The sequence below is a fragment of the Acomys russatus genome, chromosome 16 (assembly GCF_903995435.1).
Source record: "Acomys russatus chromosome 16, mAcoRus1.1, whole genome shotgun sequence".
Taxonomy (NCBI): domain Eukaryota; kingdom Metazoa; phylum Chordata; class Mammalia; order Rodentia; family Muridae; genus Acomys; species Acomys russatus.
In genome coordinates, this window is record NC_067152.1 from 20,461,712 (window position 1) to 20,750,069 (window position 288,358).

The 288,358-nt window shown below is 45.2% G+C and overlaps 3 protein-coding genes across 4 annotated transcripts; 2 read left to right on the forward strand and 1 right to left on the reverse strand.

Annotated features, from left to right (window-relative positions):
• Positions 1-22,486: 22,486 nt before the first annotated feature.
• Positions 22,487-152,230, forward strand: Spag9 (sperm associated antigen 9). 2 transcript variants are annotated; one of them, XM_051158329.1, is made up of 31 exons: positions 22,487-22,802; positions 41,766-41,886; positions 64,357-64,427; positions 72,216-72,310; positions 77,423-77,573; positions 89,048-89,089; positions 92,522-92,729; positions 93,532-93,631; positions 100,249-100,370; positions 109,382-109,439; positions 110,589-110,741; positions 112,151-112,202; positions 115,949-116,079; positions 117,578-117,634; positions 118,519-118,692; positions 120,984-121,113; positions 121,741-121,830; positions 122,246-122,413; positions 122,790-122,961; positions 126,706-126,924; positions 127,154-127,349; positions 129,145-129,270; positions 131,442-131,522; positions 132,485-132,552; positions 136,414-136,562; positions 138,351-138,522; positions 141,162-141,275; positions 142,379-142,417; positions 143,314-143,490; positions 146,867-147,016; positions 152,035-152,230. In XM_051158329.1, exons 1-31 carry the CDS (start codon positions 22,500-22,502, stop codon positions 152,148-152,150), a joined length of 4,005 nt encoding a protein of 1,334 aa, XP_051014286.1. In that variant the 5' UTR covers positions 22,487-22,499; the 3' UTR covers positions 152,151-152,230. The 2 variants fall into 2 exon arrangements, with proteins under 2 accessions (XP_051014286.1, XP_051014285.1); XM_051158328.1 differs by lacking the exon at positions 142,379-142,417.
• Positions 152,231-245,866: 93,636 nt separating this feature from the next.
• Tob1 (transducer of ERBB2, 1) lies at positions 245,867-249,733 on the forward strand. The gene is made up of 2 exons (XM_051158322.1): positions 245,867-246,151; positions 247,782-249,733. Exon 2 carries the CDS (start codon positions 247,926-247,928, stop codon positions 248,970-248,972), a length of 1,047 nt encoding a protein of 348 aa, XP_051014279.1. The 5' UTR covers positions 245,867-246,151; positions 247,782-247,925; the 3' UTR covers positions 248,973-249,733.
• Positions 249,734-273,409: 23,676 nt separating this feature from the next.
• On the reverse strand, positions 273,410-277,846 carry Wfikkn2 (WAP, follistatin/kazal, immunoglobulin, kunitz and netrin domain containing 2). The gene is made up of 2 exons (XM_051158314.1): positions 277,459-277,846; positions 273,410-274,930 (listed from the first exon to the last, which is right to left on the reverse strand). Exons 1-2 carry the CDS (start codon positions 277,651-277,653, stop codon positions 273,410-273,412), a joined length of 1,716 nt encoding a protein of 571 aa, XP_051014271.1. The 5' UTR covers positions 277,654-277,846.
• Positions 277,847-288,358: the final 10,512 nt, after the last annotated feature.

The following is a 288,358-nucleotide window of genomic DNA, read 5'->3' on the forward strand; positions in this document are numbered from 1 at the left end:
CTGGAGCTAGAGGTGTGAATGATCTGATGTGAATGCTAGGAATCCAACTTGGGTACTCAGCAAGAACAGTATGTGCTCCATAACCACTGGACCATTTCTCCAGCCCAGATCATGCCAGATTGTGTGTGTGTGTGTGTATACACATTTTTTTTTTTTTAAATGAAGTAGAGACGGTTTTGCTCAGTGAAAAAGGCCTTGCCTTGATGGATTCGCCATGCTGGGAACAATGTGGCATCAAGACTTACAGGTCACCCGGGTGACAGAGAAAATGTGTCCCTCAAAAAACAAAAACAGAGGCAGGTAGATGTCTGTGAGTTCGAGACCAGCCTGGTTTACAAAATGACTCTAGGACAGCCAAGGCTACACAGAGAAACCCTGTCTCGAAAAACAAAAACAAAACAAACAATAAATAACCCGTGGCAGATAACAAGGCAGGCAGAATATCAGGCAAGCCTGATCTATTTTTACCACAACACAGTAAAAGCTTTTCTCAAAAAACAAAAACAAGAAGTCAAGCACATACACACACACACACACACACACACACACACACACACACACACACAGTCCAGTTACAAAATGGGCAAAAGACAAGAACAGACATTTCACAGGCCGAATGTACAGAGGGAGAGGGAGGAAAGAGAAGGGATACTGTTATAGCTCAGTAGGTAGAGTGTTTGCTTAGCATGCACAAGGTCCTGGGTTCAATTCCCAGCATGACCTACACTGGGTACAGCTATATGAATACATGCCTGTAATCCCAGCACTTCCGAAGTAGGTGCAGGAAGATCAGAGTTCAAGGTCATCCTTAGCTACACAATGAGTGTGAAGTCAGCCTAGACTGCTTGAGACTGACTAAAAAAAAAAAAAAAGCAAATACCAGACACGGTGGCTCATACCTGTAATCTCGGCACCTTCAAGGCTGAGGGAAGAGGATCAACCTTGAATTCAAAGCCAGCCTTGTATATATAGAGATTTCCAGACCAGCAGAGAGAAAGAGAGATGTTCAACTATATTAACCATTAGCCATTAGAGAAGTATTAATTAAAACCATGATGAGATATCAGTACATTTATAAAAATGCTAAAGTAGAATTTAGAGAAACTACGCTCAGCTTTTGGAAAGCCAACTGGAGAGGACTGAAAGTTCAAGGCCAGCCGAACAGCAACAACTGGTCTTAAAGCTAGGTATGATAGAGGCAGGAAGATCCAGAGCTCAAGGTCACTCATTCTATGGTACTTATCAAATTTGAGATCACCTTGGGTTCCATAACACCCTATCTTTTTTTTTAATCCCCTAAAGACGGGAGGGGCCAGTAATGATAACACCAAATATTATTGATAAGATAAAGTAGGATCTAGATTCTTTTTTAAAAGAATTTATTTATTATGTACACAGTGTTTCACCTACGTGTACACTGCACACCAGAAGAGGACACCAGATTTCAGTATTGATGGTTGTGAGCCACCATGTGGTTGTTGGGAATTGAACTCAGGACCTTTGGAAGAGCAGACTGTGCTCTTAACCTCTGAGCCATCTCTCCAGCCCCTACCCCCAGACAGGGATTCTCTGTGTAGCCTTGCTAGTCCTGAACTCATTTTGTAGACCAGGCTAGCCTTGAACTCACAGAAATACACCTACCTCTACATCCCAGAGTGTTGGGATTACAGGCATGTGCCACCTTGCCCTGCTCCTTTTCCCCCTCCAGACAGGGTTTCTCTGTGTAGACCAGGCTGCCCTCAAATTCACAGTGATCCACCTGCCTCTGCCTCGAGTGCTGGGATTAAAGGTGTGTGCCATCACTGCCTAGCCCCGAGCTCAATCTTAAACTGTTAAAAAAAAAATTCACCTGTAGCTTGGATATGCCTATAGCTCAGGAGTTCAAAGCCAGCCTAAGAAATACAATGAGACCCTCACCTCTGGAAGAAAAAGAAAACCAACTAGATTATAGAAAATATTAAATACTGTATTATTTAACTTATATAGTACTCTTTTGGTGCAGTAGATAAAATGTAGGGTTTCACAAATGCTAAGCATATATGTTACCACTAAGATACACATATCTCCAGCCTGTATAGAATATTGTTAAATAACAAAAACTAAACCAGGCATAGTGGTGCACGCCTTTAATCCCAGCACTTGGAAGGCAGAGGCAAGCAGATCGTTGTGAGTTCAGAGCCAGCCTGGTCTACAAGGGGAGCCTACGACTGCCAAGATAACACAAAGAAACCTTGTCTTGAAAAACTAAATAAATACATAAATAACAAGAACTGGAAAGTGAATTAATTAATGGTTACCAGGAGTTAGGGGTAGATAAAATGTACAAATATGTCCATAAAGAGGTGCCATAAGGAAATCCTGCAATAAATGACTCTGTATTGGGGGATTAAGATTACGGTGCCCAGGCTAACCTTTTGCCACAATCTCTTGAGTGCTAGGACAACCAGTGTGAGGCACCATGCCCAGCCTGTTTCTGCAAACTTTGGTTGTTGCTTTTGTTTTTGGCTAGTTAAATAGTTAATTGTTGGTTTTGTTTATTTATGGTTTGTTTGGAAGCAGGGCCTTGTGTAGCTCAGGCAGGCCTCAAATTTATTATGTCACTGCTCTAGTTCTGTATCTTGTCTATAACGGCAATTGCCCAATGTATACATATAACAAAGCTTTAAGAAATCTAGCTAGAGCCGGGCGTGGTGGCGCACGCCTTTAATCCCAGTACTCGGGAGGCAGAGGCAGGTGGATCGCTGTGAGTTCGAGGCCAGCCTGGTCTACAAAGTGAGTCCAGGATGGCCAAGGCTACACAGAGAAACCCTGTCTCGAAAAACCAAAAAAAAAAAAAAAAAAGAAAGAAAGAAATCTAGCTAGAGCTGGGCATGGTGGTGCACGCCTTTAATCCCAGCATTTGGGAGGCAAGGCAGGTGGATCGCAGTGAGTTCCAGGCCAGCCTGGTCTGCAAAGTGAGTCCAGGACAGCCAGGGCTACACAGGGAAACCCTGTCTTGGAAAAGCAAAAGAGAAAAAATAAATCATAAACACAGGGCAGGCGCTGGTGGCTCACGCCTTTAATTCCAGCACTTGGGAGGCAAAGGCAGGCGGTTCTCTGTGAGTTCGAGGCCAGCCTAGTTTACAAAGTAAGTTCTGGGACAGCCAGGGCTACACACAGAGAAATCCTGTCTCAAAAAAACGAAAACAAAAAAATCATAAACACATGACTCAAATGAGGCAGGGAAAACTGACGAGAGCAGCTTTCTTGTGGGTGACAGGAATGCTAATTTTCTGGATCTATTTTTGTTTTGCTTTGGTTTTGGTTTTCTTTGTTGTTGTATGGAGGTTCTATGTAGTGTTTAATTCAGTGTGTAGCCCAGGCTAGCCTCCAATTAATTTTAATTCAGTGTGTAGCCCAGGCTAGCCTCCAATTAATTTACAGCAGTTCTTCCTTAGGCTCCCGAGTGCGGGGATTATAAGCGTGAGCCATCATATTCAGCCTAATTTTCTATTCTTAGGTTTTGTTGTTTGAGACAGTTTCTCTTGTAGCCCAGGTTGGCCTCAAAGTTACTAGAGTGCCAAATTGGCCTTGAACTTCAATCCTCCTGCATCCACCTCCCAGATATCTGTCCCCTCACCTAGTCTATGTGATGCTGGGGGTCTAAGTAAGAGAAAGGGATCATGGACTAGGTAAAATGGAGAAAGTGAGTTGGACAAAGGAAGCATGCAATTGTATGTTCCTCCTCCTCCTTCTCCTCCTCCTCCTCTTCCTCATTCTCTTTTTCCCTTTCCTCTTTGATTTTTCAGAAAAGCTTTCTCCATGAGGCCCTGGCTAGCCTGGAGCTATGTGGACTCAGAGATCCACCTGCCTTTGCCTCCTGTCCTGAGTGCTGGGATTACAGGCATGCCACCACCACATGGCTTTTTTGTTTGTTTGTTGTTTTTCAAAGACAAGGTTTCTCTGTGTAGCCTTGACTGTCCTGGACTCACTTTGTAGACCAGGCTAGCCTCGAACTCACAGAGATCCTCCTGCCTCTGCCTCCCGAGTGCTGGGATTAAAGGCGTGCACCACCACGCCCGGCCCACATGGCTTTAAGTTGGCATTTTAAGGGTATTTGATCATAATAACAGGAACAAAAATTAATATACCCTGTCTGTCTTAGTTGCCTTTCTATTTCCAGGACAAGACATCATAACCAGAGCTTATAAAAGAAAATATTTAGGTCGGGCGGTGGTGGCACACGCCTTTAATCCCAGCACTCGGGAGGCAGAGGCAAGCAGATGACTGTGAGTTGGAGGCCAGCCTGGTTTACAAAATGACTCTAGGACAGCTAAGGCTACACAGAGAAACCCTCTCTCAAAAAAACAAAACAAAATAAACAAACAAAACATTTAATTTGGGCTCACTAGTACAGAGGGTTAGGATGGGAGCAGGGCAGCAGCCAGGCAGGTGTGAGATTGGAGCGGCACCTGAAAGCTCACATCTGACCTGCAAATAGGAGGGAGAGAGAGAGAGAGAGTGCTGACTAGGAATGGCATGTGCTTTCGACACACCTCCTCCGAAAAGGCCACAGCTCTTAGTCCTTCCCAAATAGTTCCACTTGGGGACCAAGCATGTCTGAGCCTATGAAGGACCATCTCACTCAAACCGCCATCGTCTCAAAAGCAGCTGCACAACAGCAGAAACAAAAAGGTAGTTCTCAGGGCAGGGATTTAGTTCAGTGGTAGAGCACTTGCCTAGCAAGCCCAAGCTCTGGGGGGTGGGGGGGCGGGGAGGGGAATGGACACGGGAGGGGGGGGGCGGGGGGGGGCGGGGAAGGTAGGTCTCAAAGAGCAGACCTTTAATGCCAGGTACTCTGCAGGATGAGACAAAAGGATCACAAGTTCAAGGCCACTCACTGCGGGCAATTTTGTGAGCCCCTGTTCAAACTATAAAGTACAAACACGGCTAGGGGTGTAAGCTCAGCAGTAAAGCACTTGTGTAGCATGTGTAAGCCTCTAGGTTCAGTCACCAGCACAACCAAATACTCTAGCTTTTCTTCAGTGTCTTGTCTTGAAAACCTTTTCTGGGGCGGGGGTGGGGGGGGGGTTGGAGAGATGACTCAGCCGTTAAGAACACTCACTGGCTGCTCTTCCACAGGACCCTGGTTCAATTTCCCAGCACCCACATGGCAGCTCATAACGGTCTGTAACTCCAGTTCCAGGGGATCTGACACTGCCACACAGATAGATATACAAACGACAATGCCTATAAAGTAAAAATAAATAAAAATTTTAGAAAAAGAGGAAAAAAGGTTTTCCAAGGTGTAGGTAAACATCCTGACCAGGTCTTAGCAGAGAATGCTTCAGGCTGCCACCCAGCCAACAGCGAGTCCCAGTGGCAGAATTAGGAAGACTTAGTTGGAACCAGGCGTGGTGGCGCACGCCTTTAATCCCAGCACCTGGGAGGCAGAGGCAGGTGGAGCACTGTGAGTTCAAGGCCAGCCTGGTCTACAAAGTGAGTCCAGGACGGCCAAGGCTACACAGAGAAACCCTGTCTCGAAAAACCAAAAAAAAAAAAAGAAAAAAAAAAGAAAACTTAGTTGAGACTAAAGCAGTGGTAGTCCAAGTGACAAAGATGGTTTGCAAACAGTGCTGACTGAAGAGCTAGATATAAGTAGTTAGTTTCAGGGCAGACATTTACATTGAGCTCTTGTCTTTCTGATGGCTAAGAGGTAGGACATGTGTCGAAGAAGGATGGTAGTTTGGCTTGTTGTTTGTTTCTTTGTTTTTTGGGTTTGGTTTGGTTTTGCTTTGGTTTTTGGTTTTTGGTTTTTTGAGACAGGGTTTCTCTGTGCAATAGCCCTGGCTGTCCTGGAATCACTTTGTAGACCAGGCTAGACTCGAACTCACAGAGATCCACCTGCCTTTGCTTCCTGAGTGCTGAGATGGTGTTTTTACATGATTGTGCACAGGTGAAAAACCAGTACCAGGCCAGGCGGTGTTGGCGCATGCCTTTAATCCCAGCCTTGGGGAGGCAGAGGCAGGTGGATCGCTGTGAGTTCGAGGCCAGCCTGGTCTACAGAGCGAGTCTTGTTTTGTTTACCTTTGTGTGTATTGGGTGGCTGTTATAATTTATATGGTTTTATTTTTAATTTATTTATATTTAATTTATTTAAAAACAGCTTTAAATGTGTTTGGGGTGGAGGGACATGCACTTTGGCATGTATGTAGAAACCAAAGGACAAGTTGATGCAGCCATGTGCTCCCTTCCAGGCCATGTGCTTTAGGGTCAAGCTGAAGTCATTAGGCTTGGCAACAAGAGCCTGTACCTCCTGAGCCGTCCCACTGGCCTGTTTGTTTTTCAGCCAGGTTCTTTTGAAGTATTTAAGCTTTGTTAGGAGTTGGGAGGCTCCACTGGGCAGATGCTAAGGAAGATGGGTAAGAACAGGAAGGCCTCTTGGCTTCCTAGAAGCAAGCTAATGCTATGACTCTCCCCTCCTCTTCCTTCCTAGCCCTGGCCAGCACACCTGGGCTTCTCCAGGTAAATGTTCCGTGACCCAGTTCAGGAAACTGTAAAAAGAACTTGTATTCACCTGTTTCAGCTGTTGTCTGGGAGGCTTCCTGCTAACTAGCCTAGGCCTAGTCCTAGAAGCTTCTAGTCTCTGTACGCTCTAACCTAGGTTTGGAATGTTTTCAGCCTCTGAGACTTACTGCTTGGTAAGCTCACCCTTTCTTGTTCTTACTGAGCTCCTAGCCCGAGCTTACTTTGAGTTCTTGCTGTGCAGCTGAGACTGGCCTCCAACCCCTGATCTTCCCACCTCCCAGGTGCTGGGGTTACCTGTATGCACCATGATGCCTGTCTGTGTGTGTCACCTGTGTTATCTAATTGACTCACACGGCTTCATGACCTACTTATCATTACTGAGCGCGGGTGTGGCTCACTAGTAGCACATGCTACAGGATTGTGGGATGCCTTGAACTTCCTCGGCAGCACTGCAAACACGAGAGCAACACCAACAATTGATATCCTTACTTTTCAAGTGAGGGAACCTAAAACCTCATGCGGCTCAGGAGGGGAAAACTACTGGGTCACTTTCAGATACCTGGAAGGAGTCGGGCCAGAGTGTCAAGCCAATCTCTGTACTGCCAGGTCCTGGGCCCCTAACCACGTGTGTGCTGCTACATAATTAAACAAGGCGTCCTTCCCGGGTCTCATTTCTGCAGAAGGCCAGCACGGTGTGCAAATAAATCATAACGAGATGACAAGAAGATGATATAGCTTTTTTTTTTAATGCAATTTGAGGTGAACGAGACAACTAGCTGCAATATTGTACTGAGAATGGAATTGATCCAGGACGCAGAGGTCTGGCTATTAATGATTTAAGGAATCAGAGCGACTAATATATTATGCCCATGCATGAGAAACAGAAAGGTACTCTGGGAGGCAGGGCACAGACAGGACATTTATAACACTAATTGAGAGAAGGCCCCCGGGGGAACTTTCACTGCCAGTAATCAAGAATAAAGTATGAATCTGCCTACCTTTGACTCCAGGGGCAAACTATAAATCAAACAGTGAGATCTTCTAGTTCAGGGGATTGCCTGAGGTTCGTAAGAGCCACAGAGTTCATCTGCCTTTGTCCCCTCAGCACCATCACCACCCGCAGTCTCCCCTGAAAGAGGGAGGCAGGTGGCTTTTGAGGAATTCTGCAGTATTTGCCGATTGGAGAAAAATGTGAAAGACTGGGACATAGTCTTCTGCAACAACTCCCTCCCTCCCTTCCTTCCTTCCTTCCTTCCTTATCCCTGGTTGACTTGATACTCAGTTTGTAACCAAAGCTGGCCTTGAACTCACAACAATCCTGACACCAGGAGGTGGTGGTGCACGGCTTTAATCTCAGCACTTGGGAGGCAGAGGCAGTTGGATCTCTGTGAGCTCGAGGCCAGCCCGGTGTACAAAGAGAGTTCCAGGATATCCAGGGCTATTACACAGAGAAATCCTGTCTCAAAACCACACCATCACCACCCCCTGCACAAAAAAAATAAAAAAAATAAATAAAAAACCAAAGCAATCCTCTAGAGTGTTAATACAGGTATGACTCACCATATCTGGCCTGTGTGGGATATTTGAGACAGTCTTGCTAAGATATCCTGGCTAGCCTAGAACTCACAGTAATCCTCTCACCTCGAGCTCCAGAGTACTGCTGTTACATACATGTCCCATAATGGCCGCCTTCTGGAATCTACTCTTTTTTGGAGACAGGATTTCTCTGTGTAGCCCTAGCTGTCCTGGACTCAGTTTGTAGACCAGGCTGGCCTCAAACTCACATTGATCCGCCTTCCTCTGCTGGGATTAAAGGCGTGTGCCACCATGCCAGGCTTACGGCACTACTATTAATCCTATTTTACAGATAGAAAAAAACCAAGGTGTAAGAAGGTTAAATAACTTCTCTAGATCAAGAGTCTGGTTGTGAGTTTCTCTCACTCTTTCTCCAGAATGAGTGTGTGTGTGTGTCTGTGTGTGTGTGAGTGTGTGTGTGTGTGTGAGAGAGAGAGAGAGAGAGAGAGAGACAGAGACAGAGACAGAGAGAGATATGCTGGCGTGGGTCATTGAGGCAGGCTCTCAGGTAGTCTTGGCTGGCTTTGAATTCATTATGTAGCTCAGGCTGGCCTTGAACTCTGATTCCCGCCCGCCCCACCCCCAACCCCCCAGTTTCCCCGGTGCTGGGATTACAGGTATGCATCACAAAGCTTATTTCTACTTTCTAAGCTTAGATTCAATAAAGCCTTTAGCAAAGCCACAAGTGTTTGGCTTGTAACCATCTCTGTACATGCCCTGACCTTGGTTCTGGCTTTCAGGCTAAATCTCTCTGGGGAAAAGGATTATGGGGATGAAGAGGCTCCTGGCTGTGACTTGGTATTAATGTCCTCCTTGCTTTCATGTGGTTTAAGTCCCTAGGACGCCCCCTGGGGTCTCTGAAAAATTTCATCTTCCCCAAGGACAATTCTAGAGGAGGATATTTATGTCTTCCCCCTCTTAGCCTCTCTGGTTTGGGGGCTCAGTGGCATGTGATATATTATTTCTAGAAAAATCTCTAGAGTACCTCCTGCTTTGTCATATTAGGCAAGGTTATATAGCAACAACAAAAAGAAATCCCAAGTGTCTATGACTAAACAAAACCAAACTGTTTCCCTCATCTCAAGCCGGCTTCAGGGCCAGCTCCTTTCTCCCTGCAGTGACCCTGGGAGCCTGGTGGTTCTAATAAGTGGCTGTGTACAGGACCCAGTGCACTATAGAAGCACAGAGAGAGGAAGTCACATCTGATTGATTTGGCCTCCAGGTGACACTCATCAGTTCTTTCCAGCCCAACAAGCAAAGCCAGTCAAACGTTACTGTTAAACTGAGGGAATTACATATTGAGACTCAGGACCTTCTGAGAACTGGACACATCTGTGTTTTCTGTAGAATGTATCACACACTCTCCTCTCCCAGGCTAGTTGCAAACCATCCACTGAACACACCAGACTTTAACCTTCTAACTCTAAACCCACTAGCCCCGCTTCATCCTCTTTCTTCGTCCAGCTTCATCTCCCATGTTTGGCCTCCTGTCAGATGGCCAGTGCTCTTCCCCTCACATGCCTCACTCTTGCGTGCACTGTTTTCTCCCTCCTGCCCCCACCCCATGTTTCATTTTATATCCAGTTTCCAGGAGCCACTCAGCTGAGAGGGGTCTGGAAAGACCCTCCTGACGTCCTATAATTGGAGTCAGTAAGAGCAAAACCACACTCTCTCTCTCCCTTCCTCCCTCCCTCCCTCCCTCCCTCCCTCTCTTCCTCTCTCATTCTCTCGGTTTCTCAAGACAGGATTTCTCTGTGTAACAGCCCTGGCTGTCCACAGGCTGACCTGGAACTCACAGAGATCTGCCTGCCTCTGCCTCCCCGAGCACTGGGATTACAGGCATGTGCCACCATATCCAGCAACACCCTTTCTCAAGAAAAGGGCAATGAAAGGGAGACGTGGGAAGCTCTGAAGGCAGGAAAGCAGGTTACTCCTCTGGGAGTCGGGTCCTTCTGACATTCCCGGAGATAGTTATAAACAGAGTAACCACAAAGGCTTTTCGAGAGATGCTGCCAGGAAGGCCCAAGTGGACCCAGGCTGACCAACTCATGTGCCATCCGAGCCAGATCCAACGCTTTGAGGCAGTCTACCTCTGTTTTGGAATATTTGATCTCATTATGAACCCTGAGATTATGAGCTAAAAAAAAAATCTGTTTCTTGTTTGGTGTGGGTCAGCCTTAACACAATACCTTTCATCCAAGAACTTCCTGTTTATTGTAATCAGCCCTAGCCCACACCTTTGATCCAAGAGCTTTCTGTACACAGAAGTTAAAAAAGTTAACCCTAGGTCAGGAGGTTGAGCAAGTAAGCAGATGACAGGGATTAAGTAGAAACGAGGAAATTTGAGAAAAGGGTATTTAAGACAGAATGGAGAAGTAAAAGGGGCTTTTTAGCTAATTTTTGTTTGTTTTTCTTTTCTTTCTTTCTTTTTTTCTTTTTTTCTTTTTTTTTTTTTTTTTCTCCCTGAGACAGGGTTTCTTCTCTGCGTATCCTGGCTGTCCTGGACTCTCTTTGTAGACCAGGCTGGCCTGGAACTCACAGTGATCCACCTGCCTCTGCCTTCCAAGTGCTGGGATGAAAGGCGTGGGCCACCACTGCCAGGCTTGTTTTCTTTTCTTTTCTTTCTTTCTTTTTTTTGGGGGGGTATTGGTTTTTTGAGACATTGTTTCACTGTTACACAGAGCCCTGGCTGTCCTGGACTCTCTTTGTAGACCAGGCTGGCCTAAAACTCACAGAGATCTGCCTGCCTCTGCCTCCCAATTGCTGGGATCAAAGCTGCGTGCCGCCACGCCCTCTTTAGCTTTTAGGTTTGGGGGTTTGGTTTTTTGGCTTTTTCCTTTGGGATGTGAGCTGAGTAGGAAGGTCAGGTGGGTGCTTTCTCTGCTTCTCTGAGCTAGCAGGTTTTCACCCTACCATCTGGTTCCTGTGTCTGGCCTAGTAACATAGAATGATTTGGGATTTTCATTCATTATGACAACACATCTCAACATCTACTCTATGAGCTGCCAGAGCACCTGGAGAAGCTGGTCCCGCAGAACAAGATAGGGCCAGTACTAGGCCCACCAGCCAGTCTCCGGCATGCTGCAGTTGTAGCCTGGGCTGCTTGCCCTGCTTGGAGGTGGAGAGCAAGTGGCAGTGGTGGCACCTGCAGGGTTTTAGCATAAGGGTTGAGCCTGGCTAGCCTGGGCGACTGACATCAAGGGTAGGGAGGTGTGCAGCTATCTGGAGCTCTCACAGAACCTGCCCCTGGTCATCTTGCCTAGCCCCAGGATCATCCTGACTCTGGCAAGATATCCAAGATGACTCTCAGTGATGGTCCAGTATTTACAGTGTGTCAGAAACCAGGAACTTTGAACCAAACCACCAACTCATTGCAATGAATATTTGTAAGTAAAGCTATTTGGGGGGGCGGGAAACTAATCAAACAAAAAACTATGTGACACACTGCAGTTTCCAATGCGTGCAATGGAGGGGTAGGGAAAATGGAGGAATAGATCAGTGTGTGCACAGTGGAGAGAGGTGGAAGTAGAGACACAATGGCAGCAACAGTTGTGAGAGAAGGCTGCGGTGAGGGGGGGACATGTTGCTGAATAGTGCTGGCCTGATGTTTGTGCAGACTCAGCCCCCACCCCACCCCCACCCCTACCCCCAATATGCTGCCCAGCCTCATGATCACCCTGGCTCTGAGCAATGGCAGCATGTCCGAGATGAAGAGCAGTTCATTTTCAGAATTGAACCTCCATAAAAGGCCTTCATGTAAGCCAGGAGGTGGTGGCACACGCCTTGAATCTCAGCACTCAGGAGGCAGAGGCAGGTGGATCCTTGTGAGTTTGAGGTCAGCCTGATCTACAAAGTGAGTCCAGGACAGCCAAGGCTACACAGAGAAACCCTGTCTCGAAAAACAAAAAACAAAAACAACAACAACAACAAAAGACCTTCATGATCTTTGCTGGCCCGGAGGCCATGTTGGTTATTTGTGGACTGTATGGCCACCCAAGGCTATGTTGATGTCTGTCACCAGTGTTACCATGGAAGGCCATGTGGATGTCTGTGGCCTGTGCTGTCACCTGAATTCATGGAGATGTCCATGGGCCATGCTGCCGCCAGGAGCCATGTTGGCATGAGTGGCCTGTGCAGCCACCTGAGGCCATGTTGTTATCTGTGGGCAGACTGCCACCAGGGACCATGTTGGTGTCTGTGGCCCATGTTGCATCAGAGGGCCATGTTGATGTCCATGGTCTGTGCTGCCTCTAGAGAACACGCTGAGGTCCATGGCACATGCTGATGCTGAAGGCCATGTGGACACCCAGGCTTCATGCTGTTACCAGAAACCATGTGGAAATCCATGAGCTATGCTCCCACTGACTGTAAAGGGCAAGGACGCTTCTTTTTGCAGTGGTGTCAATGACTCCAGACTCACAGACAGCCTCCGTAACAACCCATACCCACATCCCACATCCCAGAAAAGCAATAATCTAGACAGGAAGCCATCAGGGAAAACCCTTAAAGGATAAGGATGCTGAAGTGTAGCTCTCTACAATTGGTGGCTTCTACTGGGGGCATGGGTAGGGAAGGACTCAGTTGACGCCAGGCAGTGGTGGCACACCCCTTTAATGCCAGCACTCGGGAGTCAGAGGCAGGCCGATCACTGTGAGTTCGAGGCCAGCCTGATCAACAAAGCCAGTCCAGGACAGCCAAGGCTACAGAGAGAAATTCTGTCTCGGGGGGAAAAAAAAGGACTTAGTTGACCATGCTCCCAGTTGTAGTTCCTGAGTGGCACACTGCAAGATCTGTCAAAGTGGGGGCCCCTCCTTCCTGCCCCACCCTACTACTCCGCTGTAAAGTGAATCTCCTTAGCAGTTTGCCGCTGTGAGATGCCACCATAGGAGCTATCCAGGGTGACAGGTCTCCTCTCCCTCCTCAGCAAGCAGGACTGCAGCCCGGAAGGTCTTCCCATCCTAACCCACCGATCTGCTGCAGGAAAAAGAGGGTGAAAAAAGAAAAGAAAAGAAAAGAAAAAGCCACCAATACCTGAGCAGGAAAACCTACCAGTTCCTCAGCTCCTCAAACTCAGGATTTGAAATCCCACCAATCCTCACTCTGAAAATCTCTGTTCCCTCCCTCTCCCTAAGAAATTCTATATAAGCCCTACTCTGGATCCATCCCTCCACACCCTGGACCTTCCCAATAAGTCTCTTTTATGAGATTTGCTGCCTGGTGTGACTCTATCCTCAGAAGACGCCAAGAAGCAATGATGAGAAGTGGAGTGAGGCGGGACCGGAGCTCCTGTGCTCCTCAGCTCAGCTGGAGACACCCTCCCCTGGGAGCTGCAGCCTCAGCTGAGGAGGATTCCTCTCAGAGCTGTGGGGTTCCTGGGCTCCTGTGTCTCAGGATGCCCTTCCATTGGAGCACTGTCCCACCTCAGAGCTGTGTGGTTCCTGAGCTTTGGAGTCCCATGATAGCCTTCCATCTGAGCAAGAAGGCCAGCACCAGTGAGTATATGGGCAACGCAAACTGGGCTTGTGGGGTTTTTTTCTTTTCTTTCCCTCTCTCCTCCTCTTCCTCCTCTTCCTTCTCCTGCTTCTCTTCCTCCTCCTCACTTGGGAAGTAAGTGTCATCAGGGTGCATTATGTGAAATTCCCAAATAATCAATAATCAATAAAAATATCTTATTGGGAAAAAAAAAAAGAAAACAAACAAACAAACAAAACCCCAAAACCCAAATTGACCTCATGATCTCTGGTAGAAATGGGTATGGCTCACCCACAGTACACATATGTTCTGATCTGAACGAACAATAATGTGCCTTTTATTATTTTGCATTACTGGGAAAACCTAGGGCCTGTAGATGCTAGGCAATCACTCCACCACACCCTTAGCCTCCAGGCTTTTGCTTTATTTTTCTTTATTTTATTTTGCTTTGTTGAGATAAGGTCTCATATAGCTCGGGATGACTTCAGATTCAATGTGTATCTAAGTCTGGTCTCCTGATGCTCCTGTCTTCATTTCCTAAGTGGTACCCTGGCTGTCCTTCATTATTTTATTTGATTTTACTTTGGTTTTTCGAGACAAGGTTTCTCTGTGATAGCTTTGGCTGTCCTAGACTCACTTTGTAGACCAGGCTGGCCTCGAACTCACAGCGATCCACCTGCCTCTGCCTCCCAAGTGCTGGGATTAAAGGCGTGCGCCACCACGCCTGGCCCTGTCCTTCATTATTTTTTGTTTGTTTGCTTTTGGGTTTATTTGTTTGTTTGTGGTTTGGGTTATCATGAGAGCATCTTCCTATACAGTCTTGGCTGGGTGGGTACTTGGTATATGACCCAGGCTGGAATTTTAAGCAAGTGTTGCCACAATTGCTTTGTGTGTGTGTGTGTGTGTGTGTGTGTGTGTGTGTGTGTGTGTGTGTGTGTGTGATGCACACTCACACACATTCTGACACACTCAATATCTAGCTCAGGCTAGCCTGGAACTTACTATACAGATTAGGCTAGCCTTGAACTCGGATCAGTCCCCTTGCCTCCACCTCGAAAGCGCTGGGATTTAAGCATGTCTAACCGTGTAATCAGTTTTAGATTCATTTATTGTAACCATACACACAAGTAGCTAAACAAGAAGTTCCTTCTGAGCATGTGTGTGCCTGAGAAGAGAACACATAAAGCCGATAGCAAGAACTAGCGTGTGGCTGGGCGTGGTGGCGCACACCTTTAATCCCAGCACTCGGGAGGCAGAGGCAGGCGGATCGCTGTGAGTTCGAGGCCAGCCTGGTCTACAAAGTGAGTCCAGGATGGCCAAGGCTACACAGAGAAACCCTGTCTCAGAAAAAAAAAAAATAACTAGCTTGTGGATAGCCCTTCTTTTCGTTACTAAAAGCTTGGGATTAGGTACCCAGAGAGACAAAGTCGGGGGCCCCATAGGTCACATTCGGTTTTATGGGGACTCCATATGAGATTTGTGGTCTCTCATGGCAGGAAACAGTCATTTAGTCTTTGGGAATAAAGGGTCCATGAGAATACGATATTAAAATTAGAAAAAGCATGCCAGGTGATGGTGGTGCATGCCTTCAAACCCAGCACTTGGGAGGCAGAGGCAGGCAAGCCTCTAAGTTCCAAGCATGCATGGTCTACGGAGTGAGTTCAAGGACAGCCAGAGCTACACAGAGCAACCCTGTCTTCAAACACCACCGCCTAAAAATAAAATAAATAAATAAATAAATAAAATTAGGGAAAATAGCAGAAGAGAGGTCAGCTTGAAGAACAAATTTTACCATCCTTAGAATTCATGCTTCTTTTTCTTGATCATTAGAAAGGATGTCAAGCACACCTTTAATCTCAGCACTTGGGAGGCAGAGGCATGTGGATCTCTTTGCGTTCGAGGCCAGCCTGGTCTACAAAGTAAGTTCAGGACAGCCAAGGCTACACAGAGAAACCCTGTCTCGAAAAACCTAAAAGAAAAAGAAAAGAAAAACTATGTCAACAGGGCTGAAGCTTTCCCTTTCTGACCCATGGTCTCCTGTTCAACAGGATATTGAAAGTTAGTGTGTGTGGATGCGTGTGCACCCACATGTGTGCTTATGCATGTGCTTGTAAGAGGGAGGATATTAAATTCAGGTTGCCAGGCTTGCCCAATAAGCATATTTATTTATTTATTTAGAATAAGTTCTCTATATATAACCCTGCTGGTCTGGAAGTTGCTGTGTAGACCAGGCTGGCCTCAAACTCACAGATTCACCTATCTCTGCCTCCTGAGTACTGGGATTAAAGGCATCTGCCAAAATACTTGCCATTGTGCCCAGTGTGGCAAGCACTTTTTTTTGTTTGTTTGTTTTGGTTTGTTTGTTTGAAACAGGGTTTCTCTGTGTAATCGCTCTGGCTGTCCTGGAACTTGCATTATAGACCAGGCTGGCCTCGAACTCACAGAGATCCGCCTGCCTCTGCTTCCCTCTGCTGGGACTAAAGGCATGAGCCACCACTGCAGGACGTGGCTAGCACTTTTACCCCCTGAACCACGTGGCTTGGTCTTTGATTGGGAACTTGAAGCGGCAGAAGTGTAATGAGGCCCTGAGCTGGACATCACTAATTCAGGACACTGGTTCCAACATGACCATAAATGTTTGTGGATGGTCCCTTCATTGCAAAATGATGGGTTTGGGGCCACTCGGTGCTGACAAACAGACCTCACAAGGCTGAAATCTCTCAGCTAGCAAGAAGCAAGTGTCCTGCTGGGAGTGTCTGGCCCTCTGGGAAGACAAAAGAGCAAATGTGGAAGCCACAGACTGTCTGCTGTCCCTTGGTAAACAGACATGGATAGGTGAGTATCTGTTCCCTCTTCTGATGTGTGAGGCTCTTGGCTGGCAAATGGATACTACACTTTTCATCTGGCTCTGGTTTTCATCTGGCTCTGTTGTCCCTACTTAAAATAAGCCAGTGGTGTCAGACAAGCTGAGTCACTTTCATACATGACTATGGTGGAGGAAAAGTGACAAAGGTCACCAAGGCACAGTTGGACGGACTATTTCCCTTCTGACCAGACATCACCCCTGTTCTAGCCAGCCGCCCCCTTTTTCTGTTGTTTTTCTTTTTTATTTTTTTTCTTTCTCTTTTAGATAAGCTCTATACATTAAATGGCAAAGTTTTCAACAGCAAGGTATCGTGACTCAGTTCACTGACATATCCTGTTTCTGCTTATAGGTTAACCTTGCCTTTGATTTCATTATTATTCGTATATTTGTACTTTTTTGAGAAATAGAAGTTGACACTAACCTTTGTAACTGCACTTTACAGTTTGAGAGTGATTTCATATATAGTCACTCCTCCCACCCCCTCCCACCCCTCCCCGCCCCCCGGGCATGTGGCAACATGAGGGCAGGTTCTAGCTAGCTTACTAGTGTTCTGTTGTTTTGGTTTTTTTTTTTCTCCCCTCCCCTAAGCAGGATCTTACTCTGCGTCTCTGAGCCCTTGCTAGTCTGGAACTCCCTGCATAGCCTAGGCTGGCCTCTTATGTTAATTTTTGATCTGCGCCTCTGCAGTGCTAGGCTTACAGGTGAGAGCAACTGTGTCTGGCAAGAGCTAAGTTCTTAACAAGAATGGGTCTGTAAGGCCATCCTATGAAATCTGCTTAAAGGCTGTTTGGGGACACAGGTGCACTTCAGTGACAGCACTTACGTACAAGGCTCTGGGCTGGAGTTATAGCACTGCCAACAACAGCAACAACCAAACTTTCCGAAGGCAAAGCCATGGAGCACTCTGAAAAACACTGGCGTCTTCACGAGCCCAACCTCCCATCACCAAACTGCCTCTCCAGACATGTTGCAGTTGGTACAGACGGATGAGTCACTTGGCTTTGCACACAGCCATGCTGGCAGACCTGAGCCCTAGGAGCTCGATTTCTCTTTCTGCGACTTTCTCTCTCTCCCTAGGTGGGAAAGCAAGTGTGTGAAGCAAAGAAAAAAAAAATATAGATATATAGAGAGAGCCAGATAGAAATAACCCTAGCAGTTCCATAAGGCTGGCTACACAACTGGCCTGGTAATTCCAGCCTTGCCCTGATTATAAGTCTTGGGGTTAGGAAGCAACTCCTCCCTTCCTTCCTTCCTTCATCAGCTCCCCGCCCCTAACTACTTGCCTTACTGTCTCCACTAGTTTTGTAAGGAATCTCTTGGAATGGAATTTCCTTCCCTTTAGGAATCAAGAGTAAACACTCCAAAGTCGACACTGTGACCTGTTTTTCCCTGATAATTCTTGGTCTTCATGATAAGCTCAGCCCTTAGGCCTTAGATGTGAGTTCTGGGAATAAGGGGCCTACTATTGCCTGCATAATTAGGAGCTGGCTATCAGGCTCCTGTTACTATTACTAACAGTAGAGTCAGGACTTTAGTTATTATTAATCTGTGTGTGTGTGTGTGTGTGTGTGTGTGTGTGTGTGTGTGTGTGTGTGTGTTTGTATATAATGTACAGTGAATATGTGTGAGCACCAGCTTGTGTGTGCTCTTGTACATATCTAGAGGTCAGAGGTTGACTTTCTTTTTTTCTTTTCTTTTCTTTTTTTTTTTTTTCTGAGACAGGGTTTCTCTGTGTAGCCTTGGCTGTCCTAGACTCGCTTTGTAGACTAGGCTGGCCTCAAACTCACAGCAATCCTCCTGCCTCTGCTTCGTGAATGCTGGGATTAAAGGTGTGTGCCTGCTCCAGAGGTTGACTTTCTGAAGTCAACCATCCACTATGTGCTGAGCCATATTAACAGGCTATTTTATTTTTATTTTGAAATTTTTGTTTGTTTTGAGACACGGTCTCATTATGTAGTTCTGGCAGGCCAGGTACTCAATAAATAGTCTGTTAGGTCTCAAAAAAAACAAAAAACAAAAAACAAAAAAAACCAACAACAATCCTCAGCACCTGTTGCTCTTCCTAGCACTTCTCAACCCCTCCCTCTCTAATAAAGTCTACAACCCAAGGGCTGAGCTTCAGTTCCCTTCCCCGCCAGCTTCTGTGAGTTCCATGTTGATTTTGTACTCTTTTAGTTCTGGCTTGCTCTTGGCCTCTTAGTCTACAGCTCTTCTCTTGGTCATCACTTGGTTGGCCTGCCCCCGGCCCATCCTCACCCCTGTTCCTTTCTCATGCTCTCCTGTTCCCTGTCCCCCTCCTTTTATGGCCCGGCTCACTCTGGACTTTTCTAGGTGCCTCTGGCTATTTTCTCGCTCACATCCACAGTATCTCCATCATACCTAGGACCAATCATGTCCTCATTTTTCCTCCATAGTCCAGTCTGGCCTTGAACTGACAGAGATCCTCCTGGCTCTGCCTCATGAGCACTGACACAGGTGTCACTAGAACTGGCTATTTATCTTACTTATCTATAGAGGAAATGAAAGGGTGAAGTTTATATATGCAGGTATTAAGTGGGCATAGAAAAGGGCAAACTACTTGTTGTAATCCAGCAGCTCCACCCAGTTGGCGATGATGGGTTCATCCACCCTGCCCATGAACGTCACATCTGGCAGGTATTGACAAATGGTGATGGGGACCTTTCAGGTCTGCGGTTCTATCATGGCAATGAAGAAAGGGTCTGTCTCCTTGTCCAGCTCCACCCTCACAAGGACACAAGTTACAATCTGGGTGTTTGGATGCCCAGCACATGAGCTCGCTCATATTTGGTCATGTATGCAGTGGAGGGGGCGTGTCATGATGTTCTCCTGATTCTCTTCCTCAGAATTTTTCAAGTCATCTAGCCTCCTCTACATAGTCAAAGTCACATCATCAAAACTTGTCCTTCTTTGACACGAACACAGACCAATGAAACCATTCATTCACTCACTCACTCACACACACATTCATTCATTTTTGGTATAGTTTCGTGTAGTCCAAGCTGGCCCAGAACTCACTATGTACCTGAGGCTAGCCTTGAACTTTTGACCCTTCTGGCTCAAATTCCCAAGGGCTGGGAATACACTCCTGTACTGGCCAGCACTATGATTCTTTTCATTTCTCAAGATAGGGTTTCTCAGCCAGGTGTGGTGGCACACACCTTTAATCCCAGCACTTGGGAGGCAGAGGCAGGTGTATCAATGTGAGTTCGGGGCCAGCCTGGTCTACAAAATAAGTCTAGGTCAACCACAGAGAAATCCTGTCTTGAAAACCAAACCAAACTAACCAAACAAACAAACAAAAAGATAAGGTTTCTCTGTGTTAAAAGCCCTGGCTGTCCTGGAACTGACAGAGATCCACCTGCATCTGCCTCCTGAGTGCTGGGATTAAAGTCCTGCACCACCACGCTTGGCTTTATAATTTTAAAATTACGTTTGTTGTGTGTGTATATACCTGAGTGGGAAAGTGCCACAGTGTGTGTATCAGAAGTCAGAAGACAACTTATGGGAGCAGCCTTACTTCTTCCATGTGTGTGCTGGGAACTGAATGAGCGACATCAAGCTTTGCAGCAAAGTCTTTACTCACAGAGCCATCTTGCTGGCCGCCAGCATCAGAATCCTCGAATGGAAGGAAAACTCCAGTCTTTTACAAATCCCAAAATTCTATAAAAAATTTAAGGCTCACTAGTCTTTACTGTGGTAACTTGTACCCAGTAGGTGCTTAGTAAATATTAGTTGGTTCCCACCCCCACCGCAGCTGATCATAATGATAGTCCATATGAGACTACAAGGTTCTCAACTTCAAAACCATTTTCTTTCAACTCTCTTATACCAGGTTATGTGGTACCACTGGATCTACTTGTGCCTAAATTCATAGTATTATTTCATTTATTTCTTGAAATGCTGGCAATTGCACCTATGGCCTGGTATATGCTAAGTAAGCTATCATGTGAGACCCAGGATTGAACTCAGGTTGGCGGACTTGGTGGCAGACGCCCCTACCTGTTGAGCCATTTCACTGACTTTTCTCCTAAATTTTATGTTTTGAAGCAAAGTTTTGCTCTGTGGTCCAGGTTGGCCTGGAGCTTGATTTTCCTGTCTTAGACTCGTTGAATGCTTGGGATTTACACAGTGGAAGGAAAGAACTGACTCTGACCTCTATTTGTGTGTCCATGGCGTACACGCACGCGCGCGCGCGCGCACACACACACACACACCTAAAAAAGTAAGTGGCACATGCCTTTATTCTCAAGCACTGGGGAGGCAGATAGATCTCTGTGAGTTTGAGTCCAGGACAGCCAAGGCTACCCAGAGAAATCCTGCTTTGAAAAACCAAACAAAACAAAACAAAACAACCCCCCCCCCCCGAAAAGAAGAAGAAGAAGAAGAAGAAGAAGAAGAAGAAGAAGAAGAAGAAGAAGAAAGAAGAAGAAAGAAGAAGAAGAAGAAGAAGAAGATTTTAAAATAAAAAACCAAAACCATCCAAAAAAAACTCAGAGCATTTTCCTCTAAACTTTTTGTTTCGTTTTGTTTTTCGAGACAGGGTTTCTCTTGTAGTCCTGGCTACTCTGGACTCGCTTTGTAGATCAGGCTGGCCTCGAACTCACAGAGATCTGCCTGCCTCAGCCTCCCAAGTGCTGGTATTAAAGGCGTGTGCCACCACTGCCCAGCTCTGATGACAGTTTTCATCTGTGTCCTTTCGCGTTTATAAATTGGCACTGGATCAACTTTCATAGTGCTTTTCTTGGCTTCCAGAGAGAAGAAAAAAGTAGGAGACTTTGAGGACGATCTGGAACTTCTAAGCACCAAACAGGTTATTTAGGACCCTAGGAGGTGGCCGATTTTCTCACTAATAAAATGTCTATTTTAAAACCAGTCCTCTTATTTTTAGATGAGTCGGAGTCGGTGTACTCGTGAGTCACCCATGGCAAAGCGAAGGGGCTTTTGGGAGTGTCTTCCGCCAAACTTGAAGATGGGAGGTGAGAAATTCAGGGAAATGATCTTTGACTCAGCCCGCCCAGAGCTTGGGTGTTGTGGCATTCCCCACAAGTGACGCACTCCCTGGCGGGGTGACCTCACGTCTCATGGGACTTATTCCCACCACAGACTCCACCCCAAATCCTCCAGTGCTTCTTAGGCTCTCATTTACCAGCCCCGCCTCCCTCTTAAGATCAGAAAGGGGAGGCGGGGCGGTGGCTACATCCTAGAAATGCTTTCCGTGGGCGGGGAGCACCCAGTATTTGGCAAAATGCCGGAAGCACTCGTTTTCACTTCTCCAGATGCTTTGCTCTTCTGGTTCGGGCTTTCCATACTCTTCCTTAACACCAAACAGTACTATGTCACTCGAGGCAACCGTATCCTTTAGACAGGCCACCGAGTCACGGTTGCTTCCCTCTTCCTCTTTTTTCCATTGAAATCTGTAGGAAATGGTTCGAGTCTCGCCTCCGTCTCTTTCCTGTTCTAGCTCCGTGACCTTGACTAAACCGACAACTTCCCTGGGCCTAGTGTTTTTTTTTTTTTAATCTGTTAAAACAGAAGCTAAACGTCTGGCGCACCACGAAGGTGCTGTGTGAGCTTGTAGGAAGGCAAGAGAACGCTCGCTATCTCATCAGGAAAAGGCTGTCAGAGTCCAGAGCCCCTCCCATTCCTCTGGGATCACGCGGCAAACCCAAGCCTCGGGCTGTCACTTCCTCCACCTCTCGCCTCTCAGCCCGCGCGGCGCTGAGTGTTGACGTCACAGCCGGCGCACACAGCCGCAAGGCTCCGCCCCCGGCCGCGCCTGGCCTCCCGCGGGGACCCCGCCCACCGGGGGCGACGCGGCGCCGGCCCCGCCCCACGGGTGACGCGTAGCGCGCGCGGCCCGGCCGCCCCGGCAGTTGGTGCAGCAGCGGTTGGGGCGAGTGCGCTCACCCCCACCCCTCCCCTCCTCGGCCCGGGCCCCGGACCCCCAACCCCGCGGGGCCCAGCCCCAGTCCCAGCCTCTCCCGGGCACGTCCCGTGCGGGCCCGTGCCGCCCCTCAGCCAGAGACACCCGGGGCCGCCCGCTCGCCCGCCCGCCACCATGGAGCTGGAGGACGGTGTGGTGTACCAGGAGGAACCCGGAGGCTCCGGGGCCGTGATGTCAGAGCGGGTGTCCGGCCTGGCCGGCTCCATCTACCGCGAGTTCGAGCGGCTCATCGGGCGCTACGACGAGGAGGTGGTCAAGGAGCTGATGCCACTGGTGGTGGCCGTGCTGGAGAACCTGGACTCGGTGTTCGCGCAGGACCAGGAGCACCAGGTGGAGCTGGAGCTCTTGCGGGACGACAACGAGCAGCTCATCACCCAGTACGAGCGGGAGAAGGCGCTGCGCAAGCACGCCGAGGAGGTGAGGACCGGCGGGGCGGGAGGGGGGGCGGGGGTCGCGGCCGGGCTGGGGACGCTGGGCGCGCCGAGGTGGCCTCCTGAAGGGCAGGCCTGAGGCCAGGGCTCCGAGCGGTGCTCGACATCCTCTCCGGACCCCGGGACCGTGGCAGGCTCTGGAAGCCTAGGCCGGCCCAGCGAGTGTCCAGGAGAGGGGTGAAGTGGGAGGGAAGGCCCCGGGAGGAAGCGACACCCTTGGCATGAGGGCACCTGGGGCTGCCCGAGGGCGGAGACTTGAGGGTGTCTGGTTGCTTCTTGTTTAGGGAAGTTTCCGACCACCGTAGGATAGTCGGGTGCGGGTTCAAACTTTTAGCATCCAGGAGTGGGGGGGGGGGGGGAGGCAGGACTGTCTTGCCCATAAGAGTTCTGCTGGCGTAGGTACCTTCCCAGGGGGCTGCTGCTGCTTTGGCAAGTTAGAAATCTCCCTCTTTCGGTCAGTTTCTTCCTGACATTTACGTCCTTTTGAGAAGGAAGTCTTCTGCCCCATATACCTTGCTTTAACACGTTGTCAACCACTTACATGTCGAATATCAGTGCCCAGTAAGTACATAAAGTACACTCGTTTATTAATGTTCCTCGCCGAGGCATTCCTTCGTATCAGGTGATAACCTTGGACAGTTCCCTTACAGCCTCCTCTATTTATAAAGACGACTGGGGGGGGGGGCGGGGTTGAGTAGGTGTGGGTGAGTGTTGCAACACTTTTCCTGTCTGCGTTTGCTTTGCATACTGCAGTTTGATAGTGCACTTGGCTGGCTCTTAGCTTGAACACCTGAGCAGTGACCTTTGCACTATCACCTGAGTGTGTGAGCCTTTTGGAACACTGGGCTGTAAATGATCCTCTGGCTTTTTGAGCGAGTTAAGGATTTTAGCTTTCAGGCTGAGTGCCTTGGCATTATTTCTGAAGAACTTCTTTGGCAGTCAAAATGCCCTCCTTGTTTTTGCTTCCCAGACATCTAGAACACCTAGCTAAATACTTGATGATTAAGGGAGACTAATTATCGAAAGAACCACGTGTTGTTTTTCAGAAGTACACAACACAGTTGAAGAATGTGAGATTTGTTTGGCAGCTCATGTCCTAGCACTAAATAGGCAGCACCGTATCTTGTTATGTGTGCATCTGCATTCAAGTAAATGATTCTTTTTTTTTTTTTCTTAAAAATCCTGATTATAGTGGTGCTTTCCGCTCAAGATTTTTGCAGTCCACCTGTCTCAAAGGAATGGTATTGAATTTGCCAAACAAAACTGACTTTATCTCAAGAGTATGTGTTTAAATATGCATGGAGAGAAAGGTTTGAAAAAAAAAAAAAAAGACGAGAAGAACAATTTGTTAGTTTCTTGGTGCTGTTTATAAAACATCAAGTCCTTTGAGACTGCTTGCCACTTGTTTCTGCTGATACAGGCCACTGCCATGATGTGGATGCAGTTGGAAGAGAGCGGGCCATATATACACAGAGGTTAGGAGCAGGCCCAGTGTGGCCTGTCACCTCTGTTAAAGAGACAGGCTCCCTCAAGCCTTAAACTTCAGGGTCACACATTCCAAGGAAACCATCTGTCACAGTTTGTAGAATCAGAAAATAAAACTGCTAGGCTCTGTTTCATATTTGTTTCTTTTCTTCTTCTTCTTCTTCTTCTTCTTCTTCTTCTTCTTCTTCTTCTTCTTCTTCTTCTTCTTCTTCTTCTTCTTCTTCTTGAGACAGGGTTTCTCTGTGTAGCCTTGGCTGTGTCCTGGACACAATTTGTAGACCAGACTGACCTCAGACTCACAGTGATCTGCCTGCCTCAGTCTCCCTGAGTGCTGGGATTAAAGGCGTGCACCACCATGCTTGGCTCTAAGTAAATGACTTTAAAAATAACTATTCACTGAGTTTCTTAAAAGTTTAAACATTCTTAGTTACATCTGTCAAATCTCCATAATGAAACATTTGGGTAGACTCCTGACCTGAGACTTGAGAATGTTGATGAAATACTAGGTGATCCACTTCCCAAACCACTAACAAGACTCCTACAGCATCTGCACTCAAGTAAGACGACAAGCTGGAAGTTTAGTCTTCCAGGCCAGTGTGCAGAGTGGATTCTGTTTAATTGTCTCTCTCTGAATGCTCAGTGCCTTTAACCCAGAGAGTAAGAGCATACTCTTAGAGCGGAAGTGCTCCAGGGGAGGCATTTACAGCCAGGGTAATTTGAAAGCATGATAATTGTTCATCTCTAGAGCTTAAAGTAAGTTCTGGGTACCTTTGTGGAAATTTAGGGTGGTATGGGAGTGATGAGGATGTTAAAGAGCCTGTGAGGCGCTGTAATCTTCTGCTTGCACAAATTACCAGGGAGGAGGCAGAAGGGTAATCTGTACTATAATGGTTGTACTTACTTCGAATGTACTATACTTTTCTTGCTTTTATTTGAAGTGTGTGTGTGTGTGTGTGTGTGTGTGTGTGTGTGTGTACGTGCGCGTGGGGGAGCCCCTGTCTGTGTCTGTCTCTGTGTGTCTCTGTCTCTCACCCTCTCTGTGTGGTTTGTTGTTTTAGTGACTCCTTTTAGCACTGTCTTAGGAACTGGAATATAGCTCAGTAGTAGAGTGCCTGCCTAGCATTCGACCTGGGTTCAACCCCAGCCGTGCAAAAAGTTACCACCAGCAGCAAACAACAGTAAAGAAAATATATAAAGAAAGGCAGAGTTTTAGATTTGGGCTAGTTTCAAATGCTAATAAATCCTTTCCCCTGCCACTCTTCCCTTTGGGTTCCCTGCTGCACATCTTTCCTTCTTTAAGCCAGGCCTGGCAGATGCCTTTTCTCATGTTGCTTGCTCCCTTGCCATCCAATGTTCCCCTCAGAGCTTAACCTGGCTAGCTCCTCTCCTTTTCTTGTCTCCCTCCCTTTTCTTTTGTTTTTTTCTTTCCTCCTTCCCTCCCCTCTTCCTTTGTCCTTTTGTCTTGCCCTGTGCTTTCTTTCTACATAAACTTTCCCTGTACCCACATTAGCCTTGAGCTTGAATTCTCTTGCCTCAGCCTTCCAAGTGTTGAGGTTTCAGGCTTGCGCTACCAGTCCTCCTAGCTAGTTCCTGTCAACTTTATGCTCAGTTTACATTTTACTTTTTCACGAGACTTTCTTGTCTGTTATTTACTGAAGTATTGTATGATTCTCTCTGAGACTGATTTATTCTCTTTCCAAGGCTGGTCTAGAAGTTACTGGCCTCAGAGTCCTGGCCACAATTGTTTCTCAGCTTTCTGGGTGCTGGTGTTGTACTTGTGTGCTACCATACCTGGCTCATTCCCTAACCCCCCCCCCCCCCCCCCCCGTGTGTGTGTGTGTGTGTGTGTGTGTGTGTGTGTGTGAGTGTGAGTGTGAGAGAGAGAGAGCGCGCGCGCGCAGAGAGGTCAGTTCCTTCATTCTACCAAGTTGGTTTTGGGGTTTAAACTCGGGTTATCAGGGCCTGAAGAGATGGTTCAGCAACAGTTAAGGGTAGTGTATACCTGTAATCCCAGCACTCTGGAGGACATCCAGATCTACAGAGTAAGTCCTTGTTTCAAAAACAAAACTTAAAAAAAGTTTTTAACTTGTAAAAATGTTGTATGTGTGTGGTTTTCATGTTCATTAGTGAGTGTGCTCGTGTGTGTGCATGCAGAGAGGCCAGAGGTTGACGCCAGATGTCGTTTGCAATTGCTCTCACCTTACTTATTTGTTTAGAGATAGAGTTTCAATGAACATGAATGTTTCTTGTTTCTATGATTAAATACTCTGACAAAAACAACCTAGGGAACTGGAAAGATAGCTTAGCACTTAAGAGCAATTGTTTCTCTTACATGGGACTCCAGTTTGATTCCCATCATCACGTGGTGGGGTTACAGCAGTCTGTAACTACACTTCCAAGTAATCTGATGCCCTTTTTCACCTCCATGGGCACCAGGTGCCCACAGTACACATACATACATACATACATACATACATACAAAACATTCATACACACAAAATAAATCTTTAAAAGAAAAAGCAACCTAAAGGAGAAAGGGCTTATTTTAGTTCACAGTTCAAAGTCAGTCTGTCAGTGGCAAGGAAGTCAAGGCAGTAGGAGCGTAAAGCAGGCTGGTCACATTGCACGCACAGCTAGAGACAGGCTGAACACATGCTTGTAAGTTTCAGCCTCTCTAGGAACCTTGTCTAGGGGATGTTCTTGTCGCCAGTAAAATGGGTCTTCCCACATCAATTATCAATGTAGTCTAAATAAGCCCCATACATAGGTATGCCCAGAGGCCCATCTCAGGTGATTTTAAGTTCTGTCAATTTGATAGATTCCTGGCATCCACAAGGCAGCTTACAACAGCCTATAACAGCCTGTATGACAACCTCTTCTGATGTCCTCAGGCTCATACATGCATGTGGTGTGCATACATATACTTAGACACACATACAATTAAAAATAAAATACATAAATTAAATATATAAAATTCTGTATCTGGGTGAATCTTTCTTGAGGAGCCTGTATACACAGTTGGGTATGTATTACTTGCTGTGACTGTGACTGTGTGCTCTTGGGTGTGTCTTACTTTCTCGGATATTTCTTTTTCTCTTAAACCTGAGTTCTGCTTCATATAATAAAATGTTTTTTGTTTTTTGTTTTTTGTTTTTAAGATTTATTTATTTATTTTCACATTATAGATGGCTGTGAGCCGCCATGTGGTTGCTGGGAATTGAACTCGGGACTTCTGGAAGAGCAGGCAGTGTTCTTAACCTCTGAGCCATCTCTCCAGCCCAATAAAATGTTTTATATCTTCAGTGTAACAAAGGGTTCTCTCTTTTCCAAGAACCAACTTTGGTGCTGACTTCTTTATTTATTCTGTTAGAAAAAAGGTCAGTGTCATTTTGGAATGCTTCCCTTCACTTCTGAAAACAGCTTTGTGTAGTCCAGGCTAGCCTAGGAACTCATGTAGTTAGGAATAATCTTGAATTACTGGTCTTCCTATCCCTTCCTCCCAAGTTCTAGGATTATAGACATGTGCTACCATTTTTGAGACAGGGTTTCTCTGTGTTATCTTGGCAGTTCTAGTCTTTCTTTGTAGACCAGGCTGGCCTCAAACTCACAGCGATCCATCTGGCTATGCCTCCTAAGTGCTGGGATCAAAGGTGTGTGCCAGGGACTGATATGTTTATTTGTGTGTCAGTGTGTGTGAGTGCATGCACCTGTGTGTACATGGGGATGCTATAGAAGAAGGTAGTGGGTGTCCTCTATCTTTTTTTTTTTTTTTTTTAATTTTTGAGACAGGGTTTTTCTCTGTAGCCCTGGCCATGGTGGATCTTGCTCTGTAGACCAGGCTGTCCTTGAGTTCACAGGGATCCACTGCCTCTGCCTCCTTTGTGCATAACCACCACCCTCCGCTAGAATGAGTACTTTTATTGTTATTTGTTTTTGTTTTTGCTTTTTGAGACAGGGTGTCTCTGTGTAGCCTTGGCTGTCTTGGACTCACTTTGTAGACCAGGCTGGCCTCGAACTCACAGTGATCTGCCTGCCTCTGTCTCCTGAGTGCTGGGGTTAAAGGCATGCACCACTCACTACCTGGCTAAATGAGGTTTTTTGTTTGTTTGTTTTAATTTAGGTTTTTCGAAATAGAGTTTCTCTGTGTAGCCTTGGCTGTCCTAGACTTGCTTTGTAGACCAGGCTGGCCTTGAACTCACAGCGATCTGCCTGTCTGCCTCCCTGAGTGCTGGGGTTAAAGGGGAGCGCCACCAACGCCTGGCTGAATTAGTATTTTTGAAAGCCAATGTTGGTAATTTCTTTTTCCCTCAAAAAGACCTTCTTTGAAAGGTCTTTGTTGTCTGCATGTAGTATTTGTACCTCTTAGATCTTGATGCCTAAAGGTGGCAGAAGAGAGCGTGGGATCCCCTTGGTGCTGGAGTTGTGGGTAGTAGGTTCTGGGACAAAACGTGGATTTTCTGCAAGAGCAGCAAGTACTCTTAACTCATTGAACCATCTCTCTAGCCTATACTTTTTATTTTTTTTAAGATTTAATTTTTAACTATGTATGTGGGAATGTGCATGAGAGTGCAGGTGCCTTGGAGCCCAGAAGAAGGTATTGAACCCCTGGAGCTGGAGCGAACAAGTGAGTTATTGTGAGCTGCCTGACATGGCTGTTGGGAATAGAAGTTGGAAGAGCAAGAGCTGCAGTACATGTTCTTTAACTGCTGAGCCATCTCTCCAGCCCCATTTCACTAAACTGTTATGGGCAACTATCCCATTTGTTTATTATTAGGAAAAAGTTCACACACACACACACACACACACACACACACACACACACACACTAATTCCCGAGTGTTGGGATTATAGGCATGTGCCACCACACTCGGCTGAAGATTCAGCACTTTTATTCGTCTGTTTATGTGGCTGTCAGGGTGTTGTTGTATATATGCAATTTGCTATATCTTATTAGTATGTGTTTGTGTGTATGTTAAAGGACAGCTTGGTGGAGTTGGTCCCCCCCCCCCTTTTTTTTGTTTTTGGTTTTTTCAAGATAGGGTTTCTCTGTGTAGTCTCAGTTGTCCTGGACTTGCTTAGTAGACCAGGCTGGCCTCGAACTCACAGAGATCCACCAGCCTCTGCCTCCCGAGCCCCTGGGATTACAGGTGTGCACCACCCACTGCACCAGGCTACTTGGCTAATTTTTACTTCCGCTCTTCCTCACTTCTATTATTATTATTATTATTATTATTATTATTATTATTATTTAGTATATTTTTACTATTATTATTACTTTTTATTTTTTTTTATTTTTGGATTTTTGAGACAGGGTTTCTCTGTGCCACTCTGGATGTCTTGGACTCACTTTCTAGACCAGGATGGCCTCAAAAAGCTCACAGCAATCCGTCTGCCAAGAGCTGGGATTAAAGGCCCGCGCCACCACATCTGGCTTATTATTCTTTTTTTCAGACAAGGTCTACGTGTAGTGCCAGACCTGGAACTCTGCCTTCACTTTCCATGCATTTCTACTTTCTTTCCCTGTTCTTTTTTTCTGATTTTTGGGGGGAGTGGGAGGGGTGGCATATTGCCTAAGCTCTTAAATTCTTTTATCTCATTTACATATTTTAATCTTTCAAATTGCCGAGACTACAAGCTTGTACAGTGCTTGCCTTTCCTTTGTCATTGTGTTTTGAGTCCCTTTCCAAGTCCGTTTCCACCATTATGGGACAGGCTATCAATCTCTCTCACTCTGCATGTTACCTCCTTGGAACAGAAACTTTGTGTTATCCACCACTGAGCATTTCTGAATGAAGGACTGATTTTTGTTTCCAGTATGGGCAACCTATAGAGTTTCCATTTCTCTAAAACGGAAGTCTGGAACTGGTGTGTAGCTCCAAGGTAGAGCACTTACCTGTCATGTGCCATACCCTGGGTTCGTTTGCAGTACTGAAAGAAGAAAGCCAAGGAAATCTGAACAGATAATCTCCACACTTAAAACCTCTCAGTGTTTCTAGCGAAGTTTCTTGAAATGACTCAAGTTCCTAAATAGAAGGCTTTGAATGTAGATGTCCCTGCCTTGTGAGTGTCATCTATTTAGAGCCACACTAAACATTTCTAATTCCCTCTTGGCCTTCATAAAAGCTGTCTTCTCCCCTAGCACTCCTTTTTTTTTTTTTTTTTTTGGTTTTTTGAGACAGGGTTTCTCTGTATAGCCTTGGCCATCCTGGACTCACTTTGTAGACCAGGCTGGCCTCGAACTCACAGCGATCCGCCTGCCTCTGCCTCCCAAGTGCTGGGATTAAAGGCGTGCGCCACCACACCCGGCCTAGCACTCCTTTTTAAACTTAAAAAAAAAAAAAAAGATTTATTATTTATGTATACAGTGCTCTGCCTGCATATACACTTGCAGGCCAGAAGAAGGCACCAGATCACATTATAGATGGTTGTGAGCCACCATATGGTTGTTGGGAATTGAACTTAGGACCTCTGGAAGAACAGTCAGTGCTCTTAACCTCAGAGCCATCTCTCCAGCCCTCTTTTAAAACTTTTTAAAAATTATATTTGTTTATTGTTGAGAGGTGGCATGCACATGCTACCAGTGTGCGTGTGGCAATCAGAACACCTGTTGGGAATCTGCTCTCTCCTTCCACCCCATGGATTTCTGGGCTGGAACTCAAGTCATCAAGCTTAGCAGCAGTTACCTTGTCAATCCAAGTTTACCTCTCAACTGGCTGAGTGTATTTGTTGTTCAGGATGCAATTCTGGGCTGCCTTTTATGACTACCCAAGTATGGGTCATGGTGGTTTCATATCTTTCCACAGCCAAGTGTTCTTCCCTTCTCTTAACACCTCACCTATTAATACCAGATAACCTATTGCTTTTATTCTTCCACCAGATGAGGATTCAGTGGGCACTTAGTAAGTAAGTGGTTGTTAGGGTAAATATCTAAAGCTCAAATTGCTAAGCATAAGTATTTAATGTTCTCTTTGTGTATTCAAATTTTTTGTCCCTTACTATTGGTGCCAAGTTATGCTAAAACTTCCAAAAAGTTCTTCCTAAGTCTTTGACTATCTCTCCTTGTAACTTGAATTCTAAGGGTTTCTGAGACCCTTCTGGCACCAGACATGGTGCAAAAACACACATATATGCAAAACACTGACACACATAAAATAAAATACAGATTTGAAAAAGAAGTTAATTACATTTCTTATTTCCCGCCATCTTTGCCAACATTTGGCACCATCAGACTTTTGATTTCTGTTGCTATCTGATGTATGCAAGCTACCTCTTGCATTGATTTGCTTTTTCTGAATCCCTAAGTTTAGTTGAATATGCTTTCTCACATTTATTGATCAGTTCTATTTTTCTGTGAATTTCTTATTCAGTTTTTTAAAATATTTATTTATTTATTATGTATATAGTGCTCTGCCTGCTTGTACACCACCTGCACAAAAGAGAGTAACAGATCTCATTACAAATGGTTGTGAGCCACCATGTGGTTGCTGGGAATTGAACTCAGGACCTTTGGAAGAGCAGTCAGTGCTCTTAACCTCTGAGCCATCTCTCCAGCCCTCTTATTCAGTTTTATATGCTTATTTGGTAGCAACCAATACCTGAAAGTACATGGCTAGGTTTGAAATACAGAGATTGTTTTTGGTAAGGGGCTGTTGAGACAGTCTATGTAGCCTAGGCTTGCTTGGAGTTAGTGATGTAAACCAGGATCATCTTGAACTCACAGAGATCCACCTGCCTCTGAGTGCTGGGACTAAAGGTGCATGCTGAAATTCCTGACTTTTTTTTTTGTTTGTTTTTGTTTTTTTGAGACAGGGTTTCTCTATGTAGCCTTGGCTGTCCTGGAACTCACTCTGTAGACCTCGTTGGCCTCAAACTCACAGTGATGTGCCTGCCTCTGCCTCCTGAGTGCTGGGATTAAAGGCAAGTGCCACCATGCTCAGCCCTGACTTGTTTTTTAAGTGAGCAAATAATCAAGGATTATTTCATTTATATATTTTTACATTCTTTTATGTTTTTCTTCTCTCTCTGTGTGCATAGTGTCAGAGAGTGTCTTTGTGAACATCATTTGATGAACAGATTTGATGGCCTTTATAGTAGTCCATTACGATCATCATTCAGGTGAAAGGGATTGGAAAGTCTGGTTTAAAAGACTGACTATAAGAGTTTTCATAGAGCCGGGCGTGGTGGTGCACGCCTTTAATCCCAGCACTCGGGAGGCAGAGGCAGCCGGATCGCTGTGAGTTCAAGGACAGCCTGGTCTACAAAGTGAGTCCAGGATGGCCAAGGCTACACAGAGAAACCCTGTCTCGAAAAACCAAAAAAAAAAAAAGAATTTTCATGAGATAGCCATCAAAATCTGAATAGTAACCAAATACTTCTATTAGTTTATTGAGAATTGGGAAAGTCTAGATTTTTGTTTTGTTTTGTTTTTTGTTTTTTAACTTTAAAAAAATTTTTAAGGTTTATTTATTTATTTTGTATACAGTGCTCTGCCTGCATATACACCTGCAGGACAGAAGAGGTCATCAGCTTACATTATAGATGGTTGTGAGCCACCATGTGGTTGCTGGGAATTGAACTCAGGACCTCTGAAAGAGCAGCCAGTGCTCTTAATCTCTGAGCCATCTCTCCAACCCTTGTTTTTTGTTTTTTCAAGACAGAGTCTGTCTGTGTAGCCTTGGCTGTCCTGGATCACTTTGTAGATGAGTATGGCCTCGAACTCACAGAGATCTGCCTGCCTCTGCCTCCTGAGTGCTGGGATTAAAGGTGTGCACCACCATGCCTGGCTGAGAGTATAGTTTTTAAAGAAAGAAAAGGTGTTTATTCTTCTTCATAGCTTAGAGTTGTTTGTTTTTCGAGATGGGGTTTCCCTGTGTAGCCCTGACTGTCCTGGACTTGCTTTGTAGACCAGGCTGGCCTCGAACCACCTGCCTACCGAGTGTTGGGCTAAAGGTGTGCACCCCCACTACCCAGCAAAGAGATTCTCTTTTTTTTGTTTTTTGTTTTTTGTTTTTGTTTTTGTTTTTTTTCTAGACAAGGTTTCTCTGTCTGATAGCCCTAGCTGTCCTGGAACTCTTTTTGTAGACCAGGCTGGTCTCGAACCCACAGAGATGCACCTGCCTCTGCCACTACCTTCCAAGTGCTGGCATTAAAGGCTGTTCTTATTTTTGTTTTCTCCTCCCCTCCTTCTTTTTAAAATAGCCTACTGTTCTGGCTGTATGGGAGCAGTGACTTTTCTCTGTCTGACTATATTAATTATAGTTTTCATTTATTCCTGCTTTGTCTTTTCCTCAGGATCCCTTCACCCCTTTGTAATGGTTCTGATCTCCTTGTTTCAGATTATAGTTTCAAGTGTCTGACAACCATTAATTATGTCTCTGTTTTTGTTTGTTTGTTTTCTTTTTAAAAAATTTAAATATTTAATTTAATTTTAATTTATGTGCATTGGCATGAGGGTGTCAGATATTGGCATTACAGGCGGTTGTGAGCTGCCATGTGGGTGCTAGGGAATTGAACCCTGGTCCTTTGGAAGAGAAGGCAGTGCTCTTAACCATCTCTCCAGCCCCTTGTTTGTTTTCTTTAGACAGGCCTCACTGTATAGTCTCAGCTGTCCTAGATCTCACTGTGTAGACCAGGCTGTCCTTGAACTCAGAGATCTACTTCTCTTTGCCTCCAGAGTACTGGGATTAAAGGCATGTGCACCGTGCCTGGCTAATTTCACCAGATTTTTTTGTTTTCTTTTAGTTTTGGCTTTTCAAGACAGCGTTTCTCTGTGTAGCCCTGGTAGTCCTGGAACTTCCTCTGTAGACCAGGCTGGCCTAGAACTCAGAAATCTACCTGTCTCTGCCTCTTGAGTTCTGGGATTAAAAATGCCACCACCACCTGCTTTAAAAAAAATTGCTATTGCATTTATTATTTCATGTGTGGTTGTACATAGGCCAAGTGTGAATGTGAAGGTCAGAGGACAACAATCCTGGCCTGGTAATTACTTCCTATCTCTGCCTCCTAAATCCTGGGATTACAAGTGTACAGCACCATACCCATTTCAACAGTGTGTGTGTGTGTGTGTGTGTGTGTGTGTGTGTGTGTGTGTGTGTGTTATGTGTATGGGATAGGATGGCTTGGCTTAGAAATTACTTTGTAGCTGAGAATGACTAATCTAATCTGTTAGAATTATAGACATGAAGCCAGCTGTGGCAGCTCACACCTTTAGTCCCAGCACTTCTGAGGCAGAGGCAGAGGCAGGTGGATCACTGTGTGTTTAAGGCCAGCCTGGTCTACAGAATGAGTTCAGGACAGCCAAGGCTACACAGAGAAACTCTTGTCTAGCAAAAACAAAATAACAAAACAACAACAACAAAAAGAATTATAGACACAAACCACCATGCCTGCTTTATAGACCTGATTTTTTTTGGGGGGGGGGCAGGTTTTCTCTGTATAGAGTTGGCTGTCTTAGACTCGCTTTGTAGACCAGGCTGGTCTTGAACTCACAGAGATCCGCCTGCCTCTGTCTCCCAAGTGCTGGGATTAAAGGTGTGCACCACCACACCTGGCTTTAGGCCTGATTTTTTGAGATTATTTGAAGGAAGGGCAGGGGAGAGGAGTTAGGGCCTGAATGAGCTGTGAGGGTGAGGCACAGTGAGGGGGGGCGGAGAAGAGAGAAAAAAGGGTACCTTTGAGAAAGTGCAACAGTGAAGTGTCAGAGTCATAGACCTCATTTTTAAAAAAAGATTTATTTATTTACTTATTTATTATGTATACAGTGTTTTGCCTGCACGTACACCTGCAGACCAGAAGAGAGTATCTGGTCACATTGCAGATGGCTGTGAGCCACCATGTGTTTGCTGGGAATTGAACTCAGGACCTCTAGAAGAGCAGTCAATGCTCTTAACTGCTGAGCCATTTCTCCAGCCTGACCTCATTTTTTTTACATTAATTTTTGAGAAAAATAAGTTGTGTTAAATTTTTGTTGTTTGTTTTGCTTTGTTTTTTGGAGACAGGATTTCTTTGTAGCCCTGGCTGTCCTGTATTCACTCTGTAGACTACGCTGGCCTTAAACTCACAGCCATCCACCTGCCTTTGCCTCTCCATTGCTGGGATTAAAGGCATGTGTCACCACGCTTGGCTGTGTTAAAATGTTTTTGCGTTTAGATTTGAGAGTGTCTTTCTTATGTTAATTAATAGGGCTTTGAGTCCTCTTATTTATTTATTTATTTTTTTTGTTTTGGCTTTTTGAGACAGGGTTTCTCTGTGTCCTCTCTTATTTCATAAAACAAATTGCATTAAAAAAATAAGCACATTTAACTAAAAAGAAATAATGATTATATGATGGAAATAATTTCTTCTCCCTACTCTACGGAATAAGTAGGGGTGTTTATCTTGCAGGATGTCTGGCAGCAAGCGAGCCTGTTATTTGGTGCTGCTAGTTTTTAGACAATTGCTATACTCAGGGTACTATTTAAAGGGCACTCCAATCTTTGTTGTCTTCCTGCGTCTTACTTCAGAGAGGATTTTTCTTTTTAAACGTCGGGAGCTTGCCTTTTCAAAGAACTCATTTGTTTTTATCTAGAACAGTAGGGCAAAACAGTCCCTATAAGCCATCTGGATGGACTTAGAGGCATTTTGCTTCATCACAAAGCTGATTCTTATTTAGACCCTGACATAAGTTGGTATTGTCCACTACTTTTTTTTTTTTTTTTTTTTAAAGCAGTATCTAGCTGCTCCCAGGAGACTTCTGTCTGAAGTATCAATATCTTGTTGGCCTGGTAGTTGTTAAAATAGAGAAGAGTAGTTGGGTGTGGCAGCACACACCTTTAATCCCAGCACTCAGGGAGGGAGAGAGAGGCAGGAAGATCTCTGTGAGTTCGAGGACAGCCTAGTCTACAAAGACTCCAGGACAGCCAAGGCCACACAGAGAAACCCTGCCTTGAAAAACAAAAACAAAAAACAAAAAAAAACATTGCAACTTGAATTTGATCTCTGTAATCTAAGAAAAGGTAGAAGGAAAGAATTGATTCCACAAAGTTCTCTGGCCTCTGCATTCTGTGACACATGTGAGCTTCCTCTCCTACACATCATACATACTTGCATGCACATACACATATGCATGTATGCGCACACACACATACACACAGGTATGCTCCAATAATAAAAATAATAACAACAACAACAATCAAACAAAGCAGGTTCATCAGGAGGCAGAGGCAGGTGGATCACTGTGAGTTCGAGGCCAGCCTGGTCTACAAAGTGAGTCTAGGACAGCCAAGGATACACAGAGAAACTCTGTCTCGAAAAACAAACCAAAACAAACAAACAAAGTCCTGGGACGTGCAAGGCTGAGGCCAGCGGGGACTATACAGTAGTTCTGTGTCATCAAGAGCTACATAATAAGATCTTGTCTCAAACAAACAAAATAGAAAAGAAGAAAAGAAAAAGTTTAAGGATTAATAAAGTCAGTAAAGGATTAAAAAATTATACTTTAACCTGGAGAGATGGCTCAGACATTAAGAGCACTGGCTGTTCTTCCAGAGGTCCTGAGTTCAGTTCATAGCAACCACATGGGGAGTCACAGCCAGTTCTAATGAAATCTGATTTTCTTTTCCGTGTGCATGAACTATGCATAAAACAACCTTTAAAAAAGTACACTTTTTGTTTTGTTATGTTTTTTTCAAGACAGGGTTTCTCTGTTTTAGTCCTGTGGGTCCCGGAACTCACTCTGTAGATCAGGCTGATTTCAAACTCACTCTGCTTCCTGAGTGTTGGGATTAAAGATGAGTGCCACCATGTCTGGCAAAATTACACTTTAAAACTAATGAATGTATATTGTTGTGCTAGTTACAATAACCAAGTATGGAACCAGCCAGGATGCCTTTTCAGCAGTTGAAAAGATAAAGAAAATTTTGTGTGTGTGTGTGTGTGTGTGTGTGTGTGTGTGTGTACATGCGTGTATGCGTATTGTATAGTCTTATTCAGCTACAAAGAAGAATGGAGTTGCTGGGCATGGTGGGGCGTGCCTTTAATCCCATACTCAGGGAGGTAGGGGCAGGTGGATCACTGTGAGTTCAAGGCCAGCCTGGTCTACAAAGTCAGTTCAGGACAGCCATTGTCTTTTTTGTTTGTTTGTTTTTTGAGACAGGGTTTCTCTGTAGCCTTGGCCATCCTGGACTCACTTTGTAGACCAGGCTGGCCTCGAACTCACAGTGATCCGCTTGCCTCTGCCTCCCGAGTGCTGGTATTAAAGGCGTGTGCCACCACGCCCGGCGAGAAACCTTGTCTTGAAAAACAAAAAGAAAAGAAGAATGAATTATGTCATTTGCAGGAAATTGTATGGAACTGAAGATAATGTTAGGTCACAGAGACAAATATCTCATGTTTTCTCTCCCTTGTAAAGTGTAGATTTAAGTACACACATGTCTATATGTACATATTTATGATGTGAATATATAAGGGGGACTATGAGATGAGGAAGAGATTCAGAGGGAAAGGAGACGGGGAAACAAGAGTCAGTAGTGGGAAGAAGAAACTTAGAACACCAGGTTTTCTCTCCCGCAGAATTTGGACTTAACATCATAGATACTCATGCGCATGAAAGCAGAAGGGAAGTAAGAACTTGAAGGTGCAGGAGTGGGACGAGGCGAGAGGTGGAGGAAGGTGTAGTTAGTGAAACTTCATTTTTTTTTTCCTCCCGAGTTTTGTGGTTGTTTTTTTTTTGTTTTCGTCAGTTCTGTGGAAAGTGCTCTACCATTGAACTATACTCTTCAGCTGGTAAATCATAAGATTTCTCTTTGTTATTTATAGTTGTTTATGTAAATTGAACTTTTATTCTGAGACTTTTGTTATTGATTTACTCATTTTACAAACATTTTAGAACCTGGTATATGCTGTCATCCCTTTTCTTACTAGGGTTACATAAAACAATGCCTTTATAAAGCCTGCATTGCGGCAAGGACAGGCATATAGTAAATAGGGTAAATTACTGAAATATTCAGTATGGAGTATGGGAAAAATTGCTTTGAAAAAGAGTCAGGTCTCACTAGGAAGGTGATGCGTGAATAAAGGCATGACGGCAAGCCAGTAGGGAGCAAGTCATTGGTTATCTGGAGAAGAGAATTCCAAATAGCAGGAATCAAGTGCAAAGGCTTATTCCTTAAGCCTCGGAGCACTAGGGACACTCACAAGGAGCTTGATACCATGTAGGAGGGCGGGGAAGGATTGCCTGGGTTCCGAGAGGCCCATTGTAAGGGCTGTGACAAATAATCAAACTATCAGCATTGTAGAGGATCAGGGTGAAAGTGGGTACTATAGCAGTAATTCATAGAGGTGATAATGGTGACCAGATCAGGGTGGTGACAGAGATAATTAAAAGTGATCAGATAGGAGATAGGTTTGCCGACAGATCTGATAAGAGCTATTAGAGAAAGGGAAGAGTCAAAGCTGACTTCTGAGTTTTAGGCATGAGTACAGTCACTTAATGAACCAGAGACTGAGAGAAGCTAAGTTTAAGGTGTTTACCAGAATGCAAATTATATTGCCCAGTAAGTAGGCTGTGGACACACAAATTTGAAGTTCAGGTTTGGGCAAGAGATAGGAATTTGGAAGCGGTCAGCGTACAGTTACTGAGACACTCCCACCAAAGAGAAGAGTAAAGCAGGAGGGCCGGGAGATGGCCGGCTGGTAAAGAACTTGCTATACAAGTGTAAGGACCTGAGTTTGAATCCCGACAACCCACATAAAATCCTGGCAAGATAGTGCAGGTTAGTAATCCCAGTTCTCCCATGTTGGGATGGGTTCCCACAAAGGAGAATTCCTGGAGGCTTGTGGGCCAGCTAGCCCGTCACAAACAGTAGTGGACAGTATCTTAAACCAGTACCAGAAGTTGTCCTTTGACTTCACAGATGCACCTGCCCTCACATAAGAACACACACGCTACCCGCACACGCACGCACGCACGCACGCACATGCACGCACGCACGCACCCACGCACCCCTACCTACAGAATGAACAAGGAGGAAGCCAGTCACTGTGGCACTGTAATCCCACCTGCTTGGGAGGGAGGCTGAAGCAAAGGGATTGTGAGCTTTAGACCACTTTGGCAACATAGTAAGGACTCACTTCAAAAACAAAACAAAACAAAACAAAAAACCAATGTACATAGGTGGGCATGGTGGTATGCACCTGTAATCCCAGCACTCAGAGAGGCAGAGGCAGGAGGGTCTATGTGAGTTCGAGACCAGCCTGGTCTACAGAGTGAGTCTAGGACAGCCAAGGCTACACAGAGAAACCTTGTCTTGAAAAACAACAACAACAAAACCACAATGTATAGTGCTACTAAGATAGCTAAGTGGGGTGCTGGAGAGATGACTCAGTGGTTAAGAGCACCAGCTGCTCCTCAAAAGGACACAGGTTCAATTCCCAGTACCTACATGGCAGTTCGCAACTGTCTGTGACTCCAGATTCAGGGGAATCTGACATCCTCCCCCCCCTCCCCCACATACAAGCAGGCAGAGCACCAACGTGCATGAAATAAAAGTAAATCATTAGGGGAAACGAAGCCAGGTGTGGTGGAGCACGCCTTTAATCCCAGCACTCAGGAGGCAGAGGCAGGCGGATTGCTTTGAGTTGGAGGCTAGCCTGGTCTACAAAGCAAGTCCAGGACAGCCAAGGCTACCCAGAGAAACCCTGTCTCAGAGAGAGAGAGGGAGGGAGGGAGGGAGGGAGGGGTGGATGATATGAAGTGGCTAAAGGCGAGCTGGAGATCTGAGTTCCGTCTCTAAAACCCATCTAAAGGAGGAAGGAGAGAACTGACTCCTCAAGCCTGTCTTCCAACATGCATGCAGTGACATGCACGTGTGCACATACATGAAAAAGTTTGAAAAAAAATTTTTTTTGTTTTTGTTTTTCAAGACAGGGTTTCTCTGTGTAGCCTTGGCTGTCCTGGACTCACTTTGTAGACCAGGCTGGCCTTGAACTCACAGCGATCCGCCTGCCTCTGCCTCCCGAGTGCTGGGATTAAAGGCGTGCGCCACCACGCCCGGCTAAGTTTTAAAATTGTTAACAAAGAAACAAAAAAGAGGAACCAAAAATGTGTTCAAGGATGGAGCGTCACATGTCATTGTGAAGAAACTGAGGAGTAACTAGGAAAGAGCGTCAAGAAAGAGCAACCAGAGAATAGATGGAGGCAGGAAAGCCACGCAGAGAAGAGAGCAGGCATCAGATGTGCTGCTGCTGTGACAGTGAGGGTGGAGACTGAGATTTAGTGACTCCATTTAACCAGTCTTTTCTTAAATTATATTTGGTTGGCAGTGATATTCCTTGCCCAGGTTATTATTATTATTTTTTTATTTAAACCTACATCATCATTAGGTAAATTCACAAAATTACTTACTGCTGATCTTATTTGTTTGTTTTGCAGTGTTGGAAATACAACACCTGCCTCCTACATGCTAGCTAAGCACAATACCATTGAACGACACCAAACCCCAGTATCTCTTGTTAAATAGCCAGTTAACAAATACTTCTTTTTTTGTCAGGTGTGGGGCGCACGCCTTTAATCCCAGCACTCGGGAGAACATCTGTCACGGGAAAAAAAATGCCTGTATACTAAAAGACTTATTTGTGGTTATCCCTTTAGGGAATGTGAAATAACACCATACTAAACAAATGGTATTTTTTTCACTTCTACTTTTGTATTTGGAGGTTTTTGGAATAATATTAGAAAAGCATAAAATCAACTCAATTTGAGATTTCTTTTTTGTTTGTGTGTTGTTGTTGTTTGTTTTTTTAAGACAGGGTTTCTCTGTGTAGCCTTGGCTGTCCTGGACTTGCTTTGTAGACCAGGCTGGCCTCGAACTCACAGAGATCCACCTGCCTCTGCCTCCTGAGTGCTGGAATTAAAGGTATGCACCACCGTGCCCTGCAGATTTTGAGATTTCTTAGATACTACTTTCTATATGCATTGGTTTTTTAAAAATTTGTTTTGTGTGTGATGGCATGCATGCACAGTTCAGAAGGCAAATTTTGGGAGTTAGTTTTCTCTTCTTACTTTGTGAGTCCAGGTAATCAAATTCAGGTCATCAGGCGTGATGGCAGACGCCTTTATTAAGCCATACGGCCAAATCGTGTTTGTTGTTGTTATTTTTGTGTTGGGACTTTACATGCATGTATGTCTGTGTACCACATTGCACCTGGTACCTTTGGAGGCCAGAGGAGGGTGTCAGATCCCTTGGGATTGAAGTTACAGAAGGCTGTGAGCTGCCATGTTGGTACTAGAAGTAGAACTGTGGTCCTGTGGAAGAACAGCTAGTGCTCTTAACCTTAAGCCATCTCTCCTGCCTCTAGTTATTTATTACCTTTGAAATATAGGTGTTTCTCTCCTGCCTCAGGTTATTACCTTTGAAATACAGGTGTTGAAAAATATAAAATAGTTTTCATTTCAGTAGTGAAAATGTATATTTTTCTTCTTCATTAGAAATTCATTGAATTTGAAGACTCTCAAGAACAGGAAAAAAAAGATTTACAGACAAGAGTGGAGTCTCTAGAATCTCAAACAAGGCAACTTGAACTCAAAGCAAAAAACTATGCTGACCAGAGTAAGTAAAATGCTTTTCTCTCATTAAAGAGTGAACTCCTATGGGGAGTAATTGGCCCTGACATTTGATAAGGGCTCCGATTTTGTGCTTGGAATTGTTATCACAGAATCAAGTGTGAGATGTGGGTGCTCGGTTAATATTAATTCCTTTTTGCTGGGCATGGTGGCGCACGCCTTTACTCCCAACACTTGGGAGGCAGAGGCAGGCAGATCACTGTGAGTTCGAGCCCAGCCTCGTCTACAGAGTGAGTCCAGGACAGCCAAGGCTACACAGAGAAACCCTGTCTCAAAAAACAAAACAAAACAAAAATTCCCTTTTGTCTCACTTCACATGACACCCATATATGCAGAAATGGCTGACTTAAGAGATAACTTCTAGAATGACTGGTTCATTTGTTTGCCTGTTTGTAGTTATGCTGTCTTTGTTTGCAGATACACATATGTGATACGGTTCTGATGTTGATAAGGGCACACAGTTCCGTTGTTTCCATATTGCTTTGACGTTTACCAACTAGCCTTGAAGTATGCATAAAAAGTGACCGTTTTTTTACTTTTGATGAAAAAGTAAAGGTAATTTAAGGTAACAGAAGTTACTTTTTTAAAAATTAAAAAAAAATTTTAGGCTTTTTTTTTTTTTTTAAATGTGTGAGCATTTGCCTGCTACATGTATATATGTGTGCTGTGTACAGGCCATGTGCCCTTGCAGGTTAGGAGAGGGCATCAGATCCCTTGGGACTGGAATTAGGGAAGGTCGTAAGCTACTGTGCTGGTGCCGGCAGTCCAACTCTGGCAAGAGCAACAAGTGCTCTTAACTGCAAGCCGTCTCTTCAACCCCGCAGACTCATTTTAAAATACAATTTAATGTTATTTCTGACTTAAAATTATTTCAAATCTCATGGACAATTTTGCCTTTTGCTAATGAAAAGGGACAACTTTAAAGAAAATATAATTTATAAAAAGTGGTGAGACCCGGGCAGTGGTGGCACATGCCTTTAATCCCAGCATTATGGAGGCAGAGGCAGGCGGATCTCTATGAGTTCGAGGCCAGCCTGGTCTACAAAGTCAGTCCAGGACAGCCAAGGATACACAGGAAAACCCTGTCTTGAAAAACAAAAACAGAGCCGGGCGTGGTGGCACACGCCTTTAATCCCAGCACTCGGGAGGCAGAGGCAGGCGGATCGCTGTGAGTTCAAGACCAGCCTGGTCTACAAAGTGAGTCCAGGATGGCCAAGGCTACACAGAGAAACCCTGTCTCGAAAAACCAAAAAAAAAAAAAAAAAAAAGAAAAAAAAAGAAAAAAACAAAAACAAAAACAGAACAAAAGCAAGAAAAAGAAAAGAAAAGTGGGGGAAACTTCTTGATGCCTTTTTTCTTTAAATTTAAATTAAATTTATTTTGGGGAGGGGTAGGGCACATGTGGCGTGGTGTTCATGTGGATGTCAGAGGACAACTTGGAAGAATTCATTATCTTTTTCTACCACGCGGGTCCTGGGTCATCAGGCTTGGTGGCAAGCACTAGTGAACCAGATTGCCATAACAGTGTGTGTGTGTGTGTGTGTGTGTGTGTGTGTGTGTGTGTGTGTGATGATATATAACAATAACATGTCATGTTATGGTTCTCACATTGCTGTGTTAGGGGTTTATATCAACCTGCTGTTGCATTTTGTTTTTCTGAGATGGGGTCTCATTATGTATGTAGCCAGTCTGGACTCAAACGTCTTCCTTTATAGTGCTAGATCAGAGGTGCATGCCTCCATACCCAGATGTGGCACCTGCTGTTAAGGAACCGCCAGTCATCATGGATAACTTTCAACACTGGAAAGTGAAGTACATGTGACAACAGACCTAAGTGCCCCCTCGAACTCTAGAAGGGCCTGACTGAGCTAAAAGCAAACCAGCAGGAATGTGGCGCTCCAACACTAGAATTCAGGAGTTCACAGAGCTGTATAGCAAATAGGGAGTTCCGTTAGAGATTTGGTTACAGAAGCTGGTGAGCAGAACAGTGAGCTACACCCCATGGTACCCCGTGTTTTTAGGCTTGATTATATACAACAGTTCTGCAGCTTCCCTTGGGGAGTGAAGAAGTCAGTGTTTCCTATGGTTCTGTAGAATGTGAGCATTTACAGAGCGCTTGTGATGGGCTGGAGTACATACTGGAAACACTGTGAGTGCTACTCATCTGGAGAAACAGTTTGTGCCACTAGCGCTTGGTACACTTTAAGAGTGGAACATCCTATATTCAAAGAAGAAAATTTGGCTCTTTCTTTGAGATAGTCTTCCTTTGTGGTGCAGGTTTCTGGAACTCATGTAGTCCATGCTGTCTTTGAATGCAACAGCAGTCCTTTCAGCCTCCCAAGTGCTGGGAATATAGGTGGGAACCATGCTCAAAACAATTTGATTATTAAGATAATATTTTAATCCTAAATTGTTTATGCCTTTGTATCAGGAATTATATAGTATTCTAGAGCTATACAATAAAGACATGGCTGAACCAGACAAATTTTTTTTCAACTTGATTAAGTGGTGGTGGTACACTCCTTTAATCTCAGCACTCGGGAGGCAGAGGCAGGTGGATCTCTGTGAGTTCAAGGCCAGCCTGGTCTATAGAGTGAGTTCCAGGATAGCAGGGCTGTTACACAAAGAAACCTTTTCTCGAAACCCGCCCCCCCCCCCAAAAAGAAACGACAAAAAAATATTTTTTGGTTTTTCAAGACAGGGTTTCTGTCTTGAAACCTCCTGGCAAAAATTTTCACTATTTTAATGATTCTCTTTCTTGATTTGTACAAAGTACTATTTGATGTAGAACCTTTTCTTTTGGCTTGAAAAAAAATTGCATGTCTAAAATCTTTTTAGACATCGAATGATCTGTTTCTGTTGTAGGAAAGAAATTAGAGCAAAAATTGTTTCATACTTAAAATTGCATTAAATTAAAAAATATTTCATGTATATGTGTGAGTGCCTGCATATGTGCATATGCATCGCCTTTGTTCCTGGCATCTGAAGAGGGTGTCTGCCAGGCAACTGCAGCTCTCTGGATGCTGCGAACTAGCCTTGGTCCATTGTTAGAGCGGCACTGTCTGTCTCTCCAGCTCCTGAAGTCACATTTAAAAAATATATATTTTATTAATTTATTCATATTATATCTCAATTGTTATCCCATCCCTTGTATCTTCCCATTCTTCACTCCCTCCCATTTTCCCCTTACTCCCCTCCCCTATGACTGTGACTGAGGGGGACCTCTTCCCCCTTTATATGCTCATAGGGTATCAAGTCTCTTCTTGGAAAGTCAGATTTTTTTTTGTTTTGTTTTGTTTTGGTTTTTGGTTTTTCGAGACAGGGTCTCTCTGTGTTAGTTAGCCTTGGCTGTCCTGGACTTGCTTTGTAGACCTGGCTGGCCTTGAACTCACAGCGATCAGCCTGCCTCTGCCTCCCTAGTGCTGGGATTAAAGATATGCGCCACCACGCCCAGCCGGAAGTCAGATTTTTTATTTGATAATTTGTCTCACATTGAGAAGAGATTCTGTTGCTTTTCCACAAAAAGATAGAGGCAGTGGATTACTTTCCCAATCCCCTACCCTAAGTACGTTAGCATTTTTATTACTAAAAAACAAAACATAACTTTTTTCATCTTTCTAATGAATGTAAACAAAACATACTTTGATTTTAGTTTGTCAAGACAGGGTTTTTCTATGTATCTCTGGCTATCCTAGAACTTACTCTGTAGACCAGGCTAGCCTTGAACTTGCAGAGATCCGCTTGCCTGTGCTTCCTTTGAGTGCAGGAATTAAAGGCGTGCCACTGTGCTGAGCTAAAACATACTTCAGTATAGAATATTTTGAGTATCTAATTTTGTTCTTTTCATTGGCCTAGGTTTGTTTGCTAGGTTAGTGAATCATATTCAGTGTTTTGGAATTGTCATGTTTTATGGAATATATTCTCATTTCTCTCTTCAGCTGTATTCATTATTATGTTTTTATTTTAATTCTAAGATTTTATAGAAATTAAGTGTTAATAAGTTAATAGGTGTTAAGTATACTCAATGGAGGGAAGGAGGAAATTCTTTACAAATATCGAAAATAGTTTTGAGCTTAATTTGGATTGAAAACTTGTTTCTTCTTTGAGAGATGGTCTTACTATTGTAGCCCTAGCTGGCCTTGAACTTGGAATCTACTTGCTCCTTTCATTCCCTCCCAAGTGCTGGGATACAGGTATATGCTACCACCATCATACTCAACAGTTCTACCATTAGCTTCAGCTTCCTGGGTGCTGGAACTATAGGGCTGTATTACAGCCTGCTGCTGACTTCTTTCTGTTCATATCTATTTCTGCCATCCCTGCCTTACATAACAAAGTGAGCTGATGAAGCCATGGACAGCAGCCCAGGAAGCAGCACTTTTCCCTGACCTCGGCTTGGAGTTTCTGCCCTGACTCCCTTCATGTAAACTGTGATTAGAGTGCGTGACTCAAACCAACCCTTTCCTACCCAAGTTGCTTTTATCATGATGTTTTGTCATAGCAATAAGAAACAAACTAGGACCAGAATTGTGGGATATTGCTGTGACAGACTTTACCATGTTGTTTTGGGGAGGCGCATAGGAATTTGAAACTTTGGGCTAGAAGAACTGTTGAGTGCTGAGACCTTAATGATCTGTTATGAGAATTTGGAAGATAAGAGAGCAATGCAGGTAATAGTGGCTTGGCTTGTGATATTTCAATAAAAGTTTGGAAGTCCCACATATTCCCTATGGAAGCTGCTTGTGTGATATATTTGAATTAAGAATCTTTGGTTTTGGGCTGAAGAGATGGCTTAGTAGTTAGGAGCATTGATTGCTCTTCTTCCAGAAGACCTGGGTTCAAGCCTCAGCATTCACATGCCAGCTTATACTTACAACTGTCTGGAACTCTAGGATCTGACACCCTCACACAGACATACATACAGGGAAAACATTAATGCAGTAAAAAGAAGAAGGAGAAGAAGAAGAAGAAGAAGAGCAGCAGCTATAGTTTTGGATCAGCTGGGGCTAAAGAATCATCTGTGAGAAGACAAGAGCCACTGAAGCTACACCTGCTTCACTGTGCCAGGCGTGGTGGCGCACGCCTTTAATCCCAGCACTCGGGAGGCAGAGGCAGGAGGATTGATGTGAGTTCAAGGCCAGCCTGGTCTACAAAGTGAGTCCAGGACAGCCAATGGTAATGAGGAGGAACCCTGCCTCAAAAAACCAAAAAGGAAAAAAAGAAAAATAAATTGTCTGCAGCAATTGAAAACTGCTGTGACTAACACAAAGTCAGCATCACTGAGGTGAAGTCTGGGAAGTATTTCCTCAGGATCAGCACACAGAGCCGAGAGCCATAGTGGGGCAAGGCTGCGTCTCTAGTTAGTAGCTGAACTTAGTAGTGTCAGAGTCTTCCACGGAGTACTGGTTTTGAAACTTGACCCTGTGTGCCAGTATTGGAGTTGCAGAAAAGAGGCTATCAGAGGCTCTTGGTGAAGAAATCATCTCAGTTGCAGTGAAAACCCAGTATCGAAGAGGTCATAGAGGGAGGCTGAGGCTTGGCACTCTGTGACAGAAAAGAGTCCAGAAGAGGCTATCAGTGAAGCTGCAATGTCAGCTCTAGTGCAGACCCCAGCATATTCGTAGATGCCAGGACAAAGGACAACCATCAGTGACAGTGGCAGGTGTAGTGTGGAGCAACTTGAGCCTTCCAGACAAGCTGTGTATGCTGAGGATGGCAAAGCCAGAGAAGTGGATCTGCCCAAAACCTGTGGAGCGCAGAAGATTGTGAGTGAAACCCAGATGCCAATCACTGAGTCACAGGATTTGATTTATACTACTGAATATTGATTTTGCTTTTATTTGATTGTGTCCTGGTTCTTCCCTCAGGGATTACGAAGCACGTTTATATGTTTATTTTTAGTTATTTTTACTTTATGTGCATTGGTGGTTTGGCTGCATGTATGTCTTTGTGAGGGTGCCATATTTTAGGGTTGCAGACAGCTGTTAGCTGCTATATGGATGCTGGGATTTGAACCCAGTTGGTGCCCTTAACTGCTGACTCGTCTCTCCAGCCCTACATGTAACTTATTTTTATAGGAACCAACAGTTGAGAGACTTTGAGTTTTAAGAGACATTGGATATTTTAGTCTGACCTTTTAGAAGTGTTTCAGCTTTTCTTCCTTTTTGGTTTTTCGATACAGGTTCTTTCTGTGTAGCCTTGTAAAGTAGGCTGGCCTCGGACTCACAGTGATCCACCTGCCTCTGGAGTGCCGGGATTAAAGGCGTGCGCCACCACGCTCGGCAGAAGTGTTTCAACTTTTTAAAGACTGTGGAATTTTGAAAGTTATGTTTTATATTTTGTGATATTAGTATGAGATCTTGGTAATAAGGAAGTAAAAGTTATAATTTAATAGTGACGTATATGTCAAGTTGATTAGGGGTCAAATGTGTTGGCCAGTTTTTTGTCTACTTGATACAAATTGGAGTCATCAGGGAAGAGGAAACTTCAAGTGAGAAAAATGCCACTATCAAATTGGCCTATAGGCAAAGTCTGTAGGGCATTTTCTTGGTGAATGATTGATGTGGGCAGTGCCGCCCTGGGCAGGTTGTCCTGGGTTGTTGTATAAGAAAGCAGGCTGAATGAACTTGGAGAAAGTCAGTAAGCAGTGTTCCTCTATGGTCTCTGTTTCAGTTCCTACCCCGATTTCCCTTTGTGATAGACTATGCCTGTGATGACTAAACCAAATAAACGCTTTCCTCTCCAAGTTGTCATGTTTATCACAGCAATAGAAAGTGATCAATCTGCTCCCGCCCCCCCCCCCCCCCCCCCGCCCCTTTGATCTTTCGGTATTTTGGCACAGGGTCTTATGGGTAGGATGACTAGGAGTAGGTCGAAACCATTGCATTCTTGGTTTTCCTGTTACTTCCTCTGGAGGGCTGGGCTCCTAGCCTGGGATCACCAGCCCCAGTTTGTATGGTTCTGGGGCCTGAGGCATGATAGACTAGTATTCTACCAACTGAACTACATCCCAGCTCCCAGTTTTTTTGTTTTTTTAGTTTGCCAGTATTTTATTGAGAATCTTTTTTTTATTAAATATTTTATTTCATTTATTTATTTTACATATATGCTTGTTTGTTTTTGAGACAGGCTTTCTCTGTGTAGCCCTGACTGTCCTAAAACTCATTTTGTAGACCAGGCTTGCCCCAAACCCTCTGAGATCCTCCTGCCTCTGCCACCTGGGTGCTGGGATTAAAAGCATGGGCTACCATACTGGACTAGTTTTTTTCTTTTAAAAAAGTATTTTGACCCTTTGGGAGTGCTTCGTTAGCTTTACCTCCTCCAAATTTACTGAATAAATCAAAGCCCCTCAAGTTGTTGTTTTGATTTGTTTGTTTGTTTTTGGGACAAGGTTTTTCTGTGTAGCCTTGGCTGCACTGGACTAGTTTTGTAGACCAAGCTGGCTTCGCACTCAGAGAGTTTTCTGCCTCCTGAGTGCTGGGATTACAAGGTAGCCCAACTTCCCCTGAGTTGTTGTAAAATGTGCTTACACATGTCTCTGGAGACTGGAGGACTACCTTGGCATTGTGCTCAGAAATGCTATCCATCTCCTCTGCAGAGATAGTTATTAACTTAGAGCTCACCCAACGTTTTCACCTGAGTTCTGGGAATTGAACTCAGGTGTTAAAGTTTGAAAGGCAAGAACTTTACTGAGCCATCTCTTAAGTCCTTACTTAGTTTCTTAATTTAAAAAAAAGGAGAGAGAGAAAGAGAGAGAGAGTGTGTGTGTGTGTATAAAGTCAGTTCCCATTTTCCACCAACAGATGCAGAAGATCAAACCCGCCTGTCAGGTGTGTGTGTCAAGTACTGTGCCAGCTAAGCCATTTCAGTGATTCAGTCCCTTAGTTGAAAAACATTTTATTTTACTTAAGTATGTGTGCATGTGACTATGCCCATGTGCCATGGCATGCATGTGGAAGTCGGGGATAACTTCTGGGAGTAAGAATTTTGTTTTTGTTGTTGGTGCTTGGTTTTTAGTTTAGTTTGGTTTTTGTTTGTTTTTGGAGGGGGACAAGGTCTTTGGATTTTGTTTGTTTTCTAGACGGGTTTGGCTGTCCTGGAGCTAGCTCTGTAGACCAGGATGTCCTCAAATTCACAGAGATCTGCCTGCTTCTACCTCTTGAGTGCCACCACTGGTGGAATAAGAGCTTTTTAAGAGATGAAATAAATTTCTGTAGAGTATGTCATACTGTGTTTCACTGTATTTATTTATGCAGGCTCTTGAGGTATAGTCAATGCTGGCCTCACACTCTCCATCCCTCCAGCCTCAGTCTCCTGAATGCTGAGATTAGAGATGTGCGGCAGCACATTGGCTTCAATTTCTGGTGTTTTGTCTGTACAGTGGAGTCTCTAGTTGTGAATTGTGAATTTATCAGTCCTGGATGGTGCATTTCAAAGTATGTATATTCTTTTTAAAGTAGTCGTTGGAAGTTCAAGTTCTACTCTGACGACCATTTCCTGTTTTAAAAGGGGAAATTTTGCCTGTGGTTGTTTTCTACATGAAAGCAAGAAAAGGTAAAGAAATAGGAACCCAACTAAAGGGAATTCTTCACAGCCTAAATCTTTTTATTACAATTATTTGGGTTGAGGGGGTGTGCATGTTTGTCTCAGTGCATATGTGGTGATAAGAGGACAGCTTGTGGAACTGGCTCTCTCATCTTACCATGTGGGTCCTGGGAATTGAAGTCTACGAGCAGATACACAGCACCAGCCCCTCTTTTAGCTTTTGATAGTGTGGGCTTTGTCAGATAGGGATATGGCTTAACTATATTAAGAATCTAAGTCTGAAAGTTTTTTTCACGATGTTGTGATAATGTTTGAGTCTGGTGATTTCTTGTTGTTGTCTCAGTCTTTGAACTAACATAGATCTTGGATTTACCCCACATAAGCAATACATTTAAAAGGCTTTCCGTTCTTTTCCAAGAGCAACAGTGTAGTCCTGATAAGTAACATCTCAGGGGTCTGTAAGGAAAATCTGAAAGATATATGGTGTGTATTACATATGAGCCAGGCATAGAGGTACACGCTTGTAATCCCAGCACCCTGGGAGGCAGAAGCAGGTGGATCTTTGTGAGTTCGAGGCCAGCCTGGTCTACAAAGTGAGTTCACAACAGCCACGGGTACACAGAGAAACCCTGTCTCAAACAAAATAAAGAAGCAAAACAGCAACCCCCCCCAAAAGTTAAGAAATCATAGTATTTAGGAGGTAGAGGAGAAGGAGATTAGAGTTATAGCTGTCTAGTTATTCCTTTTTTTTTTAGCACTCAGCTTTGTATCTTAAGTACTTCCTCATTGTATAATCATCACACACACTTAATTGTTATTTGTTACTGGGCAAACAGCATACATAGAGCGGCTAAAGGACAATCTTGTTATATGAGTTCTCTCCTTGTACTTTATGTGGGTCCTGGGGATCTAACTCAGGTGACTAGGTAACCAAACAGCCATCTTGGTTTTGGTTTTGATTTTGTTTTTTTCAAGACAGGGTTCTTCTGTGTAGCCTTGGCTACACAGTGATCTGCCTGCCTCTGCCTTCAATAGCTGGGACTAAAGGTGGGCATCACCACTGTCTGGCTCAAGCAAGTATCTTTACCCTCTGAGATATTTTGGCAGCCCTGATCAATTTTAAAGTTTTCTTTAAAAAAGAATTTATTTATTATGTATACAGTGCTCTGCCTGTATGCACACCTGCAGGCCAGAAGAGGGTATCAGATCTCATTATAGTTGGTTATAAGCCACCATGTGGTTGCCGAGAGTTGAATTCAGGACCTCTGGAAGCACAGTCTTAACCTCTGAGCCATCTCTCCAGCCCCCCCCCCCTTTTAAAGTTACATCTATTTAGCATGGGCACACGCATGCATGCGTACTTCTCCCTTACACCTTGTGGGCTCCAGGGATTTAACTCAAGTCATCAGGCTTGGCCAAACAAATGTTCTTACCCACTGAGCCATCTCACTTGACCCTCTAATCAATTTTTTAAATGTGTGAATACTTTGAACACCGAGAAACTATGCCATCTTTTTTTTCTTTTTTCTTTTCTTTCTTTCTTTTTCTTTTTTTGAGACATGGTCTTGAGTGTAGTCCAGGCTGGTCTCAGACTCGGAAATTTCCTGCCTTAGCTTCCCAAGTGCTATCACCGCTTGCTGTTCTCTCCCCTTCCTTCCTTCCTTCCTAAATCTTGGCTGTTCAGAAACTTGAGGCAAACATGTAGCAATGTTTGGACTTGATTATCACATTTAATTTTTATCCTAGACAAAAATCTAATAACAATGTTGAAAACTACATAAAATCCTTCATTGAATGAAGGTATGCATCAAGGTAGAAATAGGCTGCTATAATGCTGCATGCCTATAATCCTAGCAGTCAGGAAAGTAGGGGCAGGAAAATGAAGAGTTCAGGACTAGCCTGGTCCACACAGTGAGTTCAAGGCCAATCTGGGCTCTATGAAACCCTGTTTTAAACAAAAAGGAAAGGAAAAAGAGAAAGGAAATGCAACAATCAAGGTGAAGGTAAAGTGTCAACCAGGTAGGGATTGTCGTTCCCTGGTTGGGGAGCTTTACAGGGAAGTCAAAACAAACAAGACCGAAAGCTTTCTCGAGGACTTGGTTGGTTGGACAGCCATTTTTTTCTAATATAATGAAGCATGTTACAGTGAATACTGTTTTACATCTATAGGTCTCCCCTCTTGTTATGATTTTCTTAAAATATATTTTAAAAAGCTGGTCAAGGAATATGAACATGTTTAGTACTTCATAGTATTTATGTGCCATCATTGTTTCTGATTTTGGAATTGTTAACAACATAGTAGCACTGAGAGCAGATACAGACTACCTCTTAGGTTACTCTTTGTGGAACTGATTGCCCTCCGCTCAGCTCCTAGTTTAGATTACTGTCCTAAGGTCCGTTGTGATGATGAAAACAGATTTAGATGGCATTGGTTTTTAAGCTATTTGAAAACTTTTCTCTAACTTTGCCTTGCTTCCTTTGAGTGAAAATCCTTTGGTTTTGTTTTTTAAAATGTTACCTTTGAGTTGGTGGGTGTCTTGCCTGTATTAGGACTCTGCACCACTCTGCCTAGTGCCAGAGGAGGTTAGAAAAGAGTATCAGGTTTCCTGGAGCTGGAACTACAGATGGTTGTGAGACGCCATGAATCCTTCACAAGAACGGCCAGTGTTCTTGAACCAGCTCTATTTCTGAGACAGGATCTCATTATATGGAACAGACTAGTCTTTTTGTTGTTGTTATTTTTTGTTTGTTTGTTTTTTAAAGACAGGGTTTTTCTGTATAGCCTTGGTTGTCCTGGACAGCCAAGTTGAGAATTTTCACACCTTAGAAGGAAGAGACATAGTTTTAAGTGTACTGGGTCTGTTTTCAAGCCTGTGTTAATGTTTGAGGTAGCCTGAACCTTCAGAATGACGAAACCTTTGTCAGTTCCTTCGCTGGTATTTGCAGTAAATGTTAATATTCTGAAAAGAAGGCCAGGGATGTTGCTGCGTGGTAGCTTGCTTGCTTAGTGCAAATGAGACCTTAGCTTTAGTCTCCAGCACTGCAAGAAAAAGAAACTGGCGAAAGCTGAACAATACTGTCATAAGTCATCTTACCCATTTTACTCTTATCTTCTCAATAGAAAAATCTTTTCTACTTAAGTTTTAGAGCAATAAAGTTAAATGACTGATGATTTGTGGGGTTTTCTCATTTGTTTGTTTGTTGTTTTTGCTTTTTCTGTTTTGTTTTGTGTTTTGGGGGTTTATTTTTTGTTTGTTTTGTTTTTGTTTTCAAGACAGGGTTTCTCTGTGTAGCCCTGGCTGTCCTGGACTCACTTTTTAGACCAGGCTGGCCTCAAACTCAAGTGATTTGCTTGCCTCTGTGTCCTGAGTGCTGAGATTAAAGGTGTGTGCCACCACGCCTGGCAATTTGTGGTTTTGTTGAAAGCATATGCTATTTTAAAAGGTAACTTTAGAAGTTTCAGATTCATATTTTCTAACTGAAAAGAGGACCTTGGAATTAATTGTGTAGAAGGTTATTTTAAATTCATTGTAATTTGTGTCTAGTTCTTTTAGGTTTGAAAATCTGTGTATTTAATAAACTTTATTTGGGGGCTTAAAAAAAAGCCTGTATATAAAAAGCAAGGCTGAAAATCAGGACACTAGAATTATACAAATGGTAATAGTCATTATTTCTGTATCATTTGGTGATATTGTCTTCTACTGTTTTATGTTTATTGTCTGTATTGGGCTCTTCCACTTTCAGAGTCTGTTTTCTATTGAGAATATTAAAGGTATAGTTTATAATTAATATCTAGAACTAAAGATATTTTATAAAGATCAAAGGACTTCTCGTCATTTCATTTAGAAAATGAAAAATGTATTAAATGATTTTCCCACAAATATATAAAAGAATGAGTGGATAAGGCAGATACCTAGCTGTCTTTCTATAACTTCAGAAGATTAAATTTAAGGAAGTCACTTAGCTTTTGGTTTTGGTACGTTATGAGGAAGTATTTTGTGATCATGTGGATGATGACACAGGTATATGTGCCAAGGTAGAATATGGCCCTTCTTTATAGAGAGACTGTAGGTTGGACAGAAGTCAAATTTCTTTTGTGGATGGTATGGGAGACATCTTAAAGGCAATAATGTAAGCTCTTAGAAGTCTTTAACACTGGAAGTTTTTGGTGTTATTGCCCTTCTCTTTTAAGGATCATTGACTCATGAGAGTTTTAAAATAACATTTTGTTTTGGATTAATGGCATGAAATATTTTTCTGAAAATCTTTTGACAGATGTGGTGAAGGCCTTGGTCAAGGACAGGTTTCTGTCACTCTTTTGATGTGTTGTCTGAGATTGTTTGCTCTTACATCACTTGGTTCTGGTTTAGTTTTTGGGCTCTTGTTCCTAAATTGATGAAGGAGAATCTGTGAACGGCCAGTGTTAATCCCGAGCTCCAGTAACAGTGGCATGATCTGCCTTCCACGGACAGTAAGGAGTAATGCTTCCTTTTGAGAAGGCAAATAATAGTTGGATGTGGCATTCTAGCGGGTCTGTTTCTCTTTCTCCCCCCCATAGGCCTATCAGCATTCTGATGGGGCAGAAGACAACAGAGATGGAAGGTGTTCCAAACTTGGCAAAGGCCACCAAGCTGAGGAGGTAAGCTCTGGCTTTGAGCCGGCAGAGCAGGTGACTCTTCCTGCCTCAATCATATCCTTGTGCTCTTTGGAAAGCCAGATAGAAAGAGCATCCAAGTGAGCTGAAGCATCTCCATCAGCTTTTATTACAGGGGGAAGCTTTAAATTTTTTTCAATGTTCTATTTTTTGCTCCTTCCCCACTTCCCTTTTAGACCCTGTGGTTTTATTTTGGTTTTCTCCCTAGAAAATTAGCAGTTAAAACAGACAGATTGGTTATCTGTTGTTTGGGGATAGACAATCATAAACAGATGCTTGTTTATTTCCAGTTAATGCTACGTTGTGTATAGCTAGTCTTGATGAGCATAATAATCACAAGAGCTTAAGGTTTGTCCTGAGATATTTTTAACAAGATGTGATCTTTTAATATGTTTTAGATGTACTGCAGCATAGGTGTTGGTTAATTTCGTGGTGCATAAGGCCATGGGGATACGTACAGCTCTTGCCGAGATGGGGCTTTCCTTCCTACTTTCTCCTTTCTTCTTCCCTTCTCCAAACCCCTTTAGTGGCTCCTTAGTGACACTTAGGACTCTCAAGGTGGCTTTTCCTATGTTAACATCTATTTTTAGAAATGGTTATACTGTTTACCGTTACTCAGGCTTTAAGCTATGTTTACCAAATATGTTGTTATATGCAATATTGTGTTTTAGAAAAGAATGGATGCTTTTGAAGTTATATTATTGATCTTGGGACACTGTATTATCTGAGTATATATATGTATATGTATGTATATATATATATATAGTAGAATTAATGTATTTTTATAATCATATAATATATGTTTTGGAGTATATGTGTCTAAAAAGGCAATACTGGTATTTAGGTCATAGTACAGGTAAAGAAAACACAAAACACAAAGTTATCAGCTATTTCTGTCTAGATACTTTATGCAGGCATTAAGAAGGAGAAAATAACTGCCAGGGGCCCATTTCCAGTAACAAAGACATAAACTTTATCTTTTTGTTTTGTTTTTTGTTTTTTTGAGACAAGGTTTCTCTGTGTAGCCTTGGCTGTCCTGGACTCAAACTTTGTAGACCAGGCTGGCCTTGAACTTACAGCAATCCGCCTGCCTCTGCCTCCCTGAGTGCTGGGATTACCAGCACGACTATGCCTGGCCATAAACTACTGTTAAAGCATGATTCTTAATGATCTAGAATGCCTTTTATAAGGACTTTAATACATGGTTATAAACTAAAGTACACTTAAACTTAACTTTGGTTGCTGTAGCACATAGGCCATGAAAATTATATAGCTACAGACTGAACAATAATGTTACAGTGTGGTGGACAGAATTTGTCCCAGAACTCCTGTGAGGTTTTATCACCTAGTGATGTCATAGCTGAGCTTGTGTGAGTACACTGTATGTTTGCACAGTGCTGGAATTGGATGGTGAGGCAATTCTGAGAATACTACATCCATATTGTTAAGATACATGATTGTATAATGACTTGTTATATTATTTCTTGTTCATGTAAATTTTTATTGTTTGTTTGTTTTGAGATAGGATTTCATTGTGCAGCCCTGGCTGTCCTAGAACTAGCTCTGTAGAAACAGGCTAGCTTAGAACTCACAGAGATACACCTGCTTCTGCCTCCTGAGTGCTGGGATCAAAGATGTGGGCTACCACACCCGGTTTTTGGTTTGTTTTTGAGGCAGAATCCCGAGTAACCCAAGCACGCCTTGAATTTGGTATGTGTCTAAGGATGGCCTTAAACTCCTGGTTCTCCTGCCTTTGTCTCCCAAGTGCCACCGTGCTCAACCTAGTTGAAGATGTATTAAACTACATTTTTAAATTAAGAAAATGAACTTTTGAGCATAATGAAATGGTATTTATGGCATTTAGTTCTTACAAAAATAACTGATAAACTGGCAAGCTATGTAATGGATATAATTCAGTCACAAAAAGTCAGGAAGTGACCTCAAATACATACTGTAAGTGAAAAAGTAGTTTGAAAAGAAAAGACAACATACTGTATGATGCAAACTATGTGACATTTGGAAAAGAAAAAAAACTATGAGGACAGCACAGAGGTCAGAGACAATGCAGAGGTCAGAGGCACTGCTCCACTCTTAGTAGGGATGATGATATTCGGAGAGTTGTGTTTGTGTTGGGGCAAGAAGTGGGGCTCAGTTTTATATCTATGTTTAAATAGTCCACTGAAGCACCAGATGCAGTGCAACACACCTGTGATCTTGGTCCTCAAGATACCGAGGGTGATTATTATGAATTTTAAGGCCTGCCTGGGCTACACAGTGATTAAGACCCTGCCTCAAAAACAAAAACAAAACAAAACAAAACAACAACAACAACAAAAATGAAACAAAAGACAACAAAAAACCTAACAAACATAGTGAGCTCCAGGCCAGCGAGGACTACATAGTAAGATCCGGACTCCAAACAACAAAGAAACTAACACATAACATAAAGGGCAAGTAGTCTGCAGTCTGTAACGCCTATTTATTTATCATCTATGTACATATGTTATATGTATATATGTATTTAACTGTCTAATCAATATATCAAAAGAGTCTTTGCCCTGGGTAATTTCAAACTGCCTTGCCTCACTTTTTTTTCTAAGTGCTGGGGTTACAGGTGTTTGGTATCTCACCTAGCTTTGAATGGTTTAGAAAATAATTAGAAAATGGTGCCACATGGAAAAAAATGAAGCAGAAAATAATCTTGAGGCTAGAAAGCCGTGAATGGCTGAGGCTGAAGGAATGCTAGGTAGGGATAATCTGAAATGTTTAGGAAACACAAAGCAGTCAGGTGGTGGTGGCACCCAGCACTCAAGAAAGCAGAGGCAGGTGGATCTCTGTGAGTTCAAGGTCAGCCTAGTCTACAGAGTGAGTCCAGGACAGCCACGGCTACATAGAGAAACCCTGTCTTGGAAAACAAAACAAATGAAAGAAAGATAGAAACAAGAAAAAAGAAAGAAAACAAAACAATGAATCAACTTTAGGAATATTTGTAGATAAAGTTAAGCCAATCCTAATGATGATAAATACTAATTCAGATAAATATTGGAAACATATAGAACTTAGCCATATGTTGGGTTTGTAATGTCTAATTCCTAACAGTCTTGCAAAGCTTCATTTCGTAGCTTCATTTCAATGAAGCCATGAAAACCAAAGTTGATTAGTAAGCCAATATAAAATCAGTCCCGACCAGTTCCTATAATAGGCTCTGTAACCTGGCCAGGTCTTAGGCAATACCATGTATATCTAAGCATTTCTAAGATATACTTTTTGTTTGTTTTTCAAGATGGTTTCTCTGTGTAGCCCTGCCTGTCCTGGAACTTGATTTGTATAGCAGGCTGGCCTCGAACTCAGAGACCTCTCTGTCTCTGCCTCCCAAGTGCTGGTACTTGGTAGGGGGCACCCCCTACCCCACCCCGGCTTCTAAGGTATACTTACTCACATTTAGTTGTGTTTTAGTTTATGAAGGCTGCTAAAATAAAATACTACAACTTAAACATTACTTGTTATAGTGACATTTTTGAGAATCCTGGAATTTTAGTTTCTTTTAAGCAACACAGAAGTATTATAAGAATGTGCTTTTGTTTTAATCCCAGGTATAGGGATTGCTGCTTTGGACTGTCTACAGCAGGTGATTATGATTTGCCTCTTGCTCTAGCAGAAGCATGCTTTTGCCAGCTGCAGACAATTTCTGCAATTATTGTCATTTGGAATTCTGGGAACTTTTCAGAGGATACCTAGATACATGGGAGGGCCTTGAGAGGCGAGGTTGGTGGTTGGTGGTCATTTAGGGACATTGGTGGTTTGCTAGTTACCTTGGTCAAAGAGGTAGCAAAGACCAAAAAGTAGCAAAGACCCACCACAGGTGCTCAGCTTATGTGCCTACGAGAGACATATCAGATGCACATAACAGTTGGAGTTATGCTGTGGAAGGAGTGAAGAGGCAGGCGGGAGAGGAGCATGGTTACGGGACTTTTGCCCAAGTAAAGTGATAAAAAAGAGCTGCTTTGAGGAATAATTGTTTCTGTTTTGTAGACATCTTACAGTTCAAATTCTTTGTTTGGTTTTAGTGTATATTTTATATTTCAGATTTTTGTTTTGTTTTGAAACAGGTCTCATTCTGTAGCCCTGGCTAGCCTGGAACTCTATTACATAGACCATTTGGTGTTAAACTCATGGAGATCCACCTACCTCTGTCTCCTAAGTACTGGAATGAAAGGCATGTACCATCATGCCAGGTCTGTCTGTCCGTCCGTCCATCTCTCTAGTTTTTCAAGACAGGGTGTCTTTATGTAGTCCTGGCTGTCCTGGAACTCATTCTGTAGACCAAGCTAGCCTTGAACTCAGTAATCGCCCTGTGTGTGCCACCACTGCCTGGCTTTTATTTTTAGTGTGTATCTGTCTGTGTCTGTGTGTGTGCATACACACACTTGCTTGTAGGTGCCTGTAGAGGCTGGAAGAGGGTATCAGTTCTCTTGGAGCCAGGGTTACAAGCACTTGTTAGCTGTTAGTGTTAGGAATCAAATTTAGGTGGTTCAGCCCATTCATTTGTTGAGACAAGAGTCTCATGATACAGCTCTGGCTGGTATGGAATTCACTATTATTTACTACTTGTGATCTTCCTGCCTTCATCTCGCATGGGCTGAGATTATATGCACCACCATTCTTGGCCTAGCTTTTGTATTTTTTATTTTCTATGATAAGTTTTAGCACCTGTCCATTTACTGTAGGCACAATCTTATACTGATATTTTCAGATAGACTGCATTCCTATGTCTTAAAAAAAAAAAGAAGCCCCTTTAATCACTGTATTTTGTTTTGAAAACATATTTATACTATCATCACTCTTTATCTTTTACAAATATTAACTCATTTAATCCTAATACATACTTTTAATACTAAACAAGTAAATAAGTGCAGGGAGGTTAATTTACTAAAGTCATGTGGCAGTAGAATAGCAAAGCCTTATATTCTGTCATACGACTTTCATTTCACTTTCTAATGATGATACTGGGCGACCCCAGTTTCCCATTATTAAACATTTTTATAGGCTTTCATGCCTTTGGGCATTGTTGCAAGTGTATCAGGGTAAAAAAGAATACTATTGCAATCAAAGGATATACATATTACTTTTTTAGTGGAAATCACCCACATAACCTTTAAAAGAATAATTCTGGTTATCTTTACATACCTGCTCTTTTAAAAAATTTTTTTTATATACTTCTCCCACTGTGGTAGCATGCTTGTATTGTCAGCTGTAAATTTGGAACTTGGAGCAGCGCAGCTTGTTTGTAGTGGTTCCAGATAGCTTGTTTAAATCCTGCACTATATGCATAACACATAGCAGTTGTCAGAGGGCATACTAAATGAATATTCTAACTGAAGGGCGTCCCAGGCGAACAGCTAGATGACACTGCGTTCGTACTGGAGTAGGCTGGTTAGATAATAGGTAACTAAGCCCATCTCAAAGGTAACTGCTATAATTTTTTTTTAACACTTTATGTGTTATTTTTGTATTTTTTAGTTTCTGCTTTTTCTTGATATCATACTTATGACATTTATCCATAATAAACTTGAAAATAATTTATTTATTCTTGTATAGTATTCCTGAATGTGAATATTTTCTTCACTTTGTTATAGGTTGGCAAGTATTTCTTTTCAGCTTTGAATGATTAAACACCATTTTTAATGCCTCTGGGTGTGTAGTAGTAAGCTTGTCATCACTGTGACAAAAATACCCAGTGAAAACAATTTAGTAGAGGAAAGGTCTGCATTATCTCATCGTTTCAGAGGTTTGGGTCCAGTTTGACTGACTATATTGCTTTGGCTGAATCAGGGTAGGTTATGTTGGTATTGTAGGTGCTGTTGATGCTGTCCAATCAGTTGCTTTCCCAGTGAGCCTACAACAAACACATGGGCCTTTAAGATATATTTCATATTCAAACTATAATAATGGGTACATACTTGTATTTCTTAACAGTGAAATATTTTGTCATAGGGTTGGCAAATATTCAGTCTTATTAATTCCTGCCAAACTGTTTTCAATTTTTTTTTCTTTTTGGTTTTTCAAGACAGGGATTTTCTGTTCTAGACCAGGCTGGCCTCAAACTCAGAGAGATCCACCACTACCCGGCTTGTTTTCAAATTGAATATAGCATTTTACTCCTACCGGCAGTGTATGAAAGTTCTATTTGTACCCATTTTTAGCAGGCACTTGTTGTCTTATATTTCTTATTTTAGCCAGTTTGATGTGTGATGTGTTGTTTATTCAGTTTAATGCATACATTACTGTTTTTCGTTGCTGTTAACAAAATACCTGAGGCACGCCAATTTATAAAGAAAGATTTATTCAGTTCATAGCTCTGGAGGTTGGAATTGGGATTTGTAAGCCAAAGGGCAATTAGGGATGAGGTTCTTTCTTCCAGCAACCTGCTTTTATGAGAATTCAGAAATCTGAGGAGAGCTACCTTAATCTCTTCCGAGGACAATTCACCCAGGGATCTCACTTCTCACAGGTTTCATAACACCTCCCAACACTGCCACCATGGGGACCAAGCCTGCAACACACTAAACCTCAGGGGACAAACCATATCCAAATAGTCTCCCTGATGATGCATAAAGCAGAGCTTGCATTTTCATTGACAGTTTGATGCTTTCTTAAGTTTTTTTTGGTTTGGTTTTTTTGTTTTATTTTGTGTGTGTGTGTGTGTGTGTGTGTGTGTGTGTGTGTGTGTGTGTTTTTAAAGAAAGGGTCTCTGTGTTATCTTGGCTGTTCTGAACTCGCTCTGTAGACCAGGCTGGCCTCAAACTCACAGTGATCTGTTTGCCTCACCTCCCAAATGCTGGGATTCTAGGTGTGATCTAATATGCCTGGCTAAAAGTAGCATTTCTTGAGAGGTAGTATAGCATGGTACCCAGATCCCTCCATTAGGAAAGCATCATCTTGGTGACTTTTAGTAAGTTAGCAGTATTACCATAGTGTCCACCTCTAAATGGAATGTAATAATGATGCTGCTATCATAATGTGAGAATAAAATAACTTTATATTCAGTTATAGGACAGTTTATGGTGCACTGTCAGTGTGGTATTAATGTGCATTTTATGATTTATTTCAAGTGAACTGACAGAATAATGGGGTTCTAATCTCTCATACATTTGAAACGGAAGTTTGTGAATGATATTTGATTTTAGCCTTAGTATTTCATTTTTTTATTTTGGTTGTACATTATCAAGAAAATATTAATAGGGCTGGTGAAGTGATTGAGTTAGTATAAAGGTACTTGCTACCAAGCCCGAGTTGAGTTGAACTCCACAGAACCCACATAGTGGAAGGAGGGAACCAATTGCAGCAGGGTGTCCTCTGACCACCACGCACTACTGTGGCATGCACACCAACCCTCTCAGTACATGCAGAGCATATGTAGATGTAATAAAAATTATGAAAGAAAATAGGAATTGACAAAGATGAATAATTGAAAATTATTGTTTGGTAGTCTTGGGATTTCCTTAACTTTTAAATAAGCTTAGATAATAAGCAATCAACAATATTTAGCACCTTTTACAAGACTTAATTTGTGTGTGTGTGTGTGTGTGTGTGTGTACATGAGCTCCTGAGTGCATCCCATGAGTGCAAATACCTTTGGAGGCTAGAAGAAGGCATCAGATCCCCTGCCTTACTGCCAGGTGTGGGTGCTGAGAACTGACCCTGGGTCCTCTGCAAGGGCAGCAAGTGCTTTTAACTGCTGAGTGGTCGGTCTCCATCACACAAATAAGTGCCATTATGCTTTTTCCTTCCTAATCCTTCAAAAATATTTATTTTGAAATTGTTACTAAAGATCCATAATTTGCGTGGATTTTCTGGGTTTTTTTTCTTCGTATGTTTCTGTTTTAAATGAGCAACACCACAAATTTTCAGGTTTCACCATCTGTTGTGTTATCCTAATGCAATCTGTATTATTAGGGGCTTATTATTGTTTTGGGTCATAGCAAAAATCAACAGCAGATGTGCACATTACCTGCCTAGTGTAAGAAGGTGCACTCTACAAATACTGTGGAACATGGTGTGAACATAATGAGTTACAAATTATAACAAAAAAGCATTTGAGTTTTCATAGTGTCATATTTCTAAGACATTCCAGCAAATTCTGGCAGGCAAAAATGTTTGCAACCCCAAAACTGGGCAGCATGTTAATGTTTTATTTGGTGCTTCACATGTAAACATGTAGCATATAAAAATGTAAACGTGCTTTTGGAGTAGAGTTCACAGTACTTGTGTCTGCAACTCTCAGCAAAAGCTGCATATTATCAGAGCCTCTCACATTTGCAGCTCTGGTCACGTGCAGATACATAAGAGAATGTTTCCAATTATTCATGCCTTTCCAGAGCCCCCACTGAGCCTCTTGACAGAGCTGCTAGCACAGGGACTGGTCTGCTGCCCCTAGCACCCCAGCCAGCCTCTGCCTCTGCCTCGTGGCTCATGGTTTACTGTAGCAGCAGTGTATCTGGAACTTGCTCATTAAAGGTCAGCCCACTGTTGTTTCTTTCTTCATGGGCTACCTGGGGCCCCTCTACTCTGAGTCACTTTTATTTTCTTTCAGTCTCCTTTAAAATCCTATCCTGACATTTTGTGTCTCAGAATCTAAACTTTTTCCTTTTTGTTTTGATATTTAAAGCACTTTGTGAGCCTGCTCCACATCAGCGCACTTCAAAATCCACCAGCAGAGGGAGCTAAATAAAAGAAGATGAGTCCCTGAATGCAAGAAGACTCAAAGCAGAGTCTACTTAGAGTGTGGTGTTGTCATCCTGCTAGTACTGAAAAAAGCATTTGAAACTCAAAATGGTTGAAATAACCATCTGGGATCTGACACAAGGCTAAGAATTTTCTAGGTATAAAAAGCTATAAAAGGATGATCTCATATACATGTGTGTTATAGAAACAATCTGAATTTTACTCTCTTCTCTGAGGACAGTAAAATGTGGTCACTTTGTGAAGAATTTCACATAGAGTGCTTGGCTAAGGCCAAAGATGCTAAAGCTTATAGATACAACTTTTTTGTTTGTTTGCTTTGTTTTTCAAAATAGAGTTTCTCTGTGTAGCCTCGGCTGTCCTGGAACCCACTCTTTAGACCAGGCTCGCCTCAAACTCACAGAGATCCGCCTGCCTCTGCCTCCCATTAAAGACGTGCACTACCCCCATCCAGCACCACACCATTTAAAAGACAGACTTTGAAATGTACATTTTTTGAATTTGTTTTGATTGCAGTTAGCAGACTTGAAGAAAGAGAAGCAGAACTGAAGAAGGAATATAATGCACTACACCAGCGGCACACTGAGGTGGGTGTCTGTTCTTACTGTGTTCCTATAGAGCGTAGAAATGCACTTTATAAGTCTAAATTTTCCTTTGAAAATTAGAATAATTCATAGGCATCATTTCCAGAAAACATTAGATGTCATGTGGGATTTACCAAAGTTGACTTTAAAAAAAAAAGATTTATTTATTATTATGTATACAGTCTGCTTGTACCCCTGCAGGCCAGAAGGGCACAGATGGTTGTGAGCCACCATGTGGTTGCTGGGAATTGAACTCAGGACCTCTGAAACAGCTGTCAGTGCTCTTAACCGCTGAGTCATCTCTCCCAAAGTTGACTTTTAAAAAAAAATCTGGAATTACATTTGCATGTAGGAAATTTACATGCTATGTAATAGTTATTTAAGACAGTTTCAAAAAAAAAAAAAAAAAAAGACAGTTTCTTAATTGGTTAGCAAAACCTTTGTGTATATAGTAAGATGTTTACATGATCCTGAGAAAACTATGGAGTTTGGAAAATGTTGCATTGGTAAGATATTGCTATATTGCTCTACATTTATATAACTTAGTTGTAAATGATTTATATCAAATATGTAATGCATTAAAATGTGTTTTAAATGATTCTAATTTTTAGCAACTTAGATATTTTGAGATTTATTTATATATTAATTTTTAGATTTTTATTTTTATTTTTTTGTTTATGAATGTCACCTGCTTGTCTGTGTGTGCATCATGTAAGTGCAGTGCCTACAGAGGCCTGAAAAGGGCATCAGATTCTCTGGAAATGAATTAAAGACGTTTTTTAGCTACCATGTGAATGCTGGCAAATGAATCTAGGTCCTCTAGAAGAACAGCCAGGAGTTTTAACTGCTTAGCCATCTCTCTAGCCTTCATTAGTATGTTAAATTAGTATTTGCAACATATAATCCGCTTATAACCCTTGGTTTTAAAGAGTCCATTAATCTTTTCTTTTTCTGTTTTTATTTTTTGAGACAGGGTTTCTCTGTGTAGCCTTGGCTGGCCTCAAACTCACAGAGACCCACCTGCCTCTGCCTCCCTGAGTGTGTGTGCCACTGAGTTCAGCTGAGTCTGTTCATCTTGAATATGTTGTATTTGTTTCTGTCTTCGTGATGTGATTATTGTTATTATGTGTTATGAGCAGTCTGGGATTCACACACCTAAGTTAATTTTACAGTCTTCTCCTCCCTTCTCTATTTCCCTCTCCTTTCCCCCCGCCCCTTCTTCTTTCTGTAGCCCTGGCTTACCTTACCTTGGGATACACTATGTAAAACAGGCTGGCATTGAACTCAGAGTTGCATCTGCCCCACCTCAACGCTAGGACTAAAGATGTATGCCACCGTTCATGCCATTTCCCGTCACTAATCCTGTCTTATGTTATACCTGGGTCTAGGCTTGTTTTTTATTCTTGTTAGTTTTGTTTTTGTGTGTTTGCTTTGGTTTGGTCTTTTGAGACAGAGTTTCTTTGTATAGCCCCAGCTGTCCTGAAACTAGCTTTGTAGACCAGGCTGGCCTTGAACGCAAGAGATCTGCCTGCCTCTGCCTCCCAAGTGCTGGAATTAAGGGTGTATTGCACCACTGCCCGGCTTGATTCTAGTCTTTATCCACCTATTTATTTAGGTGGTGATGATTGAGTCTAGGGCCTTGCTCGAGCTCCCATATCCCTGCCAATAAACTTCAGTTCCTGGGTTTTCCCCCCATTGCTTTGTCATCTGTCCTGCCTATGGTAGGGACCAATCTGAATGCTTTTAAGCGTCATAAAATCACATTAGACTCAATTTCATTTGCTTTTGAATAATATAGAATTTCTTTCCCACTTATGGGATTGGGGTTATGTATTATTACCTGGAACACAAACTGTCACAGAATTGATAGCCAGTAGTAGAGGAAAAAATTTGATTACAAAGGACCATAAAGCCCTGGGAAGATGTGGGTAGGTTACATAAGTTTCCTTAGTGTGTGAGTAGGTTACATAACAACTTTTAGTAAGTTAAAAATACCTATGTTTAATAACATTGTTTACTAGATGTTAAGGGTATTTTTAAAAACTTGGTTGTTAAAACTCCTATTGTTGATGCTTTTTACACCATTGATTTCAGTACCAGAGTAAGGTCCTCTATGTAGTATTTACTTGTATTGCCTCTCAATGATGACTAATTCTAAAACATATTTGGAGAAGTTTGTTTAAATGTTATAAGTAATTAATAGTAATGAATGATGTTTTTAAAGTAAAGTTCAAATTTTTATAGTAATTGTAGATTATTAAATTGTGATATTGTATTAAAGTATATTTAAATTATTTATATTTTTTTAAAATATATACATTTTTAAAAAAATATAAAGTGAAATTTTATTTTTCTAATATCTATTTAATAAAAGTAAAGATATATTTTTATAGAAGTTTAAAAACCTGTCATCCTTTGTGAGTTCAAGGCCACCCTGGTTTACAGAGTGAGTTCCAGGACAGCCAGGGCAACACAGAGAAACCTTATCTTTAAAAACAAAAATAAAAACAAAAATAAATAAATAATAGGATGGGCACAGTAGCACATGTCTATAATTTCAGCACTTGGGGAAGCAGAGGCAGGCGGATCTCTGTGAGTTTGAGGCCATCATGGTCTAGAAATCAAGTCCAGGACGGCCCATGCTATACAGAGAAACCCTGTCTTGAAAAACTTTTTTTTTTTTTTTTTTAAACTTAAACAAACAAAAAAATCCCTGCCGTTGTTTTCCCACAGAAAGGTCTAATAAGTTTTCTGTGTGCTTCCACGCCTTCAAAGATGTACATTATTGGAAGAAAAGTGGTTTCAAGAAAGCTCAGTTACCAAGCCAAAGGTCTTGGCCTTTCCAGTCAACAGGCACCATTTCCTGGCTGACTGATGCTCTCTCATAGGACCCCCTTCCTCGGTTACAAAGATAACCTGATAGACGCTTGTTTTATTTGCCTCAGAGTAGGCTTATGTAACACAGATAAGGCTGCTTTGAAATGTGAGTCTGTTCACCATCACCTAGAATTTTCTGTTTATCCGTATGCTGTAGAGACTGTGTTTAATTAGCAAGAACAAATAGCTCTGTAATCCCTTAGGGTGCCTTTTAAAGGTAGACTCCAGAGAGGGACTCTATAGCCTATTTATTGCTAATTCCAAGGAAGTTAGCATTTTTTACAGATACAATATTAGTTTAATATTATTTGACATTATATTGTGCTAACAGCAGGAAATTTATTCTGGATTTTTTTTAAATGTAAATGACCATTCTTTAATCAAATAATAAATTTATACATTACTCAATTGGCTTAAAGGAATACATACCTTGCTACATGTGGTAGCCTATGCTTATAAAGCTGCCTTATCAGCACTAGGAGGTTGAGGGGCCAGCCTGGAGTAGTGATTCAACAAGGCCATTTATCACAGAATGAACTAAGTAAGTGAGTGTATTAGTTTTCCGACAAAGCAGTTTAAGTGAGGAAGCTGTTTTTTGTTTCACTGATCCAGGCTCCAGGCCTTCCTGGTAGGGAAGGCATAGTGGCAGGGTCCTGAAGCGCCTGGTCATGGTACAGTCAGACACACTAAGCATGTGTGTGCTCAGCTAGCTTTCTCCCGTTTGTGCGTGTGATAACCACATCCAAGGGATGGTGACACCTACATTTATGGAGGTTCTTCCCCCCTCAGTTAATCTGCACAGCCTTTCACAGATGTGCCAGAGGCTTGTTTGCACAGTAATTCTAGATTCATAGTGTTAACATCACACTGACTGGAGTAAATTTAATGTACAGAAAATAAAAATTTGAAAAAATGCAAAAAAAAAAAAAAATCACACTGACTGCTGACTAAACGAAGACACACCTTAAAGAGAGCTCGAGGTGGGGCGGGGGTGGTTATTATAAAGCATTGGGATCACAAGTATAGTGTGTGTGTGTGTGTGTGTGTGTGTGTGTGTGTGTGTGTGTGTGTGTTTAGTGCTAACCACTACACATGTGCAATGTTGGGAGGATTTCATATTAGAGACCATTTAAGTGTATTCTTTTTTTTTTTTTTTTTTTTTTTTAATAAAGATTTATTATGTATACAGTATTCCACCTGCATGCAGAAGAGGGCACCAGATCTTATTATAGCTGGTTATGAGCCACCATGCGGTTGCTGGGAATTGAACTCAGGACCTCTGGAAGAGCAGGCAGTGCTCTCAACCACTGAGCCATCTCTCCAGCCCCTTATGCGCATTCTTAATCTTTTCTTTGGCTAACTTATCATCGCTCCCTATTTCACCCTTTGAAATTTTTAGAAAGATATTCTAGGGTGATGTGTTCCAAATCCTATGCTAGTCAGTGACATCTGGTCTTCCTGATGCCATGTTTTTAGGTTTCTCCTGTGTTTTGTGTGTATGTTTGTCTGTTGTTATGTGTGTGGGTATTTTTGCCTGCATGTATGTCTGTGTACCACTTGTATATCTAGTCCTCATGGAGGCAAGAAAATGGTATCAGATCCCCTGGAACTGAAGGCTGTGAACTGTCATGTGAATGCTGGGAATCATACCAGGTCTTCTAGAAAAGCAGTGCTCTTAACCACTGAGCCATCTTTCCAACTGCCTTTGTCACTGTTTAAGACACGGGTGCCGTGGAGTTCAGGCTGGTTTCGAAAACTTGCTATGTAGATGGACCTTAAGCTACTCATTTTCCTGCCTCCATTTCTAAGTGTTAGCATTACAGATAGACACTGCCACAGCTGACCTGATTCACAGTTAAATAGGCTGCATGCTGTAGATGTTTTTCTGAGTCTTTATATCTCATAGAACTCACTGCTTTTAAGACAATAGCGAAAGAAAGAAAGAAAGAAAAAAGAAAACAGCTCTGAGGTCTGCATGTAGAAAGCTTCAAGGTGACCAGAATCAAAAGACCAGAGGCCATGCCCTGGCTGCTTTGCTTTTTGGTTTTGCCGGTGCTGAATTGAGCAGCGAAGGGCAGGTAGAGCCTGTTCACACAGTTTTCAGACAATATAGTTGGAATCTTTGATGACTCCAGCTGTCATCTCGCTACGCGACTTACTTCTCGCTACGCAAATTCATTTGCACCCTGGGAAATTGATAGCTTATCTGAGATAGAGGAGGACTAAAAGTGGTAGACTCAGTAGCACCTTGTCTAAACAATGCCGCACTCTACTCTCTCGTCCTTTCTATCTGGACTGCTGGCTTTCCTCCTACACACACACACACACACACACACACACACACACACACACACACACACACACACACACACACTTTAAACCATAGCCATACTGTCAAATCATTATTATTATTATTTTAAGACTTATTTATTAATTATGTATATACTGTTTTTGCCTGTATGTATGCCTGTGTGTCAGAAGGGAGCACCAGATCTTATTATAGATGGCTGTGAGCCACCACTGGGTTGCTGGGAATTGAACTCAGGACTTCTGGAAGAGCAGTCGGTGCCCTTAACCTCTGAGCCATCTCTCCAGCCCGTGAATCATTATTAAAATAAAAAATTTTATATGCAGTATATTTTTTCTTCTGTTTGTGAGATGTAGCTGTTATTATCAGGACATGCTTTAGGGTGTGGGATCTTCAAGTGGGTGTGAAGAAGAAAGGACAGTGAGTTCATCGCTGCCTGGAGCTAACCAAAAGGGCAGATGCAGCATGGGCCCTGATACTCAGGCAGCTGCATCAGACAGATTTGAGGCCAAGCTTTAAAGCTAATGGCAGAGAACAGGTCATTTTTTTTTACCTAGATAGTTAACTTACGCAGGTTATTTTATCCTGTACCTGAGGTTTATCTGTAAAATTGTGAGGGTTAAATAAAAAAGAGTTCTGTTAAAATGGTTGGCATTCAGTATGATAGCTGCTGTTTTGTTCCTCTGTCCTGGTAAGAGCTACTTGAGTGTGGTATATAATTTCCTATTGGACCATTTTGGAATGCCAGGACATTATCTCTGTAATCATTTGAAGATTTCAAATGGAGTGTTTTCTAAATTTTAAATATTTAATCATTTAAAATACTAGAATAAGCTATTTAGATGTAAAGTTGATCCTACCTTAATATTTTGCTTAGTATATATTATTGAATAAAATAATTACTATAAAAACAACCTGGAAGCCTGGTGTGGTGGTGCACACCTGTAATCCCAGCACTCAGGTAGGCAGAGGTAAGTTATATCTCTGTGAGTTTGAGGCCAGCCTGGTCTACAAAGTGAGTCCAGGGCAGCCAAGGCTACACAGAGAAACCCTGTCTCAAAACAAAAACAAACAAACAAAAAAAAGCAACCTGAAGAAGTTTCTGTTTTCTTTACATTCTTTCATTTGAACAAATCATGTCTGTATGATTACTATCCAGATGTGAGAACTCAACCAAGGCTTTCTAAAACCTTTTTGACAAGTTCATTTACATATATTAGGCCCAACATTCATTTTGCTATATTAGTCTCAGTTTAATCTTTCCTTGGAGGTTCTTCTTGCTGCAAGAAGAAAGCAATTCATTATTTCTGATTTGCTGACACAACTAGAAAGTTTTATCCAAAATTCTCTTATAAAGCTATGGAAGAGCTGAGTGTGGTGGCGCACGCCTTTACTCCCAGTACTTGGGAGGCAGAGGCAGGTGGATTGCTGTAAGTTTGAGGCCAGCTTGGTCTACAAAGTGAGTCCAAGACAGCCAGGGCTACACTGAGAGACCCTGTCTTGGGGCGGGGGGGGGGGGGGGGGGGGGGACCAAAACCCAAAAACAAACAAAAAATGTTAGGGAAGAGGAAACTAGACATTTAAAATAAAACATGTAAATATCCTTGTGAGCTGTATTCATTTTTCTTTACTAATCATTTGGACTAGCCTTTTTTTTTTAAGTGTGTGTGTATGTTATATGTTGAGGTCAGAGGACAACTTGTAATTTCTTTCCTTCCACCATGTGAGTCCTGAGGATCAAAATTACATCCTTTTTTATCATACGGCTTCTTATCTATGACTCAAAATTAATGTATTCTTTGATTTTTTTATTTTAATCTTTATTTCTATTAATTTGTTACTATTATAACTGATTATATTAAATACTGATGTTAGTAACCTAGCACAGGAGAAAGTATTTTGGAATTTTTTTCAATTATAAATCTACCAAAATAATTTAAATTTTGAATTTAAATTAAATTGAAATTTAGAGCCGGGTGTGGTGGCACGCCTTTAATCCCAGCACTCGGGAGGCAGAGGCAGGCGGATCGCTGTGAGTTCGAGGCCAGCCTGGTCTACAAAGTGAGTCCAGGATGGCCAAGGCTACACAGAGAAACCCTGTCTCGAAAAACCAAAAAAAAAAAAAAAAGAAAAAGAAAAAGAAAAATTTAGTTTTACTCTGGTAAATTACTTTTAATGTGGAAAGATGTACAGATTTTTTTCTCTCAAGTTTGGCATTAATTTCTTTATTTCCCATTTTAAGCAAATAGGTTTCTCAAATGCTATTATTTTTAATCAGCAGTCTCTTAGAATCTCCTACCAATCTCTGTGTACTAATTTGTATTATTTATACCAATATTTTTCATTTAATAGTGTCACATATTATCCAAAACTGTTTTTCGATGGGGAGATACTAGCTACACTTACTGATTTTACTATCTTACGTGTGAACATTTGCATATTCCTTTGCCATTACAATTCTTTCATTCTTCAATACTTATTTCTTTACGTAAAGTTGAGTAATCTTGTAAGAAAGTTGTATCAAAATGTTTTCTTTGTTATAATTCTGTGTTTTATTTTAGGTGATAGCCTTAAATTTTGTACCTATTTTTTCTTTCTCAAAACAGATGATCCATAATTATATGGAGCACTTAGAAAGAACCAAACTTCACCAGCTCTCAGGGAGTGACCAACTAGAGGCTGCAGCTCATAGTAGAATTAGGTAAGCTTTGGTTACACTTCTGCCTGAGAAAATGTGAAACCAGTAATCCATCTTTTTGTTTCTGTTTTTCCTGTTTTTAGTCTGGAAACAATAGCTAGTCTGCTCCTCAAAATCTCTCCGGGAAAGGAAAGAATAGCATGCAAAAATAGAAATACCACTGAAAAGGTTAAATTACAAGCTTCATAACTTTTAAGCAACACACAGTAGGATTCTAATTTTTTTTTTTTTTTTTTTTTTTTTTTTTTTTTTTTTTTTTAATATACTTGAAGGGAAATCAGAGTGGGTTTGAAAATTTCCAGTTTGTGGGGTATGCATTTCTTCCATAAAGTTGGTCCTTTTTGTTGTGGAGAAGCATGTTTAAAAGGATTAGCCAGCCATCTGTTTGATGTAGGAGTGTGAATAAATTATGCAGATCTCTAGGTATTGTAGCCAATGAGCTAAGCCAAGTCTCCTAGCGGAGAGGACCGTAGTTAATAGGCTGGCTGTCCTCTGGGTTGCTGCATAAATGCTAGGAGCAGGAGCTCTATGGTTAGGAGGAGGGGAGAGCGGAATGACGTCATCTCTTGGGAGCCGCTGCAGGATGGAGTGGAAAGCTGCTGCTGATGGCATTGTTTTTGTGGCAGCAGCTGAATGACAGATCCTCACTACAAAGATACCCCTTTGGCCCCCGTGTAGGCCTCCTGGTTCGGACGTTTCACCATGCCAGCACAGCGCCATGAATCCTGGATGCATGCTGCTGTTTGTGTTTGGCTTTGTTGGCGGGGCGGTGGTCATTAATTCTGCTATCTTAGTCTCTCTCTCTGTTTTGCTGCTTGTGCACTTTTCTATTTCTACCGGTGTGCCAGCGCTGACGCAGAACCTACCAAGGATACTCAGGTACTCCATCCAGTCTCTCCGGAAGCCCCTGCTTCGCTCGTGGCGGCTTTTTTTTTTTTTTTTTTTTAATTATTCTTAGCACCATGAGTCTGCCTTGTAACCATTTCTATTGCAGATTCAAACAATGGAAAACGGGCTCAAGCTAGGATGTCTATTATTTTATAGGTTCCGAAATGGAGCCCTGTCTTTGTGTTTCGAAATTACAGACCAAAGAAAGGGATTCTCTGTTGTATATAGATATAAGGTCAGGGTGGTCTGAATGTTGAAGAGTAAGGAAGAGCAAGAGCCGAGGACAAAGTCCAAGTTTGTACAGCTCTGAATTTAGCTCTGAGCTTTGAGGGACAAATAACGTTTATGGTGGGTGTTAGAAATGGTTAGCCACAGAATATAGGTTAATTTTGTTTGAGTTATCCTTTGTCTAATGAAAGGTTTGCTATCAGTTTTGCAACATTTAACAACAGCTTATGGGAACTGAAAAATATTTTCCTGCTACTTTAAAATATATTTTAAACTAAAAAAAAAAAACACCTTAAAAAATTCTTAAGACAAGAATAGAATGCTTTCCCCTCACTGTTCGAACATCAAAGTTGTGAAAGCTTTACAAAGCCTATTGACTATTGTTCAGTCAGAGGTCGCCCTTTCTTTTCTTTGTACTCCTGGGTGCAAATACCCAGGCCTGCTTGTGGGGGCGGGCATCAGTCTGTAGCTCTGCTGCTGTTCTCGTTTGCAGCCTGTGTGAGCCACCTTCCACATCTTAAGTGTTTATGGTTTGCTTTCTTGTTTTCTCACTCATAAACTCAAAGTATCTGATTTACTGAGATTTCTGTTGTGTATGTGACTTGAAGTGAAGATTCATAGAATATAACTCATTAGCATTTAAGTGATTATAAGATTACTAAAATCCTAATTCAGATTTAGGCGGAAAAAAATGGAAGTAGTTCCTTCTGTGTGGTTCCTTTTACTCCTAGGCCAGCTCACATTTGATTTTAATGCTCAGAAATTAGATTTCTTTCTTTTTTTTTTTTTTTTTTTTTTTTTTTTTTTTTTGAGATGGGGTTTCTCTGTGTAGCCTTAGCTGTCCATTTTTTCTTTTTTTAAAGATTTATTTATTATTATACAGTGCTCTGCCTGTGTGTATCTCTGTAGGTTAGAAGGGGCCATTAGATCACATTATAGATGGTTGTGAGCCACCGTGTGGTTGCTGGGAATTGAACTCAGAACCTCTGGAAGAGCAGTCTTAACCTCTGAGCCATCTCTCCAGCCTCAGAAATTAGATTTCTTGTATTGTCTAAAACTAGGTACTGGAACACTTATATTCTTTCCTTATCTATTTGTTTTGAAACAGGTCATGTAGCCTAGGCAGGCCTTGAACCCTACAGGAACAGTCTCCCTCACAGTGCCGGGATTCCAGTTCTCTGATGGGTACATTCCTGATGTATAAAAATGAGGGACAATCTGACTACTTTGTATATATTAGTACATGAAAGAGTTGTACACAAGTCTGTGTATATGTAGGACATAAGGAAATTAAAAACCTGTAGACTCAAAAATATGTATAATATTAATATAAGACGAGTTAAGTGCTATTTTGGACTTAGGCTATATTGGAGAAGCACTGCCATGCATTGGCTAAGACTTTGTTGCTGCACTGTCCCACGTATGCAGCCCTGGGGCCTTTAGCAATTTGTCTAATCTCGTAGTTTCTTCCTCTTAAGCTATTTACCTCTGACTGATTTTTAAAATTAAATGAGCATTATTTTGCACTTAATTACAGTTGCAAAATATATGGCCCATTAAATAAGTAAATCAACTTCATAGTCATTTGTGTATTCTTACATTTTTTTATAGAACTGGCTTTTAATCTCAGTCCAGTTACTATTACATAAAGTCTTGGAACATCATTTTTCCTATTCTAAAATCTGGGAAAGCAGTGCCTGCTTGCTGTTTGGCTTGGTCAAGTAAAGTAAATCAATTATCTGGCTCAGTTCCTGTGAATATAGCCAAGAGACTATTTGAAATACATATTTTCAAAATCAGTTACACATATAAGCTAATATTTAAGTAATCAACAAGAAAAAATGAGTCTATGGAACTAAAGCTATTAGCCAGAGAATATAGCAAAGATTCTGATACTTGCCAGCCTTGCTTCTGCTGGGAGTGAAATGGTTGGACAGTGACAGCAGGTGTTTCAGCTTAGGGATTTAAATGTGCCCCTGGGTGTTTTCCTATGAGCTCTCCATTTTTTGGCTAACTTTTCTGTGACTTTTATTGAAAGGTTTAATAATATAGTACTAAACATGCACACCAACAAAATTCAAGACTGGTGCTTACCTTTAGAGAAAATTCAAGATTGGTGTTCACCTTTAGAGAACTTGTCAAGAATGCTGCACGTCTCAGCCCATCAGTTATCTACTTGATCATTACACAGAGGAGCACACGGAGATAATGGTTTTCTAGAGTTGGAGCAGAGAAATGAGAGGCATCTTTGACGCATTTGGTCCCTTCTCAGATATTTTCTCTGAAAAAAGTGATTAAAAAGCAAAATTGATAGTCAGGAATTTTTCTTTTATTTTGGATTGTATAGATGGAATAGCAAAGTAAAACTTGGGCTTGAAGAAGACTCTTCCCTTCAACTGTTTAAAATGTTTCAGTATCCCTTGTGTATAAAGGCGTTCGTTCACATGGGAAGATGATTTTGATGACCACTGGCTTGTAGCTCTACTTTTGTTGAGTTCATGTGGTGGATTCTCATGAAGTCTGTACTATCTTCCTAGCTTTATATTAGATACACTCTGATTAAATCCCTCCTTGTGTTTTACTTAAGGCATGAAGGTTTGTTAGGAAATAAAGTCAAATGGTAGTTTGGGAATTTCTGTTCTCAAAGTATGTATCCAAAATTGAGAATAGATATCAGGCTAACAACTTTTCATTTTGTCAATTAAAGAAAAAAACTTGCTATCATTTAATGAGAAAAAAAACAAGAGTGTTGGGATTTAAGAACAAAATAGAAATGATGTTGCTTAAAGTAGGAGCTAGTAAGTCTCAAGAAACAGCAAGTTCTGTTGCCTGGAAATATAAACATGTAATATGTACTATATAATCCATTAGGGAAAAACTTTTTTGTTATTGACTTATAAAATAGTGAACTAGTGTTTAATTTGCTTCCAAATTGCATTTCTTTTTTTAATTTTTTGTTTATTGTTGGAGTGTGCATGTGGAGGTGAGAAGACAGCCTGTAAGAGTTGGTTTTCTCCTGCCACACAGGTTCTAGAGACGGAGCTCAGGCTGTCAGGCTTGGTGGTAGCTGCCTTCATCCCTCTAGCCGTGGGCTTGTTGTTTTGAGACAGACTGGTCTCTGTCTTGCTTTGTAGTAAAGGACGACCTTGAACTCCCAATCCTCCTCTAGTCTCTACCTCTCAAGTGCTGGGACTATAAGTATGCAGCACCAGTCTCAGTGAAGAGAAACTTGAAAAGAACTGCTCTTTTTTCATGGCAGAAGTTTTCTTATCTATGCTTTGCCTAAAGGAAGTAATATAGTATGATTCGTAGAAAACTAGAATCTTCATAAATTAAAAAAAAATTTTACTATTGAATAGTATTCCTGATTCAAAACAGTATACTCAATTTTCTCTAGGCAGAAAAAGCCTATACTCTAAAAACCCTGGAGCTTGAGGAAGCAAGAAAACTAGGGACAAGAGATTGGGGAGGTTGCCTTTGCCTGCTCCCTATGACTGCTAACGACATGATCAAACTCAGCTCCTCTCCATGGTTACCAGACCAGACCACCACTAACTTCCCGGCAGAGCAGGTGTGCTGATGTGTGCCTGTAATCCCAACACTCAGCAGGCAAGGACAGAAGAGCTCCAGGTCAGGGTCAGATCAAGCTAAGTACTGAGACCTCATCTCTAAACAACTCCAAACCAGCCTGCTGAAACCAATGTCTAAACAGTTTCTCCATATGCTTCTTAATTTCGGGGCCAATGTAAACTTTTTAACTGTCCTTTCTCTTTGGTATATACTTATTCAGGTGTGCATATAGTACTGTTTACAGGAGCTGGTTGCACACTGAGGAGGGGAAGCTCTCATAGCCCAGACAGACCCTGACCTTGTTAACCTTCTGTCTCATCTTCCAAATACCTGGGGTTACAAGTCTCTTCTTCACAGCCCAGGCACCAAATTTACAATCATGACAAATAAAAAACTAAAATGAATTTTTTTTCTCCTCTCTTTAAATAGAAAAGAACGTCCTATATCACTAGGAATTTTCCCTCTACCTGCTGGGGATGGACTGCTTACACCTGATACTCAGAAAGGAAGTGAGACTCCAGGATCAGAGCAATGGAAATTTCAGGAATTAAGTCAACCACGTTCTCATACCAGCCTGAAGGTAAGCTTTAGCAGTACATTTTATAAATGTTCTTATTCAAATAGAAGTAGCAGAGAACTGAAGGATAATAAAATATAGTTTAGGGCTGGCCAGATAGTTTACTGGGTGAGAGTGCTCGCCCCCCAACCCTGACAGTCGGAGTTCATCTTCAGGATCCACATGGTAGAAGGAGAGAACCGACTCCTGATTATCCTCTACACAGCCACCATGGCTCCAGTTCACACATCATCCCATCCCACACAAATAATAAAATCTATATTTAAAAAAGTAATAGCTTATATACATTTTAGTTAGAAAGTTATCTTAAAAACAAAACATAGATGAACTCTTCCCAGGGGTGTATGTTTTTGCTAGTTAATTTTAAGTTATATAGAAAAACAAACCAAATGCTGTTACATCTTTGTCTTAGTTAAGGTTACTATTGATGTGATGAAATACCAATGCCCAAAGTAACTTGGGGAGGAAAGGGTTTATTTGGCTTACAATTCCATATTACAGGTCATTGTGGAAGGAAGTTAGGGCAGGCACTTGAAGGCAGGAGCTGATGCAGAGGCTATAGAGGAGTGCTGCTTATTGGCTTGCTCAGCCTGCTTTCTTATAGAACCCAGGACCACCAGCTCAGGGGTGGTGCCGCCCACAATAGGCTGGGCTCTCCCACATTAATTTCTAATTTAAAAAATATCCTACAGCCAGATCTTAATGGAAGCCTTTTCTTAATTTAAGCTTCTCCTTTCTGATGATGTCAACTTGTTTCAAGTTTACATACAATTAGCCAGCACGATCTTAGCTAGTATACTGATGACAAGAGTTTCTTTTATATTTAGTCCATGTAGTATGAATCTAGAATTTAGGGTGCAGTGACTTGTGGATCTAGTTGGGATTTCGTTTATGTTTAGTTTTTTATTTTGCTTTTGTTTTTGTAGTACTGCGGATCAACTTAGGGTATTCTTGTTGTTTGTAACTACTTCTTGGACCCTATATCCAGAAATTGTAGCTGTTTACTTTTAGTATTGGTGGTGGTGGTGGGGGCACATTTGTGGAAGTTAGGACAACTTTTGGAGATTCTTTCTTCCACTGTAAGTTCCAGGAGTGGAATTCAAGTAGTCAGGCTTGTGCTGGAAGCACCTCTGCTACTCAGTCATTTTGCCTGTGAGCTGTGAGCATGATAATTAAGCACTCTGCTACTGAGACACATTCCTTCTTATTCTGAAATGGTGTCTCACTAACTTTTCAGCCTGGCTTTGAACTCGTATAGCTGTAGTTGAAGCTAGCCTTGAATTGTGTTCCTCTTCTTGCCTCAGCCTCAGAGTAGCTTGTAAGTATACACCATCAGGCCTGGCTTATGTCCTTTGCTTTGTTATTAAACTTTTGTATATTTTGTGCACCTGCTTATTGTCCATGTGTATCCCATCTGGGTGCGGTGCCTGTGGAGGCCGTAAGAGGGCGCTGAGTCCTCTGGAACTGACATTACAGATAGTGTGAGCCCACTCAGTGTAGGTGCTAGGAATGGAACCCAGGTCCACTTCATGAGCAGCAAGTGCTTTTAGCCACTGAGCTGTCTCTGTAGCCTCTCCTATTATTTAAATTAAAATTACTGCCATCTAAAATCCTTGGTTCACTGTTGGAAACAGCACACATTAGTAGGGCTTTACTTTATTACATTTCTCATTACCTTGAATCAGGGTGTCACTATGAAGACCACATACTGACCTTGAACTCAATGTAGTCCTCCTACTCCAGCCTTCCAAGTGCTAGGATTGCAGGTATGCCCAACACGCTCAATTATAATTTTACGGGCTGGCGAGATGGCTCAGAGGTTAAGCGCACTGGCTGCTCTTCCAGAGGTCTTGAGTTCAATTCCCAGCAACCACATGGAGGCTCACAACCATCTATAATGAGATCTGGTGTCCTCTTCTGGTATACAAGTATACATGCAGGCAAAAACACTGTATATATAATCAATCAATAAATCTTTTTTAAAAATTATAATTTTACTTGAAAGACAATACATTTTACTTTCTTAAAACTACTTTATGAAAGGGTTATATAAAATGCATTGTGTTTAGCCAAAAAGGCCTGGTGTTAATTTTTTAGAGAGCATATTTTGATCTAGAACAATTTAGTAAATAATTGATAAATATAGTTAATAAGGTACTCTAAGAAGAAATACATTTAGTAATACTTGGGCTGGAGAGATGGCTCAGAGGTTAAGATTGACTGCTTTTCTAGAGGTCCTGAGTTCAATTGCCAACAACCATATGGTGGCTCACAACCATCTATAATGTGATCTGATGCCCTCCTCTGGCATGCAAGTAGAGAATTGTAAAAATATTAATAAATAAATCTTTGTTAGCCATGGTTTCATGCAACTATAGTTTGAGCTATTAGGAAGGCTGAAGCAGCAAAGTTTCGATCAGTTTGATTTGCAGTTGATGTAGTATAGGCTACATACTGAGTTTCAAGACAACCTATGCTACAGAGAGAGACCTTACCTCGACATTAGACAGAGAAGAAGAGAGGAAGAGCAAGCTCTCATTTGAGCTCATTCTGGGCAACACAGACCTTACCTTAAGAAAGAAATGTAAAAGTTTAGTTATGGGCTGGGCGTGGTGGCGCACGCCTTGCATCTAGTACTCAGGGAGGCAGAGGCAGGTGGATTGTTGTGAATTTGAGGCCAGTCTGGTCTACAAATGGAGTCCAGGACAGCCAGGGCTACACAGAGAAACCCTGTCTCAAATAAAACCAATGAATAAATAAACAAACAAACAAAATGAAAGCCTGCCAGGCACAGTGGAACATACCTTCAATCCTATCGTAGCACTCTGTACTAGAGATAGGCAGATCTCTGCGAGTTCAAGGTCAGCAACTACATAGTGAGTTTCATTTCAACAAGAGCCACATAAGACCCTGCCTACACACACACACACACACACACACACACCAAAAAACAAAAGGAAATGAAAATAAAAGGCCTTTGTATATTGTAAAGTCTACTGTATCATTAAACTCAGGTGAGTTCCAACTCATTATGTAGTCAAGGATGACTTTGAACTTCTGATATGAGTCCACCTGACTGCTAGAATTATAGTAGGCATGTATCAATGCACCCGGTTAATGTGATGCTAGGAATTGAACAAAGGCTTCATACGTGCTAGGTAATTTTTCTCTGTGAGAACTTAATTACAGGGAACTTAGGCACTATTGCATTCCTAGCATTTAGGAGGTTATTAGCAAATTGTAGGAACTCAGCACGCCTAGCATTTAGGAGGTTATTAGCAAATTGTAGGAACTCAGCACGTTTTGTAGCTATTGAAACAGCTATGGATCCCAGGCTGATGTTATCTTTATAATTCTCCTGCCTCAGCCTCCTGAGTGCTAGGATTAGACATGTACTCCCATATTCAGCTACAATATTTATTTATTTATTTTGGTTTTTTGAGACAGGGCTTTTTATTTATTTATTTATTTATTTATTTATTTATGTATTTAGGTTTTTTGAGAGAGGGTTTCTCTGTGTAGCCTTGGCTACAAAGTGCTGGGATTAAAGGCATGAGCCACCATGCTCGGTTTAGAACATTTTAAAATGAACTGTTTTATCTTTATGTATGTGTTTTTGTGGTAGTATGCTACCTGTGTGGTCAAGGAGGCCAAGAGAGGGCGTCAGATCCCTTGGAGCTGAAGTTATAGGTGTAAGCTACCTGGATACAGGTGAAGTTAGTTATGGGATATTAGGTTTGAGAACCAAACTAGGATCCTCTAGAAGAGCAGAAGTGCTCTTCACTGATGAAATGTCTCTCCAGATCCAAATTATTTGCTTAGACGTTAGTCTTCTGAGATACTATGAGTGATCTTTCAGCTGTAGATGGTAGAGATATTAGAACCTTTCCATTGCTTTTTGATATGTACTCAAAGCAGTAGGAAGTCATTAAATATTTGAAATTTCTCCTCGTCTCAGAAGTATCTTAGACACTAAGTATGCCTATACCACTTCATGTATAATTTGTTAGAAGCTACTTGTGCTTAGAATATGTCAATGATGACGTCACCAAAAGCATTTGTTCTTTATTCTGTATCCACATTATTTTTTTAATGTACTTGTAGGATTAGTAGATCTTCCAAAATACCTCTTTCAATTGCTCACTTCCTGTGTTCCTTTTTCCAAGACAAACTTAAGTAGGAAGGATACTTATAGTATATTAAAAATGTATACCATATGGCAGCTATGTTTTAATTACTATCCCGAGTAAACTGTAAGGGAAGATTATTGTAATTCTTTTTATTTAATCCAGTAATACACTATCAGAGAACTTTATTGGCAAGTTATAAACTGATTAAGAAATGATTAATAATGGATTTTGTCCACTCTGAAAATACAAAGATATATTTATTATTCCCCAAAGAGTTTAAGGTAAAATCCAGTCTGTTTGTGCTTGCTCTGTGGAAAGGCTCAGCAGGTAACAGTTTTTAGAGATGAGATGTTGCATTGTAGAATGCGAAGTGCACTTTGTAAAGTATGCCTGCTGATTAGAGTCCATAACCAGATACGTTTCTCTAACTTTGTCAAGAGCTGGGCGTTAGGGCTTGATTCCCACACAGACCAAGTGCTGGGCAATGCCACTAGCTTCTCATCTTGGTTTTCATAGGAGAGAGGAGTTGGAACAGGCTGTGTGTATGTGTTCATGCACTGGGTGTTGCTGGTGTGAACCACTCACTGTTCCCAACTTTTTACATGGTTGCTGCAACTCTCTCTTTTGTCTCCTGAGAACTTTGATAAAGACCTAGCTATTTTTAGACATTCTTTGACTTTATTGTGAAAGAAAAAAAAAATCAAAGGTCACAATTTTAAGTGACTTTAATTTTGCTAGTACAACTTTTTTTTGGTTTTGGTTTGGGTTTTTCAGTTTTTCAAGACAGAGTAATAGCTCTGGCAGTCCTGGACTCGCTTTATAGAACAGGCTGGCCATGAACTCACAGAGATCTGCTTGCCTCTGTCTACCAAGTGCTGCAGTTAAAGGCATGCGCCACCATAACTGGCCTAGAATTTTTTTGAAGTAAGATTAATATGAGAATGTTCTGTGAGAAAACGAGCATGACGAGTAACAGGAGGCAATAGAGAACCCTGATGAAAGAATGCTACAAAGGAGATTTGCCAGGGATAGTGAAATTATGAATCTTCTTTTTTGACTTGTTGCAAATTTCCTGGTGTGAGAGATGTGCTGACAGTAAGTGTTACAAGAATTCCGAGGGTTTCTGAGAGTGATGCACCTAAAACTGTTCTAGTCTTTTCTTTACATATTTCCTAATACACTTTTCAGGGATAGAAAAAATAAGTAAACGATAGGATTTAAAGTATTATTACATGCTGTTAAGAAGGCAAAATAAAACTAGGTATGGTGGTGCTTGCTTTTAATCCCAGCAATTTGGAAGCAGAGACAGGTAGACCTCTGAGTTCAAGACCAGGCTGGTCATAGAGTTTGACCCAGCCAGAGCTATACAGTAAGAACACTCCCTAAAAGAAGAAGCAGCCAGCATTGTGGTGCACACTTGATCTCAGCACTCAGGAGGCACGGGCAGGCAGAGCTCTGTGAATTGGGAATATTGTGCAGCTGTAGTTGTATAAGGAAGAAGCAATAGCGACCCCAAGGCTCCGTGTTGGGGCTACATTTGGCAAAGCCGTTTCTCTTCGTCCTGCTTCTCTCATACCTTCCTGTAGCACCAACACACCTTTGGGTGAATTGGCCCCAGGCGTCCTTCTTTGCAAACCTTAGTGAAAATCTCTCAGTCCTTACCTTGCCTTTTTTCATAATTTCCTGGTTTGAGTGCATTCTTGAAAGGTTGGCCTCACCTCCCACTTGCTCTCCTCTGTCGTTTTGCTTCTCTTCAGTCCTCTAAATACTTAATACTTAATACTTAATACTTAAACTGCTGCACTTCTCCCTAATTTAATTGGCTCAGGTTCCATGTCTGTACATGGTGTCTGACCATTGCTGTTTACAAGTTTATCTCTAGCCATGAGTCTTTTCCTGAACTTTATGTTTTTGCGTTTGGTTGCATTCCTTCCGGATTTCTCTACATTCAGGTTTTACCTGCTTTAGTTACTACCACAAGCATATCATTGCAAGACCAGTCTCAAGTACCACCGTTCACATCAAGTCTCACTCTTGACTCCGTGTCCTCCCTCATCCCCTTCCCCTCGAGGCTGTTGCCCAGGCTGGTCCTTCTCCTTCACTACCCTCTACAATATTGTTGACACTGAATTAATATCCCCAAGTCAAAATGTAGAGACCAATACAAGGAGGAAAATGGAAATTTTATATTTTATCATTAACTGAAATCTCTTACTGTAGAACACATGAATTGCAAAAAAATAAAGCAAATGGACAAAGCTGTTCTTTTTTTCTTTTCTTTTTCCTTTTTAATGGATCATAGAAGTACTGAGTATGAGAATGAGCAAAAAAGTTGAAGTAAGAAGTTTTCCTCTCCCTTATACCCTCCCCCCACAAATTGTTCTGGGGCTTGAACCCAGGGTCTCATCCATGTTAAGCAAAGTCATTAACACTGGCTTTGCATATCTGCAACCCAAGGCCAGCCTTTTCATCTAACTGAGTGACAACAGGGAGCCCTGCAGGTGATAGCCACAGCGCAGGAGTGCGCCCCACTTTCTCTTTCCTCACTGTCTCTGCGCAGGTCAGACTTAGAGTCACCAGACAGGACAGAGGCAGCAGGGTTAGAGCTGCTGCTGAGAGCCTGCTGTGGAGTCAGAGCTGCAGCAGTGTAAGGGATATCCGGTCAGCAGGGCAGCCTGACTGGCGTTGTCAGTTTCTGAAACAATAACAAAGGCCTACCCAAGTAGAGAGAGCAGGCATGGGTGTCTGAGCCTTAGCCTGTGAGGAGAACACAGGGGAGGGGAAATTTGGAAATTTATAGGTGTCTGTTCAAGCATTTTGAATTACAGAGCTAATAATAGGACTACATAGCACTTATAAATGGAGAACAGGCTGTTTAAGAAAGGTAGAGTGACAGGAGGAGTAGAAAAAAGAATGGGGATGGCAGGGGAGAGAACCGCAAACTAGAAATACTAGTTTTTGTGTGCCAGAAGAATTGACTACAAAAGAGAAAGATGTCCAGCCTGGTCTACAAAGTGAGTTCAGGACAGCCAAGGCTACACAGAGAAACCCTGTCTCGAAAAACCAAAAAAAAAAAAAAAAAAAAAGAAAGAAAGAAAAAAAGAAAGATGGATACATCAGAATTCTGGAAGATGGGCAGGGGCAGGGAGTCAATCACATTCTGAACTGCAATTCCAGTCTTCCTTGAATGGGGCACCTTCATTTTCCTAGGTTTGCTCTATAAGCAATGCTGTCGTGAGTAACCAACCAAGGTCTAAAGAGTGATCATGAAAGCCTGTGAATAGGACAAGTGTTTGTTTATAGTTGCCCCTCTACACTTATGTGTGTATTCCTCAAGAAGTGTTCCCTTTGGTATGACTCTGGGCTGTTGACTGTTAGCAATGTATAACTTTTAGAACTGAGGAAAACAACAGTAAGTAGTTGCAAAGACTGGATTGTACCTACTTAGTAAGTTTTGGAAGAGTCCTTTTATGAAGCTATGATGTGAAATGCTTCTATAGAACCACTGAGAAGCTCATGTTGTCAGGGCCCGGCATGTAAAGGCCGTGGTCAGGGTGCGCTGCATTCTTCAGGGCATGTGCTTAGCATACAGAGCAGGAAATGAACAGAGCCGGCATTCTTGCTGAGAGCCTTCCACCCTGTGTGTGGGAAAGTTCAGGAATTGTTTCTGTCTCCGTGGTCTTTACAAGCTTTAACACCAACAGTAGTTGCACCACACTCCTGCTGTCTTATTCCTCTTAGGAAATGTGTTATCTTACATTTTAAAAGAACAAAGCTAAAAAATTTGGAGGTAATTTTTTAGTATAGCAGAAATTTTAAAAAATGGAATTTTAACAAAAATGGATTATACATTGTGATTCCATATTCTTTGCAGAACATAAAGAGTTTGTCTCGTGCCTGCAATTTTTGTCTGAACATGCCCATGTGTCCTCATTGGATAGATTCAGGAAGGAAACTACAACATCCTTTGTGATGGTGTGAGATCATAAAAGGATAGACTTGGTCTTGTCACTCATTTTAAAGTTTTGCTTGGGGAAAAGAAGATAGAATTATTTCTTTGTGGAAATTTGTCTCCTTTTGTTTTGGAGACAGATGTCACTCTAGGCGAGGCTGGTCTAGAAATCCCTGTGTACCACAGTGGCTTTGACTTTAAAGCAGCCCTCCTCTCTGTCAGCCTCCTAAGTGTTGCGATTGTAGGCATAAGATACCAGACCAGGGCTGGCTTTGCTTACACGTTTATTGTTTTGTTTTGGTTTTTTGAGACAGGGTTTCTCTGTGTAACCTTGGCTGTCCTGGAACTCTCTTTGTAGACCAGGCTGGCCTGGAACATAGCAATTCACCTGCCTCTGCCTCCCAAGTGCTGGGATTAAAGGTGTGCACCACCACCGCTGGGCTGCTTACACATTTATTGTAATGGATGTTACCAAGATGCTTATATGTGATGATAATTAAAATCAGTGAAAACCTAAATATGACTTCTTTTAAGTCATTGACACATAGGTGTTTATTAAATACTCACTGATATTTAGATGTTCAAATAAGCTTTCACAGTAAGGAACAAGTAAAGGGCCTCAAGCTCCTGAGTAGCTGGAATTACAAGCTTGTACCACCATGCCCAAGACAGACTTTGGCTTTTACATGTGCGTATTGACAGCACATACTTAGTTTTTATATTTTTAGCATAAATAGGCTTTTTTTTCATTTAACATTTTTCATTTCATTTTATATGTTATAAGTGCTTTGCCTACTTGTATGTATGTCCACCCACCGTTGGTATTCCTGGTGCCTGCAGAGGTCAGAGGAGGGCATTGGATCTCACAAAACTGGAGTTATAAACTGTTGTTGAGTAGCCTTGTAGGTGCTGGGAACCAAATCCTAGTCCTCAGAAAGAGTAGCCAGGACTCTTAATCACTGAACCATCCCTTCAGCCCTTAACGCTGTTTCTTAATAGTGTTTGTTTGTTTTTATTATTTTATTTATTTATTTGGTTTTTCAAGACAGGGTTTTTCTGTGTAGCCCTGGCTGTCCTAGACTTGCTTGTAGATCAGGTTGGCCTCAAACTCACAGCAGATCTGCCTGCCTAGTACTGGGATTAAAGGTGTGTGCTACCACACCCGGCTGTTTGTTTGTTTTTAAATAGAGGTTTCACTGTATAGCTCTGGCCAGTCTGTAATTGACTATGTAGACCAGGCTGTCCTTGAATTCAGATCTACTCTATTCTGCCTCCCTAAGAGCTAGGATTAAAGGTGTATGTCACCACACCTAGCAGACTTTATATTTGTGTAAAGAGAACACCTCCCTTCTTTTTAATGGGTATATGAGATATGTATGTTTTTATGTGTTGAGTGCAAGAATGTGTGTGCTATAGCATGAGGTTGAGGTGGTCAATCCTCGATTTGATGTCTATCTGGCTTGAGACAGAATCTCTGTTTTGTCTTTACTACTCACTGATGGTCTTCAAGCTTCCAGATACCTCCTGCTTCTGCTTTAGGAGCACTGGAATTAGACTTGCTACCTCACCTGGCTTTATGTGGGTTCTGGGATTCAAACTCAGATCCTCACACTTGCATGGTGAGCACTTTATCCACTTAAGTATATTCCCTTCCCTTTGTTCCTTGTTTTCCCTTTGGTGAACAGACTTCAGATTTCCTTTTTCCCTCTATTGTTGAACACTTGGTTGGCCCCACAGCTATTGTGAACAAACACTGATGTGCAAATGTCTCTGTGGTGTGGAGTTCTTCATGTGGATGTCTACGAGTGGTATAGTTGGGCTATACGGTAGATGATTTTTTAGTTTTTTTTTTGAGTAATCTACTTGCTGGTTTTTACAATAGCTGGGCTAGTTTGCATTCCTACCATCAAGATATAAGGGTTCCCTTTTGTTCATCATCTCACCAGCATTTGTTATTTGTTTTCTTAATGACTGCCTGTAAGATAGAACCTCAGTGAGGTTGTTTTTGTTTTGTTTTGCAAGACACGGTTTCTCTGTGCTGTGATTAAAGGTATGCACCACCAGCTGGAGAGATGGCTCAGCGGTTAAGAGCACTGTCTGCTTTCTCAGAGGTCCTGAGTTCAATTCCCAGTAACCACATGGTGGCTCACAACCATCTAAAATGAGATCTGGTACCCTCTTCTGGCGGGCAGGTGTACACGCAGGCAGAGCCCTGTATACAAAATAAATTAATTAAAAATATTTTCCAGGGGGGGAAAAAAGGCGTGCACTACCACTACCAGGCTTCGATGGATTTTTGTTGTTGTTAATATTTTAAAATTAAATTTACTTTTGTTTTATTTGCGACAGCATGTTATCACGTGTCTCTGGTTGTCCTGGAACTTAATGGGTAGACCAGATTGGCCTCAAAACTCAAAGAAATATGCCTGCCTCTGCCTCCTACAGGGAATAAAGGCCTGCACCACCATGTATGGCCACAATGAATTTTACTTTGCATATGTCTGATAGCTAATACTACTTGCTTATTTTCTACACAACTTAATATTTTAAATATAATTTTGCCTACTTAAGAATTAAATCAGGGCCTGGAGAGACGGCTCAGAGGTTAAGGGCACAGACTGCTCCTCCAGAAGTCCTGAGTTCAATTCCCAGCAATCACATGGTGGCTCATAACCATCTATAATGTGATATGATGCCCTTTTCTGGCCTGCAAGTGTACATGCAGGCAGAACACTGTATATATAATAATACGTAAATAAATATTTTTTTAAAAAACGGAATTAAATTAGGTGGCAGAGTGAGTTTGATAAATTTACAAACCAAGAATATTTAAAATTCAAGGTTGCTTTAGTTTGAAGAGAGTCCCTGTTTGCTTTTTTTTTTTTTTTTTTTTTTTTTTTTGTCTGACAAGGAAAATTACAGTTAGAACTAAATAGAAAAAAGTGCCTCTCTTTGATCTTTGGTGTTATTGAACTGTGCATGCGTGTGCATGCGAGTATGCGTGTGCACTCAAGAGGTCACAGGCAACATTCAGGAGTTGGTTCTGTCCTTCCACCATGTAGTTCTGAGGATTGAACTCAGTTGTCAGACTTGGCAGCAAACATTTCTTGGTTAAAACATGTAACTCTAGACAAAGGACTCGCTGTGTTGCAAGGCTGGCCCAGAAATTACCATGAAGCCTAAGTCAGTATGCAGCCTTCAGTCTTCTTGCCTTAGCTTTCCAGAGCCAGGATCACAGGCAAGTGCCACTGTACCTGACTTTCGAACCCTCATTTTAAACACAGGAAGTAATAAATGGAGCTATAGCCTAAGTAGTATAAACCAAAATTATAGATTTGTTAACACCAAGTAAATACATATTTTTTTCTTCTTTTATAATCTTTCCCTCTACCCAGGTCAGCCATAGTCCTGAATCTCTGAAGGCTGTAGAACAGGAGGTGAGAATGGTGACTTAACATTTTGCAAACAGTAAACAGAAGAGATTAACTATTGCTTACTTTCTCAAACTGCTATTCTCCAGATATCATATGCTCTATTTGGAAGACTATTGATGTTATTCTCTGAAATACAGAAGAAAATAATTTACAGTGGTTGCCAGGGCTTTACTGTGACTGTAATTTCCTCAGAGTAAGCATTTTGAAACTTAAAAAATGTAAGTGCATTCTGTGAAAAATCCAGTGTTTCCATTTATCCAACTCTGGGTCAGAAATTTTGCACACATTCTTTGCTTATGGCAGGGTATACATAGCTGTGTAGCTTTGGGGACAGCCAGGGTGTCATTTTTACCAAGGCCTATTTCCCCTGCTTAATAGTTTTCTTCAGCCTACTTAGGGCCCCATCCCGCTTTGTTCCCAGAATGTCTGTGAAGAGTCTGCTGCTAGTCCAACTTGATATGCTAAGCACTCAGGAAGACCGCCTGTGGTTAGGTCAGCAGTTAGCCCAGGTCCGCGGAAGGAAGCCTCAACATTGAAATGAAACAGGGTCCCCTTCTTTCAGAATTATCCTCAAGGTTAGACCATTCCTGTCTTTCCTTTAATCGCCTGGATTTATGCCAGATATATTTTACCTATCTGTGTCTAAAGTTTTGGCTCTCCACGTTTCTTTGAGTCACAGACTCGTGTGGGGAAGTCTCACTACACAAAATTCTTTCTTTAAAAAAAAAAAGTGTGTGTGTGTGTGTGTGTGCTTGTCACTGTGTGCCGCCGAGTTTTGAACCAAAAGAGTCTATACCAGTTGCTTTCAAGACTGAGTTTTATTTGGTGAGAAAGTAACATCAGCATAAAATTACAAGGTGGCATGTGTTACAGCTGGAGATTTCACTAGGGCTGGCTGCTTGTTCACTTTCATTCAGTTTAAAGGTTTTAAATCTAAAAAGCAGATAGGCTGGGGAAATAGATAGCTGGTAGATATTTATAATTCCAGTGCTAGGGAGGCATAGGCAGACAGATCCATTTTAGGGCTCACTGGCCAGCTAGACTAGCTTATTTGATACCAGACCAATGAGTGGCGCTGTCTTTAAAAAACAAAACAAAGGCGAACAGATGTTTCCCCCCTTGATTAGTTTCTATCTTTCTCCTTTCCTTCCCCCCTCCCTTCCTTCATTCCTTTCTTTCTGCCTCTTCTTTCTTTCTTTGATCTTGTTATTTGAGACAGGGTCTCCATGTAGCCCTGGCTATCATGGAACTTGCTTTGTAGACCAGGCTGGACTGCTACTGCCAGTGCTGAGATTAAAGGCGTGAGCTACTATGCCCTGCCTCAAATTTATTTCAAATGAAGTTAGGCAAATTACTTGTGACGATACTACATTGGAACATGGAACAACTGTAAATTTTTAAAAATTATTTATTTATTTATTTATTTATTTATTTATTTATTTATGGTGGTGGTGGTGGGGTTCAAGACAAGGTTTCTCTGTGTAGCCTTGGCTGTTCTGTGTAGAGCAGGCTGACCTCAAACTCACAGCATCCACCAGCCTCTGCCTACCAAGTGCTGGCATTAAAGGTGTGTGCCACCACCATGCCTGGCACTGAAAATTCTTTAATGGGATTATTTTCTATGGTTGATAACAATTATGTGTTCTAGACAGCACTGAGGATGTGACACATATGGAATAAAACAACTGAAACTGTTCTGAAAGGCTTCTAGACTTCTTCCCCGCTTTGGTTTTTTGTTTGTTAGTTTGTTGTTTTTATTTTCGAGACAGGGTTTCTCTGTGTAGCCCTGGCTGTTCTGCATTCACTTTGTAGACCAGGCTGGCCTTGAACTCACAGAGATCCACCTGCCTCTGCCTCTAGAGTGCTGGGATTAAAGGCGCGCATCACCACACCTGTTTTTGTTTTGTTTTGTTTTTTTTAAAGATTTATTTATTTTTATGTAGACAGTGCTCTGCCTGCGTGTACACCTGCAGGCCAGAAGAGGGCATCAGATCACATTATAGATGGTTCTGAGCCACCATGTGGTTGCTGGGAATTGAACTCAGGACCTCTGGAAGAATAGTCAGGGCTCTTAACCACTGAGCCATCTCTCCAGCCCCACCCCCCTTGGTTTTTTTTCAGACAAGATTTCTCTGTGAAGTCCTGGCTGCCCAGGAAAGCTCTGCAGGCCAAGGCTAATCTTGAAATCAGATATCTACCTGCCTCTGCCTCCCAAGCACTGGAATTAAAGATGTGCACCACCACACCCAAGTTAAGCTTTATTCATTTTTATTTTATATTACTTGTATGTATATCCATGCAGCATAGCTGTGCTAACACCCATGGAGTCCATGATAAGCCTGTTGGATGCCCTGGAACTAGACCTACAGATAGATGGCTGTTAGTAGCCATGTGGGTGCTGGGAATTGAACCTGGATCCTCTGGAAGAACAGCCAGTACTTTTTTTTTTGAACAGCGAGTACTCTTAATCACTGAGCCATCTCTCTAGTTTCTAGACTTTTACTAGCCTGAAAAGAAAACCATCCAGTAGGCAATGTCAAGCGATCAGATTGATTTTACTCCGATGCCCCAACAAGACCAAAAGTGAGGACACTTAAATTTTTGGCTTCGTGATAAAAACAACATAACATTTACTTTATTTGGTTGTTATTTATTTATCTACCTACCTACCTATTTATTTACTTTTGGGACAAGGTCTCATTGTATGGGCTTTCCTGGCCTGGAACTTGCTATGTATACTTGAGTTAGGTCTCAAACTCAAAGACAGCTGGGACTGCTTTATTTATTTTAGTTTTGAGACAAGGTCAAACGAGTCTTAAGCTGATATAGTTTAAATTGGTCTTAAGCTAAATATCATCCTGCCTCAGCTTTCTAGTATGAGCCACCATCCCAACTCTATATTTGGGTATATGATTTTATGTATATTGTTAGCCATGTTCGTAATAATATAAAACATCCCTCAACTTTGTCTTGCCACTCTAAGGCTTTAGGGTTGGACATGGCAGGCTGTACCTGTAATCTCTGCACTCCATGAGGCAGAGGCAGGAGGCATCAGGCATTGTAAGGTGATTTAATGCCCTCTTCTGGCTTGTAGGTGTACATACAGACAGCACTGTATACAGAATGAATAAATGAATGAATGAATGAATGCATTTAAATTTTTTTTCAAAATGAGTATCTGATATGTGATCCCTGTGAAAGGGTCATTTGACCTCCCCAAAGGGGCTGAAGCCCACAGGCTGAGAACCACTGCACTAAACCATTTCACTGGCTCAGTGGAATTTATTTAAATATTACCCTACTATAGTGAATCATTCTTTCTTCCTTTTTTTAAAATACAACTTTGGGCAAGTTTATTTCTTAACTCATATTTGAGGTATCTTAGAGTTAATTACTTGCTTTAAAATTTTCTTCTTTAATTACTTTTATTTGTAGGATGAACTTTCTGATATTAGTCAAGGTGGGTCTAAAGCTACTACTCCGGCTTCTACAGCAAATTCAGATGTGTCAGCAATTCCTCCTGACACTCCCTCAAAGGAAGATACTGAAGGAGTTGTAAAAGGCACAGATACACCAAATAAATCAGAGATAAGCAAACACATAGAAGTGCAGGTTGCCCAAGAGACTAAGAATGTATCTACAGGTAAGTGACCCTAAGTTCTTACTAGCACAGTATGCAGTCAACCCACATGAATATGAGAAAATATATCCCTAGAAGTGTTACCTGCTCTAAGTACATAAAACAAATAACCATCTGTTGTGTTCAACTAGAAATAAGTTTAAAAGAAGTAATGCTTACACAAAGTTTTGGAGAGATGAATGTAAGGGGCTAAGAAGAGAGCTTAAAGACAACACAGTAGCCATGCCCTGACCTCTACCTTAATATAATAGCCTGCTGTGCTCTATCTACTTTAGTAGGTTTGTTTGCTTATGACAGATCACTGTGTTGCAGCTTTGAACTAAGTGGCCCTCATGCCTTAGCTTCTGAATATCTGGGGCTACAGGCATCCATAAAACCATGCCAGTACCACCTCTTCTTTTTGCTTTTTTGAGATAGTATCATGTAGCCTAGGCTGGCCTTAGGCTCATTATGTGGCCAGGTATGACCTTCAACTCCTGAACTTCTGCCTCTACTTCCTATGTGCTGAGACGACAGGTATGGACCACTCTCCTGGGTGGTTGGCATCCCCCTTAAATCTGAGTGAAATCAGTCCATGTGATATGTTGTACTATGTGTCCCAGAAATACAAATGAACACACTAGTTTTGGTTACTTACTGGTTCTTGAGATTGACGGTTAACTCACTATGTGACAGTGTCTAAGTTCATGTTTCCTAGAACACAGCCTTGAGAGTTTTCAAAAATGTTCATTCAGTAGTTGTATTTAAAACAATAAAGGCAAGAGTTTTCATAAATGCATTTATTTCATCATATCTCTACCCTTAGACTCTGCTGAAAATGAAGAGAAATCAGAAGTCCAAGCAATCATTGAGTCCACTCCTGAACTGGACATGGACAAAGACCTCAGTGGATATAAAGGTTCAAGGTACTGAAAATGTCATGTTTCATGAGTATCTTTCTTTTTCTCATTCCCACTAACATTCTGCCCTTGTTTCTGACTAAATAAGATCAGTTCATGTGGTGCTATAGAAAGGGGTACTGTAGTTCAGTCTCTGCCTAAGAAGCTGCGCATTGCTCGTATTTTAAATTTTGGGGAGAATTCGTCTGCTGCATTAGTGAGTGGGACATAAGTGAGGATGAGGTTTTTGTCTGTGTTACTACAACAGTAGCTGATGCTGCATCATTGATAAAGAGATATTTGTTTTCTCATAATTCTCAAGCTAGGAAGACCACGATCAAGGCCCTGGCTGTTCAGCTGGACATGTGGGCTGCTCTTTGTTTCCAAGATACTGGTTTCTTGCTGGGTCCTTTGGAGGAGAGGGTGCAGCGCCCTTCCAGAGTAGAAGGCAGAAAAACAGACAGGCTTAATGCTGTATGAGAAGTCTCAAAAGGGAGGAGCCCACCCTTAATGACATGTCCTCTCCTTAAAGCCCACCTCTTAATAGCACTGGTGTCACCTGGCTCTGGAGGAGACACAGTCACACGATAACAGATAGCAGAAGGAGGAAAGAGCCAAGAACCACTTCCTGCAGGCCGAGGAAACAACTAAGAGGAATGAATGGAAGAAAGGAAAATTTGAACAAACTGGTTTTTATTTTCTTCACAGATGAGGAAGAAGAGAACGTACTGTTTACAGCTGCAGCGCTCTCATGGTTAGGGAGCGTAAGCTCATTTTACATGGGAAGACTGTTTAATGACAGCAGCAGCATTTGTTTTACTCGGGGTTTTCTAAAATATATTGATTAGAACTGAGCTTTGAGTTTCCTCAGCACATTTACCTTTAATGAGTATGGTCATGAGCACTTACCATTTATTAATCCCTAGTGAGTATCAAGTGTCGTGCAGTAATGGTTAAATGCATGGGCCCTAGGATAAGCATAGCCCTAGACAGGTAAGACTTCCGTGAGTTCAATTCCTGCTTCTCTGTTCTTTTCTATTGCAGCAGGGCTAGGGATTACACCTAGTGTCATCCATCTTTCCTTTTTCTTTTTTTTCCTTTTTTGTTTTTTTAGGGTGGTGTTTTTTTTTTTGTTGTTGTTGGTTTTGGTTTTGGTTTTTTTTGTTTGTTTGTTTGTTTTTTGAGACAGGGTTTCTCTGAGTAGCCTTGGCTGTCCTGGACTCACTTTGTAGACCAGGCTGGCCTCGAACTCACAGCGATCCACCTGCCTCTGCCTCCCAAGGGCTGAGATTAAAGACGTGAGCCACCACTGCCTGGCTACCCTCCATCTTTTCATTCTCTAAATTTCATATTTTAGTTTTAGTTAAATTAGAATTTATTACCGATATAAGTATGTTAATCTAAGCATTACAACTTAGCCATAAAATTTTTTTCTTTGGAAAAAATGCTTCCTGGAATTGGTGAATTCATGGATGGTTAAATTTGTTTTCTTTTTATACATTCCATGGACTTATTATTAGGATTAACAGACAGTGCATTTCCTAAGTGTGAGATCCTCAGTGTGACCAGATGCCAAACCTAGCTGCTCTTTAGAACTGTCCTCGAATTTACAGCGGTTGTTGTTGTTTTTTTTTTTTTCAGACCTTTCTCTGTGTAGCCCTGGCTGTTCTTGAGCTTACTCTGTAGACCAGGCTGGCCTTGAACTCAGAGATCTGCCTGCCTCTGCTGGGATGAAAGGCATGTGTCACCACCACCTGGCTGCTTTCTCTTTCTTTTAAATATTTTTTGAACCTGTACTTGGTTGTAGGAACTTTCTTTTGTATTTTCTTATATGAAGTGAGTCTTTGATCTGAGGCAGAGTCAGGCAGACTGCTGTAAATTCGAGGACAGCCTGGTCTACAAAGTGAGTCCAGGACAGCCAAGGCTAACAGAGAGACCCTGTCTCAGAAAAAACAAAAACAAAAATTGGTTTTCTTCCTTTTCTTAGATAGTTGTTTTGTTGTTGTTGTTTTACATTTTAAAAGATTTATTTATTTTTTATTTTATGTATGAATGGTCTATCTGCACGTACACAGAAGAGAGCATCAAATTATATTACAGATGATTGTGAGCCATGTGTTTGCTGGGAATTGAACTCAGATCTCTGAAAGAGCAGACAGTGCTTTTAACTGCTGAGACATCTCTCCAGCCCCATTTAAAAAATTTTTTTATGCATATGACTGTTTTGCCTAAATGTGTATGTATGTTTACCGTTTGTGTGCCTAGTTCCCACAGAAGTCAGAAGAGGCATCTCATCCCCTGGAACAGGAACTACAGATGGTTTTGAGCCACTGTTGGGTGCAAGGAATAGAACCCCAGTCTGCTTCAAGAGCAATGAGTTCTCCTAACCACTGAGCCATCTCTCCCATCTTGTGGAGTTTGAATCCCTTTGGAAAAATCTGAGACTCAGACTCAATTAAAATGTAGATGGCAGCCTTAGGGCCAATACAGCACACTGTGCGGGAGGGGCTAAAGAGAGGACTGAAGGAGGCTTCAGAAAGGAGTGCAGTACAGGTGCTCATGGGATCCACAGCTGGGCAGGAAAACTGTTTTACTTCCCTCATTTGTTTCTTAGTTTTTTGCTATATAGTACTGAAAAGAGCATTTCGTCTCTTTACCATAGCAATAAACAGGCTTTAAGCAAAGGCATCTAATACCTCACAACCCATTATCCTTTTTTTCCCCCCTAGAGAGAGGGAGAGAGAGGGTTTCTCTGTGAAGCTGTTCTGAACTCACTTTGTAGACCAGCCTGGCCTAGAACTCATAGAGATTTGCCTGCCTCTGCCTTCCAAGTGCTGAGATTAAAGGTGTGTACCACCACCACCTCCTCCTCCAGCACCACCACCACCTCCTCCTCCAGCACCACCTCCTCCACCACCACCTCCTCCTCCTCCTCCTCCTCCTCCACCAGCACCACCGGGCCCATTATCCTGTTTTTATCTCCCTAGGCTTTCCCAAGCAAAAGGTCATCAGCCCTTCAGGGATGCCTGTTTCCGTGTTAAGTTCTTTAGCCATCAGATGGTATCTGTAAATTATTACTTAGGTCTGAGCACTCTAGTGACTGGAATAGACATTCAATTCTGGGTAGGCAAAAACATAGTACTACCAGGTTAGGGCTTGCTGTCATGTCCCCACACCTGGATAGTTACTTTTTAATACCATTCATAGATATATTTATCTTAACATGCTGTGGCCTTTACTCTTTTTTGTTCTTGTTTTCTGTTCTTGTTGCCACTGACGATATTGTTTAGTAGTTCTATTTTGTTACAGTGTTCTTCCCACTCCCACCTCTTTGGTTTGGGTTCTCTTTTGTGGTAGAGTAGTTTTTAAATGTCTACTGTTCTGTGGCTTTTGTTTGTTTCTTTCTTTTGTTTTGTTTTGAGACAGGGTTTCTCTGTGTAGCTTTGACTGTGCTAGAGCTCACCTTGTAGACCAGACTGGCCTTGAACTCACAGAGGTCTGCTTCCCAAGTGCTGGGATTAAAGGCGTGCGCCACCACTGCCTAGCTTCTCTGTGGCAGATTTCCTGGTTTCCTACCTGTACAACATTTAGTAACAGTTAGCTTAGTGGCAGACTGTTTGCCAGGTATATGTGAGCTTTTGAATTTGATCCCCAGCGCTGAGTTGGGGCATGGATGAGCCTTGGTTTCCATTGCTCTGGGAGCTAGTAGTCTTGAGATTGAACATAGGTCTGCTATGTTTGTTCTGAAGCCTTTTCTTTTGTTTGTCAGGCCCAGTAGCATGTTGCATGCCCATTTCTGTAGTTGCTCCTATTTTCAAAGCATGTTCCAGGAGTTTTGGCAGCATGTCTTTCTTAAGAAAATGGGTTTGGTTTCAGCTTTCTCTGGTTCCTTAAATTATTTTCCACTGTTAGCCCATCCCTTTTATATCTTGCACAAGTCTTTTCACATTTACTTGTGTTTGAAGTCATTTTTAGGTGTTTTTTTAGCAGTCAGTTGTTGTTGTTGTTGTTGTTTTGTTTTGTTTTTTGTTTTACATTAATGTAAAGGGAATGGTGTTTTGAAACTTTTTTGTTTGTTTGTTTGTGTGCTTGTTTTTAGACAGGGTTTCTCTGTGTGTAGCCCTGGCTGTCCTGGACTCACTTTAGAAACCAGACTGGCCTCAAATTTACAGGGATCCACCTGCCTCTGCCTCTCAAATTCTGGGATTAAAGGCATGTGCCACCACACCCGGCTTTGAAACTTTTTTAAAAAGGCTTTTGTATAATGAATTTCTATGTTTTATAAAGTTCTAATTTTTTGTTTGTTTTTTGTTTTTTCAAGACAGGGTCTCTCTGTGTTAGCCTTGGCTGTCCTGGACTTGCTTTGTAGACGAGGCTGGCCTCAAATTCACTGTGTGTGTGTGTGTGTGTGTGTGTGTGTGTGTGTGTGTGTGTATTTTTTTAAAGGTTTGTTTATTTATTGTTGTGTATACAGTGCTCTACCTGCATGTACACCTGCAGGCCAGAAGAAGGCATCAGGTCACATTATAGATGGTTGTGAGCCACCATGTGGTTGCTGGGAATTAAACTCAGCACCTCTGGAAGAACAGTCAGTGCTCTTAACCTCGGAGCCATCTCTCCAGCCCATGTATATATTTCTAACTGACTTCTTTGGTTCCTTATTAATAGTCACTTAAGTCAATTCAACATTCTATCACAAAAACAAAAACCCAAACACGCTTACTGTGGGTCATCATCGTGCATGCCTGCAATGCTAGTACTTGGGAAGGAGAACCAGGAGGATTCCTAGCCCAGTCTGTATCATGAACTCCAGGACAACCAGTGCCACATAGTAAGACTGTCTCAAATAAACAAACTACTGTGACTGTCTTTTACATTCAAAATTGCCTTTGCAATAAGGGTTCATGAGTTTGGTGGGAGGAAGCTCATAGTTTTTTTTTGTTTTTTTGTTTTTTTGGGTTTTTTTTTGGTTTTTTGAGACAGGGTTTCTCTATGTAGCCGTGGCTGTCCTGGACTCGCTTTGTAGACCAGGCTGGCCTTGAACTCACAGTGATCCGCCTGCTTCTGCCTCCCGAGTGCTGGGATTAAAGGCGTGCACCACCACACCCGGCTGCTCATAGTATTCTTATGACTTTCTTTTTCTTTTTAAAGACAGTATCTCAGTATGTATCCCTGGCTGGCCAGGCCACTCAGAATGTAGACCAAGCTGACCTAGAACTCACAGTGATCTGCCTGTGCCTCCTGAGAATAAAGGCATGTGCCCCATCTCTAGCTTCTTGTGTCATTTTTTAGAAGAAGAAGAAGAAGAAGAAGAAGAAGAAGAAGAAGAAGAAGAAGAAGAAGAAGAAGAAGAAGAAGAAGAAGAAGAAGAAAGCCATAAAGCCATGCTAACTATACGAGACAGTTTAGCGCATCATAGTGAAGATAATTGATTCTATTGAAGCTGTAGCTCAGTTGGCAGAGTGCTTATCCAGCATGCGTGATGCCCGAGGATTAATCCCCAGCACTGTATCAAACAGGAATCGTAATGGTAGTGCAAGTGTTACCAATCTGTGACCCAAGTTAGGTCTGGCCACCCATCTTCAATATAATCTAAGCTAAAAGTAGAAAGCAGAAAAGGGGATTTATTCAGTGTGGCCATATTGGGAGAGGAACCAAGAGATCCAGGGAATCCCCAAAACCTTCTTTGTGGTCTTAAAGTGAGATCACAGTTGAAACAGAGGGACAAATTTGGTCTGGCCCACTATAGCCCCCCACCCCTCCCTCCATTATCCGGGTCTCAGTCTCACCCTGTAAGGTGGTCTGAGGAGTTGTCAGCACTGTATGAAATGTCCTTCAGAGAGAGGAGCTGCCCCTCTAGCTGACGTGTCTTCCTTCTCCCAGCATGAGATTCCTGGGGAAATTCACACTTCTTTTGGGGTCTATTGTTTCAATATCTGCTAGATTGAGAGACTTAGAGCATCTCTTTAGAGTGTCTTCACTTTGTCTGGTTAGTTACAGAAGCCTGTCATCAGAGGATCAGAAATCCAACATCATCCTAAGCTACATAGCATGCTTGGGGCAACCTGAGTGATGTGAAACTCTATCTTAAAAATAAAGTAAAACAACAGCGGGTGGTGGTGGTGCACAAGTTTAATCCCAGCACTCGAAAGACAGAGGCAGGTGGATCTCTGTGAGCTCAGGGCCAGCCTGGTGTACAGAGTGAGTTGTAGGACATCCATGGCTACTCAGAGAAACCCTGTCTCGAAAAAACAAAACAACAAAAAACCATGGATTCTGAAACAAGATTGCCTTAGTTTAAATTCCTCCTCATCCGCCTAATTGCTGAATGATATTGTCAAGTTCCTTAAGCTCTTCAGTTTCTTTATTTATAAAATTGGGCTAATAGTAATATCTGCTTTGTGTGAATAAAATAGATAATGTGTGTGATACCAACCCAAGTAGCTGCCATTATTTTGTGTTTGCTGAGACTTCACTGTAGAAGTATAATTCTCTGTACTCACCACTGAGAAATCGTTTTATGTAAGTATTTTGTAGTAAATGGAAATCATAAGTAAGAAATTTCTATGCTGTTTAATCATTATGTTAAAAGTCAGAAAGTCTTTGTAATATGTTGATTTGGCTTTATTGTTTTTGTTGCATAGCACTCCCACCAAAGGCATAGAGAACAAAGCTTTTGATCGCAATACAGAATCTCTGTTTGAAGAATTGTCTTCAGCTGGCTCAGGCCTCATTGGAGATGTGGATGAAGGAGCAGATTTACTAGGTATGACAGCTCCTCTGGAGAAGTACCATACTGTTTAAAAATAGATCTCATTAATGACTTGATTGAAAATTCACTTAAAACGTTCCCAGCTGCCTGATGGTGCAAGGTTATTGTACTTTAGCAATTACTTAGAGCATATTATTTGATATCATAAAAATTTTAATTAAAAGTACCTTCATGACTGGAAATGACAAAACTGAACTCATATTTAAATTTATATTTTAATTCATATAGCACAGTTTATTGAATTGCTATATCCTAAGAATAGATATTACACATAAGGAGCACAGTGCAGGGTGTGTGTTTGTGTGTGTGTCTCTGCGTGTGTGTATGTATATGCATACACATGTATGATTGTTGGATAAATAGTTCCTGGCTTATATAAATCTCGTGAGTTCTGTTGACCTTAATTTTTTTTTTAATTTTTTATTATTAATTTATTCTTGTTACATCTCAATGGTTATCCCCTGTTGACCTTAATTAAATAGGCAATTATTATAACACTAGAAATTTTTATAACATTCCCAGAGCATTATAATTTACCTCTGTGGGAAATGTAGTCATTTTGAAGTTTGTGTTGAACTTGGATTATAGCTAGCCACTACTGCTGTGTTGTTCCCTCTCCAACACACACACACACACACACACACACACACACACACACACACGTTAGTGTCATTGAGCAAATAGCTGGGAGTGGTGATGGAGTACTATATTCAACTCTTCCACTATACATTTTCTGGGTGACCTTTGTCAATTGATTAGCTCTTTTGTCTGTCTTGTCTTTTTATTGTGTTTAAATGAAGGAGTTGGCCTCTGTTTAAGGGTCTGGTAGATGGGTTTGTGAACTAAAGCCAGTTAACCTCTTCTGTGTATCAATTAAGTTTGAAGAAACAGCCCTCCTCAGCTGGGTATAGTGCTACACACACAGCGTTAATCCCAGCCCTTGGGAGATAGGGGCAGGTAGATCTCTGTGAGGCTAGCCTGGTCTATAGAGTGAGTTCCAGGACAGCCAGAGCTGTTACATGGAGAAACTGTGTCTCCACCCCACCCCCCCAAGAAAAGAAAAGGAGGAAGGAAGAAACCGTCTCCTCTGTGTTTTGTTGGCTTACTGTCTCTGATGGCTTGACTCAACAATATAAAGTTATGTAGAAGATAAGGTAGACAAAAATGTCAATTACCATTGGCTCCTTTAAAGCAAAAGTTTACTCTGTCCTCTGGGAAATCTAAAGTTCCATTCAGCATGAATTTTATGATTCTGGTTCATATGAATTAGTTTTAGCATACCTTCCTTGTAGTATAAAACTGTAGAAATTGATAGCCATAGAATTTTCAACAAGAGAGGGTTCTTTGACTCTCATTATACTAGATGATGACACTGTTCTCAAAACGCTGTGTTTGTCAGGTCTAGTAAATATGGTATGGAGTCAACTACATTACCCTATGTTAAATTTATTGATAACCAGTTATGTGCTTGACATTGTGAAGGTTTTTTGTTTTGTTTTTATTTTACATTATAAGTTCAGCCAGGCATAGTAGCACATACTTCTAATTCCAGCCCTCAAGATGTGGAAGCAGGGTGAACTGTGAAAGGCCAGCCTGGGCAACATAGGAAGACCCTACTTCAAAAAGTTAAAAACAAGCCAGGTGGTGGTGGCGGCGGCGGCACCCACCTGTAATCCCAGCAGTTAGGCCAGCCTGATTTACAAAGAGAGTTCCAGGACAGCCAAGACCATACACAGAGAAACCTTATCTTGAAAAAACAAAACAAGGGCTGGAGAGATGGCTTAGAGGTTAAGAGCACTGGCTGTTCTTCCAAAGGTCCTGAGTTCATTTCCCAGCACCCACATGGTGGCTCATGACCATCTATAATGAGATCTGGTGCCCTCTTCTGGCATTCATGCACACATAGGGGCAGAGTGCTGTATAAATAATAAATAAATAAAATCTTTTAAAAAAAAAAGAAAGAAAGAAAAGAAAAAACAAAACAAAAACCACATCACAAAAACAAAAACAAAACCAGAGGGAGATGCATGCTTGCTTGTTGAATGCAACAGTTTCAGTTTCTGACAGATACTTAGGAGTACTTAACAGCCACCAGAATCACTACCACTGTGTCCGTTCTGCTGCCTTTGGAATGCAGTACTGAGGAGGATGACTGTGTACATTGCCTTATAAAACCTGTAGTATCACAAAATTTGAAGGTAGTCACTGTATAACTTTCTTTTGCTCTTGAGAATTAAACCACAATAGATAGAACTAATGGTCTTTAGTTAAAACAAGTATTTTTCCAAACTCAGAAAAGGCTCAAACTCACACAGACCCACCTGCCTCTGCCTCCCTAGTGCTGAGGTTAAAGGCGTGTGCACCACTGCCTGGCTGAGTAAATTAGTTATAGATTAAAAGCAAACTTCCTTGGCTTTCTTTCCATGCTGAAGGGATAAGGACTATCCTAAGATACTCTTTCCTGCTTCGCAGATATTGGCATATATACTCTCTAGAGCATTCCAGATTATATTTTAATATATTAAGGTGAGTGGCTTACACCTATGAAATACTTCAGTCAGAGATGATAAATTAGGGCCAGGGATGGGGCTTGGTCAGTAGAGTGCTTGCCTAGCATACAGGAAGCCCTGGGCTAATCCCTATACCTCTAAACCAGCTGTAGTAGCTAGCACACACCTGTGATAGGACAATCAAAGTTCTATTTGTCTTCAGAATACATGAGATCCCACTTTCCTGTCTTTAATTAATTAATCAATTAATTAATTTTTATGTATATGAGTGCTCTATCTACATATAGACCTGCATACCAGAAGAGGGCATCAGATCACATTATAGATGATTGTGAGTTTTTAAAATCACTTTTAAAAATAGGGTAAATGGTGTGTGTACAGTTCAGAGATGGTAATAATAAAGCTCACATAGCAAGGTGTACTTGTACCAGCCAAAGTGCTTCCTAATCAGACCTAGGTTGACAAGGAGCTGTGTAGTCTGTTTCTTGATCTCATATTCGCTTTGCTAGGTTTTGTTGTCAAGCTGTTGTTGTTCTAGAATTGTTTCCTTTAATCACTATACATATGTCCAACACAGAGATTACTTTTTTCTTGTTTTAATAATTGAAAGAGATAATCCCAATCATTTTCCTTTTTTTTTTTTTTTTTTTTTTTTTTTGTTTTGTTTTGTTTGAGACAGGGTTTCTCTGTGTAGCCCTGGCTATCCTGGAACTCACTCTGTAAACCAAGCTGTCCTTGAACTCAGAGATGTGCCTGCCTCTGCTGGCATTAAAGGTGTTTGTCACCACCACCTGGCTTCATTTTCCTTTTCATTGACGTCTCATTCCTTAACTTTGTGATTTTGGATAACCTTTTCTCAGTTACTTTCTCTTCGACTGTCTATTCCTTGGAAACCATACACTTGGTTATCCATCTCCTAAGATGATCTTTTTCTCTCTTCTTGTGGATTTTCAACCTCACTATCTTTTACTAAGAGCACCCACACACACCCTCCCACCCTCCCCAGTCTGGCTATCTTGGAACAATTGGCAAACTTTTTCTTACTGCTGGAATGGTAGGTATGCACTGTAACTGCTTATTTTTCTATGCCTGTCCTTGCTCTGGATAATGGCAAGGAGACCTCATTGTTTACTTACTGTGACTGGGCAGGTTCACAGCTATTCTAACCTGACAATACTGGCCCGCCTACTTCCTGCCATGTAGCCTGTTATCTGACATTTATGTCTTGCCCTGGCACCTGCTTTCTCATCTATGTCCCGATGATGACCAGGCTGAGCGACAGAATCATGAGGGTTCCAAAAGGGGCTGGAGGGCATTTGCCAAGGAGACATGAAAAAAGTTGGATATATGAAACTGAAGAGAGGTAAAGAACCACATGGCAGAACATAGATTCATATAAATGCTTTGGCTAGTTGGAAACAACAGCCTAGTATAAAGCCTAAAGCTATTATAAATATGTCTCTGTGTCATAATTCAGAGCAAAGGCAGGCATAGAAAATGGACAGTTACCGTGCACCACCATGCCTGTGTTTAGGTCCCTTCCTTTTTAAAAGTAAACACTCTACTTTCTTTGAATCCAGAAACTGCCTGTTACTCACCGTCCTCCCTTCCCTTGTCCTGTGTTTCTATTACTGTTGAGATGTATCTGCTATGAGCTACAAACCATTCTAGATACTGGGGCAGAGCAGGGTAGAAAACAGACTCAACAGGAAGGACTTCTCCCGTCTTTACTCCTCAGCTGTTCTTCCTTCACACCTACCTTGTTTTTAGTTTCCTCCTTTGCTGTACCCAGGGGTTATTGCACATGACTTCTAAACAACTCTGGACTTTAAAGCCATCCTAGTTGGGATTCGATACTATCAGACTTGCTTACATCCATCTCTACCTCTGACCATTGTTTTTTATTCTTTTTTTAAAAAGATTTATTTATTATACAGTGTTTTGCTTGCACACCAGGTATACCTGGTACACCTGCACACCAGAAGAAGGCACCAGATCGCATTATAGATGGTTGTGAGCCACCATGTGGTTTACTGAGAATTGAACTCAGGACCTTTGGGAGAACAGAGGGTGCTCTTAACCTCTGAGCCATCTCACCAGCCCCTTGTTTTTTATTCTTTAAAGATTTATTTATTTAGCTGGGCAGTGGTGGTGCACACCTTTAATCCCAACACTTGGGAGGCAGAGGCAAGTGGATCACTGTGAGTTCAAGGCCAGCCTGGTCTACAAAGGGAGTCCGGGACAGCCAGGGCTACACAGAGAAACCCTGTCTCAAAAAACAAACAAACAAAAAAAAAAGCCGGGCGTGGTGGCGCATGCCTTTAATCCCAGCACTCGGGAGGCAGAGGCAGGCGGATCACTGTGAGTTCGAGGCCAGTCTGGTCCACAAAGTGAGTCTAGGACAGCCAAGGCTACACAGAGAAACCTTGTCTCAAAAAACCAAAAAAAAAAAAAAAAATATATATATATATATATATATATATATATTTATTGTTTATACAGTATCCTGCTGGCATGTGTGCCTCCCTGCCTGAAAAGGACACGAGATATCATTATAGGTGGTTGTGAGCCACCATGTGGCTGCTGGAAATTGAACTCAGAACCTTTGGAAGAGCAGTGTTATTAACTTCTGAGCCGTCTCTCCAGCCCTGCTTTTTTTCTTACTGTGATACACTTTCTCTGCTCTTCTTTCACATATTCCATGTTCGTTTCTTTTTGGGTTTTGTTTGAAAATATGTATTTGTTCTTGTTGTCTCGTTTCTGACTTTTTTGAGGGTGTGTGTGTGTAACTTACTTTTATTTTATGTTCATTGGTATTTTGCCTGCATGTATGTCTGTGTGAGGGTGTAAATTCCATCTCAGATCAGTCCAGAGATCTAGATTGTTATTTTTATTCTGACCACTAAGATGTGGCCTGTGCCTGACATGTAGAGTTCAGACACCCCGTTGCATGTACCTGCCTACATCTGATATGCAGAGTTCATTTAATTGTTGCCATTGTCTAACCCTGAGACTCCTTGTAACAATGCTTCTATCTCGGTGAGTCAGAATCATTGCTGTTGTTGAGCTGCCTGTCTTAGACGGCTCACTTTTCCCTTACAACCAGTCTTTAGGTCCTGTTTGTTCTCTCTAGTAAATATTTGCATATATACATCTTTATGGTCTCTTGATTACATGGTATGTCCTACAAGAATTCTGTTCTGGTCTCCCAATTAAAGCATAGTTTTCTTTGAAGTGTTTGCCCATAGCAGTGAATTTGAATATGCCATTCTGCACGCTTCCCTGTGTTTCATGTACCACTCTCCTGGGATAGACTATAAGTTCAGTGTCAGGTACAACTGTGTCTTTTTTCCCTGTTGTGTATTTAGCATAGCACAACATTTAAGTGAATAGCATTGTGAAATAATCCTAACAGTTTTGTTTCACTTTAAAATCTGTGATTTACCTTTTTTAAAAAAAAAATTTATTTGTCATATATACACAGTGTTTTGCCTGTATGCACACCTGAAGAGGGTACCAGATCTCATTATAGATGGTTGTGAGCCACCATGTGGTTGCTGGGAATTGAACACAGGACCTTTGGAAGAGCAGCCAGTGCTCTTAACCTCTGAGCCATCTCTCCAGCCCTGTGATTTACCTTTTGAAATACTCTTTTAAGTAGCTTTGTAAAAATGTATGTATGCATTGTCAAGGAGTTGCAGGTTATTCAGATGCCATATGCCCTTTTGTGGACCTAGCTTGACAGTTGTAAATAAAAATGACAAAACAGGGTATTTTTCTTTTTTTGTTTTTGCTTATTTTTTGTAGGCAGCATTTATGTATATATTATGTTATTTATACTTTAAATCTTGAAAGAGAAAAGGTCACGCTCCAAGTTGTATTTTTCTTATAATTAATTGCTTTTACTGATTCATTTCAAAATATTAATTTTGGATAATCTTGTTTACATACTACATTGTAAGAGAATTCTACATTGAACATATGTAAGTTTAATTTAAACTTTTGAAATTATAAGATATGTTCTCAGGAGTAGCCAAATTCTCCCTTTATAATATTTATACTTTATTGTATATAGTTGATGGGTTTTCTATATTGGTTCAATTTCTTTGTCAGATCTTTCTCATTTTAAAATAAATGGGTTTAGTTCTTGCTTTCTGAAAACAATCTAATTGAGTTTCTTGTTCATTTTTCTCTTGGGCTGCTTACCCAGGGGAATATTCTGGTGTGTATGTTTTTAAATACTTTCTTATTGCTGCTTTTTAAGCTAGGTATTCTTGGCTGCTGTTCTCATTTGATGCTTTCTCATCATTTTTTTTCCTTGCCTGACTTTTTTTCTCTGTATATATTGTTAGCTTTTGTCCTGCTCTACATGTTTGAGAGTGCGTCACAGTTATTATATAAGCTTTTGAGCGAGTGTGAGCAATGCTTCTTTTCTCTCTACCTTTACTAAAAAAGTTAGCACTAGAATTTAAGAAAATATCTTGGCATCATTTTGGAGATGGAATTTGGAAGCTTTCAGGTTCCCCACCCCAGTTTGGTGAATACAAGATGATTGAATGCACCACTGTTTCTGATGTGTGAGAATATTTGAAAACTTGTGATACGAAGTAGGAATCCATGTGTCAGCATTAAATTTTTAACATTCACAGCTTGGTTTTATTTTAAATAATTTAAAAGTCATTAGGAATATTAACTTTTTAAACTTTTTTGGTGTTTCTTTCCTTTTTTAAAAAAAGATTTATTTATTATGAATACAGTATGACCAGCTCACATTATAGATGGCTGTGAGCCACCATGTGGTTGCTGGGAATTGAACTGAGGATCTCTAGAAGAGCACTCAGTGCTCTTAACTACTGAGCCATCTCTACAGCCCCACTTTTTTTTGTTTTTCAAGACAGGGTTTCTCTGTGTAGTTTTAACTGTCCTGGAACTTACTCTATAGACCAGGCCTGCCTCTGCCTCCTGAGTGCTGGGATTAAAGGTGTGTGCCACCATCACCCAACAGGAATATTAATTTTTTTCTTTTTTTAAAGTAAAAAGATATGCTAACTCCTTGGCCTTAAATAATACTTTTTAGAAATACTTTCTTTTTGTTTTCCTGAATTATAAATATTGCTTCTCCTGCTTTGTCAGTCTCCAACATTATATCATGAATCTTGGGTTGAGTGAATTGGGGTTTTTTTTTGTTTTGTTTTGCTTGGGGTGCCCCCTCCATTATTCTCCAGTGATCTCTCTCTCTCTCTCTCTCTCTCTCTCTCTCTCTCTCTCTCTCTCTCTCTCTCTCTCTCTCTCTCTCTGTTTTTTGAGACAGGGTTTCTCTGTGTAGCTTTGGCTGTCCTGGACTCACTTTGTAGACCAGGCTGGCCTCCAACTCACAGCGATCCACCTGCCTCTGCCTCCCTAGTACTGAGAGTACAGGCATGCGCCACTATGCCCGGCTCAGTCTTTTATGAGAAGCAAATAGCTTTATTTTTCTGAAAGATTGACTGTATTGAGTCTTACATTAAATACTCTATCATCTTATACTACTTATTAAAATATTAAGCACAGTTCTGTAAAGTGACAAATGAAAATTATTGTTTCATGTGTGGCACTTTGAAGGGTACAAATTCAATTTATTGTGAGGCTGAAATGATGAAGCATTTTTAAGTGGATCAGAGAACATCCTTTTGAATGAAGGCAATCATCTTTATTTCTGCCTTTTGTACATCATTATGCATTGAGTCATAACATTGTGAGTCCAGATGTTTTTCATATCATGCATAGAACTTTAGAGATTAACAATATGTTTTCATGCTGTTTCTTACATAAAACATTTCTTGTTCTTTGTTTTTGCTTTACATGGAATGCATGGGCTTTAAGACCATAATTTCTTTGGTAAGGTTTCATCTGCCTTGGGGTTCTGTCTTTGGCCTTACTTCTGCTTGTCTTCTATTAGTCAAATATCATTTTTTTAGGCAAAAGCCTACAATAGCAGCTATGATTTAGAAATAATTTTGACCCCTACCAATGCTCACTTTTCCTAAATAAATAATACTTATTAAGAATATCTGGCAGAAAAGTCTTGATCCTCCTGAAATACTATCTATGAAAAACAAAATGTAACTGATAGATGTGAAGACCTGGCCAAGAAGAGGTGGGGATGGCGGCTTGCGTCTGCAGCACCAGCTGTCGGCAAGTTGAGGAAAGAAGATGACTTATGCCAAGGCAATTGAGACAGTCTGGGCAACGTAACATAGCAAGACCCATCTCAAAAACAAAAAACAAAAACAGCAAACAGCAGCAAAGAGATTTAGCCAACAAAAACGTCAGCTTTGGTCTGTAATGACTAGTTATTTATAATTTTTCTAACTAATTCAATAAATATATCAAATAAAGTAGACAAAATAAGTTTTAAAAAAAGCCAAAATAATAAAACTTAGGACCATAGCTTATATTGTAATACTTGCTAAATTTATTTTCAAAGTTTTTATCTTTTTTTTTTTTTTTTAATAGGAATGGGCCGTGAAGTGGAGAATCTCATATTAGAGAACACACAGCTGCTGGAAACCAAGTAAGTATAAAAGTTCAGCATGCAGTAAGAGATTCTGAGTTTCTTCTGTCCAAGTCCATGCCTTGGTATTTAACACAGCAGTGTGCTGTCTCCTACCGCATCTCAGTCTCTTCTCAGCACCTGTGGAAACACAGAGACGTGGATAATACACACTTTGTTGCCCTGATAGGTCTTTTTGCTCTGGTATTTTTATAAAACTACAGTTTTTATTTCTTTCCCACCATGTGCATATCAGTATTCTGAATGTGCCATGCTCCTCTTTTTTCCTCTAAAATGTGCTATTTTATTACTCTTTTTACTTGGGTTTTTTACATTTCTGCATGAATGTTTTGACCTCTACCCAGCCACTTCTGTGGAGCGCTCTCATTCATAGTTTTATATCCTTGAATAGTTTGTGGAGTCTTAAGGCCCTTGAGTAGTGTATTGGGGTACTGTTTAATGGGACAGAAGCATGTGTCCTGTTAAGAAGCAAGTAGGATCCACTTGTCAATTTGCTGTGCCAGAGCAATTTCGGAGCAATTGTGCCTGTCCACATAGAATGCCACAAAGTGTAAACGAGGTAACACCCAACATGTCAGAATGAACTGTATCTCACACTGCTTTCTTTCAGCTTCTTTCTAATTTAAACTGCTTTCTCAGTCGTGACTAAGGCAACAACAAGAGAATTTGACTGTATTATTGAGCAATAGCTTTGCAGAAACTTCAATACTAGTAGCCTTAGGAAGCTGCGGTTTGTTTTGCTTATTATTTGTTTTTCAAGACAAGGTTTCTCTGTGTGGCTATGGCTGTCCTGGAGCTTACTTTGTTGACTAACCTAGTCTTGAACTTGGAGATACACCTGCACCTGCATCCCAAGTGCTGGGATTAAAGCTGTGCGCCATAACCACCTGACTAGAAAGCTGTTTTTTAAGTTTAATCTTTCTTAATGCTGACTTTATTTATTGGTGGAATGTCTTGTTTTATCCACCATTAGCTTGAAAAGTATGAAGAGCAACCATTAAACTATTGTTTTATGGCTTTTGTCTATAGAAAACATCAGGACGACTATACTGTAGTTGTCAATTGTTCAGCTTTATGATTTGACAGTTACTTTAGTCTATAAAGATAGAAAAGATATTTGTAATGACACTTGAAATATGTGTGTTTTAGAAATGCCTTGAATGTCGTAAAGAACGATTTAATAGCAAAAGTGGATGAACTGACCTGTGAGAAAGATGTGCTGCAGGGAGAGTTGGAGGCTGTGAAGCAGGCCAAGCTGAAACTAGAGGAGAAGAACCGAGAGCTGGAGGAGGAGCTCAGGAGGTAAGTCCAGCCCTGACCCCGCCGCCCCGCACACTGCCGCTCTGAAGTGAGCACTGTGCCAGGGTGCTCTCACACAAGGTTGTAGCTGTCATCCTGACACTGAGCCCTTCAGCTCGCTCAGACCAGAAAGGACCAAGAGCTGCTTGAAGAAAGTAAAGGGGCTCACTTATTTGCCTCTGCTATGAGATGACCTCTCTGTTTACCACTCTCTTAACCAAAATGTCCTGGGTTTGTTTTTTTTTTTGTTTTTTCTTATCTATCTTGTTGTCAAAAGTTATAACTATGGGCTAGAGAGATAGCTCAGCAGTTAAGAGCATTTGCTTCCTCTTCCAGAGGACCAGAGACCACCCACACCAGGTAGTTCTCAAGTGTCTGTAACTCCAGCGTCAGGGGATCCACACCTTTTTCTGACCTCTGAAGATGCCCGCACACGCACACAGGCATGCATGCACGCACACACACATGCACGCTCATGCGCGATAAGGTACAACTTAAAACAACAAGAAGCATAGGGCTGGAGAGACTGCTCAATGTTTAGGACTACTTGCTGCTTTTCCAGAGGACCTGAGTTCAGTCTCCAGTATCCAAATTAGTCTCACAATTTCGTGGTGCACACATACTACCTGGTAAACACTAATACACAAATATAAATGAATCTTTAAAAAAAACAAAAACAACCTTAAGTCTTCAGTTAAGAAAATAAATTATTTTCCTCCACTTAGCTTGCTTTTGTTGATATCATCTTATGTGACTCAGGCAGGACTCTCATTCACTGCGTATAGCATAGGATGGCTTTGAGCACGTCCTCTGACTTCAGTCTCTCAAAAAGCTGAGATTTTAGGCCTGTGCTGCATGGCTAACCTTTTAAAATCTGTTTTTGTAGATTATTTTTTGAGACAGGGCTGCATGTAGCCCAGGTTAGCCTTAAAACTTATTGTGTATGTGAGAATGACATTGGACTCCTAATCCTCCTGTCTCCACCTCCAAAGTCCATAGATCTCAAGCGTGCACCACCATGCCTGCCCAACTTGATTTTGTTTTGTTTTAAGAAGTGTTGTGGGGCTGGAGAGATGGCTCAGATGGCTCAGCAGTTAAGAGCACAGACTGCTCTTCCAGAAGACCCAGGTTTAATTCCCAGCACCCACCTGGCAGCTCACAGCTGCCTGTAACTCTTGTTCCAGGGATCCATCACCTTCACACAAACATGCATGCAGTCAAAACACCAATGTACATAAAGTAAAAAGGTGTTGTGACAACATTTTTCCAACTTGAAGGCAACAGTCTGCTACCCTTTGGGCAAATTAAAAATAATCCTTTAGTGGCAATTAAAACAGCTTACCTATTCTTTCAGTATTTTTGAAGATGAGCTCAATTCTAAAAACCTTTTCTTTCTTTTTTCCCCCCACTAGAGCTCGTGCGGAAGCTGAAGATGCAAGGCAGAAAGCGAAAGATGATGATGATGTAAGCTTATGATTTGAGGCTATTTTTCTTATAACTTTTGATATTTTGGGAGTATCTTACTAATATTTAGTACTTCGATAAATTATAAATAAATAAAAGCCTTTAAAAGAAGACATGTTTATGGGTCATAAATAGGCTGGCTCATACTTCCACATGGCATCCACGTGCTGTGCTTCCAGGTCGTGTGCTCACTTTTCCTGAGTGGCTAGGTGCTCTGACCTGTGTTAGCATGCGATTGCTTCTGACCTTTATAAGGTGCAGTTTTGTTAGGTAGCCCAGACAGGCCTCCAGCTTACAGTCTCTGACCACACACATCGCACACACCGTGACACACATGAGTATGCACACACACTATTGATTGATCGATAAATTAAATAAATTGCCTGCCTGTATGTCTGTGTGCTACATGTGTGCCTGGTCCGTATAATCCAGAAGAAGGCATTAATTTAATTGACAAATTAATTCAATGTTTTAGATGGGCTTGCGAGATGTTTCAGCATGTTAAGATGCTTGTTACCAAGCCTGATGGCATGAGTTCAGCCCCCAGGACCACATTGAAGAAAAAGAGAACTGACTCCCACAAGTTGTCTTCTGGCCTCCACATGTGTGTTTTGGAATGTGTGCATCCACACACATACATAGATACACATCACACATAAAATGCAAAGGCACACTAAATAATAAATGTAAATGTAATTTTTTAAAGCCCAGAATATTGCTAAATATGTCCTCCACCCTAAAGGATGCTATGATTCTTTATCATTTATTTAACTAAAAATAATTTCATCATGTAAATATACATATCGTCCTAGTTATCATGAGCTGTCAACTTGCCCCATACTACAGTCACCTCACTTGAGTGATTGTCTTCACTGGCCTGGTCTGTGAGCATGTCTGTGAGGGGCTGCTTGTTTGCCAGTTGATAGAGGAGAGTCAATTACGGGTGGTACCATTCCTAAGTAGGTGATTCTGGGCTCTATAGGAAAGCAAAGCAAGCATGGGCCAGAGAACAAGCCAGTAAGTCGCATTCCTCCATGGTTTCTGCTTCAAATTCTGCTTAGGTTTCTGCCTCCATTTTCCTGGATAGACTCTGATCTAGAAGTATAAACCAAAAAAAATACTCTCCCCTAAGGTACTTTGGACCACTGGTTTTCTGGTTGGTTGGTTGGGTTTTTTTTGTTTGTTTGTTTGTTTGTTTGTTTTGATCCACCTGCCTGTGCCTCCCAAGTGTTGGGATTAAAGGCATGCACCACCATGCCTGGATGGACCACTGTTTTATCAGAGCACAGGGAGAAAACTTGACACAACTCACACACTTAAACACACACACACACACACACACACACACACACACACACACACACACACACACTCTGCATTTCCATGAAGATCTTACAATAGCATGTCAAGTCCTTTATTTATTTATTTATTTATTTATTTATTTATTTATTTATTTATTTATTTATTATTTGAGACAAGGCTTCTCTGTGTATAGCCTTGGCTATCCTCGAACTCACAGAGATCTCCTGCCTCTGCCTCCCTAGTGCTGGGATTAAAGGTGTGTGCCACTACACCGGACCGGCCTAAATTTTTTATCCCTTCCCTAAAATATGCATTAATTTTTGTTTCTGGAACATTCTCATTTTGTAGCTCTTATTTGGCTTGATCACTATGTAGATCAGCTAGCTTCAAACTCAGAGATCCCCCTGCTTCTGCCTCCTTAGTACTGGTATTAAAGGCGGACACTATCACACCCAGCATCATAATTCTTTAATAAAATACATAAATAATGTTTGTATTTGGAAACTAAATTTCCGACTTCTGTATATTTCTACAAAGTATGGTTTTGTTTAGGAGCAGAGAGCTTGACTCAGTAGTAGAGCACTTGGCTAGCATGCTTGAGGGCCTGGTTCAATCTCTAGTGCCACAGAAATACTTTTGCATCTTGGAGATTTGCGGTTTCCTTAATAGTATAGTTTGAGATTCATTTGAGTTGTAATAACTGCTGTAGTTCATTCTTAACATCCATTATGTGTATGCTCTACAGATTTTCTGTTTTATTGTTAATGAATATTTAGGGTAGGTATTTCAGATTTTTATCACAAGAAACAATGTTGTTGTTAAAAGCATTATAATAAACTAGGTATGGTGATACGTGCTTATAAACCCAGCATGTAAAAAGACTGAAGTGGGAGAATAGCAATTTCGCGCTATATGCAAAGAAGTCAATTGTAGTAGCCTGGATTATATAGTGAGACCTTATCTAAAACAAAAAATAGCCAAGTGTAATGGTGTACCCCTTTAATCTCAACACCCAAGGCAGCAGGATTTTTGTGGCTTTGAAGCCAGTCTGTTCCACATAAGGAGTTCCAGGGAAGCCAGTAAAAGAAAACAAAGAAGGGGGCTGGAGAGATGGCTTAGTGGTTAAGAGCACTGGCTGCTCTTCCAGGGGTCCTGAGTTCAATTCCCAGCAACCACAAGGTGGCTCACAACCATCTGTATTGCTTTCTGGTGCCCTTTTCTGGTATGCAGGTGTACATGCAGGTAGAGCACAGAAAGGAAAGAAAGAAAGAAGAAAAGAAAAGAAAAGAAAGAAAACAGAACATTATAGTACCAGCCTTCTGGCATAAAGACTCTGGGCAGTTCTTGGATTGGGTTCTTGTGTTTCAGAGTGTATGCCTAGTAGTGGCAGAATTACTGTGTTACAGAATTCACGCCTTATTTTGTTTTGTTTTTCAAGACAAGGTTTCCTTGTATAGCCTCAGCTGTCCTACAAATAGCTCTGTAGATCAGGCTGGCCTCAGACACCTGCTTTTGCCTCCCCAATGTAGATACTAAAGGTGTGCGCCACCACCAGGCAGAATTGAGGCCTTTTGTTACTTGTGGATGTCTTTTGTTTGAAGAGGTGAGCTAAGTTTTGAGGCAGGAAGACTGTTAAGTGCTAAGCTCACTGTTTAACTGTTCCAAGATTTCAGTCTTGATCTAAATATACATACTCTTTTCCACAAAACAAAGCTCTATTATTAAGCCTGCCTGCTTCCCCAGAAGAAAGTTGAGAAAACGGCACAGAAGGTTAACTTGGATATGCTCTTGGGAACCTTCTATTCTGCAATATTTCTCACCTAATCTTGTGTTTCTACTGGTGGTTTTTGTTTGCTTGTTTGCTGTTACTGTTATAGTTGGGTTCTTCAGCAACTAGATAATAGGTTCACTATTTATGTTGGCCCCTGACTATATGGATTGATAGTTTGAGAAATGAACCTGTTTTGGAACTAAATGAATGTCACAGACCACGAATTTAAGATATTAGAACAGGGACTGGAGAGATGGCCCAAGGGTTAAGAGCACTGTCTGCTCCTCCAGAGGTCCTGAGTTTAGTTCCCAGCAACCACATGGTGGCTCACAGCCATGTGTAATATGATCTAATGCCTTCTTCTGGCCTGCATGTATGCCTGCAGGGCACTGTACACATAATACATAAATAAAATAAAAACTTAGAATAATGTTTCCAAGTAAAATTTATGAGGGTGCTGGGCATGGTGGTGCACGCCTTTAACTCCAGCACTCAGGAGGCAGAGGCAGGCAGATCGCCCTGAGTTTAGGGACAGCCTGGTCTGGGGCAGCTAGGGCTACAAGAGAAACCCTGTCTCATCCCCCTCCCCCACCCCCCCCCAAAAAAAAACCCTTAAGACTGGTTTAAGAGTGAGTCTAACATCAAAACATGTGCCACCCTTTTATCATTATAGAGCGACATTCCCACAGCCCAGAGGAAGAGGTTTACCAGAGTAGAAATGGCCCGAGTTCTCATGGAGAGAAACCAGTACAAAGAGAGGCTGATGGAGCTTCAAGAAGCGGTTCGATGGACAGAGATGATCCGGTCTGTATGAGAAGTGCTCTGATGCTTCCTGGTGTTTCATTAGATGTAGGTGTCCCTTCACTGCCAACCAACCGAAGTCCTGCCTGAGGGCTTTGCCATTTGGTTGTCCACGAGGAGAAGCTTTGTTAGTTAACGTTTAGATTAGTGTTAGAGCAGGATCAGAGCTGTCCCAAGGTGTCTCTTGAGACAGTACAGACCCTTGAAGACGCTCCCCTAATCTGTAAGATGTCATTGTTACTTAGGAATAACGGTCATTTTTCTAAAGGGGGGAGGTGTAATATTCCTTCTTATTCTTCCTGCAAAATATACTTTCGTTTGGCATCTTTCAGTCAATTAGATCTTTGTTTTTATTATTAACATTTCTTTTTCTTTTTCTTTTTTGATTTTTTGAGACAGGTTCTCTCTGTGTAGTCCTGGCTGTCCTGGCCTCACAGAGATTCACCCTCCTCTGCCTCCTGTGCTGGGCTTACAGGCATGTGCCTCCACCAGCTTCATTAGCTTGTTTTAATGATTAAGTGCCAGTGTGTGCATATAGCTAGTGCAGCCGTCAAATCCCGCTTCCTAGTGTTCACACGCCACACCTGCTGCCCTTTAGCGATCACTTTTTTGTATTAAGCTGGATTCCTTTTTAAACTATCACCTGTGCGAGGACGCTTAAGTTGTCCTTTATTGGCTCTTAAATCTCACATAGTGCTGCCATCTAGTGGTTGCAGTAAGGGTTCCCGCCTTTAACTCAGAAACAGCTATAGAAAAGTTTGTCAACTGACTTCTCGTTAATATACTCACATTCTCGAGTTTGGATTATCACATCAAATTTATATATTGTTTTTAAGTTTGCAAACCTAACCTCCAGCCTTTACTTCCTTATACTGTGTCATCTTTAGAGTTACTTACTTAATAAGTGGCCAATCAGAGCAGTAGAGTTGCAAGCTGTTTTGTGAGAGTTAAGAGTATATTTTTAAATATTTTCCTGCTTTGATATTACTTGTTGGTTTGCTTTGGTTTGGTTTTGTTTTTGAGAGAAGGTCTTATTCTAAATGGCTTCAAATTTGCAATCCTTGAGTGCTGGGATTAGTTTCATATACCCTGACACACCCAGCTAAATGCTTTAATGTTGTTAGTCATAATGGTCTGCTACTGTAGTCTAGCCATTTGAAAGACAAAGGCGAGAGGATTGCTTGAGATCAAGAGTCAGAGCTGGTCTGGGCAACATAATGAGACCTTGTTTCTTAACAACAATTTTTTAAAAGTGGAAAATTTAAAATATCAACATTGAGGCTTTTTGGCTATTTGTCTAACACAGTGTGACAAGAGTCTGAGCTCTTTACCTAAGCAGTGTTAGATTTAGCAGACTGTTTCATGAAAGGTCAAAACAGTTGCTTGCTGAATGTAATGTTGACTCTCCTCTGTGTGTCTCATGAGTTTCCTAGATCTTTTGCTCTTAGGAAAAAAGAATAGAACCTATCTAATAATGCTTTTTTTTTTTTTTTTTTTAAAGGGCATCACGAGAAAATCCAGCCATGCAAGAAAAAAAAAGGTCAAGCATCTGGCAGTTGTAAGTATACTAAGGACCATAAGCACAGATAATACTTTGAGATAATAACATTATACTCACTTTTCCCAGTTGGGAGGAAATAGCTAAACTGAAATTCTTTTCTTTAATATACAGCATGCCAACTCGGTAAGACTATGCTTGAGGACCCAAAGTAGGGTATCGTAAGCTGCGTTGTGTTGGCTATGCATTTGGTGGAATCTTCTGCTGCTTTACATAAAGTAGTGGGGAATTGACAGTTACATGAATTCCCATCAAAAAGAAGAATTAGTAGTATTTGTACTGCTTGGTTGGTCTGTGTGTGTGAAGCTATTATGTTAGTACCTGAGTACTGTGTGTTTACTGAAGTTAAAACTTACCCTTTTAGGATTAATTTGTTTACTGGAAGCATATGCGTTTTAAAACTGTAACCATGAAAATAGTTACTTAAATTGATCTTAGAAAATTCATGATATGAGTTAATTTGGTGATGTGTGTTCTTGGTGTAATAGACCATTCTAAGGACTTCTCACTAAGCTTTGGCTGTCATCACACAGCTATTACTGGGCTGCTTAACAACCACCGTGACTTTGTCCCACATAGGAGCTAGCCAAGGAGCCCTTGTATTGTATTTGTTCAGTAGAAGCTGTCTGTACGCAAGAGCATCTCTTTCATTGTGGAACTTGCTTATTGAAGAGCAGGCATCTGGCTTTCTGAGCAATAGTTTCTTTCCCCTGAATGGCCAAGTTTGGCTGTGACTGACTGCTAAGGTTTTTCTAATGTCTAACTGCCTTGTAAAGTTTTGAAATTTTCTTGAGCATACAGATTTATGGGAAACTGGGATTGGATTTCACAGTGCATATAATGGACATATCTGTGGGTTTTGTTTGCTTCTTTTATTTTGTTAGTTTCAGCCGACTTTTTAGCTCTTCAAGTAATGCGACCAAGAAGCCTGAACCCCCTGTGAATCTGAAGTACAATGCGCCCACCTCTCACGTGACTCCCTCCGTGAAGAAAAGGAGCAGCACCTTGTCTCAGCTCCCCGGCGATAAGTCCAAGGCTTTTGATTTCCTTAGTGAGGAGTAAGTATTCCAAACAGCTGTGCCAGTGTAAGTTAATAGAACTCTCTTCAGTAATTCAGACAACTCTAGTGGAACTCTTTCTGTCCAGACAGAATAGTTTAGCCTGTTCATCCCAGTACTCAGGGTGCTGCTATGGGAGGATGACCATCATGGTCTGTGTACAGCCTGGCCTGTGTAGACAGTTCAAGGCTAGCATCAGCTATACACTTAAACCCCATCTTAAAGAACGAAGGGACTATTTTGTGGGGTTGGATTATGGAGAAAAATGGGAAGGAAAAATAAATGGATTTCTGTAATGTGAATGGATGCCTTTAAGTAAATTACCTGTAGGGCATAGCAATATAATCCTAAACCTGTGGGAGCTGAGGCAGAAGGATTGGAATTTGAGACCATCCAGGGCCATGGGGTGAAATTTTGCCACCCAAATGAATGAATGAATGAATGAATGAATGACTTGTAGCCAATACTTATGAAAATTGCACTTTAGGACCAGTGAGCTGGCTTAGCCAGTAAGGGTGCTTGCTGCCAAGCTTGATAAACTGAGATTGATTCCTGTGTGTGACCTATATGTTGGAAGGCGAGAACTGCCTCCCACAACTTGTCCCTTGACCTCCCCAGGCATACCATGGTACACAGGCAAACACACATACACACATACATACAAGTATACACATACATGCACGCACACACACATGTGGGAGAAAAATAAAATGTAGTACAAATTTTTGGAAAAAAATTGGACTTCATAGTTTTCATAAGGAAAGGGAATTTTGTTGACAAAGAAGTATTGATAAAAATCATTAGAAATACTGGACTTGGGAGTTGGAGAGATGGCTCAGAGGTTAAGGGCACTGACTGCTCTTCCAACAGGTCCTGAGTTCAATTCCCAGCAACCACATGGTGGCTCACAATTATCTATAAAGTGATCTGATGCTCTCTTCTGGGGGTGTAGGTGTGCATGCAGGCAGAGCACTGTATACATAATAATTGTCAAAAGAACTTGGTTTTCCCTTCTCACTCTGCAACATGCGTGTGGATAAATTAATCTCTCAGAGCCCACTTTTTTCTCTCTGTTTTGTTTTCTGTTTTTTGAGACAAGGTTTAACTGTGTAGCCTTGGCTGCCTTGGACCAGGCTGGCCTTGAGCTCACAGCGACCTGCCTGCCTCTGCCTTGTGAGTGCTGGGATTAAAGGACTGCGCCATCATGCCCGGCTCACTTTTTTCTCTCTGAAAAATTATTATAACCTATTTTAAAGGTGTTAGGTTAATATTGTACACTCTATGTAATGGCTGACACACATTAGAATTTGTTAAGTATGGTTTATATAGGAAGTCACCTCACAAAAATATAAATGGCCAAAGAAAATTATTTTTAGAATTATTTTTATGTTTTACTCCATATCTCTAAAATTTATTACTAAGTCAGTTTGCCTTTTTCTTTTCTAAAATAAGTGAATAGGAGCAAAAGAGATGTCTGAGGTGTTAAGAACACTGACTGCAATTCCAGAGGACCTGGGTATGGTTCCTAGCATCCACATGGTGGTTCACAATGGTCTGTAACTCCAGGCCCAGGGAATCCAATGCTCTCTTCTGGCCTCTGAGAGCACCGGGCGTGCATATGGTGCACAGACGTTCATGTAGACAAAACACAAAGTTAAAATAATTAAATTTAAATTGAAAAAATAATGAAATAAGTGCGTAGAATCTAAAGGTTTGACTTAATCACTATCCTTAGCTATGTTGTACCATGGCACATCTGGCATTAAAAAAATTCTCAGTATTTGTTAAATAAGAAAAGGGAGGCCTGGAGAGATGGCTCAGAGGTTATGAGCACTGCCTGCTCTTCCAGAGGTCCCGAGTTCAATTCCCAGCAACCACATGGTGGCTCACAACCATCTATAGTGAGATCTGTTGCCCTGCAGGTGTACATGCAGGCAGAACACTGTATGAATAACAAATAAATCTTTATTTTAAAAAAAGGAAAGAAAAGATAAGGAAGATCCCACATTACTTCAGAATTCTTTCTTTTTAAATATAACATACGAAACATTATAAGTTTGATGAATAATAACTCACTTTAATACAACATGCTGCTTACTGCTTGTTGAAGGCTAGTTTCACAAACATGGAAAGAGGAAGGGTTAACTTTGGTATAATCCTGTGGGTGGGAAGGGTGGGGGTGGGGTGTTAGCAGTTTCGTGAATTCTTTATGAAGTTGATGATGACTCAGATTCTGAGATTCGAGGTTTTGTTTCATTCACTTATTTAAAGCTGCACATGTCTTCTCTTAGAACTGAAGCTAGTTTAGCCTCTCGCAGAGAACAAAAAAGAGAGCAGTATCGGCAGGTGAAAGCACATGTTCAGAAGGAAGATGGCCGAGTACAAGCTTTCGGCTGGAGTCTGCCTCAGAAGTACAAGCAGGTAACTTGGGAATGTAATGAGGATGTCTAGCAGAAAATGCAGGTTGAGAGGGCATACTTGGAAAACGTGAACTGAAAAGAATATCCCAAATTGCTCATTTTGGGCTGGAGAGATGGCTCAGAGGCTAAGAGCACCGACTGCTCTTCCAGAGGTCCTGAGTTCAATTCCCAGCAACCACATGGTGGCTCACAGCCATCTATAATGTGATGTGATGCCCTCTTCTGGCTGCAGGTGTACATGTAGGCAGAGCACTGTATACATAAGGCTCATTTCAGCCTGCTTGGACTTGGCACGTTTAGCGAAATACAAAGTATAGGGGTTTTCAAGGTATTTTCTAGAGTCCTAGAATGTAAATAAAACAGTTTAGGTCTATACTCCTAAAATACTAAGCACTTTTGTGTACAAACATGTACTCGTGTGATTGTGAGTTCCGCCTCCTGCTGACACTTCTACTTATTGTCTCCAATTGCTGCTTGAGCTTTTGCCTATTTTTCAAGTAAGAAGGCTAGAATCCAGCTGAACTTGATTTCAGGAGCAAGTATGTAGTGCCATGCTTCCTATGTCTCAGTGGTTCAGTAATTTCACTGTGAGGGGGTTTACTAATGTGTGTCCCCCCTTCATTATTAGGCAGCCAATGGTCAAGGGGAAAATAAGATGAAAAATTTACCTGTGCCTGTCTATCTCAGACCACTAGACGAAAAAGATACATCTATGAAGGTAAGCTAATTGTGACACTGACAGAGAGACTTCTCAAACTCTGGGTAGATTCCCCCTCCCTTCATGGCGGGGGGGAACTGTTTAAACACTGCTTTTGTAGTGAAATGATTGCTTATTTTAAAACTTGTTAATTTTTTGTATTTGAAGACAGAATCTCTATATAATTCAGGCTGGCCTTGAACTCCAATTTTTTCTTCTATGTTTTGGACTTGAATCCTGTATTTCTGCCTCATTCTCTTAAGAGCTATGATTATATGTATGTGCCACCACACGTAATGTGTAGCATTAGAATACATTACAACACCTGTGGCTCTACCTTTAGTTATTATAAGAAAAGGTCAAATTTTTCTTACTATTTGTAGAGAGGAAAAAAAAATGACATAATACCTTTCTCCCCACCCCTGCCTCTGAGAAGCTGTGGTGTGCTGTAGGAGTCAACTTATCTGGTGGCAAGACAAGAGACGGTGGCTCTGTGGTTGGAGCAAGTGTATTTTATAAGGATGTTGCTGGTCTGGACACTGAAGGCAGCAAACAACGGAGTGCGTCTCAGAGTAGTTTAGATAAGTTGGATCAAGAGCTCAAGGTAGGTATGCACTGATGCTCCCTCGCTTGCTCTGTGCGTGTAAGAGTTCAGCTCTTAAATACAAAAGTTATTTGAGGCAACCTATAGTGGGGATTACTACAGGGATGTCCCTTTAACATTTATTTTATTGAGGTATTATTTGTACATATTCAAGTGACTACAGATATATAAGAAGATGTACACTGTTTTTTTTTTTTTTTACCACTGATCTGCTTTAACTACTAAATTGTAATCTAGTAATACTGATAACAATTATATTTTGACCCTTCCAAAAAATCTGGAAATAACTTGAAATAATACTGCATTTAGTAAGAACACAGTCTTAGAGATGTTTGCACATTCATATAATTCTAAACATTTTCCTCTGCCTACTCAGGAACAGCAGAAAGAATTAAAAAATCAAGAAGAATTGTCCAGTCAAGTCTGGATCTGTACCAGCACCCATTCAGCTACGAAGGTTATCATCATTGATGCTGTTCAGCCTGGCAACATCCTAGATAGTTTCACTGTTTGCAATTCTCACGTTCTGTGCATTGCCAGTGTCCCAGGTAAAGCGAGGCTCTGCCTCCTCCCTCTCTATGCGCTCCACATTTCCTTCCAGGTGGACATGGATGTGACTGCTCAAATAGTGCTTCTGGAAGCCACTGAATAACTGTGTTTTTTATCTATTTAAAAATAGTGTGAAGAATATAGTAATATGAGGGGGTGGTGCACACCTTTAATCTCAGCACTCGGGAGGCAGAGGCAGGAGGATCTCTGAGTTCAAGGCCAGCCTGGTCTACACAGTGAGTTCCAGGGCAGCCAAGGCTACACAGAGAAACCTTGTCTTGGGGGGTTCAGAGGGAGAAGGTAATATGAGAGGATAGCTGGCTGATAGAGGATGAGGAGGTCCTCAAGATGAATTAGTACAGGAAGGCGCCTGAAGTTCTGCAATAGATGTGTCACGTGAAAACAACAGTTCAGAAATATTAGTCAGCCATAAAAGAAATGGCATTCTTTTTTTCTCCTGTTACTTAATTGTGATTGAAACACTTTTTTTTTTTTTTTTTGAGACAGTCAGCTTGAACTACATAATGAGATTCTGTCTCCAAAAGAAAAACAAAAAGGCTAAACTGACACTTTTTATATTATTAAAAAAAAACTATTTACAAATAAATTTTAAAGCTGAGTGATGGTGGCACATGTCTTTAAGCCTTTAATCCAGTACTTGGAAGACAGAGGCAGGTGATCTCTGAGGCCAGACTGGTCTATTGGTCTTCCGAGGACAGTCAGCACTACATAGAGAAACGCTGTATCAAATAAATAAATAAATAACAATAACAAAAAAAACCCTAGATTAAATATAATATAATATATTTAAAGTGATAAAAATGCTTACTTTCTTTTTTTACATCTTACTAATATTTTAAGACACTGTATAACTATAACTTTTAATGATAGTATATAAAAGCCCATCTTTCAAGTAGTAGTCATAGTTTTCAAATGACTTGTTTGTTATTTAGATTTTTTTGCTTTTTTTTTTTTCCCCCAAGACAGAATTTTTCTATGTAGCCCTAGCTGTCCTATAATTCGCTTTGTAGACCAGGCTGGGCTTGAACTCAGGGAGATCTGCCTGCCTCTGCCTCTCAACTGCTGGGATTAAAGGCATGTGCCACCACCACCTGGCTTAAAAAAAATTTTTTTTTAAATATATAGTTTGTTTTCTATGTATGAGGGTTTTTTTTTGGGGGGGTGAAGTTTTTTCGAGACAAAGTTTCTCTGTGAAGTTTTGGCTGTCCTGGACTTGGCTTTGTAGACCAGGCTGGCCTCGAACTCATAGAGATTGGCCTGTGTCTGCCTCCCAGAGTGCTAGGATTACAGGTGTGCACTACTGTGCCCAGACTGTGTGTGAGTTTTTGCCTGTGTGTATGTGCCTGTTGTCTGTGGAGGCCAAAAGAAGGCATTAGATCTTCTGGAAGTGGAGTTACAGATACTTGTGAGCTGCCATATATGTGCAGGGAATTGAACCAGGTCCTCTCTGCAAGTGTTTTTAACCATTAACCTATCTCTTGAGCTCCCACAAAAAAAATTTAAAGAAGAAAAGTTTTATTATATTTTATTTATTTTGTGTGGTAATAGAGCATCATACCACATGCCCATTTTGAAGGTCAGAAAACAACTCTCAGGAGTTGGTTTTCTCCTTCCATGTGGGTATTGGGAGTTAAATTCATGGTTCTCAGGCTCAAAAGCAGGCACCTCTATCTTCTAAGTCATCTCACCCGCCCCTTCCCCCTTTTCCTGACTCAATATTAAATATTACTTGTTTTTAACATCATGTAGCTGCTGAGGAATTCACTAAAGCAGAGGAGTCACATTCTTTTTCTCAAATTGTACTTTGTCCAATTTATAGTTAGTACGAAAAAAAATTCTTGAACAGTCTATGTAGGTAACATCCAAGACAGTATTTCCAGATCTTCATTGAACACAGTGACTCACCTAAGAACTTGCTCTTGTCAAGGGGTAATGCCAGGGCTAAAATTGGCTCTCCTAAAACGTGTATTTATCTTGATATTATTTGTGTATGAGTTAATACTGCTGAAACCTGAGCATTGATACTTACCCTAAAATTAGATCCTTTTAGATAAAACTTATTTCTGCTTGGAAAAAAAAAGTTACTCAATGTTATCTTGACATTCGTACTGATAAGATTTTGCTTACTGCAGTTTTAGCATTTGCCTAAATACAAGAACTATCCAGTGAATTTGAGAAGGGCAGTAGAAAACTAGAACTATAGGAGTTACTGATGTGTGTTCCACTTGAATATTCATTTCAAGTGGAAGGCCAGGTGTGGTGGCACATGCCTTTAATCCCAGCCCCTATGAAGCAGAGGCAAATAGATTACCAGTTGAAGGCCAGCCTGACCCTATTTAGCAAAGTTCTGTCTCATCCTTTCCCCCAAAAAAGGGCAAAAATGTGATTAAATTATCAATTAATAGATACAGTTAAGCAGGGCGGTGGTGGTGCACGCCTTTAATCCCAGCACTTGTGAGTTCGAGGCTAGCCTGGTCTACAAAGCAGTCAGGATAGTCAAAGCTACACAGAGAAACCCTGTCTCAAAAAACCAAAAATAAAAGAAGAATAAAATAAAATAAAAAACAGTTAACTTGAAGGAATCTCTTTATGTGTCTATGGGGAGTGAAGAGTGAAGCCAGGATATTACATTGGATGTGACACACGATTTACTTTTTCTTTTTTGCCCTATTTGTTAACTTATTGTATACTGGCTGTTTAACCACTGATCAGTTTCTTTTTTATTGTATAGTTATTAGTTTCTGAAACAATCTTTAAAATGTTTGTTTTTATTGCGTGTGTATATATGTGGTGTGTGGAAATGCTGCATAAGCCCTGGCACATGGATGGAGGTCAGAGGACTGTTGAGTCTCTCCCTCCACCTTAAAAGAGTTACAGCGATGAGACTTAAGGCATTGGGCTTGTGCAGCAGGAGCTTTGCCAGCTGAGTGTCACGCTCTCTTTTCTGTTGGCTCAGCCAGGTGTGGTGGTGGATACATGTAATCCAGCTTTTGAGAGGTAGAGACAGGAGGATCAGGACTCTAAGATCAGCCTTGACTACATAGAGTTCAAGGCCATCATGGACCAAGTGAGACCTTGTCTCCAAAAATCACCCCACCTTGTGTTGTTGTCTAACATTAATAAATCTGTATTATAAGTATCTTTTGAATGTTTTATTATTGTGTGTGTGAGTGCATGGTTTGGGGAGTTGATTTTATTTTCCCACTTCCCACTGTTGGTTATAGAGACCGAACTCAGATCATCAGATTTGTATAGCAAATTCTTTCTACCTTCTGAGCCGTGTTGCCTGCCCTATCTAATACAAAACAAAAAACAGAGGTATTATTTTTAACATTTTTATTAGAATATAAAGTAATAAAAATGCTATTTCACTTCTAAATTACTTTTTCATTTCAATCAAGATTACTTTAAACTTAACACTGCCTTCTTTGATGTGTTTCACTTGTGTCTCTCTTCAAACCTAGAGTTGCTTTCATAGAAAGTAGCTACTGCGAGCCAGTCATGGAGGCACATGCCTGGAATCCCTGCACAGGGATCCTCAGGGAGGCAGAGGCAGGCGGATCTCTGTGAGTTCAAGGCCAGCCTGGTCTACAGAGGGAGTTTAAGACAGCCAAGGATACACAAAGAAACCCTATCTTGAAAAACAAAAAAGAAAAAAGAAAGTAGCTACTGCTTATAGTTACTGAATATTCAAAGAAAGTTGCATCTCTTCTTTTTTTAAGGAGCTCGGGAAACAGACTACCCTGCAGGAGAAGAGCTTTCTGAATCTGGTCAAGTAGACAAAGCATCTTTGTGTGGAAGCATGACAAGCAACAGCTCTGCTGAGATGGACAGCTTGCTAGGAGGCATCACAGTGGTTGGGTGCTCCACAGAAGGAGTGACAGGAACTGCTACTTCCCCAAGTACCAACGGTGCTTCTCCAGTGATAGAAAAGCCACCAGGTACCTCTGTGGAGAGTCTGAACCTATTTGAGAGTGCCACATTATAGACTTGTCGATTGTAAGTTAGCCGGGGTGCAAGCGTGGCTGGAAAGAAGATGCTGTAGTGACTGGGAGGAGTTCTCCATGTCATTATGCAGTGTCAAGGAGAGCTCAGTGGGGTGGAGTTCCAGAGCAGGGGTTAGTATGGTGGAAATCTCATTCAGCATACAATGTTTTTCTGTTTTTATAGAAATGGAAGTGGAAAATAGTGAGGTTGATGAAAGTGTTCCAACAGCAGAAGAAGCCACTGAAGCCACAGAGGGCAATGCAGGGTCCACTGAAGACACTGCGGACATCGCACAGCCTGGCGTGTACACAGAGCACGTGTTTACAGATCCTCTGGGAGTTCAGATCCCAGAAGAGCTCTCCCCAGTGTTTCAGTCAAGGTGTGTATCCTAAATGAGTAATTTGGGAGAGTCTGCACCAAAAAAAAAAAAAAAAGAATCAACATAGTGTCAAATAGCCACTCTAGTTATCAAAAAATTAGCCATTATCACTGTTTGATTTTTCCCAAAATAGACTTGAGGTCCTTTTGAATTTAGTTTTCATGCACATTTTTTTGTTGAGGCCTCTGCTTTAAAAGACCAGAGGTCTGGTTAAACCAGAGCCATTTAGTACATTTTTTTATCCCCTTAGATACAGCTCTTTGTAAACTGGTTTCTTTCTACAATTTGTTTTTCTTAGTATATAGTACAACCAAGAGTTTATTAGCATTTATAATTAATTTCAGGGTGAAGTCATGTTTTGAATTTGATAGTCAAGTTTTATATCATCTACTTAACTATGCCCTAACAACCCAAAAGAAGACATTTGTGGTGGGATGTAAGCATGTTTTGTTATCATTTATTATAAAATAATTATACATTAAAAATTATATATTGGAGTCTGGGCGTGGTGATGCAGAACCAGGTGGATCACTGTGAGTTCGAGGCCAGCCTGGTCTACAAAGTGAGTCCAGGACAGCCAAGGCTACACAGAGAAACCCTGTCTCGGAAAAATAAAAATAAACAAACAAACAAAAAAATTATATATCAGAGCTAAATAAATGGCTCAGAGGTTGAGAGTACTGACTGCTCTTCCAGGGGACTCAGGTTCAATTCCCAACACCCACATGGCAGCTCTTCATCTCTGTAACTCCACTTCCAGAGTGCCCTTTTACAGACAAACTTGCAGGTATAAAACACCAAATGCACATAAAATAAAAATAAATCTTTAAAAAAAAATTTTTTTTTTTCTCAACTTCCTTTGGGGGTGAGGCGAGTGTATTTGGTTTTTCAAGGCAGAGTTTCTCTATGTTATCTTTGCTGTCCTGGACTCGAGTTGTAGACCAGGCTAGCCTTGAACTCATAGTGATCTGTCTGTCTCTGCCTCCCAAGTGCTGGGATTACAGGTGTGCACCACCACCCAGCTGAGGTGAGTGGTTTTTAAAGAAACTATCTCTCCCTTCTCTGTCCCACCTACCCTAGAAGAAACAAAGCCATAATTTTCTGTCATGTTTTGGTTTGATTGTTTTTGGCTTCTTTTCTTTTCTTTTCTTTTCTTTCTTTCTTTCTTTCTTTCTTTTTGTTTGTTTGTTTGTTTTGTATTGTTTTTTTGACACAGGGTTTCTCTGTGTAGCCTCGGCTGTCCTGGATTTGCATTGTAGACCAGGCTAGCCTCGAACTCACAGTGATCCGCCTGCCTCTGCCTCCCGAGTGCGGGGATTAAAGGCGTGTGCCACCACTGTCTGGCGGCTTCTTTTCTTTTTGAGAACCATAATTAAAGTCCTGGATATTAACTGACAATATTACTATATCTTATTCTCTTTTCTTCACTTGTTGGTTTGTTTGTTTTCTTCTGGTTTTTGGAGACAGGGTTTCTTTGTGTCATCCTGGCTGTCTTGGACTCACTTTGTAGACCAAGCTCACAGCGATCCACCTTCCTCTGCCTCCCTTAGTGCTGGGATTAAAGGCATGCGCCACCACATCTGGCTTCCTTTTCTGCACTTTGAGCTTCCTAGTTTGTTAGTATTTCTGGTACAGTTGTTGAACTGCTTAATGTGTAAGCATTTCACATTGACTTTTCTGGAATCTTAGTGTTTGTTTATTATAGTAAACTTAAATATAGAACTGTTCAATTCCTGAAAACTAAAGCTGAATGTACTCAGTCTGCGGTTTTTTTCCTTGTGCCTTATTTTCCCAGTAGTGACTCAGATGTGTGCAGAGATCAAATATCAGTATTGCCAAATGAGCAAGACCTGGTGAGAGAAGAGGCTCAGAAGATGAGTAGTCTTTTACCAACCATGTGGCTTGGAGCTCAGAATGGCTGGTAAGTACCAGCATCCTAACACAACATTTCCTTAGTCAGACATAGTAGTACAGACCTGTAATTTCAGCACTTTGGAGGTTGAGGCAGAAGGATTGCAAGTTGCAGGTTAGCTTGAGCCACAGAACTTTCCTTCTTATTCTGGGTTATGTAGTGAAGTGAGACCCCCTTCACAAAACCCAAAACTCTTAAGTAAAAAATAAATGAAATGTAGTAAAGGTAAAGATAAACAAAAAGTGTAGATTAATACAGAAAATTTTATATGCATAAAATGTGTTTTGTTGCAACTTTTATAAACTAGATTTCCATTAATTTTAAATGGTAAAAATAATTTCTTTGTCACAGCATGTTCTCTTTATGTATTATTCTTAGGAAGAAAGGTAAATAGGATTGAGTGAGGGAGTGAGTTTTTTTGAGACAGAATTTCTCTGTGTAGCCCTGGCTGTACCTGAACTCACTCTGTAGACGAGGCTTGTCTCAAACTCAGAGATATACCTGCCTCTTCCTCCTGAGTGCTGGGATTAAAGGTGTGCACCACCACCTCCCAATGGTAAATGGGATTTTTACATCTGAATCAAGCATTGTAGTATATGCCTATGATCTCAGCACACAGAATGCTGAGACAAAAGGATTATAAATTTTAAGTTAGCCTAGCTTAAAACAAGATCCTCTCTTAAAGAAAAAATTTAAATCTAGTATAGAATTAAGAATAAATTGTGCCAGGCAGTGGTGGTCCACACCTTTAGTGGATTTCTGAGTTCAAGGCCAGCCTACCTTAGCTAGCGAGTAACAGAACAGCCAGGGCTACACAGAAAAACCTTGTCTCAAACCCCACCACCACCACCCCCCAAAAAAATAAATAAAAACTGAGGCTGCGATCCAGGCGTGGTGGTGCACACCTTTAATCCCAGCACTTTGGAGGCAGAGGCAGGCAGATCGCTGTGAGTTGGAGGCCAGCCTGGTCTACAAAGTGAGTCCAGGGCAGCCAGGGCTACACAGAGAAACCCTGTCTTGAAAAACAAAAACAAAAACAAAAACAAAAAAATTAAAATGAGGCTGCAGCCTGGTGGTGGTTGGTCCACACTTTAAATCTTATCACTTGGGAGAGGCAGATCTCTGTGATCTCAAGGCCAGCCTGTCCTACAAAGAGAGTTCCAGGACAGCTAGGGCTGTTACACAGAGAAATTCTGTCTCAAACAACAACAACAACAACCAACAAAAAAAGAGGCTGCAGAAGTGGCTTATTGAGAGTGCTTACTGCTCTTGTAGAGGATCCAGTCAGTTCTCAGCACTCACATGATAACAGCTGTAACATAACAGCTATTAACAGCTGTTTATAACTCTGGTTCCAGGTCTCCACAGTTACCAGGTACACACATGGTGCAAGGACATACATGCAGGCAAAGACACACATAAAATTTTTTAAATCTTAAAAAAAAAAAAGATAATAAATTATGATTTGAAAGCTCAGAGGATGATAATCTATATTACATGGTTTATTCACTTTTTTTTTAAATCATAGGGTATCACTGTGTTGATACCTTTCGGCTTTGGCTGTCCTGAAACACTATAGACCAGGCTGATGGTGAACTCAGAGATTTGCTTGCCTCTACCTCACTAGTTTAGGGATTAAAGCTGTGCGCCACTATACCCAGCCCAGTTTATTCACTTATTAGTAGTCTGGGGCCGCTTACAGAACAGTGTGTTTCCAATGGCTAAGCAGGGAAAGGGGCAGGCAGCATTATTTGTCTTTTCCATAGAATTCTGACTTAGCCTGCAGGCCGTAGTCAGCCACTGTCTGATGTGAGTCACTCATTGAAAAGTTGATGTACTAGAGATGTTAGATTATTCATGAAGTGAGTCTTATGCAGATGAGGCAGGGGCAGCCCAGAGTTAGCTGCTGTTACTGCTCTAGTGTCAATACAAGTTCTGTTTGTGTAAGTAGCCTGTTTCTCTTAGGGGCTTGTTCTCTTTCCTCCCTTCTCCCCCCCTCTCTGTCTTTCTGTCTGCCTCCCTCTTCCTACCCTTTGCTCTTTCTTTTTTTATACAGAAGTATGAAGCCCTTTTCCTAAAAATTGCATGTTACCCTGTGTTCCTCTTGGAGGTGTGCAGTCATTTAGACAGAAGCGTTGGTAGAGGGCCAGGCCTTAACAGTCTTGACTTTACTCCTGCAGTTTATACGTCCATTCATCTGCAGCCCAATGGAGGAAATGTCTCCACTCCATTAAACTCAAAGACTCGATTCTCAGTATTGTGTAAGTTTTATTCTTTAAATTATTCCTTTCAAAAGTTTTGATTTTGATGTAAAATAGATTTTCAGAGTATTAAAGCTAAAATGTATCTAACGATAAATCACTTTACAAGTTTAATCTGTTTGTTGGTTGGTTTTAACCATTATCTTAGTTACTTTCCTATTTCTGTGATAAAACACCATGACCAAAGAGACTTGTTGAAGGCAGGGTTTATTTGGGCCTATGGATCCAGAGAGATAAGAGTCCATCAGGACAGGGAAACATCGCGGCAGCAGGCTGGAGCAGGGTGCTGGGAACTCACCATGTAGGAAGCAGAGACAGCAAACTAGCAATGATGCAAGTCTTTTAAACTCTTCTAAACAAAGCCACACTCCCTCCAAATAGCACCAACCACCGGGACCAAGTATTCAGATACCCAAGACTGTAGGAGACAGCTGGTTCAAACCACCACCGTGCTAGTGGACTAGAGAAATGGAGTGAGAAGGAAACTCTAAAGTGGAAAGTAGAAAACATTTAAGTAGAAGAGAAAACTTTGCAGTTGAATATTTACTTTAGTGGTTCTGTATTTGTTTCAGACTATTCCTTATAGCTGGGGAATGCATGGACTGGGCCATTGGTTTGCTATTTTTCATATGTTGACTGGCAAAGTTCCAACTGTTTGTTTGTAAATCTCAAGGACTGAGTCTGTTAGTTCCTGCCCAGATGTGTGTCTGGTCTGTAGAGTTATGTTGAGGTATTATGAGAGGGGGAGCCTTGGGCCAGACAGCAAGGCACCTCCAGATAACCACATATGCTGTGTGCTATTTTCTGTGGTGCGTTTCCATAACAAGATGCTCACAGTGAAGACAGCAGCATATCCAAGGGTTGTGTCAGACCCTCATCATAAACTCTGCACCAGATCAGTAACACATGGTCCATTCTGTGCTCCTGAGTGCAGGCTCTGAAACTCTTCTCCCTACTTGCAGGCACGTGAAAGGAATTGTGCTAGTCGCCCTGGCCGATGGCACCCTTGCAATCTTCCACAGAGGCGTTGGTGAGTGTTTATAATGTTGTTTACCTACATGTTGCTTTGCAGAGCATTTTCAAGTTGATTGGATTACTGTATTTGAAAGAACTGGTATCTAAAAAGAGAATGAGGTTTTAAGTGAAACATTAGTGATAATATCAATAAATATATGCATGCCTTTGTGGAGGTATGCATTAGGTGTTCCCGATAGACAAGTATGTTTATCACAATGAAAAGTTTAGCCTTTTCTGTGCCCATACATTATATGTACATTGTCTTTGTATGTGTGCTTATGATGTGTGTACATAGGTGTGTGTTCCTGTATGCGAATATGGGCATGCATGTGCCATGGTGTGTGTGCAACAGCAATTTTGTGTTAGTTATTATTACCTCCTTATCCTGCTATAGATAGGGTCTTTTGTTACTTACTGATGTGTGTTACAGTTAAATTACCAGGAAGGCCTAATAACATTTATTATCAGGCCTATAATTACAATTACGACAGTATTTTCTAACCTGCTAGCAGTCAATCAAGACACAGACACCTGTTATATTTTAAAATACCCTTAGTTAACCTGGGGCAAGGCAGATATTAATCCCCTAAAGTACTTCCCATAGTGGGGCAGGTATGGAATATATATACTTGATAATGTTCTTCATCTGGGCCAAATCCTCCATCCACGTCAGCCATGGGCTTCTCTTCCACCTAACCCATGATGGCACAACCTCCTTCTCCTCTCCTCCGGTCTCCTTCCTCCCAAGATTCCCTCTCTCTCCTCCAGCCTGGGAACCTTAGCCACGCCTATCCCATTTGCCCTGCCCAGGTGTGATGGCCTTTTTTTGGTTAAATAGGTTAAGCTCTTAGGCAAGGTACAGGTGGGATAGAGCCAGCAAGCAGTAATTATCATCAGAATACACCAGACCAACCTCCAACAGATGTGTATGCCAAGCTAGCTGGCCTCCAAGTTTCCAGAAACTCTCTTGTCTCTCTCCAAAGAGAGTTGGGATAACAGGTGTATGCTGCTGCCCCTGTTGTACATAGATTCTGCGGCTCTAAGCTCAGTTCTCATTTTGCCCAACAAGCACTTTATTTCCTCAGCCATCTCCCCAGCTCTCTGATGCCTTTCTGTAGTGCAATGCAGCAATTTTTTCATATATTTAATTAGAAAACATTTGGCAAGGATAAATATTTTATCCCTTTTTTTGTTTCTGTTTGTTTGTTTTTGTGGCAGGGTTTCTCTGTATCGCCCTGGCCCTCCTGGAACTCACTTTGTAGACCAGGCTGGCTGGAATTCACAGAGATCCACCTGCCTCTGCCTCTCAAGTGCAAGGATTAAAAGTATGTGCCATCATACACAGCTTTATCCTATTTTTAAAAAATTAATTTCCACCTGCTTTATTTAAGAAAAATTTGTTTTGTTTGAGAAAGGGTCTCTGTAGTCAAGATTGGCCTAGAGTTAACAGTTTTCTTGTTTTAGTCTCCCAAGTATTATAAATTTGGGCCACCAAACCTGGCTTTTTCTTTCTTTCTTTTTTTTTTTTTTTTTTTTTTTTTTTTTTGAGACAGGGTTTCTCTATGTTATCTTGGCCATCCTGGACTCTGGACTCTCTTTGGAGACCAGGCTGGCCTCAAACTCACAGTGATCCACCTGCCTCTGCCTCCCAAGTGCTGGGATTAAAGGCGTGTGCCACCACGCCCGGCCCAAACCTGGCTTTAAAACAATTCTTTTAGATTTATTTATTTTTTAATCTCTCTCTCTCTCTCTCTCTCTCTCTCTCTCTCTCTCTCTCTCTCTCTCTCTCTCTCTCTCTCTCTCTCGTGTGTGTGTGTGTGTGTGTATGACAAATATGCATTAGCCCACAGAGGCCAAAGGGTATCAGATCCATTGGAACTGTAGTTATAGGCAATTGTGAGTTGTGGGTATTAAGAACCAAACATGGATCCTTTGCAAAAGCAGTAAGTGCTCTTAACTGCTTCCAGCCCATAAACCCCCAGTTATCTTTCAGTTGAGTAAAGTTTAATCATTTTTCATGTCACATTATTTCTACAACCACAGGCAAAGACAAGGCAACTTGAGAAAGTCTGCCTTACATGAGCTGATTCAAGAAAATATGTATCATCATAACTAACCTTGCTATGTGTGTCATCCAAAAATAATTATCCACTAGGTTGATAGATCAAGGAAATATGAAGAAGATAGACAAATTTAGGTTTTAATGAAATCTCTTGTCCTTGTCCTTGTGGGCATACAGATGTGTTAGGTAAATGGTGCTTGGGTTCCTTGAACTGGTTGACATGTAGAAATTGCTTGTTATTGACTGTGTCATCACAGAGAAACAGCTGCGTTTTCTTTGTTCTGTGTTTAAACTCTTATGAATCAGGTTCTGTTGTCATCTTCATTACTTAACTGAGGACAGTAATTTTTTTGTTTGTTTTGGTTTTTGTTTTTTGAAACAGAGTTTTTCTGCGTAGCTTTAGCTATCCTGTACTCACTTTGTAGACCAGGCTGGCCTTGAACTCACAGTGATCCACCTGCCTCTCCCTTCAGAGTGCTGGGATTAAAGGTGTGCGCCACCACACCTAGCTAAGGCCAGCATTTTATTCACTTATTCATAGCCCCTTAGTCAGTCAGTGAAAGAAACTAAAAAAAGTGGAATAATATAAGTTTTGATAAGCAGAATAAAAAGTATATGTGCAAAATAAAAGAAGTTGCATGTATTAGGGATCAACATAAAGACCTACTGTTGGGTTCAGAAGAGCAAGACATTTCTCAGGGTTAGAATTACCCAAAGGCTGGCTGTCAGCTCAGTAAGAGGTAATTAATGTTTAAAGCCTCCAGATCTATGGTCTGTTAGGGCTGGTGATAATCTTTCCTACTAAAGCATTTGCAGTGGGAGTCAACAAAGTCAAAGCAGCATGAAGGATTCGTAAAGGGTGATAGATAGAATACACACAGAAATGATGGTGTGAAGAGGCCCAGGGGCAGAGGCAGGGGCAGGGGGTCTCTGAATTTGAGACCAGCTAGATCTACAGATCTACACAAGTTCCATGATAACCAGGGCTACAAAGAAACCTTATCTTATCTTAAAAAACCAAAACGAATAAATAAATAAAATCTAGAGATGTACTAAAGTTAGGGTTATATTTATTCATTGACTTTCATTAGGCAACACTGTAGACTAATGGGTGATATCATACACACACTGTGTCAGCTCTCATTCTTTTTTTATTTCTCAGCATTTAGGATTTCAGATTGATGAATTAAAGATGCTCAGAGTATGTACATAGTTTCTAACATGCTAGCAATGAGTTGCCTTCAATTTCTACTAAGAGAATCCATCAAATTGCAAGATAAATATAACCCTCCAGACAACTATCTGCTCTCCAGTATGTGGTTTGTCTGTGTGCATGCTGCTAGACACTGGACCTTGCACTTCTAAGTTACGCCCCAAGCCCTAATTCCATCCTAATGCTAAATAAAAACTGCCATGTTCAGATAACCTGCGACTCATTTGTCCCATTACCGCCTTTTTTTTTTTTTTTTTTTTTTTTTTTTTTTTAAGCTAGGTCTCGCTAAGTATCCTTAGTTAGTCTGGAACTTACTATATAAACCAGGCTGACCTTGAATTCAAAGAAATCAGTTCGCCCTATGGCACCCTGATGTTGGGATTAAAGGTGTGCACCACTGCACCAAACTATATTACCATTTTTGAAAACATGCTTTCATGAGAATCCAGGTAGTGGGTGGCAGGTTGGAGCAGATGTTTTGTGATCTCTTTTAGCTATATGACTTATACAGATAAAAGTATATTTAATATATGTTGTTTTAAGTGCCTCATCAATAAAAAGTGGTATGCTTAACTATAAACATACTTCTTGTTTTAAAGATGGACAGTGGGACCTGTCAAACTATCACCTTTTAGACCTTGGGCGCCCCCATCATTCCATACGGTGCATGACTGTGGTGCATGACAAAGTCTGGTGTGGCTACAGGAACAAGATCTATGTGGTTCAGCCAAAGGCTATGAAGATAGAGGCAAGTTAACCTATATGTCGTATACATGCTGAATTGGTATATCTACAAGACTAAATACTTGTTTTCAGCTTCTTTAAAGACTGTTTAAAGGCACTTCAGATAGAGTTGTGGGTGTCTTAGCTTTCTCTATTACTTTACCTCCTTTGTCATTTAGACTATGAGGGTAGGAGATGGTGGGATTTTGTTTGGTTGGTTGGTTTTTTGTTGTTGCTGGTTTTATTTTGTTTTGTTTGTACGGACAGAGGATTTACACATAAATGTTTGTGTCTCTATATGTATCCACATATGTATGTATTTTATTCGAATATGTGGTTTTTTTTTTTTTTTTTTTTGTGGTTTTGGATTTTGGAGACAGGGTCTCTCTACATATCCCTGACTATCCGGGAACTCACTATGTAGACCAGTCTGGCCGCAGAGATCTACTTGCCTCGCCTTCTGAGTACTGGAACTAAAAGTGTGCAGTAGCACCGTGCTTGCTGAAGTGTGGTTCTTGATGTCTCTAGTCATGTAAGGGCTGGTTGAGAGGATTCCCACGTCCCCTTTACCTCTGCCCCATAGATATTCAGACTCATCTGTATGTACATACAAACTGAGAAATAGCACTATAGTGAAAAAAAGCTAAAGACAAGATCTTAAATTTTGGTCACAATGTATCCATTCTTACTGTTTTAAAAAAATTACAAGAAGAAACTTTTAGGTGAAATTTCTATTTCTCCCTGCCCCATGTCCAGTTTTCTTCCTTAGGAAGCTCACCGTTAAAGCTAGACACGATAGCATGCCTCTGATCCTAGCACTCTGGAGGCTACGGTAGGAGAATTGTCACAAATCTGAGACTAACCTACATACTTGTCTCAACAGGTACCACCTCTGCCAAATACATCCACGGGTAACCATTTGGTGTTTATTTTTCATGGCTGCTCCTTCTAAAACAACATGGATCCTTTTAGTTTATTACCAATAGGATCTGACTTGTCTTTGCCACATGCTGACATCACATCTCTGAACACCTTAGATAGTCTGGACGTGCCAGCGTTGCTTATTTAAGACAATGTCCTGAACAGTGCTGAAGTCCAGCACCACTTGGCTCTGCTGTGTTGTGTCTCACTATTGAAGCAATCTCACTCTGGCATTGAATTCTCAGCAGCTCTCCTGTCTTAGACTTCCAAGTGCTAAGATTAGAGTTATTAGCCACCATGCCCAGCTACCATTTGGTCCTTTATTCTTATTTACATAAGTGTGTGTGTGTGTGTGTGTGTGTGTGTGTGTGTGTGTGTGTGTGTGTGTTGCACTCTGTGGTGGAAGAACTTATGGGAGAGTAGTCGTACAAGATAAGCAAAATTTGGCCCTTTTAATAAACAATCTTCAGATTGTTGTGAAGATTAGCAGAATTTTTTTTTAATTCTTATCTTGGTGTTTAAATCTTATCTTGGTGTTTTGACTGCATGTATGTCTGTGTGAGAGTGTTAGATCCTCTGGAACTGGAATTACAGACAGTTGTGAGCTGCTGTGTGGCTGCTGAAAATTGAACCTGGGTCCTCTGATTATCTGGTTTTAAACGACTTCCTATGAGACAAAAGTAATTTCATTAGCTGGATGTGGTGGCACATGCCTTTAGTTCCAGCCCCTGGAGGCAGAGGCAGTCGGATCTCTGAGTTTGAGGCCAGCCTGGTCTGCAGAACAAGTTCCAAAACAGCCAGGGCTGAGTTCCAAGACAGCCAGGGCTACCCAGAGAAACCCTGTCTTGAAAACAAAACAAAAAATAATTTCACTATTAAACATCTCTTCTAGAAATCATTTGATGCACATCCCAGGAAGGAGAGCCAAGTACGGCAGCTTGCATGGGTGGGTGATGGTGTGTGGGTCTCCATTCGTTTGGATTCCACGCTCCGCCTCTATCATGCACACACATATCAACATCTCCAGGATGTGGACATTGAACCCTATGTAAGCAAAATGTTAGGTAAGCTTCCAAAGTGTTTTCCTTTTGAAAAATCAGTGAGAATGTTTTATTATTTTATGCAATGTTGTGGCACTAACTCAGAGCCTTGTGTATAGTGAGCAGATGGGCTACAACTAAACTACACCTCCAACCTCCTCTAATGCTCTGAGAAAAATTACTGACTCAGTTAGCACATGAATTGTTAATTTTCATCACTGGAGGTATTGGACAGATGCACCAACGCACCATGGTCATTGACTAGAATTTAGGTTTGTTTGTTGTTTGTTTTTTCTCTCCTCCTTGTTCTCTACATCTTTTGATGACCTGGAACTCTGTCAACTTTGAAACTAGTTATCTTGACCACTATCTCCTTAGACCAGACCACTGTCCTTTCCCCTTTGATAGTCTTGTTCTCCTAACTGATGTCCTTGTCTCTACACTACTCTGTCTTCTGCCTAGTAAGTAAAGTGCAAAAGCATCTTGATGCACTGACTCTAATGACGCTTGGATCATCACAGGCAGCTTTACATAGTCTAGACCAGTCTCCCTGCTCAGTCCAACACACTGACAAGTGCCTTCCCATTTCAGAACCATCACATGTGCTATGTATCCTCTGCCTAGCAAAGTCTTCTTGGTCTATGTTTATTTACTCTCAAGTTCTCATGTCATATTGAAGAGGGACCTTTATTTAAGTCCTGTATCTTTTGAGAGATGGGGGTGGGGGAGGAGGTAGGAGGGGAGAGAGGGAGAGACAGAGACAGAGACAGAGAGGGGGCGGGGAGGATCTTTGCTGTATAGCCCAGGTCAGAACCTGGAACTCACAGAGATCTCCCTGCCTCTGCCTCTCGAGAGCTGGGATGAAAAGTGTGTGCCACCACAGCCAGCTGTCATTTTCATAGGGTTAGCATTAGTGTGGTTGCACCCATATTATGTCTCTATCCCATAGAGGAAGCCCAGGGAAGGCAGGACAAGGACAGTCTCTGGTCTCCTTCTCTACTGTACTTTTAACATCTAATGCAGTGCTTTGTGGCTACTAGGCATATCATAAAAGAGTCCTTTCCTGAGGAAAAATGGATTTCTTTCAACAGTTTTTAACCTTTTACGGTCTTTAACCACAGTGAAGCTGTGTGCTCTCAAGGACTCTATAGAGTTGAAGAGTCAGCCCTAGCTTTGCTGGGCAGTGGTGATGTGCGCCTTTACTCCCAGCACTGGGCAGCACTGGGGAGGCAGAGGCAGGCGGATCACTGTGAATTTAAAGGACAACCAGGGCTAAAACGGGGGTGGGGCAGGTTGGGGGAAAGATTCCTAGCTTGGGGCTGAAGAGGTGGGACAGTGGTTTAGAGCACTTGTTGCTCTGGCAGAGGACCTGAGTTTGGTTTTCACTAACACCCACATGGCAGTTCAGCAAACATCGGTAACTCCAGTTCTTAGGGATCTGACACCCTTTCTGGCTTCATCAGTTACTAGGCATGTGAGTGATGCACACACACACATTGTGGGCAAAACACATAAAATAAATCAATTTTAAAAAAGACTTTTTTAAAATTTATTTTAAATTAAAGATTCCTAGCTTAGGCTAAACAGGAGTTAAGATTGCTTCTTATGTTGCCTGTAAGGTCAGGACCTCAGTTCTTTGAGTTACTGATGTTTGTCTAAATGTTTTATTTATTTAATCATATTTCTGAAATCTCTGAAAACGAGATCACTTATAAAAATTCTTTTAAAATATAAAAACTTATTTATTCTAAGTTTTATATGATATCCCAGTACTTCTAACCTATTTTCTTTGTACTTTCTTCCTGGTTGATAAAGCCAGCCATATGTAGCTTTTTATTTGTTTATTTATTTTTGGTTTTCTTCAAGACAGGGTTTCTCTGTGTAGTCCTAGCTGTCCCGGACTCGAACTCAAAGAGATCCACCTGCCTCTGCCATGTGTGCCACTGTGCCTGGCTTGTAGAATTTTCTTTTTTCGTTAGCCTTGACTTGTCAAATAATAAAACCACTAAGAATTTGCTTTTTTTTTTAAATTTATTTTTAAAATATATTTTATTAATTTATTCATGTTACATCTCAGTTGTTATCCCATCCCTTGTATCCTCCCATTCCTCCCTCCCTCGCATTTTCCCCTTAGTCCCCTCCCCTATGACTATGACTGAGGGGGACCTCCTCCCCCTGTATATGCTCATAGGGTATCAAGTCTCTTCTTGGTAGCCTGCTATCCTTCCTCTGAGTGCCACCAGGTCTCCCCATCCAGGGGACGTGGTCAAATATGGGGCACCAGAGTTCGTGTGAAAGTCTGACCCCACTCTCCACTCAACTGTGGAGAATGTTCTGTCTATTGGCTAGATCTGGGTAGGGGTAAGAATTTGCTTTGAGCTGAGCGTGGTGGTGTTCACCCACAATCCCAACATTCACCTGTAATCAATCATACCACTTGTGAGATAGAGGCAGAAGAATCACAAGGTCAGGGTTAGCCTTAGCTTCATAGTTCAGAGCCATCCTACACATGTCATGAGACTTGACTCTCACACACACACAACTTTCCTTTTCAGCACACTTTTTTCTTTGTGGTTTTTAAACCAGAGACACCTGAGGATTTAGAATCTGAAACACCATTTGCTCTAGTTTCTCAAACAGTTTTTCTTCCCCCTCCCCTACAGGCACTGGAAAACTGGGCTTTTCTTTTGTGAGGATAACAGCTCTTATGGTGTCCTGCAATCGTTTGTGGGTGGGGACAGGAAACGGTGTCATTATCTCCATCCCATTAACAGAAAGTAAGTATATTTTAAAATAACTGTCACAAGTCAAAGAATTGCAGGAAATAGTGATGCCCAGAATTCAGACTGAGGGAATTGTTTAGATTTTGGCAAACCTGTGACCATGCAGAAATCAGTTTATAAACTCTCCAGAATCAGCTTGTAAGTATCTGGACCATTGTCCGTTTCTCAGTGTTCTCATTGTAGGAAACTCTTTTTCTCAATTATGGAGTCACAGCACTATTTCATCTTGAAATAAAAGGTCCATTTCTCTTCAGCTTTGTTGTACCAGCATTCAGAAATGCTACATTTCATTCATCATAGTTTTCATTCACTCTGGCTAGTAGTTATGGCTATCCCATTTGTTATATTTGAGATTGTTTTTTAACTTGTGGGAGAAGTCTCAGATCACTGAGCCTTTCCTTGTACTGAAGACAGGCTGTCTGTTTGAAAGGAATGTGCTTTATTATTTTGGAGAACAAAATGTGCTTTGTATGTTCCTCATAGTATTCTATTACATTGATCATCCATTAAGTATTTTGTGTTGCAAAATGCACTGGCAAGGAATAGTTGGGCGGGGAGAATGCCTTAAGTTCATCAAATAGTTAATTAATTACTTTGTTCAGTGGAAGGGAGGAAAGAACACCAGAAGGTGGGTTTGGAGCCCTTAAAGAGTCTGTGTTTGCAGTCCCTCCTTGTTTTTTATGCAGTCACTTACAGGTCTACATATTCAAAGCACTTCTTAAATCTAAGACATTCCGAATGTCTAGATAACCTTTCTCTTTAAAAGAGGGTTACATTTAGCCTAATTATTTAAAGGGAATTTCTTTTGGGTACACTGACAAAGAGAATTTTAGTATGCACTCTACATCAGTTCTTCAGTGTTTGAGTCTGTTTCACTGAAGTGACTTCATATGCATGCGTCATAAATCCAGCCATCGTTTCTGAGCAAAGGTGTTTGTTTGTAGAGGCCTTGGTAAGAAGTTACATCAGTTGCTGTTCTGCCAGGTTGGCATGACTGAGTAGGGCCACATAGAAGTGGCGGAGTGGTGGCTCACAGTAATGCTTCTCCTTCCTCTCGTGCACCTCCCCATGTCCCCTTTCCTCCTTTCTCACTTTAGCGGTAATCCTCCACCAGGGACGTTTACTGGGGCTGAGGGGTAAGTGCAGATCCAGAACAAAACCTCTTCCTGGCTTCTCAGAGCCACTGTGAGGCTGTCTTCTCTTCTCTAGAACACCCTTTTGAATGTTGTTCAGTGTCACCCACTCGCAGTCACTGCATTGCAGCAGGTTTTTTTGTTTTTGTTTTTGTTTTTGCTTTTGTTTTACTTTAAAACATTTGTTACATAGCCACCAACTGCTCAGCAGCTTAGTCTATTGAACATCTTCTGTTGCAGCTAAACTTTCTTTCAGACTTGGTTTTCCTTCCAATAAAAACATGAAACATCTCTTAAACCTGTCATTAATCTACATTATTGACTCTTATTACCCTTCATGTTTCTTTCATTCACTTACCCATGGAATTGGGGGTATTTTGTAAGTCTGGCTATTATATAGGAATCCAGCAAACTGTCAGCCTGGCATAAACACAAGCTTCTGTATGGTGGTGCCTGGGTGCTTTTCAGCAAAGCTTTCCCACTCCTTACTGGGGAGGGGGAAGGGGCAGAAGATGAACTATAGAGATCTTATCTAAGAATGCACCTTTGCACTGTAATTTGTATAATGCTTAGTTTCCTTCAATAAGGATTATAAAACAAAAGTTAATAGATTTAACTATGATTCAATTCTGTTTTGTTTACTGTAATGGTTTCTCTCGATTTAATAGAAGCGTAGTCATTGCTAGACTGGCAAAATCCCCTACTCCATTACTGAGGTACTTAAAAATAACTAGCATGCTGTATCTCTTTCCAGCTTTGCCTTGAGCTGGCGTTGCTGCACTTATGTTATCTCTACTGGCTGTAGCTCTTAGATAATGTCATAAGGATTAACCAGTAACCTCTTGCCTCAGTACTATTTTCTAGAGGAAAATACTTGGTATTTGGTTTTTCTCTTGCAGCAAATAAAACCTCAGGGACTCCAGGTAATCGTCCTGGAAGTGTAATCCGTGTTTATGGTGATGAGAACAGTGATAAAGTGACCCCAGGGACATTTATACCCTACTGTTCAATGGCACATGCACAGCTTTGTTTCCACGGGCACCGGGATGCTGTGAAATTCTTTGTGGCAGTTCCAGGTGAGTTAGACTATTCTGTTGAAATATCTATCTTCCATGTGGTTCACCACCTCTCCAAACACTAAATTACTAGGATTATCCACAATTTCAATGTAGCACTTAAGGAAGTTCTGGAATGGAGCTGTGATTGAAATAAAATAGATTACGTGGCCGGGCGTGGTGGCACACGCCTTTAATCCCAGCACTCAGGAGGCAGAGGCAGGCGGATCGCTGTGAGTTCAAGGCCAGCCTGGTCTACAAAGTGAGTCCAGGGGGGCTGGAGAGATGGCTCACCAGTTAAGAGCACTTGCTGCTCTTCCAGAGAACCTGAGTTCAATTCCCAGCAACCACATGGTGGCTCACAACCATCTGTAATATAGACTGATGCCCTCTTCTGGTGTGCATGAAGACAGTGTACTCATAGACATAAAATAAATAAGTCTTTTAAAAAAACAACAACAAAGTGAGTTCAGGACAGCCAAGGCTAATACAGCAAGACCCTGTCCCGGGGAGAAAAAAAAATTTTACGTGAATGAAGTTATTTTGCAATCTCTCCTCTACTCCCTAGAACAGATATTTTTGGGAGCATTGCTTACTTTTGAATATCAGTGGTAATATTTTGTCACAGTATATTATTCAAAGTCATCCTTAGCTACATAGTGACTTTAAGGCCAGCCAGACATACCACAATCCACCTACAGAGTAAGACTAGCTTGGAACACTGTATAGCCCATGTTGCCTTCGAACTCTCCTAATGCAGCCTCCTGGGTGCTGGAATAACAGATGTGCTTTACCATACCGTGTGTGTGTGTGTGTGTGTGTGTGTGTGTGTGTGTGTGTGTGTGGTGGTGGTAATGGTGTATATGTGTGTATGCTTGCATGTGTGTAAAGGCTGAGGTTAATGTCAGGTGCCTTCCTCAGTTGCTCTCTACCATATTTTTTGAATCCAGAACTGATTGATTACCTAGACTAGCTGATCAGTGAGTTCCAGGTATCACTTGCCTATGCACCTACGCATCTGCACTTGCACCCCAGCAGCAGTATACACAAGCCCACCTTGCCAACTTTTTGTTTGGTTGGTTTTTTTGAGACAGGATTTCTCTCTCTGTAGCCTTTGCTGTCCTGGACTCCCTTTGTAGACCAGGCTGGCTTTGAACTCACAGCCTCTGCCTCCCTCAGTGCTGGGATTCCGAGTGTGCACCACCATGCCTGGCTCTTGCCCAATCTTTTATGTATATGCTGGAGATCCAAGCTCAGGTCTTCAGTTGTGCATCAGGCACTTTACCAACTGAGCCTCCCATCTCCCAGCGTTGAGCCTTCTTACTGTGTGTGTGGAAGACTTCTCTTTTGAGTATGAATCTAAAAGTGGGATTAGTAATGTTGTTGTTTGTCATAGGCCACTTAGCCTTAAGGGTGAAATTATATTAGCTTCATTTCATTAATTTCATTCATGCTTTGCCTTCTGCTGCAGAAGTTGTTCCTAGCAGCTTGATGGCTTCCAGAGTAAGCTTAAATAACGCAATAATGAAACCCTATGGGGATCCATCATACTACCCCATTCACTTTCAGCTAAAAATATAAATTTATAGTATGTCACATCAGCTGATAGTGCTCTGCTAGTGCCTACAGACATATGGTCTGTGAGATTTGACCAAAGCACAGCAGATTCTGAAAAGGGAAAAAGTATTTCATAGTCAAAGCTTTCTTTATCTGTGTCTCTCTCACACACATACACACCACCACCCCTAGCTCTAGGGATTGGACATTGGCCCTCACACATGCTAGGCAAGCACTCTGCTTCTGAGCTACGTCCCCAGCCCACAGGCTAAGCTCTCTAAGAGGAATGTCTTGGAGATTGTTCAATTGTTCCTATTGTGAATGATATGTAAAGGTTTCTCTCTTCCATGCCATTTCATACTCAAAGAATTCTATCTTAGAATTTGAACTTTAAAACAAATGGTACATGTAGCAGCAATTTTATATGTATACTCTAAGTTAAAAAAAAAATAAGCCAGGTGCGGTGGCACATGCCTGTAATCCCAGCACTCTGGGAGGCAGAGGCAGGCAAATGGTGTGAGTTAGAGGCTAACCTGGTCTACAAAGCAAGTCCAGGACAAAAACAAACAAACAAAACAAAACAAAAAAAACCAACATACTTTTCTTAACTATAAAAGAAAAGGGCATAGATTTGGAATATTATGAACTGTGTATTACTTTACTATGGTATAATAAAATGCTGTGACCAAGGCAACTTAGAAAAGAAAGGGTTTTAGAATCTATAACAGTAGGGATAGTGTGACAGCAGGAAGCTAAGAAATTACAACTTTGCTCTTTTTTGAGTCAGGGTCTCACTCTGTGGCCGTAGTTGTTCTGGAACTCACTCTGTAGACCAGGCTAGCCTCAAACTCACAGAGATCCTTCTACCTATGCCTCATGAGTACTGTGATTAAAGCTGTGTGTCACCATACTGAGGCTGAGATGACATCTTTAACTGCAGCCACAAAACAGAGAGAGCATACTGAAAGTAGAGCAAGCTATGAGCTCTCCTGCTCTTAGTGCTCTGCTTCCTCCAGCAAGCTTACACCACCCCCTTAAACAGGTGCACTAATTGGGAACGATGTGTTCAAATAGTTGTGCCTATAAGGGACTTTTTTTTTTCAAACCACCACAAAAATGCAATTCCTAGGCTTAAGTAAAGATTTTTCTGTCTTAAACACTAATGTTTACCTTTAGAAGGGGAACTTTCTATTGCCCCTCAGATCAAAAAGTAGAACAGTGTAGTTGGGAGCAGCCAGTGAGCATCCACCTTGCCATACACGTGTCTCCACTGAACTTTGAACATCTACTCCTGTTTACTTTGAAATTGGTTTACTCCAGATTTTTTAATTGTGCTCTTAAAACTTCATATAATGGTTTTCTGGTAATCTAGAGCCTACCAGTATTTCTAGTACCTTGATATTGAATACATGCGTGTGTGTGTGTGTGTGTGTGTGTGTGTGTGTGTGTGTGTGTGTGTGTGTGTTAAATATTTGCATTTTCATTTTAACCTTTTTGAGGCAGGATTTCACTGTACATGCTTGGCCGGCCTTAAATTCACTTCCTTGAGCAGGCTGCCTTCAATTCACAGCAATCCTCCTGCCTCTGCCTCCTGAGCCCTCACACTAAAGGCAATCAGAATGTTGTCCAGCTTAAGTTCTATTTTTTTGAATCAAGATTTCTGTAGTCTACACTGACCTTGAGTTCATGACTATCCTCTGCCATACCCTTCCTCATTCTGCAATTATAGTCATTATTCAACCATGTAATAACTTAACTTTGAAAGGGTGTAGAAAACAATAGTATTCCCTACCACATGAGTGATGAGTGGTAGTCACTGTTGTGTTTCTGTGCAACACAGGTCAGGTCATCAGCCCACAAAGTAGCGGTAGTGGAGCAGATTTAACAGCTGACAAAGCAGGGTCATCTGCACAGGAGCCCAGTAGCCAGACGCCCTTGAAGTCCATGCTTGTCATCAGCGGAGGAGAAGGCTACATTGACTTCCGGATGGGTAAGTCTTTGTTCTGGGAGGTCAGTTTTCACTGTGCTCTGTAAATTGGGTTTTTACCAACAATGAATAAGAAATCACTGATAATGACTTCTAACTTCTCTTTGGATCTTTCACTTAAAGAAGGATTTTTGCATATTTTACTGTTTCTACATATCTATTGTATATGTGTGTTTGTGTTTCTTTCATACCAAAAAACATTCCTTTGAAAGAGTGTTATAAATAGCCAAAGGTCTGTGTGAAGGTTCATGTGACGAGCTGAAGAATTGTAAACATAAGGCCTTGAGCGAACTATCCACTCACAAGAACCTGTTTTCTCACCAAAAAGTGAAATAAAAATACTTCATAAAACATTGTTTATCTGTTCACTTTCTCACCTTGTGCCTGACAGTCTTAAAATTAATTAAGTCACTAGTCCCTTTTTAATAGATTTTTTTCTTTCTGTCCTGGAACTCACTCTGTAGACCAGACTTGCCTCAGAGATCCACCCGCCTATGCCTCCCAAACACTGGGATTAAAGGTGTACTTTGCCACGCTTGCTTCCTTTCAATAGGTTTCATAGAACAATACAGAGCTAATGTTGTTATCAAGTTAAAATACTGTAAATTCTCCAGTGGAGAGCTGTTAGTTCTTCCCATGGTGGGAAGATAAGGCAGAAAAGAAATGTATCAGTTAAACTCTAGTCCTAGGGGATCTAACACCCTCACATCAATTCATACAAAATAAGAAGGAAGGAAGGGAAGAAAGAAAGAAATGAGGAAGGAAGGAAAAAGGGCCAGGCATGGCAGCACACACCTTTGAATAAGTAGTGTTAATCTAAAATGTTATGTTAGGGAACAGGCTGCTGAGCTCAGGCTGGGGATCAGCAATTCCTAAGTTTTGTTTGTTTGTTTTTGTTTTTTGAAAAAGGCTTGACTGACGTGATTTAGTTTTGCTTGCTTGTTGTGTGGGGTTGGTTTGCTTTCCAATGTTTAGTATTAAAACCAGGACTTCTGCCTGTTAGACAAATGCCTCACTGAGTTTGACTGAAGGGTTATTAGACAGGTAAAACCATCTTAACTGAAGAAAGTCTTTTTAAAAACTGGTAACACCGTACAGATTTTTCATCCAGAAGGAAGGTGAGATTAGTTATGGAAGGCCTTCATATAGTGTGTGTGTGTGTGTGTGTGTGTGTGTGTGTGTGTGTGTGTGTGTGTGTGTGTTTTAACAGAAAGGAAAAAGAAATAGAAAGTATTTTCCCAGTATCTTAGTTAGGGTTTCTATTGCTGTGATGAGGCACCATGACCACAGCAGCTGTTAAAAAGGAAAGCATTTAGTTGGGGCTGGTTTACCATTCAGAGGGTTAGTCTGTTATCATTCTGGCAGGGAGCTTTGTGGCACACAGGCAGGCACAGTGCTGCTGGAAAAGGAGCTGAGAGTTCTGCTCTGTGGGCTTCAGCTGCTGGGGCTGCTTGGAGCATCTAAAATCTCAAAGCCCACCCATGTGACACACTTCCTCCAATGAGGCCACACTTCCAATGTTGCCACTCCCTGTGAGTCTGTGGGGGCCATTTTCATTCAAAACATGACACCAAGAAAAGTTTGTGGTTATTTTTCAAGCAAAGGAGAATTGCAGAACTTGAAATGGAGGAATAATGTGGCTAGATTTGGGGAGAAGGTGTTTAGGTTAGCGACAAGAGATGTGCAGTGAGTTGGAAGAGGTGGACATCTGGGCTGCAGAGCTGGCTCAGTGGCCAAGAGGGCTGCTCTTCCAGAGGACCTGGGTTCAATTCCCAGCACCCACATGGCAGCTCACACAAATAAGTAAAATTAATTAATTAATTAATTAAGGCCAGGTATGGTGGTGGTACACACCTTCAATCCCAGCACTCAAGAGGCAGAGGCAAGCAGGCATATCTCTGTGAGTTCAAGGCCAGCCTGATTCTACAAAAGCAGTTACGAGGACAGCCAAGGCTATTTCATAGAGAAACTCTATCTACAAAAAAAGAAGAAAAAGAAAATGTGGGTATCTGAGTTGTCTAGTAATGGTGGAGACAGAAGTAGCACCATGAGGAATCTTTAGCTAGTAGGTGTGGGAGAGTCACGTGTTCACTCCGAGCACTAAATGGAAGCAGCCCAAAGACGGGGAAGGAAAAAGAAGTGCTGTACAAATGTGTGCTTGCTACAAAGAAACACACTAGCCTAATAAGTGTCTTAGTATTTTATTGTAGAGAATACAATAAAGATGTCTTATCAAAGGTTCTTATCAATGATAGTGTACACATGTGTTCAGTATCAACCAGAACATGTGATGCCAAAGGCTCTTGGCATACTTCTGTGGGCCAGAGGTATTAATGTACATTTTAGAGTTTGATGCCAGCAAGAACACCGGAGTTTTAAAGCTTCTAAAGCAATTGACTACTGGCACAGCACTGTTTTATTGAAAGGAACTGTAGAGACTCCCTTCCATGGGGTGATTGTTGCAGCTTTTCCTTGGAGTGCAGTGTAGCAGTTGGAATGATACTAAAGAATATGCTAGTCAGATCTCTGCAGTTCTCCACCTCCACCAAATACCATTGCAGATTCTGAAAATAGCATACAAATTGCTTAACCAGGTTTGGCAGTATCTCTAGTAATCCAGCCTGGAAAATACACTTGTTTTTTACACAAATGCTAATTTTAATAGCGAATATGTTGTTTTAAAAACAAAACATGGTAGTACACGCTTTTAATCTTGGCACCCTCGGAGGCAGGGACAGATGGAGCCTGGTCTGCTCAGTGAGTTCCAGGACACCAGGGGTACAAAGTGAACTGATATCTCAAAAAAACAAAATAAGCCAGGCTTGGTGGTGCACGCTTGTAATCCCAGTACTTGGGGAGGCAGAGGCAGGTGGACTGCTATTAGTTCAATGCTAGCCAGGTCTACAAAGCCAGTCCAGGACAGCCAGGGATACAAAGAGAAACCCTGTCTCAAAAAACAAACAAACAAACAAACAAAAAAACCCTGAGTTTAACCTTATTGCTGTTCTTATTTTCTGTAATGTTTTAGCAATAGGAATTTATCCCAGCAATCCTGCATTTGTAAGGGCTTATCCTAAATTGTAGGATATAGGGAGCCTGGGGAACAAGATAGTAACAGTCTTCAAAACAGCTCGGAAAGCAAGTAACCAGCAACCTGTGTCCCAGCCACTTGATCTTTACCATTGTAGTTTGCTGTTGCCCTTGTCTTTTGAAATAGGGTCTCATCTTGTGGCCCTGCTGGCTTACAATTGACTATACCAGGCCAGCCTAGAACTTGCTGAAGTTTGCCTACTTTTGCCTGGAGTGCCACAATTAAAGGCATGCTCCACAACACCTGGCCCATTATAAATATTTAAAATTTAAGAGCCAAACTTGGGGCTGGAGAAATGGTTCAGTGGTTAAAAGCCCTAGCTGCTCTTCCAGAGGTCCCCTGTTATATCCCCAATATGCACAAGGAAGTTCACTACAGTTCTATGGGAGCTAATACCTCTTCTGGCCTTCTTGGGCACTGCATACACATGGTGCCCAGACATGCAAGCAAAACACCCATACACATAAAATAAAAATAAATAAATAAGCCTTAAAAAAACAAGAACAAAAAAGAGCTAAACTTATTTTTCCTTAAATATATGATTATATTTTAGTTGGAGAAAATTTGTCTTTTGACCTGAGTGTGCTCACTGTATTTTGACATTGCTGTGAAAAAGCCATTTTGTAGGCATGGTGGGGGATGGGGTGGGGAGGGTTAGCCTGCAGAGAAATGTTTGTATATTCTGTAATTTCTCTTCCTCTATTTTTAGTCAATAGTGTCATTTTCTTCTGCTAAACTCAAATGAAAACATTACAAAATTCCAGTACATTGGTGGATTATCTTTGTTTCTTAGTGTGCACATTTTTAGGATTCTGCTGAAAAATCCATCCCACTACACAAGTTGTCAGCTAGATTGTACCAGAATAACCTTGCTCTGCACAGCAGAGCTGACTGCTGTGAGCTCGTGGGGAGGAGCAGCAGTGCCAGGGCAGACTTGCCATCTCAGATAGAGAACGCCCCCAGCTCACTGAGAATCAGCAGGGCTCTCTGGGCCTTAGTCAGTGTGCTCCATACTCACACTTTCTTAATTTGAAATAAACAGGAGTAGAATGTCCATTTTGGAAAAACACAGAACTGGATATATTTGCTTTTTTGTCTCCCATTTTTATTATCATTACTGAACAGACATATTGTAATGTCTGTCCAGCACAGTATTGTGAACTAGGCTTCATGAATGAAAGGAAAAGGGAATTTCAGAAGTCAGGCACTTGGTGCTGTTGGGGGGTTACAGGTGAAGATTCTGGCACTCATATTTTTTGTCATTGTTACATTTAATGTGTATTTGTGTGTTCATGTGCATACACTATAGCATGTATATGGAGATCGGAGGGAAGTCTGTGTGAATTAATTCTCTCCTTCCACAGTATGGTGGCAAATGCTTTTACCGAGTAAACTACCTCACTGGCCCCCAACTCTTCTTTTACTTTTTTTTTTTCCATCTGTGTGTACACCATGTGTATATGGGTACCCTTAGGAGCAAGAAAGAGGAGTCCTATCCCCTGGAACCATAGTTAGAGATAGTTGTGAGCTGCCAAACATAGGTGATGGTCCTCTGAAAGACTATCAAGTGCTCTTGTTTTTTTTTTTAAACTTATTTATTTATTATGTAAACAGTGCAAGCCTCCACACCAGAAGAGGCATTAAATCACATTATAGATGGTTGTGGTTGCTGGGAATTGAACTCAGGACCTCTGGAAGAGCAGTCAGTCAGTCTTAACCTCTGAGCCATCTCTCCAGTTCGGATTATCAAGTGCTGTAGTTGTTGAGCCGTCTCTTGTGTCTCCAGCCCCTGGGATTCTTCACTGTGTTCTCTGCGGTAGAAATCAAACCAGCTTTTTGCATTGTGCTCACAGACTAACTATGAGTCCCTTTCACATCATTCTGTATTTTCTGTCTTCACCCTAACTTCAGTTTCCTTATGTTCCACTAGGTGATGAAGGTGGAGAATCTGAACTTCTTGGAGAGGATCTTCCACTGGAGCCTTCAGTCACCAAAGCAGAAAGGAGTCACCTCATAGTGTGGCAAGTGATGTGCAGCAGTGAATGAGTCCATACCAGACAGGTGGAGACGAGAAAGCTGCCTCTTCTGCATGGTTTATTTTCCCTTTATTTAATGCTCTTTTTGTGAAAGACGTTTCACCACATAATATGTGAGCATTTTTCCCTGTTACCTTTATATTTCAAAATCTGTCCTATGGTAACAGTACAGAGGAGCAAGCTAGTTTACTGCACCAGTGTTAATGGGAAATTTCAGTATATCATGAACAAATCAAAGAATGTTTACTTTATGCAAACTGGTGAGTTACAGGAAGCAATCCTGATGTGGATGGCTCTGCCACAGTCTAATTAATCACTTAATTGATGAGGTCATGCTTTAGCTGTCACTAATAATGGAACTAATGGAAAGACTTAATAAATGGAACTGTACCAGGAAGTACAAGAGAGTTTTCCCAGGGTATTACCGAATTGACACACTAATAACAGATGGGTTATCAGTGTATTACAGAACTGATGCACTAATAACAAATGGATTATCAGGATTTATCTAAATGTCCCAAGAGGGCTAAGAGCTAACTGTAAATTACTTTCACTTTCAATTCTGACAAATCTTGTTTATATGGTATATAAAACTTTGTTTTCATCAGATTTGGGGGGTTTTATATTAAAGAAATTAAGGCTACACTATTTAAATAAAATCTCTTGTTCCTGTCTCATTAGAACTCTAAATTTATGAAGCCTACTTCTCTGAATAGTGTCGTTTTTTTAAACTAATTTTACCCATTTTCATCCTCACATATAAGAAATGTATTATTTGAAGTTTAGGAAATATTCTGGGAAGTGTAGAGGATACTTCAGCAGTGGAAGGATGTTCTAAAAGGAAACTGCTTTGTATTCCTTGTCCTAGACAATGGTGGTAGTTGATTCAGTTTTTTCCATGGGGAAAAAGATGTACCTGTTAGCTAAATGTTCCTAGGCTGCTCTTAAGCTATTGAGTGTGGTGGCTGTGGGGTTGGCCCAATTAGCTGAACGCAGAATGATTAGGAAAGTTGATTTCTTTTGTTCTGTATAAAACTATCAAACACCGATGCTTGCTTGGCATAAATAATGCTTCAGCATCTGTACCCTGCTTAAAATGCCATCTCCAAGGGAAGTGCTGTGAAGCTAGCAAAGTCAGCATTAGTCTTTCCACTCTCAACGTCCATTTGAAAAAGTAGGTTCAAATCTAGTTTTAACTGATGATAACCTTAGGAGTTTTCAAAAACCCGCGATGCTACAGGGTTTCTTGTTTAACCCCCTCTCTCAAGCTTTCTGAAAACGTATGATTTATCATTTCTTACCCACTGCCACAAGCAAAGTTAAACATAATGTTATGTACTATTTTAAAAATAAAAACATACAGCCCGGCATGGTGACACACTCCTTTAATCCTAGCACTTTGGAGGCTGAGGCAGATGGATCTCTGTGAGTTCGAGGCCAGCCTGCTCTACAAATCGAGTCCAGGACAGCCAAGACTACATAGAGAAAGCTTGTCTCAAAAAACCTAATAAGTAAATAAATAACAGAAAACAGATCCTCTGGTCATTGGAAGGACCACTTCATAGACAAAACTCAAACACAGGTTTTTCTAATTGAGCATTCTTTTTTTTTAATGTTTTTGTTGTTTTGTTTTTGTTTTTTGTTTTGTTTTATTTTTAAAGACAGGATTTTTCAGTGTAACTCTGGCTGGCCTGGAGCTTACTCTGTAGACCTGGCTGGCCTCAAACTCACAGAGATCTACCTGCCTCTGCCTCCCAAATGTTGGGATTATAGGCGTGAGCCACCACACCCAGCTTGGCTAAGCATTCTTCATAGAGGATAATATTTTGTTTGATCTACTTAGTCATTTTTTTCAGAGCAGATCACTTTTCCATAGCTTGTTTGTTATATCTTTATTTCAAATCTGAGTTATTTGGGGCAAATACTTTTTAATAAATACTGTTAACATTTATTGGAAGTGTATAAATTCATAAGGAGACACCAAAGTTTGGAAGAATTTTAATCCCAAGAACTGTCCTAGAGTCAGACCCCTCATTGTTGTTTGGAAGATCTTTGCGTGTTTGTGCGGTGCAGCATAACTCAGGAAGTCAAAAAGTAAAGAAGAAACGTCCGTTGTTTCTTTCTGGTTCTAATTGTTTCTTTGAAACTTAATGACGTTGACTTCACTCAGACTGTAGGTGTGGTGATTTTAGCTCAAGACGCATTTATAGCAGCTTGTTTTAAGGGTTGTGTTTATGTTTGTAATTCCAGTTCTCTTCCTCTGCCCTCCATAACATTCATTCTTGTAATGTTTATTTTGGTCAATGGGTAGTTTTTGGAAAAAATACCAGAATGTAAGCTGCTTGCAAGCAGTGAAAGGGGCTAAAATGCCATAGTCACCACAGGACAGAGAGGGCTTGAGAGCTCTGGGCAGTCTCCCATGCAAAAAACTGACTTTTGGAGGAAGAAGGCAGAACACTGAGAGTTGTCATTTGTTACATCTGGGTTCTGTCTGAGGCTGAACTATATGAACTGACAACTGTGCAGCCATGGCTGGTCTATAAAAGCAGCAGCAGCATTGTATGTCTCAATGTGCTAGGTAGTACAGGCTAATATCTCTGTGAGGCAGAAGCAGACTGTTTTCTAGACCTCAGCTTTGAGAATATCCTTCTCTTACTGCGTGTATAGATTCCAAACTGGAAAAATCTCCTACAAGTTGCAACTTGTTGGGAGCATAAAACATTTCAGCACAGAGCATGCAGTGCATCACTACTCAGATGGAATGTGTTTGCTGTGGAGAGGTTAAATGCCCTCTCAGTTGTAGCATTGTTCATTTCTTGTGAAGTCGAGGAGAGACCACTTAACATGCAGCCTTCATAACAGAACAGAATGCCTCATATTAATCTAAAAAGAATACGAGTCTTGTAAATGCCACGGAAATGGATATTTATTTCCTATTATTGTGACTATTACCAAAGGACTTGACCAGATTTAGGGTTCTTAATTGATCATGTGGGGAAGGGGCTGATTGTGTCCCACTTTATAAGATGGGAAGAGAAGGAAATAAATGTTGAAATCATAAATGCTTTTCTAACAGGGTTGTGCTATTCTGTAACACTAATTGTCTTTTTCTTTCTCTTAAAAATGAAGTTTTATTAATAATTTTGTCATATATTTCTCAATATTTGAATATATTTTAACTGTTTAATGTCCTAAATTTGTTTTTGTCCTAGACATCCAGAACTTTCCTTGCCTCATAAACTTGGGCTCTAGAACGGCCCACTTGCTATCTCTTAGACGCTGAGGCTTTGTTTCTATTCGTAAAAAGCTCACTTAGCAATGTAGTTATTTCAGTATTTATTTCTATTATGGAATCCCTGGGGTTCAGAATGTAACTTTGTACATGAAATATATATAAATATGTATATGAAACATGTGTGAGGTCCAGTGTGCTTTGTTTTTATCTTTGTTGGGGCTCTAGACTTGGTTTTTATCAGAAAGTCCGATAATCTGTCCCATAAAACATCATTTCTGAGAACTAAGACTACTGTTCTGTGACCCGGACTGAAAGTGAGCAGTGGGGACATTTAGACCTGTCCATGGTTCACAAGTACAGGTGGCATGTGGCAGTGGTTAGGAGGGCATTCAGTTGACAGCTAGGAAAGCTGAGTTAGCCCTGCACTCTGCCTCCTGTGATTGATTGCTCAGTGGTAAGAGACATGTTCCAATATGAATTTTTGACATGTGTTTTAACACACTTGTTCAGGGATGTGAGAACATGAATGATTATAAAGGAGACCCCACAGCAGCACAGCAGTTTAATACAGTAGTGATTAATGTAATGCCGATGTGTTTTGATTATGTTTTCAAGATAGTGAAATTAGGTGAATGGTGAGATTTGGTGCCAGTGAGTTGGCACAGTGAATAAAGGTGCTTAAGGTCGCACGACTCCTTCTACAAGTCATCTTGTGACCTTGGTGCTTGCGCGCGCGCGCGTGCGTACACACACACACACAACACACACACACACACACACACACACACACACACACACACACACACACTGGGGGGTGATAATTTTAAAAAATAAATTTAAGAAAGGTAGAGTTCTTGCTTCTCTTTTCTTTTCCCTCCTTTCTCCTCATGCCTCGCAGAGGCTGCTACTGCTTCAAGTTCTTAATGATAATAGTAATCTTTGGCCTTTGTTTTTCATTCTTTTGATACAGGCTCTCACTTATTGGGCTTGGCTTCCCTGGAACTTGCTGTATAGATTAGGTTGGTCTTGAACTCACAGAGTAAGAGATTGGGGTTCAATTAAGGAGGGTCGGAGTACTTAGACTTTCCAATTTATCAAAGGAGACGCTGAAGCCAAACAGTTCCTTGCTTCTTTGGCCAGCTAAAAGCAGCATAATAGCTTCCACCCACAGAGGTAAAGAGTTCTAAAGAGGTAAAGGTTCTAAAATAGAGGAAGACAAAATACAGCCTGACTGTGGGTGCAGCAATCTCATCAGAAGCTGCAGTTCTCAGTCATGCCAGAAGAGGGAGGTGTGGCCATGATCTGCCCTGGGAGCTATTGCACAGTAAGGTTTTCCTCCTCAAGCTGGTAACATTTGTTTACAAGGAGGGTAGCCCTCCTGTCTTGTATTTTCCAGGAGACAAAGCTTCATTCGCTCTTGGCCTTTGGATAGTGATTTTGTAAGGTTTACCCCCACCTCAGCTTCATAGTCCTTATTTTTGGATTCAAAAGCAGTTGAAGATTAGGATACTGTAAACTTGCTGCTACCTCTCATGAGCCTGTTTTGCTTGGCAAGACAATTTCTTATAGTTTTCATAGGAAAAGGCCATTAATTAGCTCATGGCATCTAGTTTTTCCAGGTACATGTCCATGAATTCACAGGCGATCTGCAGGAACTCCCTGTGGAGAGCATTACGGAGCCCATGTTATCCAGAGGCCTAGGCATGGGAAGCCCTGCTGGACATGGAACTGCTGCACATGTCGGGTAAGGCCTGCCTGTGAGTCCTGGTCCACTGGCTGATAATTGGTGACCCTCCAATAGTCACATGACTACTGTGTTCCCTTGCTGTAACACCACATAATGCTCGGCCTGAGCAAGTGAGGTACTGTGTGCAGTACAGCACACCCTGGCCCTGCAGGGCACTCAGCAGAGGTCAGATGTGTAGATGAATAAGAGGAACACAGGTTGATGGGGAAAGCTGACTCAGAAATGCTCACATGTAATCAAATGTATTCAAAGCAGGGCTTGAACATGTGACACTGGAATGTTGTCTGCTTATAATTTGGCTGCAAGAATTTCCCATCTGTTTATCAGTGCTCCGAGCCTGGCATGGCCCTAGGGGGCAAGGTGGTCCCCAGAGAAGCAGTACTCTGACCCTGTCAGAGACCTTTACTTGTTGGCCTGCCATCCCCAATTTAAAGAAAAGATTTATTCTGAAAATTAAGCACAGGAAGACTGCATTTAATTCCTAATGCAGACAGAAAGAAGCATGAACATAGTCGTAAAGTTGACATTTTTAGATACCATTCAAGCAATCGTGACACCTGTTTCCTAATGCTTTATAACAAGAACTAAACTCAGAACATGAGTGGGGAACAGACACCAAATCAAGTAAAACTAACATCAAATACACAACAGGGCAGAGACTGGTGTCCAGAGGCTTCTATGCTTTTGGTATGACTTTAAGGCTTAGTAGTACCCTTCCTAAGCAAGAAGGCAAAATTGTGTCTTTGGAGATATTAACAGGGGCATCTCAGGCACAGATACCCCAACAGGGAGTAACTGTTTAGAAACCAGGTTTTCCTCCTTGGCACCACAGTAGTGGTCTTGAGGTTCTTTGTTGCAAGAAAGCATGTGGTCATGTATCACTCGGCAATTAACAAGATGCCTGTATCCTTCCATGAGGATGCCTCATTTTCTTTTCCTGGTGTCCTTTGTCACCAGGCCTACCTTCTTTTACCTTTGAATCATCCCAGACAAGGATTTGTGGTTTAAGTTTGAAATGTGGGAGTGAGTTTTCAGCCATTGGCCTTCCATGCTTTATGCTTTGGTCTGTATCTGTGGAGGCTGGACAAGGGGTAGGGGTGAGCGTGGGGAACTGCGCTTCCTTCTCAGGGAAGCTACGAGGGGCTTTTCACAAACAACTAGGATCAACAGTGTAAGACAGTCCTCACCAAGAGGCATGCTTTACTGACTCTCAGGGGTATCTCATGCACTTGTGTTTCCTGGGGAATCTTTTTTTGGGGGGCGGGGTGTTGAGACAGGGTTTCTCGGTGTATCCCTGGCTGGCCTGGAGCTTACTCTCTAGACCAGGCTGGCCTCGAAAGCACAGAGCTCTGCCTGCCTCTGCTGGGATTAAAGGCGTGCACCAGCACCACCCGGCTCCTGGGGGATCTTGGAGATGGACAGAAACTAGGAAAGCATCAATACCGTCAGACACCTTCTTCCTAGGGCCCCTTTAGCAACTGAGATGATGGGATGAGAGATGAGGTTACAAGACCCTGTCATTCCCTGAGCAAGAAAGGAGGTGAAGAAGACCCAATGTGCCAGCTAGAGATCAGGCTCTTTTCCCATTTCAGCACAAGGTGGCGCCATACTGGTATTAACCTCCAAGTGCTAAGGAGCCAGAAGCCAAGAGCAGCAACAGCAGAGCTGAGACTGGAACTCTTGACTCTTAGTTCAGTGGCTTCCTTTCCCCCAGGCTGCTGTGCTTTCTCACTGCCCTGCTTCTCCTCCCCCACCTGTTCATTAGGGGCAGGAAAACATCTTTGCTCAGCTCTACCAAGGTAGCCTATAGCCTGGGCATCAGGGGACCCAGGCATGGGGCTGGTGCTGAGGTGAGCAGGTTTTGTTTGTTTGCTTCCTTGCTTTGTTTTCGAGACAAGGTTTCTCTGTATAGCCCTGGCTGTCCTGGAACTCTCTTTGTAGATGAGGCTGGGCTCAAACTCACAGGGATCCACCTGCCTCTGCCTCCAGAGTGCTGGGATCAAAGGTGTGCGCTACCACATCTGGCGAGGTGAGCAGGTTTTGAGATAGGTAAGAGAAACATTGGCCTAAGGGATTTTTGAAAGTGTCCACACTACAAGTGTGGTGTTTGAAGTTGCAGAGCAATTTCTGCTGCTACCTCTGAGCATGCTAAAGGAAATGTCATGGAATCAGCTTAGTGAGTTGCTTCAATGGAAACTTCATCCAAGCCGATAACAAATATCTCTGTTACATAACTCAGCAGGTCACAGCACTAACTAAGCCCATTATAGGCCATCAATCCACATCTATTTCCTGGCTTTTATAGCTGCTGCTGGAAAAGAAAGGCGGGGGTAAGGATTAGAGGGAGAGCATTTGTGTGCCTGAATAAACCTCCAAGGCCACTCTCCCCCCTCTTCTCTACACTCCCTCCTCTGCTTACTCTCAGGGACAGGGACCTGTTAGTCCACTGCCCTTGCTATCAGTGAGCTCACATCCCCCTCCTGAGCTGCTCCGTGTGGTCACTGCCTTAGCCTTGTCATTTTTTTCTCTGAGCCTCAGTTTTTAGACACAACAGTGTTGGGCCAGAGTGGGTTCTAGGATAGCTTTCTGCCCCAGGATTCTCAACAGAAAGGCGGATGGGGGAGGGGAGGATTCCTGCACCATCTGTGATCAGTGTTGGTTACATGTTAGTGAGGGGAAAGATATCACCAGAAGGCTGGGGCAGGTGAGGTTTTGACTGTCAGCCCCATGGAGGGGACAGAAGCTTGACTAACATTCCCTACCCAGGCTGCTGACACCAGGAGGGGATCAGGGGGTGGAGACTGGAGTAGGGTGGGCGCTGCAGAGCCCATGGTGAAGCACCCTTGCAGGCTTCCTGAGGTCTTGATACAGGCCAGCCAAGTGAGAGCTGCTCTGGGTCACACACCTGGCTAAAGCAGGCGCAGGCCTGAAGGATGGGGCATCTCAGCAGCAGTGACTAGCAGCCTCAAGCTTAGGGGGTTTAAGAGAATTCACAGCTATTCCAAAAGGATGGATATGGATGCCCCAAACTCCAGCCAAAGTGCCTCTAGGGAGGGAGCTCCCCTACTATCCCCCCAGCGAAAGAAAGCTCTATCCTGGACTGACCCCTGCACAGCACTGCAGTCCAGACCCACCAGGTGATGTGGCCAGACAGCACAGGGAAAGAAAGGGAAGAGCCAGGGGAAGTTGCTTGGGGCAAAGACCATTTTCAGGCAGAAAGCCAAATTCCTAGCCCTTCTTTTGGGGCCCTGGCCCAGTACAAGAATGGCAGGAACATCCCTTGGGCAGGAAGGCCAGGCCATCACTACCCCTCCCCAGTTCTGGGGTGCTAAAAATAGAAGATTGCTAAGAGGTGTGAGTGACCTCCTGGGTAGCAGCACTGGGACAGGCTGGTAGCAATGCCCCCCACCCACCCACACAGAGTGGCAGCATAGTGGAAAGAAAGGTAAAGATTAAATGCTATGGAACAGGGATTTCCGGGACATGGATGTGACCCCAAGAAGTAACCTCTGAGGCAAGTGGTGGCTTTTCTGGAACCCCAGATCCCGCAGAACCTTATACACTCAGGAACTCCAGGTTCCTCCTTTCTCTAGGGCTAGGCTCTGCAGTCATTGCTGCATCTCTTTTGGAGAACTGCCTGGCTCATCAGCAGCTACAGCTGGGGTCCAGAGCCAGGCCCATTGCCACTACCCGGCAGCTTGACACCATCACCATGGTAGAGAAGGTGGTATCCTCTACTGAGATGAGACAGACGGTGAGCATATTTGTGAGTCCCTAGCCCCATAAGCAGTCCCAGAATGAGCTCTCAGGGTCACTTTCTGTCAGTCACCTCAGAGCAGACACCTGAGTTATACGAGAAGCTCGGATACCAGAGCTGTACAAGGTGGAGTTCCATCTGGGGACAGCAGTCAGTTCTGGGGAAAGACAGTGGTTTATGTAGGAATGGTGCTTGTGGAAGTCAAAGGAGAACATGTAAACACTAGATGGAGTAGCAGAAGCTTCCTGGCCCTGCCAAGGTATTCCTGCCCCTGCCTCTCCAGAAGTCTGCCTCCCCCCTGGGGTTGAAGGCTGGTTCTGAAGAAAGCTGAGAGAGCTATTTTGCTCCTCGCTGGCCTCTGCTTTTCCCTCTTGAATTCAGTGTCAGGGACTACATGCAGCTCCAGCAGAGACGAGGCTCAGGAAATGGGATGGTGAGTGCCCAGGGCTGAGTGTCCTTCCAGGGCCTATTTGTCCTTGTGAAAGAGTTGAGAAGTCAGCATGGATTATTCTAGAAACTTCCCTGGGCTGGGCAGGGGGACAGGAACACCAAGATCATTATAAAAACTGAAGGTCAGGTCTGTGCTTGTCAGCTGGCTGCCCTGTCTCCAGGTCTGTCCTGAGCACTAAGAAGCTGTACATCATCACCCTTGGTCCTGACCCACTGAAGATGTCTAGCAGTGCCCACTGTGCAGCTGTGACAGCAGAAACAGGAACAAACGCGTCCTTCCATTTGAGAACTATGGTCTTAGAGGACAGGTGACCGAGGACTCTAGGATGGCCCATCCACCTCATTCTAAAAGCCTTTCCACCCAATGCTCCTGCTGTGGCCTCTTCAGGATGAAAATCCCCTTTAGGAATCTGGTTCCTACCATTCATTTGAAGGAACTGTGTGGGATCCAGGTCCTTATCCACAGGGTGATGAAAGGAACATCTGCCCACAGGAAAACAGCCAGCTGGGCCAGCCTGGGCTTCATTTCCTGACCCTAAGGCGCACATGGACACAGGGGTAGGAGTAACAGTAAGGGTGGCAGCGGGGTGACAGGAGAGACTTACCCTTTTGAACACCTGCCATGAGGCCATGCCCCTCAGATGGGTGGCTGTGTGCTCAGCCTCACTTGGAACCTGGCACATGGGCTGCCCTCACTCAGCCTGCTGAATGTGACCTGTGATTGTCACATCTAAGAATTATTTCCTATGGCTAAATGACCTCAACATCTGCCAGGTGTACCTGCCCCTGAAGGCAGGGGATGGGCCTAATGAACCCAAAGGCTGCCTTTAATTCTGGGCTCTAGATGTGAAATTCAGTGTCTAGGAACTTACATGGTAGGGTTTTCGGGTACATTCTGTCACTTGAGTTACACATTATCCTATGAAATGAGTGTTCTCACATTATAGCCAAGAAAGCTGGGACTTGCCTGAAGTCACAAAGTCGTCAGGTGTTGGGTCATGTGATCGGGCCTGGCCCCTGGGTGGTGCTGTTGAGCATACCAGGCCAACTAACAGGAGGATGGAAGGGCGGCCTGCAGATGCCTAGTCCAAAAAGGAGGGGTTGAAGATGACAAGGTTTGGAGCTCCAGGGACTGGGTGGTGGCAGTGCTATTAATGGAAACAGGGAAGTCCGGAGGAGGAGGAGGTTTGGGGCCAGGAGACGATGAGTTCATCCTCAGACATGTTGACCCTGATCTGCTAACAGTGGGATATTTCAGCTGAGGTCTAGCCACAATTCAGTGAGGAAAAATTAAGACCTAGTAAATATCCTTGACCAAAGCCAAATCCCCAAGCTGCTCTTGTTCTGTCCAAGGTTTTCTGGCCTGGGCCTTGGGCTGCAGTGTCACGATGGTAGCAGCCCAGCCCCAGGCCCAAGTTCAAATCCTGCACTGACCACTGGAGGCCACCACTGTGCACCGTTGGGGTAATGCTGCCAAGGTGTACCAACCCAGAAGAGGGTTTGGAGCCAGGATCCCCCTCACAGGAGACAGAGGCCTTTTTCCCTCTTTGTAGAAGGCAGGAGGGGTTCACAAGACCAGAATCAAGTATCAGGCAGAAGGCGAAGCTTTTCTCCCAAGAGTCTGAATAATCCTCTCCAACAGGTTCTGGTGACCTTGGAGCCAGGAGGGAAAAGCCACAGAGCCCCCTTAGCTCGTATGCTTTGAGAACAGCTGCCCTGAGGGACACAGTGTTCAGGGCTCTAGTGACCTCGCTGCGAGCAGGAGCCCAGCTGTTTCAAGCCTCCACATGTCTCCCCTGACATTTGCGTCAGCAATTCTGCCCTTTGACTTTTCACTCCCAGGAGAGCAGGGTGGAGGCCATCAGGACTAATTATTTGCAGTTCGATTTGACCAGTAGTTTATTGGGGTTTGGCCTCGCTTTCTGGTCTTCCCGACCCCAGCTTTATGGTCTTGGTCTCCTGGGGGAGGCTGAAGAAGCAAGGACAGGAGTGGTTCCTCTTAGTCTCCTGGTGTTGGGAGCCCTGTGGGAAGGCACGCTTGTAAAAGGGCTTGGAGAGGTGTCCCCACGCTCACACCCAGCTCAAACCCTGCCCCCCCCCCCTCCAACCTTGAACCAGCCTCCTGCTGTGCTTGGACTTGTTGGGACATGTCCCCAAGTGGGCGGGGGCCAGGAGAGGGGATGCCAGTCTCCTGGCTGCTTGCCCAGGCTATGGGGTGGGGGTGGGGGGTGCAGGGTTTGAAAGAGCTGGGGGTGGGGCAGGAACTGTAGAGTCCACGGGTCTCCCCAGGCCCTGGGCCCATAAGGTATCTGGTTTCCTCTATATTTGGCCTCGGCATTACTGACTGACATGCCCTCTCAGAGGGGCAGGCAGCCAGCCATACCCATGATGTCTCCTTGCAGGGTCTGGATTATTTGAGGGCTCTGAGAGAGGATTAAGGACACATTTCCTCCCAGTACCTGGTCAGACAGGAGTCAAAGGTAGATGGCATAAAGAACTGGCCCTGAAACTTTTCTAGGAATTCCCAGTATGTGTACTAGAATGTTCCTTTTGCTCAGGTTCCCGGAGGAAGTCCTAGGCTCTGCAGTGGCAGAGGTGAGGTGGGGCATGACCTCTACCCCTTCCCTTAGGAGTTTTCTAGGTATTCAGGTACCATCCCTCAATTAAGAACCCAGATACCTTTATGCAGTAGGCACCTATAATCCCCAGATTGCAGAGGCTGAGACAGGATCACGAGATCCAGGCTGGTCAGAGCTCCCTAATGAGACTGTCTCAGAAAAGGAAATGAAAAGGGACACCCCCCACCCCAACACACACACATACACACACACATACATACATACATACATACATACATACATACATACATACATACACAGAACAACTTCATTAGAGATTTACCCTGAGCCACTGGAGGAAAGCGTAGCTGATCCATCCTTAGTGTTTCTCTGATCACTATTTCCAAAAAAGCAAGTGGGCCTGTCACCATCCCCAGCTTTTTCATTTTGCTGAGTGCACTCACGTTCACAGGAGGGACTGACAGCATCCCACTCAGAGGAAAGTGTCTCTCAGATCCTGTACCATAGCTCTGAGAAAGCCTCACACTTCACTATTCTGTCCTCTTGTTTCTCCTCCAGCTGCGGGCAGAGCCCACGCAGCAGCAGCTGGTCCTAGGCAGTGTCGGTACACTCTTGTTCCAGGAAATGCTGGCCCTTTCACTTCTTGGCCAGAGCCCAGCACCACCAGCAGCCAGACGTGTTCTGAGAGACCCTCCTGAGCACTCCATGGCCAGCTTTCAGCACTGGTCACCTTTGTGTCCCTGTAACTCCTCCCTGAGCCTCCACTGGACAAGGAGGCAACAGGTGGGCCTCTCATAGACCAGGCTGGAGACGCAGAGGGCCCCTGTACTGCTCACTGTTGGCTGCAGGGCCCAGTCTGCCCTCTGAGAAGTCACATGACTGCCACGCTCCCTGAGAAGGCTGCTGCTGTGGCAGGTGTCTGGGTTAGAGCAGCCTGAGCGCCAGCCGCTTCCTGAATCTTCCACTTTGACTTCAGTTTCTTGTTCTGTAAAATGGGTGTATGAGTTGCTTGTCGCGGGGCTTAGGGTAAGCGCTAAGCCAGAAGATGTCTGTAAAAGTCCTCTGTGAACTACAAAGGTTAAGCAGGGTAGTTATTATTCTTATGGGAAACTAGTAAATGGTGGAAGAAAGAACCCCCCCAAAAAAAGCTGATCTCAGCTTGTGGGTACAAAGGCCAGGCTCACACCCACCAGGTCTATGATCTGGGGTCCCTCCAGCCCCGCCGAGGAGCCAGTCTGAGCCAGCAGTCAGTGAAGCCTTGGCTGGAAACCAGCTGCTGGCCTGTGGTGGGGAGGGGCCCAAGCTTCTCTTCACGGTGTGGGGACACTGCCCAAGAAGAACCCTCCTTTGGATGGGTTTGAGAACCATAAAGCCTAGGGGTTCAGAGAAGGCCCGCTTCTCACATACAACAGGCATTCAGTTTTCAAAGACTAAATGCCCCTCTGTGGGGCACAGTAGGGAACATGCTACCCCCAATTCCTAGTCACACCGCATTAGCAGACCTCAGTCTGTGAAGCGGGCATAGGTCCCCTCCGGGATGGTTGGGTAGGCAGTGGGGCAGGAAGGAGCCACGGGAAGGATACTGAGGCCCCATTGCCTCTCCCTATCTGCAAAGGAACAACAGCCTTGGCCTTGACCAGCGGCCAAGGGGGCAGGTCTCCTGGCCCAGTCAGGCTCCCGCTCCCCACCCCCTCAGCCAGCTGCTCAGCAGCCAGCTGTCATGAAGTCATTGCCACCTTCCTAGTCCAGCCTGCCTGCAGGCATCCCCTTCCCTCTCTTGCCCTGCCCCACCCCCGTGCTGACATCCCATTTGGCAAAAAGGTTGGAAAAGCCGCTGACTCTTTCAGACCCTGAGTTCATTGACTGGTCAGGGCCCACTGGCCACAGACTGATCATGAAAGGGAGGCCCTCGCCTGAAGCTGCTGGCCCCACCTGCCAAAGCATTCCTGTAACTCAACGTGTCCAACACTGTCACCTATGCTCTTCCTGGCACCTCCTCAAAGATCCCACACACAGCCTCCCATGTATAGCACCTCCCACAAGGACATACCCCAACACACACACACACACACACACACACACACACACCACTTCATTATACTGTGGGATGAGTTCTTGGCCACCAATGGCCACTACAGCCACACAGTTTACTCACACACATATCTTTGATCTGTCCCCTTGAGGTTCACTAGATCAAAAGACACAACTAGGCTGAACCAGCGGGGTGGGGGTAGCATAGAGCAGTGGGGGGGGGCCAGGGATGTTAGTCCTCTGTTCTAGAAGGTGGCTAGGTCATGGGAACAGGCAGTAGAGCCAAGACTGCTCTTCACAATCCATTAATGCCTGCCCTGCTTGCTGGTGGGAACAGGTCTGAGAGGATACGCAGAGAAGGCTGGTCACACAGCCAAAGCGCAGTCCGCTTTTTTTTTTTTTTAAACAAAGTGTCCAAGACTGTAGCAGAGGCTGGGTATGGTGGCATATTCCTTTAACCACTCAGGCAGACCAATCTCTTGAGTTTGAGGCCAGCCTAGTCTACATAGAGTTCCAAGCCAGCCAAGGGTCATGTAGTGAGATCCTGTCTCAACAAAACAGTGTACCCTGTCTTCCTACCCCACTATGCCCAAGCCTCTCCAAGCGGCAGAACTAGCTTCAGCTGGCCTGGCCACAGCTTTCTCAAGGTCCACCACCCAGATGGGCACTGGGTGAGACTTTCGCCCTCTGTGCTGGGGGGCAAGGGCACTGGAAGCTATCGGGGGGGGGGGGGGGGGGGGGCCCTGCCAACTGAGCCACAGCCTTCACTGGCTTAGAATGTGAAACTGAGCTTAGCCTATGTCTGCCCTTGGCAACTACTCGGCCTCCAGCTCCCAAAACACCCTCCCTCCTGACTCTCTCTCTGTCTTGGTGTCTGTCTTCAGGTCTCATACATAGAAACGTTCTGTCACTGCCCGGCCCAGGGCTTCTCTGTGGATTATCCACTGACAGCCCCACAGGCAGTAACTTCTCCTGGGAGGTGCCTACTAGAGGCCTAACAAGGCTGCTGAATGGATGGCTGAACTGGGTGTGTGTCCCCTGCCCTACCTTTGCCCAGACCACAGGTGGGCGCTCTGGGCTCCAGTGGGAAAAAACATTATCCCAGGAACTGGGAGTTCCATGTCACGGTTGTGACCCGCTTTCGGTATGTAGTGTAGTACCAGGGGTCGCATGTACACGGTTCCTTCAGACACCGGGCAGTGGGGGGAGGGGGCTCCCCACTTCTTTCTCTCTGGCTCAGAATGGGCACTGGATGGAGCAGACCCAGACAGGGGTGTCCTATATTGTAAATAAAACTGTTGCCCAGAATAGTCCAGAATATTCGCAACCAGGGAAGCAAGGCGACAGGAGTAACTGTGGCACCTTACCCCCCAGCCGCACCCCACCCCCCACACTCACATGAGACTGGATCCACCCTGAAGAACACCCATCAACATCCTGCTTCCGGCATGCCCTCCTGGAGGCCGCACAGAGGGGTGTTTGTTCGCAGTGGGCAGCAGGAGAGAAGCTAATCGCTTTGCACCTCTGGTCCCCGGCTGAAGGTCAGGAGGTAAGGCGACCCACGGTTATAAATAACCCTGCCAGGCTGCTGAGGGCAGCTCGCTGGATCCGCGCCGCTCTCCAGCCGGCCCGATGGGGCCGGATTGATTTCTGGCATCCCGGCCAGGCCACCGGGGGGAACTTGAACCCTAGAGAGCTGAGCGCCACGACCTTTGGGGGTGGTGCACAAGGTCAGGCCAGGCCTCCTGTGCTTCCCTGTCTCTTAAATTCAGGCAATTGCTCCTTTGTCACTCTGCAGAGGCCACAAGGTGGAGGTTGTGCATACGACCCCCAAACGCAGGCATCCCGTACCCCTGCACCCCACCCCACCAAGCCCTGGTCCTCAGCCTGCTCCATCGAGGCAGGGAGGCCCAGAGTGTTCCTCTCTGATTGGGAGCCCCTGCTCCAGAGCCCAACTCTGTCTCCTGAGGGCTAATCCAATACGGAGTTGACCCCAGAGTTGACTAGCCCATCTCTGCTACGTGGAAACAGACTTCCTAGTCTCACTTTGGAACGCCAAGCGGAAAGACTCTAGTGAAATCTGGTTGTGCGTTAGGGAGACAGGCGCCTCTTTCAGTCTCCCTATGGATTGTAAAGGGAGGGGGATTTAATCTGCGGGGGGTGGGGAGTATGCCTCTTATTTTTAAAAGCAAAACTTTTTTTTGCGGGGGTGGGGGGGTGAAGTACACAGGCCGACCATCACACAAAAGTATACAGCTGAGGGACATAGCACAAATTGCATATACCCACGTGGCTTGTATCCAAACCAAAGAACAGCACAGGCAGGGGATTCACTCTGCTGGGAATGACAGTCCTTGCCTGCACTACTGATGGAGCTTGCCTGTAATCCTAGCACTCAGGAAATAGAGGCAGGAGGATCAGAGTTCAAGGTCACCCTTGGCCACATAGCAAATTTGAGGCTACCTGGACTATATGAAACTGTGCCTCAAAATAAGCAAACAAACAAAAAATCACCCCTCCAATCAGCCCTCACCAACACCAGAAGTTCATCAAGACTGCCCCCCCCCCCCAGCTCTAATAGTACTTCTCACACAACCAGCCCTCCAGCCCTGTGGGCTGCTATGACCAGTTTATGGCACGTCCACATGTGGCATGGAGTTTCTTTTGCTCAGTGTCCTGTCTGTGAGGACCAGCCATGCTGTCTTAGGCAGTCAGTCCCAGGTCACGCATAGGCCCCTTGTCTTCCTGGGAACTTGTCACTGGGTGGCTCTCATAATTTAGCCACCCATTTTACTGTTGATGGACAGTGGGGTGGGTTCCAGTTCCTGGCAACAGTGCAGAGCATCCGTGGGCCCACTCCAACCTCTGCCCAAGAACCCATACAACAGGCCTGTCTCTCCAGCTCAAAAGATGCAGGAAAAACTAACAAGTCCTCACCAACATGGTGACAGAACAGCCCAGTGTTAGCTTTTGTTTTTCCTTCTAAAAAGAAAGCCTACCTTTTTTTTTTTTTTTTTTTTTTTTTAAAGTGGAAAGTACAGAAATGTAAAAAAGAAAGGAAAATCACTATTCCTACTATTTAGAGTCATTCATTCGGCCAGCCAGGCAGTGGCTGTTTTCCTGAATCTCTTATAGGACCAACTCTAGACAGAGAAAGTTTTGTTTCCCCTCAGGCAGCCTGGAGGCTGGGCTGAGTCTTGCCAGCGGTGGAGTCTCCCAGGGAGAGAGACCAGGCACCCTCAGCATGCTCCATAGCCTCCATCGCTGCTGCCTCTTGCCCACACAGCCTCCATTTCACATCCAGGCTCAGATTGAAGAGCTTATCATACACCTGCCAGTCAAGGCAGAGCCCAAGTCTTTGGGCCAGCCAGCACCCCAGGATTCAACACTGGTGATCCAAGTGGTCCCCACAGTTTATTACAACGGGGACCGGGGCAAGTGTAGAGTATTACATGAGAGGTGATAGGTAGAGTCGGGGGGTGTTGCAGGGAGGTGGGGGTGAGCGACAGCCCTCTGGAAGAGAAAGCCTGGATGGGAAGCCTCAGAGGCCTGGCCTTTGCCTTCCATCCCAGGGGTTAAAGAGAAGGGGCTTTTGCTGGGCGTGGTGTCGCACACCTTTAATCCCAACACTCGGGGAGGCAGAGGCAGGCAAATCGCTGTGAGTTCTAGGCCAGCCTGGTCTACAAAGTGCGTTCAGGACAGCCAAGGCTACACAGAGAGACCCTGTCTCAAAAAACTGAAAAAGAAAAACTTAAAGAGAGAGAGGGGCGGGGGGCTTTTTATTTCTTTGCTTCTTGTGGTGTAGATGTTGAACCTCACACATCCAAGGCAGTCACTCTGCCTATGCGGTATATAGCTTCAGCTAAGTTACCCAGGCTGGCTTTGAACTTGTTATGTAGGTTAGGCAGGCCTTGAACTTTTGATTTTTTGATTCCTTCTGTATTGACTTCTGGGGTTGTTGGTCTTACTGGCCTATGCTCCTACAGCCAGTCACTAGTGTGTTTCCCTCTCTCTCTCTCTCTCTCTCTCTCTCTCTCTCTGGATGCTTTTGGGCACAGGGGACAAGAGTAAAGACCCAGGGTATAAACAAGTGGGTAGAGGTTTCAACCTTACAGAGGGTGAGGAAGGAGGGTAGAATAAGAGATCTGGGAGGAGGTGTGATTGGCTAAGGTCTGGAGAAGTTCTTTCCGTTTGTTCCTGCACACGAGTCCGCTCTGGTTGGAGAATTTCTGCAAGCCGGGTGAGTTAGGCTTGAGGAGAACTGAGCCAGTCCCGGGAGCCCTAAGAGGAGAGCAGTGATGTTTACTTTGATTCATTCTTCCTTTCATCTTTTCATCCAACAAGTGACACAGGTTTCCCTTGGAAAGGAGATCTAGTGCGATACATTTCCATGCCTGAACCCCGCTAGTGTTTGCACATGAAGCAAAGGCAAAGCCTAGCTGTCCCCAGGCTGCCCTCCCTGCCCTAGTGGCTGAGGTGGACTCCTCGGGTTGGATTCAGAAGCTCCTCCAGGCCTAACGCTCATGGCCAGGGGATGCCGAGGACATGGGTGCAGAGCTTGTGCCCCACTTCGCCCTCCTCTCCCCTCTCACTGTTAACCCACCGTCTCCACTTGGGTTAATGGTGGGCGAGTCAAGCCTGGTGCGCTCAGAAAGCCATTCCCCAACCTGCCACTCCTCTGCTCTCCTCCCTGCTTAGCTAACCACAGTCACCTCCTGCCACATGGTTAGGCAAAACCCTTATTGTCGCCATTCATTGCTCACCCAGTATCTTTGCCAGAAAATGCCCTAAGCTCTACCTTTAGCCCACAGTGGTGCCTCACGCCTATCAGCACTTGGAAGGCAGAAACAGAACAATCATCAAATTCAAACCTAGTCAGGCCTACACAACGAATTCCAGGCTAGCAAAGATGGCAGAGCAACAACCTGCCACACAAAAAAACAGTAAATAGCAAATAAATAAATAAATAAATAATCATATTTTCACAGAAAGGTGTGCTTTTTTTTTTTAGTAACACCCCTCTTTCCAGAAAATTCTGTATTAATTTCAACTATGTACAGGTGCCCAGGGGCCAGAGGAATTGGATCTGCCAGGAGTTGGAGTTACAGACAGTTTTGAGCCACCCATGTGGCTGTTGAGAGTAGAACTCAAGTCTGAAAGAATAGTCGATACTCTTAACTGCTGAGCTGCCTCTCCAGCACCCCGCCCCCCCACCCCCTCATCACGACTGAGCCCAGCATGCTTGGGCACTCAAGGGTACTTACAACAGCATCTGCCCTCACCCCTCACATCCACCCCTAGAGTCATGGCCAGAATGATTGCACTAAGAAGTGAGTCAGACCAGGCCGTTTGCCTGGTTCTCCTGTCCTTCTGAGGAAAAGCTGAACTTTTGGTGATGGCCTTTTACCCTCTCTCCCTGCCCCTCCTCAGCTCCCATACTGCCTGTCTGGTTCAGTTGCTGGCTTTGGTCTTTGATGACATAACCCATGCACCTGCCTCAGGGCCTTTGCACTGGCTGTTCCCCCTTCTGGAGCCTTCTTCCCATCAAGTATCTCCACGCTTTGCTCCTCATCTTCATCAGGAGCCTTCCTCCAGGACCCCCCAATGTTGAAAACTAAAGATCGCCCCTCTGTGCCCAGATCTTGCTTTCTAATACCACCCTGTAACGAGAGGGCCCGTGGCTTCTTCGAGAAATGGCTGCTTCTTGGATAGGGTGGGAAATACGCAGAATGAGCTCGGAGTGGTAACTCAAAGTATTGGAAAGGAAGGAAGGACTGAAGACAAGAGCCACCCGAAAGTGGGCGTGTCAGACAGTGCTGGGGCAGCTGCGCAGCACAGCAGACAGGACTGGGTTATAGTCCAGCCCTGAAACACACTCACCACCCTGGCTGAATAAACCAGTCGGTGGAAGAGAAAAGCCAAGGCACCATGGGGCAAGGACTGTCAGGAGCTCCTCACACTAGCCAGGGTTGAGGTCATCAGCAGTGTGACCCCTCATGAAGAACATGGCACTGCGCCTTTTGTCACCTGGCTTTTCAGGGCTCCACAAACCCCAGTTTTGTCATGTGAGGAACCAGCAGACAATTGTTTATTTATTTATTTGGTCTTTTGAGACAGGGTTTTATGTAGCCCTGGCTGGCTTTGAACTCGCTGAGTAACTGAGGGTGGCCTTGAACTCCTGACTCTCCTGCCTCCACCTCTGAAATGCTGGGATTCTGGAGGTGTGCTCCCATACCCAGCTCCCAGCAGGCAAATTCTCGTTTAAGGACATCTACAAAAGATGTGACCTGGACCCCTCAAAGCTACTAGAGTCATCGAAAACATGGGCCATGTGAGAGCTGCTGTGGCCAAGAGAAGCTTCTAGAGAGAAGACAATGAGAGGGAATGTGGGATGTGGAGGGCTCCCGCAACAGAAAGGGTTTGGATGAACAAAGGCCGCTGGTGAAACAACTATAGAAGTTTCTGTGGATAATAATTCCCATTGGATTTGCTGATACTTACTGTAACCTCAACACTTGGGAGGCTGAGGCAGAGGATGGTGAGTTTGAGACAAGCTTGGGTTACATAGACTCTGGCTCAAAAAAAAAAAAAAATCGTGACAGTAAATGTAAGATGTAACTGGTAGAGAGACTGATGAGGAAGTCTTTGTACTGTGTGTGTTCTTAGTTTTGTTTTTGGTTTGGTTTGGTTTTTCGAGACAGGGTTTTCTTGTAGCCTTGGCCGTCCTGGACTCACTTTGTAGACCAGGCTGGCCTCGAACTCACAGCGATCCGCCTGCCTCTGCCTCCCAAGTGCTGGGATTAAAGGCGTGCGCCACCACACCTGGCCGTGTGTTCTTAGTTTAGTATGAATCTACAACTACCCTAAAAGGACATTCTGGTGTTTGTTCTAAGCCACATTCTCTAAGATGAGCCTACTGAACGTAACCAGCTACCCAGCACTCAAGAAGCAGAGGCCAGAAGATCATGAGTTTGAGGCCAGCTTGGGCTGTGTACGTAGTAAGAGCCCGTCTCAAAAAAAAAAAAAAAAAAAAAAAAAGGTAACTAGGAGCCAGCGAGATGACTCAGAGGGTGAAGCATTTACGAGGGCCTGACAGACTGACTTCTTTCCCCTGGGGTCCATGTGAAGCTGCAAGGACAGAATTAGTTGCTCCTCTGACTCTCACAGGCATACCAAGGAGTAGGCGTGCTCCCCATACAGCGTATGCACAGACAGTAATGATAAAGGAAGCAAATATTCTCCGGGCGTGGTGGTGCCCACCTTTAGTCCCAGCATAGGGAGACAGAGGCAAGCGGATCTCTGTGAGTTCGAGGCCAGCCTGGTCTACAGAATGAGTCCAGGACAGCCAGGGCTACACAGAGAAACCGGTTTCTGTCTTAAAAATCACAACACAACAACCAAAAAAAAAAAGAAGAAGAAGAAAAAAAAAGCAAAGATTCTAAAAGCAAGTAAACAAAGACAGAAAGAAAATAACATCCCCCAAGCTGCCATGCCCCTCCCTGGCTTTTTCTGTTTGTACCTTTCACCATTTAAACTGTACCCTGACCTCACGAATTCTATGACCTGTACCCCATTTCTGGGATTTAAACTCTCCAAAGGTTTCTGCCTGTCCGCTGTTGTGTGTCCAGAACTTCAGTCAGTCTGACAATAAATATTTGTTGAATGATAAATTTCCACGGATAGTCTGTTAGCTTTTCCAAGTGCCCCCTGTGCCTAAATACATTTTCTATTGTAAAATAAACACAAGGCTATGCCAAAGTGCTCTGCTCGCTGTTGGCCCCCAGTCGCCTTTCTGTGTTACTGTTTCCCGTTGTCATTTTCTAGTCTGTGCTGATGTTTGCAGGCCAGCAAATCGGTGAGAATCAAGGGGCAGAGGCTTTGGGGACGTCCCTTCCTCTGTGTCAGATCGGCCGGGCTGCCACATGGGCAGAGGGCTGGACTGATGCCAGGGCCAGTGGAGGCTACTCCCTCCCTCTGACATCAGATCCGTGGGCACTAGATCCTGCTCGGTGGTGAGCTGGCTGCGTCAGAACCCAAGGATTAAATAGATTTTGAAATGCACTGGCTTGTCTTTCACCAGCCAGAAGGCACATGCCTGGACCTCCCGACAGCTTAGGCATTGTGGAAAACACTGTGTGTGCATGCAGGCCATTTGGGGGAGTGCCACCCACAGTGGGTCCCAGGCAGGCATGGAAAGATGGCCCCAGACCATGGAACTCTGAGACGCTTGAGCCCCAAGAAAGGGCAGGCAGATTGTGGGCTGGCAGTAGTCAGGCCCTCTCTTCAGTGAGTTTTCAGCTGTCATTGTCAAGATGGATCCCAGGGCCTTGCACAGGCCAGGCAGGCAGTCTACTCCACCTGTTTTGCTGATAGCCTAGGCAGGCTTCAGGAGGACCTGATATGGGGGCTGGAGAGATGGCTCAGAGGTTAAGGGCACTGACTGCTCTTCCTAAAGGTCCTGAGTTCAATTCCCAGCAACCACATGGTGGCTCACAACCATCTACACTGAGATCTGGTGCCTTCCTCTGGCCTGCAGGCATACATGCAGGTAGAACACTGTATAAATAATAAATCTTTAAAAAAAAAAAAAAAAAGGAGGAAAAGGAGGAAACACTGGGATGTATGTGATGGGAACGAACAAGGGACACTCTCTTCTCTTCCTCCTCCTCCTCCCCCTCCTCCTCCTCCTCCCCCACTCCCTCCTCCTCTTCCTCTTCCTCCTCCTTCTTCTTCACTTCAGGACCATCTGCTTTCAAATCCAGCCACTCATCTCCTTTCATGGTAGCAATACTAAAGCTGTCTAGAGGCTGTGTGACATTCCAGTGCCAAGGATAAAATGCTCAAAAGATGCTTGCCTCTGCAAAGTGTTCCGCGTGTTTTCAGCTCCTCTAGAAACCAAGATGCCACTCCCACCCCAGGGTCCCATTTCCATGGCCTTCGTCATGCTGCATGGGGATGCAGCCATGTTATCTGAGTGTCCACTTCTGTTCCCCTTGCTCCAGCATGTGGAAGGAGCTCCAGTGCGCACAAGTTGGCAGTGTTGCATGCAACGTGCCTGTCTGTGCTTGCTTGGGCTCCAAAGCTTGACCGTGTGTGTGTGTGTGTGTGTGTGTGTGTGTGTGTGTGTGTGTGTGTGTGTATGCTTTGCGAGTCACTTCCTTGCCCTTTTGGGTGTGAACTCGTCCAGTGCACAGCTCGTGGAAATGTGGTGCATGTGCGGTGGCTGCTCATCTGCTTTTGTGGGTGAGAGGCTTCCCCAAGATGCGGGCATGCTCCTGCAGATCTGCTGTGTGGGCATACCTGCTTGGATGTGAGCAGATAACACCATGCTAGCGTGTGTGTGTGTGTGTGTGTGTGTGTGTATGTGTGTGTGTGTGTGTGTGTGTCTCCTTGGTGTATGTGCCCAGGCATGTGCACGTGTGTGCGGATGCCCACAGCCAAGGAGGCCCCACACACCTGCTGTGGCAAGTCTGCCGCCCCACCCCACAGCCACATTTTGTTGGCAGGATGGCTGGGGCCTTTCGTGTGTCTCACAGGTGAGCTGGCCTCTTGCTTTTCTCAGACCTTGAATTCCTCATGCTCCAGAATTCTCACCTGTGTTCCGGTGGCCCGTAACCCTAGCTCACAGTTTCTGAAGCTCCCCACACGAAGCAGGCTCCTGGGTCACTGTATTTAGCACACCTTCATAAAGGCATACTAAAGGTCCTGTGAAGGTCTGAAGTGAAGAGACCAGAATAGGCTAGCTCAGTGGGGGGACTTCCGGGGATTATTTGGTACTGGAAGAAGGTCTGAAATGTAACACCTTGGTGGGACAGGGAAGTCTGCAGGGTCATCAGAGATGACCCAGTGACCCCCCAGCCTCCCTGCTTTGAGCTTGTGTCCAGGTGTCTGGTTGGTCAGTGCTGTGTAGACAGGCTCAGCTCAGCTGTGGGGACCTTATAGGAGACACATGCATCTGGGACAGAAGGGAATCCTGGCTGTATCCTGGAGAGACACAACAGGGCACCGGTTCGGTTCCCACCCCAAGCTTCCAAGCATCACAGGGGTGACACGACACCTCCTCCCATTGGCTCTGGCCAAGCTGCCACGGCAGATGATGTTCCGGGCACAAGGAGGAAGCGGCATAGGCTCTTTGCTTCAAGACCCAGAATTGTGTGTGGGAGGGAGACTGAGACCATCTGAGCACCTGCATCTTCCCCAGGTGCTGTGCCCCTCAGCATCGTACCTGCCGGGGTCAGATACTAAGCTGTTCAGTCCTGCCCCAGGACCCCAGGCAGCCTCTTGGTGGTCAGGAGACCTCAAAACATCTTGAGTGGGGGTGGGGTAGGAAGACCTCAATGCCTTCCTGCCAGTCTTTGTGTGTGTGTGTGTGTGTGTGTGTGTGTGTGTGTGTCCGTCCCTGGTTGTCCCAGAACTCGTCTCTGTAGACCAGGCTGGCCTCAAACTCAGAGATCCAAATGCTTGGATTAAAGGTGTGCACCACCGTGGCCTGGCATTAGCCAGTGCACTCTTATTTCTAGCTCTGCTTCCAGAGAAGAAGAAGGTGGTTGGGATGGCTCAGTGCTCCCTTTTCTCCAATAACAGTAAAAAGCAAAAGTATGCAAACATCACACAGACACAGGCTCTTTGTATGGTGCAAATCACACAAAGAGTGAAAACGAAGTCCTGCATCCTCTCCACCCCTCCCTCTTCTTAGTTCCCACAGCATAAGTTGTCATGCTATTAATTTACTTTATCTTGCATTATAGTACACACCTTTAATCCCTGCACTCAGGAGACAAAGGCAGATAGATCTCTATGGGTTCTAGGCTAGCCTGGTCTATAGAGTGAGTTCCAGGACAGCCATGGTTATATAGAGAGCCCCTGTCTCTAAATAAATAAATAAATCACTGTATCTTCTCTTGAAGGGGACATTGGAAATGGAACACAAGGCCTTGGGAACGCCAGGCAGTGCTCTGCCACTAAACTATTTCCTTGGATTTTTTTTTTTTTTTTTTTTAGATTTGTTTTTGTTTTAATTTTGAGACAAGGTCTTGGTCAATTGCCCAAGTTGCCCTTGAGCTCCCTCGGCAGCTGCTCCAGCTTTGCAGTCCCTAACCAACTGCTCTCCTCAGGAGCTGGGACTATAGGCATGTCCCACTGCACTTACAGAGTTTGTTTGTAATGTTTTTAAAGATTGGGAGGGGTGATGGCTCAGCCAGTAAAGGTGCTTCTCTACAATCATGAAAGAACTGACCTCTGAATACTGTCCTTTGACCTCTACTCAAATGCTTGGCACATGGCAATACACGTGCCGTGAACACACACACACACAGAGAGAGAGAGAGAGAGAGAGAGAGAGAGAGAGAGAGAGAGAGAGAGAGAGAGAGAGAGAGAGAGAGGAGAGAGAGAGAGAGAGAGAGAGAGAGAGAGAGAGAGAGAGAGAGAGAGAGAGAGAGAGAGAGGAGAGAGAGAATATAAACTTTTTTTTGAAAAACACCCAACAATTTGTTTTTATGCTTTTTGAAGGTGTTGGGCATGTGCAGGCCACAAGACCTGTGTGGAAGTCAAGATTTGGCAGCAAGCCCAGTTACAAGATGAGCCCTTTTCCTGCCCCGCCACCCCCAACCTTTTTTTTTTTTCTTTTTGAGACAGGATCTCATGTAGTCCAGGCTGGCCTCTAACTCGCCACATTCTGAATGCTTGCTCCTCCCCCCTCCCCTCAGTTAATGGGGCGCTAGGAACAACACCCCCCCTCCACCTCCACGCACTAGCGCCTGAACTGTATCCCCAGCCCCATCTACAGACTTAAATAAAAGAACACAGATACAATCATACTCTCTATATTTCCTCGGCTTGTTTTTTAAGAAAAAGAATTAACAATTGGATCCAAGGCAACGCGTCTCAGCCTACCCTACTTTCTTTTAAATCGGTAACTCGGTATCCCTGTCTATTCCATCTCTCCCCTGTTGAGAGGCGTGCTGTTTCCTTTCCTTTTTTCCTTTGTCTTTTTTTAGTTGCTGTTGGTTTGGTTTGGGTTGGTTTTCCTGAACGCACAGTGGTGCAAAAACATGCGTCTTCCAGCAGGTGTTGAGGGTGGAGCACCCGGCCGAAAGACACATCTCCCCCACCCCCCCCGCCCCCGCCCCCCAGCCCCCCCCCCCCCTCCGCGACCCGCATTCAAGGATCAGCCGGCCGTGAGAATGAATCAGGAAGAGGCTGGGGACCACAGAGCACCGCAGTTCCCGCGTCTACAGGCGCCGGGCTCCGCCCGCGTCGCCCCCGCCTCCTGCAGTTTTTGTTTTGTTTTGTTTTTTTTAACGCGCCTAGAGCCGGGAGTACAGACTCCATCACCCCCGGGAAACGCGGCCATCATATTTTTGGTTGCATAAGCAAACGAAATTAGAAAGCTGGAACGCGCCCAAGACCTTCGGAGGGGAGCGCGGGGCCCAGCGCAGAGACAGATAGGGATTAGGCGAGTTGAGCCGCAGCAGAATGGTTTCCTCTTTTAATTTGGGTTCCACCGGCTCGGTTACGTAAGCTCGATTTCGCAGCCGGCGGTGCAGGCGGGCTGGAGCTTTGTGGCCTGGGTCGCCAGCCGCTCAGGGAGACCTCCGAGCTGTGGGCACACAGCACTGCCAGCCTCCCCGCCCCGTCCCTCCCCCCCGCACCGAGCAGGAGCTCAGCCAAGGGACACGCGGCTGGCTCTCCACTCTCTCTCATTGCCCTGGCATAACAAGCCATTGGAAGCTATCAAAATGTGTGGCATTGTGCAGAGAACTGTCTCGTGAACCATCAGGCAGGCACGGTATGGCATATTATAGAACAGAAAAAAATGAGCGGCAGAGGGAGGGAGGGCGGGCGGAAGGATGCACGGGCCTAGAATGAAACACAAAAGCCAGTTTGAGAACAGCAAGAGGCCACGCTGTCATCGGTGCTAAAAGATAACACAAAGCTGCCTGCCCCGCAAAGCCCGCAGGAGAGCATGCCCAGGGCAGTCCCTTGAGCGGGTCCCCACAGCACTTGAGCACAGTACCACTCTTCCAACTTGGGGACAGCCATATGTGAATCTCTCCCATCTCACTCTCTACTCTCTGGTCCATAAGAAGCAAAGGCCGAAGAGAAGAGAACTGGACGCAACCAGACGTCATGTCTAGCACCTTTGCTAAAAAGCACGTGGGGATTATGGAGGGACGTGTTGGTGGGTGGTGGAGACTAGAGATCTCAGCTACCCAGAGAAGGACACCGGGCCCCCTGAGAGAGGGTTTTTTTTTTCCTAGCACCCCACACCAGTGAGCATCAGGCTAAACGACACAGAGGCTGTGACTTGGTGTCCAACGGCTTTTCGGCCACCAGGTCACTCTGTCCTGCCATCCCTTAAAGTACTGGGTCACGTGGTGCTGGAGAAAGAAGCAAGAGAGGGAGGATTATGGGATGGGGAGAGCAACTTGGCATCTATCAGTTGTCCATACCAAACCTGTGATGGGAGCTCCTGTGGGTTCAAAGAGTGTCTGCAAAGTCTTCAGTACCTGTCCAACGTGATGCTCTGTCCCTCGCCCTCTGAATCTAGTCTCACCTTAGGGACTCACGTGTCACTCTTTGAATGCCAGGCGCTTATAGATGAAACCTGTACTGAAGTTTCCTTCTAGCTATGTTGGGAGGTCTAGCTGGGGTTGGGGACAGTCTGTAAGAGGTTCAGGTACCCTGAGATTGCCTAGCCAGGAGGCCACTCACATTTGGGTTACAGCAGCCCATAATAGACCCCAAGTGAGAAGCACCTGGCCTCCCCAAATCCCAGATCCACAAGACTACCAATAAAGCGAGATGGTACACTTAAGACACTCAATAAGAGAGTGGTTTGACAAAGCAGAAGTATTTGTGCAGGGGGCATGGCAATGGGTGAGCATGGCCTCTGCCCCCCCCCCCCCATAAACTAATAATTTAATGGGGAAGCCAGACACAGAGCAAATAATTATAAAATAACATGACAAGCTCAACCAGGGAGGCACGCCCAGGTAATAGGGGAGGAGGCAGAAGAGTCTGTAATCTAGGCTGGGTGGGTGGGTGGCTTTCCTGGAGCAGGTGACCTTGAACTGGCTTTGAGAGGGTTGGCCAGGAAAAGGGGTGAAGGGAAGAGGTATCTGGGTAGAAGAAGTAAGCTAGAGAGGCGAGACCCAGAATGACGGGGATGGGGAGACAGGGGCTTTGTGGAAGCTGGAAAAGAGGCTGGGTGCCTTGAGTGCAGGCCCAGAGCTTAGACTGAGAGCAGCCGGGAGGCACCGGTGCAGACAGGAGATGGAGCATCCTGGGAGCCACAGGAGGATGTGTGTGAGGACGTGGGTCCCAGAACCGGGCTTGGGAGAGACAAGGTGTGAAGACCACTTAGGGAATTGTCAAGACTGGGTGCCTGGCTGGGGTGTTATGGGCAGTGTTCAACCTTTAGTTTCTTTCTTTCTTTTTTTTCCAAGACAGGGTCTCTCTGTATAGCCTTGGCTGTCCTGGACTCACTTTGTAGACCAGGGGCTGGCCTCGAACTCACAGTGATGCACCTTTCTTTCTTTCTTTCTTTCTTTCTTTCTTTTTTTTTTTTTTTTTTTTTTTTGAGACAGGGTTTCTCTGTGTAGCCTTGGCCATCCTGGACTCACTTTTGTAGAACCAGGCTGCCCTCTGCCTCCTCCCGAGTGCTGGAATTAAAAGGCGTGCACCACCGCGCCAGCTCTTTTTCTTTCTTTCTTTTCTTTTCTCTTTCTTTTCTTTCTTTTTCTTTCTTTTTTCTTTTTCTTTCTTTCTTTCTTTTCTTCTTCTTTCTTATTCTTTCTTCTTCTCTTCTTTCTTTCTTGTTTTTGGATACAGGGTTTCTCTGTGTAGCCTCAGTTGTCCTGGTAAACTAAACTGGCCTAGAACTCACAGAGATCCACTTGCCTCTGCCTCCCAGAGTGCTGGGATTACAGGCGTGCACCCAGCTCAGCCTTGGGTTTCTTTCTCAGGTGAGTAGAATGGCTGGAGCACCAGCCAACTTAGAAATCCTTGAAGGAAAAGCCAGTTTAGTCCAGGAGGGGCAAGCTGGCTGCTGTGGCATTGGCATTGTAGGACGCAGCCAGTGCCATGGTGAGAGGGAGATGCAGAAGAGCTGTTCTGACAGCAGCCACTCCTTAAAGTGTGCCAATGAACGAATGGTGGGGTGAGCGCAGGAGTGTAGGTGGGTGTTGAGCTCATCTGGGTAGATGAAGCAGGCGGGATGTGCGGCAGGCCCTGGGGTGGACCCTGGTGCTGCAATTGTCCAGGGAAGCTAAAATGGGAGCCAAGCGTGATGACGAAAGACCTGATAACTCCTGGTTACAGGTTCCTGGGGTGTGTCCCAAAGAGGCAGGCCACCAAAAAAAAAAAAAAAAAAAAAAAGCACAGCAGCAAAACAAAGACACCCAGAGAGTAAGACCCAAGAAACAGCTCGGCGGCTACCATGTGCCAGCATCATTTGACTGAGTCCTTAAGCTGCCCTGTTCACTGACGGTATGTCAGGCATCGTTTGTACTTGGTGCCAGGATTATCCTGGTGGGTGAAGTAAACACTGTCCGTGGGGGACTTAGATTAGACCCCGGGGAGTTCTTCCCCATTTACCACAACTCAGAGAGATTAACGTAACCAAGGATAGTGGGGGGGGGGTGTTGGGATTGGGGGAGCTTGGGGAGGCTTGCGGGGGGGTTGAGAAACATTCAGTAAAATCAGGTTAGGCCGGTCTTCCACTTCAAGGAACCTGGCCTCCATTGGGACTTCGGAGGCCAGTGGGGGCCCTTGTTACAGGACGTGCACCTCAGGGCTGGGCTGACACTCTGGCAGCTTAATGTCTCCTCTTTTCTGGGACTGTTGGGATCCTCCCCACCAAGCAGTTCCACTCGTGGGGCTGTATATGAAGTGCCTTCCGGGCCTTAGCTCAGCAGTGTGCTGTGGCAGCCTGCCCATTACCAGCCCATTATATACCTGGGAACACTGAGATCAGACGGGTTGGTTACATGCTTGAACTAGACAGATGCCGAGGGAAAAGTCACAGGACTGGGCCCATTGGACTCCGGAACTTGAGGGCACAGCCACAGCCCACAGTGCTGCCACCGGAGTGGGTACGGCAACAGTGTGTATCTGAACCTGGGGGCGGGGACACAGAACCCAGCTCTAGAGACTGGGGAATGTCACAGGCCTATCATCAGAACAGGTGTAAACCACATTTCCTCCTCAGTGTACCCAGAACTCAGATGTCTCCAGCCTGACTTGGGACCTTCCTTCTAACCCTCAGTGTTATCTCCCTAAAACAGGAAGTACTTGGGCTCAGCATGCCCAACCCTTTCACCTTGCACACTAGGAAACTGAGGTATAGAGAGAGCTTAGCTATTCAACTCCACCATTTAAGTCAGTGACAGACCCTAGGTTACATGACAGAGGACGGAAGTCGACTTCCCTTCTGTGGGCTAGACAGGGCATGACCTCATTACTTTCCTTAATATACACACACACACACACACATGCATACATGTGTACACACATATATGCACACATATCACACACATATGCATGCATGTATTACATACAAACTACACATATACACAGCACAAAGCAGCTAAAACTAATAACTGCCCAGGACAGTGCAGGGACCACGGCACGGTGGTAGGTGTGTGCCTACCTGAGGAGGTGGCCGTGCCTGCTTGCAGACTACAGAAGCCTCTACAGCAGTGGCCCTCAATCTGTGGATCATGACTCCATACGAATCACATATCAGATATCCTACATACCAGATATTTACATTATGATTGATAACAGCCAAATTACAGTTATGAAGTAGCAATTGAATAATATTATGGTTAGGGTCCCCACGGCGTGAGAAATTCTATTAAAGGGTTGCAGCATTAGGAAGGTTGAGAACTGCTGCTCTGCAGGGAAAGCTTGTCTAGAGACACCAGCTGCACAGGACACCAGCTGTAACAGGAACAGTGGCAGGTCTACACACTTCTCCCGCAAATCAGCAAACAGCTTTGCTTGGTTTCAGAGATACAGGCGTAGAAACCAGCCTAGGTGCCTCTCAACTCTAATCCTAGCTCTTGAGAGCAGCAGGAAGACCGCGAGTTCAGAATCATCGTTAGCTACATAGAGAGTTCCAGGCCAGCCTGGGCTAAATGACTATTTCTCTATATATAGCACACCTGGCTCAGCACTTGGAGAGGCAGAGGCAGGAGGATCTCTATGAGTTCAAGGCCAGCCTGGTCTACAAAGAAAGTCCAAGACAGGCAAGGCTACACAGAGAAACCCTGTCTCAAAAGCAAACAAACAAAAATTACAAAAAAAAAAAAAAGGTTCTATCTGTTAGAAATGTGAAGGATGGAGGTGGCCAGAGGGCTCACTCAGCGGGTAAAGGTGATTGCTGCTACCCGAGTTCAATCCCCAGGACCCATGTAAAGTGGGGAGGAGATAACCAGCTACACGGTCATCTTCTGACTCCCACGTGCATGCTGTGATACACAACCACAGCAAATAGATTAAAAACATTTTTTTTTTTTAATTTTATTTGTATGAGTGCTTTTCTGTATGACTCAGTACAAATGTGCATGCCCGGTGCCTTCAGAAGAGAGTGTCCAATCCCCTGGAATCATGGAGCTGCCAGTTGAATGCTGGGAATCAAACCTGGGTCCCCTAGAAGAGCAACCATTGCTCTTAACCACTTAGCCAACTCTCCAGCTCCTAGTAAGGTGGTTTTGTTTTGCTAACAGCCAGAAGTGTGAAGCCTGTGCCTCAAAAACAAGGAAAATGGTGAAGATGAGTGGCAGCATGGAAAACTGTAGCAAATGATATTCATGGGTTATGTGTTATCTTTTGCGTTTCTTGTCATAGGTCTAAAATGGAGTGCATATGACAGTTAAAAAAAAATGAATAAAGTCAGTGGTAGCACACACCTCTAATCCCAGCACTTGGGAGGCAGAGGCCAGAGGATCTCTGAGTTTAAGGCCAGCCTGATCTACAGAGTGGGTTGTAGGGCAGCCAGGGCTACACAGAGAAACCCTGTCTTAAAAAACCAAAAATAAAATAAAATATAGTTAATCCTGATGGCTCAGGCTTGTAATTGCAAGGGCTTAGAAGGCAGAAGGTTCAAGGTCGCAGTCAGCCACAAAGCTGAGTTCAAAGCTATATGAGAGTCTGTCTTGAGAGCAAAAATGAATAAATAATAATAAATAAGCAAAATAAAAAGTAAAAGAAGGAGCCGGGAGTGGTGGCGCACACCTTTAATTCCAGCACTCGGGAAGCAGAGGCAGGCGGATCGCTGTGAGTTCAAGGGCAGCCTGGTCTACAAAGTGAGTCCAGGATGGCCAAGGCTACACAGAGAAACCCTGTCTTGGAAAAAAAAAAAGTGAAAGAAGGAGTAGGGGCCTAAGGAGATAGCTCTATTGGTCAAATGCTTGCCTTGCAAGCATGAAAACCCAAATTCAAGGGCCAGAACCCCTGTGAAAAAAAAGATGTCAGGCTTGGCAACTTTAGTTTGTAATGCCAGGGCCGGTGAGCAAGACACAGGTGGATCCCTGGGGCTTGCTAAACAGTTGCAGGCTGGTGAGAGACCCTGCCTCAGATTTCACTGTGGTGGTAGGAGTGTACATTTGTTGTTATTGGAGAGCAATTTAGCCATATCCACAAACATTAAAATTACATTTGTCATTTGACACCTTGAGATACTGTAGGAAGACCCTATGTGAAAACAAATAAGAAAATTTACAGAGGGAAAGAAATTCCACCAGCCACAGTAGCTGACAGCCTTCTAATGAGACATCATGAGAGCAACCTGTTGGGAAGCCTGCTTTACGGTGACCCCAGCTCTGAGGGGTGGAATTTTAGTCTCTGGGATCCAGGCTAAGTAACTTAGGAAGCCTCGGTTCCAATCTTGCAAAATGGAAAAGCACGCTCCTATCTACCTGGCCTGGCTCCTGTTTGGTTAAAGACACAAATGCAAGGACTATGGAAGGGACAAGTGAGCCGGGGAACCCTAATCACCGTAAGGCCTTCCTTGCAGGGGGTGTTTTGGAAATAGCCCCCAACATAATCCTCAACCCCAAATGCGAAGCTGTAAGCAAATATTTGCCATGCTAGCTCAGGGCCCTGAGGACACCCTCTGCCTCCTACAAGCCTCTCTCCTTATTGCTGGCAAGACTCCATGACTTACATGGTGGCCCAAATCTCAGATAGAGCCACTGGGACTTGAGAACGCCTCTGTGGGCAGACCCAGCTGGTCATAACCCACATGCCTAGTGCCTTTGTCACCTAGGGTCACCCGAAAGGGCCCCGGATTCCCACCGTTAAACTCTGTCTTTTCCCTTTGAAGAAATCAGTCCACAGAAAGGTTCCCAATAGAAATGCAAAGGTGTTATTTCGGCAAGGTCAACGTTAGCATTTAGAAGCGAAATTGCAACAACCCACGTGGGTCTCTCTTGACCTTCACAGGCATCTCATTCCCCACAAAGCCATAATCCATCTTGTTCTGGCAGGCTACTGCTTGGCTGTGGCAGGATGGGTTGTGGCAGTTTCCATAGCCTGGGCCCCTGAGGATAAACACACACACACACACACACACACACACACACACACACACACACACGTTAGAATCTAGAAAGCCTCAGGTTTCCAGTGCCAGAGTTTCCAGCTGCAGCTTGGATCCGGAAGCTGGGAGGCAGAGAGCTTCTAGCCCAGATTGTCAATACAGAGAGATTTTACAACTCCCATTGGGGTAGAGAGGGTTCCCTGCTCAGAAAGAGCCATCGCTGTGCCGTCATCTGGTTTTCCAAAATCCCCTGTCTTTGTGGGGCACAATCCTCTGTGGGCTTAAGGGCACTTATGTCATACGATTCCCTCAGCAAAGCCAGATGCAGTGGTACATGTCTGTAATCCCAACATTCAGGAGGCTGAGGCAGGAGGATTAAAAGTTTAATGCCAGTTTGGACTACAGAGTTAACTCCAGGCCAATCCAGGTTATATAAGGGAGAACTCTTCAAAAAACACAAAACAATAAACAAGCAAACAAAAAAATCCTCCCTCAGGCTGGAGAGATGGCTCAGAGGTTAAGGGCACAGACTGCTCTTCCAGAGGTCCTGAGTTCAATTCCCAGCAACCACATGGTGGCTCACAACCATCTATCATGTGATCTGATGCCCTCTTCTGGCCTGCAGGTGTACATGCAAGGAGAACACTGTATAGATAATAAACAAATAAATAAATACATAAATATTTTTTAAAAATCATAGCCTAACCAGGCATGGTGGCGCACGCCTGTAATCCCAGCACTCGGGAGGCAGAGGCAGGCAATCACTGTGAGTTCGAAGCCAGCCTGGTCTACAAAGCAAGTCCAGGACAGCCAAGATAACACAAAGAAACCCTTTCTCAAAAAACTAAACACACACACACACACACACACACACACACACACATCCTCCCAACTGCCTGTGCAAGAAGTATCCTGTTTCCATTTATGAATGACTAAACTGAGGTCTGGCTAAGCTAGCTCACAGGGCTACCCCACCCTCGTGGACAATCTAAACCCTCATTTCTTCCTCTCTGCTTTCCAGGCTTGCTATGACAAAGAGGAAGCTCCAAGGCCCGTGTGAAGTTCTCCACTTGTTGCCCTTGGCTTCTTGGTCATCCCAGACTCTCTCATTGGGTCTGAGCCTCTAACACCACCCCCCACACACACACCCACACACCCACACACCCGCTCCGCCTCACCGGGGCACTTCTCCCTGTGGGGAGAGGAAAGGCTGGAAGCTGCCATCAGCACCAGCCTCCCTTCCTGCAGGCTGGAAACCTTGTGCTCTCAGGAGGAGTGCTAACAGTCCTTGGGATTCTGTTACCAAAACACCGTCTTAAAGTACAGAAAATTTGGAAAATGGAACAAAGGCGGTTATCACGGTGCCATGTACTGGGCTGGTGCTGATAGCGCAGTAGGTTTTTTACTTGCTGCTATGTGGGCAAAAGGCCTGGTGAGGCGCTTGGTTTTCATGCATTTCCCTTCATCCTTTGTGGCTTGTTTGGGACCTTTGGAAGTTTAAAAAAAAAAAAAAGCCTTCACAGTAAGTAGCACAGATATCAGGAAATACTTGCTCCATGAAAGAATCAGAGGCAGAGGTGGGTCATGGTTGGCCCAGATGCTATGTGCCTTGTAGGCACACCCAGGACAGCCTGAGAGCCCCAGAGCCATTCACCCCACAACTATTCCTGGCATCCCTATTGTGAGTTCTGCCCTCAGCCCGTGTCACAGGCCTTTGTTGACCTTTAGCAGAGACAGAGACGCAGGTGGAAGAGGAGCCCAGGCTGGGGGGCAGCAGCCCATCCCGAGAATCTCCCCTTTTTTTCCAGCCTGAACAGGCACCCTAGCCCACAGGATTGAAGAGTCCTCCCCTTCGGCCCTCTGGCAAGTTAAGAGGAAGGGGGCCTTGAAGCCGGAAGGTGCCAGAGAGAGCAAGAAGGCTGTGGGTGGCCCGGGGAAGGTCACCTGCTTCGGCTGTAAGCTTGAGGCACTGCCGCTTGCCAGCAAAGGTCATGAAGTTTCTTCCTGGAGACTTCTAAGAACGGGGGGGGGGGGGGGGGGGGGATGTTATGTACTGTCAAAGGCCACCTAGCCACAGGCGGAGAAAGGGGACAGGAGCCTTTTAAATGAGCTAGGAGTGAAGAGGCCCCTGCAGCTTGTAGGACAATAGAGGGTGTGGTGTGAAGGCTGTGGCGCTTTCTCTCCCTCTCTCTCTCTCTCTCTCTCTCTCTCTCTCTCTCTCTCTCTCTCTCTCTCTCTCTCTCTGTGTGTGTGTGTGTGTGTGTGTGTGTGTGTAGACTTTGGCCAGGACACTGGCTTTCCTTGCCTTTGGAGCCTCTGTAGGGAGCCAGCAGGGAGGGGTAGACTCTGATTCTCCCCACTAAAGCTCCACTGAGATCCCGGAGTCTGCACCGGTAATAAGTAGTATTCGTCCACTTCAGCACAGTGAGGGTTAGCAAAAACAATAAGAAATACAAATAGGAGCAGGGCCTGGTGGCACACGCCTTTAATCCCAGGCAGAGGCAGGCAGATCACTGTGAGTTCGAGGCCAGCCTAGTCTACAAAGCAAGCCCAGGACAGTCAAGGCTACACAGAGAAACCTTGTCTCAAACAAAACAAACAAAACAAAAAAAAGGGGGTGGGGGCCGGGCGTGGTGTCGCACACCTTTAATCCCAGTGCTTAGGGAGACAGAGGCAGGCAACTCTCTGTGAGTTGGAGGCCAGCCTGGCCTAAAAGGTGAGTCCAGGACAGCTAGGGCTCTGATACACAGAGAAACCCCGTCTCGAAAAACCAAACCAAAACAACAACCACAAAAAAAAAAAAAAAAATACAAATAAATAAACAAGCAGTACACATCTGCAATCCCAGTACTCTAGAGGCCGAGCCAGGGATCTCAAGTTCAAGACCAACAGGGTATATATATAGTATTTTAAAGAAATGCAAATTCCAAGTACAAAAGGCACCCCATTTCTTCTCTCCCTTTCTCCAGAGTTTCTGTGAGGATCTGAGAGCCAAGAAGGAATAACACACCTAATGTGCTCCATGAGGGGGTCCTTTCTTCAGTAGTGATTCTCAGAATATCCTGCACTCAAACTGTCAAGCCACCAATTCCTCTCCACCCCCTGCCAAGCCTGTCTGCCCTTTTCACAAGATCCAGGCCCAGCAGATCAGGTGACAGGATCCCACTATCCGGTTGCTCAAAGGCCATTGCCATCAGGGGTCCTGAACAGGCCTCCATCCCCTGCCTCACTGCCATGCCCCGCCCCAGATTAGAGAGTGCAGACTGGAACCAACCCCCTCCTAGTATCGTGAGTGATGGTTTCTGGGATGCCGTGGTGTGGGGTTTTGTCTGCCTTCCCTGCCCTGTGCCAACTCACCCAGCAGGCCTCACTGCCTTGGCAACGCATTGCAAAGTCCACACAAAGAGAAACTGCACAGGGGAGGTTGGTCCTGCCTGACGCCTGGGGAGTGTTTCCATGGCAACGATGACATCACTAGACTCGCTTGGCTACAGAGCCAGGGCCCTGAATGGAGGCGCCTGGGTGTTCACACTGCAGAGATATGGAGAAAGGCAGACAGGGACTCTGCAATGATGCTGGAGGAGGTGGGCCAGTCCGGAAGGCCAAACCGAGCCCTGCCCTTACCTTGCCGTGAGGGCTTGTCAGTCTCCGCACCTACAAAGGGGATTTACGGTCCACTTAGGTGAGGGTAGATTGAAACCACGGTTACTGTGCAGGCCTGGGGCGTGAGAGTGGGGGTGGGGGTGGGGGTCACACACATCGTGACATTTCCTGTGCTGGCAACTTTGATTTCCAGGGAAATGGAAGAGCCTGGGCTTGGGTGGGGAGAAGGCTCAGTTAACCCCATGGACTACCCTTTGCCTCTTCCCCTTAGCAGGCTAGAAGGGGTGGAATGCTATATAAGAGCGTCAAGATGGAACACTTTAGGGGCTGGATGGTGGCTCAGAGCTCTTTTGGCCTTTCGCCCTTGGCTTCAAGAAAGCAGGTGTGCCGTGTGCAAGTGCACACCCCTTGCACTAGGAGGGAACTGAGATGTGGATCAGGGTATCCTGTGGCCTCTGGGTGGGCCCCTGGGTGGAGCTGCCTCTGTGCGCTGTACGTAGTAGACGAAACCCTGAGTCGGTCTTCAGGAAGCACAAGGCTGGAGGGGCGGGACTCTCTGAGGTCAGCGAGTTTGCAGTCGGCCTCTGTAAGCCCCAGGCAAAAGGGAAACCCCGGCTGCAGGGACCAGAAAGGCCGAGCAGGCTTCCTCATTACTGTATATCCAGAAGGTTCCCTAAGGCATATACCCTCCCAAATTCTGACCAGGGTCCCCATCCCTTCCTTCCCCAGCATACATGGTGGTGAGGGCCCCCAAGTCCTTAGCCACACATCTGAGGCCAATTCTAGGTCCACTGAGCTACCTGCTGCCCAGATCACTCCTGCCATCAGGTTTTGTCCCTTAGGGAGGCCCTGTCCTCCTAGGGTCTGGGACCTTCTCAGATTTCCCATCTACAAGGATATTGGTTGGTGCTCTCCTATTTTATTTTATTTAAAGCTCAGGGTGGCCTTGAATTCACTATGTAGCCAAAGGTAATGTGCCTTGAACTCCTTAACTTCTACCTCTGGAGTACTGGGATTTCAACTGTGAGTCACTATGGCCCAGTTTATGCCATGCTGGGAGTAGAACTCAGGGCTTCATGCATGCTCTACCCATAGAGTTTAGCCCAGGCCTGTGTTTGGCTGCTTTCTGACATTCTATGCAATTTTCACCCAGAGCCACACCCTCCAAATACTCCACCCCCACCCCACCCCACCTCCTCCTCCATCCGTTCCTTCTAGGGAAGAGGACACCTGGGGGTTGAAGGCAGCCATTCTAATCTAGAATACCTCAGCCCAACACACACGGTCAGAAAGTCTTAGACTCTTGTCATGTTTCCCGGCTACCTTGACCCACATGGGAGGTCCCTCTTTTACGGGTGAGGAAAGACACACTACATCACCTTCCAGCTCCCCGTTAGGCAAGGACGATCTCCCAGGATGTGTACCATGGTCTGCCCTGGTCCCTCAGCCTTTGCCCCTCTTTGGCCCATGGACACCTCTGGTTCAGCTGGCTTGTGTGCCGTGGCATTGTTTGATTTCAAACCGGTTCTATAAAGGTGGCTCCAGTCCAGTGTCCTGGAGGTGGCAGAACCATCCATTGGGTGCCCTGGTGGAAACAGGCATGGGAGGGCAGGAAAAATAGAAGCCTCGTGGGAAGAAACATCCCTTCTGAGATAGAGGCCCCAGGACCCCCAGAAGCCGACTTTGTGTGCCAGAGACTCACTCTCTTTCTCTCAGCAGAAAGGAGTGATGGCCACGTCCTGGAGCTGTCTGAACCCATGAAAGGATAGTGGTCAGCCTTGGGCCCTGGAACCAACCATACTCTTCCCCTTTGCCTCAGAGAGGAAGGAATTGGGTCAACGGTAGCAGGAGGCTCCCCACTCATTAGTGTAAAGGACCTTGTGTCTCCACCCTTGGACAGGTGGCCCCAGATGTATGGGACCTGGCATCCCTTGCCATGAACACATCTGGGGAAAAGCCCGGCGTATCTCACTCAGGCCACCTGCTCCAGCCTTAACACACACCTGGAGCTGGTTAAATGCTGTGGGGGTGGGGTGGAGTTCAACTCCTATTTCTTTGACCACAGTACCGGTTTACATAAGGTTTCCACATAGCAACCAAATCAGCTTTTAAGATAGCAGGACCAGGCTGAGGCTCTGCTGTGGGCAGCTGTCCTTGGTTCAACCTCTCAGGGGCCCTGGATCCACCCCCTACTGGCCTTTGAAAATTCTTCAGTCAAGGCACCACCACCCCAGCATGGCGTCAAGGGGCCCCATGGTGAAAGGTGAGCACACCCTGTCTCTCATGGGGAATCCTGGGTCACCTGCTACTCTGAGGCTGACAGAGAGCCATGGGCAGGGCTGCCGAGTACCCACGGAGTGCCAGGCCCCACCCAAGCCTCTTTCACACACATTAGGTCATTGCTTCTTCACAAGACCCGCTGAGGGAAGTAGTATCGATGTCAGGGAACCAAGAAAGAAAGTGAGTCACAGCTAGTTCTCTGTGGGGACAGAGGTGACCCAGGCCTAGCTGATGATCATGCCATCTTTGACCAGAAGCATCGCCCTCCCAGATGCTCACTGTCTGGGAGGGGGCGGCATCAGCACCTTCACCTCTGAGTCTCAAGGTATCAGGGATAATGTCCTCAGCTCGCCCGGCGTGGGAAGCATCTTTCTCTTTTTCATCTCATTAAAATGTTGGCACCAACTGAGGTTGATTGGGCAGGTAAGTACGAGGTGACAGGACATATCTAAAGATGACCTCTGACTTCCACAAATGCTCTGTGGCACACATATGCCACTCTCTCCCCCTCCCCCACCTCCAAATAAATAAAAATGTAATTAAAAGGAGAGAATAGAAAGAAAAAAAAGAGGACAAAGGGAGGAAGCGGTGAGAGGGGATGCGATGCAGACCGGAGAGTGCTTGGCCAGCACGCAGGAAGCCCTGGCTTCAGTTCTCAGCACCGCATAGCTGGTGACACACACCTGCTGTCTCAGCACTGAGGCGGCAGAGGCAGGAGGATCAGAAAGTTAGTTCAGGCTCCTCTTCAGCTACAGTGACATACACACACACACACACACACACACACACACCAGAACTTTTCAACAATGTCAGGGAAAGCCCCTGGCCCTGCCCTGGCCTGCTCAACATCTGGCTCAGCCACATTTAGCCCTGCCTGAATGACTCACAAGTGACCCCACAACCCTCTGCCTCAGTTGTGCCTCCTGTAAAAGGAGTAGAGCAGCTCTCGGTTAAGAAATGGCCTTGGTGGTTGGGCCCTGTCATTAAATGGCCAGTCTTCTTTCCTGCTCTTACTCATCTGGCTAGGAAGGCATTTGAAAGGGGAGGGGGAAGGACCTGGAGAAGGACTGGAATACAGTACCTCGCATCAGTCACCCCAGCACTTGGGACTGAGCATGGGGGGATCACCAACAGTGCAAGGCCAGCCTGAGTTACACAGCTCCGGGGTAGCCTGAGTTAATTAGTGAGGCTGTTTCAAGTAAAGAAAAGAAAAGAAGGGAGTCGGAAGATGGCTCAGTGGGGGAAAGTGGTTGCCATGCAAGCCTAAGGACCTGGGTTGGAAGCCCCAGAGCCCATGTTTAAAACAACAACAAAAACCCTCTAGTGTCAGATCCAGTGAGGGACTCTATCTCAAAGGAATAAAGCTGAGAGTATAGAGCAGCAGGGAGGATCTTCCTTCAGCCTCCACTCGTGTGAGGATGGGCACATGCGCGTGTGAGGATGTGCGTGCACACGGACATTGACACAGGATGCTCGCACCTACACATACCACAAAAACAAACAAGCAGAAAGGAAGAGAAGAGAAAGAACTATCCCCCATACTCACGGCTCAGGGTGAGCTGATGCCACTGAACTCAGTCCGAACCGGTGGAGCATTCCTTGTCACCAAGACAAGTTACCATTTAATCAACCTAAGGGAACTGGGGCCAAACTCTGCAAATGACAAAACAACAAGTTCTGTTTGCCGGGGTCAAGTACCCCCGTGGAGCCTGGTGAATGACTGTCCTCCCACAACCTCCCACCCACCTCCTGCCCTGCCTGGCCCTGCATGGTGGACCTTGGTCTCCAAGGCAATACGAGGAAGAAGTGCCTTGGAGGGGCAGAATTAGGACTTAAGGGAAGCACACATTTAAAGGGGTGATCCGGGCTAGCTGTGACTCTGTTGGAGTGATTACCTGGCATGTCCGAAGCCCTGGGTTCGATTCTCAGCACCACACAAATCTGTGATGAATCCAGCCAGTGGTACCTTGCCTCCAGCACTCCAGAGGTGGAGACATGGGAATCCGAAATTCAAGGTCATCTGTGCCTACATAGGCAGTTTACACAGTCTGGATTACAGGAGCTCCTGCCCCAAAATAACAAGGCGTGGATAGTGGGTGAGGGCTACAAACTTGGCCACATGAGCCCAGATCAAATTTACCAGGTAAAAGGTGCAGAAAGGATTCCCTCCACCAGGAGGGAAGTAGGGATGTGACCGACCAGCCAGTACCAGGCCAGGGGAGCTGCAGACAGTCTCCTGCCGTAGTTGAGCATTGGCCTCACAAGGCCCCTTGTCTGATTCCCCAAGGCACAGTGTCTACTGTTAGGCTCTGGTTCTTTTCTCCAGGAACTCCAAAAGGGCGAAGGGTCTCAAGGCTTCTCAAGTGTGTATGTGTGTGTGTGGGGGGGTACATTTTGTTATATTTCAAGAAAAATTCCATGCCTGAAGTGGGATTGTGTTATATTTATTTGCCCTCCTTAAAGTTTTAAATACATTTAAATGACAAAGCATCTCACATCTAGAGCAAAGTACAGAGGAATCCATCACGTAGCCACATACCTGCTATAAACTTAAATGGCAACATTTTGGCTGTATTCCCTTTAGGTCCCTTTAAGTCAAAAATTTTAAATATTAAGAGTAAGACAATCCCCTAGTCCTCGCCTTTCCTCTGTCTCCAGAAGAAACCGAGGCTTGGGAACTGGTTCCTGCACCCTCCTAGCCACCCTTCAGATTGTCCACTGTTGGCTGCACTTCTGCGCGTTCCAAATACGATGTGAGCTGCAGGGCTGCTGATGTACCTCAGTGCTTGTTTAGCACATCTGGAGCCCTGGCTCCCGCCCCAGCCCTGCATTAACTGGGCATGATGACACAGCTTTAGTCCCAGCACTGAGGTGGCAAAACCTCAGGAGTCCAAGGCTATCACTGACTACGGAGAGTTTGAGGCCAGCTGTAGTGGTGCACGCCTTTAATCCCAGCACTCACGAGACAGAGGCAGGCGGATCTCTGTGGGTTCGAGGCCAGCCTGATCTACGAATGGAGTACCAGGACAGCCAGGGCTATTACACAGAGAAGCTCTGTCTGGGGGGACGAAAAAGAGCAGAGCTGGGTCATGTCCAGGCCCCTCCTGTCAACACTGCAGCTCCTCTCTCCGTAGTTTACACACTGGGGTTCAGCTTGTGAGTCCCTTTGGAATCTGGGACAGTCTAAAGGAAATCCTTACCTGACAGAGAAAGAGACTAGTTTCCAGGGAGAGGAAGTGGCTTCCTCCAGGTCACACCGCCAGCTGAATGGCAGCATCTTCCGAAGCCCTGAGGCCCTTGACCTTTCTTACAGGCCAAAGAGGAAAGACAGATGGTCACCCAGGCCCAAGGGATGACTAGCTCCTCCTAGTGACAAATGCAAATAGGTTAGAGGAAGCCAAATAACTTCATCTATGGGGAATGGTGGGCGATGAGAAAGCTCTGGATTGGTGCTGTCCAACATGACATCCTGAGCCCTATGTGGTTGTTGGCGTTTGGAAAGGAGTTAAGGGTAAGCCGAGGTATAACAAGAGAAAATGGTTTGCCTCACATCTGTTCAGTTTTGTTTGTTTGTGGCGCCTGGGATTGAACCCAAGGCCTCCCGTGGTAGGCAAGTTTTCTACTATCTATTATCTATGGCCCTAGCCCAAGAATACTGTTGGGTTTGGAAGACTTCATACAAAAAATATACATGAAGGAGCTCATGGGCTGGAGGGATGGCTCAGCAGGTAAGCACACTGGTGGTTCTTCCAGAGGTCCTGAGTTCAATTCCCAGAAACTACATGGTGTGGCTCATAACCATCTGTAATGGAAACTGATTCCCTCTTCTGGTGTGCATGAAAACAGAGCACTAAATAAAGTTTTTTTGTTGTTTTTCATTTTGTTTTCTCAAGACAGGGTTTCTCTGTGTAGCCTTGGCTGTCCTTGACTTGCTTTTGTAGACCAGGCTGGCCTTGAACTTTCAGAGATCTGCTTGTCTCTTAAAAAAAAAAAAAAAAAAAAAAAAAGCTCATTAGGTTTGCATTGATTGCCCATGGAAGCAAAATTCTGGATATGCAAAGTAAATACATCCCCAATTTTAATTTTATATATTTTTAGTTCTACTTTTAAAAACACAGCTATTAACAAATTCTCCTTGCTATATGTAGTTTAAATACTGCAAAGAGACTTGCCCTAGGCCTTCATGTTACAGTGTCCAGAAAGCTGGGGGACAGAGGTGATCCTCACTCCAGCCTTACCTGCCAGCCCTTGGCCTGCACAGATCTGGGGAGCCTGCATCCTGTAAGAACCTCTCCCAGCCACCCCAGGCTTTCTTTTCTGGAATATAAGAGTCATATCTGATGAGCTACAAATCTCCAGTCAAAACTGCATGTTGAAGCTGGGCTTCCTCCTGGGCCTGCACACCTGGTCCTTCATGGGTGCCGGGCTGTCTCCCAGGGAAGGCATACATGAGTGCCCCTGCACAGATGGGAAGGGGGAGGGGCTGAGCCTCTGGGAACAGTGACTCTGCGTTGACATCACAGGAGATGCTGACCCTGTCAGACTGCCCTTCCTCTCTGCCTTGCACCATTGCCCAGGCTCTGCTGTTCCAGCCGGATTGTTTTCTCCCCCCCCCCCCCCCCCGTGTCCCCCCACCCACCCCTAGCTGGCAAGGCGTGACACTTCCCTGTTGGAAATGTTTGTCTGCCATCTCCCTGAACAGCTGGAAGCTGTCAGCCAGCCACTTCTCCCACCCAAGGCAGGTGTGGGGGGTGCACCTAGGATCAGAAGGAAATGCCATGCTCTTCAGTGCATGTGGCAAGTAGCAGCTGTCTCTCCCTCTAGGGGGAAGTAGAATTCAAGTTGCAACAAGTGGAGAGGGGGGTTCAGTGTATTGGGGGCAAAAATAAAAACAATGCTAAAGAGCCGGGCGGGCATGGCGGCAAACACCTTTAATTCCAGCACTCGGGAAGCAGAGGCAGGTAGATCTCTGTGAGTTCGAGGCCAGCCTGGTATACAAAGTGAGGCCAGGACAGCCAAGGCTACACAGGGAAACCCTGTCTCAAAAAAAAAAAAAAAAAGAGAAAGAAAGAAAAAAGAAAAAAAACCACAACAGGTGCCCCTCACTAGCGGAAGTTTATGTGTGTACCTGTGCAGCCACGTGTCATAAAAACAATACAGATAAATGTACATAGTTATATACTCAAGTAATAAAAAAAACCCAAGGCTGGTTGTTTTTAATCTTTCACCCTTTGCTTTGCACATCCAAAGCTTCGAGCTGGTCGGAAGCCCTGGAGCCCTCTTTGCAGCCTGGCCAATCTCAAGATAACTGAATTTCACAAAAACACTTCCCTGGAAATCTGCTTTCTAATTGAGGAAAAGTTGTCAACAGACAAGTGTGTTCCAGGAACCACAGACAAAGGGGAACAGGCATCGGTGTGGAGAGTCCACATCCTGTAAAACACCTAACAGTTCACGGAGCTAATGAGACTTTCATTGCTGTGCTCTGTGGAATTGAGACAGCAACTCAAAGCCATTTTTATAAATGATGGAAATTATACTGTTGCCTTTACTCAGGCAGAATCGAGAGGTTTTTCTCTTTTCATTGTGTTGCTTCCGTGGGTCTCTGAAGAAGTTTCTTGTGGGTGTCTGTGTTGTCTCTTCATCTTCACCACCCCACCCTCACCAGCATCCGCATCCAGACCACAAGCCAACACCAAGCTCTTTTTTTTTTTTTTTTTTTTTTCCGAGACAGGGTTTCTCTGTGTAGCCTTGGCCATCCTGGACTCACTTTGTAGACCAGGCTGGCCTCGAACTCACAGCGATCCGCCTGCCTCTGCCTCCCAAGTGCTGGGATTAAAGGCATGCGCCACCACGTCTGGCTTTCAACACCAAGCTCTTATTGTCTGCCTGCCCTGCACAGCCATGCCAAGTCCTGTGCTCTGATGACCGGGTACTTCTCATCAGAATCCCGGTGAATGGAGGGGGAACCCCAAACCAAACCAACCGAACAAATAACGACTCCAATAGGTGGTGCCACATGCCTGTAATCCTAGTACCTGCGCAGTGGAGAAAGAGTTCGAGGCCAACCTCAGTTACATAGAATTCAAGACCAGCCCAGGCTAGGTGAGACCGTGGTGCAAACAAAGACAGGAAAACTTAAACAGGGAAGACACGACCAGGATGGCTGTGTGGCCCCCAATGACAGACCTGGATGGAGCCACAGCTGGATAGCCTGCCTCTTGCCATGACCCTGGCTGGCCCCTGGCTGGTGTATCTTCTCCACACTCTGGGGACACCCTAGTGCCAGGCAGTTGAGGACAGCAAAGGGTCGGGCAGTGGCCTTGCCTGGAGGGACATGGGCTGGAGAGGCTGGAGAGGGGAAGTCCAACTGGAACAGGTTTGCAGCAACAAGGACCAAAGTTCAAATGCCGGCGGTTCACACTCTGGGCACAGGACCTCCCGAGCTACGGTCTCCTCTGAACCTTGGTATCTTCATCTATGAAATGGGAAGGGTTTTATTTTTTGTTTTTTGGTTTTTTTGAGACAAGGTTTCACTGGTAGTCCTGACTGTCCTGTACTCACTTTGTAGACCAGGTTGGCCTCAAACTCACAGAGATCGACCTCCCTCTGCCTCCAGAGTGCTGGGGTTACAGGTGTGCACCACCACGCCCAGTTGGAGAGAAGTGTTGAGATCAAGCAAGCTGATGTCAGTGGCAGTCTGGTGCATGGCGGTGAGCCCTTGTCCCCTTCACTGGAGGGAGCAAGAGTACAAGAAGAGATGACAACTTTGGTAGGCCAAGCATCTGGGTCAAGGACTTGGGAAGAAAAGGAGCAAAGGAGCCTAAGCTTTTCTTTTGTTTCATTTACTTTTTTTTTTTTATTTTAAGATTTACTTATTATGTATATAGTGTTCTGCCTACATGTACACCTGCATGCCAGAAGAAGGCACCAGATCACATTATAGATGGTTGAGCCACCATGTGGTTGCTGGGAATTGAACTCAGGACCTTTGGAAGAACAGATAGCGCTCTTAACCTTTGAGCCATCTCTCCAGGCCAAGACAGGGTTTCTCTGAATAGCTGTGGCTGTCCTGGACTCACTTTGTAGACCAGGCTGTCCTCGAACTTACAGAGATCCTCCTGCCTCTGCCTCCCGAGTGCTGGGATTAAAGGTGTGAGCCACCACACCTGGCTATCTCCTTTGCTTTTAAGGTAGAGTCTCAGTCCTGGCTCTGATGGGGTCTTCAGTTGGCTTTTAGATACACATCTGAAACTCACAGCAATCCTTCTGCCCCAGCCTCCTGAATGTTGTGATTACAATAAGCCAGCTTGTTGTAGTGTGTGTGTGTGTGTGTGTGTGTGTGTGTGTGTGTGTGTGTGTGTATTGAGATAGACCATAGGGCCTCACTGAGCTACCCTGGCTGTCCTGGAACACACTATGTAGACCAGGCTGGCCTTCAACTCACAAAGATCTGCCCAACTGCTGTGCCTCCCCGCAAGTGCTGGCATCAAGGTGTGTGCCTCCACAACTGGCTTCAATGAGTCTTGATTTAGGGACACCTGAGAGCAAAACCCCACAGATTCTTCTGAAGGGATTCAACCTGTAGAGAACCCTGATTTCCTGAGCAAGAACCCCACGCTTTGCCCAAATTTCCTCACAGAGCTTTAAGCTTCCCTTTCTTGTTCCTCTGGGTTAGGAAAGGGTTCCACCCCCCTGTCTGGCTTACAGCCTCAGGGGTAGAGTGCCAGCAGGAAGCCCTTGGTGAAAGGGAGCAGGGCACACAGTCCAGAGAAAATCTGCCACCTTAGCACCTTGCCCTTGGCCTGTCCTCTCTGCCGTCACCAGCAGGGGACAAAGAAAGGTTGTGTGTGAAGGTACTTTGTGTTCCTGTGGCAGGTGGCCAGCAGGGAATGCTTGTCACCTGGCCATGCTGGCATTGCAAACAAGCAGGGCCACCTCTTCACGAGGCAGGGGCCTGGAGAGAGGCTGCATCCTCAGGCTCTGGGACACAGGCTCATTTGAGCTGGAAGAGTCCCCAGCAACCCCAGCCGCCCCCCCCCCGCCACCCCCCATGGTCTCTTCAGCTGGCTTTCAGGTATACAGAGGTCACTTTCGGATGCCCTTAATGACAGAAGGGGGCCTGTCATTGTGTCTCCAGACACAAGGAGCCACCTGCTGATTTCCTCTGAGCCTGTGAACAAGGGGCAAGCTGAAGCTTGCGATGCTGCTGCTGCTGCTGCTGCAGTGGTGGTGAAGACAGGAGTCTGAGCTGCTTGCTGAGCACAGTGGCTGACTCAAGCGATAGCCTATCAAGCCTGGCCCATTCACAATGATTGTAATACATACAATGATAATTCTGTCCAGAAAGACCTGCTCCACTATGTCTGAAACAGGCTAGGCCTGGCGCAGGGTGCTACTCTTGAAGATCTGAGCCCCACCTTCCTAGAGGAGGTACACAGGGCAGTTCTAACCCAGCCTGGGCGACTGGAAGGGTGGCTCCAAGCAGAGCGTTCAGAGAGAGCTAACTTTGAGGAGGTGCTATTTGAGCTAGGTCTGGGCAGCACCAGGCACTGTGGGGGCAGGTGAGGTGAAGACAGCTGTGGTGGCACAGAGAAAGGTGCAGAAGTGTGATAGGGGGTGCAAGTTTAGCACAAGGAGGCTCCATGTGGCCCCAATGTGGTATTGGGGGGCCATAGTAGAGAAAAAGAATATTACTGACCCCATTTGCTTCTGCCAGTTGGGTGGCCTTGAGAAAGGAACTTTCTTTTTGTTTTGTTTGTTTGCTTGTTTTCCTTTTTTTTTTTTTTTTTTTTTCCAGATAATGTCTCTCTGTGTCACCCTGGCTGTCCTGGACTCACTTTGTAGACTAGGCCAGCCTCAAACTCACAGAGATCCGCCTGCCTCTGCCTCCCAGAGTGCTGGGATTACAGGGGTGCACCACCATGCCTGGCAAGAAAAATACGTTGTATTCTGGGTTTCAGTTTTTTAATGTGAAGAATTTGGCCTGATGAAAGGTCCCCATCTTTTCCACCTAGAACTTTGGGTGAGCCTCTTTTTCTTCCCCATTCTGCCTCCCACACACTTGATGGCTTTTGTGAGGCTGCGGTGGAGCCCCCTCTGGCTCCAGAGTTGTAAGATGGTGAGTGTGAGGGATGACATGGGGCCCAGGAGGCTGTGTGCTTCATGAGTGGAGGGGCTGATGAGGAAGTCGCTGTGTGGAAGTGACAAGAATCGCTCCAGGATTTTGGAATTTCATCTTTGAGGGGAGCTGTGTGTATGTTTGTATTTGAGCCTTGGGTCAGACACAGTGTCTGAGCAACTGATGGTCAAGATGCAAGGATGGGTACTCTGCTTAGAGGCAAAAGATGCATTGGTTTGGCAAGACTGCCCAGGCTATCCAGGGAGGGATGGTGACAGGACACAAGCCACACATCTGGGCATTTCTAGGCTGAGCAGACTGTTCTACTTGGGACATTTGCCCTGGTACTGTTGGAGACCTAGGGTTGCCAAAGAACAAAGAGACAGAATGGCAGGGAAGTAACAATCCAGGTCCTCAGTTTACCCATCTGTGGAATGGAAGGATGTCTTGAGGAGTGGACCAAGGGGTTTTTGCTTTGCACTCCTCACACCAGCGGCAGGGCAGTCAGTTTCCCTGTTGGCTTCCTTGCCTGCTCAATCCCCCAGCACTCAGACCATGCATGGTCCTTCCTGCTCCTTCAGTCATTAACCCTGAATCCTGTTGTTAACTTTGGCTGAGCTGGCAGGAGAGGAGCACAGAGGCTTGGAGGGTATGGGGGTATCGGGGGGGAGCGGGGGCAGGATCATCTGGCTAGGCCACTTTCTACCCTTGGTGCCGGGAGAGGAGGCCAGAGCATAGGCCTGATGGTCAACTAATGAGTTAGCCAACGGGCCTACTATCCCCGCTCAAAGCAGGAGATCACTTCTTATTTTAGTTCTGCTCCCGGGCCACCCATTCCTAAATCTCCACCACCCCCCCCCCCCCCCCCCCCCCCCCCCCCGGCGCTAGAGCAGCACTGAGGAGGAGGAGCCTAGGGCTGCCTTTGTCCTTGTCAGAGCCTTCCAGGAAGAGAGTATTCATCTGTGTGAGGGCTATGCAGGCTTAAACTGAAATGTCAGCTTCTTTGCTAGGGTTTTTAACAGGGTAAATAGACGTGGTACATATACATCTATCCAGCAATTGTTAATTTAGGGTTCTATTTCATGGGAAACCACACCATGACAGAGCTCAGAAGCTCTCCTAACCAAACCAGATTCTCAAACCATAATTACTGGATGGGTGTTATCTGATGGCCCTGAACTTTTCAGACATGGAGTCAGTGCGTGCGTATGTGCATGCTTGTAGAGGGAGAGGGGACGTAGAGAACTGGGGTAACACAACAGTTAGAATGTAACAAGGTTTGCCGGGCGCGGTGCGGGCCTGGTGGCGCACGCCTGTAATCCCAGCACTCGGGAGGCAGAGGCTGGCAGATCACTGTGAGATCGAGGCCAGCCTGGCCTACAAAGTGAGTCCAGGACAGCCAAGGCTACACAGAGAAACCCTGTCTTAAAAACAAAAACAAAAAGTAACAAGGGCTGATGGCATAGTCTTGTAATCCCAGGTGCTCAGGGAGCTGAGGCAGGAGGATTTCCAGCGGAGGCAGGTGGATCTCTGTGAGTTTGAGGCCAGCCTGGTCTGCAGAGTGAATTGCAGGACAACAAAGGCTGCCCAGAGAAACTCTGACTTGGGGGAAAAAAACAAAACAACAACAACAAAGTGAGCTAAAGAGATGTGGGTGCTGGGTGATTCCTCTAAGCCCAGCATTGGGAGGCAGAGTGATCAGGAGTGCAAGGTCACCCTCCAGTACATAACTAATTGGAGGTTAGCCTAGACTGCATAAAACTGTCTCCAAAGATAGCTAGCAAGCAAGCAAACAGATGACAACAAAACGAAACAACAACGAAAAACCCCAGCAACAATAGCAAATCAAGAGGGCCAAGGATAATAATCGCCCTTTGGTAGAGTTCTTGCCTAGCAAGTCTGACGCCTATGGTTCAATCTCTAGGGCAGGAACAAGGGGGGAAAAGGGAAATTAGTTTTTGTTTTGTTTTGTTTTTTTAAATAAGATGCAAGGCAGGTGGCAAAGTTGCCAGGGGTCCCTCTAGCAAAATCAGGCCAGACCCCAGAGGTTTTGAGCCTTAGCGCTGTGCTACTGCTGGTCCTTTGCGTGCGGAGAAGATTGGGGAAGGTGAAGAGTTAACTAATTTTGTATTTCAGGTTGTGGCCTGGGAGATAAGAGAAGGGACCCCTGGGAACACACAGCCTGTGAGTGGAGAGATTGAGCAAGGCAGGAAAACAGGTGCAGGTGACAACAGGGAACGGGGTGGGGATGTGTAGAGGGCTGAGCTGACACAGCCATCACAGCACAGAACCAGATATCAGAGAAGGGGCTTCTGGGAACCTGGAGGACTCCATATGGTTAGACAGCTGCTGGGCCAGACCTTATAGGACCCAGACCCCCTCTGCTGGCCTCTCTGCCGTCAGGTGGGTCCGAAAGGGCCGAAGCAGAGAGGCCTGAAGGGGGAATCTTGCCTTCAGCTAACTCTCGCCTGTATCTGGGGGGGTCAGGCCTGCCTCTTGCTAAGCCTCCTGGCCTTTCGTAACATTCCCCATCCGTTTCCCCCTCCTCGTGGGCTTTTCCTCTGTTTCTTCAGAACCAGCCCTGTTAACAATCCTGCTCAACTGCTGTGTGGAGGAAAGAGCACTGGGCCAAGAGTTCAAAGTCCAGGGCTCAGCCTTACTTAGCCTGCCTTTGCCTTCCTGGACCTCTCTCTAGGGGCTGCAAAGCCAGCCCTACTCAGAGTAAAGGTCTCAGGGACTACCCGGTTTACCAGCCTAGGCTACTGGCCGAGGGTGGGATGGCTCAGAGCTGCCTCACTCTGCCACCTCCTTCTGCTGCTCCCATGGGACTATGGCCACCTTTCCCCAGGCCCTCTGGTCTTGCTTAGGCAGCGAGCAGCCACCTGTGTGAGGGGTGGCTGGGCATGCTGCCCAGAGCTGAGGAGAACCTGCCCCTAGGGACTGGCCTAGGCCTTCTTGTTCAGCCAGAAATTCCAGCCTTTGAAGGATCTGGATGGAGAGGGAACTTTTCCAAGGCTGCCTTTTTAGAGCTGTTTTCCCAACCTGGTATTTTCGCCCAGCCTTGAGGGAGACTTCCCTGGTCTTTGATTGAGTTTTCTGGGAAGGTGTTGGCCTGAGCTACTCTGACTCCTTACCCACGTTTTTGGGAAGGAAAGATTTCTGTTTGGCTGGGAGCTCGCTATGTAAGTCCAGGATGGCCTTGAACTTGTGGCAATCCTCCTGTCTCAGCCTCCCAAAAGGCTGAGCTACTGCCACCTGTTTAGGAATATTTTTGTAAAATCAGCTTTTTGGGGGGGGGTGTCTAATTTACATGTATGTATCCATTTGAGGCACACTGACCAATGGTAGATATTTGCCACGTGAATCAGGTTGCCCAGCAATTTCAACACCCTGCAAGCCCCCTTCTCAGTCAATAACTCCCCACAGGCACCCCAGGCAACCAGGCTGACTGCAGGTCAGCGCCTATGTCTCATGTTCACCTGAGAGTCATCCACAACATTGGCAGCTCTTTGACGGTAGAGGAATATTCCACCTTATGGATCTATCGTATTTGTTTGTCTATTCACCCATGTCTAGACGTTCTGGTGGTTTCCAGTTTGGAGTGTTATGAATAAGAAGCCTATGAGCTTTTACATATGAGCCTTTGTGCGTGGCCATGTTATAATAGGGTAGCTATCTCCTATGGTTTGTTTGTGGTTCCCTTCTCTCTCTCTCTCTCTCTCTCTCTCTCTCTCTCTCTCTCTCTCTCTCTCTCTCTCTCTCTCTGGATCAAGTTAGAACCTCACACAGGCAAAGCAAGTGCTCTACCATTGAACTACACCCACCCACAGCCCTTGATGCTTTTTTTTTAAAAGATATTTATGATAGCATTTATAGCAGCAAAGGTATTAAATTTTTTTCATTATATATAAAATGAAATTATATATATATATATTGGTTTTTCAAGACAGAGTTTCTCTGTGTAACAGAACCCTGCCTGTCCTGGACTCACTTTGTAGACCAGGCTAGCCTCCAGCTCACAGAGATCCCTCTGCCTCTGCCTCTGCCTCCTGAGTGCTAGAATTAAAGGTGTGTCCCACCATGCTCAGGAAGATAAAGTAAGTTATTAACATGAAATTTTATGCTGTGGGATTAAAGGCAGCATCACCATGCCCGGCTCATAGAGAATATTTTGATAGTGTTTTTCTCTGTCCTTTAATCCCTCTCAGATCCTCCCACATGCTTTTAATCCCAGCACTTGGGAGGCATAGGATTTGCCCTGGAGTGTGGTTGATATACCAGTGACACTCCATTTGAGTAAAAGTGATTTTTCCCCCCCTTTGGTAGCAGGTTATCTAGTGCAGTTAGCTTCTTGGTTAGGTGTGAGAGTCTGTGTCACCTCCCTGCCTTAGTGCTGTGACACCTGTCTGCCTTGAACATGAGCAGGTCTCGTGCATGCTGCCACAGCCTCTGTGAGTCCACGTGTGCGTCGGTTCTGTTGTGTCTGGAAAACAGCTTCCTCCATCGCTGCTCAGCCCTTGGTCTTTTGAGTCAAGGTCTTGCTGTGGAGCTCCAGCCTCCTGGAACTGTCCACCCTTTTGCTTTCACCTCCTGCCTGCTGGGATGCTTGTTTCATTTCCTAAGAAAGTAGGCAGCTGTTTCCCAAAGCGACCGGACCATTTACAAAGCACACGTGGGAAAGGACTGTGACTGTCATGTCGTCCCTGCCCAGATCCTGACCTTTTCTCCACCTGGGACTAAGCAGAGGGGGTTTGGTAAGGTGGAGGTGGTGCGGTACTTCCGGCTGTGGGGGTGAAGTAGGGGAGCTTTCCTTCACCAGACAACATCTCTCTGCCGCCTCAAAGTCCCCGAATGAGATTAGCATGGCCTAGTTCAGCTTAAGACAGTATAAACATCTATTTATACCTGAATTTAAGCAGATACAGCAGTGCTGGAACTGTCTTTTTTTTTTTTTTTTTGAGACAGGGGTTTCTCTGCCTTGGCTGTCCTGGATTCGTTTTGTAGAACAAGCTGGGCTCGAACTCACAGTGATCCACCTGCCTCTGCCTCCTGAGTGCTGGGATTAAAGGCACATGCCACCACGCCTGGCCCCTCACCCACTCTTACTGCTCCTTGCTCACTCTTAGCACCCCTCCCTCACTCTTACCACCCCAAGAGTGTTCTTAAACAGAGAGCTGCTGAGACAGCAGCATCACCCTGTTCGCACCTGCTGCTGTTCCCAGCACCCCCCAAAACCCAGGACGCTTAGTGCTCCTTATTCCAAGTGCTCCCTTCCCATCTATACAGGCTGGTAACTAGGGTTGACCACTCGCAGCTGGAGAGCTTTGCTGTTGGGCTGTCAGTGTCGCGCCCAGCTCTTGCTCCTGTGTGAGCCATTGGTCCACCTCACTGTCAGTCACCAGTGAGCTCCGCCTCTCTAACTCAGGACGATGTGTTTGTATGTGATGTGTATATGAGGGGTGTGTGTGTGTGTGTGTGTGTGTGTGTGTGTGGTGTGTCTGTGATGTATGCTGTGTGTGTTTGTGGTATGTATATGTTTGTGTGACGTGTGTGTGATATAATTGTGTATATGTGATACGTGTACATTTGTGTACATGTGTGAGACTAACACAAGGTCATCAAGTGTGAATTACCAGCTGTTATATTTCCTTAAACCTCCTCAGAGCTGTGACTAAAGGGGCCTCAACTCCTGTTTCAACGAGAACCTCTTTCTCCTACCTGTGCTTTCCTACCTTTGAGCCACCAGCAAAGTGTCTGAATACACACAGGCTCCATCCTCCTCTCCAAGCAATGGCATAAACTTGAGGCAGCCTGGGCCACACTAGACTCTGCTTCAAAAATAAGCAAATAAATAACTAAAAAGCAAACATGCAAGTTAAAGTTAGATAAAATTGTCCATAACTCCTCCTTGGCATCTTCTACATTTCAAATGCTCAGTTCTGACATGGGGATAAATATACCCTACAAGAGACATGGCAGCTCTGAGGTATTCCTCACAGAAGGTTCTATTGGAAAGGGCATGGTTAAACACTATGTATGTGGTACCGGCTTTATCATCTTGAATGTTCTGTACACTGTCTGTACATGGGCTTTATCTTAGCTGGGCCTCAAAGAACAAAATACCTCAGAGATATGAATCTCTGCCCCCTAGAGATCTGCAAACCCAGGACAGCACAGGACGGAAGGGAACAGACAGCAGAGATCACACTGTGTAGTGAGGGGCCTGTGAGGGCAAGAGAGAGGCGTAGAGTGGGCCCAGGGAGAATGCAGGGAGGGTGCAGATTCCCCTGGGAGTGCTAAGAAATAGGGGTGGGTGGGTTTTTAAAAAGTCACAGAGGATCATCAGGCACTTATTTAACTGAAGGCTGGAAGCCAAAGGTTAGGATGAGGGGCAGGGGGCTGTGGGGTGTGTGGAGACTGTTTATGTAGTGGCCCTGAGACACAAGGGACTGGCTGGGTTTAGGAACGTTTTGAGATTGATCAGGGACATGGAACATGAGACTGGCCAAATTTTAGGAAGATTTGTTTGTCTGTTTGTTTGTTTGTTTGTTTGTTGTTTAGACAGGATCTTATGCAATGAAAGCCACTTCAAACTCCTTATGTGGTGGAGGCTGACCTTAACCTCCTGATACTCCTACCTTGACCTCCAATGTGCTGGAATTACAGGCACACATCACTATGCTCTGCCTGGGTGTGGGGTGGGGGGTAGGGCGGGGTGGGCACACTGTGCCCTGCTAATGGCTGTCTTATTGGTCCAGGAGAGGCTGGAAGTTTTATAAGCAGGGACAGCATTTGTACCTAGGAAAGCCTATTTTCTTAACTAGGCACCTCAGCCATTTGTCTCAGGCTTTGACACTGAACAAGTCGCAATAAGATACCCCCGCCGCCCCCCCCCCCCCCCGGGGTAAGGTGGGCAGCTGAGAGGACCACAGAAGAATCCAGAAGAAAACTGAGTCATTCTGTACACACTCCTGGACAGTGAGGGTAGAGAGAATGGGCGAAGGGAAGAGGAACTCGTGGTCCAGCCTGGGCTAGCTGGGTAGAGCTGAGGATTTGCTGTGCTTTGAGACTCGGAGACTCCATTTCAGGATCCCGTCGCTCTTGATACAAACATTCGTGTAGTGCTGACTGGAAATTGGTTGCCCTCTAGATCGAGGCTGCCCACATTGAGTCCCTCCAGACTGTGAAGTGCGCTTTCTGAGACTTCAGCTTCATCTTTGAGGCCACGAGGCCACAATTCTACTCACCGACAGCTCAGATGTGGGCCTCTGAAGCTGCTGCGTGGCTTTAGGATAATCTTTATTTCACCCTTCAGGAGGAGCAGCCCACTACAAATTAAAGTTAATGAAATGAAAAGACAGCCACCGACAAGTGACGCAAACGCCACGGAGCGCAGAGATCTACGGCCGAGATGAGCCTGCGGCTGATCAGGGCTCCAGCTGTCTCTGCCATCTTTAAGACGCTTAGAGTGCCCCACCCCTCCCAGCCCGTGGCACCTGTCTTCCTTCAGTGTGGCTCATCAAGCTGTTGTCGTTTCCAGTCACGATTCAAGTTCCTCAGGTTCAGAAAGCATGCCCTAGGCACTCCCGCCCCCTCCCCGCCCCCCACATACACAGCCTCCTCCTCGCCACCTCTGCCTTTTGCTGGGGCCAACTCTACTGTCTGTGGCCTTGCACCCTAAACGGAGCTCTTAGGATCCAAGCTAGCAGGGCCTCTCTTCCACACTCCTGCCAAACTTTTCTCCTCTGGGCCACTCCCTTCTTGCTCAGGGTCTCTCTTCTCCTGTGACCTTTCCACTCCACTCCCTTGCCCTGTGGCTGGCCTTGCCCATATGACCCAAATATTCTGGAAGGGGCTCTGCTGGGCATTTAGGTAACTCCTGCCGTGATCGTATCCTTCTACAGTATTCTGATTTTGTTTACTCTGGTCATTTCCCCCACCCCACCCCCAGCCCTTCCTTCCTTCCTTCCTTCCTTCCTTCCTTCCTTCCTTCCTTTCTTTCTTTCTTTTTTTTTCCTGGTTTTTTGAGACAGGATTTCTCTGCGTACCCTTGGCTGTCCCATGTACTCACTTTGTAGACCAGGCTGGCCTCGAACTCACATCGATCCACCTGCCTCTGCCTCCCGAGTACTGGGATTAAAGGCGTGTACCACCTTGCCCGGCTCCCCACCCCCCTTTCTAAAGACTAGATAGAGAGAGCAGAACAAGCTGGCTTTTACTGGTCCTGCTGTCTGTCCCTGGCTCCCCTGCCCTACACCCACCTCCAACAACAAGCCTCCCAATAGATTAAAGTCAAGCTTGGTTCCCTGCAGGGTTGAATTGGTGAGGGTCCCTGGCAGGCGGGGAAGGTACCCTGGTGTGAGGGAAGGTGAGGGAAGGGAAGGTGACCACTCCTCCTGTAGTCCCACCTCTGACCTTTAGCTGTCCATAGGAACCCTCACATGGCTACATGGCAGTCCCAGAAGATAATGAACTCCCCCCCGGGGGGGCGGGGCTGAGGTAATCATTGCGCTGTCTCCTGGCTTGCTCTTTGCTCAGCCTGCCCTCCCGTTCAACCAAGGGCCCCCAGTTAGTTCTGGTGGCACCCAGCTCTCTGACGTCCCAAAAGGGCACCAACGCAGCTCACCCACTGGCATGGTCCTGTCCTGCCGAGTGTCCTCACAAAGCTCTTGGCATGGTCCCCAGGAAAGCCAGGCTGGAAACCCAGTGAGGGACTGGAAGAAACCAGCCACCCCCAGGGCTGGCCTCGCCAATGAGAGCAGGTGTCAAGATGTCACCGTCAATCAAGACTCTGAGGACTCCGGTTCTGTATGTGGTCCACCCACCCAGTGTTTACAGGACTGCTAGTCCTGTGTGGGCAGGCCTGCCGAGTCACTGTTGGATCCTATGTACCTAGAGCACTTTGGTCCCCCAAAGAGTATACACTGAACAAAGAAAAAGACGAATGAACAACCCCCCCTTCCCTTTATTCCTTGCCCTGGTTGGGCTATGTCAACTTTTCTAACGCAGGCTCACGTAGAAAGCTTTAGGATTCTAAGGTCCGGATGAGTCTTTTTTCTTTTGTTTTTGCGGGGCTAGGGGCATTGAACCTTGGCCCTAGGGCATGTTAGGCAAGTAATTTAACAGTGAACTAAACCTCCCAACCCCACAGGCCCTCTTGAAAACCACACTGAGTTGTCATGGCTATCACTAAACTCTCTCTGCAGCTCAGGCAGGCTTTTGCTGTGCAATCAATCCTCCTGCCTCAGCTCCCAGAGCATCTGGGATTATATGGCTTGCCTCACCAGTCCTGGCTAATTCTAATTGATATATTCTCTCTCTCTCTCTCTCTCTCTCTCTCTCTTAAAATGTATGTTTGTATCTTGTGTGTGTTTGAGTGTGTGTGGAGGTCAGAGGGCAACTTGCAGGGCTCAGACCAGTGGGTTCTTGGCCCTGAACTCAGGTTGTCAGGCTTAGTGACAAGCCCCTGTCTCTCCGATATTGAGTCCACTTCTCAAAATACTTCTTTGATATTGCTTTAAGGGTCTGTGTGTTTCTTTCCAGGTTAATTCTAACTGCCTTTCAGTTAACTTTGTGACATTGTGATTGTGATTATTTATGGTTTTGTTTAGTTTAGTTTTTTGCTTGTTTGTTTTATTTTATGACAGGATCTTGCTAAATTGGTCTTGTTGGTCTGAGCCTTGTTCTGTAGGCAGAGTGGCCTTGAACTCACAACCCTTTTCTCTTAGCCTGCAGGGTGCTAGGATTACTTGTTTTGTTTTTGTTTTTAGTTTTTTGAGACAGGGTCTCTCTGTGTAGCCTTGGCTGTACTGGACTCACCTTGTAGACCAGGCTGGCCTCGAACTCTCAGAGATCAGCCTTAGGCTTTTCTGTCTTAACTAATTTTCTGTCATATCAAAATATCCAAGACTGGGTCCTTCACATGGAAAAGAGATTTACTTGTGATCATGATTCTGGGGTCTGGTAAGTCCAAGGCTGGACCACTGGATCTAGCGAGAGCTTAATTCTGCTCCTCACATGGCAGAGAGCAGAAGGGCAAGTAGATATGAGTTAGAGAGAGAAAGAACCGTGCTACACTCTTTCAAAAGTAAACCCATTCCCATGAGCTGAGCATCAACACCCCACTAAACAACTGAGGACCCAAAGGCTTCCCACTCAGGCCCACACCAACACTGCCATATTGAGGGATGAAGGTTTTCCCCCCAGGGATACACTGATGCCCTCAGCAGCTCCTTGTCACCATGCATGCATCCCTGGCACATGGAAGAGTCATCACAGAGGCTTGCCAGTCTTCACCCCATGTCACGAGCACATGAGCCTTACAAGGGCAGTGCCTTTGTCACATGTGCAGTCATACATTCCCCTGGCCAAGAGCTTTGTGCTGGTGAGAGAGGCAGCACGCTGTACTGTAGGCTGTGTGGCCTTGGACAAGTGACAATGCTCTCTTGCCTCTGTTGCTCAATGCCACACCGAGGCAACAGTCACTCCACTGAGGCGGATAGAGATGAAATCGATTCTCATTCTAAAATAGGAAAAGCTGTCCCTCCCTCAGTTTTAAGCCCTCGGCAGATGCCATCAACCGTCATTAGCATGATCAGCAGGCCCTGAGTCAATGTTTTCTGGGTGAAGAGCTAATGAGAGCCTGCAGAGGTGCACACGGCAATTTCTACCCATAAGCAACATTCATATTTGAGTTCCCTGGGTTGGGATCGTCAGGACAGGTTCTCGAACCTGTCACCTGGACCAGCAGGGCGTGTCTTGTCTGTGGGTACTGAGGGGGGCAATTTATCCCTATGAGAAGCTGATGAGCCTAAGGTTATACAGCTGCTAAACTACACAGAACCCAACAATGACGGAGCCAGTTTGAGGACACCCTTTAAGTACAAACAAGTTTCCCGTATCCAAAAAGCTCATTTCCAGGCACTGGAATGGCGGGGCGAGGGAGAAGCTCAGAGGGTGATGGTACTGGCCATGTAAGCCTCATGGCTTGTGTTCCACCCATGGAACCCATGTAAAAAGTTGGACACAGAAGCACACACATATGTGACATGATACTCCTGGCCTGGCCCCCAGCGTACTGGTAGAGACAAGAGAGACCCTGCCTAGGAGAGAAAAATGTTTCCTGGGTTTGCCCATGTGTGCCATGGCTGTATAGCCCTCCTCTTCCTCTCTGTCTCTCCTCTGTTCTCTCTGTCTCTCCTCTGTTCTCTCTCTGTCTCTCCTCTGTTCTCTCTCTCTCTCTCTCTCTCTCTCTCTCTCTCTCTCACACACACACACACACACACACACACACACAGAGAGAGAGAGAGAGAGAGAGAGAGAGAGAGAGAGAGAGAGAGATTTAAAATAAAAAGGACACTTGAGCCAGGCGTGGCAATGCAGGCCTTTAATCCCAACACTTGGGAGGCACAGGCAGGCAGATCTCTGAGTTTGAGGCCAGTGCGGGTCTACAGAGTGAGTCCAGGACCTCCAGGGCTACACAGAGAAACTCTGTCTAGAAAACAACAACAACAACAACAACAACAACAACAATTTAATTAAAACATAAATCGACTGGAATGCCGATCTCCTCTGTAGAGGTCATGACCTGGCCCTGTTATTTACAGTCTTTGAGGTCCTGATGTAATTCCCGAATGCTGCCGATCTACAAGATGGAAGTGAGCCTGGCCTCACGTGGCCGTTGTCATGTTGGAATGAAGTGACGTCATCTGCACTGGGAAGCACCGTGATGACAGGCAAGCATAAACAGTGTCTGAGTTGCCTGAAACCTATGCCGTGCCTAGACCTAATAAAGACGCCCACCTCCTCGGCAAGGGCAGCAAATAGGTCTGCGGCTCCGCCTGGTCAGCTGGGCTACAATGAGCACTGTGGGGTCTAGAGCGTCGGCTCAGTGGCTAAGAGCGTGCACCACCCGCACAGCATCTGAGTTCAGTTCCCAGCACCTGTCTCCGCCAGCTCACAACCACCTGGAACTCCAGTTCAGAGGAGCCAGCATCCCTTCTGGTCTCTCTGTGGGCACCTGAACGTGTATGTGCACGTGTCCCTGCAGACATGAGTTAAAAAAAAAATAAAAAGAAATCTCTAAAATATATATATATAAATATTGTGAGCTTGTTAATGACTTGGGAAACAGCACAAACAAACTCGAAAAATCCAATGTTAGGGCACACACCTTTAATCCCAGCACCCAGGAGGCAGAAGGAGGTGGATCACTGTGAGCTTGAGGTCAGCCTGATCTATATATATTGAATTCCTGGCTAGCAAGGGCCACATAGTGAGACCTGTCTCAAAATTAACAACAAAAGCCAGGTGTGGTGGTGCATGCCTTTAATGCTAGCACTCCGGAGGCAGAGGCAGGCAGATTGCTGTGAGTTCGAGGCCACCCTGGTCTACAAAGTGAGTCCAGGACAGCCAAGGCTACACAGAGAGACCCTGTCTCGAAAAACCAAAACCAAACCAAACCAAAACAATAATAACAAAACAAACTAACAAAACCCTCCAAACTAGAGCTATATATACAGATGGTTTTGGTATTTGTTTTTTTTTTTTAGGTTTATTTTATGCATACAAATGTTTGACATTCTGTATATATGTGAACGGTGTGCACACCTGGCTTTAACTCACTCTGTAACACAGGCGAGCCTTGAACTTACCATCCTCCTGCCTCAGCCTCCTGAGTATTAGGATTTCAGGCCTGTTCCATGAGGCCTTTCCCACTATAATGAACCAAGTTTCCACGGTGGCGACTATCCCTTCATGAGGGCCGAGCTCCCATGCCAGATGGTCTCTTACGGTTCCCATCTCTCAACACTTACCTTGCTGGTTTTGTTTCCATCGTGAACCTCGGGGGGGGGGGGGCAGGGACACACCAAACCACGGCAGTGCATGAGGCTCATGTCATGAGCAGACAGGATTCTATCCAAAGTCAGAATGGAAAGTCTTTGATGGTGGCAGGCAGAGGAGCTGTCTGGTCTTTTAGAAAGCAGGTGAAACAGTCTAAGCTGGAGCCACGCAGAGGTCATTTAGGTGTCCTGTGGTCCACAGCCACGCGTGTACTTCACAAGTATCGCCTCCGCTGTAGAAGATGCTCATTAAAAACCAGTATCTTGGCTGGGGGTGGTGGCGCACGCCTTTAATCCCAGCATTCCAATGGCAGAGGCAGGCGGATCTCTGTGAGTTCAAGACCAGCCTGGTCTACAAAGCAAGTCCAGGACAGCCAAGGCTACACAGAGAAACCCTGTCTCAAAAAACCAAACAAAACAAAAACCAGTGTCTTTGCTGAGAGTGGCGGCGCACGCCTGTAATCTCTGCACGCTGGGAGGCAGAGGCAGGTGGATCTCTGTGAGTTCAAGGCCAGCCTTGTTTACAAAGTGAGTCCAGGACAGCCAAGGCTACACAGAGAAAACCTGCCTTGAAAAACCAACCAACCAACCAACCAACCAAAAAAAATCCAAAAACTAAAAACACCCTCCCCAATAAATACAAAAACAAAAGACCAATATCTTCAGGCTGGGGAGACTGTTCCGTGGGTGAAGTTCTTGCCACAGAGCCTGAGAGTCCACACAAAGTCAGGTGCACCTGTCTCAAAACACGACAGAAAGCTGGCAAGACACCTCAGTAGGTACAGACACCCGTCATCAATCCTGATGGCCTGAGTTCGATCTCAGGGACCACATGGTAAAAAGGGAGTACTGATTCCTGCCACGTGAATGCTGTGGCATGCATCCCCCACACCATGCACACAAAACTTAGGGGGAAAACCAATTAGTGCCACCTGCAGACCACCAGTGTAGCAGGCTGGGGCATCTGTCCAAAAATGTGAGAGCCGGGAAGAGCAGAGAATATGAGTCTAAGGTACTACACTCTCAAAGCAAGAGCTGGAATTACTTCTGGGTGGCAAGACTGTAGGAAATTTGCATTCGTTAAATATAATAAGCATGCGTTAGTTACATACCGTGTTTTTGTTTTGTTTTGTTTGAGACAGGCTTTCTTTGTGTAGCCCTGGCTGTTCTGGACTTGATTTGTAGATCAGGCTGACCTCAAACTCACAGAGATATGCCCGTCTCTGCCTCTCTGGGTACCGGGATTAAAGGCATGTGCCACTGCACCTGGCTAGTTATATAGTTTTCAAAAGAATTACATAAGGAGGGGGTTACGGCTCAGTTGGTATTGTGTTTTTCTAGCATGTATGAGGCCCTGGAGTTGAAATCCTAGTGGCTCAGGCCTGTAACCCCAAAACGCAAGAAGCAGAGGCAGAAATTCAAGGTCATCCAAAGCCTTTGCGGTCAGCCTGAACTAGAGACCCTGTCTTAAAAAGAAAAAAAAAAAAAATTTTTTTTTTTAAATTTTTTAATTCTTTGTTTTTCAAGATAGGGTTTCTCTGTGTGGCCTTGGCTGTCCTGGACTCACTTTGTAGCCCAGGCTGGCCTTGAACTCACAGCAGTCCACCTACCTCTGCCTTCCAAGTGCTGAGATTAAAGGCCTGTGCCACCGCCGCCTGGCAATTTTTTTTTTTTTTTTTTTAATAAAAGAATCCACCTAGGAATTTTAGATTTGGGGAGGAACTAGAAGACTCAGGCGAGAAATTAAGAGAGTAATTCAGACGTTTAGATCTACTTTGAAGGTGAGAAACTGAGGCAAGGAGAACCAACCCCACCCTCTGAAGACAGAGGCAGGGGAAGAAGTACCTCATGTCATGGGATCCAGACTTGCGCAATGTGGTCTCCATCACAGCTGGCGGTGACGACATGCTAGCCAGGTATTTCAGTCTCGAGGCACAGACAAATGCCCAGTGCAGAAGCGTTTTCAGTAGGTGGCTAAGAGACGTTGTGTAACCGGGCATGGGGGAGGGGAACAGTGGCCTATTGACAGAGCCCTGAGAAACCTTGAGAGTGTAAGACTAAAATAAGTTCCAAGGCAGCTTAATGACCCATCACAGCCTTCTCCTGGGAGTGAGTCACCAGCATTGTATTACCCCAATCAGCCTCCACTGCCCTGGCGCCCACGACAAAGCCACTGAGATACCACATGGCAAGGCTGCTTCCTGATAAAGCCTGAGGCCTGGACCACAGGGAAGAGAACACCTAGCCACCCTCATCCATCATCCCCAGGCAAGCCCAGGTCTCCCTTCATTTCTCATGACCAAGGTTTGCATAATTAGGCCCTGTGTAGAGGTGAAATGTCTCCGTAGTACTGCAGGGCTCCATGGCCAGAGTAGAAGTGCGCAGCCACAGAGGCTGCCTGGGGGCGGCTCTCACCCATCCACAGTAATGCTTAGCCAGGGGAGCCCCACTTTACAGCGGAGTATCAATGAGACTTGAAATGAGGGGCCCGGTGCCCAGTCCGAGTGGAGTCCTATCAGCAATGGAAATTGAAAAGCAAGCCTGGAGGTATGGGCCTGTGACTCTAGCTACTCGGGAGGCGGAAGTAGGAGGATCATAAATCCTGGTCTGAAAATCAAGTTCCGGGACAGCCAGGGTTACGTAACGAGACACTGTCATCTCAAAACAAAAATAAAAGCAGGGGAAAAAAAACCAAAAACCAAAAAACCAAACAAAACAAAAAACTTAGCAAAGCCAGCCGAACAAAGGAACAGAAGAGCTAGCTGGACTTGAACAGGGGCTTTAAGTTTCCATTCTGTGTCCCACTGTGCAAAAGCTGTGTCATGCTGAGTGGCTCTTCAGCCTCTTGGTGACCAACCTTCACCACCAATTAGAGGCGACATATCAGCTGCTGCTCTTCTAGAGACTGGCTGACATTTTGAGAGCTTAGGGTGCGCTCTGGGTACCGTTCAAAGGCCATTACATACCTGTGTCGCTTCTGGAATCAACAATAAGCCTAGGCGAGGGAGACGGTACTGTTGTTATGAACAGCCCAATCCCCCAGCCCCAATCCCAGAGACATGGCGAAGCTGAAGGGCTTGCTTGAAGCTACACACAGCCACAGAGCCTGGACTTGGACCTGGGAGGCTGACCTCTACAGTCCATGCCTTGTTGGATCCCTTTCTGACTTTGCTGCAGTGCTAGGGTTGGACCCAGCAAGGACACCGGGCAAGGCCGTATGTACCTCCTAGTCCTTGGAGTTCATATTCCCAGTTACTACAGGTGGCATGTAGGACAGTGGCACACAGGACGTCCTCAACGGTTGTGACTGTTTGATTCAGTGTTTGCCTCCTCCAGGCATGTTGTACACACATGCAATCCCAGCACTGTGGTACCTGAAACCTTAGGGCAGCAAGCTCAAAGCTAGCTTGGGCTAGACCTCAAGTTCCAGAATTGTGTGGAATGTATACTAAGATCTTGTCTTTTTCTTTTGTTTTTTGTTCTTGTTTTCTCAAGACAAGAGTTTCTCTGTGTAGCCTTGGCTGTCCTGGAGCTCATTCTGTAGACCAGGCTGGCCTCGAACTCACAGAGATCCTCCTGCCTCTGCCTCCTCAGTGCAGGGATTAAAGGTGTGAGCCACCATGCCTGGCTAAGACTTTGTTTTAAAAAGAAAATGAGTTTGCTGGGTCATAGTGGTGCATGCTTTTAATCCTAGCACTCAAAAGGCAGAGGCAGGTGGATCAAAGTGAGTTCGAGGCCAGTCTGGTCTACAGAGAGAGAGAGAGAGAGAGAGAGAGAGAGAGAGAGAAGTTTGTCATTGTTAGCATATTTAGGGAAACATAATACTCAGAAAGAAAAAACAAAACAAAAAACCCAGAAAGATTTCCACAGTGATGAGGTACTTACTCAGGAAAGATCCAAGTGGGAAGCCTCCGGAAGGAGGAACTCACAGAAATGGGAGGAGGATAAACTAGGTAGCCAGCGCAGGCTCTTCCGCCAGGAGTCACATGGATGATTCAAAGTCTGTCAGGGCTGGGAGGAGCCCAGCCAGGCAATCAGTGGCAGCGCTTGGTAAGGCCTGGGCGATGGGAGGTGGAGACACACACCCCTGGCCTGCATTTGAGGCAGGACTCTGCTTCCTGGGATGAGATGGGGGAAGAGGCACATTGACTGGCATCCACAAGCTGATCTAAGAGCCAAGAGGAGTTAGACCTTGGTACCGGAAAAATCTCATTATGTCTTTGTTTTTTATTTGTTTGTTTTGTTTTTCCAAGACAGAGTTTCTCTCTGTAGCCTTAGCTGTTCTGGACTCCCTTTGGAGACCAGGCTTCATTACGTCTTTGTAGATATAATTGTACCATGAGGGGAAGGCAAGGCATTCTGTCTCAGAATTTAAAGGAGGTTCCCAAATTCAATAATCAAGAAAAATAATATTTTAAGATTTATTTGTTTTATGCATATGAGTGCTTTGCCTGCATATATGTGTATGTACCATATGCATGCTTGGTGCCTGTGGCAGTCAAAGATGGCATCATATTCCCCTGAACTGGAGCTATACAGATGGCTACAAACTACCATATGGGTGCTGGGATCCGAACCCCCAGCCTCTACAAAAGCAAAAGCACTCTTAGTCACTGAGCCATCTCTGTAGCCCTTAAAATGTTTTGATTTTTAGACAATGTCTTGCTAATTCATCCAGGCTGACCGTGAATTTACACTACAGCTCAGCCTGGCCTCAAACCTCTCCTGCCTCAAACTCCTGAGTGGCTGGAATTACAGGTGTAAGATACAGGGTCTGACTGGGTGTGGTGGTGCACACCTTTAATCCCAGCACTCGGGAGGTAGAGGCAGGCAGATTTCTGTGAGTTCGAGGCCAGCCTGGTCCACAAAGTGAATCTAGAACAACAACAACAAAGATACAGGGCCTGGCTTGTTTCAGGTTTCATGGAACAGGCTCAGCTGAGTACTGGAGACAATACCGGGACACACATGTGTAGGTGACTCTGTGGACTTTTTAGACATTGAGAGCCATACATGTCTTGACATCCCTCAAATCTCACATGCAAGACCCAGAGGGATCTGCTCTCAGCCGCAAGCAGCCTGGCTGCTCCAATGGGGCCAGGAAAGAAGCAGTAAGTAATTGGTATTTGTAGGAATAAGATCCTGGGGCTGGAGAGATGGCTCAGAGGTTAAGAGCACTGGCTGCTCTTCCAGAGGTCCTGAGTTCAATTCCCAGCACCCATGTGGCAGCTCACAACAGTCTGTAACTCCAGTTCCAGAGGATCTGACACCCTCTCACATACATACATGCAGGCAAAAACACCAATGCAAATAAAATAAATTATTAAAAAGAAAAATCCTGGAAGCAGGATATCCATTGCATTTCAGGTAACACCAGGCTAGTTAGCTGGAGAGAGAGAGAGAGAGAGAGAGAGAGAGAGAGAGAGAGAGAGAGAGAGAGAGAGAGAGAGAGAGAGAGAGACACAGAGAGAGAGACAAAGACAGAGACAGAGACAGGGACAGAGACAGAGACAGGGACAGAGACAGAGACAGGGACAGGGACAGGGACAGGGACAGGGACAGGGACAGGGACAGGGACAGGGACAGAGACAGAGACAGAGACAGAGACAGAGACAGAGACAGAGACAGAGACAGAGACAGAGAGAGTGTTTCCCCTGAAAAAGTTTTACAGAAGCTGGATCAGGCTGGCAGCAGCTGGTGGAAAATGAGACTTTGGCAGCAATGACAGAGTCTGAGACAGAGACTCCTTCAACTATGGGCAAGAAGTACTGTCCTGGGCTTCCATTTGTGACAGTGACTAATCTCATGATAGGGCATGATCACATGGGAATGGCTTGGGGCAGGTCAGGCAGAGAGAGGTATCTGGACTGTAAGCAAGATATGTACAGGGGAAAGTGGAAAAGGGCGGAGGTGACTATTGGTGGAGAGGGAGGGCAAGGCTCTGCTCAAAGTACATGCCACCCAACGCTGCTGCTGCTGGTGAGGGGGATGGTGGTTTTGGCAGTTAGGATCTGGGCCTCAGGGACCAGGCTTTTTTTTTTTAAAGAATAAATAAATATTTATTTATTTATTTCCAAGACGGGGGTCTCTCTGTGTAGCCTTGGCTGTCCTGAACCCACTTTGTAGACCAGGCTGGCCTCGAACTCACAGCGATCCACCTGCCTCTGCCTCCCGAGTGCTGAGATTAAAGTCGTGTGCCACGACGCCCGGCAAAATGTTTAATTGTTGAAATACACTGGGAGACTAAGTCACACTACAGTCATAAGTAGGTATGTACGTTGTTAGCAAATTAAGAACTTTCCAGATATCCCACTAAACAGCAACTGTAAGTCCTAAGAGACAGTATGGAGTTAACATAATGAGATGTTCAGATTCCACGGAGGGAGACCGGGGCACTGGGCAGCTGCAGGATATTCATAGTTATGTAAGCCTTTGAAAAAGACAACAGGAGTTTAATCCACATGTGGGGGTATAGCATGCAAATTTAACTGGTTCGTTTTCAAATACTGCAATGTTCTTAAACAAAGGGAATTCTCCGACATTTAAATAAAAACTTTTAAACCAACTAGTAAAAAAAAAGGGAGATAGTTGTAAGAATTCGTTTGCCAACTTTACAGCTAAAAATAATGAAGCAGAAACATCAAAGGACAAAAGGCAATATATTCAGGTAATTGTTTTAATCCTGCCCTAATAATGTGTTATAAATACAATAAGGATTGTGTTATATAAAAACTGTTGGAAGAGCTTCAGTAAAAAGACATAACTTTTGTGAACTGTGTTGGAAGGCCAGGACGGAAAACGCCATGCTATGGAGGCTGACAGCCCAGGCCAGGCAGCAGCAGCCTCTGTGGCTTTTCACTGGTGGACGACACGAAGTCTCACCAGTTTCCTTCTATGACCACATTTGGTATGTACCCATGGCTTTAACTAAACAGTTAGGATTTGGGGGAGGTGGCAAAGCAGGGGATCACCTTTCAGAGTTTGTTTGAAGTGTCCCTGGAACCAAATCCCTCCCATGTTCACGAGCAAGCTCTCACAGCCATCTTTGCATTATCTGCCTCTAATTTTTTTTCCATACAGTTTGGCTTGACTAGACACCGTATTGACAGTTTCAGGGGTCAGGCCAACATCCACTCCTCCGTAGCGTCTCCTTTTGCCGTCTTCTGTTAGTGCGAGTCTTCCACTGCATCTTTAACTGCTCACTGACCCCAAGTAATGTCTTACTCACACAAATTGATTCAAACAACTGACTCTCCCATCACCGACCGCCAAACTTTTCACCCAAAGTCAACCACTCAAGATGGAAACGATAAAAATGTATTCTGAAAACTCTCCCTTTATGCTCATTTTAAAAATCAGTTTGTGGCCGGGCGGTGGTGGCACACGCCTTTAATCTCAGCACTCGGGAGGCAGAGGAAGGTGGATCGCTGTGAGTTTGAGGCCAGCCTGGTCTACAAAGTGGGTTCAGGACAGCCAAGGCTACACAGAGAAACCTTGTCTTGAAAAAACAAACAAACAAACAAACAAAAATCAGTTTGCATAGGGCAAACAGAAATGCTGTCCTCTAGCAGGGACAATGGAAGAACAGACTGCCGACTGCCGGGTGACATCAAGCCCAGGGACTAACACTTTGTGCCCAGGTTGGGAGGAACATGACAATGGCCGTGGAGCTGGGTGCAGGCTGTCTGCCCCGCTCACAGCACTTAGGCTGATCAAGGCTGCCTTCATCTTCCCTTCTGACACCTCTGATGTCTGTCTGTGCTCCTCAACCTCAGGGGCAATGACCTTGCTTCTGTCTTCACCTGCACCCACTCTAGTGCAGGGCCTTTGATCCTTCCCTGCTCTCAGTTTTCCTCTTGCCCTTTAAACCTCACACCTGCATTTTGTTTTTCTGTTTGTTTGTTTGTTTTTGTTTGTTCGTGGCAGGGTTTCTTTCTATAGCTCTGGCTATTCTGGAACTTGCTCTGTAGACCAGGCTGGCCTCGAACTCACAGAGATCCACCTGCCTCTGGCTCCTGAGTGCTGGGATTAAAGGCATGGGCCACCACAGCCTGGCAACACCCAAACTTTCGGTCTCCAATCTCACCTTTGGCTATGTCTTGCCTTTCAATACATTCCCTGCTCCATCCTCTCCCTGAGCCCTTTGTTGGCTGCAGAGACCTTTGTAACCAGTTCTAGATCTGGATCTAGAACTTCTCTGGAGGCCCTGTGGGAGACAGAGAAAGGGGAGGGCTGAGTTTCATGGTGGAACATCACCTGGAGACAATAATGGGTCCCTGGCGAGTTGCCAAATGGGTAAAAGACCTGGGAAAGGGTGTCTCTTAGACCCAAGAATAAGCTCTGTAAAGTGGCGTGTCTCCTGACCGGCTTAGAAGCATTTGTTTCCTATGAGCTCCTGACTCCCCATGCCTACCTCAAGGCTCTTTTGCAATTTACAGGCAGCCATGCACTGGAGGCCTTCACTCAGGCCAGAGACAAAAGAGTTGGGGTGCCGCATTCCTGGGCACCCCCCCTCCCCTGGAGAACTAGGAAGAAAGCAGGCACTAGTGTTCTGACAGTACTATGTGGCTGGGCTGGGCTGGTTTCTCCTCCAAGTGCCCGGATGCTTTGGTTCCTCCCGGGGTTAGAAATGAGTGCTTCCTGCTGGGTATCCCCTGGGAATCTTTCAGTCCTGAACACTGCCAGACGAGGGAGGGTCGGCATCTCAGGTGCTTTGGTCTGAATTTTTAAAACACATTGATGTGGGCTTGGAGGGCACATTGGCTAAGAGGACAGGCTGTTATTGCAGAGGGCCTGAGTTTGGTTCCCAGCATCCACATGGCAGCTCACAACTGTCCGTAACTCCAACTCCAGACCATTCCTCTTCTGGCTCCTGTGGGCTCTGCACATGTAGGGCACACATAGGAACACGCAGGGGGATGCACACATACAGACGAAACATACTGTTCTGCTGGTACCCTGTTCCCTGGCCCTCCTCCCACGAGCATTCCAACTGAGACTAGTTCATTCATTCCAATCTCCTGCCTCTGTGGCAAGGAAGATTGCCCTGTGTGATGTCATTCGTCACCTATTGAGGCTTGCTTTCCACCGCATTGCTGGACCTTGTTGGAAACCAAGGTCATATAAATACAAGGGCACACACACAAGAAAGGAAAGAACAAATCAAAGAAACTCTTAATGCTCTAAAAACCATTTAAAAATATAGTTTTGTGTAATTTTTTTTTGTAGGGAGGGGTTGTTTTTGTTTTTGTTTTGTTTTTCGAGACAGGGTTTCTCTGTGTAGCCCTGGCTGTCCTGGAATTCACTCTGTAGACCAGGGTGGCCTCGAACTCACAGAGATCCGCCTGCCTCTGTCTCCAGAGTGCTGGGATTAAAGGCGTGCGCCACCACACTGGCTTGTAAGGGTTGGGGGGCGGGGGCTTGAGACAAGGTCTTATCGTGTAACTCTGGTTGGCCTGGAACTCTCTAAACCAAGTTGGCTGTTAGCTCATAGAGATCCTCCTGCCTTTGCCTCCTGAGGGCTGGCATTAAAGGTTTGTGCCACATGCCCTATTCTTTAATTGTGGTTTTTGAGAAACTGCCTAGCTCCTGTAGGAGCCCAAAGAGGATATTAGGTCTCCTAGTACTGAAGTTACAGATGGTTTTGAGCCATGATGTGGGTACTGGGAACCAAATCTGGGTCCTTTGGGAGAATAGCCAGGGCTCTTATCTATTGTGCCATCTCTCCAGCCCCTCGCTTTTTTATTTATTTTGAAGAGGAGCATATGTGATGATGACAAGGCAACTTTTGGGGAGTTGGCTGTCTCCTTCCACCTCATGGGTCCCCAGGAATGGCACTCAGGTCATTAGACTTGCGGTGCGTGCCTTTTACTCCTTGAGCTATTTCACCAGCCCCTCCCCCAAATATGTTTTAATGATTTGGTTTAATATCAGTGCTGGAGTTTCCAAAGCAGAGAGACCAGAAAGAATGGTGAAGGGGCCTGTCGTGTCAGCTGCCAAGACCAGAGATTTTCAAAAACCTGCTCTATTTTACTGCCAAATGTCACCAACACTGGCAAAGCTGCTTGTGGGTGCAGGGGATGTTCCCAAGAGGACTGGTGTGTTGTCCTTGGTGACCAGTCAACCTTGGGTTCCTATGAGGGTTTGCCCTCTAGTCTCTGCCTGATCTCCAGGGTGTATTTTTCCCAACTTTCCACATGCGTTTATGGAGCCAGCCATCACCTTTTTGCCCCCGTGGGAAGCTGGAAGGAGACAGAGCAGTCTGACTGCTAAGGGTGTGGGTGCAGGGTGGGGGAATAGGGGGATCCTACATTCAAAGTCCACAGCCTTTCATCCTGGACCTGGCCATGCCCCTGACTCGGGGCAAACTCCTTAATATATCTGAGATTATGTTTTCCTGAGTCAGGTGACCTGTGAATGTCAATGAGTCCACGTGTGCTTATTAGTTTTGGTTAATTATAAGTATACATGTAGAATGTGCAATTCATCAGACAGAGATGAAAACTGTAGAGAAACATGCCAAGAAACCTCTCTTCCCCTAGCTCACCACACGGGGGTGGGGTGTGAGGAAGGGGGGGGCAGTACCCTCCCACCCACTGTCTGATCACACGCACCCATCACTATGTGGATGCAGAGCCACCCAGCTCCCATGCCTGGGGTCTAGCCTTGTGACTCTGTCTCCCAAGCCAAGGCAGTGGAGTCTCATCACATTCTAGTTATTTGCCACCGATGAAAGTTTCCTTAATGATTTCTTACTGAATCCAGAGCCTCACGGAGCTACACACCCCAGCTGTAGAAAGAGTCTTGCATAGTTTCCCAGGGTAGCCTTGAACTTGTGATCCTCTTGCCTTAGCCTCCCAAGTAGATGAGATAACAGGAATATCCCACCACGGCCAGGCCAGTTTCATTTGGTTCTAAATCTGTTCACTCTCCCCCAACTAGACATAGGGAAAGGATGTGGAGGCAGTTCGCGTAGACCCGAAAGACAGTTGTGCATGAGAGTGCTGACCTCCTCATTCATGGACAGTGCATCCTCTTCAGGTTGAACTTAGCCGAGAGAGGAGTATTTACACCACAGACACTGGCAACTGCCACAAACCAGGGCTTCCCCTTCCATTCTGCCTCCATATCATCTTCCAGCGCACTGCCGTGCCTTGTGAAAAACATGGTCATACAACAACTTGAGAGGGCGGCCGAGACACCCGACATGGTGACCCAGGCCTGCAATCCAGACACTCAAGAGGTGGAGTCAGGAGGATGGTGAGCTGGAGGCCAGCCTGAGATGCACACAAAACCCTGTTTCCAAGTGGGGCAGGGAACTACGCAACATCCAGGTTGGTTGACTCTTGAGACGAGGGGACTGGATTGGTCAGCTGTGTCCCTGCCAGGTGGAGTTAACAGAGCTCTGGGGAAGATCATAGAACTAGAATCTGGCAAAAGTTGGGGTTTCCTGCTCCCGTGCCCTGAGCCTCATTTCACAGATTTTAACCTCTATGGACATGGTGGTAATAGCTATCCAATATGAACTCTGCCTCCTGTGTCCACACCCCTGCACAAGGTAAAGAGGCAAACCCCTCCCCAGGATGAGGGTGAGTCTACTGATGAGGGTGAGTCTACTATGCCACTTCCTTCAATCTGCATTGGCCTTATGGACTTTTAAATTTACTTATTTACTTCTGTGTGTATGGGTAGTTTGCCTGCATATGCCCATGTGCCTGTAACAATAACTTTTATTCACCTGACTTAATTGTCGCCTCCAACGCTTACTGCCTCTGTCAGCTAACCTATGCCTAGTTCTGGAAGTTTCTATCCTCCATACAATCTAGCCTAGGCCTAGAATGTTTTCAGCCTCTGAGACTTACTGCTGAATAAACTCACCTTTTTCTTGTTCTTTCTGAGCCCTGGCTGTGACTGGTTCAACTCAGCTGTTCTGGCTCAATCTCTTCTCCAAGCTGACTGAGTCAACCTGGCTTCTCTCTCGGCCTCTGAATTGTTCTGCTTGGCCTCCAATTAGCTCTAGCAATGGCTTGGGAGTTTTGTTTTGTTGGTTTTTCAAGACAGGGTTTCTCTGTGTAGCCTTGGCTGACCTGGACTCGCTTTATAGACCAGGCTGGCCTGGAACTCACAGAGATTCATCTGCCTGCCTCTGCCTCCCTGAGTGCTGGGATTACAGGTGTGTGCCATCACCTGGCTAGCAATCTGCTCTAATCTTCTGGCTCCTTCTCATTTTCTGGATCATTCTGCATTCGCCTGAGTCTGGCTAGCGTGTTTTCTCTTCAACCTGTCTCTGTAAAACTCTCCAGCCAAAACTGCTTCTTCTTCCCCATTGTCTGTGCTGCTTCCTTAAGTAGCTTCCCTCTCCTCATGAGAGTTGGGCATGTCCTATTCTGTCAAATCTTCCCCTGGTTTGTCACTTTTTTGGGAGGAAGGGGGGTCGAGACAGGGTTTTTCTCTGTAACAGCTCTGGCTGTCCTGGAACTCGATTTGTAAACCAGGCTGACCTTGAACTCACAGAAGTCCTCCTGCCTCTGCCTCCTGAGTGCTGGGATTAAAGGCGTGCATTGCAGCATCTGGATCTGACCCGTCACTTTTTCTGCTGCTCAATTAGCCGTCACTTTCAAACATGGGTGTTCCCTTCTACAAACTGACTTTATCTTCATGGTTTGGGATTAAAAGCATGTACCACCATGCCTAGACCTAAGCTTTTCTTTATCTGAAACTTGTTCCATAACCAGGCCAGCCTGCTTGCCTCTGTCTTCTGGGATTAAAGGTGTGTCCCACCACCTCCTGGCTTGTCTGCTGTCCAGCCAGATCATACAGACCTAAAAGGCCTTTGGATATGATCTCTTGCCAGAGTAGCCATGCTCTGAATTAAAATTCCTGCACATGTACCTTATGTATGTAGTCTGTGTACCTTATACATACAGTACCTGCAGACGGGCAAGGATGTTGGATCCCTTGGGGCTGGAGTTATAGACAGTTGTAAGCCATTGTGTGGGTGCTAGGAGTTGAACCTGGGTCCTCTGGAAGAACAACCAATGCTCTTAACATCTCTCCCCAACTCCACCCCTTTTTAAAAAAATATTTATTCACTACTATTGTACAGTGCTCTGCCTGCATGCATACCTGCAGGCCAGAAGAGAGCATCAGATCACATTATAGATGGTTGTGAGTCACCATGTAGTTGCTGGGAACTGAACCCAGGACCTCTGGAAGAGCAATCAGTGCTCCCAACCTCTGAGCCATCTCTCCAGCCCTCTTATGGCCCTTAAAAACCCATAGAATATGGCAGAAATCACACTGAGCACATCCTTAACTCTAAAGGCTCTTCCAGATTTTACTGTGGTCTTTTCACAACCTGAGCACCTTGGGCTGTCATGAAACGCAATGGTCCATTTGAGAAGTCACGGGGGTGAGGGGTGGGGGGATGAGAAGCCACTTAGAGATACTCACCAGCACTAAGCACTTGAGACACATGCATGACATCATGTTGGACCCTCTAGCCCAAGAGATGATCCTAGGTGAGACCAACAAACCTCCCCAACTGGCCAGCACACAGTCTCGGGCCTGGGTTGCTCATGACAGCCGTTCTGTGAAGAGAGTTAAACCTTCCACAGTCTCCAGTGGCATTGGACCCCTTTGCCCTTGACTCCAAAAGTTCCCCTTTGTTCCCACTCCCCTCTCTAGACTGCCAGTATCCTAGGAGCAGGGATTATGAACGATCTGTCCTCAGAAGCCTAGAGCCTAGCACAGAGCTTGTAGCCAGGCCTCTAGGAATGCAGCTGATTCCGAGTCCCAACTTCAACCCCCAGGAACGGGACGTGAAGTACCAGAGCTGAGAGCCTCTGCAGTTTTGAAATTGTGGAAGACAGAAAACACGGGAAGCAGGGCCAGGAAGACCCGGGGCAGCTGCTGACCTGGCCAGACAAGCCCTGGCCTTCCCCCAGCCCTACCTTCAGCCAACAGTGAAAGGCCAGCTCTTCTCCTGGTAATTTCAAGGTGAGGTTGGACTTTTGGTGTTGCCTCGAGCGCCATTACTCAGTACCCCTCAGTTCAGAGGCGGGTGATGTGTGAGGCCGAGAGGCAGTTCAGCTGGGAGAGGACTTGCCTAGCACGCACGGAGCTCTGCTGCTGCCTCCAGCACCACAGAAAGTAGGCGTGATGGGACTGGCCTGTAATCATGGCATTTGGCACTAGGGAAGGGAAGATGATGAGAGGTTCAAGGAAGCTTAAGGCCAGCTAGAGAGCCTGCTGAGAAAGACAGAAAGGAAGGCAGGAAAGAAAGGGCGCGAAGAAAAGAAAGAGAAGATGAAAGGAGAAAGAGAAGGACAGAGGAGAGAGTGAGAGAGCACTGACGCTAAACTTGGTGGTTGAGTTATACACCTGTCATCTTAGTCCTGGGGAGGCCGTGGCAGGAGAACCCTGAGCTCCAAGCTGGTTAGAGTTACATAGGTCAGATACTAAATAACAGAAACCAGAAACAGTGTCTTCTTCGTTGTTGTTGTGTTGTTTGTTTTTTGTTGTTGTTGTTGTTGTTTTTGTTTTTTGCTTTTCTAGACACGGTCTCTCTGTGTAGCCTTGGCTGTCTTGGACTGGACCAGGCTGGCCTCCAACTCACAGCAATCCGCCCGCCTCTGCCTCCTGAGTGCTGGGATTAAAGGCCTGAGCCACCACCCCCGGCTTGTCTCTCTCTTTCTATGACTCCAGTTCTGCTTTAGCCATCTGGGGTTGGAACCAGGAAAAGGGGTTCACTGTGTCACCTTGACGCCTTTGGCTGGTGCTTGGAAATGAACCTTCTCCAGGAGGAAGGAAGGGTGGAGACAGGTGAGGAGTGGGGCGGACAGGGGTGGGGGTGGGGGGAGGAATTGCCAGACACACCTGCCCAGGTTCCCCCCTGACCTACAGATTAAAGTTCAACCCTTTTTTGGTATGCGGAGCCCATCCCAGGCTGGGCTCACCCACAGCCACAGCCTTATCTCCGTGCTCTGCCCTGACAACCTTAGGTTGGAGTTGATGGCTGGTAAGATGGCTCTGAGTCTGGAATGGCCCTTTCCCCCCTTCCTCCCTGAAAACTTAGTTCTTGGAGGGGCCTTCTCCACCAGCAACTGCTGCCCCTGCTGCAGACAGGCTGGTAATACAGTGGGACCACACTCTTCCTTTTTTGTTTTTTTTTTAATTTTTGCTTATACATATAATTCATTAATCTGTGTACTTAGTCAGTGAGCACCTGCAGGAGTCAGCAGTGTTTGGGTCCAAAGATTCTCCAGGTCAGATTTGGTTTTATTAAAAGACCCATCCTGCTGGGTGGTGGTGGAGCACCCCTTTGATCCCAGCACTCAAGAGGCAGAGGCAGGTGGGTCTCTGAGTTCGAGGCCCAGCCTGGTCTACAGAGTGAGTTAGTTCCAGGACAGCAAGGACTCCACAGAGAAACCCTGTCTTGAAGAACAAGATAGAACATAAAACAGATCATCGCTGCAGCTGTAAGATGCAGAATGGGTTAGTCTCGGGGGTAGGAATGAGGCAGGGAGGCCAGGGAAGGCCAGGACCTCCATGTGTCTCAAGGAAGGGGTGCATGGCCACTTCCGCAGGTGAGAGGGCTAACAGATGGGCCCTGTGGTTGGCTGCACATAGGGACTAGGAGAGCAAAGGAGGGTGTCCTGACTTGTTCCTCACATTTGTGGCTTGAGAACTGTCTTTCCCATTCGCTCCCAAGGCTCCTATCTCCTGACCCAGAAGGGTAAATCAAAAGAGGAGGCGGCAGACAAGGCCTGTTGGAGAGAGACCCATAGCAGGGGAGAGACCCCAGAGAGGGAACCTGGCGGGAGGGTGAGTTCACTCTCCGACAGGGGATATAAATGTTGAATGAAGCAGTCTGTTCACAGAATTCTTAAAACAAACAGACACATTATTTCAAAATATAGCAAAATCAGATCTCTTCCAAAGCAATAAGTGAATTGCTTGGGGACAGAGCACAGAGGTGGGTGCGACACTCTGTTTTCATTTATGTAAAAGAGAATACTTTGAGCTAAAGGAAGCTTTTGGAAACAAATGTTTATGTAAATGAGGTAAGTGCCAAATATAAAGATTATATAAATAAGTAGATTATATGAAATAAGTAAACATAGGGAACACAATTATTATTTTTTTATTTTTTAAACATTTCTATTTTTTACGTATACGTTCATATTATTACACATATATACAATAATAAAAACACAATTATTTATCTTATTATATTTGTTATATTTTATTATATGTGTGCCTGCTCGTATGTGTGTGTGTAACAGGGCATGGTGTATCTGTGAAGGTCAGAGGAGAGCGTGTGCTCATTACTTCTCTTAGCTGCCATGTGAGGCCCGGGGATCAAACCTGGGTCATCAGGCTTGGCAGCAAGTGCCTTTCCCACTGAGCCATCTCTTCAGCCTCTTAATCTTTTATTTTTAATTGAAAATGTAACAGCTTATTGTGAAACACTTAAGTAACATGCACACAGTGGGAGCTGGGCAGGATAGTGCAGGCCTGAGACCCCATCTCGAACAATATCCCAGCACTCGGGAGGCAGAGGCAGGTGGATCGCTGTGAGTTCAAGGACAGCCAGGACAAGAGAAGCCCTGTCTTGAGAAACCAAAACCAAAAAGAAAAGAAAAGAAAAAAACAACAAAAACCTACCCCTCATGTAATGCAACCACCTTTTCTCAACGCAACACCTCAAAACATGGGATTATTCTATTTTTCTGCAGTTTTCTTGTCTCCCCAGGACATTACGGTCTTGTGGAAGAGTGAGTTAGGGCTATAATTAGGCCAGGGGCTCCCAAGTTAAATAGTTGAGGTTCAAAACCAGGGCTGCCACAGCCAGCAACTAGGGGATCTTTTGTTGTACCCCATGACGCCTCTGCATAAAATTGTATGTAGAATAAAGTCTTTCTTTTCTTTTCTTTTCTTTCTTTTTCAGGCAGAATCTTGCAATATCATCCTTACCTGCTTAGAACAAGATACATAACTCAAGGTGGCCTCCAACTTGCCCTTGTCGGCAGACTCTGTAAACGGGAAATGTGAAACTGGGGGTGGGGGTGGGGGATGGGTGGGGTGGGTGGGGGGGGGGGGTGGGGGAGATAGAGGAGAGCTCTGATACTTAGTGACTTCTCTGATAAGTAAGGCTCCCACTCACCAACAGTTACAAAGTATAAGATATGTCAGACTCCTCCAATCTGGCCTTCTGCCTCAGCCGTACAGGCACCTGCTCGGCACACCTAAAGATGGTGGAGCCTAGGATGCCAAGAAAAACAGCTCGCAAAAGTTGTCCACTGACCATACACTCGCCATGACACCTGACTGCCTACACACACACACACATTCACACACACACACACACACACACACACACACACACACACACACACACACATACTTTAAAACTTAAGTCTGGCGATCTCCTCTTGGTAGATGTTTACACTGCCCCATTTCAGTCATGTTCTAGGTGATTCTGAAGTAAGCACTCTGGAAAAATCTGTCTTTTTAGACAACGTACACATCTTTGTTCTCTTACAAAACAGTGTTAGTTCCCACCTCTGCTGCACACACACATGCTACGTGAATGTCTAGGACTGAGCCCTTCCTCCAATTCCTTTGGCCAACACTAGCCGTTAGCAGTGTTAAAAACCGAAGTTCTAGCAAACCAGTGTATTTGGTCTTGTTAGCTTTATTTGCATTTCCTGAGTTTTTAGTAAAGTTGAGTGTTATCTTGCATGTTTATTAACATACTATTTTTTCTTAAAAAAAAAAAAAGTATTTTTTGCATTTGTCTGTGGGGGGACATGAGTGCCACAGCCTGCACATGGAGGTCAGAGGACAATTTCCAGGGGTTTCTTTTGTTCTCCATGTGGGCTCCAGGAATTGAACTCAGAGCGTCAGGCTTGACTCTGAGCCTCTAAGCCATCTCTCTTGCCCTTTACTCTGTTTTTGAGAGTAGCCCTGACTAACCTGGGACTCAACATGTAGACCAGGCTGGCCTTGAACTTTCAGAGACACTACTTTCCTAGTGTTAGGGCTAGAGGCATGTACACCACATGAGCCATATGCCATTTCTTAAGTCAGTCATGAGAGGTGATTTACAATTTTTTTCTGAAATTGTAAAGCTTAACTCAGTCGTAATATAACTAATTCTTTTTTTGTTAGTTTGTTTGTTTTGGTTTTAGTTTTTTAAGACAGGGTTTCTCTGTGTACCCTTGGCTGTCCTAGACTCGATTTGTAGACCAAGCTGGCCTTGAACTCACGGAGATCCACATGCCTCTGCCTCCTAAGTGCTGGGATTACAGGTGTGCGCCACCACGCTTGGCCTGTAATGTAACTAATTCTTTAAGGTAATAATATTCTTAATTTCTGTAATGATGCTATTTCTAAATTGACGTGTTTGAACCCATTTTCTCTGGGGAAAAAAAAAAAGGCCAGATGGTGAGGGTGAACGCCTTTAATCCCAGCACTCAAGAGGTAGAGGCAGGTGGAGCTCTGAGTTTGAGGCCAGCCTGGTCTACAGAGCATGTTCCAGGACAGCCAGTGCTGCACAGAGAAACCCTATTTTGGAGAACCAACCCACCAAACAAACAAACAAACAAAGCCAACAATGGCTGAGGATGACCTGGATCTTCTAGTCATCCTGCCTTCATCTCTAGAATGCTGAGACTGTAGTCACGCACCACCACCCCGGGTCATGCCATGCTAAGGATCAAATCCATGGCTTTGTGCGTTCTATGGGAGGACCTTACCAGCCTAGCCACAGTCCTCATGCTTGCAGCTAACTTTTGGTTTAGATACTCTGCTTTGTCTTTGTTGTTGTTTTATATTTATTTGGGGTGAAAAGAACAAGTTTGTGTGTAGAGGTCAAAGGACAGCTTGCTGGAGTTGGTTTCCATCTACTGTGGGTTCTGGGACTTGAATTCAGGTCATTAGGCTTGGTGGCAAGTGCCTTTACCCACTGAGCCACTTCTGGCAGCCTAGCTTTCTCTCTCTCTCTCTCTCTCTCTCTCTCTCTCTCTCTCTCTCTCTCTCTCTCTCTCTTGCTCTCTCTCTCAAATAAAGTAGGGGGCGGGGCGAAGGGGAAGGACAGGCTGTGGTGGCACACACCTTTAATCCCAGCACCGGGGGCGGAAGGGGGGGGAGCGGGGGCGGCCAGAAGCAGGCAGATCACTGTGAGTTCAAGGCCAGCCTGGTCAACAAAGTGGGTCTAGGACAGCCAGGGCTACGCAGAAAAACCCTGTCTCAAAAACAAAAATCAGTTTTTGCTTTATCTTTATTCATTCTCCGGCTCTGTGTGATTATGTCTACTTTAATTCTGCTTTTCTGTCATCCCAAGTTAAGTGCCTAACTGAGTTCTAATCTTTCTTCTTCTGTAACACGTGAGTTTGAAGGGATAGTTCCTCTCACCTGATTTCAATGTTACGGATTTTACTATGTAGCGTCCACACTGTGTGACTTTAACACAATCTGTTGTTTTAGTTCTGATTTCTGGATAAGCTCTGAATCATGTGTCATTTTGATTTTGATTTCCTCTTTAACAGAAGCGATGTCTTTCATAATGTGCTTGATGCTGGGTGTGGTTTCACATGTCTTTAATCTCAGCACTCAGGAAGCAGAGGCGGCCAGATGGGTTCAAAGCTGGCCTGTTCGACATAGGCGTCCTTGCTCAAAAAAAAAAAAAAAAAAATTGCTTTTCTTTCCCTATTGCTCCCTATTGTTAATTTCTGGTATTCATATTCCATGGACACTTTGGATCTTAAAGTTTGGGGGGGATTTATAGAAATTTTGTGGCTAGTTGAAAAGATTGTCTATCTTTTGAAAATATTGTAAGGGTACACTGATCTACTAAATCAATTAACTCTTATTAATTATGTTAGCAAAACTTGACTTTTTTATCTGCTATGTCAACCCACCCCCCTTCAGTTATTTCCAATGGCTCTCTCTGTCTCTCTGTTCTTTGTAACCTGGTCTGGCCTTGTCCACTCTCCCTGCCTCAGCCTCCCAAGGCTGAGCCCGAGATGAGCATCACCATGTGGCTGCCTGTGCTGCCGTCTACTCATAACTCCTTTAGTCCCCTGACTAGCCAATATTGAATTTCTTGGAGTTACTCTGCAGGTCATGTGACATTTTTCATACTAGCTACTTGAAGAACTTTCTCACTCCTGACCCTGAGGTGGCACTCCTTGTGCAGGTGGGGGTGCTGAGCCCTTTGCCTCAGGCTCTTCTTCTTTAGGAACTTAGGCTAAGGGGGAAGCCCAAGTACCATTGATGTGTGTGTGTGTGTGTGTGTGTGTGTGTGTGTAGGGGGGTGGTGGCTTGGTGGCTCTTCCAAGATGAGTCTTCCTCACACACAATGGTAATAAGTAAAACAGTAAAAATGGAAGACATAAAAATATTTCATTTTTAGATAAGTCGAATAATTGAAGATTATTCTTTGTTTTGGGTTTTGTTTTGTTTGAGGCAGAATTTCCCTATGTGTAGCCCTGTCTGTCCTGGAGCTCATTCTGTCGTCCAGGCTGGCTTCAGACTCAGAGATCTGCCTGCCTCTGTTTCTGCCAGGGTATTGAAGATTATTCTAGTGAGTGATAAAACTAAGCTTAACCATGGAACAAGCAAGCTCTGACAGAGCAATTCCAAGCGCAGTGTCATCTTAACTTCTGGGGTTCAGAGCTAAGTATTGCAAACAAAATTCCAGCAGTATCATTTCCCTGTTGTCGTAGTGTTGTTCTATTGCTGTGATAAGATGCCACGAACAAAGCAACTGGGGAAGAAAGGGCTTATTCAGCTTACACTTCCAATATCACTGTTCAGCATCAAAGGAAGTCAGGACAGGCACTCAAAGAGGGCGAGATCCTAAAAGCAGGACCTAATAAAGAGGCCATGAAGGAAGGCTGCTTACTGGCTTGCTCTTTATGGCCTGCTCAACCTGCTTTCTTTTACTTTCTTTTTTCTTTTTCTTTTTCTTTTTCTTTCTTTATTTTTTTGAGACAGAGTCTCTACAGAGTTTTGCCGCTTCTAGAGCCACTATGTAGACCAGACTTGCCTCAAACTCACAGAGATCCTCCTGCCTCTGCCTCCAGGGTGCTGGGATTAAAGGCACAGGCCACAATGCCTCTCTCTGCCTGCTTTATTACAGACCCCAGCACCACCAGCCCAGGGGTGGCACCATTAATAGTGGGCATGGCCCTCCCCCATCAATCACTAATCAAGAAAATGCTCTACAGGCTTGCCTACAGCCCAATCTAACGAGGCATTTCCTCAATTGGGGTTCTCTCCTCTCAGATGACTCTAGTCTAAAGTTGACATAAAATTAGCCAGCACACCCACTAAGCAACAACAAAAAACACCCTTCCCCCACCCCAATAGTGTCCCATCTATTAGAAGCCAAATTCTAAATTTTCTAATATAAGGCCCCCAGAGACCTAGCATCTGCGCAAGGCTGGCATCCTCTCTAGATGCTCACCTCTGAACCCTGCACTCACCCCCAGCCACTCTGGGCCACTTACATTGTCCAAATAGTCTGTGTTCTTCCATCGGATTAGGTAGTGACACAGCAAAGCCACCGACTAGTCACTATTGATTGAGGGCAAGGCCCTAGAAAGCTCATGTGCAAAGGTCAAAGAAAAACAAAAGACATGGCCCAAACAAAACGTCTGAGATCCAACACTGGACATAGGGCAGCCAAAACAAGAAGTAAAGAGCGATACAAGATGTGGAGGTCTGAAACCGAGAAGTGGCTTGAAGGTGGGCACGGCACTGGTCGCACTGCATGTGTCTGAAGACAGTGTCAATACTTGTTTGAAGCTTAAAAGTAATTTCCCTTATCTTTGTTCCCTGAGTTGACTCAAACGGAACTTGAGTTTCTGCCAGATCTTTCTTGCAAAGAAGAGAAAGAGGGAGGAGAAGGGATGGGAGAAACATGGGAAGAGGCAGAAAGGAGAGAGAGACATCATGGCTCCCACGGCGTTTTCCCAGGTACCTCCCCACTCACCTCTCACGCAGCTCCAAAGGTGGCCCGTGGCATCGTTCGCTCTGTTACAGGAGGCCGGGGCTCGGGCAGCCACACCTCGTCCCGACGACATAAACCCCTTTTTAAGTTCATATTTCTTGACTGTGCTTCACTGTAGCTTAGACAGCGAGGAAGTGGGAGCCACACGGGGGACAGCCTGTATTGATACAAGAATAGGTGCAAACGGCTGCAAGTCAAAAGACAGTTTTCTCAAGGCATCGCCAGGGAGCAGCATGAGAAGGCGGCAAAGGTTAGAGGGAAAGCGGCCTGACTAAATATCATTAGAACTTAAAAAGCATTAAAAAAAAAAATCAGTGTGTGTGTGTGTCTGAGAGAGAGAGAGAGAGAGAGAGAGAGAGAGAGAGAGAGAGAGAGAGAGAGAGAGAGAGAGAGAGAGAGAGAGAGAAAGAGATGTGGAGTTCACAGAACAATTTGTGGGAGTGAGCCTTCTCCTTTTACCCTGTGGGCCCTTGCAGTTGAACTCGGGTTACCAGGCTCCGCAGCTTACATTTGTAACTGCTGAGCCATCTAACCAGCCTAGAACAGGTTTTTTTCAATTTTATATAAAACCTACATTGTTTACGGGGAGATGGTGGCGCATGCCTTTAATCCCAGCACTCGGGAGGCTGAGGAAAAGTGGATCGCTGTGAGTTCGAGGCCAGCCTGGTCTACAGAGCAAGTTCCAGGACAGCCAGGACTGTTATACAGAAAGACCCTGTCTCAGAAAACAAAACAAAACAACAAAAAACCCTACATTTTTTTTTTTAATTTTGGTTTTTCTAGATATTTTGGATTTTCTCTATCTAACAACAGCCCTGGCTGTCCTGGAACTCTTTTTGTAGACCAGGCTGGTCTCAAACTCACAGCGATCCTCTTGCCTCTGCCTCCAAAGTGCTGGGATTAAAGGCTTGTACCACCATGCATGGCTAACACCCAAGAGGCAGAAACAGGCCTCCAGGTCAGCCTGGTCTACATAGTGAATTTTAAGCTGGCAAAGCCATCATGGTGAGACTTTGTCTCAAAACACCAAACCAAACCAAACCAAACCAGCCAACTAGGCAACCAAACCCTTCATTACTTGATAATCTTTGAGTGGGTCAGAATATTCTGTGCAGACCAGAAACTGAGCTTTGAGGTTTGAGCACCCAAATCACAGGTTTGAAATGTTCCGGCAAATTCTAAAGCAACATTTACTATTGGGATCCTGTCCAGTCATGTATTTAGTTTGCAACAAGCAAACTTCACCAAATTAAAAAGCACCATGATAGCTAACAGAAACTCAGAGAAGAGGCAAAGATTTAAAAAAAGAAAAATTATACAAACAAGGGCAGAGAGATAGCTGAGTAGGTCAGGTGCTTGCTGGGAAAGCATAATGACTGAGCCAGTCCCTAGAACTCATGAAAGAAAAGAATTGATTCCACAAAGCTGTCCTTTGGCCATCATATGCACACTGAGGCATTCATGTGCCCACACACATACACACATTCATACAATAATAATAACAAAATAATAATAATAATAATAATTACAACAACATAAAAATACCTGCAACATTTAAGACATGCTTACCCTACATAAGCAAAGAAACACAAATTAAAGCAACAACAACAACAACAAAACACCTTTAATCCCAGCATTCTGGGAGGCAGAGGAAGGCAGATCTTTGTGAGTCCAAGGCCAGCCTGGTCTGCAAAGAGAGTCCAGGACATCCAACCCTGTCTAGAAAAACAAAAACAAAAAACGACAACAACAAAAAAGAAAATGTCCCAGGCTGGAGAGATGGCTCAGTGATTAAGAGCACTGGCCGCTCTTCTAGAGGTCCTGAGTTCAAATCCCAGCACCCACAGGGCAGCTTACAACTGTGACTTCAGTTCCAGAGGATCCGACACCCTTTCACAGACATACACACAGGCAAACATCAGTGCAAAAAAGAAAGAAAGAAAGAAGAAAGAAAATGTCCTCTTGAGTAGAGACTGCTGCTCAGTGGCAGAGTGCTTTTCTAACAGACACTAAGCTCTGACTTAAGTCATTAGTCATGGTAAGTTGGGGGGAGCAGTGTGAGAAGAAGAAAGCATTCTCTCTTTTGACTAGATTCTCCAAGGAAATAATCAGATACAGCTGAAGAACTCTACATAAAAATGTTTAGTATAGAGAGTCAAGAAATGTCCAACCATGGCTCAATGAATGCTTGCAAATCCAAAGAAGGTGATACAGTACGCAGTCCTTAAAAAAAAAAAAAAAAAGATCAGTCAGGGAAAATAGGATCGATGTAGTGTTGATCGACCCACAGGCGGAGGCTGCAGGGATGACTCAGCATGAGGGCCCGCCTTCAGTGGATGCCAGCACCTATGTAAAAAAATGAGGAGCGGCTGTTTGCACACCTGTAACCACTGTGGAGGCAGAGGCAGGACGATCACTGGAACATGCTGGCTACTGACCCAGTTCCACTGTCAGTGAGAGAGACAGTCTCAAAAGAAGGCAGAGTGAGAGAGCAGAGTGCTTGCCCTCCCCTGGCCTCTGCTCATGTTTATATTTGGGCCCTCTCTCTCTGTCTCTCTGTCTCTTTCTGCTTCTCTGTCTCTCTCTGTCTCTGCCTCTCTCTGTCTCTCTCCGTCTCTGTCTCTCTCTCTGTCTGTCTCTCTTTGTCTGTATCTGTCTGTCTCTCTGTCTCTCTGTCTCAGTCTGTCTGTCTGTCTGTCTCTGTCTCTCTCACTCTCTCTGTCTCTCTCTGTCTCTGCCTCTCTCTCTTTCTCTCTCTCTGTCTGTCTGTCTCTCTCTCTCTCACACACACACATACACACACACACAAAGAAATGGAGCAGGATGTTCATCATGGTCTTCAATTTTATTTGTAGTATTTGAGACAGGGTCTTGTTTGTGCTGTTCAGGCTGCCCTTGAATTTATGTGACCCAAACTGAGCTTGAATTTGTGGTCCTCCAGCCTCAGCTGCCGATCACGCGTAGCTGTACCTAGTTTTTTTCCTCATCCCCTCATAGGGTAATCCAAATTTTTGTGTGATCCAAATTTCCTACAATGAAGATACCTAGGTTTGAGGCCTCAATTTTATTTATTTATTTTGTTATAAACTTAGTATTCAAGGCAGCAGGCAATGCAAATGTTCACACTGTGGCTTATGTGGCGGTCAAAGGACAACTTTGAGGAATTGGTTCTCTCTTTCACTTCTGTGTGAATTCCAGGTATCCAGCTCAGGCCTTCAGGCTTTCATGGCAAGAACCTATATCCACAGAACCATCTCCCCCATCCAGATTTCGCCCCCCCCCCTTTGGTTTTTTGAGACAGAGTTTCTCTGCGTAGCCCTGGCTGTCCTGGACTCCCTTTGTAGACCAGGTTGGCCTCGAACTCACAGCGATCCGCCTGCCTCTGTCTCCTGAGTGCTGCCATTAAAGGTGTGCGCCACCACGCCCAGCTGCCACCCAGATATTTTAGACTTGATCTTTTAAGAATTGAGTTCAGAGCCAGGCATGGTGGCACAAGCCTTTAATCCCAGTACTTGGGAGGCAGAGGCAAGTGGATTGATGTGAGTTTGAGGCCAGCCTGGTCTACAAAGCATGTCCAGAACAGTCAAAGGCTTCACAGAGAAACCCCATCTGGAAAAACCAAAACAACAACAACAACAAAAGAATTGAGTTCAGATTTCCTTAAACATTAATTACTATTGGGAATAGTTTTGTTGTTGTTTGATCACTTATTTTTTTGGTAAGGATAGTTTCACTGTGAGCTGCAAAACACTAAAAATGGTTTAAAAAGGAAATCAAACCTAGGCGGTCACTAGTATTGGCCAGAGGTCCTATTTCTGTGGTCAACTTGAATTTTCTTTTTGTTTGTTTGTTTGTTTCGTTTTGTTTTGTTTTTGTTTTTCGAGACAGGCAGCAGGCAATGCAAATGAGGGTTTCTCTATGTAGCCTTGCCTGTCCTGGACTCACTTTGTAGACCAGGCTGGCCATGAACTCACAGCAATCTGCCTGCCTCTGCCTCCCGAGTGCTGGGATTAAAGGTGTGCACCACCACGGCCGCCCCCAACTTGTGTTTTCTTTTTCGTGTTTATAAGAAAAGCTGGTGAGGTTTGCCACCAGATCCTTGTTCAAAGGCAGGGAGACAGTAACTGTGCTGCGGTGGCTTATCTACTAATTTCCTATTTATTGGTGTGAGGGATCCAGCACAGGTCCTTATATACATCAGAGAAGTACTGAAGTAGACCCACCAGCCCTTGGGCTTTGAGACAAGGTCCTACTATGTAGTCTAGGCTAGTCTTTTTTTTTCTGAGTATGACCGTTCTTTAGATTGTTCTTGGCTCTGAAAACTGTGATTACCAACACCGGCTCCAGGGACTCAGGACTCCACGTAGTCTGACTGGAGCTTGTTCCTGGGGCTGTGATCAGGTCAGATCTGCATGCTCCATCGATGCAGCCTGTCCCACCTCACGCTAGTCTTGAATTTTCTTTCCTCCCACTGAGATCACAGCCAAACACCACCAGGCTACTGTTCCCTGGAGAGGTGAGAGTCCCTATCCTGTCTCCCCGCCCTCCTCCCTGCCCCTGGAATCAGGCCTGTGGTCACCTCAGTCTACACAGTGTGGTAGTGGTGTTCTGACTTCCGCATGGGTCTCTCTCTGTGTGTTAACTCTTCAGAAACTCCCTCTTGGAGCATTTTTTCTTAGAACCAGTGCCCATGCCATGAGAAGCCCAGGCCCTGCAGGGAGTATAGAGGCCACACAGCAACAGTGCCAACTGAGCCTAAGGTGAGAGTATTCTCAGCCCTGGGTTAGCATGACAGTCTTCAGGCCTGTGCAGTAAACTCAGGGATCACCGACCACATGTGGCTATTTAAAGTTCGACTTCATTAAAATGAAAGGAACATTAAAATCTAGTTCCTGCATGGTGGCGCATGCCTTTAATCCCAGCACTCAGGAGGCAGAGACAAGCAGACGGCTGTGAATTTGAGGCCAGCCTGGTCTACAAAGCGAGTCCAGGACAGCCAAGGCTACACAGAGAAACCCTGTCTTGAAAAACAAAACAACAACAAAAAATGTGATTCCTCGGGCACTCTGGCCACAGTTCATGGGCTCCGTAGCCCATCTGGCTAGCATGTTGGACAGCACAAACGTATCCTCTTTCTGTCTTTGGAGAAAGATTTCAGCTGACTCTCAGTGTCCTCCCAACAGAGAAGTTCTAGTCACTGTAGAGCAGAGACAAGGCACGCATGCCCACATGAATTCCTGACCCACAAGGTCTACAGTCACAACACAATGGGTGCTTTCTACCATGACAGATGGGGTCTGGGGATAGCTTGTTGTGTGGCTCTAGTGACTGGAGGAAATCCCTTTTGAAAATAAATGCTTCCTGAAAATCCATCCCGGCTGACTTCTGCATGATATTGGAAAAGCAGCGTCTCAGTGCTTGTCCCTACTACCGTGAGGCCTGGGAGAGAACACACTTAGCACTTGCATATCCTCCTCAGTCAGGAAAACTAGGAGGGGGGGGGGGGAGGAGGGGCCCTGGGAATCCATTGGGCTAGCACCGGTGTCTGCCACAATTGGTTGTGTATAATTTTAGTAAGCCAGGCTGCATAATAACATATGTGGCAATCCATGCTTTAAAGTGTGTTTCAAGTCCTCTAATAACGCTCGCTTTCGGAGAACTTCACATAAATGTTCTTTGTACTCAGAATGCCTTCTGCACAATACTGCTCCTAGAATCTTCACTGTACTAAACCCAAATCCTCATCTTTGGCTAATGGAAAATCACTGTCAGGACTGGTTTAGACTTTTGGTCATCAGGATACTAAAGAAGGGGCAGGTTAATGAAGACATTTTCCTCTTGGCTGAAGTTGCCTCCGTGGAATTGCGTATTCCAAAGACAAATAGGCTTGTTCAGAGTTATCTATCTTTGTTACACTTACCCAAGTGGAGTCGGCTCTGAGGAAAGCATGGCCCTCTTCTACAAACTTCAGGAGAAGCTGTAGGAAACCGCACCGGTTTCCTCAGACACCACAGCATTGCCATCCTTTGAGAAATAATTAGGAAAGAACTAGTTTTGTTGGTCCTATCTCAATGACGTCTTTGTAATTCAGGTTTTGCTGAGGTAGGTTCTTACTGTGTACTCCAAGATGACCCTCAGCTGGGTGTCTTCATGCCTAGCCCCTCAGAACCGGACTTTTAGGTATCTGTCTGCAGCCTTGCCAAGGATAAACTGTATGTGGGGTTGTGGGTTTTTTTTTTTTTTTTCTTTTCTTTTTGTTGTTTGTTTTGAGATAAAAGTTTCTTGAAGCCCAGGCTGGCCCCTAACCCGCTATGTAATTTAGGAGTGTCTGGAACTCCTGATCCTCCTGCCTCTGCTTCCCAAGAACTGGGATTATAGGCACAAGCCACTGTTCCTGGCTCCTAGCACATAATCTTTGTCTGTGGCAGGTTCTCACCAAGACTGATTTAGAACTCAAAATTCCTTGGCCTCAGAATAGTGTCACACAAATATTGAGAAGAAAGGAGTAAGAATGACAACATATTTGTACGTTGCCCTATTTTCTAATAAAGGTCAATTCTCAAGTGCAATGGCCCTTAGTAAATTCTCTGGGTAGTGGGTAATGCCTGGCTCCTAGACACTGAGTTTCTGTTTACAGGGAAGCAGAATAAGAGAAAATTTAGGATGGTTTCCTCTTAGAAATAAGGATGATGATGCCAGATGTGGTGGCGCACACCTTTAATCCTAACACTCAGGGAGGCAGAGGCAGGTAGATCGATGTGAGTTTGACACCAGCCTGGTCTACAAAATACTCACTCAGGACAGTCAGGGCTACACAGAGAAACCCTGTCGTGAAAAAACAAAAAAACCAATCAAACAAACAAAAAATGAAGATGAGGGATGTGGTGTGTGTATCTGTTTGTGTGTGTTCAGGACACTTTCTGACACCAAACAGGTGTTATCTTTATTATACGGTGCCCACTTCAGGGTTCCGTAAAGATGTGAATGTGAGCCGGGTGGTGGTGACATGTGCCTTTAATCCCAGCACTTGGGAGGCAGAGGTAGGCAGATCCCTGTGAGTTCGAGGCCAGCCTGGTCTACAAAAGCAAGTCCAGGACAGTCAAGGTTTTACACAGACAGACAGACAGACAGACACACACACACACACACACACAGAGAGAGAGAGAGAGAGAGAGAGAGAGAGGAGAGAAATGTGAGGATGTGAAAGGGAGGGCCATGGTTTCTAGTGAGCACTATTCCTTTTCTTGACTTTGAGATACTAGGGTTTGAATTTAATAGGTCTTTGTGCATGCTGGGCAAAGAGAAAGCAGGCTCTTATGCCAGTCACAGGTTGTACAATTATTTTTCTTTTTTTATTGTAGGGTGGGGGGCTGGAGAGATGGCTCAGCCACAAAAGGCTAGGCTCACAACCAAAAGTAGAAATAGAGTCTTACTATGTAGCCCAGGCTGGCTTCAAATTTGCTATCCTTCTGCCTCAGCCTTTCAAGTGTGCTGGGGTTACAGGTCTGCACCACTGAGCTACAACCCCAGCTCTCCTTTTTATTTCTTGAGACATTGTCTCACTGGTGCCCAAGCTGACCTTGAACTCACTTTGTAACCCAGACAAGCCATGAACTTTGATCCTCCTCCTCTTCCCCCTAAGAACCTGCCATTACATGCCTGAGTCATCAGCTCCCAAGAGGGTTACCTGGAGCCCGAGATGATTTTTTTAAAATTTAATCACTGCAAATCTATATAAATTTAAGTGATGATTTAGCAGTGTACACTGTTGTAGAATCCTAAAGTAGATGTTAAATAGTAATTAGCAGTGAGGGACCTTTTAAAGTACAAGACTTTTGGGTTGAGACCCTCTTATACTCCTCACCCACACCCTCAAGATCCTGGAATTAACCAGTAACAATTTTGTCTGATTTTATTTTGTTTTGTTTTTGAAACATGGAGCTCAGCTGGCCTAGAACTTGCCTTGTAGTCCTGGCTGGCTTTGAACTTGTGATCCTCCTGTCTCAAGCTGAGTGATGGAATTTATAGGTGTACTTCAGAGTGCCCAACTAACTTGTACATTTTTAAGCTGCTGTTACTGATATTTAACCAGTCTCTAGCAGATAAATGCTTTAGTACTTTATATCTGAGACTGGAGAAATTCAAGAGAGGGGGGAGGGAGGGAGACAGGAAGGGAGAGGGAGGAGAGAGAGAGAGAGAGAGAGAGAGAGAGAGGAGAGAGAGAGAGAGAGGAGGAGAGAGAGAGAGAGAGAGAGAGAGAGAGAGAGAGAGAGAGAGAGAGAGAGAGAGAGAGAGAGATTAATTTCCTCTAGAGAATTCTTGAAAAGTATAGATAAGCTTAACAAAGTCATGATTCATCTATTTTCAGTTAGACATTTTAATCCCAGCCAAGCCTAATATGCTCTCTAATTATAGTGATATATTTTCCAAATTACAGCTCAAGACACATGGCCCAGCACATATGTCTGTAATTCTGAGCGTTTGGTACAGTACCACTATTTACCTAATGGTAATAAATTATGCTTCTAGGGCACATTAAAAATAAAGTGTTTCTCTTGGTAAGTCATTCCCAAAATATCTTACCTAGATTCTTGCAATTTCTGTGCCCAATTAACTATAGAATTTAAAATGCTTTATTATTTCTGTAAAAAAAAATTGACTTTCATTCTAGAAAAGCAAAAACACACATCTGAGGAAAACATTGGAAGAATAATTTATATTAAAAATATTTTGTTGACGGATGCTTCAATTTTAAATGCCAGTGCGCTCACAATTTAACCCCACTCTGCAACTAAAAAGCCGAAATTAAAAAAAAGAAAAAGAAAATTGAAAGCGTTTCTGAATGAAATTTCTATGTTCTCAAGAAAGCGTTGCCCAAGTTTTAGGAACCTGGGCAACAAACCCGAAATGGGTCACGTGACCGGTCCCCGCCGCACCACTCGGCCCATTCCACCAACCCTCCCCTTCTCACTCGCTGTGAGACTTTAGAAATATCCTTTCTCAAAGCTGTTCCTTCTAAAAGAAGAGGTGGAAACCCACGCAAGCAGGTCCGAGTGCAAAAAAAAAAAAAAAAAAAAAAAACCTACACCCATAACACGAAAGGCTTCTTGGCGGGCCGCGTAGACGAGGGTTTGTGCCCGGGGTGGTACAGATGGTCTACACAGAAGGTGAGTTGCGGTTTAACCTCTAGACAGAGGCTTAGAAATGTCCGCGCTGCCGTGTTAAAGGGCAAGGCAGCACCGGGACCGGTTTTTTTCCAGGAAGCATGCCCCGATTGCCCAGGAGGGGAAGGCCAGGCCCTGGGCGTTTCATTCACCGCTTCGCTTTCTACCCCCCTCCTCTGCTTGGCTTTCCCTAGCCTTTACCCCGTCCGAGTTTGACGTCCGTCTCCTGGAGACCAGACAGCCAATCGCGTGGCCGCTAAGGTCCGGCGCGACCAATCAGGCTTCGTTGCTACCTGTGAGTTAATATTTTTAGCCGAGAGGAACGCCCCGTTCCACTCCCGACGTGACTCGGATTTCTGGGCTGCAGGTTGTGGAAACGGCGCCGCTCGGCGCCCCTGGAGTCCCTTGCGTCCCTACTCCCTAGCCACCCCTCACACAGTTCAGAAACTCTCGCGGGTTCCTCAGCAAGGCACCGTGTTTATTTCGTGCGCCTGGGTGAAAGCCCTCAAGATGCACGCGTGGGCGCGCACGCCGTCGCATAGGCGGTTTGGCATCGTGTCGCTCGCTGGGACGTTTGATTTTAAGACGGCGTTTCTTACGGTCTCAAGCAACCCTCCATTTGCGAGCTGCTGCCGGATGACCCAGGGAGGTCTGGCCGAGGGGGTGGGGGCTTGCAGAGGCAGTTAAACTGTCACCTGGGCGGGAGGTGCAGCGAGGTGGCCTCCCTTCCCCGCCCCCAGGTTCTGCAGTCGTCATTCTCGGGGTGGCGGTTGGCCTAAGCCCTGCGGGGATTAATACTCAATGAACCGGGCGCACGAGTCCCGGTCACCCGGGGGTGGGCTGGAGACCCTCAGGATAGCTCGCTCAAGAATGGGGCTCTCCTCGGCCACAGACGCCCTGGGAAGCAGCCTTTCCCGTGTACTTTGCCCTCCCTCCCCCTGCCTGCCTCGGCCTCCCCTCGCGGCCGGCCCCCGCCGTGTCGCCACCTGCTCCGCTCCCCTCCCCCCCGCTTCAGGACCCGGCGGCCCAGCCGCCCCACCCCTCCCACCCTCCTCCAATCCCGTGCTAATGTCTCTTAACCACGCCCCCACCCTCTCGACGCTGCCAGCTAATTGGTCGTAGCGGCGCACAGAAGGGCGTGGCCATCTATCGGTGGCCGTCTGGACGTGGGCAGGCGGGACTTGGCCAATGGCGGCTGGGGGCGGGGCAGGGGCGGAGTCGGCGCGGCCCGGGGATGCGGGGTGCGGAGGGCGGGACTGTGACGCGGGCGGCGCGCACCCCCGCGGAGGATGGGGGCGGGGAGGAGGCTATAAAACGAGAGGCGGGGCGCGCGCCGCGGCAGAAGGAGCGAAGCTCTGGCCCGGCGCGCAGAGGGCGCTGGACGGGGACGCAGGGCCGGGCCGCCGGGCAGCTGTGTGGAGAAGCGAGCGCTCTCGTCCAAGCCTGCCGTCCCCGCCACCCCTAAGCCAGAGCAGCGAGCTCCCGGGCCCGCCCGAGGCGTCTGTCGCGCGTCCGGCGGTGGCGACGTCTTGCACCTGGCCGCCTCGCCGCTCCCGACCCACCCGCGACCCCGCCCGCTGCCCCTTCTCCCTCTCCCAGCCGCGCTCGGCGGCGGCCGCAGCCCCGGAGCAGCCTGTAAGTACCGCGGGGCGGCGGCTAGGGCCCGAGGGAGGGGCTGCAGCGTCCTGCGAGCCCGGCTGCGGAGGGGGGCCGCGGGGACCCCAGGGAATGGAGCCCCGAGGCTCGGCGGCCGGGAGATGGGAGCAACCGGGGTGGGGGACAGGGGCGTTTAAGCGGGTGGAGGGGGGATGGGGCGCCGGGGTACAGGGATCCGGCCCGGCCCGGTGCTCCGGGATGCTGGCTAGGTCCCAGGAGCCTCGAGCGGGGAGCGGAGCGGGGGGGGGGGGGGACGGCAGGGTCAGGTTACGGCGGGGGAGGGGAGGGCAAGGCGGCCCGCGCCGCGACCTGCCGGTGCCTGGGGCCGCGTCCCCGGGGCGGCCGGAGAGCCTGCTCTCCATTTCCCCGGGCGAGCTCCTCCTCCCGGAGCAAGGCTAGTAGTCTTCCTCCTCCTCCTCCACCTCCGGCTGTTGCTGCTGCCGTAGCACTCGGGCTCCCGGCGCTGTGAGCAGAAATCTAATGAGACCCAACTGGCTGTTTATGTAATTCTTCACAGTCCTGTCTTAAGGCGTTGCTTTAAAAACTACCTTCCACCCAGCCTGGCTGGGCTCGGCAGCACCTTTAAGCAATCCAGCTGAATCTGCTCTCTGTCGGCACTTGGCTTTCGGTTTGGAAAGTATAGTTTGGAGGCAACATGAAAGATTCTTTGCCCTTTGTCACCAAGAATATGGAAAATGGAACAGACGGATTAACACCAGTTTGTTTTAAATGCCCTTTTTGATCAACCTCGGTATACAAATAGCTCTCCCTTGGAAATACCTCTGTTTGCCCTTGATCTTTTCTTATCCCCACCCAGTGCTGATCCAGCAACCGTTTAAAGGTCGACCTTACTGCTCCAGCCTCTCCAGGGGCTGTTCGTTTTTTCCAGAGAGAGAAGGAGGTAGTTTTTAAAAATTAGAATAAAACTGAGCAACCATGCCCTTTAAACAGTAATCAATAGGAGTTTTAAGCTACTTGTTTTCCTTACACTTGCAGCTGAGATGAATTTCATAATGGGGGGTGGGGGGACAGTACCCAAAAAGAAAAAGCTTTCAAGAAGAGCAGTTGTGTGAGTGCCCTTGGCATGATTAAAACTATAGGGAATATTTTGGTTTCTATCATCTGCCCAGGTGACAGTTTATTTAGTGTCTTTAATTTTAACACCATGTTCTTTAAAAATTAAGAAAAAATTTGTAACACAACATATCTAAATATTTGACATGGAGCAGATTTAAACATGTTTCCAAATGGTGAATAGCACAAAAACTAACAACCAGCTTGTAAAAGTGGAGTGTGTAGGTGGGTGCATTGAGTGTGCAATACACATCTAGTAAACACTGACATGAGGAGAAAGAAAAGAAACGTATTCTTGGAGGTACCCAGAAAAGGTATGTAATAGCTTAAAATGCAATGCTGTTTTAATTGTAACTGTTTTGAACTTGAAGCAAGTGCCTTTTTAATTGTCTGTTCCTTTATTTTGTAGCGGTATTTTCCAGTCTTTCTAGCATAGTAGACATTTTCAAAAATGAAATGCTTCCGATAAAAAGGCTTTGGAGCTACTACATTGATCTTATTTGGACATGTTTGCTTTTGTTTTGTTTTCCTAAAGGAACAAGACCACGAAAGGTTGAAGGATAATCTAATACCAGCACTTTGAATGAGAATTTGTTTCTCTGCCATATACTGATTTTTAAAAATTTTATTTTTCCGGTGGAGGAGTTGAAACAAATCTAACTTTTGTGGCATCGCAGCTATGCAGCTTGAAATCCAAGTAGCACTAAATTTTATTATTTCCTACTTGTACAATAAGCTTCCCAGGAGACGTGTCAACATTTTTGGTGAAGAGCTTGAAAGACTTCTTAAGAAGAAATATGAAGGGCACTGGTATCCTGAAAAGCCATACAAAGGATCAGGGTTTAGATGTATACACGTAGGGGAGAAAGTGGACCCCGTGATCGAACAAGCATCCAAAGAGAGTGGTTTGGACATCGACGATGTTCGCAGCAATCTGCCGCAGGATCTTAGCGTTTGGATCGACCCGTTTGAGGTTTCCTACCAAATTGGTGAAAAGGGACCAGTGAAGGTGCTCTATGTGGATGACAACAGTGAAAATGGATGTGAGCTGGATAAGGAGATCAAAAACAGCTTTAACCCAGAGGCCCAGGTTTTCATGCCCATAAGTGACCCAGCCTCTTCCGTGTCCAGCTCTCCATCCCCTCCCTTCGGTCACTCTGCTGCTGTCAGCCCTACCTTCATGCCCCGGTCCACTCAGCCTTTAACCTTTACCACTGCCACTTTCGCTGCCACCAAGTTTGGCTCTACCAAGATGAAGAATAGTGGCCGTAGCAGCAAGGTAGCGCGTACTTCTCCCGTCAGCCTCGGCCTGAGTGTGAACGACATCCTCAAGCAGAAAGCCATCTCCTCCTCCATGCACTCTCTGTATGGGCTGGGCCTGGGCAGCCAGCAGCAGCCACAGCAGCAGCAGCAGCCGCCATCCCAGCCGCCTCCACCACCTCCGCAGCAGCAGCAGCAGCAGCAGCAACAGCAGCAAACCTCTGCTCTTTCTCCGAATGCCAAGGAATTTATTTTTCCTAATATGCAGGGTCAAGGTAGTAGTACCAATGGAATGTTCCCAGGTGACAGCCCCCTTAACCTCAGTCCCCTCCAGTACAGTAATGCCTTTGATGTGTTTGCGGCCTACGGGGGCCTCAACGAGAAGTCTTTCGTAGATGGCTTGAATTTTAGCTTAAATAACATGCAGTATTCTAACCAGCAATTCCAGCCTGTCATGGCTAACTAAAAAAACAAGAGAGAACATGTATCGTACAAGTTAAAGTGCATCGGCCCAAGGGGGAATTTTTTTTTTCTTCCTTGAGATTTTTTTTTTTTAAGATTATAGTAAGGATACATTCAAGCTTGGTTACAAAATAAAACATGCATCATTTTTCATTTGCCAACCAAGCACAAAAGTTATTTTATACTGACTGTATATTTTAAAGTATACTCTCAGATATGGCCTCTCACAGTATTTAAGATATAGCAAGGACATGGCTGATTTTTTTTTTTATATATATATAAAAAATTGGCACTAATAAGTGGGTTTATTGGTCTTTTCTAATTGTATAATTTAATTTAGTACAAAGTTTGTAAAATATCAGAGGATATATATATTGTTTCTACGACACGGTATTGCATTTCTATCTTTTTACTACAGTGATCTGTGACAGCAGCTTCATGTTGTATTTTTTTTACTGAAATTGTATAATATCCATCTTAAAGACATCAAACTATTCTGAAAATTGTGTACAGGATATTCCTTTAGTGGTGGAATTAAAATGTACGAATATTTGCTTTTTCAAAAAAATGTATTTTCTGTTAAAGGTTTAAAGATTTTTGCTATATATTATGGAAGAAAATGTAATCGTAAATATTAATTTTGTACCTATATTGTGCAATACTTGAAAAAACGGTATAAAAGTATTTTGAGTCAGTGTCTTACATGTTAAGAGGGACTGAAATAGTTTATATTAAGTTTGTATTAAAATTCTTTAAAATTAAAAATGCCTATTCTGTGGTCTTTGTTTTAATAAGCCTTTGCTGAAGTCTGTGGGTGAAACTAGGTAGCACATGCTCTTGAAGAAGGCCCGTACGAGGTCACTGAGCCACAGAGGAATAAAGAACTCAGAGGCTCTGCTGTTCTTCACACAGCAGTTTGCCAGAGCGAGGGTGTAGCCTGTAGAGTGTCTGCCTAGCAGAAAGCAGAAAGCCGTGGGGTTGAGCCCCGGCATCCTGTAAATGCAAGTGTTACACGCATGCCTCTAGTACCGCAGCGTTCAGGAGTAGAGGCAGGATGAGACGTTCAAGGTTGTCCTTGAATACATAATTCAAGGTTGCCCCAGGCTACATGAGACCCTGTCTTTTAAAAAATAAACAAAATCAGGGTAACCAGTGTTTGGGGCAGCATTGTTTTATAACAACCTTCATCAGGAACAGTATGTTAAGGCTGGTTAAGCCTGCTTTATAGCAATTGTTACTTAAAATATCATGTGTCTAGGAGAGAGCCAGGTTATAGGATGAAGTCATAATCTAATAGCATTTATTTGAAGTATAGATGGAGGAGCTTTAAAAAAGCGGTTGGCCTACCCTTCAAAGGTTTTGTTTATGATCCTTTAAATTCAGCTATTATCTATAGCTAGAGAGAATTTAGGATTAAAACCATCCACAGTTGGAAGAGTTGTTAAACATTAATGTTTGTTTCTTTTCCCAGTGAAACTTTTACATGCTGTTTTTTGGGGGTGGGTTTGTTTGTAGATGGTACCCAACCCAGTTAGGGGCTTTAACAGATTAGTTACTGATAATGCCTGAAATTATAGAATTTTCTTGAGGAATTTTAAAAAATTGGCTGATGAGTTAAGGCACTATTAAAATGAAAGGTTGTGGTGGCAAATTTCCTTTAATCCTAGCACTTAAGGCAGACACAGAACCAAGCTCCAGGCCAGCTAGAGCTACGTAGACCGTGTCTTTTAAAAGCAAAATAAAACTTTTAAGACAAGTCATTATACTGTTTAAATGTTTGCTGATATGTGCTGATAGAATATTTGTGAGAAAATTGCCTTGAACTGGGAAGAACCGGCTCTGCGTTTGTAGTAAGGCACCAGCATTGTCTCGGTTACCAGCGAAACAAGGGTTTTAGGCAGAAGCCTACAAAAGCCTTTTGTCACCCTAGCTGTCTAGAGCAATAAAAGTTTTAAGGCAACAAGCACTGAAATAACAGAAGGAAACTGTTCCTTGTGCACCATGGTGAGGCCTTTGTTCCTTTGTGGACAGAATGGGGCTATGAAGAAGTATGAGATGGCAAGAAGCCTCCCAGTGCCCAGGTCACCAGTTCCGAGCCTCCCAGTGCCCAGGTCACCAGTTCCGAGCTGTTAGGATCACAGTTTGAACAGCAACAATAATTAAACCACCAGTTGACAGAAACCAGTGACATTCTCATAGCTTTAACTTGGAAGAAAAAGCTAGAGGGAACAAAACAACAAAGACAAAAGAACTTGTGAAGACTGGACACGAAATTCGGCTCTTAGGGAAAGGCCACCTTAGTCTGTTCACGTTCATCTGGTACTTGAGAGAGATTAAATTTTATCTTGATTGGTTTCAGGAAAACATTTGATTTGAGCTTGGCGTCTGAGTAGGTTTTTTTGTTTTGTTTTTTAGAGAGTGAACAGAAGCCCTGTTTTCATGTTTTGTTTTGTTCTCTCATTAGGAATGGAAATTGTCTTAAAGGAACATGTGCCTAGCACATTTGGAAAAGCTTACAACTTAACCCTAGGTCTGTTTTATCCTCACTGTCATCACTTCAGGTCTTCGGTGTGAAGACTTCTTGGTTTACAGTTTGAGAAGTTCTGTAGTTTGTATGATTTACAAATAATGTAAACATAGGTATGCCCTATCTTTTTGTCCTCAGTTACTGTAGGTGTTGCCGCAGCCTCTGTATGCCCAACCCTAGTGGGCGGTTCCAGGTTGCACTCTGCCTAGGAAGTGGAAATGATGACTTCAGAGTTAGTGGCTTCTACTGCCAGTGCCTAACATTTTCTGGAAATTTTTTTTTTCCAAGTAGCCCAGGCTATTTCATTTTATGGCTGATGGTCACCTTTGAACCTGATCCTCCTGCTGGGATTATAGGTGAAAGCCACCACACAAAGCACAGGCTTTCTGCAGGCAAAATATGTGGTGGCGCACGCCTGTAATCCCAGCACTCAGGAAGCAGAGGCAGGTGGATCACTGTGAGTTCCAGGCCAGCCTGGTCTACAAAGTGAGTCCAGGACAGCCAGGGCTGTTACATAGAGAAACCTCATCTCAAAAAACAACAAAACAAAACAAAAAGAAAAAAACCTAACAACAAAAAATGCCTCCTGACCTGGCAGCACTGTTCATTTGTTGTGATAACTTCTTTCTTGAGGGAAAAGCTAAAGATACCCTGGAGTTGATGCTTTTCTAAATGTATGTTGGTGTAAATTTCACAGTGTAAATTTCCATCTTAACTGAGAGATTTAATGTAGCCTTCAGGACTTAGGTTATTTAAAAATAAGTCACTGAGAGCTAGGCATGGTAATGCATGGCTTTAATCACAGCACTCAGAGGAGGCAGAGGCAGGCGGATCTCTGAGTTCGAGGCCAACCTAGTATAAACAGGGCGATTTCCAGGACAGCCAGGGCTATTCAGGAAAACACTGTCTCAAAACAATACATAATAAAGCTACTGTAACATAGAAACTAAACTCTGTGTCTTTGGACATACTTAGAGTGAGGAAATAAAATGCCCGTTGGAGGCTTTCCTCCATACCTGTTCTCTGTACAAACAGAAACTATCATAGGCATGGAATATAAATTATCCGGTTGTCACTCGGTATCCCTTGGGGATCAGTTTCGGGACCTCAACAGATTCCAAACTCCAGGGATGCTCAAAGCCTAATATAGAGCATAGGCTATTTGCATATGCCCCATGCACACCTTCCCATATACTTTAAATCATTTCTAGACTGCTTATAATACCTGTTATGCTATATAAATATCTGTTATGCTATATTGTTTAAGGGAAAATGACTGAAGTATACATACTGAATAAGGACAAACGCTTTCAAGTATTTTCTGCTTGTAGGTGGTAAATCCATAGCTGCAAAGCCACAGATAAAGAAGGCTTTCTCTCTACCCTTGGCTGGCTGGAATGCATGCCTTTGACAGAAGCTGGGAACAGTGTAAGAACAGATGAGGAAAGCAGAAGGCCGCATGAACTTGTCACTGCTGAATAAGAGCCATGACATTGTCAACTGTGCTGGGAGGTCACCTGAGATCAGATTCCCTTAGTTTCCGCAGTATACTTGGAAAATCTTTTCCTCTTTTGGAAAGATCTAGAATCGATATCTGTGCACGCAACTGGAAAAGTCATGCATTTGTGTTTGTTGAAGGCAGTTGTAAAACTTTACAAGTGATCCAGTTAAATACTTCAGTAGCATTCTGTGTGCCAAGCACAGTTCTAACCCAGTTTACGGACCACGTGGGGCGGGGGTGGGGAAGAGACTGAGGCACAAAAACCTTAGCCCAGGACTCTGGATTCAGACTCAGATGGTCACGGCAGGGTTCATGCCCTTAAATACTAAGTTGTATTCCCTCACATTCGTTGATATTGTTATCTGAGGTGAAGAGAATAAACCTATTTTTGATGTACCAGACACATACTTGTAAAGGTTCTTACAGAAGTGTTACTACGAAGAGTCTAGTGGATAGCATTTAGCCATGTATATCCATAGGTTTTCATTATTGAGGCTATTAACTAGGAAACAGTTTAATTGGACATGGTGGCACATGTCTGTAATCCCAGTATTTGGGAGGTAGAGGCTAGGGGATCAGGAGTTAAGAGAGGATATGTCAAATCCCAGGAGCCCCATCAGGGATCCAGCTGCAAGGACTTAAGGGCCTCCCAATGCACTCCACCTCTTAAAGGCCCACAGAATCTCCCAATTGGGCCACTCTGAGAACCAAGACTTTTAACAGATGGACTTTGGCTGGGATACTGTAGCACCATGCCCAGCGGTCATGGTGGTGCTTTGCAAAATATACAAAGTATTGAGCTGGGCAGTGGTGGCGCACGCCTTTAATCCCAGCACTTGGGAGGCAGAGGCAGGCAGATTGCTGTGAGTTCAAGGCCAGCCTGGTCTACAAAGAGAGTTCCAAGACAGCCATGGCTACACAGAGAAACCCTGTTTCAAAAAAACCAAAAAATAAAAAATAAAAAAAGATACAAAGTATTTCAAAGTGCGTCAAAAGCAGCACTGACTTCCAACTGCTGCCCCATCTCTCCAGCCCCTCTTCTCTCGTTTTAGAAGCATTGTGTGATTTCCCTGTGCTAAAGGCTGCAGATTTAGTGTAACGATACTTCTAAAACTCACTGACTTCTGAGCTTATTTTCATTCCTTGCCTGTACTTACTGTAACTTCCCGGAGCAATCTTCAATAACAGGCGTCTAGCACCTGCCATTTGTTTGTAAATTACTATTACTTACTGTTACTAAAGTGCTTCCCAGAGGCAAGCCTTTGTAAGACTTCTGTGAGCGCTTTGTTGCTTTTTGGCCTTTGAAGCATGAGGGAACAAAAGCTCTGATTTTGTTCTTGGGAAAGAATCCTTCAGGTATATGTATTTTAAATTAATTTACTTTTATTTTATGTAACTTGGCATTTTTTCCTGCATGTGTCTATGTGTGGGTGTTGGATCCACAGAACAGGAGATACAGATAGTTGTAAGATGCTGTGTGGTTGCTGGGAATTGAACCCAGGTCCTCTGGAAGAACAGCCAGTGCTCTTAACTACTGAAACACCTCTCCAGCTTCCTTTAGGTATATTTTATTTAAAATGAAAAGTGGCTACATTTTAGAAGCATGAGCAATAATGAATGAACTTCTATACCCTCTAGGGTTAAAAAAAATGGATTAGGCCGGGCATGGTGGCGCTTGCCTTTAATCCCAGCACTCGGGAGGCGGAGGCAGGTGGAGCTCTGTGAGTTCGAGGCCAGCCTGGTCTACAAAGTGAGTTCAGGACAGCCAAGGCTACACAGAGAAACCCTGTCTCAAAAAAAAAAAAAAAAAAAAGGTTCCTACTATATAAATGTTAAAGCTAGTTGGCATTTGATTGGACTTTTAGTGTGGCTTTTGGGGCATTAAGTTTAGCCACCAATTTTGTTGTTGATGGAATTTAACTTGTAACTAATGAGTTTCTCTTAATATTTGAGTTTGAAGATTTTAATATATTTTTTAATTAAAAAAATTGTGTGTGGGGCAATTGTGTAGAGGTTAGAGGACAGCCTGAAGGAGTCATTTCTTTATTGTGTGGGTTCCAGGATGGCTCAGGTCATCTGGTGCCTTTACCTGCTGAGCCATCAAGCGGGTGCGGGCACTCTACTTTGTTTTTGAAGCAAAGTCTCTCTCTTAATTTCTGTTGCTTTGCTGAGTGTGCTTGCTGTGGAAGTCCACGTTAGTTGCCCTGTGAGCTTCCAGCTGACTGTTCTGACTTTGCTCCCATCTCTCATCCCATCACAGATACCCTTTTAAAATTATTTTTAGTGGTGTGTGTGTATGTGTATTTGTGTGTGTGGGTGTGTGATGGTGTGTATGATGATGTGTGTGTTTGTGTATGTGTGATGGTGTGTGTGTGTGTGTGTGTAAGTCAGAGGAAAGCTTTATGGAGTCAGATCTCCTTTCTACCTTTATAAGGGCTCCAGGGACCTAACCGCAGCCATCACTTTACCCACGTAAAATTGTAAGCAAACCTTCAAAGAAAACATTCAATCAGGAGGCAGTGGTGTCTAGAAGGTACTTGAAGTTATAGGTCTCTTTGTGTAATCACATTGAGTCACTTAGCACACGTGGCTGTGCAAAAGGGAGCACCGTGACCTCAGTGTAGTTGGGGGATGTGAGAACTTGTCCTCCTGCCAACAAAAAAGCTAGGCGTGCTACTTGCATACCTACCACTTTGGAGAGGTGAGGCAGGAGGGTCAGGAGTTCAATGTCACCCTTGGCTACACAGCAAGGGTAAGGCCAATCTGTATTACATGACACCCTATCTTTAAAAACACGTCAGAAAATCCATTCCAGACGGCATGCACTTTCAATTCAGCACCCCAGCACATAGGCCAGTAGAGCCGGAAGATCTCGAGTTCAAGAGCTGTACGTTGAGTTGCAGGCCAGCCTAAGATGCCAAGAGACAGGACAGGCAGGCAGGCAGAGCTGTCAGTGAAGACGAGTACTTAAAGGTTCTCAGTTTTTTGGAAGTCACAAAGTCTGTAACTTCAGCCCTGTTTAATCAGAAAACTAAATGCAGACCTGTCTTGTTTGCTTGCTGGTTGGTTAAACTGATATTTAGGTTTCAGAAACAGGGTGTCGTTTCATAATCCTGGATGACTTGGAACTCACTGTGAACTGGATTGGGTTTGAACTTGTGATGATCCTTCTGCCTCTACCTGCCTCCCAAATGCTGGGATTATAGGCTTGGCTCTTTCTTTCTCTCCCTTTGTCTTTGTCTCTCTCTGTCTCTCTTGTTTCTCTCTCTCTCTCTCTCTCTTTGCCTCTCTCTCTCTCTCTCTCTCTCGTTTTTGTTTTTTGTTTTTTGAGACATGGTCTCTCTGTGTAGCCTTGACTGTCCTGGACTGGCTTTGTAGACCAGGCTGGCCTCGAACTCACAGTGATCCGTCTGCCTCTGCCTCCCGAGTGCTGGGATTGAATGCGTGCACCACCACTGCCCAGCCTTGGCTCTCTTTTTAACATCAACACCTTATTGAATAGTAAGATTTGCAGAGAATTAAAAACCCTACAGCAACACCTGAAGTGCTATTTTGTTCACATCCTAGTAATAAATACCGTGGAGTTTGTGTTTCTAGTTTTGAGACACTAAGGGAAACCAAAGTCCAGCACTCCCTGGTTTGGTAAGTTGATTTAAACCCAGGACACTAGATGATGTGCCTTCTGGGAGCAGCCAAAAATGTTAGCTAAATCAGTGTGAAAAATACATATAATGTGTGTATGTGTGTGTAACAAACTATTTAATACATTTTACAAAAAAATTTGACAATTTGAACTATTGTTAAATTTTACTATTTAAATACCACTGGGGCAAGGATAGGAGTGGTTAAAAGCAGCTGGAGTGATGGGTGTGGCCAGATGAATAATGGCCCCAGTGTATTGTACTACAGGTAGAAGAGAAGAGGAGGTTTGCCTTACAAAAGGGAAAAACATTGCAGACTTGGAAGGAAAAACACATTCCTCCAAGCGTTATGAGTACTTACTTCACTGACAAAATATGACCAGTGTGCAAAACGCAGAACAGGTGTACAATATTTTTAGACAAACCTTGGCATATACCATGGGTCGTCGCATCCCTTCTGTCTGTACACTCCTCAAGTGGTGCAAAAAGCCACTTAGACAAAAAGAGCCAGACATTGCTTTTATGCTTAAAAAAAAAAACTCCACTGAATCTTAAAGTCAAATATAAACCTCCTTTTCAGCCATAAGGTTGCTGCTACCTTTATGCACAGGTTCTCCACGTGTCCTTCTGTGGTTCCTGAAGGTTCTTTTCTTCCTTAGCACTGTTGTAAGAGCTGGAGTAATGTGCTGCCACAGACTCTTCTAGAGTGTGAGGGATGGTTATGCTATCCCTCTAAAAGCAGATTCTGTCTTAAAACCATTTCACGGGGCTAGAGACATGCCTTGATGGCTAATTGCACTCTTTGCATAAGCATGAGGACCTGGTTTGAACCCCAGGACCCACAAAAAAAGACTGACATGGTCACATGTGCCCTTAAATCACCAGCACTGTGGGGTCAGAGACAGGAGGATCACTGGGGCTTGCTGGCTACCCAGCCTAGCTTCAGGTCCACTGAGAGACACTGTCTCAAAGGAATGAGACGAAGAGTGACCGAGCAGGACAGCTGATGTCCTTCTTGGCCTCTGAACACACAGGTATGGACAAATATACAAGTAAACATCTCTCTCTCTCATGTACGTACGTATGTACGTACGTATGTATGTATGTATAGCAAACAATTCCTTTAGACCACAGGGTATCACACGCATGGACATGCATCTGCCTAGTCTGGTCTCTATGTGGATGACAGAAGAGAATATTAACTATTATTATTGTACAATAAGGCTTAAGAAATGGAATCCTATGAACTGGGCATGATGGCACACATTTGGGAATCGGAAGCAGAAAGGTCAGGCTTTCAAGAACAGCCTCAGCTGTAACACACACACACACACACACACACACACACACACACACACACACACACACACACACACACAGGGAATCATAAGCCCATACATATATTACCCATGTTAGCACAGGGTCCAGATTCCTGGTGACACAGAACCAAACTTTTCTGCTTCATATAGGGGTACTCTTCCAGATGGTTTTTTTCTTGCCATCCTTCTACCACCCATGGCGCCTAGTAAGGATTTCCCTGGTTTTGCAGTGCTTCCCTTGTTTTGTCCGTTCTTCCCACTTTGCCCAACTTTCCACCTGTGTCTCACCATTTGCCTACTCATGGCTTTGTAAGCCACCCACTGTTCCGAGGTTCTGTCAAGGAGCCAGAGCGGCAGTGACTTACCTTCTGCTAATTCCTTCCTGCTTCCAGGAAATGCCATGGGGATGGGGAGCCATTTCCATACAGCTTAACATAGCTACAACCCCACCCCCAGCCCCGCCCCACCCTCAGCTTTTCTAGAAGCTAAGGTGGCAACCAGGGGCTTCTTAACCAACGACTGAGAATGGCATAGTTTTCCTCTGAGGAAACTCAGAAACACTGTGCCTTTCTGAGTCTTCCACAAGATCAGAAGAGAGGAGAGAGAGAGAGAGAGAGAGAGAGAGAGAATGTGTGGTGGAAAGGGGGGGTGGGGATAATGAGAAGAAATACGTGGCTTTGTTTTGTTTTGTTTTTGTTGTTTGGTTTCATTTTGGGTTTTTGTTTTTGTTTTTTGAGGCAGGCTGGCCTCAAATTTGCTATAAGGTTAAAGATGGCCTTGAACTCCTGACATGATCTTCCAGCCTCCACCTCCCAAAAACTGACAGTACATGTGTGCTGCTACATCCAGCCTTTAGGGTTTTTGGTTGGTTGGTTGGTTAGTTTCTCAAGACAGGGTTTCTCTGTGTTAGCCTTGGCTATCCTGGACTCGATTTGTAGACCAGGCTGGCCTCGAACTCACAGAGCTCCACCTGCCTCTGCCTCCCGAGTCCTGAGATCAAAGGCTTTTAGGGTTTTATATGAGAGGTGAAGCATCTTTCAGGCCAAGTGACAGGTGCGTATCCTGTCTCTGCTCTCCATGTCTGGGATGGATGAGAGAGATCCTAAGAAGAGCATCATCCACACTGCCCTGGGGCCAACCTAGAGATCAGAATCCGTTAGTGGAGGCTTTGTGGAAGGTCAGCTATTGATAACTATGTGTATGTCTCTCTTGCCTCATCCCCCAGTCGGAAGGAAAGTCAGAAGCCTCATGTGTTCCTTGTCAGTGCTGATTGCGACACGGTCACAGAGGACTGTGGGAATGGTCAACCTCAGAAACCAGGCATTCATAGTCAGGGCTTACATTGTCTTGACTGTGTGTTAGCCTTGCCTCTCTAAGCCCCTGTGTATTCTGACTGATTTCAGTCTCTATAGAGCACAGCTCTGGAAGTTGTACCGTTTCTTCCTTTCAGATGAAGAAATGGAGACACAGAGCTTATGACAGCGCCACAAGAGCACTGTGGGATTCTATTTTGCAACTTTTTCTTACAGTGGTTGCCCTCAATAGGTCAATTATCTATCTATCTATCTATCTATCTATCTATCTATCTATCTATCTATCGGTTTTTTGAGACAGAGTTCTCTGTATAGCTCTAGTTGTCCTAGAACTCACTCTGTAGACCAGGCTGGCCTCAAATTCAAAGATTCACCTGCTTCTGCCTCCCAGTGCTGGAATCAAAGGCGTGTGCCACCACACCTAGCTAATAGGTCAACTTTATAATGTTTAAGGTTATCCTCAGCTCATAGAGAGTTTGAGTCCCCTCCCTTTGCCTACATGAGTTCTTGTCTCAAAAAGCTAAATAAATAAATATAAACAACAAAATATAACAATGCCCACAAACGTCAGCACAATCTCACTCTTGCTTAAGGTAGGAGGCTGTCTAAAATAGGTTCCAATTTCCCCCTCCCGTAGGTGCCCAGCAACCCCACTCTGGTTTTAATACCAGCCTTTGCCAGGCATCACAAGCTGGGAGATAGTCATGCTTGCTGACATCACTGATGCTCTCTAGCTAATCAGGTTCTGAAGTCTTTGGTCCTGACCTTCAACCAGGATGTACCAACTCACATGGCTCCTATAGGCTCGGAAGATTTTCATTCTGGTTCCTAAATTCTTGCTTCGGCAAGATGTGATCAAACAGTCAGTGCATCAGTGCGTCCACTCATGGAGCCACCTGCTGGGTCAGGACCCCCTGGTGATGTACAGACACAGAGCATCTAACCCTTTCATGGAGCTGCAGTCTAGCAGAAGTTAGCACAGGAGCCCAGGTCACACTGGGAGTGTGAGCCACACACAGAAACCTTGAGGCGCTAAGGCCAGAAGGAGTTAAGTCATACAGAAGGGGTCAAGTGTTCCCTGGAGTCCTTGGGGGGAGAAGGAATACACTTTGCTGACCCTTGGGAGAAAGGCAGAGGGAATCAAAACACAGTTCTGTTGTTTCTTGAAGAAGCCGTCTTTGAACTTGGAAAATTTAAACACTCCCGTCACCCCCCCCCCCACACACACACACACACACCACCACCACCACCCCCCCCACACACACACTGTTCCAAGCTTTGTGTGGAATCACTGTGAAAAAAAAGATGGGTTAGAACTTCCTTATTCAGCAAGCCCTGAGGTGGGACGGGGAGGGCACGGCTGGAGGGTCAAGGGCAGAAGCAGCGGTGAGAAGGGATTAAATTGTGCAAGAGTTGAGAAAAGACTCTGGCCTTTCAACATAGGTTTTCAGTTTATGAGGAGCCTGGAAACCTCCTCAGGCAAGAGGCTCCCTCTAGGGGTCATCTCGCTGGATTCCTACCTTTGTATGAGTTTTGTGGTGTCAGTGTTTGCACAAAGCTCCACCCTTCCAGAAGTCCACGTTTGTGGAAAGTGTGCCCACGGCACACGCTCAGAACCATGTTGCCACCCTCATCACCACACGCTGTCCCTGGCATAGGAAGCAAATCTTTATGAAGCTCAACTGTTTTGTCCTGTCCAGTTTGGTTGTTTGGATGCCTGAAGTAGTTTCCAGTTGGGGCATAAATCAAAGAGTGAGACTTTTGAGGCCTGAGGAGGTCCATGAGTAGAGTACTCACCTTGCATGCCTGAAGCTCTGGGTTTTATTTCTGTCTCCGCACTAAGCCAGGCCTGATGATACAGGCCTGTAAATCCAGCACTGCTTAGGCAGGAGACCAGAAGTTCAAGGTCATCCTCAACTACATGAAGGTTTTTAGATCAAAACCAAACAAAAACAAAAACAAAAACAACCCAGATAGCAATTAGCTCCATGTGCCTCCCCCGCCCCCCATTGGGTGACTTCTGCAGGCTTCTCTTAGTGTCGTCTGTGCCTGAGCACTCTGTGCTCTGCCAAAAATACCATCACAAGATAGCTGCGCTCTCCCACAGACCTGAGACTGTTTAGAGGACGCTGCTGCTCTGGAGCCTGCTTTGGTACAGAAAGCACAAGGGTCTGGTCCAGGTCTCAGGCCAAACCTACCAGAAGGTACAGGTGTTCAGACCTTTCTGGTAACACTAAAACTCATGTTAGGGTGTTTTATAAGAATACAGTGGTGGCGCAGGCCTTTAATGCCAGCACTCTGGAGGCAAAGGCAGGCAGATCTCCGAGTTCGAGGCCAGCCTGGTCTACAGAGCAAGATTCTGGGATGACCAGGGCTACACAGAGAAACCCTGTCTCAAAAAAAATGCAAAGAGCTTGAGGAAACTTCCAGATCACATTACTCCTGGTGTTCTCATATAAGCTGCGAGGGGGACGCATAGAGTTGAGACTGTACCCCAAACTCATCCCTAAGTAGCTGTGCCCTGTCACTCAAACTTATATTTACTCCCCGGAGAAGTAATGGAAGTGCTTTTTGTCAGGGCTGGTGTGACAAGCATTTTTGATATACAGCCGTCAGGCATAGTCTCCTCCTCTACACAGAATACCTTAAATCCATACGGGAAGTCAAGCTGGCTTTGGGCAAGCCCTCTCATGAGAAACCTGGGAAGAAAGACTTACGATCAAAGCCAAAGAGAGTCATCCATCTCTGTTCCTGATCTATGGTGGAGGTTACTTAGGCGTGTGGCTAAATATATGGGCTTCAGAGTCACAGGGGCCCACCCAGGCTTGGTCCCTGCCTTGCTCAGGGACCTGGGTAGGTCATTCCTCCACCACCCCCTCCTTGAGCATGCTTCATTGTCTCAGAAATGAGGAGACTATTAAGTGGAGGTGAATAACATACACCTCACAGGGTTACCAACACTTAATGATATAATGCATGTGGAGCACACATTAAGTGCTGCTAGCCCTCGGTAATAGAAACAAGCCTGTCACCTTTAATTGGTCAAAGGAATCCACCCCACAGGAGGCCCCAGACAGAGCTGGGTCACCCTCTGTGTATCACTGGAGCTGGGTTCTGCTCATCCACAAACACCAGCTTCTCTCTCTCTCTCTCTCTCTCTCTCTCTCTCTCTCTCTCTCTCTTCTTTTCTTTCTTTCTTTCTTTTTTTTTTTTGTTTCCTCCCTCGAGACAGGGTCTCTCTGTGTAGCCTTGGCTGTTCTAGACTTGCTTTGTAGACCAGACTGACCTCGAACTCACAGCGATCTGCCTGCCTGTGCCTCCTGAGTGCTGGGATTAAAGGCGTGCGCCACCACCGCCCGGCTTAGCTTCTCTTACTATTGGGACCACTGAGGACAGCAAGGAGGCTGGAGGATCTTAAAGCTAAAATTTCTCGTTCCTTCATCTTATTTTTTTTTCCTTTGCTAATTGATTCATGACAAGGATTGAACCTGGAACATAACACGTGTTACTCTTTTTCATGTTTTATTATTTTTAACTGGACTCTGTGTGACACAGCATCCGTATGGAGGTCAGAGGACACCTATGAGGTGTCATTTTTCTCCATCTACCATGTGGATCCTGGGGATCAGGCTTGGCAGCAAGCCCCTTTAGCCACTGAGCCATCTTGCTGGCCCCTGTCCTAATGAGAGAGGATAGTTTTGAGTCAGTTATCGATCGCAGCAGGACTGTGAGGCTGCTGCCACATCCAGTCTCTGGCATCCTGTGCCCTGAGATAAGGTGTGCAGTCCTTGAAATGAGTCAGTGAGGAACAGGCTCCCCACCCCAGGCACTGAGGCTGGGACTAAAGGGTGGAGGAGTGGTCTAAGGGGTTTCCCTAGCGACCCGCCTCTACCCATGTCATCACCTCATCTCTGCTTACTGGGCTGTCAGCTGCCCAACCCGGTGTACACGGCAGGTTAGGGGTGAGGTCTTCCCTATTTCCTCTCTGTCTCCCCAACCTTTTCCCTCTCCCCTTTTCTGCAGCCCCACCCCACCCCCCTTCCTGGACCTTTCTCCACCAACAAATGAGTTGCCCTTCATCCTCCCTCCGCTCTCCAAGGTAGCTGTAGGCAGAGGGCCATTCTCTTCCTCTGTTTTTTTTTTTTTTTTTTTTCCCCTTCTAGCCACAGGCAGAAGCATGCAAAAGCAATTATTCCCAGCCAACTGGAGCAACCGGCCCCAGGACAGTCAGCTTCTAGAGGGCACCTTGGCTACTGTTATTATGCCATTTACAGATGAAGATGCCAAGGCACAGAGAGGGCCACTTACCCACTGCCACATAGCTGGTGTTTGAGCCCAGTCAGTCTGTCCCAGGAACTAATATTCTTTCATTACCTTGACCTTTCCTTGCTGGGAGCCACTGTGGACAGCAAGGAGACTTGAGGAACTTAAAGCTAAAATATCTTGTCCACTTGTTTATTTATTTATTTAGAGGATTGAACCTGGAGCATCATGTGCATTACTCTTTTTTTTTTTTTTTTTTAATATCCTATGCTTTTAACTAGACTCTATTTTGTAAGGGTTACGTGTGTGTTATACCAGCCATCTGGAGGTCAGAGGACCCCTGTGAAGTGTCATTTCTCCTCATCCACCATCTGGATCCGGGATCAGGCTTGGCAGGAAGCACCTTTACCCACAGAGCGATCTTGCTGGCCCCTCTTTCACTTTTTATATTGAGGCAGGGTCATGCTAAGCTGTCCCAGCAGGCTTGGAACTCACTCTGTCCCAGGCAGGCTGAACTTCAAGGGTGGCTGTGATTACAGGCCTGTATCTTCAAGCCTGGCTTGGTACCTCTTTAAAGATTTAAGCAGTGCAATTACAATAGCAGCGGCCACGAGTAAAGCCGTTCTTAGACTTTTAGTCAGGATGTCCCCACAAGAAACAAGATGACAGTGTGACATCGGTATCTCTGACAATATGCCAAGGAACCAGCCTTGGGAGGTGGCAGCTGTCACAGGCACAATGTCATGCCATGGGAGGGCTGAGTCTCAGGTTCCTACCAATCAGCAATCTCTCTCTACTACAATTAGCTCACGCTTTGGTGGACTTACTTTCACCTGACAGTAGGTGTGTGTGTGTGTGTGTATATGTGTGTGTGTGTGTGTGTGTGTGTGTGTGTGTGTTTGTCCACTTGTGCAAGTGTGTGTATATGTACTGACTTGTCTACCTTTTTAAGAACTTTAGGATATTTGAACCTCATTTGCACGAAGGTTTGTAAGCTTTCCAGGAGAAAAGATACGAGGATCTCAAAGCTGAAGTCAGGGCTGACAGCCGACATTCTGCGGAAGCGACTAGAGAGCTCCAGTAGTATTGTTGACTATAAGGCCATGGGACTACATACTAGCAGATAGCTGAAAATAGAAACCCTCAGAGTCCTTGGCAAGACAAAAACATAGAACTAAGGAACATTAGAGATGCCCCACACCCCCTCCAGGATTCTGCTGTTTAGCTGACAGCAGGGCTGTGCTAGGTAGACCACCCTGGAGGAATCTGTCTGGGTCACACAATACAGTAGAGAGTAGCCGATACTTGAGATGTGGCCAGTACAACCGAGGAACTACATTTTAGACTGTGAGTTTTGTTTGTTTGTTTGTTTTAGCTCGTTCATGTGCGTCAACACTGTGCCTACTTCAGAGTGTGGCTTCACCGTCCTTCAGTAAGGCTCAGTCCGCTCAGAGGCCAGCCAGGACCAGATGGAAACATTGGGCTAGGACAGTCAAGTGGGGAGCTGCCACCAAGGGCCTCAGCATCAAGAAAAAGGATTCAAATATGCATACCATCCTAGAAAGAACATAACTAAGGTGGGGCCAACCCAGGTCTGAGTGTTGGCCCTTCCTCTCCTTAGCCCTACGGCCTGAGGGAAGTTGCCTTTAAAAGCTTTAGTGTCACAAATTCGGCGTGTGTAGAGAGGGGGGAAATGGTACTTGTGAGACATCTCTGCCTCCATAAGGCATGGGAGACTTGCTTTATTCATTCATCCGTTCGTTCATTCATTCATTCATTCATTCATTCATTCATTCACTGAACAACTACTTATCGATAGCCTGAATGGCCCAGCCTTGGGCTGCTGACTCCAAGAAGCATTCTAGCTTTCCCTTCCCCTGACTCTAGAGTATGGTGTGGTCTGCAAGCAGCGAAGGAATAAAATCGTGCCAGCTTAAAGAGGACTGGGTGTTGGCTACTCAGTCTTGTTACTCTGAAAAACAAAACAAAACAAAACCTGACTAAAGCAACTTGAAAAATAAAGCAACCCGAGGAAGAAAGGGTTCGGTCTGCCTCAGGATTTGAAGGAACACAGTTCACGATGGCGGGGAGGCAGGGCCACACGAGTGTAAGGTGACAGGTTGCGTTGTGTACCTACTGTGAGGAAGCAGGAAGAAATGAATGCTGGCACTTGGTGGCTTTCTCCTCCTCATAAACTCCGTGTGTGTGTGTGTGTGTGTGTGTGTGTGTGTGTGTGTGTGTACATGACGTACATGTGCAAGCCAGCTGTCAACTTTAGGTGTTAGTTCCCAGAAAGCAGTTCCCTTTTTTAAAAATTTATTTATTTAGGGACAGACTTTCTCACCGGCATGGAGTTATCAAGGAGCCTCCAGGATTCAGCTGTCTCTTCCTCCTACCTCCTCAGTGCTGGGATTGTAAGCTTTATCATCATGGCTCAGTTTGGGTTGAGGGTCGGGGGTGGTTCTGGGCCTCAAGCTTGGGTCCTCCGTACAGATAGACACTGTGCCAACCAAGCTGTCTCTCCAGTGCTTTTTTCCATTTTCCATTTAGCCACCCACATTCAGGGTGAGTCTCTCTTCCTCAGTTGAACCTCTCTGAAAACACCTCCCACCCCCACTCCCACCCCTGGACAGGCCCAGAGATGTGTCTCCTAGGTGCTTCCAAGTCTAGTCAAGTCCACAGTGAAGATGAACCATCGGAAGCTGTCGGGGTTGAGCTGGACAGCAGCGTATGTAAAGGACACAGCATTGTTGGCTCTCAAGCGTCTGTAGTACACAACCCTCCGTGGTAGCTCCTTCTCTCACTCGGACCTTGCTTCCTGACTGTCACACACAAAGGACACACGTCAGCCACCATCCACCACCCTCCGCTGTCTGCTAGACAGAGCTGCATTAGGGCACTTCCCGTAAACTAGAAAACAGAGAGCCCAAGATGGCTACAACTCTATCCCGCCAGAGCCCTGGCAGTTGCCTCAAGACCCAGGAAAGGCAGGTAACATCGGTGTGTTGGGGCTACTCAGCACCTTGCCAGTGATGTGCTGGGAAGAGGCCCCCACCTCTGGGCCAGTCTGGGCTGGTACATGCTGGGACAAAGTCCTGTATTCCCTTCATGTGAGTGAGCTTGAAGGTGACCATTATTGTCAGGGTCCCCTGACCTTGATTAACTTGGGTTATGAGCAGAGAGACTCCAACCTCACCTTGAAGAAGAAAGCTTGAGGGGCTTGGGTTGTGGGAGGCAGAGGGGCCGGTCAGCGTGTCCACCTGTCTGCCCACACTGTTCCTTGGGAGGTGCCCCTGGAAGCTTCTTCTTCCTCCTGACACAGCCTGAGAGAGCAGTGTCACTTGACCTCAGGGCGCATTCCAGAATGAGGGCACAGCCAAGAATAGGACCAGGAGCCCGGCAACCATCCTGCCTGCCTTACTCACACATTCCCTAGAGAGGAGGAGGAGGGAGCCCTACGCTCCTTGGGGAGGTAGGAGAAGAAGAGGAGGAGCAGGTACACAAGTGGGGATGAGAAGAAAGAAAGACCCCAGAGGGACCTTTCTTGGTACACGGTAGTCACAAAAATGCAGTACCCCACATGGCCCTCCTCCCAGACAGTGGGTGTTAGCTACTCGTCGTATTTCTGTGAGAACAACAACTCAGGCAACTTTGAGAGAGAAAGGAGCCCGAGGAAGACATGGCTCTGTCTGCCTCAGGACTTGAAGGAGCACAGTTCAGGATGACAGGAAGGCACAGCCGCAGAAGTGTAAGGTGACAGGTTGCGTTAACACTTACAGTGAGGAAACAGGAAGAAATGAATGCTGGTGCTCGGGGTGTGTGTGTGTGTGTGTGTGTGTGTGTGTGTGTGTGTGTGTGTGTGTGTTCATCTAGCAAACCCCGTTGTGAGCTCTGGGCCGGGCTGCTGTGTTCCTGGAACCCCTGGGCATGACTCTGATTTGGGTCAACACCACCTTAGAGGGATGCCCAGACTTGAGGCTGGAGCCACCCGGAGGCAGCAGAGGCTTCCTCCAGGGAGCTGCCTCCTGGAGGATGAGGAAGTATAAAGCTAATGTCTGGCTCAGGAATCTAGGCCGTGACTACAGTCGTGTGTGATGGAAGCTTGTCATGTATGTGTCCAGGATGTAAACAGCTCTGGGGTGATGCGCCTGCGGCTGACCGACTAGAGCCAGATTCTGTGAGGTGTCTGTGTTCTAGACTGGACTCCTCACAACCCATTCAGGCATGTGAGTTTGTGCGTGTGTGTGTGCGTGTGCATGTGTGTGTGTGTGTGTGTGTGTTATACACTAGTAGAAACAGCATAACATAAGCATGTAGGGTTCTCAATAGTAGTATAAAACCTTTGTCATTTGGGAGCTATGTGATTCTGGAAGTTGTGTGTGTGTGTGTGTGTGTGTGTGTGTGTGTGTGTGTGTGTGTGTGTGTGTGTGTGTATGGCTGTGTGAATATGCAGGTATGCTTGCCAGTGCCTGCATGTATGGAGATCAAAGGTTGGTGTTAGTTTTCCTTTGTGACTCCCCACCTTTTTTTTTTTTAAGATTTATTTATTTATTATGTAGACAGTACTCTGTCTGCATGTACACCTGCAGGCCAGAAGAGGGCATCAGATCACTTTTTAGATGGTTGTGAGCCACTCTGTGGTTGCTGGGAATTGAACTTAGGACTTCTGGAAGAGCAGTCAGTGCTCTTAACTGCTGAGCCATCTTTCCAGCCCTCCTCAACTTATTTTATTTGCTTGTTAGTTTATTGTATATATATGGGGGAGCATTGCCATAGCGTGGGGGTAGGGTGGGGTAGGGTGGGGTGGGATGTGTGTGTGTGTGTGTGTGTGTCTGTGTGTTCAACTTGTGGAAATAGGTTCTCTCTTTCTACTATGTGGTACCTAAGCATTGAACTCAGGTCGTTAGGCTTGGCAGCAAGTCCCCTTTCTCACTGAATCATCTCTCTCCATCTATATATTTGGAACAGGATTTCTCACTGAGCCTGGCGCTCACACATTCAGCTAGCCTGGCTGGCTGGGCAAGGCTCCGGTATCTTCCTGAATTCAGGTCCTCAGCACAGAGATTGCACGTCAGACTTAGTTTTTTGCATAGATTCTGGGAATCCACACTCAGGTCTTCAGGCTTGTAGTGAGACACATCCCCAGTCCCTCTTTCTGTATTTTTCTTTTGTTTTACCTTTGTTTTTGAGATGGAGCTTTGGTAAGAAGCCTAGATTGGCCTTGAACTTGAAATCCTCCTGCCTCTGGCTCTCAAGTGCTGAAACTGTAACCCTATGGTTTGGCACATGGATAAATAAATTTCTCGTTACCCTTGCCTTATTTGCCCCATCTACAAAATGTCACTGCATCCCATGGGACCTCAGTGCGGGCCACAGAAGAAGGCGCTCGGTGCTGCCACATATTAAACTTCCTCCAATGTTATCATAATGAGGTAGTTGGAGAACTTAGCTGAAAACAACAACAGCTGGGAGCCTATGTGTTAGTTACTACTGTCCCCTTTCCCTGGTTAGGTTTTGTCCTAGCACTTGAATGGCTTTCTGGTGCCACTGTCCAGAGGGTGACATCAGACTAGGGAGCAGCTGGCCAAACAATGGAGCAGAGTGTCCTGGGAGGCTGGGGATTCAGCAAGAGGAAGGCAGGAGGGTAAACAAAGCCACAGTGCCTTGCTTAGGGGTGGTGAGGATGGTTCTGGTTCAGCGTCAGCCAAGCCTGAGTAGATTAGAAGGGAAGAAAAGGCCTGGAGAGTGGGCTGGTGGCAAGGAGAGCCACACAGCCTTGAGCAGGGAAGGAGTGTCACTGCGCCACCACAGTCAGGAAAGCATGGGCCCCGGCCTTGCGGCAGGTAGCCTTGGGTTCCTTGTGTCCTGGAGCAGGACTGAGGCCATGTCTACCAGACTGGGCCAGGTGACGGCCACAGGCTGGTGATCCTGCTTTGGGAACTCAAGTCAGGTCAGCCCAGCCTGGGGACCTGCTCATTGTCAGCCATTGTATAAGGCCCAGGAGAATGTTTTGAGAGAAAACTCAATTTCACACAGCAGGTGAGAGATTTCGATAGTCTCTCAGTTGCGCATCCCGCTAGGTACTCAAAGCTTCTGAGCCTCAAATCAGCCCATGTGAGGGTGCTCACTTCGTATGTCCTCTGGGATAGATAAAAATGAGTCTGCCAAGGCCCAGTGCCTAGAACAAGGAGGCAAAGGGTTATGTCCTGGGGTCCATCCTTGCCCAGGGAACTCCAGAGGGTAAAAAGGCACTCCACGTCAGGCTGTAGTTCTTTTTGTTTGGTTGGGTCCCCCCTCCCAAGTCAGGGTTTCTCTGTGTAGCCTTGGCTGTCCTGGACTCACTTTATAGACCAGTCTGGCCTCGGACTCACAGTGATCCGCCTACCTCTGCCTGGGATTAAAGGCATGCACCACCACACCTGGCTCAGGCTGTAGTTCTTACAAGGGTAACGGGTTGAATGCCAAGTCTCACTGAGTGCCATGACTAACCTGGCACCGCAGTGCAACAAGCCTGTGATCTGAGCACCTGAGCAGCCGAGACAGGAGAATCATGGAGTTTGAGACCAATCTGGACTACAGAGTGAATCTGAAGTGAGTTTGAGTTACACTGAGAGACTCTGTCTAAAACAAAAATAAATTCAGGGCTGAGGAAATGTCTCAGTGGTAAATAAACGCTTGTCTCAAAGACATGAAGACCCGCGTTGGAATGCCCAGGTGCAGGGTAGTGAGTATCTGTGATCCCGGGGTTCCTGTGATGACACAGGAGATGGAGAGTCGCTGGGAGCTTGCAGGCCAGCCAGAGTGGTGTGTACAGCAGCGAGTCACAGGTGGAAGGGGAGGACAGACACCTGAGATTGTCCTCTGGTGGCTGCACACGCACTGTGGCATGAATGTGCCTGCATTTGCACACATGAATACACGTGTGAGCATGTCTGGACACGTCCACGAGTGTGCCTGTACACGCATACACACAACAAACCAGCAACGGGTTGTTTTACCCAAGTGTTCCTACTACTGTTTGTGTGGCTAGGCACGGAGAGGTTCAGAGAGAGCAAGTCGGTGGTAGAGGCTGGATTCAGAGCTTGCTGAGCCTGGTCTCATGGGCTATGTGGCTTCTGCACATCAGCCTGACAGTGTGGGTGGGTCCACTGAATTTCTTGCTTTTCCAGGAGAGCAGAATAGCAGACTGGACCTAACTGTGGGGTTCAGACTCTTTTTCCTATAAGTGAACTAAAGTGGCAGGTAACAGGTGTGGCTAGTGCGGTGAATGGGCACTTGCCCTTGGGCTCTGAGACTATTTGTTGGACATCGTAGCCTAGAAGCAGGTTCAGCCAATGTCCCCAGATCTCTAAGGACAGAGTGAGGTGACAGTCTTCACCCTCTCTGGACACCTGATGGCTAAGTTTCTTGCTCAGTGCCCTTCAGTGACAGTTCCTACCCCCTGCCCTCTCTTGTCTTGGGAAATAGAAGTTCCTTGCCCCTTCTTCAAGCTTTTACTGCAGATGAAAGGGGCTGGGCTGGGCCCGGCCTGGATTCCTCCTTTGGGTACTGCCCTGGGAACCTCCAGGGAGCTGCAAAAGAGAGGTACCTTGAGGATCAGACAAGCTTTGGTCTCCACACACTTGACTGGGTCTGGGGAACAGCAGTAAGCCTCCCTGGAGCCAAATGCACTGCCAGCAGCATTGTCAGAACTCAGCAGGCCCCATGAGGACACTGGAAAGCAGGCATCGTCCTGGTGTCCCTAGAAGTCACAGATAAGCACCTGCCTGCCCTACTCTTGTCTCTTCTTCTTTCTCACTTAGACTCCACAGTCTCAGGGGCAAAGTCTATGGCCCTGATCTCCCATTGAACACCCGCCCCCCACCCTCAGAAAGCAGTTAGGCCACACACCAGGGCCCTAGATCTCTCTGTCTGTGACTGTGGAAAAGTTACCCTGCCATCTCAGCTATGTTTTCCCCTGCTTATTTCATAAACTCTGACAAGCATGGCTAAGAAATCTCATATCTGCCAGGTGTGGTGGCCCACACCTTTAATCCCAGCACTCAGGAGGCAGAGACAGGTGGATCTCTGTGAGTTCGAGGCCAGCCTGGTCTACAAAGCGAGTCCAGGACAGCCAAGATAACACAGAGAAACCCTGTCTCAAAAAAAAAGAATCAAAGAAAGAAAGAAGAAAGAAGACAGAAAGAAAGAAAGAAAGAAAAAGAAAAAAAAGAAAAAAAAAAAAAAAGAAGAAGAAAAGAAAAGAAAGAAAGAAAGAAAGAAAGAAAGAAAGAAAGAAAGAAAGAAAGAAAAGAAATCTCATATCTCACAGGGGACCTGAAAATCTACTGTGTCTCTCCACTACCCAAATATAGCACCATTAGCCAGACATCCCTCCTAAGAGGTCACAAGAACCAATGGTGTGATCCCAGCCCCAGCCCCTTCCTCACCTTCTCCCCAAAGTGACACGGGTAGAGCAGTTGACACTATGAACTTTTATTTAGTATCGTCCTTCTTATACTTTAGGGCATCCCACAGCGCCTCCTTTGGAGGGATGTGGACAGGATAAAGGGCTGAAGATGGAACAGGGCAGATGCAGAGATGACACAGGGGTTCCAAATCCTCTGCCCCCGTGCCTGTCTGGCTGGGACCAAAAGAAACAAGTGATCTCACAGCTGCCGTTGCCAAAAGGCTCCTCCCAGGCCCCGCCCAAATAGATCCTCCCTCCTGATCCACGCAGGTGCCCATACTCGCCACCAGATGGCATCATGGAGTAATAGCCATTCTCCCTGGACCGGCCTCCACTCTGATTCTTAGACTGTCTGTCCCCTGTCCCTCCTGTCTTTGTCTTATTTCTCTGGCTACCAAAACAGATCCTGGGGCTTCTCCAAGGAACTCCACCGCCTATGAATGCACATGATTGGAAGTGCCTGACTGCTGCCAATCACTCACTGCCTCGGGGGGGGGGGGGGGGGGGGAGCCTAGGGTTTCGGCTGTGCCAGTTGGAGCAGTAACAGCTGCCTACGGTCCTAGCACCTGGCACCCAGGAAGTGTTCACTGAACTGAAATAAACAGAAGGAAACCAACAAACCAATACCAATGCAGCTAAGGAAAGAAAACATGGGTTCTGCTAGTATGGTGACATGGGGGACACAAACTGACCCCACTAAAGGCAGCCCTCCCTGCACCCTCCACTAGGATAAGTTACAGCCTGGGTTGGACAGTGCTCTGGCTTCTTAGTGCTCACACCACTTAATGTGAGGCAGACTCTGACTACAGTAATGGAGGAGGCAGTGGGGATGTTGTGTTACGCAATCCGTGTACTCTCTTATCTCCCCCCCCCCCCACACACACACACATAACCTCCTATGAAAGCTAAACCACTTAACAATGCAGACCGCCATCTCCTCCTGGGTAGGAGTCTGGGCAGAGAGGCTGGGATCAGCAAAAGAGAGATTAAACTACCTGAGGAGACCCCCGCGCCCATGGGAAATAACTTATGTGTTTCTTTTCTTCCCTTTTGCCAACCACTGCCGTTCCCCCTCCCCGCCCCGCAGCTCAAAAAGATAAGGGCCTTTTAGCCCAGAGGCAGAGGCAGGCAGATCTCTGTGAGTTCAAGGCCAGCCTGGTCTACAAAGTGATTTCCAGGACAGCCAAGGGCTATACAAAGAAAGAAAGAAAGAAGAGAAGAAAAGAAAGAAAGAAAGAAAGAAAGAAAGAAAGAGGGACCTTTCATTGAACCCCAAGAATAGAAGTGGTCTTGAGACTTTGGTGGCTCTCTTCACACACGTTAGCTGATGTTTCTTCCCTAACCACGGCTGTCTAATCTGATCTTGCCCCAGTGGCTAGCTGAGGTCAGGGGGTGGGTGGGCAGAGGAGGGTCAGGGTAGATGGGTCCTCAGTGCAGGCCCAGGAAGTCCTTGAGGACATCGCAGGTTTTCTTCTGCATCACCTCACGAAGCTTCCTGACCCGCCGGGTGCTCGAGGCACCCACAAAGCTATCGGGTCTCAGCATGGCCATGCCACCCTCCACCTCCCCCATGATGACGAGCGGTGTCTCGCTCACTGTCACGTTGGGGCAAGGGCAGGCCCAGTCTACGTGAAGCAGGGTGACTTCCAGCGGCTCCCGGCCCAGAAACTTGAGGCCCATCTTCTCATCTTTTAGGACCTCATCCACAGTCACTAGGGCACGGCCTGAGTCAGGCTCTTCCGTCAGCTCAGAGACCCTGCCCAGGATGACGAAGTCACTTCGGCAGAAGCTGGTGACAAGTTTTTGCCGTGGCTTGCAGGCCCGACAGTGCTGGTTGCCCCTCGGGAAGGGACACGACTCCTCACAGGCCTCTCGGCTTTCAAAGTTGTTGCTGTTACCCTCGCAGCCACCATAGATAAAGGACTGGCACAGGCCTGTCTGGCTGTTGTAGGCCCAGCGCGGCACATAGGCTTTGCAGGGCCCCTGTAGGGCGGGCAGGCTGCATGTGGCCAGCGGCCCACTCATACAAGCCAGCATGCAGGCCTCGTAGGTTTCAAAGTGGTTGAGGTTACGATGGCAGTGGCCAAAGGTGAAAGGGAGGCAGTTGTTAGCCTGGGCGTCAAAGTGCCAGCGCGTCTGCTCCTCGCCACAGTCCTCACTGTCTGGGGGTTTCAGGCACTCAGTTTCTGGGAAGGCTGTACCATTGAGGCTGCTCTCTGACGTGGCCCCTGCCAGTCCTCCCCTGACCACCGACAATGGGAAGTCAGCCCTCAGGACCCCTGCAGCATTCCGAGCTGTACAGGTGTATATGCCGGCATCCTGGGGCTGGGCATTGTAGATGACCAGTTGGGCGATGTTAGTGACCACCACGTTACCACGCACGTGGTTCGGCCTCATGACCACGTTCTCTCGATCCTCCAGCTGTTTCTCCCAAGTGAGCTCCGGCCGGGGCCGGCCCACCACATCACAGAGAAAACTCACTGTCTCACCGACGGTGACTGACTGATGGACAGGGTGGTTGAGCAGGGCTGGGGCTGCCATGTCCAGCCCCAGAGTCTCTGGAGAGGCCGTGGTAGGATGGACAGTGGTCTCGGGTGGTGGAGGGCTGGTGTTGGGCCAGGTGAAGTGATAGCGGCAAGTGACCACGGCCAGTGTGATGCCCTTGGAGCAGGCCTCAGCGTCCATGTAGCAGCGGTTGTAGTAGGTAAGACCGTCAGAGGCGCAGGTGAAGCTGGGCTCCTTCTCACAGCGATCTTTGCACTTGCACACGGGCTGCCCATCCCAGATGTCACACTCGGAGCCCTGCTGCAGACACATGAAGTGGTCACACGTGGCCTCCTTGGGCATGCCCACGGGGCCTTTCTTCCCTTTCACGTCCATGTAGCGGGCTGCCACACAGCTCTTGGTCCCACACACATTGGGGCAGCACTTCTCATAGGTCTCACATTCCTGAAAGAGCCAGAGGAAAAGAGAGACTTCTGAACATGGAGAAAGCAAGAATAGCATCCTACATCTGCCCCAGAGGCTGTGACATGAAGATCTGTGCCTGTGTATACACAAAGCGCTTGCTTACTGCTCTCTTCCAAGCCAGGGGATACAACCACTATTCCCACTTTCTACACAATAAAGCACAGAGAGGTTAAGTAACTTCCCCAAGGTCCCATGGCTGAGAATATGAGAAGAGATGGGCCACCGACCTCTGAAAGGGGACATGTGCTCACTACCGTTTTCAAAATGAGAACATAGAGAGACGTAGGTGACACTAGAGTCACAGAGATGAGAGGAGCCAGGAAAGGGCTTCAAGCTCTAAGAGGGACCCTGAAATGCAGTACAGTGTGGTACCCCAGACTAAGCATAGGTTTACAGAGTAAGGCTGACTTTTTGTCTTTCTCCCACTGGGGTAAGGATGTGTCGGTTAACTTGAAGAGGTCGCATCTTTGGACCCATGTTGAAGGCTAGCCACATATATCTCCCCCCTGGGAGACACCAACACGCACTGAACCCAGGATGTCAGAGAATCCTGGTGACCAGGGAAAAGTCCGCTTGTGTGGTAGCGGTAAAGCCTTGCCAGTTTGTAATCCCCGTCTGACTTCTGTGGAGTCGTGTAAGGCTTTATTCTAATTCTTTGAAATTAGCACATGCCACCGGAGCCGACACAAACATGGGTTGCATGTGGCGCTTTGCACAATGTCACACCGTGTAGCTGGGCAGCTGGCTGGGCTGTTAATCCTCCACCAGGTAGTAAATGTGTGAATTAGTCCCTACCACACTGGCCTCTTGTCCTTCCCACTTTGATTCCAGCCTTTTTGACATTCCACATGAGCTAAGGAGGGAGGAAGCACCCCCCACTCGGCAGTATGGGGCGGGCTGTGCGGAGCGGGCTGTGTGGAGGGGAGTTGTTGGGGGGGGCTGTGTGGGGTGGGCTGTGTGGAGCAGGCTGTGTGGGGCGGGCTGTGTGGAGCGGGGCTGTGTGGAACAGGGCTGTGTGGAGCAGGCGGTGTGGAGCGGGCTGTAGACTTGTTTACTGTTCTTCCTCATTCGGCTCAGAATAAGGACTTTGTTTTGAAACCCTTGTTTGGCATAGGCTTCTGGGCCACAACAGGGGGAGCTTGGGGGCAGGGATGGGTCACATCCAGAACTGAGGTTCAAGGGAGAGAGATCTCAAGAATGGAGGGTGGACAGGGACACAATGACCTGAGGACAGGAAAACTTGCTCTTTGGCCTGATGGCTGTTCCAGTCCCGTGTGGCTAGGCAATTCCCTCAGGGCTCAGAGGTCCAGGAATGCTTGGACACTCAGGAACCAGAGCCCTTGGGGACCAGATGAAGGAACGCCTGAGGGGATACTTAGAATACTGTCACTTAAAGAGTAACAACGTATCCATAGGTCACCTGGGTCCTTAGCTGCCCTTAGGTGGCTTCTCCAGACACTCAAAGCCAGCAGAATGTGAGGCAGCAGCCACTCTCTCCGTGGGAAGTCCTATGCTTTCTTGTGTGGCCAGCTATTTCCAGAAGCACCAGGGTCTCCCATGTTTTGTTGTTGTTTGTTTGTTTATTTGTTTGTTTGTTTTCCTTTCCTGAGACAGGGTTTCTCTGTGTAGCCTTGGCTATCTTGGACTTGCTTTATAGACCAGGCTGGCCTCGAACTCACAGTGATCTACCTGCCTCTGCCTCCCGTGTGCAGGGATTAAAGGCGTGTACCACCACCACCCAGCTTCCCATGGTCTTTAGTGATGCCCAACTCAGACCCAAAGCCCTGAGAGAGTCAGAGATGGCCAGGCAGGAAGTGGGCACACTTTGAATAGGTACCTGTGCTATTGTAAACCTATGGGCTTTTCTTCCCAGCAGGAGTGGACAAGGATGACCCTTGGAAGAACCCAGCTGGCAGCCAGAGAACTGTTTGAAAGTGGCCCTTGCCTGCTGCAGCATCCACAAGAGAGGAGCATATGGGAGCACCGGAGAGTCAGACAGGTGGGAACTCAGTTCATTTTCCCTCCTGGGTCACTAGAGTATTTGTACAGACTGGCTCCTGCTCAGCCTACCCAGCAGCCCCATTACTGTTGTATGGCTGAGTCCAAGCCTGGGGACAGGCCTAGAAGCCGGGTGGTTGTGTCAAATAGACAGGCTTCCAAGCCAACTGTCTCTCCCTGACTGTGGCATCTCTCCTTGTGAGTATCCGTTCTCTCACCTGTGATTGAGCCGCTGAACATCTGCCCTGCGGTCCTGTTATCCCAATGCACCTGGTACAGAATTGGCCCACACCAGCCCCCAACAAGCACAAAGAGGAAAACACCAAGATGGATTTGAACACTCCACCCTCTAGGCCTTAGCAGCAGTAGGCAGGCACCTGCTGTGTTTGTCTCTAGGTTGGCAGGATCTGTGCTCCTTCGTGGCCCTGGAGGTACTTCTGAGTCTTCCCCACACCATAGCCCCCACACTTATCACACACTCTGTCATAGGCTTCAGGAATCCCACTCACCTGGTCGGTTTCACACTCTCGCTTGCAGGTGCTCTGGGCATCCACCCAGAGGTTGGGGTTCATGTCGTTGGGGCAGATGCCCGCATGGGAATATCGGATGGGTGGCAGTGCTAGGCCTCGAAGGAGCACCCCCAGGAGCAGCAGCAACAGCAGCCCCCAGTGGAACCAGAACCGATGATACCCTGGGGCCCACATGCTGCTGCTGTCTGCAGTGGCCAGAGGACTCCCCTGTGATGACACCAAGGCCTGAGACCCACCGGGGGCTGCCTTCTCTTGGGCGGGCAACACCTGCCCTTCCGCACCCCAGCAAGTCTCCTTGCTGAGGCCGCTTGCTGGCTTCGGCTGCTGTGACTGGCTCCACCAAGTGCAGCCTGCTGGGCTGTGAAGCTTCAGATAAAAGAAAGGTCTTTGGAAGGAAACTCCGTCCCCCCCACCCCCCCCCTACCCCACCCCACCCCCGGTGCGCAGGGAGAGGAACACAGCAGAGACTCAAGCCTGGATTTATATCCTGGGCGCACCACCCGAGTGGGAGCGAGCTAACCCGATGCCTGTCAGAGGCAGGCTGCTGGCGCCTCTGTCCTGTGGCTGATCAGAAGGGGGGAAAAAGCTGGAAGCAGTTTAGGCAGCGGTCTCTGGCACGGTGGGACACCTGCTTGTTTTTGACTCCAGGAGGCCCTTAACCCCTTCCAGGGACAGAAATGGCATGTGCTTTGGGGGTGGGGGGGTGAGCTGGCCCCAGGACACGCACGCTCACTGTGAGGCAGGTTTGTTTCCCCACCTCCTTGGGGCCAGGCCCCCTCCTCCCCCTTCAGCCACCTCTAAAGAACACACAATTGCTTGTTACGAGGAGGGACCTGAGCCGCTGTGTTAGCGTCGCCCAGCTCGATAGTACATTTGAGAGCAAATGACGTGGAAAAACAAGTTCACGGCCATTCAAGGGCGGGCCGAGCAGCCAGCGCTGTGCTGTGTAAGCCGACTCCCACCCCGGGCACCAGGTCCCCTTGTGTGTGTGTGGGGGGGGGAGGCGCGGAGGGTAATGCACACGGCCAGCACCACATCTCTGTGTTACGGGTTACTGGCAGTCCATGTCTTAAGTTGCAACTTTGGTGAATCCCCCCGCCAAAATCGTTCCAGAGAGACATACCAAATACCAGATATGGTCTCGCCCCCCCCTCGGTCCCTCCCCCCCCCCCCCCCCCGTGTTGGGACGGATCACATTCCTCACTCCTCTCTCTACACACTTGTGTAGTCCAAGACACTGGTGCAGCTACAATGTCCTGGGGCTCCACTATACCACCACCCGAGCTGCCCTCACCAGTAGCCGTAGTGCCCCCCCCCCCCCCGCGTGGTGGGCCCATGGGTGCCAAGCACTATAGACATGTGGCTTTTACTTCCTTCCACGACACAGAGTAAAAAAGCTTCCGGACTTGGGGGGCGTGAGGGGGGTGCGGGGGACACAAGCAATTTGTGCAGGGTCCTCGGAAGAACCAATCGTATCAATCACTGCCCATCTACTCTGGACTCTAATACGTCATCTCACCCAGTCCTCACAGCAAACTGTACATCCAGTTTGGACTTGGGCGGATGATGCACAGTGAGGCTAAGCAACTCACCCTGGGCCACACAGCTCCATTAATACAGGAGGCAAGGGCAGCAGCTTGTTCTTTCTGTGTGGTCAGGGACTTTTGAAGGCACTCCTCCCCCACCGGTCTGCCAGAACTGTTGTCAAGGTACAGCCCAGTCTAGTTTTTGTTTTTGTCTTTTTTTTTTTTTTTTTAACAGAATGGTTAAGACGTTTTTTGGAAGTCAGGGGCTGTATCTGTGGAAGGCCTAGGAAGAGGCAAGGAGGTTAGAAGCAATTTCTGTCCCAGTAGGTTGAGGGTGTGTGATTTGGTCATTAAACGCACTTTAGGATGACTAGGAACCTAAAGCCTGGAAAACAGAGATGCCTTTTTAGGGATAAGCCAATAAGGATGGGGTGGGGGGGATGTGATCTGAGCTGCAGTGGGAGAGAACAGGGAAGCAGCCGGAAGGGGTATCCAAGGCCCTCACATGTTCCCTTGATAGACTTGAACAACCACAGCTCCCCATCCAAGTGGACTATAAAAATCACCTGCAATACTATCTCCTGTGGATTCCCACCATCCCTAGCTTGGTGAGGTGCTGGCTTTTCCTCCTCTGAGCCAATTCCTTGCCATTGCGTGGGTCTAAGATCCGTCTTCTCTGTCAATGTCAAAGTGCTAATGAAGGGTGTCAGGTCTCAATCTGCTTAGTTATCAGAACAAACCTCGCTCGGAGGAGGCCATTTCCAGTAATGAAACCAGACAGCGGGCGATGCTGGCTGCTTTGAATTCCCTGTAATTTCATAAGCTGTGTTCCCGCTGCTCAAAGCAGGAGCCCCTACACAGCCCTGCCCCGGCTGTGGTTTGCTCAGCTTTCTGCAATACCGCAAAAGGAAACAGACAGCGACATGTTTCTAAGCAGCGCTTAGAGAAAGTGTCACGAGCCATTATTCCCAGGCAAGCATCCGAAGGGAGGATGCTGGGTGTCTGTGCGGTCCACTGAGGCCATGAGAGGGTTCTAGGGAGATGAGAGAGAGACATGTCTCTCTACCCCTACTCCCATTTTCAGGGTTGGGGGAAAAAGCTTTCCACCCAGTCTCCACTGGCAACCGTCCTCGCAGCCCCGGGAAATCCCTGTGCAGCAAAGAGAACTGAGCAGGAAAGTTAGGCTGCCCTGCCAAGTAGTCCCACCACCAGGAGAACCATAGCCCAAGCCCACACCTGTACTGGCTGCACCACACGACCTCTCCACCCCTGTAGAGGCATCCCCGTCTCTACCTCTGCCCTGAAGCTTGTCTCTAAGCTATTCTGAAGTTCCTACCATCCCAAGTCTTTCTGTGACTCCCTCACACCCACGGAAGGAGGCTCCTGCCACCCAGTCCCACTCTACACCAAGCTCCTCACTGGGAATGAATGTTGGGCTAAGCCGCTGGGCAGAAGCCTGGCCTTTGCGTGCCTTCTCGCTGTCATCAGTCCTTCCCAAGGACAAGGGGCCCAGCTTAGTGTCTCAACCACTCAATCACACTGAATATGAGAGGCAAGAGTGAGTCCTGGGCTCCGGTCTATTCTAGAAGGGACTGCCACTGTCATGCCCTTTACACTCCTTGCTCTTCGGGGCGAGCTCAGGACCTGCTCAGAGGTACTGCTGACAGGAGGCCACCATCACTCTGTCAGTGAACTCTCAGTGATCCTTGACCTCAGGTTCACCCTGAGCTTCCTGAGCCTGTGGGGTCTTGACAGGACAACACAGCTGACACTATTACCCCAATTAGCCAGCCTACACCTCAGAGGCATCGCACAGCGCTACAGGCAACCCAAAGACCCGGGTCTCATATCTAAATCAAGCCTCTTCTTGCCTCTTATCACGTCTGCTCCCTCTTTTCCTGAGCTCACTTTTCTCCTCAAGTGGTTCTTAAATCCCCTACTGTGTGCTGGCTTCTGCACACACAGAAATCCACCAGAAGACAAGCGTGCTAAAATAATAAGCCCAGAGAATATGGGGTTGTGGGGGAGGTGGTCCTCACCCTGCTAAGGGGCAGCCGAAGGGGCTGGGCTTGGGCTTGGGCTTGCTGCTACAGGGTGATGGTGGGTGGGGCTGGAGACGGAGCAGCAGTCTGCAAGAGCAAAAAAGACAACGTCCTAGAGGCCTGGCCCACAGCACTGGCCTCCCTGGCCAACCCCCCCCCACCTCCCACTTTGTGGGGCCCAGGCTTCAGGAAGGGGAGATGAGGGCAGGCAACTCAGCAGGTTTAGGAGTGGGGGTGGGAACTGCCCCCACTCCTTTAGAGAGACAACCCCAGCAAAGACAGAGCAGCAATTTCTTCCTGCCTAGACCCTAGGTAGGGCATCCACACTGACCCACGTGGAAAATCAGTCCAAGGCAGCCCTCTGGCCCTGTGTTTGGAAGGATTTGGGAAGCAGGAATGGGGCTACGGAGAAGATGCTGTCCTCCAGGAGGTACTTAGATGGACGGCCCAGGCCACCTCAGCAGAAGGCTCATTACCCAGCTGGGAACCCCCTGCCCGAGAGGCCTCAGGCCTGGCTTACATTACAAGGCTACATGAGCTCTTCCCTCCAAGTGAGGCTGCATGGAGCCTTGGAATAATTACAGGGGCCTCAGCAGATGGTGGAGGCGGACGGGGGAGGCCTTCAGCTGGGGGACACGTGACCCACCAGCATCTGTGTGGAACAGGACCTGGGAGTGTCCAGGCTGAGCTGATGGTGGTAGGGGGTTGGAACTGAATCAAGAGCAGGAATTACTACGGCCATGGGAGGGGTGGAGCACAGTCCTGGGAGCCCCAGGACTGTTGTCAGAGCCCCTGGACACTGGAAGGATCAGTGTGTGTCCTGAAACACAGAGGCACACCCCCAGGCAGACAGGGCTGGGTTGCCGTTGAGAACTCGCATGTCCTGGAAGGTTTTAGCTCAGGTCCTGCTCCTCTGGGAGTCTTGGGCTGAGCAACACAGAAGGAGTGGCCATTCAGGCTTCACAGTCCGCATTGCTCAAGGGAGGACCACCTCACGTTCCCCACCTGAGGCCCCTTCAGCTCCCTCCTCTGTGATCCATGGCCCGATTCCTCTAGCTTTGCACTGATAGAATCGGCTTCAAAAAGCCCCGCCGCGAAGCCCTCAGCCAAGACAAACATGGCCAGGCAGGCCCGAAGGTGTCTGCTCCTGACTGGGCTCTGCCTGAGGAAGTCCAGTTCCAGCTTTCCCACGCCTCAGGGGTCAGGAGGAACACTGCATGAGGGGTGGCCTCCCTCCCACTTAGGGCCCCCCCTCCACCCATGTTTAAAGTTCTCTCAGCCCATCGTGTCCCCACTCCTGCCTGCCTTGTTTCTGCTTTTTGTTCATTGAGATGGCCTCAGCGCCTGCCCCCTGGGGGGAGGGCTCCCTGACACTCCATGCATGCTGCCCGGCTGCCCAGCAAAGTGGCCCATGTGCTCTAAATCCATCTGCACCCCTCAAATGCACCTCTTCATAAGTGTCTCCTTTCTTGTGTGTGTGCGCACCTGCATTTATATGTGGGGTGGAGGGGGTGAGACCAGGATGAGAAAAGTCTGCCCCCCCATTGGCTGTTGGCTACCGTCGCACCATTCTGGGTTAACAACAGTCCCTGCAGGTTGAGGATGAAGGCAAAAGCATTTAGTCTGGACCACCAGGAACTGCTGTCTCGGTTTAGTTAGCATTGCTATTCTCTCCCTCACCCGCCTGAGCAGCTATCCTTTCACTTGGATCTTTTAAAGCACCACGCAGCTCTTCCCCTCCAGCCTTGCACAAACCTTGTTCTCTGGCAGGGACTCTCATCTCCTAGACGGCAGCTTTCTGACCCATCTCAGCACTCATACCTGAAAGGAAGGTCTCCTAAACCCCAAGGACTGGGAAAGCTAATTCCTGACCACAGGTTCCCAGTGTAGTTTGTAAATAATAAAGCAAAAACCAAACTGAACCACAGCTTACAAAATTACATGTTCGGTGGGGTTGGGTCGGAGGGTAACCCTCAAATGTCTCAACCTCAGAACCTGGGTAAGTAACCATATTTTTGGAAAAGGTCTTTGCAGACACTAAGGATCTTTTTTTTTTTTTTTTTTTTTTTTTTTTTTTGTAAAGATTTTATTTTTATACAGTGTTCTGCCTGCATGTACACCTGCAGGCCAGAAGAGGGCGCCAGATCTTATTATGGATGCTTGTGAGCCACCATGTGATTGCTAGGAATTGAACTCAGGACCTCTGGAAGAGCAGCCAGTGCTTTTAACCTCTGAGCCATCTCTCCAGCCCTTAGCTACCCTTTTGAAACACCAGTACATAATTAGGTCCTCGTTTTCAGACGGCTGCATTGCTACCTCCAGCCCAGCATAGATGTCATTTACTTTTCTGCTTGTGACACAGCCAGTTCTACATCTTTGGCTCACACTTGTCCCATCAACCCCTCCCTCTCCTCTTTCTTCCTGTGCATCTGGAGTCTATGTGCTTTCTTCAATGTCTGAGACGGCTTCCCCTTGAACTTAAAATTTTCTCAGCAGGGAGGAAGCCAGCCTGCCTGCAGCTGATGCCCTTGAAGCCGAGTCTGCGGCTGCAAAGGATATTAAGATCTGCAGTTGAGCCCTTGCAGTCTTCTGCTTTGGGGACAATGAAGATTTTGCTAGATGGTGGCCCTAGTCCCCCCCTGTAACAAAGACCCAGTCAGAACACAGTTTTGTTAGCCTCTTTTCCACTCCAACTCCACTTAGCTTTCCTAAATGGCTCTTTTCGGTTTACTGAGCCAGGGTCTCTCTATGCAGTCCAGGCTGACCTGGAACTTGTAACTTTTCTGCCTCAGATATATATAATTTTTATGATTTATTTATTTATTTTTGAGACAGGGTCTTTCCGTGTAACAGTCCTTGCTGTCCTGGAACATACTATGTAGACCAGGCTGGCCTCAAACTTACAGCGATCCGCCTGCCTCTGCCTCCAGAGTGCTGGGATTAAAGGCGTGCACCTCCATGCCTAACCCAAGAAACATATTTTTTCAAGCTGGGCATTAATGACTCACACCTATAATCACACACTTTGGAGGCAGAGGCAGGAGAACTGTCATGGAGTTTGAGGCCATTCTGGCCTATGTCGTAGAATATTTATTAGAGTCTAGAGGGCTTCTTCTTTACACTAGCTAGTTCCCAAATAATCAAGACATGGTGTGTGTGTGTGTGTGTGTGTGTGTGTGTGTGTGTGTGTGTCTTAGTTAGGGTTTCATTGCTGTGAAGAGACACCATGACCATGGCAACTCTTATAAAGGAAAACATTTAATTTGGCCTGGCTTCCAGTTTCAGAAGTTTAGTCCACTATTATCATGGCGGGAAGCCTGGCAACATGCAGGCAGACACCGTGCTGGAGGAGCAGAGAGTTCTACACATCTTCCTCCAAAGGCAGCAGAAGGAGACTGTGTGTCATACTGGGCAAAGCTTGAGCGTATATGACCTCAAAACCCAACTCCATAGTGACACTTCTTCCAACAAGGCCACACCTCCTCATAGTGTCACTCCCTATGGCCAAGCATTCAAACCCATGAGTCTATGGGAGCCGCGCCTATTCAAACCACCACAGTGTGCATGGAGGTACTTTACAAAAAATAATAATAAATAAAGCTTATTTATCTTCTATTTCCAGAGGCTGGAAGTCCTGTCTGTTCAGCCTCCAGGGAGGTCCCTTGACTACACATGGCAGGCAGGTAGCATCACTGTGGGACTAGGTGCAAGAGAGAGAGAGGGTGGGGTGCTACGTGTAGACACAGGACCTGAAGGCCAGGCTTGCGCTACTGTAACACTTGACTCCTTTCCAAGTGGGAAGCCCCTAATGGCATCACACCCTCCAAGGGACCCAGCTCCTAAGGATCCTCCCACCTTCCCACATTGTCTCACTAGGGCCAGCTCTCCTACACAGAACCTCTGGGGGGAAAAGCACACCCAATCATAGCACCTAAGGGTCTCCCGCCATTGCCCTTCTTTCATTTCCTTCCTTTATCCTTTCCCTACTTTCTTTCTTCCCTACCCCCCCCCCCCTTGGTTTTTGGTTTTTCAAGACAGGTAGCCTTGGCTGTCCTTGACTCACTTTGTAGACCAGGCTGGCCTCGAACTCGCAGCGATCCGCCTGCCTCTGCCTCCCAAGTGCTGGATTAAAGGCGTGCGCCACCACCGCCCGGACCCTCTCTTGTTTTTAGAGACGGGATCTCATGTGGTCCCAGCTAGTGCCTTGAGTTGCTGTGTAGCTGAGGGTGAGTCTGAGCTGCAGAGTCTCCTGCTGTCACCTCCCAAGGGCTGGTGTAACCGAGATACACCACCGTTCTCGGTTCAGTATTTTGGTGCATAATGCTAATGTGATTGGGTTTTTTGCTGTTAATTTCTTTTTAGAAATTTTCTTCCTTTCATTCTATTTCATGTGTCAGGTGTGTAAAGTGGAGGGGCACACTCTTTGCAGCAACGAAGTTTTAACTAAAACACATACCAAGGCCGGGTATGATGGTGGTGCACATGCCTTTAATCCCAGTACTTGAGGCAGAGGCAGATGGATCTCTGTGAGTTCGAGGCCAATCTGGTCTACAAAGCAAATCCTGGACAGCGTGGGATATACACAGAGGAATCCCTTCTGGGAAGAAAAAAAAAAAGATACATACAAATAAACATTATGTTGCTGGGCATGGTGGCACACACCTTTAATCCCAGCACTTGGGAGACAGAGGCAGGAGAATTTCTGTGATGGAGGCCAGCCTGATCTACAATGAGAGTCTAGGACAGCCAGAGCTCTGTTACACTGAGAAACTCTGTCTCAAAAAAACCAAAAAATCCAAATAAATATTATGCTTTCCCCTACAAAAATTAGAAAATATCAAAGACCTAAATATAAACACAAACAGTTCAATTTTTGGAGTCTAACATAAGAGGAAATTTAAATACTTCAAAGTTTGGCAATATAATTTTAGGTATAATACTCAAAAATGATCTGTGGAAGAAAAAAAATAAATTATTTCTGCCCAGCAAAAGACAGCATTAGGAGAATGGAAAAACACAGATGGAGAGAGACAAGGTCATCATCATCCCCCAGTGTCTGTGCTGGTTTTATTTTGTTGCTGTGATAAAATCTGAAAGAAACCAACTCAGAGCCAGCCACGCAAGCCTTTAATCCCAGCACTCAGGGAGGCAGAGATAGGGGGATGGGCTCTCCCTGAGTTCCAGGCCAGCCTGGTCTACAGAGTGAGTTCCAGGAGAGCCAAGGCTACACAGAGAAACCTTGTTTCAAAAGCAAAAACAAAAACAAAGGAAGGAAGGAAGGAAGCAACTCAGGGATGCTCAGGGGAGCTTACAGTTTGAAGTTATGGTCCGTGTGGAAGGGAACTCAAGCCAGGAGCTTCCAATAACTGTCTGCATCACATCGGTAGTCGAGAGGAGGAAGTCAGCTCTTACACGTTCAGGACCTCCTGCCTCAGCAATGTGCTGACTCAGCAGCCAAGCAACCACTAGGCCTTTACCTCACCCCTTCCGTGAGTCAACGGACTTTCTCCTCAACGGCACAAAACGGCTATCGTCACTCCAAGGCCCTGGTGATAACAATGAAAGACAAGAAGAAGGCGGGCATGATAGCGCACACCTTTGATCCTAGCACACGGGGAGACAGAGGCGGTCGGATCTCTGTGAGTTCGAGGCGGGCATGGCAGCGCACACCTTTGATCCTAGCACATGGGACAGGAAGAAATTCAAGGTGTGATAGAGAAATCAGTGCACAGCTCACACACAGCCTTCCTTGAAATTAGGTTGAAGCAGTGCAGCTAGTTTGGGCCCGAGAACGATTACGTGGAAGTGTCGGCGCGCTCTTAGGAGGTGTTCATTTTCTCCATCCATGACCTTCTAACTGTCCCCTGGGCACTTGCAGGGATCTGCACACTTGCCACTCCTCATGTGGCCACCACCGTGTCGCAGGATGAACAAGAGCAAGATAAGTGTTGCTTTCTCCAGGGTTGCTCCAACCATGGGCTTGGAATCTCTAGTGAGAAGTTAAACACACAGCCTGGCAAGTGTTCCCAAGAGAAAGGCCGGTCAACACATGGCCCATGGTGGCTTCCTCGTCTTTCCTATCCAACCTGGCCGAGATCAACATCACGGTGGCAAATTCTTTGCTACTCTTTCCTTAGATAGATAAGAGATTTTGCTTTTTCCATTGAGTCTGGCTATAGCTGGCTTTGGCAATAGAGTGTGCCAGAACACAACTTGCAAGTCGGGCCTTAGAAATCACAGTGTCTGTGCTTGCCCCTCTTCAGAAGGCTCCTTTGAGCAAGTCTGTGCTATGTGAGAATTCCCCCATCCTTAGACTACCTTAGCACAACGAAGGACCACCCAGCCACTCAGAGAGAGCCTCGGAGGAGCATCCCAGTACCAGAAGAGAGGGGGTGTTTTGTTTTGTTTTGTCAGGACTTCCAGCCCAGGCCGGCCACCTACTGAATATAGCGTGAATCTCACTGATTATGCCACATGTGTCAAAAGAACAGCCCAACAGAACTCCGCCACTCCGAATCTTTCCTTCACAGGATCCTAAGACAGTCACTATCGTTGGGCACCCTTGGTTAGAGAGATGGTTTGGGAGGACCAGGGGAGAAGGAAGGGTATGGAGGCCAGTCCAGCCAATCAACCCGGGGCTCCATCCTGAGTCAGGGGCTGACAAGAGTTCCCTGCAAGGGTGTGGGAGGGGAATACTTGGAGATGTTCTGAAGTTGGTGCTTTTGGGTCTGCTCATCGTAGGGGCTGGGAGCAGGCTTGGTGGGAAGCACCATCCACAGAATGTTACACCTCACCCTTGATCCCAGGTAACACCTTGCTTGTAGGAAGCATTCTGTGGTCAGCTGTTTGCTCTGCATGTGAGCTTTTGCCCTGCCTGGTGCTGGGCAGGTCTCAGGTGGTGTGAGCAAGGGTAGTCGGACTCCACAGAGGTGCTGGGAGTTGTATGGTTGACAGACACTCAGTAGATCCGTATGTAGATGGTACATTCTGGAAGGCTCTTGATAGCAGTCTGCATTCCCTTCCCTGACTATTTCTCTATCTAGGAATGGTGGTTAGGTACCTGGAGTGGATTTTGAACACCAGCTCAGAATCCAGAGAAGAGCATTGGCAGGTGGGAGTCTTGTTCTCAATTTAGGGCAGAAGCCAGGGGAGGTATCTGGAGGAAGCGCTGTTAACGCCGAGACTGGAGGAGCAAATCATTGACAGGCCTCAGAGACTTGATACCCTACGAGCATATACAGGGGGCAGAAGTCCCCCTCAGGCACAGTCATAGGGGAGGGGACTAAGGGGAAAATGGGAGGGAGGGAAGAA

Coding starts and splice junctions, on each gene's coding strand:
- Tob1 (XM_051158322.1), top strand. CDS start 247,926: ATGCAGCTTGAAATCCAAGTAGCACTAAATTTTATTATTTCCTACTTG.
- Wfikkn2 (XM_051158314.1), bottom strand. CDS start 277,653: ATGTGGGCCCCAGGGTATCATCGGTTCTGGTTCCACTGGGGGCTGCTG. Junction 274,931..277,458: donor GAGAGTGTGAAACCGACCAG/GTGAGTGGGATT, acceptor TGGCTCTTTCAG/GAATGTGAGACCTATGAGAA.
- Spag9 (XM_051158329.1), top strand. CDS start 22,500: ATGGAGCTGGAGGACGGTGTGGTGTACCAGGAGGAACCCGGAGGCTCC. Junction 64,428..72,215: donor TACACCAGCGGCACACTGAG/GTGGGTGTCTGT, acceptor TTCTCAAAACAG/ATGATCCATAATTATATGGA. Junction 141,276..142,378: donor CTCCATCCCATTAACAGAAA/GTAAGTATATTT, acceptor TTCTCACTTTAG/CGGTAATCCTCCACCAGGGA.